The sequence below is a fragment of the Bombus bifarius genome, unplaced genomic scaffold (genome assembly GCF_011952205.1).
Source record: "Bombus bifarius isolate JDL3187 unplaced genomic scaffold, Bbif_JDL3187 scf7180000007979, whole genome shotgun sequence".
Taxonomy (NCBI): domain Eukaryota; kingdom Metazoa; phylum Arthropoda; class Insecta; order Hymenoptera; family Apidae; genus Bombus; species Bombus bifarius.
Window position 1 is genome coordinate 346,683 of NW_022884364.1, and position 231,639 is coordinate 578,321.

The following is a 231,639-nucleotide window of genomic DNA, read 5'->3' on the forward strand; positions in this document are numbered from 1 at the left end:
TGCATATATTCAGATAAATATCCTCGCGCGTTTGCCTTTGGCGTTCCGTGTAGTCCAGATATCGAGTTCTGGAACAGATCTATACGAAGTCCTCCTAAGTTCTGGTCAAAGGACGCAGACTGAAGGGAAGATTGATAGGTTAGTCAATAAATTCGTTCGGCTTTTGCAAAATAAATGTATAAACTTCAACTTTCTTCACAATTACTCGACGGTTTCAGCGATTAATAATTTTTCAATTGGGATTTTTGTTGTGGCATTTTATCGGATGGTGATATTCTACCGTCGACGTAAAATAATATATTTTAATATCGAAGAGGAAAATAAATATTATTTAAATAGAAATTGATATGTAACAAGCAGTTTTAATTAGATTTAAATTCGAAATAGAAATCGCAGGAAATTATGGAACAATCCTACAAAAATGTATAGTATTCAAAGAAGATAAAAGGTACAGCTAGTTATAGTATAAAATATAGCGAAATGTCGGCAAATCGTAGCCGTGATAAATAAATTGTAAACATGGAAATCGAAATATTTTTTATATATTTGCCCAGTGTGATTCAGAGAATGGGATTTCCAACTTGAATCTAATTAGAAGTCCCCTCACGAGATTCTGGAATTTCTAACTAGTGGTTCAAGGTGTATGATCGGAACAATGTTTGTAGCGAACTGTTTATTAAATCACGCTGCTTCCGGTACGTGTCCGTCTCGAGTCGTCATTACCATGACGTAGGTGGAAACCTCGGAATATTCAATGAAAAATCATACGGCTGTATTAGAATCCGTGAAAATATTTCGAGAAATCTATTTGTCATCATATATTTTCGTAAGCAATGTAACTTACTAATCGCGATTTTTCTTATTATAGTTGTTACAGTTGTGTCGTAAATGCGCAATATAAACGCAAGGCTATTGGCTTATCATTCCGCTTAATTTTTAATTCCGCATGAACGTTAAATAACAGGATCGCTTTCTTCATGTACAGATAGATAAAGATCTCATTGCGGACAAGTCGTTGAATTTATAATGAAAGATTCTCCAGCAACCAAACTAAAGGCACGATTGTTCTTTCAGAGAAATAAATCACTGGAAAAAGTATTTCGTATCTCTATATTTTCTCGTTAGACGTCGATAGATTTAACTGCAGATAATAATACGATAGGCGTTGATGTTCATTGTTAAAAAAGAATAATTTATCGCTCAAAGATAATCTACCTTTTGTTTTTTTCAAACTCCAGCATGAAAATTATTGTTTTCACAGTTCCTTTAACAAAAGGAATCTGGCTGTGACCTTTCTCCTGAAAATCGAGCTACACACAGAAATAGTGTATATCAACGATGTATCTTCGAGGGACATCTTGTGCAGTTTAAATTATAGAACGGACGGGTTATCCCGAAGGTTTATCTTGCGCCCTTCATTTATAGTATCAACCGGTTTTTATTCCTAATTTACATAATCGCAGAGACACGTTTGTGTCTTCTTACTCCTTTTACAATCGCTATTTCTGTTCCTTCCAAGTATCGAGACGATTTCAAAGATTTAAAATGATCATCTGTTAGCTTTAAAATTCTCTATACCTATGCTTGGAATCCAAAGCAAACGACGACATTGATATTTTATTTTTTTCTTTTTTTTTTTTTGAAGACGAATTGGTCGTTAAGTGGACACGATCAATGTTTTTTTTTGTATTCTCCATAAATATTCGCATAATATACCCAATGGGTTAGCAGTCGTTGAACCTGACCTTGGAGATACCAGTTTCTAAGAGTCTCAAATAGAAATTGTAAAACTACTCGGATACCTACAATCGAGCACAATATATAAAACGATCATAAATGTGTCGATCTACCGATGATTAAATCGAAAAATTATGTATTAGAGGCTCGCATAAGATGATGATAAATTCTTGTTCGGACGAGAACAAAAACCTTTGCGAAAGAGTTCGAATGTCGCAAGCGTAACTTTAACTTTCTTTCGCAAAAGGATCTCTACGTAGGATAGCTGTAGTCGACATGTATCCTTGTCTTTAAAACAAGTGCTTACGTCAATGGCATTTCGGGTTTGAGAATGAAAAAGAGGGACAAAAACTAGTTGCCAGAAAAAAAGAAAAAACGACCAACAACACAGGAGATACCGGACACTGAACATTTTCAATTCATTTCAGAGAAATACGTATCAATAATTTTTTCTTTGGTAACTCCACGCGACATATCCCTTGACCTAATATCAGAATTCATTGGGTCAAGAGATTACTGTCGCGTCCGACAAACAGCAGAGAGTGGAGATATTACTAATCGATGGGAATTCGTTTGTATCACTGGATTTCCCCTTGTGATTTTATGGCGTTCTTTATTTTAACATCGACTTTATCCATATTTTAACATCGACCGTATCTATATTTTAAGATCGATCGTCATAAATCTTTTTATCTGATATTTGCATAAGGGAATATTTACACATGATGAGAAGAAGATTTCATATATACATATATTATTTTCAAATATTTTCTCAGCGCTTCTCACGAAGAGATACCGCTATCAGAATTTTCCTGTATGCTAATGTCATTACGTCAACCATCATTTACGCGCGCGTCGTTTACCGATCATAAAATTCCAATTATCTAATACCGATAAATACAAAGAGAAATAAATAAGTGCCGCGCGGCATCCAACAACATTCCACTGATATTTCCAACTAACTTTCCAGGTTTTCAGGTTCCATTCTCAGAAACACCAATCCATTTCTTGATGATAATTCTGAAAATCTGACTTCTACGGTAGCTCGTGTCAGATAAATGTTGCTAATGAGATTTCTTTATAAAACGCCTTCGATGCCGGATCTTTATAAGATCGCGTATCCTTCTTTCTCCGATTCTTCCACGATTTTACTATCTTCTCCTACGCACTGTGCCTTACTCATAGTTATTAATTGCTTCGTTAATACATCGATGGAATTGTCATGGTTCTCTTAACTGCAGATTATTAAGTAATGTTTTTCCATCGGTGTCCATCATTTTTTTGTCATATCTGTCACCCGTTATATAACAATATTATAATGTCAGACAATCTCCAAGTTTGTGCCCATCGTCCACAGATAAACAGTACAAATACTCGTAGTACATTGAAATGTGATTCCCTGCTGTATATCGGCTTGGAATACCATGACATTTATTATCAACTTTGGAAACGATCAATTTAACGACTAATTTATTTTTCGAGAAATGTTTCCTTGCAAGGTTTATTTTTAATTATAACTAGCCACGCAATATTTTACGGAATACAAAACTTATTCGCATATATTTATTTACATATTCGCTGTCTGAAATTATTATCCAAGGTATCGTGCTAAAATTTCCAACAATATTTTCAATATGTATGAATTAATTTCTAATATCTGTCTCAGAAATAACGCTTCGTCCTTTTACCTATTGACCCCGACCTCTCCTCTATCGAAATATCCTCTTTTTCAAATAATTTTGTGATCAATGCTGATACGTTTCTGTATCTTTGAAATCACCAGGATTTCCCTTTGTGCTGTCTTTGATTCAGATAATACCAGGTAACTCGACAAATTTCCAACTTTCGTTCATTTGGAAAACCGAATTGTGATTTGTAAAGTAAACAGAAAAAATACCCGAGCATGGAAAAACGAGAAACAGTTCGACGAAGCGGTTTAACCTTGACAGTGTTAGCCACTGCTAACCAGTGAAAGTTTCGTCGTTTGACTATAAAATTATTATCGGTCGGTGCTTCCCTGCTATCGATTCCTAGAAGATCAGGATCGTTTTCGGAATGTCTATGAACATTATCGAAGAAGTTTCCAGTTGAAAGTATCAGTCCGTATGGGGGAAAGGAATAGAATACAGGAGACCAATGAGCAACAGTGACCGACGGTCAATTATTGACCAACGTAAAATCCACCGATGCTTCGTATATAAGTTGTTGTCTCGTTCAACAGCTTCAGTCGTTCTTGACTCTTCGACCACGGCGATTATCGATTCGAAGCGGTGGGCAAGATTAAGTTGGTGGATTCGTGTATCTTCTTCACAGAGTGCGAGAAACATGCGATCTCTTAAGTGTTTTGTGCCGGTGCTGGTACTCTTATACCTAGGCAGCTCGTCCGCGAGACCTGGTGAGTTTTTGTCTTATTTAGAACTCGAGTATTTCCGGATAAGTGTCGAGGGTGGTGAAGAGGCGATGCAAAAATTAACTGTGTTACGATACGAAAGAGTATTTTAGGAAACGAATAGAAGGACACTAATTATTTTCGATGCAATTATTTTTGCCCTTTGAGTCTTCTGATTTTATTTGCAGTTTCTTTTTTCTCGGAATTTCGAAAAAAAACATTTGTTAATATCTAATTTAATTACTATGTCTAATTATTAAGATATCTTCCATAGATCATTTGTTTAAAACACAAATACCAATCTTGCTTTATAGGTGTGCTCCTGGATGCGCTAAAGAACCACAAAGGCACGCTGTTAGATCCACTGGGTCTGTTTCACAAGGAACCTAAATCTTCGAGCCATTCGTTCGGCAGCAATCACCACTTGGATTTAGGACCACTTTCAATTTCGCGCACTGTAGCCATCTCTTCGGCAACGGCTCAAGGCAATGGTGTTGCGAACTCCGCTGCCAACGCGAATTCTCAGGCCCTTGGGGGAGCCTCTGCGAAGGCCGACGCCAGTGCAACTGCTAACGCTCAAGGTATTTAATACAAGAGAATATTCAAACGGAATACCTGACTGATCGAGAATGTTCAATATGAAAATAATCTGCGAAAGTGTGCAAATAGATCTAAATACGAAACACGTTCTTCAACGTGATTATCGAACATCTTCTCGTGAACGTTTCGTAATCGGAGGATTTTCTTATGTCAGAGTAAACAAGAAGCAAATCGCTGTTTCCTGTTACGTCGCGCCAAGCAATTTCTTCGATCGCGTAAAAAGCGTTGAATTTTCTTTGAACATAGGTTACATCGGTTCTCCAGATTATAATTCTAACGCCGCTGGCAACGACTACGTTCCAACAGAATATCAAGAATACGGTAGTTCCGGTTTTCAACCGATTACGAACGCGAATCACGGCAGTAATTCTGGCGCGAACGCCGTTGCGAGCGCCGGTGCAAATGCTAATGCGAACTTTAATACAAACGGAGGTGTAAACTCGAACGCGAACGCCAACGCGAATTCGAATGCCAATGCCGTCTCTAATAGCGATGCATCAGCGACCAGCTATTATTCCCCTCAATACGCTCCAATCGATACGGCTGCCAACACGAATGCGAATGCTAAAAGTACTTGGAATAACGGCCGGGGAGCACTCAGTGGATATTACACCCCTGGAACTTTTCAAACTAATGCAGACGCGATTGCGAGTGCAGATGCAAAGGCAAATTCTATTAGCGGAACAAGACCTCCTGGCGGTTACTATTCTCCTGGAGGTCTTCAGAGTAACGCTGGTGCAATTGCAGATGCAAATGCGAAATCAAATTATATCGGCGGTACAGGATCATCGAGGGGTTACTATTCTCCAGAAACCACCCAGAACAATGCAGGTGTAAATGCCAATTCGAAATCGAACCGAGGCAGAGAATCACCGGTTGGTTACTATTCTCCAGGAAATGTTCAAAGCAACGCGGCCTCTGCCAGTGAAGCTCTCGTCATTCCTCAAAGACGACCTCCTGAAACATTAATCGGTTCTCCATACCGTTTCGAGGGATACAATCGAGGGATTCACGCACTTCCTCCAGTCTATGCACCTCCTGCATATCCTCCTCCGATGTATCATCATCATCATCATCATCATCATCATGGGCGTCCACAAGTGATCGTACATCCGATGTCTCCAGCTCGACAGCCTCCACAGATTCCTCATCCTCCTCCCAACAATGGGGACACACTGATTCCAGTGGTAGTGATGAAGGAACCGGTATACGGTAGACCGATGTATCCCCGACCTGATCTCGAACCTGGTCCAGAACCCGAAACCGTCGTGATCGTACTCGAGGAGTCGCCGCAGCATGGCCAAGGTGAGCTCGTTCGGACGGAAATTGGACGGTGTACAGTTGATTTACAGCTGATGTGGCATGCATGCGGTTAAAGAACACACAGTTTCGCGTTGAAGAGGAGTGTCGATTGTAATCACTTTGTGTCGCACTGTTGATTTAACTGACTGTACTTCCGCTGAGAGTGATCGATGAGCGGTGTGTAAATTGACACGATAATGCACTGCACTGATGCACTGCACTGACGCACCTGTACTTTATTCTGGAGTTCAAGAGAATTTCTTCTTTGCACATACTTCAGATCGATAAGTACTAACGTAAAGTTTGTGTGAATTGTTATTAATCAACAGGAAGCTGATGTTTCGTTTCTTTTGTGTCTTACTATGATTAACATTTAACACGAGGATTTGTTGCAGCCTGGGATGACTGTGAATTTAAAATTTGTATTAATTTCATTACTTCTCAATGTTTCCTGTTTTATACTGATCTACAACTGATATCTTGTAAAGATATAAAAACGCGATTGTAATATACATCTATGTATCACTTCTATTATGTAGCACGTACTGTAAATTGTTGATGAAAGATCAACTAATTTTTTCTTCCTTTTTACTTATTGTTACCTTTTTCCAGCAGGCGGATTTGGAAAGAGTAACTACAACCAACCAACCGGCTTCCAACCTGACTATCCGACCGGCTATGGAGGATCCAACGCCAACGCAAACGCTAATGCCGTTGCAAACGCTAATGCCGTTGCAAACGCAAATGCTAATGGTTTTGCAAACGCAAACGCTAATGCAAAAGCGATCGCCAGTGCTGGTACTGGCCTCAACGGTGGTTACCCTGGATCATCAGGCCCTGTTCAAGGATCGGGATACTATCCAGGAAGTGCTCCAACCACTTCCATCGGGGCGAACAATCCTTTCTTAAGTGGACCTTCTCAAGGAAACGCCAACGCAGCGGCTAATGCTAATGCAGGCGCCGTCGCCAATGGAAACGCATATCCAGTAGCATCAGCGCCAGCTCAGGGTGGAAACTATTATCCAAACAATGCACAAAAACCCATTGGAGCGTACAATCCATTCCTGAGTGGTCAAGGTCAAGGACTTGCAAATGCAGGCGCCAATGCTAACGCAAACGCCGGTGCAAACGCTGCAGCAAATGCTGGCGCAGTTGGAGGGTCTCAAGGACAATTCGGTGCACAAAATCCCTTCCTTAACTCTGGAGCTAAGGAAGCTGGAGGCCCACATGAACTTGGACATTACGTATCTGATAATAGTGGAGCAACAACTGGAAATACACAGGGAATTAAAGCACCATATCCCAGTCAGGGCAGTGCACCAGGAGGCTACGGACCGACTACAGGATCAGGAGCGAATGCCGGGGCCCTTGCTAATGCCAATGCTGGCGCAAACGCAGCTGGAATTGGTGGAGCATACGGTCAACCGATTAAAGAGGCTCCTATAGTCATACCTGCCAGTCCACAAATAAATTACGAAACTGTACCAAGTGGATCGGGCAGTTCATTTGGAAATTCTGGACCAGGCAATGGTAACTACGGTATTCCTACGAAGGATGCTCCTATCTATGGACCCTCTGCACCAACTTACGGTCCTGGATCCAGTGGAGTAAGCAAAGCTGACGCTGGAGCTAATGCTGGTACTGGTGCTGGTGCATCAGGCAGTGGAAATGGTGGTTATGGTGGTACTCCAAACCAAGGTGCCCCTATTTATGGAGCACCTGGATCCGCTTTTGGTAATGGCGCTGCTGGAACTGCCGGTGCAAATGCTGGAGCAAATGCAGGAGCACCTGGATCTGGAAGTGGAATCGGTGGATATGGTGCTCCAACCAAAGGTGGCCCTATTTATGGAACGCCTGGATCTGCCTTTGGTAATGGCGCTGCTGGAAACGCCGGTGCAAATGCTGGAGCAAACGCAGGAGCACTTGGATCTGGAAGTGGAATCGGTGGATATGGTGCTCCAACCAAAGGTGCCCCTATTTATGGAACGCCTGGATCTGCCTTTGGTAATGGCGCTGCTGGAAACGCCGGTGCAAATGCTGGAGCAAACGCAGGAGCACTTGGATCTGGAAGTGGAATCGGTGGTTATGGTGCTCCAAGCAAAGGTGCCCCTATTTATGGAACGCCTGGATCTGCCTTTGGTAATGGCGCTGCTGGAAACGCCGGTGCAAATGCTGGAGCAAACGCAGGAGCACTTGGATCTGGAAGTGGAATCGGTGGTTATGGTGCTCCAAGCAAAAGTGCTCCTATTTATGAAACGCCTGGATCTGCCTTTGGTAATGGCGCTGCTGGAAACGCTGGTGCAAATGCTGGAGCAAATGCAGGAGCACTTGGATCTGGAAGTGGAATCGGTGGTTCTGGTGCTCCAAGCAAAGGTGCTCCTATCTATGGAACGCCTGGATCTGCCTTTGGTAATGGCGCTGCTGGAAACGCTGGTGCAAACGCTGGTGCAAATGCTGGAGCAAGTGCTAAAGCTGACGCTACAGCAAATGCTGGAAGTACTGGATCAAGTGGAGTCGGTGGCTTTGGAAGCCCAATCAAAGGCGCTGGAAGTGGATTCGGTGGATCTGGAGCCGGTGGATTTGGAGGAGCTTCCGCTAGTGCCAGTGCAAAGGCTGAGGCTTCCGCCACTGCTGGAGGTGCTGCTGGTGGTTATGGCGATTCAGGGGCTCACGGGGGTATGTACATTTAGTGAAATTTGTCTCATTGTCTTTCCTGCTTCATAAAATTTGAACTGCAATCGATATTTATCTTAACATTTATCCTTATTTTTTTATTTAATTGAAGAACATTTCAATTATAACGTTGACAAGAAATCAATTGCAATTCACGCCTAAAAAACATGCTTACCTTTATTTTCCAAGGAACAAGAAATTTACACAACTCCTTCCTCTCACTTTCTCTGCTTACATGCTTCTTAATTCATTCGTCATTTACTGTTGCTTTCATAGGCATGTCCGCCAGTGCCGAAGCGACCGCATCATCTATGGTCAAGGCAATCGAATCAGGTTTGGTCCTAATTAAATGATTACATCTCCCTTCTTCAGGCTCAAACGCAGTTTCCAGTGCAAACTCGAACTCGTTCGCCAATGGAGGTTCCGCCAACAGCAGTTCGTCCGCCAAGTCGACCGCTTTTGGAAGTGGAAATGGAGGAGCCAGCGCAAATGCACAGGCGTCGAGCAAAGCTTCGTCGGGATCCGGCGGCAGTTCCGCCTCTAGCTCCGCTTCCGCCAACGTAGACACACACAGCATGCTCATCTTCAGCAACTAATCGTCCAAACGTTCGAATCAAATCGTTAATCGTTAATTACTGCTTGCTCAAGCTATTTAGCCATGGAGAAATTGGATGCCATAACCCGTGTCATCACTCTGAAGGTTTTAGGATACTCTTCTGATTCGTGAACATGCGATTAATAATAGCGTGTAGGACCTGAAACACGCCAATAAGTCGAGAGTTAAAGATACAACGATCAACGTCGATATTCGATGCGTCGAACGTTGATACACCGCGATTAAAATCGCAAGATCGTACTATTGTAAGCGAGATTGAACAGAAATTGTAATTGTTTTGCATTTTGTTCGTGGTGTGTTATGCAACGAGTTTTATTGCGCTTCGATCTTACCGGTGAATCGGGATGAATAGAGTTCCATCGGTGTTCGTCGAGTTGAACGTTTAAAACCAAATTTATTGTCATTTGTGATACCGTTCTTGCCAATGCACGAAGCATAGAGAGCGTACTCTGTTTCATCGAACTCTCGATATCCTTTCCGTTAACGTTAATATCGGATATTACGCTTGTGTTCATTGATTTGATCATCCTATCGAACTGTAATAACAGCTGGTTTAGAAACTTTTCAGAGTGTCTTCCTCCTATCCTTTTTTAATCTTCTCGTATATGTGGATAATACTCTAATTGTACTCTATTTATCAGTATAAGATTAGCTCCCTTTTAACGTTATAATAGGTATCTAAAACAGATAGAACGTTATCTCTGCGAAAATATATGTCATTAAATATACTATACGTTGGTGTTACTTGTGTATCGTGAGAAACTATTTTCATTGTAAGTCGTGGTTGCCTGTAAGCACAGATAGCGTTTTGTCTGTCTGTATTTGTACGTATGCGATATTGTCACGAATATCAAATTTACGTTGTAGCGTTCTAAACATGACTATCGATAATAAAAAGAAATTTTTATATTAATTTATATGCAAGACGAATGGCAGTATGATTTCCTACGAATTCTAGCGAACAAAAGCATTTATCGAATATTCAAATATATAACATGAAATATGAAATACATTGAATATTCGATAAAATACACATAGGTCGTGAGCATCGATTAATATCTTTTGTTTGTTTCTTCATCCTATGATCGATGAGTTTCTAGACAACTACAAATTTGTTCAATTTTCAAATCTGCATGCCATAGAATGACAAAGAATAAACAGAATTTTCTGTACATTTCTAAAAATGCGTTTCTGTAACTCGGATTCGAATTCGAATTCCTTAACTCGTATTCCAACTTTTTACCTTCAATTCGAATTTGGTATTTTACATTTAAATTTGTATTCGAATGCCTTAACACGAATCTTTTACTTTAAATTTAAATTTTATTCAATGTTTCTTGATGCCATATTATTTATATTTAAATGTATATTTTATACTGCATAAGAGATTTAGAGGAAGCGGACGAATGGAACTGTATAAAAACGTCGAAACGACAAAATAAGGAATATAATGATACATCGGAATATACACTTGTCTCTTCTTGTTGGTATCCGTACATGCAAATCTTGTAATTTATACGTAATTACTGACAATCGCTTTTGTATCGGGTATCATTTATTTTTGCGTCTCCGCAAAATTCCCATTTATTATCATGTGTTATCACACAGTTGCAAACGTCAATTCTACGTCTTTGCTTTATTCTGTTATGCAATATGTTATTGTTTTATAAGTTATGAGAATTTAATAAATAATACGACTCTTTTTTTTTATCAATCGACATCTTTCCGATAAACTTAATTCATTACGAAGCTACTAATGCATAAACATTTTAGCAACAATGGAATTACGAATTCTACCGTTATATTAATTTCTTTTTAATTATACGCCTTCGACAGTCAAATTTGTTGAATACTTTTACATAGAACGAGCCTCATTAAATACAATCTTATTTACGTACACTTCTCAACGCGAGAATTGATTGTAATTTTAATAAATAAATAAAAAAAAAAAATTTACGTACACGATAATTTTACTGAACGCACAAAGGACGAGGAAATTTCTCTTTTAAAAAGAAATGTCGATGGCCCTGTAAATAGGATTATTTGTTCGGGCGTGTAAATACGATTATTTGTACGGTCAGTTCGAAACAGACAGTGACATTGAACGGTATTTGTAAAGGACTATTATTAGAGGCTCAGTCATTTTTTTATTTTCTATAATATTGCCACATGTCCATCGTGTCGCTTAGCCATAATTTGTGTGCCTCGTAATCTCTACATGAAATCTACAACCGCGACAATGGCACAAACCAAGCGATCTTCAAGATTAAAAACCACTTTAGTTCGATTATAAAATACTGGGAATTTCATTGTCCATGTCATCTTTACTTTTACTTTTAACATTTTTTTAATTCCAGGAAGGCAAGAATGAATTATCGCCGATATGCGCGATTTTCTCTTTCGATTCTGCGTTAAAAATTTTGTAAGAATATTAAAAGCCTTGTTCTTATCTGAAAGGAAAATGGGACTGAGAGGGTCACAATGGAGTTTTCAAACCTGACAATGATTTATGACAATTCCTTTGAAATTTTAGTAAGCAAGAATTTCCTATGGGACCGCTCCTATTGTTCTATTATTGCTAATACCTCTGTTATCTCTCTTCTATTACTTGTAACCATTTTCCTAAAATTTTAGGATAGGTACGGGGGTTGTGATGAAGTCAAGGATTCCCGTTAGGCGGCCGACAACTACAGCCCTTAAAAGAGGAGCCCCGAAATGTCGATGCTCTCAGTTTGACGACAGATTTTCAAGAATGAAGTTCTTCGGTTCGCTACTAATTTTAATCTTTGTCGCGACGATAAGTATCTTTCGCCCACCAAAGAAACCACCTTCGACGGAAAACGAACGTCCTAAATTTGTGCACAGTTCTGAGGAGGTGCGGTACTATCGTTCCATGGTGAACATGTTTCTTGAAATTAATATATATGTGTACATATACCTTTTAAAGAAACGAATAAATAATTGGAATAATAGACTGAATCTACTAAAATAATCTAAAATGAAGAGGAAGCACACCATTTGTTAGAATATCAAGAAAAAGATTAACAAGTAAGTTTTGCTCTTTTCTATTTACTCGTATCTCTTTCTCAACGATATTTTATCGACATTATCGATGTCCCAATCGCTCACTGTAAACTTCTTCCAGCTTAAACATGAAAACACTATCCGATCAAAGTCGAGAGCATTTTCGGCTATCTACCTATATCCATCATCTACATTGGCATAGATCCGCAGAATCGAACATAGACTCTAATATATTATAGATCGCCTAGACCTTTAATTTAAGTAATATCTTTTGCATGTAACAATTTGTTACATTTTCCTGATAAATTAATTGTAATCAGATTGGGAAAATGAAACGATTACGTAGAATAAGGACTGAGCAGCTCTCTGAAGAAGTTGTTAGTAAATCCTATACAAAGGTTATTCAGAGACTGCCATAATATGGAGAGATAGAAGACTGATACTACTACTCTTAATTGTTTTTCGATGTAAATTAATTAGGATATATACTTAGAATATTTTATAATTAATATGGTTATATAATTTCTAATATAGTATTATTAATTATATTTTTAATTAATTGCATTTCTGATATAGTATTATTATATAATTTCATTATATTATTAATTATATTTTTAATTAATTGCATTTCTAATATAGTATTATTATATAATTTAATCATATTATTAATATCTTTAATTACATTTCTAATATAGTATTATTATATAATTTAATCATATTATTAATAATATCTTTAATTAATTGCATTTTTAATTAATCCTATTAATAATGGAATACTTATATTTTATAATTAAACAATAAATTATATATTTACTAACATCTGAAGTTCTCGCTCTCTCCTCAATTCTCCCCACCTTTAAGTTGATTCCTTACATTATCTCTTCCTACACTTTCAAGTTATTGCAAATATATAAAATCTATCTCAAATAAAACTCCTTCACCGAATTTTGGCCTCGGATTTTGTATCTGACGCAATTATCTAAACACGGTTAATAAATATCCATGGAAACAATCATTAATATTAATTATTATCAATAAAAGAACATAATTATGTAAACGCTTGAGTTAAGTATCCAGATAGTTATGAACGACAATGTATATCCACACGGAACAAAATTATCGCAGCAAAAATAATTTCCGTTTTCTGAGTAAAACGTCTAAAGCTGAAACCTTGAAAGTGACGAACGATTAATTATCTAAGCGACAGATTTAACATCGAAAGTTCCCAAACGGCACTGAATAAAAAATGATCTTGTGAAAGCATTGACTTATGTCGTCTACTCTTTCAATATTATCTACCACAATTGCAAATTCCTTTCTCTCTCTATCTATCTATCTATCTATCTATCTACCTATCTCGTTTATTTCTTTCTCTCGCATTTCGTGCCACGTAATGCCCCGAAGCTGCCGACTTAGGCTGCTGATTAGCGTCCTTAGTCGTGGCTGGCACTTTCTTATAGTTCACTTTGGCTGTCCTTGTACCATAAGGCCGTCCACTCATTAGGAGCCAATGACAAATGCGCCGCGCCGTCGGTAATCTCCGGAAATTACGGAACTGTGGATATCTTCCTTGAATTTCGGCAGTGAAGGGTCTCACGTATAAAAGCGCCGTGCACCAACAACTTCCTATGATTATCATTCGGTTCTTTCCACGTCAAACGTCTGAACGGTTGAACCTCATCGAAATGACCACACGCATCGTCTCGCTGTTCGTGCTGTGCGCGGTAATGTGCCAGACGTGTCTCGCAAAACCAGCAAAAGTGCTCCAGAATCCAGAATCTTTGAGCCCTGTGCAACAGGAAGAGGCGATATCCACGGTTTCTGGTCAGTTACTTACCTTCGAAAGAAGAAACTTGTTTTCTTAGGTGCGCTTTGGCACAGTTTTGGTGTTTTATTTAAATTATATGGGTTTACTTTATCGCAGATAACAAGAGGGAACAACGATCGCCGCAGTTTGGATTTTTGAACGGAGATTACTCAGACTCTGACTTGGATTTCGAAGAAGGAGAACGTAGCTTTAAACATCACTACAAGCATCATCGCAAACCAGCAGGCTGTAGAGATTATCCTTGTGGACAATATCCAGGGTACGCTTTATGTCAACGATTATTCGTTTCTTTTTATGTCTTAGATATACTTAGATCATATATGAAATATTAATTTCTTCGTTATTCTAGATACATGCCACCTGTTTATCCATCATATCCAACACAGGGTGGTGCATCAGGGTCTTTCGCCACAGCTTCCGCAGGATCCATCAACGCAAATGGACCCACCGGGGGACAAAGTCACTCGAACGCACAAAGCGCCAGCTTCAACTTCGGACCGTATTCCGCATCTTTCAGCGTCGCTGAATCTTCTTCTGGCCAAAAGTTTTAAAAGACGTCCAAGGTAATTGTTTGTCTTCGGCATGGAGCTTCGCTTAACACTTACAACAGTCAACAATTCACACGTTGTCGCAGAATTTTTTAAAATTTTACTCTCTATCGTTCTCGCCTTCTCCGTGTGCAACTCGTACAAGAAATTTAAAACACCCAAAATTCTAATCGGCCAATCGTTCATCGCGTTCTACGAACGAGAGTTTACCTTCTCCTATTCCACTTCCATAGTGACATTTCTTTAAAAACCGTTCAACTCTTATTTTAGTCGAGTACATATAAGACGCAACAAGTGCGTCATCAATGTTGAACGCATCGACGCTACTTTCTTTAAAACGCTGTACATCGGATCCCGTACACGGAGAAAATCTTTTTCCGAGTTCCTCCTACACATAACACGTGTAACAACCACGCCAGTCGACACGCTTCGTCCCGTGTCCCATAACCGAGAATATTAATTGACTTCGCGCGCGCGCGCGTGCAACCGCAGCACGCGCGACGCAACTCAACGAGCATCATCATCGCCAACCGGCACACCAGTCGAGACGAATCAGTTTGACGTGAATCGGTTCTTCCTGTAATTCCTTCAGGCGCAGATGCCTGAGCGTACGCTTCTGTTTACGAGCGTGGAATCCTCGCCGTCGACTAATCGCCAGTCCTGTCTTCTCCTTCGATCGCGTGCTAAATACACCTAATCACGAGCCAAAGCCTATTGTATGGATCCTGAGGAACGTGATTTCGCGGGAACGTGAGTTAATTGGTAGCTCCAGAGAGATAAATCGCGATACCATTTACGTTATGCGAGAGAAATTGCATCGACGTTGTGAATATTGAGCGTGGTTAGCGAGAAATGGGTGCTGTGTGTAACGGTGGGGAGTTCTTAGATGATTGTCAGTGAATGTCTTGAATAATAGATTTGAAACATACAGTATGTAAAAGAAGTCTGAGATTTGTATTGGACAAATGGATCAAATGGTAACTTTTATCAATGTTATTTTGCAAATTGATAGCTAGTTTTGTGAGATTCAACGGTGTAACGGTGGTCTGTTTTGGTAAAATAATCCAAAGTCAGCGTCAGTTTCTCTCAAGTCGTCGTTGCTTTCGAAATCGATTGTTATTTCTGGGAAAATTATTTCTCCGTTATAAGAAGCGTAACAGGATATTTTCGTGGTCTGTATTGGGAAAATGATTAAAAATGTGGAATTTTCAGTTCGACGTCGCGTTCGAGATTAGCGGTTAACGTTGTGAATGATTTATCGTGAACCGGCGTAACGCCTTAAATTGCAAGGGACATAGACAAACAAAATAGTACAATAATAAATCAAGAATGTCCCGTTGCGAGTGAATTCCCAGGTTCACGGTTATGAGCTACGTGCAACGATAGGAAGTCGTAAAACGTCTAAATACGTGCGACATGCGTTTCGTTCGTCAGAAGGATCTCAAGGCACTTTTGTTCCCTCTAGAACCGGCCATAAATTCACGCGTGTCAGGTTAACGAACTTCGTCCATTAGATTTACATGGTTTTACGAGACACTTCCCTCCGTCTACGTAAACGCATGAACATCTGCGGCGAGGAACATCGATTCCCTCTCTCAAGTTACTCTTTCTGGTATTCTGTTGAAGGCTTCGCGGGAAGGATCACACAGGATCCTGGTAATATTTGTCCGAGCATTTCGTCGAGTCTGCTCAAAAGAAACAAAAGTGAAAGAAACGATTCTTTATACGATGTAAAAGAGTTGCTTTCTTTCGAAGAACGTTCACCCTTGGCAAAAAACCAAGGGCCAGGTTCGCGATGCAACGTTTGAAAGGGACGTACGGGCAAAGAGAAGGCCACGAAGATTCCCTCGAGAAGCGGCTAAGAGGAAGAGTTCACGAGTCGAAGGTTAACGAACTCGCGCGAATTAAAAGGAGGAAAGGAAGTCTGACGTAATCGCGACGCGTAGTCTTTTCACCTCTGGCTCTAGTAGCGCGACAGAACAAATGATCTCGAGACGAACTAAACGAGAACGCAAGGGAAACATCTGTCCGTGTTTCGGGGTCCAGTTCGAGAATATGCAACACAATCATTTCGTATCGTGCGTGTCACTTTTGTCGTGACTGCCTTCGAGACGTTTCTCTTTCCTCTCCTTGATTCTCTCTCTCTCTTTCCCTTTCGAGTTCCCGGTTCGACAAAAGCGGTCTTGTGCCTACGCGTTGATTATTCAAATGTGTGTGGGACCTGTGCGAAAAGGAACGTCGTAAAACGCGCGGCGCTGGCTGCATTGTCCCATTGAGCTGCAGCTCCTTTTGGTACGTGTGAAAAAGAATGGACAAAGGGAAAATGAATCTTCTTGGTTCTCAGGCGATCGGCAGACGGCCAGGCAGACGGATTAACTCGTTTTAAAGGGATCCAAGGGACGCCATGCTGGCCGGTCGCTTGGTCCACAAGCTGGAGTTGCGCCTCTCTCTGCCCTGGCGAACCGGTCTGTTTTCGTTCCGAAACGCGCCTACACTCGCGAACTTCGTTTTAAATCCGCTCTCCTGAACGCTCCGTGCGTCCAAGCAGATGCAAAAGGAGAGGGAAGTGGTTTGCGAGTTGCCCCGATGTGTGCATAGATCGTGGCACGATGGTTCTTCTTCGACCTGAGATCCACCGATCTTTTGAAACCACCTGTAGCGAACCGCGCTTCGTAGCTGCGCTTTTTCCTTTCATAGATAGGAGAATTCTCTCTTGCAAGTTGTTTCTCTTCGTCTCGTAAGGATCCATCCTACGTTATGTTACAAAACGGAGAAAGCTGGTACAACGCTGAGGTTCGGTAAATTCGAACGGATCACCTACGAGATGCGAATAAACGATCGTCAAACGAAACGAATCGTGGTAACGAGGATTGATTACACGGCCGACAACTGCGTCATGAATTGTTAAAATCGTATCAATCACGCGAACACGTACTTACTTACATTATCATCGGCGCTCCGACGTAGCCAATAAATCCTGGTATGCAAATCGTCTCGAGTCTCCCTTTCAAGGGTCATTCTGCAAGGGTTAAAGGTCACAAGTGGCTCGGCACTGTACGCGCACGCCTATAGTACATTACCTTAAGAGTGGAGAATGCAGATCCTAGATTGCCCATCGTGAAAGTCCTGTTATTCCGCATAGCAAACGTTAAGCCTGCAAGCCGATTCTCCAAGAATCTCTCTATCTTTCCGCCGCGTCGTTAACATTCCACCACCTATAAACGTTTTCTTTTAACAAACGTAATTCAGAGTAATACGATTTCAATGAATTTTATTCTTAACCTTTCACCAGAAACGTCGCACGATGATTCAAAAACGTCTTCGTATTTTCCCCAGAAACGTATCGAGTCGACCATTGGACGCTCCAGATATCCACCCTCAATGGACAGGATGAGCAGCCTAATCCACGATGGCGTCGATCGGCGATCCACGGCTGCATCCAAGCCATTGTTTACAAACATTCTACGTCACTAGGTATAAGTAAATAGAGCCGACCAGGCTAACGAAAACGGACGAACCACCCTCCGTTCCTGAAGATTTCCTGAGGGCCAGTTCCCTTTGTCCGAGCGCCAGATGTTCCCGCGAATAAAACCAATAAAATATCGCGATGCAGTTTCGTCGGCGGCGAAGCGGCGGAGGGACGAGGACAGCCGGTGCAAGGAAGCGAAGGAGCAGCGGGACGGGGGGCTGAGGATTAAACAGCACAAAGGGAGACGAAAAGAAGAGGAAGAGGGCCTCCGTAAAAAAAAAAGGACGAAAACCGAAAAATCGGGATCCGTAGGGAGGCGTGCAATGACCGGGACTGAATCGTGCACACGCGCGCGCGCGTGATGTTCGACGGACACGCTATCTATCCGCCTCGAACTTTCTCCATCGAAAGCCTGTTTCGTTGAAAATAAAAAGCCCTGGAAAAGAAACGAACGTGACTTTTCGTTTTCCCTTTATCCTTCTTTATCTTTCTTGTTTCTTCGATGTTTCTGATTTTATTCGTTCACAGATGGTTCGAGCGGAAAAAGTTATTGGAACCTTGCGAAATATTATTTCTTGTGTCTCTTTAGTTTTTGGTTTTTGGGTATGATTTGGATACTCTATCTTCGAGTTACTGTTAGGGTCGCATCACGATGTAGATTTGTTTTATTGTTTGTCTCTATAGATAGAGATAACCAACGTAGAGAAATTCGAAGAGAGGGAATTATATATTCCGGTCGGTCTGCTCTATAAAAAGCCACAGGTAATAAAACATTGGTACTCGTTCATTTGGAATTCGCGTAGCAAATCTCGCTGCTTTTATTCTCGGAACCCGTAACCGCTTGCGATTGGCTCGTAATACTCGGTGCAATGCAGCAACCTCCTTTGCTTTGTGATTCCTCGATCTTTCTCTCGAACCTTCCTTCGATCCTTTCATCGAAATACGCGACTTCTTCGAGATATATTTTAAGCTCATAATCACTACAATAAAACTAGTCTATTATTTTTCGACGAAGCAAGAGACCCTGAAACTCTTCAAACACTCTTGTCTAATAATCCCAAGAAATCCCATTTACTTTTATCCAAGAAATACCTCGATACCATTTTTTCTACCAATAGTATACGGTATTACGATCGGTATCACAATAAACACATAAATATTCCTTTACTATCGTTTTTCACAGGGCAAAGAATTCTAAAATGAAATAGCCTTGTAAAGCAAACTCACTGTTTTGTAAAAGGAACGCGATAATGCGAAGAAAGCCAAACGACCGTCGTTCCAAAAATACGATATTTCAACCTGATCCGTTCTAAGGAAACGCACGCGATATCCAAGGTTTCTCAAAAATTCCTAATTTACATCGTCCAGGAAAGGAAAATCGCTGCAAATTATCCCGATTCGGAGGCAAGCGGGCCGAACGACCCGAGAGATTAGAAGCGCGTTTGTTTGCACGGTAGCCGAAAGCAGCGAGGTTCGTGACACCCTGGGCGCATTAAAGGGGCTCGTTAAAGGTCCGTCTCTCTGGTCGTTAAGCATTGTTTAGCCCGCTGCTGGACACGCAGGGGCCCGTTCCCGAGACCAGTCCACCCGGTCGATCGGGTAAGAAGGCCGGATCCTTAGGAGAGCGAGACGAACGCATGAAAAAGGGGGGAAAAAATGAAATAGAAAGTGGTCTGTCCGGTGCATACGATGTACAGTGTGCGAACGATCCGCGAGGCGCCTCCTTCTGGACCCTTACCCCCGGTCTGTTCCTATTCACCACGCACTATAGCAAATTCGCGATGCTCTCTTCAAGCCTTCCGCGGCATTGTGCTCGCATTTCTCGTGCGGTTGTCGGCTCGGAAAGTATCTTCTGGCTTGAGCTGTCGGTAAGTCGACTGAGAAGTTCGCGTGCAATATTTCTGTTCCTTTCCTCGCTGATTCACGTTGCCTCGAACTGAGAAATAGTAGTGGCATAATACACGCAAGTTTCTTCCGTGCGGTTGTTTCATTCTTGGCTGTTTTTTTTTTTTTTTTTGGGTCGGTTTTTTATAGGTTTGATGCTTGGTTGATGTATCGTTGGTGAGATCTGTGATTTTGATTAGTTACGTAGGAGTTTGGTCTGTTGCGAAAGAGAATGTGTGTCGATCGCAGAGAGAATGCCAGGTGACGTTGCCTACGTCACCAGTGACGCGCGATAGATACCTGTAGTTTGTAATTTGACAGACATCGAACAATTTTGTTCTCCGGAAGATTCTCGCGATCGTTGTTTCATAGAGATTTTTCCTTCTGTGATCGAGTGAGGATTTGTAAGCATTGCGAAATATATTGACAAATTAGGGTAGAACTGGCGAAAGATTGATCTTCGATTAGATGCTCCTTTCGATTGAAACTTTTCTGATAACTATTGGTAACATCTTCTCTTTTATTTTTCTAGCGTTAGACAAGATTTCGGACCTTCCAAAAAATTGAAGCAAAACATCCATCTCGGCAAAATGATAAATTTTCTGTCCCTTCTGGTGCTTACTCTGACTTGCGTAATTGTCCACGCCCAACAAACATCTGATCAAAAACGTAAGTAAACCTTTCAATGAAAACGTTTCCAAGAAACGGATAACTAATCGTTAATGTATTTGTACACCGGGATTGCATCGTGTAACCTTAACTGTTTGTCATCGACGATTAAGTTTCTACTCGTTTTCAAGAACGTAAATCGATACTGTGCACTGTCATAGCGTCACGTGCAGTTACTTGATTCGATTCGCGATATTTTATTGCTCAATCGGTTTTATTTTTCTTTCATTTTTCTTATTTTCATTTTTCATTTCATTTTTCTCATTTTTTTTATTTTACTTTTATTTTTCTTTCAACTAATTCCAATTTTTTCTTTTTTTTTTCTTGTACATTTAGCTGTTTTTGGGCAGACGTTTGACGAAATCGTGGTCTCGTCGGATCTGAATGTCAGAAGAAAATCCAAAGAAAGCCGTCAAGGTAAAAGGTTGACCAATATACCTTCAGGAACCACGGGTCCACCAGAAAAATCCACCGTGCTCGCGTCCAGGTTCATTTCGAATGACGGCAGTCAAATTACTTGGGAAAAAACCCAAACGAAACGTGAAATTTCAAATTTGCAGAAGAGGTGAGGAGTTCGCAGCACCGTGATCTTTCTTTCCTCTTTAATAACTGCAGGATAAATTAATTGTTGAAATAAAAAAAACGTGTCTATTTTAGGTATCTGGACATGGGCATCACAGGATTCTTGCTGAACTCTCGGAAACGATGAAATTTCTATTCCGAGGACAACCGCACGATCCTCACATACCCATTCCGACCATACTTTTCGGACAACTTTCGGACCATGGCTCATGTAACAAAAAGAATAATAAAAATTTTCTGTGTCACAGCAATACCTGCGACTCTCGATATTCTTACGTCCCACCTATTCCAGTCGATCTCATTTCTAATTAATCGTTACATTCGCAAAGCGTGTTATTTTAATATCGAGATCAACTTCTCGATTTAAAACGAGATCAAACGTAGCACATAGTCGAAGGAATTTTCTGTGTCACGATTTTTGCCAAGCGTAAATCTAGTACGGAAAGTTTCAAGATCGGTGAATGCGATCAATTACGAGCGCCCTCGATTGGAAAGATCGAGGTGCAAAGCGAAAGTCGCACGGACAGAGCGGTTTCCTTGACGTGCGAGCTGAAAGGTGGCGGTGCGGTGTCGTTTAAACTTTCGAATCGTTGGACGCGTCGCGTCGTTTCGAATGCACCCTACCGCGCGATGCCACGTTCGCAATACGTCCGCTGATACGTTGCGGCGAATTGTCAAGCATTCTGTGTACGTCCCGCGAGCTGGAAAAATCGGCTGGGACTGAAATATGGCAGGCCGTGCTCAAAAGGCAGCCGCCATCGCGATCTTCATGCAATGATGCACCGCGCGGATCTACCGCGCCGCGAGTCACGTGACGCGGCCCGTGGCACGTGACACGCACGTCCAAAATCTTAAGCGACTCTCCGTCGGATATCTTCTTTATTCTTCTTTCTTCCTCTTTTCTCTTTTTTTTTTTTTTGTCTTTCCCCTTACTTTTTCGCGTGAAATCATGGAATATTCGAGCCGATGTTCGCTTTCACGATTCTTTCTTCTAACCCTTAACCCTTTTATCGTGTCGTTGAATTCGCCATGGAGATACTCGATTTTTCTGTTGCGAAAGATACGAGGCAGGCGCCATTTGCTATTGAATTTCTAGGGAAACAAGAAAGAGAATCTACCATTATTCGTATGCTTTGAGCTTCTTTAAACAATGTAGAGAGGATTAAAGTTTCTTACGATGAAGAAAGAAGATTGTCTTTTCGCGTTAGTATCGAAATAATAAAAAGTCTCTGAAATCTTGACCGATGCCAAAAATCAACGGAGGTCCGCTTGGTAATTCGCGAAGAACAACGAGACCGACGGCGTCGTCGAATAAGAAATTTTACTCATGCAAGGGAAGAATCTCGTATTCCACGCGTTATGCACGCCTAGCACTATATATCTTATGGCGAATCCGTGGCTGGACTTGTAGCTACGCTGACGTAACTAAGTGTTCGTCATACTTTTGATTTGACATCGCTGCTGTTATCAATGTCCCAGTGGACATTGATTTAATACCTCATATTCAAATGATCGCCTGGCTGGCGCCTCCAGGAAGCTCGTAAACAAGCACCTCGTCCTAGAAACTGAATACATAACATTATTAACCACGTTGGCATCGTAGATATCGTAAAATCGCTGTACATTCGATCTTTAAGTAGATCATTCTCAGCGTCAAAAAGCGTGCAATTGTAACATGAAGATCGACTTTAACGCTGAAACTACAGATTACTAAAGTACGCGTAGAACCTGCGTCAAAGAAACTAATATGAAAAGGTACAAGCGGAAAATATATCATTCAAATTCCAAAAAATGCGCTATTCTAAGTGAAATAAAATAAAATAAAAATTACAAATGCTAGTTCCGATACCAAACCAGCTCCTAATCTCCAAAATACAGATAATATTACATTCTCCTAGCAAAAGATTTTCAACCAAACTCGATAGTATCGAACCATCGGACGTAAATTTCATCTATCGATTATTGTAGATATTATAGTATATATTTTATAGAAAATGTAGTATCGTATTTTTGATTAGCTTCGTACTGTTGCGTTTGATCGAAAACTTATCGTCAAGAGTGATAGTTTCACAAGCAATTTTAACGTTTCGCGTGCTATCAGAGCACGGAAGTATCGTTTGCGTCCCATGAACCGATTCCCCTGATCGATCCGCGTTGAACAATATCAACGTGTGACGGAGAACGAACAGGTGCAACCGGGACAGATCTCGTTTCGCATCGGGATGCAGAATCCGTAGTCGTCGTTGCGAATACTCGTGGGCGTTTATGTCGGCTGACTATACACCTGCGACTATTTTATGTCTTCCCTGGAAAGACTGGACGGTAAATTCCAACCGGCCTACCCGGCCCGTCGATCCTCTGACTGCTGATCAGAAAGATCAGTGGCGTACAAAGGGAGGGGTAATGTGGGGGAAGTTTGATTATTCATCTTTTCATACCAGCTTGTACGAAAAGTTGCGAAATACGATCATATCGTAAAGTTTCTTCTTGAAACGAACGTTCTTGATTCTCTCAATAGATCGCGATAAGAAAGCTTTGCGGTAAATATTTGTTGATAATGTTATATGTCGTTAACAAGCCTGTCTATTTATTCGAACTCGCCGAAAGACAAACCGTTCGTATAACTTCGCGTGATAGTCGATGAAACAAATTTGGTTTTTGAAAAATAAAACTGGATAGCAAGTTTGCAAATCGATGCTGGTATTTCGTGTATTGATTTATCGTCGATATATTAAAAAATTTCTCACGAGATGCACAATTTCATGATCCAATTAGATGTACTTTTCCTACGACATCTTTATGTGAAATTGATAAAATTGACAAATCGTGAGAAAAGGCAGTTAATCGACTTCACTGTTAAGAGGCACGATTCTTCCTGCTGTTTATCATTCTTCGTTAGCATTCGTTTAAATAAGTGGAATCAGCAGCAGATCGGTTAAACAGGTGGTAACATTTCAAGAGGCGTAGTTCTACTATAATTAGAAGCGAAGATGGGGAATGGACAACCACAAATAGCTCGTCCCTTACGAGAATTAGAACTCGAAGACGATCGTCCTTTGGATGGAAGAGCCAAGCAAGCCTGTTGGCTTACTCGCTCTTCGCTCACCGCTCGTTGTTCATTCAGCGGAGGATCGCATCCGCGCCAGCGAACAGGATCCGCGTCTAGTTCACGATACGCATTGCGCTAGTGATACGATAGCAAAACACCTGTCGCGGCTGTTTTATTCTGGAAATTTGTAAAATGAACGCAATCCACTTGGCGAGATGTAACACGGTCCTTCAACCCGTCGTTCTGAGCTTACCTGTTCGCTCTTCGTGATTCGTGTTCAAATAGGAATTGCTACACGCGCACGCGGATCTATCGAGAGTCATCGTCCTTTCGTGTAAACGGTTCGACAAAGGGAAAACAGGAACACGCGTGGAAAAGTGTAAAGGGGACGGGGTTGAAAAGGAAAAAGGCTCGCAGCGGAAGTTGCGAGCGCGAAGTGTACATGTCAAATCGACGTACAACGAGCAACCGACTGGCAAAATATTTCCGTCGCGTTGCGTTTTTTGCGCGAGTTGGCCATTTTTATGGCAATAGCTGCATCCGTCGAGCGCAGCCGTGAGGTGTAAAATTATTTGCGCGACCGGAATCATTCCGAGAAACGATCTTGAATTAAACATTGCTATCCACGTGCCTCACTGTCTCGTTCGGGGGGATTTCTATTGAATCGTAGATCATCCACCGGATCCAGGCGTGAATTAGAAAATCAAAAAAAGAGCTAGGACGCTTGTACGTGCCTCCCGTGGCAAGCGACCCTCTAATTTCTTCCCGGAAACTGATCGCGCGCTCGAGGCGTGCCGTTTCTGCGAACAGAAATCGGATTTGTCGATGATTCGATACTTTTCTTCTTTTCTTCCCTTTCCTATCCTTGGAACTCGGATCTTTTGGATCACTTCGAGCTTAGGAACTTGTCTCCACCTTTGTCTCGAGTTTCGATATTTGAAAAGAATCATGAAAAATGTTAAAACGTTAGATACTGCTTCTATTCTATTCTCTTTATTTTCTATTCTATTCCTTGCTTTATACATCTTACATTTTTTTTTATACTCTTTATATTTGTTTTTATTCTCGTGCACGAGATAAATAAATAAATAAACGATAAATAAGAATAATAAATTTCCAAAGTAATGGATGTTCGCCGACTGAAACGAGAACAAATTCTAGCATCCTACCTCACTCGTCTCTGTCTCTGGTCTTCGTCTCATGAACGATACCAAACTTGGAACCTTCCGTCGGCTCCTTTTTCCACGCCGCTGTCCATTCCATGCGATCGGTTTGCAGGTTTCGATCGCGTGTTCATCGCGTCGTATGCAACGAGAACAACGATTCACAATTTTTACTGCCGCCGTACGTCTTTGCGCGTCGTTCTTCACCGCGATAATCGAACGGAGCGAAGCGAACCCACCGCAGAAACGATACGATTGTCTCACGTTTCGACAGTTGTCGCACGTGAGCAGACAGACGTGTTCGATTCAGTATGCCACTGCGCAGCACGTGTAACGTCTGTACGTCGGTTCATCTTGATTCCGTGCGTGCTGGCTGTTCACGAAAACAGGAGCCACAAACAGGCTGCGCGTCCTGAGAACCGAGAGAGCCATCGTCTGGCTCGATCATTTTGCGACAAATAAGTGAACGACGGTTGGCATACTCGATTAAGAATCGTTGTTCAGTCGCGAAGCGATTGACGAATTGGATAAATTGGAGAGATACCGACGTCGATGCATACGTTTCTTTCCGTTCTCCTTTCCCCCTTTTTTTCCCTTCTGTTTCCATCTTTTCTTTCTCCTTTCTTTTCTCCGTTTGACGCAGGGTGGAAGTTTTATATTCAGTTTTCATCATCTTCTTGAGAGCTTCATACGAATGCCGTCTGGGTTCCCTTTATGCATTATTCGTCTCCGAGGACGAGTTAGCATGATATTTTGTGAAAAAGGATTAGGTATGTTGGAAGAGTTTCGGGTGGAGATAGGATTCATGGGGTTAGGACATGACGTGTTTTAATGTTCTATTCGTCATCTTCGTTTTAAGACGGACGATTTGTCATAAAATTCTCCGTTGAAATATTACTGAGGATGAACGAATAAATATGGTACAATGGATGGAAGATTCACAGGTAACTTTTCCCTCGCTAAAATAAATTTTAGGATTATAGCCTTTATAGAATTAGAACATGATGTATTTAACTGTACATTTTCAAATAAAAGGTATGTCATGAAACTTTCAAGGGGAGTAACAAATAGATAGGTTCGGGAAACTACGTACGGCGGAGATTACAGGGAAACTCTTCGGATAACCTTGTTAAAATGGTAACCATCGTATATATATCATTTATTAGACAAACGGCGATTCATCAAATATGAATATTTATCTGTTCGCTTACTTTTATGGCGTAAATTGAAACAAAATATTAATTCAGAGAATAAGAAATAGTATTCCTTTTTTTTTTCTTTTGTACGTATATATATATATATATATATATATATATATATATTTAAAAGAAAGAAAAGGAATATACTTAGTATACAAAAAGGGCAAACGACAGAAAGATAAAGAATAAGATATAATACTACCACAAGAGATGCGCAAGAGAATGTCTTAAGAATACTATACATTGACCGAAGACATCGATGGATGGCAAGAGTTTGCGTGATTGACCATTCGATTTATGCAACTATAGTATCCATACAATGTTCTAATAATAAGTCGTCCTTCCTATCGATTTTAATGCCTGCAAACTTCCTGCCATTGCCAATTTTTCTGCTTAGTCATCTTTGATACCAATAACCGAATATTCATATTGCGGGCTTACGTCGGAACCTTCCGCCACGCTCATTACCATTCTGACCCAAATCGAGGCCAATTGTTAATTAGCCGAACGCAAAACGGTATCGTCCGGTTCCGCTCGAGAATCATTCGGAATTATTATAAGATCACTATCGCAAATGACTTTTAAACAGTACCGTACTACATCGTTATCATGAAAATGGAAATGAATCTATTTACATTATAATTATCCGTTAGCATTGAAATTTAGGTTTAATTTATGGCACTCGCATGTTTTTCCCCAAGAGCAATCGTTCTTCGATAAGAGAAACGGACATACGTTCGTGACCCTAGACTCGGTCATCGGCGAGATACGGCGCAGTTAAACAGTTAGCCGTTGCGACCTCTTTAAAAAGTGTGTAGCTAAAATGTGTCGAAAAAGTAAGCGATGACGAGTATACTCGTCAAACACAGAGCACGTGTGGCTGCTATAATAGAGAATGAAGTTGTAACGAAATGACTGTTTTATTTTTTTATTTTATTACCGGCAGAGCTTGTCGTAACACGAGATATTGCCACTTCTTCGCGACGAGTATACTCGTCAAACACAGAGTACGTGTGGCTGCTATAATATAGAATGAAGTTGTAACGAAATGACTGTTTTATTTTTTTATTTTATTACCGACAGAGCTTGTCGTAACACGAGATATTGCCACTTCCTCGCGACGAGTATACTCGTCAAAAACAGCTAACTGGTTAAGGTACACGCGGAAAACGATGGAAAACAATGGGAAACAGCGAAACAAAGAGATTCCTGAAGACGAATGGCTCTAAAGACTGACGCAGTAAACGGACGGATGGACGGACGGACGTTGAATTTCATTATTATGGGACTTGCATCATCGGTTTACATGCGATTTACTCGCGAGCAGGTCCTCGCAACCGGATGACGTACTACGATTCGACGATTGTTTACAAGTTCTGCTCGATACTCTCGCCGATAGGAATCCTCGTTGATACGACGAACATCGATAGTCCTATTTGCCGATTTAAAAGACCAACCTTGAAACGCCAGCCATACTTTACTATGTTGTCCGACTGTCTCATAAAATTGTGGTCGTAAGCGAACTCCCAGAGTTGATCGAATGTTTCTTATTTAACTGGAAGGAAGATCGATAAAATGTTCATACCTTTTGAACGATTTTTCCATGAGAAGGTACAGTTTCGATTTTATAATCGCGTAACTAAAATGGCAAACGGTGTAAATGTCACGCGTGAATATCTTCTGCTTGTTAGATTTAGAGAGAAACTAAATGATAAATAAAGTAACGGATTTAATTTAATCCTGCATTGAAATTTCGATGTGCAATTTCAACCTCGTTTCGACACGACAGATTACCGAAGCTCGATAATTAGTTGGCAGATTACAGGAAAAGATTTTATTGTTGCTAGCCAGAAATGGATCGACAGACACACGTGACCATTCTGCTCAATCACGTTTGTATCTAGGTAACAATAGGTCTGGCGAATGAACGTGCGCCGTGAATTTTAACGCGGAACAGTGTTCTGATTTCTGCGACCAAGTCGAGGAAGACGATTCGTGAAATAGGATCGTTTTACGAGGTCAACGAACTAAGATCCTTATCCTCGAAATAGTCGAACAAGACCATGAGATGACTATGAGAGCTGTCCAACGTGGCCGCTTACCATAGCGAATGTTATTAAACGTTCACTTGGTCCATGATAACTCGACGTTATACCTTTCCATCGAAGGAAAAACCATCGAAGAGTTTATGGATCACAAAACCATCCGAAGCAAGCGAAAAGAAAAAGATTCGTTTCCCTCGAGGAAGAAACTCATGTTGATGCGAGTCCGTGAGAAACGGCCAGGCTCGGCCAACAAAAAAGGGCAAGAAAAAAAAAAAAGAAAAAGAAAGAAAGAAAAAAATGGCGAGTTTAAGAGCAACCGACGAAATGTAAATTTTTGTCAAGCATCGCGAATCCAGCTGCATCCGTGCGGAACGGTCGTTCTTTCTATCAGAAGTGGACGTGCCGCTTTGCGTCGCCTGGTCACGCTCGAAAATACGATATGCGTGACTTGGAAAACGGTGCGTTTGGAGGTTGATTCATGAAATGGTAAAACACGGTGAAGTATCGACCGCCTAATAGCGGTACACCGACGGGACGATCGATCGATCGACCAATTCGCTGCCAAAACGGAAATTAGCCTCGTTGACGGTGCTCTGCTACGACGATTCATAGGCGCGTCGATCGTTCAGGCTGCGTAGAATCCAACGGAAAGATCATCCAGTAAAGAAACAATAGCTTGGACCGGCAAACCGGGGCGAGTATCGTGTCTCGCAGGAGAGGAAAAACAGGAACGAAGAGGCGCGGGATGAATAATGTACCCCGAACGGAGGAGAAATACTGTTAAAAGGGGTCTCGAACGAGGCTGGAGGGCTTCTGCAGAAGACTAGCGGAGTCGATCGTAATTCCGTTGCTCTTCGCGGCGGTTCGATGCCGAACGGAGAACGGCTAAAAAGAGAAAGAGAGAAGGGAGCCACGGTGGAGGAAGGGACAGTGACACGTGAAGGCGGATCTGTCTGAATTCGCTTGAAATTCAGAGCACGAGCGTCGCGGCCACCGCCATTGGACTCTTACGGACTTTTGATCATCCCCGAGAATTATCGTCGCCTCTGACCAAGTCATACCCCTACCCGCCACTATTCCACCGAGTATGACTGACATAATATTAATATTAAAAGGTTACGTCAAAACAGACGTCATTAACCGTACCGGGTGACGCCGGATCCGTTGCAATCAGCTTCCGTAACCTTCGATCGACCAAAATAGCCGGACGATCGCTCGAAAATAATCTGTCCTCGTGCGTGGTTAACGCGTGACTGAGATGTATCCGAGATACGACGTATATTAATTTGATGCACGAAAAAGTAATGGGTGAACGTGGTCTGCTCGTTTATCTTCTCTGCTACAGGCGCGGCGCAATAATATCGATCTCGAATCTTCGTCGAACGTCCGAAAGGATTAACGAGTCCAGGATGAAATGTCTCGAGGGCGTCGTTCGTGGAAGAAGGGGGTCGCGGAATAAAAAAAAAAGAAAAAAAACGGCGAAGACGATCGAGGGAAGGGAATGGAAATTCTGGAAACGCGAATTCCCGTGAAGGTACGGCCACGGCTAAAGAATCAGCGGAAAGCATCGCCCTGGCTCGTTCCTTGGATCGCGCGTATTTATAGAACGATTGAAAATGTATGAACCTCGCGTTATTCCGTCGTTAGATCCTTTTATCGGGTTCTGATCTGCTTGAGTCACGAGAACCGAGTCCTGGAAAAAGTAGTCATCGTGAAAGAAACACCGCCAAGTCTCTTATATCGTCCATCGATCAGTGATCTCATTGATAATCTCATGCTACTTTCTTCAAAGAGGGATCTTCGTAAATTTACGTCCTATCTTTCAACCTTTGCATTCAAATTCAAAATCATATCGCATCCTTTCGGAGTTCCGTGCTCCTTCTATCGATATTTCCATCGATCGTGAGAGATGCATCCTCTGTCGTTTCACTTTGCAGCCAAAGAGTCGCAAAGCTTACCAACGTATCTCTTATCGACAGCAGTAACAGTTGTGTAACTTGATCAGACGAATTCAAGCAGAGATCTGCAGAGATCACAATTAATGCGTTCGATTCAAGTTCGAAACCGATCTCGGATGACGATCACGTATCGTTGAACGATGCGCACGTTTGCGTTACGACGATCCTGTTGGGTACGAGGCAACCACCTGACGATCGATGGTGGGGGCTGCAGAGGGTCCCGTATCCCCGTTCTCGTGCATGGATCCGACCGATCCATCCCATGGCCCGCGTCGTCGTTTGCCCATCCCATCCCCCGCGTGATCATAGCTCTTGGTATAAAAGCAATTGCGGATTCGAGAATAGCCAGCATCGTGCAAAAAGTTCGCGAACCAGCTAGACCCCCGTCCACCAGACAGGTGCACAGTGCTTGCCAGCTTGTGGTGTTCCAACGAAATCCTGATCATCGTTGCTGGAGATCTCGCGTCTGTTCTAAGTTCGTGCCGATACGATTTGGTTCCCGAGGATGGCGCAGTGGATCAGCTTCGTCCTCCTCGTCGTGGCGACGACGATCGCGGTAACGGAGTCCAGGGCTATTCCTGCTGAACCTGGTAAGTAAACCGACCATAGTCTTTTCTTCAAGAGCTACATTGGTCTTTCATCGTGTCACAAACCATCTTCTGCAAAAGTTCTCCGAACGATACTTTGAGACTGTGAATTGAAACAGTCCTCCTATATTTCCTACCAGAAGGATACGCGTCGTCCATCAATTACGAAATACAGAATTCGCTGTTTAATTACAGTAGCAAAAAGTTTCCTCCGTTTCTTTTTCCAAAGCTAAATCTCCCCATTCTCACTATCTGATTTCGAACGTCCTCTACAGTGCTTCTGGGACTCACGATGACTATGAATCTTCGGACGAAACATTAAATTCGCCCTTTCGTTACGATAGGAAGAAGCTTCTTCCACTGCGTTCCTCAAAGCAAAATTCTCTCCATTTCCACCGCCCAAGCTTCATCCGTTCTTTTCCTAAAGTTTCAGTGATGTTAGATCCTTACGGGAACCCCATAGTTTTCCTGCGAGAGAAGAGGACAGCCGCGCATCCATATCCCCATAGAGCGATGATGTTCACCGGATACTACAGACCCGTGCGACGTTCGAGTCACGGTGGCCAGGCGACTGGTGTGTTCGCCCAAGGAAACGCTGTGAGCGGCGAGGCATTTTTCACTGGCATGCAGCCGCCGCATTTGAAGAACGGCCCGGAACCGATCGAGGAATCGGAAGTGTCGAGCGCTGAGGCTCAAGCAGCGCCTGAGGCTGCTGATTCTTATAGCGACGACGAACAAACTCAAGTACAACAGGAAGAAGTGTATCAGCCTGAGGAGCATCGTCCACAGGAAGGAAATGTTCCGCAGGATGAGGTAAATCATCCTCAAGGGGACCAGCACCAGCAGGAGGACGAACAGCAACATCATAAACAGCATGCTGTTCTGCCTGCCCAGGTACTATGATTGTTTCATAGATTCGGAATTTGCTATAATTGGAACAATTAAATCAACTTCGCACGGATATCGCGATACTCGTTTCGTGTATCCTGGCAAGGATATTTTTCTTACGTAGGAAGACGACAGACGAAACATTAATACAAATGGCGACATTCGCATGGTACGCAGCTGGCAATACACGTATCGCGATACGTGTATGTATTACGATACGCGTATCTCTGTGTGAAACCGGCCTTAAAGTTAATATGCGGATGGTGAGAAGTTAGGGTATTTCACTTCAGTAACTACTTGCGTTAAATATTAAACATGGAATCGTTAAATATACACGGATAGTAAATTCTTAATAAAATCGTTTTTTTCTCTCTTGATAAGTTCGCCATCTTATTAAATTCTTTTAAACAAGATATCCTGTTTCGATAAAACAAAATCTTTCGTTTAATCGCGGAAATACTCCCGTCAACGAATGCGTTTCCGTGTGGTTCTATTTTCTACGCGTAGAAAAAGAAGGGATAAACCGATTTCCACTGTTATATACTTATTAATTATCAGAAAAATCATCAAATTATTCAGAAAAATATCTTCGATGATCTGAAAGTAACAGTACCCCCTGATAAAAGAATGAAAAAGAATTTTTATATTTCTTGACAGAGAGGATATCGAACAGAGCTGTCTAAGGAAGAGTAAGAAATGAGAAAATTCTGAATTTCCATAAATATTACTTGCTGCAGGAGCAACCGGAATCGATTCCCGCGTTCACCACCGAGGCGGCCCCGGTAACTCCAGCCGCAGAGCCGGTCTACAAGAGCACAGAAGTGGTCCCGAACCGTCCGAAGGCTCAGCATGGAAAAAAGAACAAGAAGACCCCTGTCGTCGTTGTGGACGATGACGAGGAAGAAGACGAGGATGACGACGATGAACTGTCCGTTCCTTTCGTTCCCTTCAAGGGCAATCGTCGCCGACAAAACTACCCGAACCTGAACAACTTCTTCCCCATGGTGTTCAGCTTCCCTGGTGGGTCTTCTCGAGCTGGATCCTCCGAAGGATCTCCCCCTGGCGCCGTGACCGCCATTGCTAACAGTTACTCTACTGGAAAAGGTGGTGTCGCGAGTTCGGTAGCAACTGCTTACGGTGGATCCCCTAATGGGTAAGCTTTTTAATGATATTTTATTAATAAAAAAAACGTAAGACGTCAATAATTTAAAAAATTTAATATTTCTAAGACAAAAAGGATAATCCCAATTATCGTTTCATAATTGCTTGATCTTATTAATTGTGCATTGTGTAAAATGTTATTATTCGTTATTGTTCAAATATTATTACATCCGATATCGTGATATATCGGGTTTCACTTCACGATGCGTTTCACCGAACCGATTTCTGCAGGAAAAAGCGGCGTCCTCCGCCATCCGAGGAGTAAATCCCCGACTAATCGATCGGGAGCTATAGATCGATGATCGAGCCGTTCGCTTCTCGATACCGTTAAGATCAATATTCCATTGGACATTAATATGCAGACAGGACAGAGTTTCGACTGTGCTCCACTTTTCTATTCTCCAGCATGGCCCTGAAGAAGCGATCGAGGATCGTGTTTCTTCGAGTGGGCACTCTCTTCAGATTTAACCGCCGAACGAATCGAATTATTCCTGCCAATGTCACTGTTACTCCTAATGCGAGAATTTCATCGAATGGTAGCTCGACGAACAAGCTATGCCAGCCCTTCACCGATAATCTACAAAATTATATCTTTTCCTTCTAAAATTAGTATCGTACTTTAGATTGTATCTTTAAATTAGAAACGAATAGTATGTAAGAAAATAACGTAGAACGTAGCGTCGATCTCGTAGTGATCGAACGGACTAGTGCAATATTACGTCGTATCATTCGGAGAGACAAGGGTTTGCATGATCGTTCGACTACCTTGAAGCCGTAATCGAAGAGAACATCGATTGAAGGTAATCACACTTGTAGTATAGTTCGTAAAGTGTATAAGAAATTATTAGTTAACGATAGCTTGCGAATTTAGAGTGAAGAAATTCATTATTCCAGTACCATACATTGTTACTCATTGAACTGCTTCGACCTGAGAAAATTGTCTTTCGTAAACGATGCATGAGATGCCATCGAAATAAAGCTATTTTCAAAACGAACACGAGTCTGGAATTTTCAATAAAACCACAAGTCGTTCCCAACTTTCGGAAAGGGGGTGATTCTGCGCGAAAAAAGAAGTCGAAAATATAGAATAAAAATTTTTTTTTAATTTTTCCATCGAGACAACGATCCGTTATAACGAGACGCGATAAAGTGCACGCGTACCGAGCGAAGATTCAAAGTCGATTTTCTCGAAAACAAAGCCTCAAACGAAAAATTTTTATTCTATATTTTCGACTTCTTTTTTCGCGTAGAATCACCCCCTTTTCGCTTGTACCACCAGTTACCAACCACTCTGTATATTTCATACGATCGAATAATAGTCGCGGCAAGCTCATTAAACATTGACCTGTCCATCGATAGAAACACGATGACAACCATTACGTGTACGTGAATCACGAATACACCCTTTAATCGCTTCTAGGAACTTACTTTAATGACTCTCTAGCTCGTCGTTATATAGATTTACTTTTCCCAGCAGACATTAATCCGTATCTGTATTGCAAGTTTACGAGCAATTTTCAATTTTCAAGCATGCAATTAACGACTTGCGCAAGTCGCTTTCAAGAAATCATTGAATATCGAAGAAGTTCCGTATCGTAATGCAAACTTGAACCAAATGGAATATAACTCGATCCATTTACAATCTTTCTACGAACTCAACGAGCTAAGAGCATTAGAGAGCGGAGCGAGCTAAGCCAAATAGACTTTGGAAGCAAAACACTCAAATATTTAAATAATGGGCGAACTATTCGGTTTTACTATTGGCGTAATTCCGTTAGATCTTACGTGGCTGAAAAAGGAAAGGCAGGAATGACGATACAGCAATACAAAAGCGAGGAAACACGACACGATGATCGCGGTCGAATTGGTTCGCTAAATAGACGAGTTAGATGGTCACACGGAAATCGTCATGCTCTGCTCGAAACCTTGAGATTATACACGTGTACTATGTGTGTATACGTGTAATAGGCAATTAGTCACTACACAAAAACATTCGTCTGATTCATCGAACGGTGGAGCTGGTCCTGATCGTGAAACCTTTTAGCCTCGCGATTTCAAAATTCCCTGTCGTTCTTCGTTAAAACGTGAACGACGTGAGAAACCATTCTGCCGCCTACATCGATGAATAAACTTGAAATTTAAGGTTTGTCCGTGACTGTCCATATATAATTGCGAAGAAATCCTTCCGCGTTACGATGATTCTGTTCGATTCCTCGGTTGTATATGTAAAATAATGTCGTTATATTCTTCTTCAATTGCTTTTTTCTAAACATTCCAGACGAACGAACCGAAAACTGGGAATATAAAAATCACCGATTAAACGATTGTTTAAATTAAAAAGTTCCATTTGCTCTTTGTGGTTGACATTTAAGCATGCTACGAATACTATGATGTACATGTTTTCTAAGAAGATGAGTAACTGAACGTAAACAACGGTGAATACTAATAGCCCTTTTTCATCACAATATCGTGCAACAAAAAATTATACGATGAAACTTTGTCGATTCATTCTCATTGCAAGCATGTTCCAAATTTCTTGCAAATTGAAGAGCAACGAGCATCACAAGTGCCGACCTTCCAAAGCAATTTAGCGTATGAAGGTCCACTGACCAAACGGATTTGTGTAATTTCCACGAATATTCACATTGTAATTGACATGTGATTGTCATCTTGTATTTCATCTTTCATCTATCTTTTATTTTTCGTCTGGCGTTTCAATCGCACTCATAGGTCAATGTTCTGTAAAATTTATATCGCGCGTATGTTGAATCTTTGAATATTCTTTCGATATAATGGTTTTAGGAAAACTTGAACGAGTCGATGGTCATTTTTAGGGGCAATGGAAAATTATTTTGTTCGATAAGATAGAAGAACGACAACGGCGACGAATGTCCCTCACGGGGAATCCCAGGTAGTTGCAGGCCTTAATTAACACACAACCCGCGTGAAATTTTTCTACGCGTAATGAAATTACGATCATTAAGATAATTTCCAAAGGAAATTTTCCAACACGTACGAAAAATATTATTAAACTCGAAGTTTCGAACGACGTGGCATCTAAAGCGAAAAGAAGATTCCATCCAGAAAATTATGCATAATACACGCGTTGACGTTTCAAATCAAGAATTCGATCGCAAATAAAATGTCGACTTGTACGTTTAACATAACAGGCTGCGGATAACGAATTGAACACAGTAAATTTAAATAAAACAGGATACGAACGATATTCCACGTTCTCTCCGACACATATCGAAAATGAAAGTATTAGGTTGTCCGAAAAGTGTCTTTCTTTCGCAAACCTGTTTTTTACAACAGCGCATACAAACGTGAAACCAAGTCTGTGAAATGTCGCGGTGCTTATCTCAACAGAACAAAATGGATCGAACGTAATTCGACAAAATAATATAAAAACATTGTACGTCTATTATTTCCTCATAAGACGAAAAAAACTTTTCGGACAACCTAATAGATAGCGAGAATACAGCGAAACAAGCCGTTTAAATAAAGATCGTTTAAATATTAAACAATCTTTAATATTTAATATACTTAATATATATTTATATTATAATAAATATATATATTATATATAATATAAATATATATTAATATTTAATATATATCTATATTTAATATAAACAAGATTCGTTTAAATAAAGATCCAGTCCAAATCTATTATTTTTTCTCTGCTACGAATGAACATAGGAAATGGAAAACGAACGATACATATTGGATTTGGCCAACCAGAATCGAGCCGAAATCCTCTATTTTCTTCTCGATACGGATAGAGAAATAACATTCTCCTGAAATTGAGTCTAAATCCTTCGCTTCCTTTTAGACACGGAACAAGAAACACCAAATGACAGCAAGGACCACGCGCGTGTCCTAGCGGAAACGATCGAAGGATCGGACAAGCGTCGAAAGAGGAGCAAACAAAAACAGAAGAAAAAGCATCTGACCGTAAAAAACGATTCCGCTATGTCTACTATATAGTAGAGTTCGAATTGCTAGCAAAAAGTAGGGATGCAAATATCGTCTGATCAGCGTTTGTGGTCGTTTGTCTGGTTAAGTTCCGATAGTCATCTTCTTGGTAACGAGTTATATCGTGCCCAAAGCGTTCACACAATGGAGGCCTGTCCGTGCTAATGAGATTCGCTCGTTCCTCGCGAAGAGTACCTGTTTGGTACCTCTACGTAAACTCGGGACATCCCAAGACGTTCAGAACGCTCGCGGTTACTATATAAAGACCGCCCTGTGGATTTTCTCATCGTCACTTCGCTCTCGAATCTCGAAGAAGCTGCTAGACGAGTATCAAGTCGTTAATTCGTGCTGAACAAATCCGGAAACATGAAGACTACACTGATCGTTTTGGTCGTCGTGTTGGCTACCACTTTCGCTTATCCTGCATACCCTGGCTACTCTGACTATCCTGGCTACCCTGACGTTGGAGAGCAAGGTGTAGTACTTGAGAATCTACGTTAACTTAACAGAGAAGCTCAGTTCGTAATTCGTTCGAAATCTCACAGTTTGTTCAAAATTGTAAAGTTAATGATTGGAAAGTTTGCGATTAGAGGAGTAGCGTTTACGGGAGCTAAAATTGGGATCAAAGTCAAAGCAGATCGATCGTTAGGAATGTCCGAATGAGAAATCAAAGCTGAAGATGAAACGAGATCGAAGAATACTTTCGATAGTTTCAGATCTCTCTTATAAGGGACACGTTGTCCGAGTCAAGCTGCACAATGATTACATTTTCTTCGCGGTTGTTTAATAGTCGTACGATAGCTTCTGTTTTGCATCTCGTCAGACGTTTAGTCTTGAACGTAAAATGATTAACATGCTTCGCGTCACATCGGCGGGATTGAAATATACTTGCCGCTGTGACTCATCGTTTAGTGAATGCCTAACAGATCTTCGAACGGAAAAAATTATTACTTTTCGATCTTAGTTCTTTCGAAGGTTGCCGCGATCTCCAGCTTCCTGAAAGTTTCACCAATTTATCGCCTGTCGATCTCTTCTCTTCTCTTCTGTTTCTTTTTTTTTTTTTATTATTATTATTATTTTCTGATACGATCCTCCGATTTAACAATCCTTGAACAACAAGCTATACACTGTCGAAACTTAAGCTACATTTCTTTATTCTTGTGAAATTTCTAGTTCCAGATGTTCCAAACGTCCCATTATCGAGGAATGTTAGAGAGGCAAATCCAGATCCCAGCCACTTCGGTTACGGTGGACTCGGTGGATTCGGTGGACTCGGTGGATTCGGTGGATTCGGTGGGCACGGTAGATTCGGTGGATACGGTGGATATGGTGGATACGGTGGACACGGTGGATACGGTGGATACGGAGGCTATCCCTATGGAGGCGGTAGTTCTTCGTCTGCTCACGCCGGTTCCATCAGCTCCCCATTCGGAAGCGCATCTTTCGCGAGCGCGAAGGCCGGGTAAATATTCATTATTCGTCAATTACTGATTTCCAATAAAAATTCATTTATTCGAGATTAGATCGAATTATTTTTCAAACATTAAATTTATATGAGAATTTTATACATTGTCTTTTCTCATTGCAGAGGCTACGGATATGGGCGATAAGGAATTCGTTCGCTCAAAAATAAATACTGGATAACGACCTAGCCTATGATGCTCAATTTTGTACGATATCTGAACGTTTGACTTAGTATTTTGTAAAATAAACTTTTGTACATTAGACTGGATTAGGTTGTTCTTTTTTTTTTTAAGATATAAACCCATATTCAATTTACACCTACTTTATGTGTACTACTTATGTCACCTACTTATGTCAGAGATTTTTCTGACGTGTTTCAAAATAATATCATCTTTCATCGTCGAAGCTGGTGGATATAAAGTGTCTCGTAAAGATTGTAAAATGGCGATACAATCAGACGAGAAAGAGTAAGGAGAAAATGTAGAATAAAATATTTTCCTGTGACGCTTCGTTTCCGAGAAAATCGAGTTTGCAAATTTGACAAATATATTTAAACTCGGATGATTCCAGGCTGAGCAAGAGTAAATAAACAAGCTGAACTACGTGTGAAAATAAGTCAAAAGCGTAGAATAACATTTTTTCCACAGGATGCTTTGTTTTCTAGGAAAACGTCGTATTGAAACCAGTTTTTAATCAAACATATTCAAACTTTACTTGCTTAAGAACGAGACCTCAAATTTCATTTTCCACTTTTTACTTATCTCCGCAGGTATAATAGCCTTTTGTCGATTGTTTACTTACCAATCTAGTGGCTACTTAATCAAGTTTAAATATACTTGATAAATCTTTAAACTCGATTTTCTCAGAAACGAAGAGTCATATGAAGATATTTTTTTCCATATTTTCGACTTGTTCTTCCACGTTGAATCATCCTGTGTCCGATCATACCATCGCTTAAGGACCAGCCTGTAAAATAAAATTATCTAAATTTATCTAAGGGATATCCTTTTGGAAAGATGATATCAGAGTTAAGATTATTTTACTATATCTGAATTGAAACTGACTGAACGTCAGAGAATGTTCTAACGGTGCGAACATTTAACATTCGTAACAACTCAGAATGATTCGTCGTGAAATAGCTGCGTCTGATTTTATCGCGATGTTAGGAAGGGATGTTTGGAAAACATGGCATAGCAGAGTGCGTTTAGCCACGCATTTCGCCACTATAAAATCGATCGCTCAACCGGCCAGCAGCAATCATCGACGTAGCTCGATTGATGATCGACTTTTCTCCAAGGATCCGAATAGAAAGTTACAAAAAGAATGAAGCTCCTAACAGTTTTGTTAGTGTTATTCTTCTTGAAAGTGAGTAGAAGTCGTATCTTTCTCGTTAGTATCGATTCAACGTTGATAAATCTGTTTCTAGGTACAGTACGGATCCTTCGCTAAATTAGGATCGACAGGTAAGAGAAAATTATCTTCATGACAAAACGAAGATTAAAGTTGTCATTTATCCACGTCTTCGAGAATCTGTAGGTGCTAATATCGTTCGTTTTTCTCCCCATTTTTTTCTTTTCTTGTTTCATTGCAAAGAAAATCAAACGCAAGAAGGTGAACAGCGAAGCGTCCGAGTTCAGCGGGTCTCTGACCGCGAGTTCCCCGGAAATGACTTGCGTCGGACAGAAAGCTCGATAGAAGAAATCGTGAATCTACGTGCGGCTCTATTAGGAAGCGGCGATTATTTCGAGAAACTTCGCAGAGACTTTCCTAATTTAGACAATCTAATACAACAGGAAGCGAGTATCAGTCATAAACCACACAATCGTATTTTAACGTACAAAGTGCTTCTAATTTTTTCCGAAGAAATTACAGGGGCACGATCTGCCAGTGAAGATAAGAAAAAGATGTATTAATAATAATGATACATTGATAATAATGCAGCGATTAATTTAATATTTCAGGCTCGATTAATGGAGGAATTCATAATGGTCGTGAGAGACTTGGTCGAGGAGGGCATCATCACATTGAAAAATCTTGACCTGGCGATCAACGAAATGATGAATACCAGCGCGATACCAACGTCCATAAAACCGATGTCGAAGACCGATAATGGTTTGGCGAATATTCTAAATTCGCTGGAACAGCTAGACTTTTACCAGCGTGACGGTCAGGGAAACGAGAATCGGGAGAACTCGAGTAATTTTTAGAAAGAAAGTCTACGATAGTCGTAAGAAATAATCCTACGTTACAATTTCCTAATTTCTATACTTTTCTTCGAGGAATTCCAAACCGCATCGAATCGGTGAACAAGTTGGAATTAAAAAAGGCGAAGACCGCCGGACAATTGGACAACGTAATGGTGAAATTGCATAAACACTTGGCTTTCGTTCAAAGTGTGTTTGACAGAATTTGCAGGTAAAGAAAGAAGAATCTAGTGGTAACTTTTTCAAACTGGTATTTCACAGCACATCAAAAATTATTAGCGACGTTATAGGAGAACGATTTGCGAATGATTGTATTAGACTAATTTATCGAGTAATTCGGTGTTTTTGATAAATGATATTGCGTATCTTGCCTTTGAAATTATCTTTCAAGTGACATTTTAATTTGTATTTTCCGCCAAGTGTATTGTATTTCGGACAATTTAAAATCAAAAAACTTATTGTTACTGGTAATTGTTCGTGGAATTTTAAACATAAAACGGTTTTTCAGGAAACATCACTCTACGCTGTTGACTCAGTCGAGCTCGAGCGATCCTGAAAAGTTCGCGTCGATGAATCAGCCCAAGAAAGTGTCGATACTTTAGAGTTTAGGCGATTACAAAGCAAAGTTTATGAAACTAGTACGAGTGGCGAATTAATATCTTCCTTTGTACAATTTCTTCTCGATAAATAATTGTACATTTTCTGAATAAAAATTTTTTCCATAAAAATATCATGAAGTATTCAGCTTCTTATCGACAAACGTGTTTTAATATCGTTGACGAATGACTGAAACGTTACGTGAGACCGCTTTCGTCCAGAAAGTTTGATCGATTTCTGTAACTGGTAGCAACAAGAAAGAAACCATCGCGAGCCGAACATTTTCTTCTCATCGTAGGGTAAGTTTATTGCTATTGCAATTGTTACAAAGTTGCAAAAACGATGCTGCCTGAATGAAATTACACACGAGAGAACGCTTAGCTTTATCTTCAATCCTGAATCCTGAAAGCTTCGAGCGAAAGATGTAGCGCAAATAAATATGTCGCGACTACGTTTCAAACGCAAAGTAAGTCCTTGAGTCGTATTGATGCTTTTCAGTAAAAGAACAAGTAATTGCATTGTACTGATACATTGTTATTTCAAAGCGAAAGGAGATTTTGAAGATATCTAGGAAGGATGAGCAGCTTAAAACAATATTTAAAGAGTTACAAGTTATTCCTTTCATATTTCTTCCTTCTTCTTTCTGTTTTACCAATGCAATGGCTGAAACTACTTGCATGACTCATGAATCGCGTGTATGCAAACTTGCAGAAGCTAAACCGAGAATTGGAAGTCGATGGTGTTTCTAGCCGTGACGCGATTTAATCTGCTGTGAAATTGCACCACTGGTATCTGAATTCAAATTAGTTAATTCGATTCATTCCGATGTAACCATTGAATTACACTGCTAGCTAGATAAACCGCGAACAATGAGCTTTCCTTAAGTGATAAATCGTTGGAAACTAAAGCAACGAATTCACCAACACCTACAGCAGCGAAACTATAGTTGTACAATAGAGAGAAAGAGAGAGAAAGAGAGAGAGAGAGAGAGTTGCATTCGTTCAGGCGCAGAGTATCGATATTTAAAACGATGTAAATTTCAAGTTTAGATCTAATTTCAGTTAGCTAGCGAAAGTTAATTGCAGCAATATCCGGAATGTTATTACGTATTCTTTGTGAAATTGGTTCTCGCTTGTAGTGCCAGGCACGACATAACAAAGCACGCTAGAAATACCTCGGAATAGAAATCATATTTTTATTTGCCCAACGATCTCGTAAGTGCTACGATACCTTCATATTTTTTAACGAGGTTTTGATACGAGCCAATCTGATCTTGCACGAAATACTTGAAAAGTACTTTGATTATGCAAATTAATGTATACGTCTATAATACATACGTGTATAACTTGGTTTCTACTTCTGGAAAGTCTTTTACTTTCCGTAAAGCGAAACGTTATCAAATCATTTTTGCAAATTTTCATGCAAATGGAATCACGAATACGTGTCAAATCATGAAAACGACAAGAGAATCGCAAAGGAAATATCAATTTTCCAAATTGTTCGACATACACGTTTGACGAGCAGATTTTGTCCTTAAACTCGTTCAATTCCAAAGACGTGTGTCACAATCGAATTGCGTGAAGACACGACAACTACGTTTTATCGAAGGACTCGAAGGAAGAAACAGGGGGAAGATTCGGTTTCTAATGGAAAACGATGAATCATTGCGTGTTATTGATCAATCGATCCGTAACCATAGCTTCAATTGTCTTGGCGCGATCAATTTGCATTCGAGTTATATCTGCTATAATTAGAACCAAGGAAATACGTTTCCTAACGACGTTTCCTAAACGATTAATTAATCAACTATCAAGTTTATCGAAATTCAGACGCTGAAATGTGAAACTACCTCGGAACCTAATCCGAAGGAACAAGATTTTCTCTACTGGAAAATCCGATCGGTGGATTGAAACAAGGCAAAGTCACCAGCAAAAATTTCACATTTCAACTCGTAAACGCTACTGAACGATATTAATTCGATTGATAAATGACTTACCAGTGGAAATCTTCTGAAAAAGTTCCACCAAGGATGAATCTCTCGATGATATCCGACAAAATTCTAAAACTTCATTAAAAATGACCGAAACACTGACCAATCGATGTACTGGCTGTTGCTCGCGGGTTTCAGACGGATGTCCAGGGAACGCAGCCTCACGTCGAGCGCGAAAGCTCGAATGGATCACGGGAGCGGCGTCGGCGTCGGCGTCGGCGTCAACGTCAGCGTCGGCGCCGATAATCGAGGCGCCGTCAACCTTTGTGCAGGCGCAACGTTGATGAAAAGTGTCTCGATCTTCTTGATGAGCGGCCGTAAAGCCTCCGTCAACAGCAACAGGCAGACTTCCGGCAGCCCGAAGCACGAGCCTCGAAGAAAACATCGCAGAAGGATGCCAATCGCGGGAATTACGAGAAGCTCGGCGTACACGGCCAAATTGATCGAATCGCTAAAAAGGAAAAGCAGGTTCTGCTGGCAAGTAAAAATACGCCTAACCGTCGATTGTTTTATCGTTAACACCGGAAAGAGCAATTTAAAAAAGAAACGGAAACTCCGGTGCATTTAGCGTTGAGAAGGTCATTTTCGAAAGGTATCGAGATCTAATCGACGAATTTGCAATAAATTATTCTACGATTTTTCTTGTAAATCTCGAGCAAGTTATCACGAGTGGAAATGTAATAAAAAATAAAAAAATAAAAAAAATGAAAAGATTATAGGTTCTAAAAGTTGTTTAGGTATGACAGGTACATTAATTTTATAATAACTACCTATTTGTAATAACGTAATTCCTATTGCAGGTCGGAATTGGATAATTTGTGCAAGCTGTACAAAAAATTGACTACTTCTGGACAGCAACAGGTTGGACAATCTGTTATTATCGGGAGGAGGACTCAGTCAAATCAAACTATAGAGGTAGTGACACTCGTAGTGTTTTAAATTATAGGAATTTTAACTCGCGTGCATGAATAGTGGCACGAATGAACATGCGATGGCCACGGCGCGCATTGTGTGATATTTCGATCCCCAAATTGTTGAGAAACATTCGAATATAAGTAACGAGTTCTAATTTAAGAAAAGATATTAAACAAATTTTTCTGCATCGCTTACTTTGCTCCTTCCGTTTATCGTGAAGAGACACGGGAATATTTTTCAGGGTATCGACAGGGTGATTTTCCGCGAGTTGCTGCACAACACGTTCAAGGTAATCACCGAAGACGTGCTGGTGGAACGTATGTTCTGTTGCTGGGATCGAGAAAACGAAGGAATCATCAGGCTAGAACCATGGATCATGGGACTGGATCTGTATCTTCGTGGTAGTCTACGGGAGAAAATCGAATTTTGTTTCAAAGTCTATGATTTGAACAACGATGGCTTCATTACGAAAGATGAGATATTCCAATTATTCAAGTATCGATCTTTTTTGTGTAACACACAGTCGTACTCACTCACGTATTAACCATAAACGTTTATCCAATGCTCTAGGAATTGTTTAATCAAGCAGCCAGGAGAAGAGGATCCGGATGAGGCGGTGAAAGATCTGTCTGAACTGGCGTTAAAGAAGCTGGACGTGGATCGAGACGGGAAAATCTCTTTTCAGGATTACAAGGTTGCTGTGACGGAGGAACCTTTGCTGTTGGAAGCTTTTGGGCAATGTCTGCCCACGGATGAGAACTGTGCTGCTATTCTAGCTTCGTTACGATCATAAGATAATGCGTTGATCAGGAAGAACGTTTTGGCTTTGGATACGCGTTACTCGTAGCTTTACTGAAAAAATAATAGAACCACGTTAATTATAGCGTAGAGTAAAATACACCGAAAGAATTCGTAATCATGGCACCTGCCGTTTATTAAAAACAAATTCGATAGTAATCGTAATTATAAACAATAATAATATTAATAATATAATATAATAATATAATATAATAATATAATATAATAATATAATATAATATAATAATAATAGCATAATTACAAAATACGCTCGATCTGGTTTTCTTATAGCGTGTTTGCTGAATCAGTCTTAACCCTCGGATTACCAAGCATCGAAATCACTCTTCGATTTTTTCCCACTTTTACATATCTTGATTTTCTTTTCTTTTTTTTTCTCTCTCTCTTTTGCGATTCTTACCGATCTCACCGTTTGGAAAATATCGACTGAACGTGCTCGATCATCGATCGATAACCCGAAGGCTAATTTAAACTATGAAACGTTCTAGAGGTATGTTACAGTGATGTAAGGGGTTTCTTCTTTATTTTGTAATCGAAAAAATTGACTTCTCTGCACGCGCAACAAAATATCGGCTCTCGTCGTCGCGGTACTTCCGGTTTCAGGGACCCGTGCCGCGACCTCAAGGTTCCATCTTTCTTTATTCTCACGGATATACTCGTGTATCTTTGTGTATATATACTTTTTTCTTCATTTATTTTATATATATACTCTGTTATATATATATTCTGTAATAATTAATATACACGCACGCGCTCGCGCGTTCACAGGTTGCATCGTGAATCGATTGCGGCTTCTTTGTACGATATAATCACTGGAACAGGGGTTGAACGATTCAATTGTACCGAAGGCAATCGGATTTTTAACGAATAATTATATAATTATACTTTACACAGAGAGAGAGGGAGAGAGAGAGAGAGAAAGAGAGAGAAGGATAAGGGAGGGTAATTTTTATTCGCAAGCTCGAAAACAGAAAGCAGAGAAATTCCTTGAATTTAGCTTTACAGGCATTTGTACATTGATCCTTTGTGCTCTAGAGTTTGTATATTTCCATCATAGAATTTCTATTCCACGAGGGAATGGAGAGTTTATATAAATTTATTCGAAAAATCCGATTTCTGCCTAAAATGTAATATATTTTGAACATATGAATCTTACGTATTATAGTCGTGAATCCCGATTTCCGATGTACCCTGTGAACACCGGTGTTCATAAACGCGCTCCACGGAAACGAGCGGGACTTTTATGCGCGAATAAAAAATAAACGATCCACGTTCGTTTCGTTAGAGTGCTGAGATCTGCTGAGGGTGAGTCGAACGACATTCGTCCACTGTGACGTGAAACTAGCAGTCAGATAAAATACTATTTCGTCTTTTACGTACATATATATATAACATATATATTCATATATATATATATATGAATATGTATATATATATATATATATAGTCAATATATTTATATATTATACGTATATTAATTCATCAAAGTGGGAATGACGATTATTTTTCTACTTGTTCTTTCTTCATCGTCACTATGGTTCTGCATTATAATCCTTGTTTAAACGTTTCCTATTGTGTAACTCTTTTTTTTTTTTTCAACACTGATGTTTCGCAAATATGCTCATTTTTATACGTTTTTTCCCATTTTTTTTTCCTTTTTATTTTGCCTGTTTCCCTACATTATTCTTCACTACTGGTAGCGTTTACTATTATTTATTAAAGCGTTTAAAAACTCCGAGATTCTACGACGAAGAGAAAGTGTATGTATGTGTGTGTGTGTGTGTATGTGTGTGTGTATGTGTTGCAGCACTCTTGAAACGGTATGTATGTTAGCCCTTTGAAAGTTATATGTCTCGTGGTGGCATCCAGCCGTCAAAATAGTATCTTACCCACTTCTAGAAACTAGACAACGAAGGTTCGAGGAGGATAGACGCGTTTTATTCCGGTTTCTTTCTTTCCTTTCCATTTTTTTTTCTTTCTTTTTAGGCACTTAAACGTCGGGAGTAGTGTGGGAACCTTAAGGTGGAGGTCCATCGAACGCCTGCTATTTGCTATTTACAGTCTTGATTGAGACGCGTGTTACATCTTCCAGGAGGAATTGTGTTGCCGACGAACGGCACGTCGCGTATCGTACGTATGAGAAATTTTGCCATTCATTGAAAATCGACTGAAGAAAAACTTGGAAATTTTGACAGTGAAATAGTACGTATTCGTGTCAATCGTTATAATTTGTAAATATCAAAAATTATGCAATGAGGAATTTTCTAAAATCTGTCATAGTTAGGTTCGGGGTTCAATGGTACAATACAATTAAATTTCTATTCGTATGCTTCCGTGACATATTGTTAGCGAATTGTTTCGCGGACGATACCAGGAGTGCCATTCGTCTCGATGGAAAAGTAACTGCCTGTACGATATCTAGCTAAAAAAATAAGCACGGAAAAAAACAAAAAAATAAAACAGACGTACCGATAACTCAACGACATTTACAAATAATGTAAAATTTGTTCTGCGTATGCCCGACGATTGAGGCCGGACACATGTAGAATTATTCGTGTCACATTTGCACGCAGACACATCACATTTACACAGACACACACGTACGCACGCACGCACCTACGCATACGATATCGTGCACTATATCAAAATACACTTACGTCACCTACAGAGTAATCGATTCTTTATATATATATATATTATATACATATAATAATATATGATATATATATATATTATATATATATTATGTATAAAAATCAAAGCGCATATTACAACGGTGATCCGCGACCGCGCGATAATTATCAATTAATAGTAATTATTTTATAAACAAGAATCAGTATCCGACGATAATAAACCATAGTAATAGTAAGAATAATATTAATAAAACAAAAAATTTATAGTAATCATTAGTACAATATATGTATACATAAAAATGGCATTATATTTTTTTTTTATTCTTCTTCTTCTTCTTCTTCGTTTATCATATTCCCTGCTCTTCGTTATCTTTATTCATCGATTTAGTCGATCCTTACGCTTGATACACACGCATATATGTTAGGTAAATAGTTAGATCGTTGGATGCAACTTTAGCATTTTGCAACGTGCCTATCTTTCTCTCGCTCTTAATTGCTCGTAAAAGATTAGTAAAACGCGTAAGAAGAATACGTTCGTCATAAACGACCGAGGAGATCTCAATTTCCCTCTTCGTCTGTTCTCAAATTTTGCTAAAAGTATAGAGATCAGCCTTCATAGTGAGATTCGAAAATTCGTCACAAGGACAATACTTTGGAAAAGTAATTTAAAACGATTGAATCACGATTTTCATTGAGAGCGTGTAATTTTAAAATTTCAAAATGATTCAAATCACGACAGATATTTTATTTATACATATAAAATTGAAGTATTTTAGATAAAATAAAAGGAAGTTTCCTTGCAGACTGATAAAGTTGCTCCAACCGAAGGATTCATTAAACATCCAGTATATATTCCGTCGAGACGTGCGAGTACACGCGAGCACGTCGCAAATTAAAGACTAGCAATTATGGTTCTCTTACAGAACTACGCCGTAATTAGATAAAATCGTGATGTCCGCTTACGCAGCTGATTATCCTACAAGTATATTAATGATAAATTCTTTTTTTTACTAAAATATAATTATTATAGTATTCTGTGTTCCGCCAGTGATCGTTCCTTTTTTCCTGTCTATTTTTTTAAATAATATCTAATCGACGAAACTGTGGGAATTCACACGACGATGACGCTACATCAAAAGACGTGGCTAGTGAATATTAAATGCTGACAGAATGTAAGTGATTGATATATATAAAAAAAAAACGAACCTTATCATTTAGATTGTCGATACTGTAGACAGTTGAGAATATGCATAAAAAAAGTACTCCTTCGAATTACGCGAAAGCTACGTATCAAATGCAAAGACAAAATTGTTGTTCTTTTCCTTAGAGGAACAAAATGTAGACCCTGGACTGTTTCCATGGGCCGAAATATTTCGTGCGTGAGTTTCGTAAATGGGACAGTTCGTCGTATGGTAAAAAATAATGCTAGTATGTCGTCTGGCAGTAAAATCTGGCAGTAATTTAATTGGCTGATGAGCTTTCGCGCGAAACAAGTCTTTTTCATTGACTGGCAGTATCAGTAAGAGGGCAGTGTATCGAAGTTAACGCGTCGTCATTGCATTGATTCTCACAGTGACGTAACTAGCAACGTATTATAACGATGGACAAGTGATTCGAAACACGGGGCATGCGACTAAATTAAATCTTACTACGTTTAAAATCTTCGTCGAAGTTAAAGATTTTCGGATAAAATTTACATTCGCACGAATCCAATATCCAAGTACTCGCTTCGTGGGTAAAATTCATAATGGATTGGTAAAGAATCGTTTGCCCATCTTGCAGATGTACCGACTGGCGCAACACACGGAATAAAGACTGAGACTCTGTCGCTCCACGCCATGATTATTTTGGCAATTATTGTACTTTCCTATATGTACAGCTCTATCGTACATGTAATATACAGTGATGTATATCGAGCACTGAAAGGCAAACGCACAAGTACACACCATTCATCGAGTTCTACCTCTTCATCTTATTTTGCCCTTCGAGAAGGAAATTAAACTAAAATAACTAAATAACGCTTCACCCTAATCTGTTCGTGGTCAAAAAATTTCGTTCATTCCTACTATTTTGTTATCGAGCCGAAGAACGCGTATTAAAACAGAATGCAAGAACCTAGAGAGCGTCTCGTCGAGATAGAGCTCTGGTTCGCGACTTTCTTGGAAAATAGAGACATGTGTCGTCGTTATGTTTTCCTTTCCAAATTCATCCGCAAGAAAAATATCTCTGTGACGGACACATGGGACGACGGACTGTCTCTTGGAAACCTCTAACCGTTCCGCCGATGGAAAAAGGATTGTAAAAGCGGTTAAAAATAAGTCGAACCGTAGAGAAGAGCGCGTAGAATTTGTACACACGGCTTCGAATCGTTCAAAATAGTTCTGTTCGTCGTTCTTCGATAACGGAGTCCGTGTTGCACCGTTTAAAATCTTGTTCGATTAATACACCATCCGACAATGAGTCGACTCTGCATCGATAGAGGAAAAGCTTATAGAAATTTGTTTGATAGTCGCGACGATGGAGCTGTCGGTTTTAACTCCTTGCTTGGCAATGTTGCTCCAGGCAACGTGCATGAATTTTGCGCATAAAACTGCATGCAAACACTCTAACATCTACTTAACGTCTACGTGTAATCGTGTTTCGTGGGATAAATCTTGGAACTCCTAAAATGCTTTCGTAATTCTAAGAGAATCGAAAATTCTTCTGCCAATACAAGGGTTAAAACGCGTTCTTCATACCCCGGACTAACTCCAAAGTGAAACGATTATTTTGTGATTAGCGTTTTGCTTTTGTCTTGTTTTTCCCTTAAAATTATTAACTCTTTCTTGACGTTATCGTTCACGCGATGAACTTTGCACCACAGTAAACATTAGCATTCCTAACTTTCGCTGGCGAAAATATTGTCATCTCTATCCTTGCATTTGGTTATATCCGACGTTAGTGTTTCGATTAGCCTTAGAACCAAACGATCAATCAGTACATACCATAGATCATTGTGTTACCGATCTTGAATAGGATTGCATCAACGCGATACATGGTAATCAATTCATCACATGACGCACTTAACGTCAAGAAAGAAGAGAGCAAAGTAACACCTTCGAACCGTTTTCCTCTTTCTCTTCGTTCCTCCACTTGAGTGAACGAACGTAAAATAGAGAGGATGTTGCGGTGAATAGAACCGAATGGTAATATTCGAAACCCGAGAAATGAATCGCTTCAAAGGTTGGAATTGGCTCTAAGTTATTACGTGCTGTTCTATATACGATTCGTGATCGATTAAAATATAGATTATGTGTCGCTTCGAATACAAAAATACAATTCTCGATGGAGATCAACGGGCGCACGGAAGGCCGTATCCGCCCCTGTGCAATCCTTTCTCAATTGCATCGTCAACGATTTACTGATACAACTGTACACGCACGCACATGCACACACGATACGTACAATGCATAGGTATATGTAACACGTTCAACCCTCCCGGTGAGTGGGTGGTTTGTTCTATGCAGAATACGACCAATTATTTTCAACACCGAAAGGGTTAAGGCATACGTTCTGCTGTAGTCCAGAAGAAATCCCAGGATGCTTCTGTTTCCAGGAAAAAATCAAGTTAATTTTACAGTACACTCTTTCTATGTAACTGTTGTCTTTTTTTATAAGAGGTACGATAATACAAAAAAAAAAATTTGTTCAATAGTCGTCCTCTCTCCATCTTAAAATATTTCTTCTGGACTGAAAGCAGATCGTTTGCTACTCTGAAGATTTGTTCAGAGTTGTTGTAACGTTATATGTGTATATAGATATATATATATAATATACCTATATCTTTTTTATTTGGAGTTTCGAAGAAACAATTGGCTGTCGTTGCCATAATTCGCCTACAATTAGTGTTTTTGCAAAGAAATGTTCTACTCAAGTATGAAAAATAGTACTTGATACATAGAGGATATAGATGTTCCAAACATAGAGTACAAAATCCAAGGAAAAACCAGAAATAGATTTAATTGGATTGGATTAATTCTCCGATTCCGTAGGTCAACGAAACAACATAGAACAATCCAAAATTAAAATTCTTCAAAAATATAATTCCTCGCTCTCGTCATCTTTAACGAGATTAGTCGAAATTATCTGACTTTTCCTTTAAATAATGGAACTAGTTCTTTTTCTCTTTCGTATCATCCAACTCTGACGGATTTTAGCTGTCAGCCAAACGTTCCTTGAAGCAAACGTAAAATGATGTAATATATTAGCAATGCCCCTGAATCGAATAATTCGCAAACTTCATAGCGGTTAATGCGTACCTTAAACGCGCGTTTTTAATTTTACCCTTTCTTGCTTTTACCCTCCGAAACAATCCTTGTTTTTCTTCCTTGTTTCGCTGCCTTATACGGCAGCTATCTAATAGACTGATCGTCCATCTAACCCTTTGATTATGAAATCCCACCAGCAATTACTCCAATAATAATTTACCAATTTAAGAAATATGTTTTAGTTGGATTCGATTAGAAATTAATTCGAATTTATTGTTGGAACATTGGAACCGAGATATCATGGTCGATCTTTCGAAGTTTACAGAGAGACTACTAGGGGAAATATTACACATACAAAAGGTTGATATACGATCAGGTTGACCATTCAAAAGGACTCAGAAACAATGAACGCTCAAAGCACTAGAAGCACAGGCGGCAGATGCGCATACATTGACGAGTGTCTCACGAGTGTGTAAAATGTATCATATTAAAATACAGCTCTCGATTATCCGCCTTTTTCCCCTCTTAACTTCATTTTTCTTCCGTATTTCTTTTCTCTTGCATTCTATTTTATTTTTGTTTTCTCTTTTTTTTTTTCTTTTGTTTGTGTCGTCGCTCTTCTCCCTGTGTGTCGTATCTGCTAATGCTTTAATATTAATAATTAACGTTACTTTTTGTTCTCTTTATCGCCCAGATTTTCATCGTCAAATCATCTAAAAAATATGTCCTATGTATTCTTCTTATTTTCCCCATTCGCTCCCAGATTCTCTCCCCTTTTTCCATTCTTAATGTATCCTTATGATCTTTCAAAAACAACGAGATATACCGCGTATTTCGTTCCAGACAAATATTACCGACACACATACACACATCGTAAATCGCTTGTACGTACAGTTTGCCTACGCCTAGTTGTATCTGCAGAGTGAAACACGGACGGTAGTGCCTAAGAGAAGCTCGCCCAAGATCCGAGAACCTCGCGTGCCGTATTGATTCCGTTATCCGTATTGGTCATCGTTTCGCGTTTTCCTTCATCCCACTTTTCCTTCTTCAAACACGAAAATTCTCGTATACTACCAGACGTTTCTACTCCATATCTCCCTTCCTCTCTCACTCCTCCGGATGTATCTCGTACCGCTTTATCTCTAATTCAAATCGTTGCTCTTTGATATCAACCAGGAAGATCTTTTCTTCATGGCGCGTCTTCGCGTCTCCAAGAACCACATTCTCAAGAAAAATCAAGTCGTTGATCATCGATCCCCATTTTCTTGTCCCCTTTTCTTCTTACACGTTTCTTTCTTCGTCCCTCGATGCACTTGTTCGAAACCTCGGCACAGCCTCTTCGGAAACTACGGGCATTTCCGTGGCCGAGCACCGCCTCCTTCAACAGTTCATTCGTCGTCCTATCCCATCTTGATTCTGGACTCCCTTCGAGCTTCGAAAGGCGATCGACGCGAACACCACTGTCATCGTTCCCTCTTGAATCCTTGCTCCTTCACGTCGTTAAAGAGGCAACCGGGTTCTAGCCGTAGGTTTCCAAAAACGAAACCCATCGAAAAAAAAAAAAAAAAAAAAGAAAACGGCCGGCGAATGTGACACACGAAGATCGATAAAGATCGCCCCGGTCTTAAACCTCCGGCGTGCTACTGGCACCGAGTTCTCGTCAGTTAGGAACGGCTCGTCACGCTTTGTCCCGGTTTACGACGCTAGATTCAGGCCTGTGCTTGATGAGATACCATCGAAGTCGGCCGGGACTCTTTCACAAATAGTCGTTGTCCACCGCTTGCGCGTCCTGCGACTTCAGGGTGGCCATTTCTTCAACAGTGCCCTCCTCCACGTCCTGCTCCTCCACGAAGCTAATGCTCCCTGCCTTGTACCACACCACTATGTCCACCACGAACGCAAGAATCAGGATTCCGCCTGTGGTACCTGGGAAGGATTCACGCAGAGATTTATTAATTAAAGAATAGATCGCCTATTATGAAACGTATCGCGAAGAGGTTAAATTTCTAAGTTCAGAGACGGTTCAATTCTTTGGGTTAAGTGAAGTTAAGAGAAATTTAACCTCGATATATAATAGCAACAGCGAGCAGTAGCCAGGAAGGTCGAGGTGAAGATATTTCCGACTCCTCCTCGCCGCAGATTTCTGCCTAACCGCGTACGTACCATGATAGAACATTCTAAAGACATTCGAGTCGTAAAGCCAGCAGGCACCTCGCTCGCCGCAAGCGTATTCCCATACGAGACAAGCAGAGTCCACCACAGCACCATAAACGATTGGACACGGGACGTTACCTGGAACCAACCGACCAACGGATCATACGTTTGATAAATTCATTTCTGAGATCATCCAAACTCGAGACTTCCTTTGGATTTCCAAATCGATCCAAGGAAATAATAATTAAGATCAAGATCTCGTTTAATTCATCGTTGAGAAAAACAAGCGTTGGAATTGAAGGTTTATAATTACCAAAGAGGCCGATGGCGAATTGTATAAGCCCCAAAGCCATCGCCTTGTCCCGTGGATCCACGCACCGTAAGATCAACAGCATGGAGCCCACCTCGCTGGTCGAGTGGATGAAAACGAACACCGAGAACAGGATCATATAAACCCAAAAGTTACTGCACTCGAGCTCGCAGTAACCGATCGTCGCGGTGTTGGTCGTTTCCGGTGCCGTTAGATTCGTCCCGATGCACTGGCAGTTGTAAAACTGAAAAGCCAAGGAACCGGCCTCGTTAAGATATGCCGAGTACGCTGATGCAGATGTTTTCATACCGGTTGCAACTTTGTTCCGTTTTCTATATGTTCAAAGTCAATGTATGCTAATGCCAATAAACTAGTTCGATCAACTTTTACTTGACAGTTAACTAGTTCTACTACTGAACTATGTTCTATATCGTGCTATTCCAAAACTTCTACTTCGAACTGACGAATAATTTTTTATGAAACAAAAGGGAAACGATAAAACGGTGATTTCGACGACCATTTTTATATTTGATTTTTACGGTCTCTCGTGTTTTTCCCTCCTACAATGTCGCGATAATTATCACATTCGATACTTTAAATGCAACTCCATCCGATTGCAACCTCAAGATTATCTTACATTTCTCTGCGACAATTAATTAGAGAAACGATCTCAGACTTTTTAATTTTGCGTCAAATCGCGTGAAATCCAAATAACTGGAAATGAAATGCTCGCGACTAGGCAATTGCGAAAGTAATGACTTGCGCAGTTGCGCAATCAATGAAGCATTGTTTCGTCCGGGCGAATAACGCGATTTCGTCCGTAAACGGTAGAACAACGAAACGTTTCTAGCCTAGTTGCATGCTACTGTCACCGATAATTACGGCCGCGCGGCTGTTTCCCGATGCAACGAGCTATATATCAATATTCTGCCGCGATGACGTCACTGACTCTATACAATCAGGAGAATGCAATGAAATTGCGGAATAGCGAAGGTGTTATTCGATTCGAATCGCGAGGACGTATCGGCGTAATGAGACGACGAGGTCTGCTTTGCATCGTGTTTTACGTATTGCCCGATTAATTGGCATCAATCGTATAATCGTACGTGTCAGAGACTTTCTACTTAACTACCTATTCGATATAATTATTTAACGCTATCCGCATGACGCGTGGATGATTTTTCTCGTAATTCCTTCGTAATGAATCTTTATCGTGACGTAAATTGTCGTGATACTCACCGAAGCTACCTTGCCATCGACGACCGTGTAATTGGAACAACCCGCGTGACACGCGGAAAAATAAGTTTTCCCATCAGCGCTGCAAATCGGACTGAATTTGTTCCGAACGCAGTCGCAGGTAGCCTCGCAGACCGGCTCGAAGCTGGACAATCTAAAAGGATTTTGTCGCTTGCTTAATGTCAATTCCTTTTTCAATAAAACCTACGTAAACGGCCATCATCAACATATGTAAAATCATCTGCACCAGAGCTTATCTCTTTATTTCACTTTAAACTTCCCGCGGTCGGAACTATAAACATTTCATACAGTGTAATTTATGCAAACGACCGAATGAGAAGTAAGTGCAATTAGCCTAAGTGCAAGATGAAAACGTTGAAATGGAGCGGACGGTTAGTTGAGTGCAGAGAGGAAAACCAAATCTTACCCGTTGGAATGCGAGACGAGACCAGCGAAATCGTCCATCGGGCAACCGATGAACATCAGCACGCCCATGCCGATCGCGTAAACTATCGCTGTGAAGGCGATCCAGGCTGCGACGAACCTGGCGTTAGGCTTTGCCCTCAGGATAAACACTCCGCTAATTATAATACCCAGACCCATTACTAAAATACCACCGACACCTGCGAAAAAATAAGACAGCTTAGGATCAAGACCAGGCCTCTGTTACGATGAGTAAACGATTTTCGTTTACTCCAGTCGACTGTTTCATTCGATTCGAATAAAACGTTCCGTTTGTTTTGTTTTATTCCTCTTTTCGATCGAATCCCCTTTGAAAAAGGAGAAACAACTTTGTCCGTGTTCGTTGGAGAATGAAAGCGTAGCTTCGAAGGAGTTCAACAAAAGTACTTCCATGGAAAAAAGTTAACGAGAACAACAAGATTCGGGGCCAGAAACTCCCCTCGCGTGTCTATTCGCGAAAATTACCTGAGATCATGTTCGCATGATGAGCTGGCAAGCGAAATTGGCTCTCGAGGTACTTTGGCAGGAAGGTGTAGAGGCCGGCGATCGGTAGGATGTGCAGCACGCTGCTGGCCGTCCGGAACATAAGAATGTCGTTCTTCAACAGCCTCTTCACCGCTTTAGGGAAGTCTGCAACAGGTAGAGAGAAAAGGCGAGGTGTAGCGAGTCTACCGAGTCGTGCAGGCGACGCGAGCCGAGCACCGCGACCTGCAGCCAAACCATTTACATGAAATTTGTTCATCGTCTTTCTCGCTTCTCGGCTCTTTGTCCCAAGCCTTGCATTCGCGACTCTTCGTGTTTCTTAACAAATTACGAAAATAAATCTTACGACGACATGCAAGAAAAATGCATTCTTCGTACAGTTAACGAAGGAGAAAAGCAACTTTAAGTGAATTTACTATTTTTTTCTTTTTTTTTTCTAGACAGTTTTCGATCTGCCTCCTTTCCGTGCTCGACCGAAGCACGAGAGAATCGAACACGGCCACCGATATTTTCCGATATTTATAAACTCAATTACGAACCACCAGCTAATTAGACGTCGATCGAGTTTTCCTTCGTTCTATTTTCGAGGGAACCCGACGAAGCAACACGAGCGCAAGTGGGAGCACGCACGGAGGGGAAGAGAGCGACCTGCAACCGCCCGAAGCTCGAAAAACGAGAAACAGATGAGAAAAAGAAAGCGCAACGCCGATGCTTTCATCGACACGGGAAAAACGAGAAACGATCTGCAGCTACAGGCAGCGATAAAGGTTTCGCGAGACACGTAGAATCTTTTGAAAGATTCCGATAAGAACGGCGGGCTATTTTATTCCTATCTTTTTTCCTCCACACGCTCGTCGTCCCTTGACGTATCAGTCTTAAACAGACGAGTTTCTTATTTTGTAACTGATAATCGGACATATACCGTCGATCGAACAAGACCAGTCTTCGCAAACGAGCTTGCACCTTCGTTAGAATAGCTCGCATTATCAGGTTTAACCTCGTGCATCTCGTAAATGTTATCGATGCAAATGTTACGAAGTAAACGAGAACTCGCACGGGGACCTAAAACCTTCGAATTAAAGTTCTTTCGACGGTTTCAACGACTGCTTTTTTTTTTTTAGTCGTCGATCTGAAACATCGATGGAAGAAGGACACAATCAACGATTGACGCAATTACGAGAAGTAAAAATTGGATGAAAAAAGGTCCGAAGGAGAACGCTAAACAAGAAGCGACGTGGCACGATCGGATGAAACATCGATTTTCGAGCAATCGTAAAAAACGCGAATTCCTGCATGGAACGGATGGGGGAAAGGATGGGAGTGGAAAAAGAAGCGGAGAGAACGATGCACGATGAGGCGTCCGCCTTCGTGCGAGGTTTCCGTTCGAGAAACCCTAGGTGGAAACTGACATTAAGGATGCCTAGGACTGCTCTAGGCTTCCAGGAAGGCCAGGCTAGAGTCGTGGCAACCCCGCATAGAGAAGTCCTGCAGACCATGAGTAGACAAACGTGACTAACATTGCGCTCCGTGTATTATCGCGACAACCCTGCAACGGGCACATACAGGGTGGCCTATCGCAAAGAGTCACTGAAACGGCTGTACGGCTCCTCGAACACAGGAGACAAAAAGGCGAAAAGACTGATAACTTGGAAACAAAGGGATCTCTATCGCTTATGATAACGATACGTAACTAGGAATCGACCAAGAAAATCTTTAAAGACGTCGGTTAATCATCGTTTCGAGCAAAGTTCGGAGAGATGGTATTCCCGAGGAAAATTTCGAATGAAGTCTTCAAACGGACGCCAGCGAATCGAGTAATACGCGAATCGCGTGCATGTTGTTGATTCAACGGCGACCTGTCCTCCGAGGCATCTTCTGGCATTGCACGATCTACTTCACGACAGTGCCACGTACGGAAGTTCCTGCTGGAACCGTAGCTCGTCATCGTAACTCCACGACATTCCAGCTTTTTTCCAACCAGCTTCTTGTATACTCCGTTTGCAACTTCCTCTTGGAAACTTTCCTCCTCGCATCGAACCACCGAAAATCGCTTTAGAATTCAAAGTAGCCAGTTCTATGTACGGTATCGGTGTAACCTGTTCGAAATCAAAGTTACGCATACAGTTCGGATAAAAAGCATTCGATGGGAGGTCGGTCGATACGCAAGCAGATCGTTTCTGGAAATTCCCGACAAAAAGGAGTCGAAAGGCCCGAAACGTCTTCGGATTTCTCGTCTCTCCGGTGTGCCATGTGTACGTAGGAGTAAAGGATCGGCGGTCGTGCGTGTGTGTGAACGCGGCGGACCCGTGTGTGCGTTAATAATGATGACTGACCGACTGGTGCACTAGGTGGGGCAAGTTCACGGTCATGCGTCGTGCATAGCGCTCGGTAGGCACGCGCGCGCGTGCATTTCTGCGTGCATATACGGCCCTGTTCTCCTCAGGCCGCGTGGATCCGTTCCTCGCCGGGAAGAGAACTTATCTCAGCTGTCTCGTGCACCTTGGCCGACATAACACGCGCGACGTAACGCACCAGAAATGCGCCAAGCGACACACACACCAAGTCTTTTCACTCTCCTCTTCTCTTTTAAATCTCTGCATCTCGCGTGAACCACGACCCCGCAAGGAAATTATTCTCCTGCTAGCCGGATGCGCGCCTCAGTTTTTCGTCGAACATCGAAAACACGAGCAATTTGCTTCGCTACCGCCGTCCAAGCGGCCGAACCAACTGGTCTCCGATTCTTTCGGAACTGAGTTTTCATCGAGATAACGTTTCGCCGCTGCGTTTCTCTTCGTGATTAATCGTTGTACGTACGTATGTAATATGGTAAGATCGAAGCGTCGAGTTTGAATATTTCTGGTTGATCGAACGAGTCGACTTGCAACGTCCGATATGCTAACGATGAAATTAAGCGCAAATAGGCTCAAAGTCGGTGGTCAGAGTTATTTTTAAATAACGTGTACGATGAAATGCAGCAGAGAAATGCACGTGCTGCACTGGAACGTACATGTCTCATTATCGATGCGATTCGTGCTGCATTTTGAGCAGCTGCCTCTTTCAGGAACAACATTCCGAAACACTGTCGGTCAAGGATAAAAAAAAGGTACGGAGAAGTTGATGGTCGCGTTGCTGGAATTTATAATTCTCCTCTGCGTTTAAACATATTATTCATTAAAGAAATTAAACTCTTTCATTCGGCGTGATCGAACGCCTTTCTATCATTCTCGTGCCTTTCGTCGAACAGATGTTACGCGGCCTTCGATCGAAAGTTCCAACGAAGCGGACCAAGAATAAACGCACGAAGGGTCGGCCCCGCTCTGTCCCAGCGCAAAGGGTTCCTAGAAAAGGGCTCGCCCGTGTTTCAGAAAGCGTTAGCCTGCGTGCTCACGATCGAACGAGCAGACACGCCGGCTCTGAACCTAAATTCGCCACTGACCTTGACTGCCAGGTTCACGCTTCAAAGATCATCTTATTGGCCCGTCCTTTCGTTCCGATAAACGTTCACCGAATACATAATGCCCCCATTGTTTCGTCGTCTTGCCAAAACATCCGCACGTAGAAATGTTCGTATTGGACCAATGATGATCGCTTATTAACGCGTTTCGTGATTCGTGTGTCACGTGTTGGTAACATAACAATCGGCTATTTGTTTCCCGAGTACGAACCTAAATACACAATTCGAAAACGTAAACAAACAATTCACGAAACCTAAATAAACAAATCAACATAGTAAACAATAACGAAATGAACGCGTATGTAAAATAGGTCTACGTGACATTTGATTATTTCAATGGGAAATTTTCTGTTGGTTCGTAGATAACCTCGTCGAACCATAAATGTCTTATTTTGTAATTTCTTATCGCTGCTCGCCAGTGAACGCATATTATGGCAGTAAAGTATTGAGTAATTTAAAATTATAGCGACAGCCATGTCTGCGCGACACAAGGGGGCCATTCGTTGCATAGTCGCGAACGGAATCAACCCAGCACGACCGGATATACACATACGCGGCTGGACTACGATTAATACGAGGTTTCGGGACGATCGACGATACTTTTATCTTTCTCGTCGAATCTTCCCCATTTCGTGGGGCGGCTACCAAACACGGGGAGAGAACGGTCGCGGAATGGCTTACGGGAAGTCATAAAATCAAATTAAACCGTTCTGATCCGATGGTCGCAGCTTAAACATCGGCCTCTCGCTGACGAACAGTTCGCATCGCCACGATAAATCAGGGCTTACCTCGGAGACTAGGCTTTTTCGCATCCGCCCGTTTCGGCGGTGTTCTGCTCGCGGGCAGCCGCGTCGGGAATGCGAACATTCCTATACTGACCAGCATCAGCATGGCGGATATTAGCACCAAACCTGAAACACACAATTGCACGTGTTTTCTTCAATTTTCTTTTTCTTATGACGTTTCGTAAATTCTGCAAAACTTAGGCAACGATACGGGGATGGAGGAGAAGGATTCGACGATATGAAAATCAAAGGAAACGATTAATCATAAAAGAAAAGCTTGGAAGATTGGTGTTTCCGAGAAGACGAGATTGTAAGGAAGTACGTAAGAAATTTCAATTTACCAAGCCACCATGCTCCCACCCATCTTGGATCCGTCGGCGTGATTTGCGGATTCGCCGACAAATCCGCGTAAATCATCGTGCACAATGAGCCTAGAATGAAGCCTAGGGCTGGTCCGAGGATCCTCACTCCGATCGTAATCGCTGTAACAAAATGCATCGACGCCGCGTTCCATGAGTATGCAAATTCTCGACAACGTTGAAACTCCGATGATAACACGACAATGGACCGAGATGATCAAAATCAAAGTTGTACGTATTCGATGATTCTGGAGGCTCGCCAAGACGAAGCTTCGTAACGAGAACAGTTTGCTTTCCGACACAACTCGAAGCACGTACTGTTTCCACTCTTTTCTTCGAAATATAATAGGATCGCGATACGACTGTATTCTTACGCGATTGTATTCTTACCGAAATAGAGTGGGCTTTCTCTGCTGGCCACATTGTCGTCGATATAAGGAATACCAAGGGTGTAGACTGCCGTCTGACCCATTCCAACGCCCAACAAGGAGACAAAAAATATAGCCAGGACCACGGTAGTTATTTTACTTTGTATCCTCTGCTCCGTCAACGAGTCACCCTTGCAGTAATTCATCGTATTCATTTGAGCCGGCGTCGTGGACGAGATCCAACTATGAGAGAGAAAAAAAACAAGAAAAAAAAGAATTGTCAATAATACCGTACGGTTTGCAGAGCATCTAATCTATTCGATTGTTCGAACATTTACGGCGTGGTAACGTGGCCTGTTGATTCTTCCTTTTATTTATAAACGCGAAGAGCAAGGGGATAGACACGGGACCTAACCCATTTAAAAAAAGGTACGATCGATCACGGTTGGAATGAAGGCAGGTAAGGAGAAATGGGTCGGACAGAAATTGCATAATTTCAAGAACGCGCTTGTCGTTCCAATAATATCGACGGTTTTAAAAATATGTACTAAACATGTAAAAAAAATATGTAAAAAAAGAACGTAGTAAACGAATAAATTTGAATCTCTTTGAGCGAATAAAATCTAGAGCAACTATTTATTAAGCGTCAAGAAATAAAGTACTAAGAAACGCGACAACAGCCGTGTAAGAGATTAAAGAGAAGGGATTCTATTCACCTATCCAGCGTAGCGTTCTCTGATCGTTCTTGCAGTTTGCAAAGATTCGCGGGAATAGGATGGGTGTTGTTTGGGTCGCCACCCTCGAAACCGCTGAAAAACATCTCGTTCTGATGGATCAGCTGTTCACCGAAGATGAAATGGGGCATCGAGCAGGTGAACGAGCTCACTGCGAACAGGATCATGCCCCAAGCGATCCACTTAGGCCGGTGACCTTGGCCCCCGTAGTACGTAAGCAGGAGAGAGGAACCGATCTGGCCGATCTCCGTCGCTGACATTATAATACCGGTGGTCTTTGACTGAATCTGGAACAGCTTCTCGATCGTCGTGATCACCGAGACGAAGTACGTGTAGTACATTCCCTGGAGGACCTGCAAATCCACGCGCAATTTCACTTTAAAGCGATAAGAATCTTTAACTCTGCCGCGGTCTTCGAATTTTTATATTGCTCAATTTTGCTCTCGTTTCGACGAACAAAAATATCTTTAACGATTTGACAAAGGCTAGCGTGAAAGTAAAACGAAGGATCGTGTATCTTGTCGAAGATCGTTTTCTGTATTCGCCCAAGCTAGAAAAATAAAAAGAAAATTGATCGACGGAAAACTATGATTAAAGTCGAAAACGATCCGAAGAACGCAGCAGGCTCGAAATGTCGCTAATCGTTTAATTCGCAAAATTTAATCTTCGCAATTTTAAAGGAAAATACAAATTAGAAAAAACAATTTAGAACGAAGGAGTGAAAAAAATCATCGAGAATACTTGAATTCCATTGAATCGAAAATCCAACCCAGAAGCTAACCCAAACCTAACCCAAACCAACCCAGGTGATGCAGAAGGTGACCAGGAAGGCCTGCTTCGTGGCGAAATACTGAAGCCAGTGTGGCCTGCACGGGCCCCAGCCGCAAGACACGTCCGCGTCGTCGAACTCCGTGTGAAGACTGCTCGATTTCTCGTCAGACATTATCAGCTTTCCGTTTTCAGCTGCACCGATTTCGTGTAACTTCCCGTTTGGTATCGAGCCGTTGTTGTTGTGCTGCTTCCCGCAAATCAGTCCATTCCCATTCGCCATTTTCGGTGGAATTATCGTCAGCGCTTCGACGTTTCCGTTCGCCAGGATCTGAGTATCCTCGCCTGCCATTATATCATACGGCGATCAATCGACGCTTCGTTCCTGTCCCCTTCTCTTCCGTCTTCCTGTCCCTGTCCTAGCACCGGTTCGCACCCTCTAGCCGGGATTCTTCCTCGTGGGAGGACTCTCACGACCGTTCAAACGACTTTCATTCGAACGGTCAACCTGCAATCACAGAAAAGCATTTTTCATCAGCTTAGATCCGAATATTTGAGCGTTTTCGACGATGACGACGAATAGACCGACAACGATAGAATATCATAACGATGTGATAACGATAGAATGAAATAACTAAATAAATAAAGTTTAGTATAAGCTGACGACACGATCGTTCAGCACTGGCGGAATAAAACTTTCATTTGTAGAGTGTCACGGTGACTGTGTCTATGCTGGTAGTTTTTAAATGTCCAGTTACGCGGTTGCATAAACGTCATCGATATTTGTTCGCGATACTCGGTGCGCTAGCACGACGATTTCTACCGATGATCGTCGCCCAGGGAAAAACATCAGCTGAGAGGTGTCCAGGAATAAATCGTCAAACTCACGGTTGTGATTTATCATTCGTTCGAAACGCTTTCAAGATACACTTCGTATTTTTGTATGTCTAACTTATGTGCGTCATGACATTATTTATAACGGCGGTCTCTCCAGTTATCCACCGCGTTTCTGCGAAATCGCGATTGGCTTTGTTCCACGGTGAATGAGATTTCGTGCCATCTCCGGCGCGGACTTTTGCTCCTCTTAAAGGTCTTAAAGGGTCTATGAAGAAAATTATCCCAAATGAAAAAAGGAGCTGATAATTCTCAGGAAAATTCTCCCGTAGACTTTCTACGAAACAGTGCAACAGTTCTATGGCGATTGTTTAGAAAGTAATCGTCAGACACGCGATCCCGTATGCATAGGATTTGGTTGCAAATAAAAGGGACAAGAGTACGCGATAGAAATCCTTTCTCCGTGTGACTGACGGATAGGAAACAGGCTAACTGGAACAGCCTGTAGCCGGTATCCTCTCACTTTCATCGGTGCCCGACTTTTCTCATTTCCCTCGCGTTCCATTGCACCGACTATCCCACCGATGCGGTTTTCGCTGACAGCGAGTAGGAGTCTGCGGGCTATAACAGACATCCACCTACACAACGGGTGGTCAAAAACCACTGTTCCCCAATTTGTCCACCCTGCTCTCTTTTGATTTACGCAATTTCCTAAAGCTATCAACGACGTCGCTAAATACGAAACGATATAAAGGTAACAAAACGAAAGAGATTCGAGTAAAATATTCCTTGAAAAACTAACATTACGAAACATGGCGAACTACGCACCGTAAAATTCTTTCATCGTTTCTAAGAATTTCTTTTTCACCTATCGTCCACTAACTCGTTAAGAATTAAACAGTGGTTTGCCACGATATTGCAAATACTTCAATTTCTTCTCATAAATCTCACGAAACTGTAGAAAACTAACCGAGAAAAATAGCGGCGAAATATCGCCGCGGTGTTAAGAACAGAGTGTAATAATTATAAATTAATTAAAAACAAGTAGCCAGTGGAATGTTACTTTCACGCAACGTTTGCCTCTAATTGGTTAAGCTTGCGTTACTTTTGCGCCTCTTTGTGCCAGAATAACGTTTGTACCGAGAACGCGTAGCAATATACGTGGACGAAGAAAGGAAGAAGATTTCACCAGGGGATCGGGGAACGATTTCGTTAGCGGGCGAAATGATTCAAGAGCCGTCCGGCCAAGAAACTTCCTGTCGAATGGGCTCGCGCATGATAATAAAACGCGAGGAATGGCGCACGAGCGGATTTTATTTCAACGTTAATTGGCCGCGCACGGTAACCGACCTCCGAAACACTGTCCAAGAATACGAATGTGTTTACGGCACAACGTCGTTTCGCCGCGCCATTGACCCGTTAATGTTCAAACGTCGCACGCTGCCAATGTAGCCCCCTGTGTATTCTACACGTGTCGAGGGTACAACCTTCGGCAAATCTATCTATTCGATCAACGCTCCATTCGAAAGGAATTTCAACATTTCCGCCAACAGGAGAGCAATTTCTATAGCACGCGTGACTTTGATTGAATTCAACGCTTGTCTTTAACACGTGGTTCTTCTGTTGCCGAAGAGTAACCTTGACGTCTAATCTCATCCAGGAAGTTGTCCAACGATAAATCACGTTTCTTTTGCGAGCCAAGCGTGTTCCAAAGGAATAAAAAAAAGTTTAATTATTGTCGTTAACGTTTGTTTTCAGATGGATTTGTTTCTGGTCACGTTAGCGTGTTCCGGGAACCGAGGCCTTCGTACAGCTCCTTGCTAGTATTGGACAGGCTATCTAATCTCCTTCTAAAATCCTCCGTCGTTAATTCTCCCGTCTTAAACTTTGAACTGTGTTATACGTTATACGAACGAAATAAAAGAAACCTAGACATTCAAAAGATATTACTTCGTTATTCCTCGTTCTCGTTCCAACTTTCAATCCTACCTTCTCTCGAACGGAACAAAATCTCGATCGAGAAACAGCGTTTTTAACGTCATTATTATTCGATCGGCCGGAATAACCGATTTATAAGCGCTAATCACGCCTGGCAGCGTCGAGTTGGTCAACCGAAATTCCGCGCGAGCAGCGCGATCCGAACACGACGGTAGACGAGGAGCGGGAACCGGTCGAAGATTAAGAAGTTCAATTAGCCGGTGGAACTTTCGCCGGTTAAGGAGGGCAATGTCGACACACATCCTCGGCTGCAATCGGAACGAAATCGAAAGGGCCCCGGGAGAAGAGTGTCTCGACTCTCTCGTGCCGCGTTCTCGATGGCGAAACTGCCGCGGCAGTTGCCTTTTTGCCGATCGTAAATCCTTTTCGGACAACACTGGCTACCCAAGTGAAAATCTTCGCGGCAATGGCCGATTGTATCCTCCCGGTGCGCGCAACGTCGATGAATCACCTACCTCGAAATCTATCGTTTTAATCATTTTCCGAACGACGCTGTTTCCCGATGGATCGACTTATGAATATTTATCACGTGCTCTGCCAGTTTTCTCATAGCCTCTGGCTGATTCTACATCTCGCGTAGAACGGTTAGAAGTTTGCTCGTCTGCACGGGAACCTTCCTTTCGCGACGTTATTTCGAACGAAACGGTTCGTTTATCGACGATAAAACGAGGATAATTTTTTAACACGGCTACTCGGCCGCTTGTTTTGACTTTACCCGCGGGAGATTTATCACGAGGTAGGTATAACTTGTTGCCACTGGCACACAGAGAAGACACTTGAAATTTATAACCGTTGTTTGTACGATCCGTGGCTAATTGGTTTTCGATGGTTCGTGAAAAGTTGATCGTTTGGGAAAAGTAAGCGGATCAGAACGAGTTCCGGGGTTCGTTACAAAATTCCAGAGGATCTGAATTCGAGAAAATTCGGTACGGTTTCTCGCGCGGTCAATTAGAAATTCCACTTGTATTGTGATTTCATTGGGGGTTTCATAGGTTCGCTAGGTGGTACCGAGCATGATGCAACGAGAAAAGAAATTTCCGCTAATAAATTGCTGTGGTATGCTGCCGTAGGCTTGCACAGGCACTCAAATATCTCGTAAAAGGTAAGAGCCCACGTGCGTGCTTCACCGAGATAAAACCTGACAGCTGCTATTCTTATTATCGGATTATCGATCTATCGGTACCGATCGGTATACAAGTATTTTCCCGTTTTAATTAATCACGAATAACGAATTAAACGTGACGATACTTTACTCGTTCGTGAAAATTATTCCCCATATTTAATCATTCTCGAAAGATTAATATTTTCCATAAGACATTAAATCTTGATTATTCGATACGTTCTCGGATGTATCCTCGATCGAGAAAATGTTTAATCCGCGAGACCACTTTATGTTCCACGGAAGATTACGGAGAATCCTACTTATAGGGCTGGCGATAGTCGCGACTTATTTCGATTTCGTCGGTTGAAAAGATTAGCTCGTCTGTGAAGATGCAATACGCGAACACCTGGACACCGTGGCGGTACGTACGTGTACGAAAACAGCGGCGTTCCTCGTCAAGTTCCAGCAGCGTTGCGCCGGAGAGACTTGGTCTAGGTCGCCTTTCACTGTCCTACTGACGTCTCGTGGTTAGTTGGTTAGTTGCTCTATTCTACTACGACTACAACTCAATGCCAGCGTGCACGTTGTCGTACAGAGCGACCCAAAAGAAACTGCCGACTCGGAAGGCCAAGCACGTGATTGGATGAGAGAAAAAAAAAGAAGAAAAAGAAAAAAAAAAAGAAACGGAATCTGCCATTCGAGCGTCCAGACATCAGAGAGCCAATGTTTCACGGTTGTCGAAAATATCGTCTCTTCCTGTTCCACGTGTTTCTCGTATAATTCTTTGTATCTACAACCTTTCGCCCGTGGAAGGAAATTAATAATAAGAATATCGAACGACTCGTTCGTCTTTGTATCGTGCGCGCGAAACGAAGAAAGCAATTTCTCTCGGGTGGCCCTCGAACGTCCATCAAAGCGCTTTACAGTGTGCAAAACAGTCTTCGTCGTAACGCGTTTGCGCATCGTAGTCAGAAGCGATCGACTTGCGGCGTAAAACAGCTTGCGAAGAACCATACGAAGGCCTGACAGGACGAAATCGAAGGAAGGAACGTCGATCGTGTAAAGGATCCTTCCGCGTCGAATCGTCGAGTCGGCCTTTGTCCGGACAACGCGTGTCCTGTATCCATGGCACGCTTTTTACCAACATTTCACGGTCAATTGCCCGTCAATTTTCGAAACAGCTTTTTACCATGCTCGACGCGTGTGTACAAAGCTATCCTAATCGATCGTAGGTTCTTAATCGTTTCGAGAATGTCTAGAAACGTTTCGTCATAGAAAAATGCTTAATCGCCTGGTTTTTGTGTGGAAATACTTTCGAGGCAATACCGATAGCGATCCGCGTTGACGCAATAACATTTCTAATTCCCGGGTAGAATCGGGTCGTTATATGGAGCAGAAGTTTGCAATTGGAGAAACTACTTTTTAATTATGCCGTTTAACCCACCGCGAGCAAAGAGAATTATACGAAAAACGTCGACGAAGCCATCGAATAGATTCCGATTTCTCACGCGATTCACTTTCGATCGACAGCTCGATCGCGGTGAACGCATGTCGCAAATCTTTGCAAATGCCCCCAAGAAAGTAAGTGGAAAGCAGCGAGATTTATATTCTACTTTGATGTTCCCAGCAAACTTGCTGAACCTGATCTTGAATCTGGTTTACGGTGATACGTTCACATGCACGTGGAGCGGCGTGCTAGAACGCTCAAGAATAATTCCAGCCACTTCTGCGGAACAATAAATAATAAACGCCGCTAAAAACTGGACAGGACGAGTGAGAGACGATTTTCATGTTTTGCCAGTTTCGTATACTCGCCATCGATCCCTAATTCGCACATCGATATTCTTGTCTTTCCTTCTGCTATCTGGACTATGTACACATTTCCATTAGCAGATAATTAAATACGTCCAAGAATAATTTCATTTCGCCTTCCAAGCTATCCATCGTCTTTTACCATTCCTATAACCGTAACTTTCTTAATTTATTTCTTTTTTTCTTCTTTTTTTTTAAGATACAACCGTCGGTTTTCCACGTCTCTTTATCTTTACTAAAAAAAAAAAAAAAAAAAAAAAAAACGACGTAAAACGAGGGAGAAGCCCGATGCGAAAGCTAATTGCACATGCAAGAAACGAGTGAGAACAATTAAATCAGCGGACTCACAAGCGAAAGGTAGAATTACACGGACGTCGATTCCCCTTTCTCAAACAATCATCCAGGATGGCTATAATTCTAATTGAAGTTGAAATAATCGTGCAACGCGCGTGGAAGACGGGACCGTAATCAAGCGAGGATGAAAGTCGTGTTCTGGTGAAGTTGTCTCCGTTAAATCACAGCCGTCGTCGTGAAAATCGAAAGCAGCGAAAGTAATTTCCATGGCTGGGAACAATAGGGGGGAATGCCGATCTCGACCCCGTTCTGGAAAGCAATAAACGCCACGGCAAAAATAGAGATCGGGCGTGTGTATTTATCGAGCGACGAACCAGAGCCAATTTTCCAAGTGAAAATCTCCTATTCTCCGATGTTTTTTCCCCCCTGTGGAATTATAAGTCGTAAATCAACGGCAAAACATAATATCGTGAGCGAATCGAGGACGATCATTCGCGGTGTATACGACACGAGTCGCGAAATTGAATCTGTATTGAATTCTTGTATTGAATTATTCGAGGCGATTATAGAATCATAATCGAATGGTCGCCACGAGAACAGAGGAGAACAGCTAACCCCTGTCATTAATTAAAATTGAAACGGAACCGGGAACAGGTAGGTACGCGAGGGGAAAAACGAAGCTTAAGCCGAAAGTTCAATTTCCACCGTTTGCCACAGGGCAGCACGGACAACAAAAATTTAATGAAAGAAGCGGCAGGCCAGTAGAGTGAATCGAACGAAAATAAAAGTGAAAGATGAGCTCGTTCGATATCTCGACCGCGACGCGACGTCCCAAAAGAAAGCAAGAGTTTAATGGAAACTAGAACATGAAAATCATGTCATTAGAGCACCGAACGAGACTCGGTGCACGGCCAACGAAAGTCAAACTCGTCCTTGCCTTCTCTTTCTCTATCTTACCGATTTCTTTTTTCCCCGCTGCCGCTCGTTCCCGTAATTCGACGCATGATAAATGCCGCTTCCGAGCTGTAGCAGCCTGTATTTTTTCCTTCGAACCATCGATCAACGGTGGTGCGCACACCTCGAGAAATCGTCCGACACCGGTTGCAACACACGGAGTGTATTTCGATCGTCGATTCTCGAAAATTTATACTATCTCTCGCGGCCATTAATAGTCCAGTCCGATACGGCTCGTAATGATAGATAAACGTCGCTGTATTAATAACAGTCGGTATTCGGACCGGCAATAAACTTCCACGGAAATTACGGGTAATAAAGGCTCAAAAGGTTCGCTTTTTACGCGGTCTTTTACATTAGCTACTCTCTGGGATCTCGTTAACATTGTAGCGGCGATGCTCGTGAGACTAGCCGCAGGATACGCGAGTCGTGTATAGAAACGGGAAAGTCCATCGAAATTGCGAGAAACCTACGAGAACGACTACGTTCGATTCGATATCGCGACGATCGAGGAAGTCCTCCATGACTCGTATTCCATCTTGGTATTTTTTTTTCTACTCTCGTTCTATAGTCGATCGTGTTGTTTCTTTTTGTTTCTTGCGAAACGAGTTCAGCCAAACGATCGTGGATGAAAGGTATCGAACCGGGATCTGTCCTGTTGATTGTCGAGGAATCGTATACGCGTTGGGTAATTTCCGCGGAGAGGTACAACGTGCGAACTAAGATACGTTGGCTACAAGAGACGGTTAAGTAATTTACACCACGTATATAGGTTTCTGGAACGATTTTGCGCCAAGTGTACGGAACCGTTCTCGTGTATGCGAGAAGGATTTACGAACTCTTGCAATTTCAAATGCGTATAAACAGGCATTATTCGAAGATATTGTAAAACTTTATTACGCGAAATTACTCGAACCAAGTTGTATTTAATTATCTAACAAAAATCCAGCCCACTGAAATCAACCCCAATTACGAACCACAATAAACATCGTTCGTGAAATGACATCAGACTCGATTAACCACTTAATCGCTGCAACGAGACGTAATCCAATCTTTACGAACTACCTCCATAAAACCACGCCTACCGTAACACTCGGCCCAAAAGGACCTGAACGACGATTCGATCGTGTAGTAAAATGCAGAATTCCCTTCTACAAAATAACAGGATAAAACGCGTAAGGACGAGCTCTACCTGTTTCCAATCCGTTCGAACGTTATTCCAAGTGAAAAACGTGCAGGAACTTTTACGATCGCGAAGGCCACGTAGATATACCTGTCGAGTACTACATCCACGCAAAGTGCACGTAGGATCAAGTTCGAACTAGGTCTGGGCTACCGTGTATCGATCACGTTTAATTTAAGTTCAAGCCGGATTAGACCTAGTTAGATCAAAGTTACCGCTAGCTTAAGTCTTAAATAGATTCGACTTGTCTAGGTTATACCTAAATCCAATGTCCCGTTATATTTCACGTTCGTAGAAACTCCAAGTAACTCGAGAGTTCTCCAAGGCCGACGGATTGAAAATTCCTAATGAAGGAAACCGAGCGATCGGTGGTAGAAGAGGTAGAAGAGCTTGGTATCCGGTACAAATGACATACTAGCATGACCAAAGTGCAGCGTATTATAGCGGACATACATAGACAGTAACACGGAGCTGCAGCGCATTATGGTGGACACAGCGCGATGTAATAATAGACGTGTATTCACGACCGCGGTGGCCCTTCGCCGCAAATTACCGACAATCATACCCAACGCTATCGGTAGCATCTTTTTTGGCAAATAACACGCTAACTCGTGCTTGTATCCTGACTACGTCAAGGCCGAATGACCGGCGCGCGTATCCACTACACCTCTACACCGACGAATGAAAAATTAACGAAGGAAAGAATTTTAATGAGAAAAGTCTTCTATCTTCTTGCGTACGATATAAATTGAAAATTAAATTATCGAGATACCACACGTAGCTGGTTATTATTCGGAAATTCCCGTTTCCCACTGGAAACCATTGCGATCTAAGAGATCAAAATTCCCTCGCGTACAGGTACAACCACTTACAGCTTGACCACACGCGATCCACCCTCGGTGGGGCAATTGATCGCCAAGCGGTGGCGAGCTTACGTGCATCCTGCCGAATAGAATTATGGCAGGCCGACTCGAAACCGCCTAACCTGCCATCCGCGATACGACTTGTTCAACGTGATTTCCACGAATAAGCGATAGATGGAAACTAACGCAGATCGCATGGACTGCAAGTGGAACGAAAGGTCTCGGGAATTCAACAATTCCAAAAATACTCGACCGCGTGTTTCTACTCGTACGTATCAGGGGTATCGATATTAACTACATCGATCAATCTCGAGGATTACGACACACGAATTGCTATTCCATTAGACGGTAGACAGCGTACGCGGTCAACGAGAGAAGCGAAAAGATCAGCAGACGATCGGTACCCGATTCCCACTTCTGGTGTCCGCGTTTCCCGAGTGTCTGCAACTCGCGTGGCAAGCCACGTGTGTCCGACTTCGCGGTTCTCCAACGTCGAACGACACGACAAACGCAAGCGGGATTGGATATTGCACGTGGGGTACCGGTGCCAGGCGATACGAATCGATTCGAAGCTTTCACGCTTTGGCTATAGGCTAAATACGATACGCGATCTCATCACGAGGATATACGATTTATAATTAGTTGGCGTTCGACTTCGTACGTTTCTATAGTTGTCCGTCCAGGCGTTAGAAACTCTCTTAAGATCATTTTCTACGTTTCAAGCATGTCGAAGGAATTTCAAGCTTTGCTCGGTATAAAGCTACACGCTTAAAGGCCACGTCCGTACGAGATAAAAGACTATCTTCCATAATACGCGCGTACGTACTTCTTCCATAATTAATTTTGCCCGTATCCCGATGCGTAATCGAGTTACGGCGAGTAGCTGATAACGCGCCAAGGTACCGAGAATTTTTTCAACGTGGACGGAAAGTCTTCGATCTCTCGATGCAGCGTGCGAGTGGAGTTGTGCCGTTTCGTTATTCTGCCCTTCATACCCTTCCCACGATTAGTCGGACACACTGAGCCGCTTGCTAGATGCGAACACGTTCTAGCCGGCGGATTATGCGAGTCAAGCGAACACGGTGCACAGGTGTGCCGACGCTAGAGATGGGATCAAGCGAGTGAACAATGCACAGCCGATAACGTTTCATCGCGGTGTAGCGTGATAACGAATTATTCGACAGGCGACGACACGATTTCTCAGGTATTTGGATAGCCTAATCGTCACCAGAAACGAAATAACAAAGGAGCTATCGATATAGATAAACAGCGATAGCGATTTTATCAGAGACGCTTGTGTAAGGTCAATTCGCTTAAACATTATTCAATATACATAACGAATATTAAATTCTTATCGACAAAAGTAACACGGTCGTAGCTAATTCACTGTAGTCTAATATCGATCTGGCAAACGAATCTTGAAAACTAATCCAGCTACCTTCCAGGGGAATACGACATTAACTCTTTGCCGAAGAAACTTTACTTTTATTAAAAATACTGCTATGAACGAAGTATGTACGAACGCGTGTACTATTAGGACAATTTCCAAGTGCGTATTATAGAGATCAGGATTATAGTGATCTCAATTTATTATATAAATTTATTTCGAGTGATTTAAACAGACAACTATACCTATCTATTATTAGAACTTACAATTAACTCAGTCGTAAATCCAACTACAACTATTGACTACTGACCACTCTCTCCACCAAGACCTCCTTCTTATACCACAGGTTTCGGTACTCTTACAACGTACAAGTGTTTTACAGCTGTTGACCCAAAATACCCAATGTCCCAAAGAGCTACAGGCATATAGTTCATCGGCATTTGCCATCCTTGCAGTCTGTCAGCGCTTCTATTGTTTTCTACCCGTATTTCATTCAGATTTCTCTAACAATTTTTCCTCGATATTACGGTATTTTAAGCTCGAAGAATAAAAACCACACGATGCAAAGATATCGTATATCGAAGAGTAAAAAATGACATAAAAATCAGCCACGAGTGGCACAATTCAGAACGTAAAGGATTAGAGATGGGAATATCAGGCGAACTTATCCGGACGAGATTAGACGCGACTGAACGTGAGCGCGGTTTGATCCCATCTCTAGTCGACCCACAACACACCGATGCACGCGCGCAGCTGTTTGCCTGCTTGCAAAGTTTTATGCACGCATTTATTTCAAGCGTTCAGCATCTATGTAACCAGCCAGTGCGAGGCCTACCGGCGGTACGTACCCTTAATGAATTCGCGGAAATCTCATTCCCCGCGAATTCTTCGCTACACGCATAAGGCTGTACGCGAAATGAATCGTTCGCTGGTTCGTTACTACCGTCCGGAAATATTCTCGGAATCCGTGGAAAATGGATGTCTTAGAGGTAAGCGATTTCAACCCTTTCGAGGGATTTGTCGAGAATTCGCTTCTTTTCGCCGGCGATCCAGCAACGATCTATGGGCGATCCGAGTGCGCGATCAGCGCGAGTCGAACGCTATGAAGAACGTTTCTCGATCCCAATGGACTTCATTGATCGCGTTCACGCTAGATCAGAGGCCTTGAATCTCGATAGAACGGTCGATCGACGCTTCGGAAGCGATCATGCGAGGCGGCGATCGATCGATTTCTGAATAATACACTCTGTGTTTCCGTTATTTAATGTTGGATTACGAGCTTGAAAATTTGTATTTTCCACGTACTCCGAGATATGGCGCGATACGCTGCGTTGATTTTATAAAGATTTAAAAATACCGAATTTAGATCTCTTCCCACGGAAGATTTCTGTGAAAAACAACGTTGAGTGCGTCGAGTAGAACTGTCGCTAATAAATCAGCCGTCGATCGGCTTGTCGCGGAGAGAAGAGCTGAAACTCGACTTCGTCGACGAACCTGCCAACGAAACTTCCTTATCTTGTTCTTCGCTGGAACTTCGTGACGTCGAATCACAGAAAATAGAAGTTTTATAAATAATTTCAAATCTGTCTGCTCCGATATAACCGTAGAATTGAACGGTATCTTTTTCTACCTCCAAGACTCGATTTGTCTATTTGGATAATAGTAATAAAAATACGCAGCCGTGTCGCTCGATTAACACGTGCAACGACAGTGCGTGAAATTCCGAATCGTGGTGGCGATGGTGCGGCCGTAACAACGGCGGCGAGAGTGAAAGAAAGTGAAAAAACCGGGACAGGAGCTATGCACCGGAGAGAAAGAGAAAAAGAGAGGCGAAACTGGCCGGATGACCTCGGTCGTGGAGTTGCAGTTGCAGTGCGACAGGTTCGCAGCTGCGGCTTGTCTCAGATGTCGAGGCTGACGTTGGCGTAGGTGTGAGAGATCTGTGTACACGCGGCGTTTCGTTCGAACGGGCCGGTCGATCTGTGTCATGGCGCCTTTCAGCCGGTTTAAAAGTAAAAGTAATTGATAGATCGCGTCTCAGGCCAGCAAGGATCGTCCTTTGTCGCATCCTGCCGCGTCTCTTCCAGAATCCCAGAGTTTTAACACGACTCAAGGATTAAATATCTCGCGAACCGTGTGATCTGTCATGATCAATTAATCTTACCGTCTTGGCTCTTTATGCTGGCGTTAACCGAGTGCCAATTATAATTTATGGATCTTATCGATTCGATCGGAGTGGTTACTCGTGCGTACGACGAGTGCAAGTGAGAAGATCCGTTCGAGTAGCCGAACTTGGTGATCGGATACGAAGTGCCAGCGCGAGGTATCATCGTTACACGTGTTGTTTACAACGATCGAGATGGAAATTAGAGCCCAGATGCGACCAACTTTTAGATCCAGCAGGTGCGCATCTGTGACCTACTCTCTAAATCGATGGTAAGCACCGGTGACGTAGGCGTAAAACTGCATCGGATCGTTAACACGTGGTGCAACTGTGATGCATAGAACGCGACGTTTTCGATCCGACTATTTTCGAATATGATTCGATCCCCTCGAATGAGACAGACACGGGAGAACGAGAGATGCGAACTTCGATTCGGTTGGAACTTTGAGAAATCCTTTCGAAATGAAAGGAGACGATAAAACGCTTGGTATGGTCGTAATTATAATAGCACGTACTTCTATTCGATGATCAGATGGTTAAGTTTATTAGCGTGGAAAGATTATGAAGATTGGCACGACCGGATTTGAAACTCGAAGCGCTCAATTGAGCGTCACGTGAGCGACGTCTTCCACTCCTAATTTTAGTATCGAAACGACTGTCACCTAGATTATTAATTGGAAAATAGCTTCAAGTGTCCTTCTACGAGCTATTCGGCCAATTTCGTCGGTCCCTCAATGTAGTTTGCAAGCTCAAAGCGAGCTACGGCAATGGAACACTGTGTATTGAAACTTCACAAGGCGACGTTACTTCGCGTTTCAAAGCTCCGCTCAACTAGCACGCCGAAAGCTCGAGCAGCCGAGTACCACGCGAGAATAAAAACAACCAATAGGAAACCGCTGGAGACTTGGTGGGTGGGCAAAATTCGAGCCGAACCTCGTGCGAATACCGTAGCTTTCGATCTTCTTCCTTCGGCGATCTATCTCCGACCAGACGATTATTTCCACGGCAATTTATGTCGGAGCTCGATAACGGTGACACGTATAAATAAACGCGAGGGATAGAAATAATTAAGAGAAAAAAGAGAGGTCGCCAACGAGGTGTCGGAAGGAAGAGATGGGGCAGAGGGGAGAGAAAAAGAGGGAAGAGGAGGTGAACGAGAGACGCAGAATCTCTCCCGGATGACCTGAGAGCCTCGAAGCTAGAGAGCGCAGCAGGTACGCAGCTGCGGAATGTCCCATATTCCCATGGTGAACTCGGACGCTCGATAATCGAGATATCGAGCACGTAGGTGCAAACCTGAAGCGCGAACAACACGGTCCCGGCCGGCTTCCACGCGCTTGCATCATACGCATTACACACACTTTGCTTGATGAAACAAATTGGTATGACCTGGTCTAGCCGCTGCTGCTTCTCATCGACACCCTCCGGCTAGCGTTTCTCCCATCCTCCCGATCCCTACCCGTGGCCCCTTCTTTCTTCTTCGTTTCATTGAAGGAAGTCGTTTAAAAGAGAGTCGAGCGATTCTTCGGCTAGAGGCCAATTTCCGTGTAGCAACCGTCAGGCCAGTTTCCTCTATGCTTCTTCTATTTTGCTTCTCTCGGCCAATTTCAATTGATTCCGATTACCATGTGACGCGTCATAGAACGTCGTACAACGTTTCGTCGGCACTTGGATCGCGATTCGAATCTAGCACCAGCTCAACTCTCGCTTCTGAGGCTGGCGAAGTTTACCGATCGCTCGTACTTCTACAAGCATCGTGCCTACCTGTTTCCTTCTTCGAAATTCTTCTACCGAGAGCTCTACTCACGGATTGCCTACTGTCGGGCTGATCCTCGTCCCGCCCATCCCTTCCGTGCCAGAAAACACATTCAAATATCCCGTGACCTGGTCGAGCTAGCTAAAAAGAAGAAACTGGAGCAAGCATCTCCGGAAACGTTCGTTTTCGTAGGGAGGTAGGAGGCTCTGGATTCGTCCAGCAGCGATCGGATGAAAATCACCGAAAGTAGGGAGAAGGAGGAGGAGGAGGAAGAGTAGGAGGAGGAGGTCGGGCCTGGTCCGGAAAAGGGAAGGAAGAACGAACGTCAGAGCTCGACTGTAGCGGTAGAGAAGAGGGTGGAGGAAGTGGTGGAAGAAGCGAAGCGCGGCGGAGCAGGAAAAAGGGTTCGGCGCGCATAGTTCAAAGATAGAAGAGCGCAGCAGCACGTTGCACCGACGGGCTGCATGTGCATTGGCTGATAGTGTGCGCATGCACGTAGACACAGGCCGCTCTGCGGCACCGCCATTGAGACCTGACCTACTTTGGGACACACGGTTCGCCGACATCGCGCTTCGCCCGAGTAAAAGCACCGAGCAAAGCACACTCCTTGCTCTCTATGCTCGAGCGTGGGCGGCCAATCTTCCCTTCTCGCTCCCGTTCGCTCTTTTTTCCACTCCCTTGTCCCATCTGTCTCGTTTTTTGCTCCACTCGCATTTTTTTTGTCGACCGCCGTTCTATCTTCTCTTTCTCTCTTTCTCTTATTCCTTCCTCCCTCCTCTCCTCTTTCTTTTTTTCCCATTCTCCCCTTTTTGTCTCCGTGTCTGTATCTTCTTTGTCCCCGTATCCACTTCTTCGCTCGTCTATCTATTCGTCACTCCCCCGAAGCTCGTTTTCTCTTCGTTCTGCCCTCTTCCGCTGTCTCTCCGAATCCCTTTTTGCTCCACTCTCTTTCCGACCGTGTCTCCTTTTTCCCTTCCCATGCTATTCCACCCTCTCGCCCCTTGTTCCCGCGAACCTCGCCGACGATCCCTCCTCGTTTCTCCCTTGATCTCTACGTCTCATTTTTGCTCTATTCACGACCCTCTATTCGCTCGTTCGCCTCTTTTTTGTCGTCTCTCTTTCGCACCCTCGTCCCGTTGCCTTTTTATCTTCGTTTCACACTCTCTCTCTATCGCCTTTTCCACCCTCTCCTCCGCTGCCCGGGTCCTCTGTTCCCGCTCAGCAGGTATAATACAGCCGTTTTCGGTGCAGCCTGGCCGCATGTATCGAGAGATTTCGAGTGCATTGGCCTAGATACTCCGCAACTGGGCGCACCGTTTCGTACGAATTTTCTGCTAAACGCAGATTTTTCCCTCGGGTATATACCCGCACGATGAGACTAGAAATTCTTCGCGGAGAAACAGACATAGAGTCTCCTCGTGAATCGAGTCGAACAATTTTGTATCTGGATCGAATCTGCTTCTCGCCTTCTCGCCGAGGCGAAAGATTTCACCCGCGGGAAGCTCGCGAATGAAACGCTTCCTCTACGATCAGAGAAAATCGTTGGAAATGGAGAAAACACGAACCACGAGAATTCGCGTGCGAATCGCAGAGACTCTCGGTGCCCGCGTTTGCAATCTCCAAGATTCGTTATCGAAACTTCTCGATCTTTCCATTTTACCTGTAGATCCGCGACTACATAAGTATTCGCAATTTGGAAGCAAGAAGACGAACCACGGCGACGACACCGGCAATTGCAGAGAGGAAAACGAAAGTTGGACGACGCAAAGAAAAGTCTGTGACTGGTTCAAGGTAACCACTCGTTAGCTCAAGATGAACGATTCAATTAACACGTTTAGGCAGCGAAAGACAGAGACACGGGGCGAGAGAAGGTACGAACGGCTCGTAATTGCTGAATTATCGACGATCATTAAAGCGCGCGACTGCGTTTACGATCGTGTGCCTTTAGCTTTATGATCGCACGAACAGATCCCATAAAGATTTTCAACGCATAAACTCTTATCAGTGCGCGTGCAGACTGCCGCTGCACGCGAAACAGCCAGGCAGGCAGAGCATAAGAACGAGACGAGACGTTTCGTTCGGACCGATCGATTCGATTCCTTCCAGAGACGAGAGTCAGATTCGAGTTTTCTGCTGGAATTACGTCGCGACGTATACAGAAACGTCAAGTTTACGCTCTTGGCTTTCGGCTATACGAGCGCGAAAATATATTTCGACGAGCGTAATCGAGCTCGTCCCACGAGCATCGTTGCGCAAATCGTGAACGAAAGAGAGGATGGTATGGTCGGTGCGAAACGGAAACGAGAAGAACCGAACGAACGACCTCGGGGCAGAAGGCTGATTATCTTAACGACACGGGATACCTATGTGGATCCTTTCACCAATAACGTATTTAAACATTGTCGCTTTATGGTTTAAAAGTAAAAAGAGAAATCGAGAGGGAAAGCAGCCGCGTTTGAACGCGAGCAATCAATTTGCATGTACGAAAAATTTGTCTCCTGAAATTCGGCGCTGTCCACTTTCTCGTTGTTCCGGGTCTTCGTTCTCCGTCTCTTTAACGTGCAACAACACGCTTTATGATTCTTGTCGCGTCATCCTAAACGCGGCTTTGAAACCTGTTTAGAGTCGGTTCTATGTTTAGTTTACTAAAATACACTCGGCTCCGCGATACGGGTGTTCCTCATCTTCGAATCTAGTTCAAACCCTACAAGATTTGCGCGCCGACGCGTTGACAAAGAGACAATGAGCATGATGGCGTGAAACATCGGTTCGGGGCTTTTGCTTGTCAACCTAAACAAACTCGCGGATGCCTCGCGCGTTCCTCCAGAAACGGATCCACAAATAATCCGGCCAGTCTTCTGTAAATTCACCTTGAAACGGTTATCCACCCGTTCTCTCGCGAATCGGATGCACGCGCGCCATGCATCGCGCGTAATAATAAAATCATTACAGTGATTTATACTTAGCTTTGTAATTAAATCGTAATAAAATTGGACGATTATCCGGATAAATTTGAACAAACGGTGTATACATAGATGTGTAGATAACGTACAGATAGACCACGTCTAGACGCCGATCGTGAGATTACAGCTTTCGCCATGAATCCATCAATCGAGAATCAGTTTTCTGGATTAAAAGATTCTTGTACGGTCGCCTATCTTACAGCGAAATTTTCTGGACGACACGACGTTCCATTCATCCAACGTTTCTTTTCATCCGTGTTTCTACGCTGTCAGAATCGCTACCATCTATCCAATCTCGAATTATCCCAGCCACGTAGCTGACGATTTTCTCCTGCATCTCGTTGAATTCGTTTCGAACGATTAAACGAGGAATAGCAGCACGGTGGTTGAAAGACGAGCGTATTGGCGAATTGACAGGTCTACGGGCAAATACACGTGCCATCGATTCTCGCAAGTTGAGAAATCGCTGCACGGGAGAGGCAGGGGAGCTTGCAGCCCCCGTCAACTGGGTCAACGTGACATCGCGACGCTCTCGACGCACGTGCAAACATCTCGAAACGACGCACGCATGTGCAGCGAGCAGTTCGCCTGGATTTCGCCGTCGTCGATCAATGACGTCTGGAAAATGTTTCGTTGCCACTTTCCTACGGTCTTCGTGGAACTTTTGCGCGTGGGACGTAAAACGATCTGGTTCGAGCTCCATCTTCGCGAGATGCTACACGTTTAAATCACGCTTTCCATGGATTTCGTAACGGATCGTTAACTTTGCCGATACTTGGGCGAGACTCGATTTCAACTAATAATCGAATTCATGTTTTCTTTGATACAGAAAGAATCGATAGAAGAGAAGCTGCGTATCGCGATTACTCTCGAGAGAAAATGAAACGCGTCCCGAAATAGAATGCGTTGTTACCTCTTCCGAAAATCCGTTCGTGTAACAGCAACACGTCCAAGTCCAAGTATCCCACAGACTGACTGTACGCCGTAAAGCACCAGAAGCACTCGATATTCCGCGTCGCGCTCGCGCATTCCCAAATCGAACGTGTGTCGTCGAGCCGCGCGCGTGGTCCTCGAAACAAAAAAAGAGGAACGACGAACAAAAGAGGCAAAAACGAGGAACGAACCGAGTGAAAGTGCGAGCCGTCTCGAATTCGCGATTAGAGGGGCCGTGGAGGAGCGGCCGAGGGCCAGGAGACACGACGCGCGCGCCACGCCAGGCCCCGAAAAAGGCGAATCACCTCTCGTCGAAAGTTGCTCTTCTGAACCGAGAGTGTTGCGACTTGACGGGAGAGTCGAGGGTGGAGGAGGATCGCGTACGAAATAACAGGCGGTCCGAACTGCGCAAATGTTTGCGAAATGACGTCAAAAAACTCGCCAGGTTCGCCGATTACTCGCACGCGGTCGCTGAACGCACGCGGAATCCACGAGGGGGCCTGGGCAGCGATCGTCCTCAACGAAAAGAGGTTCCTAGAATTCTCGTATGCCTGATAGAAGCTACGAAAAATGTTTCGACGAATTATACCAATGGTAAAAGTAAAAATGGAATCGGCCAGATCCGCCGATGGAATAGACGATATTCCAAGTTAATTTACGGCGATTACGAGCGTTCGTGAGACGTAAACGACGGCTTCCAAGAAAAATTTCTCCGCAATTATTCTTAAATGCTGGCAGATTCAACCGGGAGTGGCTACTCAGTGGTCACCGCTAATTACTCTTCGGTGATGAAAGAAAGATATCCGAGCAACCGTGCGCCGCCAGTAAGGGTAACCACACGAACGAAGAATTCTGAGATTTCAGCAACGATTCGCACGGCTCTTCCGTGAACTTGTTCCAGCTTAAAAGGCTTCCACGTCCAATATTGAAAAAAGGTGACCAACTGACCGGAATTTCAATTGCTTCGAGCATCGATTTGGACCAATACCAAAGGATTTTGTAAAAAAAAAAACAAGCAAGAAAAAACTGTTAGACAGAAACGATTCAGCGAGAAAAAAGATCTGGCCAGCATCCACGCCCAAACGCCAAATTTCCGATAGAAATCAACCTGTCGAAAGAAAAGGTCGAAAGACGACTGCGTAAAAAATGCTGGCTGGGAAAGCTGGTGTTCGAAAACGCTTGGAAAAAAATAGGGAAGCTGTTGGTGGAAAACTGAGCAAGGAAACGTCGTTGAACACGCTGAAAGATAATACACGGCCAAGGAGCAAGAGAGAGGAAATACTCGGCAAGATATGCTCGTTTTACCTGGCTGCGATGCACACGAATGCATTTCCACCCCCTATTCATACGCGCGACGGTGGTAGCTGCTGTGACCCACTTCCATCTCCGGGAATAAACGGCACACCACCCACGCACACGGGATTCTCTTCGAGTTTCATTCGAACACGGAGACCATTGACTTGCCGCATCGTTGTTTCAACGAGGATACCGCTGAGAATGTTTTCCGTGGTCCTCTACAAGGTAAAGCTGGGGAATATGATTGCAGATATGGTACAGTATGTAACATTTTGAGCGGCGATATCGCGCGCTGGATCTCATAAATACGGATGGTCATACAAAAGGAAGAACAGAAACAATTTAAATTAAAAATCCAAGAGCGAAGATATCACGTGTGGAATGGGGATCGAATAGCTACGGCCGATTCCGAAAGTACTATCGATGACATTCCAAGGAGCTTAAAGCAAATATCGTGGATGCCAGGCATCGGCCGAGTACGAGAAGAAAGCAAGCGTCGAAAAGCATGGCAAAAGCAGAAAGTGGAACAGCGGTCGAATTGAAAGCCTCGTTCGGAAACTAACAGACGTTTATGAGACACTGGAATCCGAAGAACGGCCGGTATCTCGTCGTGGAGGCTCGGTATCGAGCAACCGTGAACCGCCTACACGGTCACGATGCAATCGCAGGCAAATTGGAGAAACTGATAGGGCAAAACTGTTGCGATCGCGCTCCTTCCGTCATCAGAAATAAATTAGAAAAGAAACGGCCAATTTTTCGTTCCAACCGTCTCCGCTCGCCTTTTAGTCGTTCCGCTACTTCTAGTTCTGGAATTATCGATCTATCGTTCGAATCACCAATGCTATTCTTAATTGTTATCCTTCGATCGAACTCTAGATAGTTATCCTTAAATTCCGATATCGAACATCAAAAAAATAACATCGGTTACCTTCGTTTGGTATCGAGTTCCATCGCAAGGATTAAAAATCATTTTGAGGGAAGAATTTAGATTATACGGCGGCGGCGTCAACGACAAAGTGGTACCAACGCTCTCCAAGCGAGTCTGGAACGTCGATTCGCGACCGAATCGACTGAGTTTGCCGGATGCCCGAACCTGTCTCCTCAACCGGCACGCACGGCGCTTCATCGAGACTCCGTCACGCGTGGAAGTCGTTTACCCCTCGGAGTTATTTGGCCCCTTCGTAGCGAGCAACGCTCCGACCAACGCGCTCCAACCGGACGACGAAGAGTGACACAACACGGGGACCGGGGACGGGAAGCCGGCAGCATCGGAGCGAAAGAGAAATCGACTGTTTATTGCCAGGCAGACGAGCCGTCCGGGAGAGGAAGTCGCGAGGGGAGGATAGAAATTCGTCGGTAAACGATAAGAATATCGTTCCCTTCGTCAGGGTGTACGATACTGCGTTCTAGTCTGCTATTCGAGTTTTACTATGATTAAGTCGTTAGGAGAAAATATATAATAAGAAATGTCCAGATATCGTTGATGTATTTCTAATTTTTTAAACGTTCGCTTTGTCCCCAGCCAAACATCTGGCATGTTCTGTCCGAGAAGAAAAAAATAATCTGAAATAGGGAAGAACTACGTTCCGGGGATACAGGCTCAGCTGATATCAAACGCATGCGTATCCACGACGTAGCAGTGGGACGGAGGAGGAAAGGGGGATGCGAGGTGGATAAATCGGTCGAAGGAAGGAAACAGCAGCGGGAAGAAGGAAGAAAAGAGAGGATGAAAGAGAAACGAGGCGAAGGAACAGCCACAAAAAACCGGGCGACAGGGGAACGGAGACGGAGGATCGGGGGAACGACGTGGAGATGCGACACACGTGCCAGGGACACGCGTGCGTGTGTAGAAAGAAACAGAGAAAACGAGGCGCGAAGAGCGAGACAGAAACAGGAACAAGTAGAGGGGAAACGAACGTCGAGCAGGGCTCGTGGAAGAGGAACGGAGAAACAGAGTCGGAGATAAGGAAAAAAAAGCGGAGGTAAAGAAGAGAAACATGTGGATGACCGAGAGAAAAAGTAGATGGAAGAAGAGGCGAAGCAGAGAGAGAGAGGGGGGAGGGAGAAAGAGAGAGAGAAAATAAATAGAAGAACACTGTACTCGAAGAAAAAGCAACGAGAAACCGAGGTAGAAAAAATGTAGCAAAAAAGAGGAAGGTTGGCAAATGTACAAGGTGGAAAATGAAATCGAGGAAGAAAGATAGAAGAGAGTAAAGGAGGAGAGGGAAAAGAGATAACCAGTTTCTCTTTCTTCGACGCACAGCGTAGCGCGAGCACATTGTATAAGAGCACACAACCACGCGATTTTAGACGTTCTACTCTCCCTCCTACGGCCGCTTCATGAGGGTCCCCCTTTCGGCTGCCGAAAACGACATCGAGGAGACCTTCGTATGGCAACTCGCCCGCCGACGGCGACGCCGAGACGTATTCCGCATACGTAAAGCCATGTCTCTACTCTCGGAGAACGACGAATCCGCTGGCGTCTCACGAAATTTCGAAGAATCCTCGATCCTTAGCCGAAACGAACGACCGAGAGGTGTGTTCAAGTTCGACACACGCCTCTTGAAAGTAATTTGCGATTCGATGGCCGTACGTACGTTTTTCAAATTATCCGGCGCTAGTTTCCACGAGTCGAGAGGGAAATGTATTATCTGGGAAACGTTTTATCAAAGCGAAAACGGGAAACGGGATCGTGTATTTCGAGCACGAAAGTTGCGGTGAAACGACAACTTGAAGCGGCGATTTTCTTGCAGGGAAAAGCAATGGAATAGCGGAGCGGTTTCCATCCTAAAGGGTGGACGGTGTATTTTCAGCACGAAGGTTCTGTTAGAGAACGACAACTTTGTTCGTTGAACTTTTGCGCGGCACTCCGCTTCTCGATGGAACTTTTTTTAACTGCGTGGGATGGAATCACGTGGGAACTCTTTCACGACGTGCGTGTTTGCACGGGTGAAATTTGTGTGGGCTTTTTTTGTGGTAGCCGCATCGGAGAATTCCCGACGCTCTGTTGCGCTCTTTTTCCATTTTACTTTCCTCGCGATCTTTAAACGGGCAACTTTCTATCGAAGTAACAGCCGAAATTGCGGCGTCGACGCTTCTTTTGTAGCTGCAAAAGTAGGCCAATTTTCTCGTCGCCGTTTATTTTCGTTTCTTATTGTACGCCCGATTCTTCCAGACGCTTTTGATGGACATGACGAATGTGCAACGTTGTACGTAAATAAATGACCTACCGGTTCGAAGGAGAAAAACTTTCGGCTCGTAAAAATATCACGGAAACGCGGGCGTTAAATCGCTTTTCCCAGAAAAGTCCGCGGCGAAACCTTGTCGACAGAATTTTCCGCCGACCTTTCATAAACGCTTGAAATAGCTACGATATCGAGGAGAGAAACATTAAAAATGCCAAAAACATCGAGTCAAACGTATTCCTCGATCCTTCGCGGTTTCGCTAACAGTAAAAAATAGATAATAAATAACTTGGATCGTCACGTCTACGAAATACCAATAGTATTTCTCGACTCTATTTTAAAATCGTTACGTTTTCTCCGACGCTTCTTTCAAGCAGGTCTTTTCAATTTTACAAACATTCACCATTTACTACCACATCGACGAATGGAACTCGGCTATTGCTTAATTGCTCTCCTTCGAGAATGGTCGAAGGGTTTTCCACGTCACTTCGATAAGTGGCTAGATGAAAAGTATTTAACTCGTCCGCGTTTACGAGCGCGTTGTCAGACTGTTTCGACCGTGGCCTTAATCGCAATGTGTACCGATATGCACACACCATACATCACCTTTTTCTGTCTGCATTACGAGTACCGTGAACCGACCGCCTTATCGTTCGCCACGACGCACATTTTCTTTAACAAACCGTCTCTCTGGTTAACAATAAAAATATATTTCCCTCGGGAATGGTAAACCAACAAGTGTTTAAATCTCCATATATTGTTTCGGCAACGCAACCATAAATTTCTCTTATCGTTTCTTATCACTTGTGTCACGGTTCTCGTGTTAGCCTCGACGCTTTTTTCACCAGTTCCGTGAGATCGCTACGGTCGCAAATTAGGCCACGTTTAACTAGTAATCGACGACGACGGCGAAGAAGCGAGCAAGCGATTTGCCCTAGTCCTAGCAGCCGTTTAATAGCCGGGAGTTAAAGGTCTGTGCATAAGGAAAATCGCGAGCAGAAAATACGCGCTTGACCTTAGCCAGTCATCGGTTCGCGAGGTCGCCGGATCAATCGGCGAAGAGGAAAACAAGAATCGGCGGCCAACTCCTCCATTTTGCATCACCGACAACAGCCTTATCATCGAGCGAAGAAGTAAGAAAGTTTCCATTCGGGTTCATATTCCACGGAAGATTACGCGTCCAATGCCAGCCGAAATATGTTGACATTTATTTTTAGTCGAAAATAACGGCACTTCCAAATATTCGAATCGCAACAACGCCACAATGAAATAACTTGGCTAGACCGATCAATCCTATTTCCTAGGTACGATTATCGTTTCTATGGGTTTCGCTGATCCCGCGTGACCTAAAATTAGCGAAATCAAAACGGATTAGCCCGCTATTACGACAACACGAACGTCTAAATATTTGTCGATCGACGACGACATCGGCGCAATAAAAATAACCGCGGATTCGATAAAAGTGTCCAAGTTTAGTCCAGGTCGGTAGTCGGGTCAACAAGTTTTCAAAGAAGATCGACACGGATATCGTGCAAACGAATATCCATATTTCCATTAATCTGGAATCGTTCGAACACGAAATTGACATTGACTATTTACTTGTCGTCTAATTTTATAACGCGACTGATGAAAATCGAACGCGTTCGATCGAACGGATTCAGGCTCTCTCGCGCACGCTTCGTGGCGAGCAACGGCGAACGAGTAATAACGATGTCAAAGCGAAGGCAATTGAACGATGTGCTAAAAAATATTGACCTAAATCGCGCGAGCATCGATTCGCGAGACACTGCCCTATCGTACAATGCACTTCCATCGCGTCGCGTCGTCGTTCCCGGGGTCGAAATAATCATCGAGATAACGAGTATTTCAAACACGTACCATTTTTACGCCTCCGAGCCTGATTGCTCCGATAAGATAAAACGATTCTGCAACATCGATCGCATCGATGGAACGGTGTCGCGACACTGCGCTCGGACGTCGTTAGTCATGAAACCTTCAGGTTTTCCCTTTTCCATTCGCTATCTTCTATTTAGTCGGCATACCAGGCTCGTTAACTTCGTGGAGGAAACAAAAGGTTTCACGAATCGTTTCGAAATCAGATTCTACGAAATAATTGCCGTATCCGAGCACGGAGGGTAGACTCGTGGCGAAGATGCTACGGGAAATCGTATACTTTTATTATTATCGCTGTTAATTTCGATCGATTAAGATTTCGACGATCGAATCCCGTGGGAATTAAACGCAAGAGACATCGCGATGTACATGTCCTCGATCGCTATATCGACTTGGACGAGGACGAGAAGGATGCGCGCCCTCTCAAGCCGCAGAACAACTTGACCGCAAAAAAGCACTGGGAAAACGCGAAAGTGAAACCGATACTATTCTCCGTTGCTTCTGAAGAAATTCTCCGACTCTTAGCTATCGAAAAATTAGAACGATTGGAACGATTCGGTCGAGCGAATCGATCGAAAAACGTGGAAGGAACGCCGAGGAAGCCGAGGATCGGTGCTCCATGGGACTCGGTATCCAGAGCACCATGCAGCATCCACGCGTTATGCGGTCGTTTAAATAGGAGCACGCTAAGATTGCGAGCGAGCATGCTGGCAGCTAGAACGACGACTATCAAGGTAGTTAGCGTGGACAGAGACGTGACGTTGCCCGTTGCCTGTCGGAGTACTTTCATTGCTGTTATACAACCGCGGATCGAGCGACCGACCGCTGAAAGGAGAAATGGGAACACGCAGTGGTTCTCATGCAAGCCACTGCGGAACGCGATCGATCGCCTCACCACGCGGAGAATAGTTCCCGATTCATCCCTCTGGACCATCGAATTTTAAACTACGTTTTAATCGACCGGCCCTGGAATCAGTTTGCGAACCGTGGCGTCCAGAATCCCGTGGCACGTTCCACGATGGAAAACGTTGACCCGATTCTCCGTGGAAAATTATGTAGATTGAAACGCGCAAGTTTTCAAGGTAAAGTGAAATTAAGCGCGAGAAGCAAGTTTGCGGATTCTTGGCTAGCCTCGTAATAGCGGGAAAGTTTGTTGAAAATTGCAATGAAAGCTATACCACGCGAGTGGTAGTTAGCAACGAAGCTTTGAAAACCTGGCTTCCTTCTAAGAAACTAGTTCAATTTTTGTACGGGGGAAAGAACTGGAGATACCAGGTCAATAGCGAAACCGATGGGTCTTTCGCGAGTTTCTTATCGCGAAATTAAATCTCGACAAACAGATAAGGCAACATGGTAGAAGTTCGTACGACACAATGTTGCATTACGAAAGAACGAATCGGTAGTTAATGCGGTCGAGGCGGCCCGTCGAGTATGACGAGTTTCGTGCAAACGTTTCACACGTGGAGCCGTCAGGTCGACGACTTTATTCCGCTCTGGTACGAACACGTGTATCTACGTGCCACCACGTGGATCGATCGTTGATAATTCAACTAAGAGAACCGTGTCGTGGTTTGCCATTTCGCAACATTTTCATCCTTCGAGCGTGCTCTTCTACATGATAAAACATTGAACAAACGATCGAGAAGGAAGAACGAATATCGACAAATAAATTGATTCGTTGACAAGTAGAAAGCCTCTGACGATTGAGTACCATGCACAAGAGCAGAACGAAGGTGAGTTTTATCTCGCGGTGTTCTACCCAAGGCTTCGTGTAATCTCGGTCGCGGAGAAAGTGGAAAAGTGTATCACTGACTTCATTCCCTATATACACGGTGTCTCGACGCGTTCGCAGCCTCGACATTTCCAACGATCGATTCTAATTTTTCACTCTGAGAAATCTTCGACTCGTCCATCCGCGCGTTCGATTCGAACACCACCTGTCTTCTATCCTCTACGACGATAAGACGTGGCTCCTCTTACATCTCCTCTAACATCCGCACGATCGTTCCTAACCGTGCGTTTATGTTTAAACGAAACGAAACGAAAGAGCAGCTTTTCTCGCCAGAGAAACCGGTATTTTTTAAAGACAGATTCAGACGAGTTCCGCTCTCGTCGACAACGAATGCAGCAACGGTATTGCAGTATGCTCGTTCACCTATTTCCAGAACGCGGTCTAATATTAATCTCGGCGATACCGGCCACTAAAATCGATATCTCAACTGGGTCAAACAGTTGCGCGTATTCTGTCGTTATTTTTAATATCGCAAAATCCACCCCCTGCGTCGTGGATCGTTCGTTTTCAAGGCGACTCGAGAAACCAGATTCCACGCAGCATATTGCTGGTACTCGTGTTGCTTCGTTCCGCGCGATCATCCAACAGACATTTATAGATATCGATACAGCGTATACCGCGTGGCCCATCTTCCGTTTGTTACCGATTTCGCTAGAAAACCGGCGATTCGTGCGTCGATTCTACAATTTCTGTCGACCGTTTCCCATTCCGATCAACTTTCTTACGTATTATCGCTGGTTGCAGCATTTGTCAGGATATACATTGATAACGTGCAGCCTTAATTACCGTGTCTGAGAGAAATTAACGCACCAACACAGATCAGAGCGCGGTTTTGTAGTAACATGGTTGCAGAGAGGAGAAAACGGTGGGGGCAAAAAGCAACGGTGCATCGTTAAAATGAAGAAGAGCTCTCGTTGGTTCGTTTACGAGCGACGCGGAGAAACAAGAGGTAAGAACCGAGCTGCGTTCGTGGCTAGTATTTGTTATTCCCGATGCACCGTCTTTCGCAGCGTGAGGCCTTTAATTCTCATTCATAAGCACGGGCAAAGTTACACCGTGGGCCGGTGATCTGTCACGGGACGCAGCCACCGGCTGATTTATGTTCCCTTCGTCGCGATCATGATCCCCGTATCCATCGAGGATTTTCCGTTCTCCAAACGGCTCGAGGAATTTAGAGAAAGTGGGACGGTCGTGGGGACCACCACGCGAGATTGATTTCAACGGAACCGAATGATTCCAACTTGTACTTAAACTCTTCTATAGACTTCGCTTCAAACACAAATATGTATATTGTGTTACGTCGTACGAAGCAAGTTTCTACCAGTGTAATTGTTGGTGTCGACATAACGCATCAGCTCCGTGGGCTCCCTTTAATGTTAGCAGCATACTTTATGAAGAAGAGTCCACCGTAACTCTGTTCTATAACGCTGCGCACCATGCAATGCCATTTGAATCAATTGCACCGTACCAATTGCCGTTCAAGAGCATATGGGGAGTGAACTGTAACACTTTCTGCATTTCGACGTGCAGCAGACTATAGCTAGTCTATTTCCAACGTTTTATTCTGTCTTTCGTTTTTAAAACTTCTACAAAGTTTCTAACATTGACGAGCCCCTACCGTGCTCTACACGATTTTATTACAAATAGTTTTCTCTCAGCGTTGTCGTCTCACTTGTGTTTTTCCGTTCGCCAATCTCTTTCAATCCCAGGCAATATTGCGAGAGAAAAGACGGATTTTCCTACGTCGCTCAAACCTATTTATACCACAATGTTATATTGTATTCTATTCAAACGTTAAAGTTGTTTCCACGATGGAACAGCGCGAAACGAGATTTTATTAAACGCCTGTCCGAGCCATATTAAATTCGGTAAACGCTTAAGCTACCGTGATCCTCTTATTACTGGAGCTAGCGTGATTTTAATTTATGCTGCGATATCGACTTTTCCTTAAGAACTATGCCGATTCTATTCAAACGAAACAAGCCATTCGCGAAGAAATGACGATTCTACGTCGATATAGTACGTCATACAATTACACGCTGTTAACGATAGAACCAACAGCAACGAAAAGTTTGTAGCTGGTCCTAGCGGAAATACTTTTAGCCGCTTTTCAGCATCGCGACTATCTACTGGCTTTATCCTCGATCATCTAATTCCCCAAAAAAGTCTCACATGCTATCGAGTAATTTGCTGAAAGTTAGAAAAAGCTAATATAGTTTCCACGAAGAAATAATTGGAAAACAGTCCTTAACGTTTCAGATATTAATTTATTGTCGCTAATGGATCGTTGTCGAAGGTGATTCGTTTAAAACTGTCAAGTTACTTCTCTGTGAGCAGGACGCACAGTTGGGAGGGGAGCAAAATATATCGAGCAAGGAGCTGGGAAGCGCGTCGACGCATATCCTGCAGCTTCATCCTCGCGAACCGTCGGTTACATATCTTTTTTTTTTCTTTTTTTTTTCGAAAGCCGAGGCAAGCGAACGCATCGCGTTCCCGAGGCCACGGGTCGAGTCAGATAAGATATAATTATTCGTGTCGCAAAAATGGCTGAATCCAGTCCGCCCCCCTCTCGCCTCCACACTTTCTTTTTTGCACATTTTCTTCCCTCCCGACGATTCTATTCCGCTGCTTCTCCTCGAACCACCGTTTCTTCCTTACATTATTGCGTTCACTGGACCCACCACGTCTATTCCGAGTTTTAATTACGAGTTACTATGTTAACTCGGGAGGAATCTTCTCATTAGGGCGAGAATTCTTCTAGAATCGGAAATTTGTATAAACTTGACGAAGTTTTGGCGAAGAAAATGGCCAACTTCGAGGGCGAGCTAAATTCTCGCGAGATAAGCTTTCCCGACTACAATTATTTAGCGATAATTAAACGATAAAAGAAAGCGGCACGGTAAAGAATCCACGAGCAACGTTTTCCAACGGCTTCGACTGCCGCCGGCAAAGTTTGCCTCGGCAACCCGACTTATCGCACCGCAAATAAAAAACCTGATATCGCGATATCGTTTTGCGACAAGATTAAAAGCGGAAGATCCGGCAAACGGTACCCCTACCAGGACACGAAACACGCAAATAATATAGGGACACGGACAAAGCGTTCAAAGATCTGGCAAGGATGTTTAAACAACGAAAGTTCGCATGACTCACGCTGGGCCAAAAGATGTTCAGCTTGTCCGAGAATACGCAAAGATAATTTCACTTTAACCCTTAGAATTGTGTTAACGTTTTCACGAACGACATTTTGTCAAAGCAAAGAAATAAAGCGATACGTAGAAAAACGATCGATCATCGACTAAAGAAATTACTCTAGCGTCTAAGGGATCGACAGCTCGAACGACGAGTTAATTCGTCTTTCCCTAATTAAGAGGCGAAGCGTTAATATTGCAAAACGTTCGAGATACGCTTGGTCCCTGTGCTGCTCGCTCTCCTGTCTACTGACAGAGAAAAGCTAGGCACAATGATTTCGTGGAAATTCGTGTAATAATAGATGATGCGTCAACAGTGGCCATCGAAAGTGGTACTGGTTGACTATTTATTCATTACAGAGCTAGGGTTGCCGCTCTACCGACACTATTGCCGCGTGCTCGGCCACGTTCCGTCTCAAAGGCGTTATAAATAACCACTCAGCCCTGCGTGCATCCGTGATTACGATCACGGAAGATAGCAGAATGTATGGCAGTCACGTTGCCTTTGGTCCACGCACGCACCGCGAGATTTTTCCAACACTGGCACACCCGATCGTGCCGGTTTTCTTCTTTTTCACTGTTGTTGCGCATCTCTGTAAGTCATTGCCTCTAACACGCCACAAACACGGGGCAATTCGGGACAATGAACGGTGTTGATTGACTCTTAACTACTGTTTTAAATTCCCAAAGTAATCTAGACATTATAAACGTTGTCATAATTTCCATCTCGAGTAACGCACGCTGATAAATAGCACGGTAATTGGTACGTAAGATAGCGATAAGTAAATATGCTGTAAGCCGGACGGCATGGTTTACAACGAATAAATGAAACTAAATAATAAATAACTCGGCAATCAAAACACGCGCATAAACGTGTTAGGTTGTTAGGAAAAAATCAGTGCACGAGATAGGTGTCCGTCGGAATCATCAGCTGATCGAGAGCGATCGCGAATTCGAAAAGTCGTCGCCGCGGTTTCTTGTCCATTCGCTGATAGAGGGGACCGGTTTCGAAAACGACCTTCCCAGAGAGCAAACATAAAGCACGAAGGTTCGCCCTTTCCACCGAGAGAAAAACAATGTATAATTTCGAGATTTTGCCAACGAAGATGCTTGACGGACACGAGTAAGGCGAAAGAGAAGAGAGAAGAACCCATGGCAACGGTGAGTAAATCCTTTGCAATTTATAATCCGAACATTACGGCTGATTACATCGAACCCCGTAGCGATTGAATCTTAATAATTACATTCCGAACTTACCATGGCCGCCTGCAACAATACGCACCAACGCATAAAAACCTGTCGGCCTCCTTCCTGGGAGGAAGCACTAATTTTCTCGCGATCTTTTTTTCCCTCCTCTTCCTATCTTTCCTCCCCTTCTCTTCTCTTCCTTTCCTTTTTTTCTACTGCCAACCCAACCCCTGCTACGAATCTGTCTCCTTTCCACTGCTTATTTCACTCTCTCTCTCTCTCTCTCTCTCTCTCTCTCTCTCTTCTCCTCTCTTCTTCTTCTTCTCTACCAGTGTTTCCCTGGCGAGTCACAGGTTACGCCGCGATTTCACACCGCATACAGATCCACCGGGGGAGTAATAATAAAAGCAAACGCATGCAAGCCGACGTAGTTATTTAGCTAATGACGTCGAGAGCAGACCAGGGACCGGGCAACGACTCTTAAGAATCTGCCACAACGTGGCGGTCGAAAATTTCGTTGATCTGCGACCACCGGCGCGCGAATTCCCGAGGACAGGAAGCGGGTTTTGCACGCAAAGCCTCGGTTTATTGTCGATTTCCGAACGAATCCCAGTTCCGAGCACGTCGTTTTTAAGCCAGCCACCCGATAATCGCTTCTCAGAGCCGTTCTGTTGTTGTCGCCGATGTTTCGCGCCTATGTTCCGATCAAATTAACTCCTGCCTTTTAGCGGGCCTTATTTCTGACTCGATTGTTTGCCTTGCTTCTGTCCAGCTCTTTCAGACCACAGTATTCTGTATATCCGTTCGTAGAGCGCGTAGGTAGATGGTCAGCGTCCATTCGAGGGTAAAACTATCGCGAGATATGAATTACTTTGATGTTTATATTTCGTAATTTCCGTTACCTTTTTTCCTTTTCTTTCGTTTAATCAAGATCATGATACGAAATTAGAGAAAAACATCGAGTTCGATCATCAACCTGTTCTTGCTTGCTCACAGTCTAACATACGAAATCGTGGCACGACCGTGCAGGTGTATAATTTCGTTGTCATTAAGAGATGCGATGAACAACGGGCATCGTGTGAAAGCCGCTTAATGGAGAAACAGGAAGGGGTACCGCGAAAAGAAGCGGGTCGATTTTATAGGGGCTCATTATCAGCTTTACTCGTTCCCCACCTCAATTTCGTCTTATTGTTGACCGTTGAAAACGGAGTCGGGCTTTCGTCGGCATTTCTCCCAACGATAAATTCGTCGTTCAGATCAACGCGATCGTCTCACTCCGTAATATTCACGAATTCCCTATCTCATCAAAGTTCCGCCCGCGAACGGAAAGTCGGGATCTCTTTGCATTTTAGATATTTAAATCGACTGGTTACCTTGGCGAGTAGCGAAGATAATAAAAGTAGAAAGCGAGGACGAGGATAGGTAAAGGACGAGGCAAATTACTTTCGAAAACCGGCAGAATTTAATGAAATGTATCGAAAAGAAACGATCGTCTAATTGGCGCATACGATATGCGTTGTTCGCGGATTAGCCACGTGTTACTTAAAAGTCTCTAATTAACAGGCAGTTGTTTGGATCGGAAAGAGAGGACGAGTCGGCTGGATTGCGTGGAAAACGGAAAAGTTCTAGCCAGCGGAGAAGAAAAGCAGAAGCACGCACGATGACGCTGGTAGTGAAGAGGTCACGAATGGCACGCACGTTTCTCCATAATCATTGCTGACATATACCGCTGACATATCTCGTAATTATTTTTATTTCGATTTCGAAAAAGGAGAAAACGAAACTTTTCATTTCATTTTTTCTTCTTTATTCAACGTATCTTTAAACATATTTCATTAGACATATCTTACTACCGATTGCTAACTTTTCTAAAACTTGCGCAAGACGCTTGGAAACGTACGTGCACTCGTTACAGCAGTGTGAAAAATCTATAATCAAGGATCGATTTACTGCGAGTAAAAGTTAAAAGCGATCGAATTCACGGAGTTCGATAATCGAAATTCCCAGTGTTCCAGAGTTCGCGTGACTATGCAAATCATTCGCAAGCGACCAACAGTGACAGTGTGATAATGATTGTTACCAGTTGCTACACGATGCTGTTTACGCGGCATGCTCGTGATCATCGATCACACGCGGTCTTGAAATTGAATAAAACACCTCTATGTCCATTGCCGACCGGATTGATGATTCGTCGCGGGGAGAAAGAAAAAGTCGGCAGAGTCTATGACGATCTACGATTACCTGTACCGCGTGATTAATGCGGTATTTTGCGTTTATTATTACATATGCCACTTTTCCCATATCGCGGTTCGTGTACAAGTCCGTTCAAAACAGCTGTACTAATGTTAAACATATCTTATGTATTTTTCTGCTACTTACAGGATTCTTTTCTATTTTCTACTGATACACTGAAAGACGCACAGAACAGGAGACAAGATCGTGTGTAGAAGATAAAAGTTCAAAAGGTATAAAAGTAAAGGAAAATGCGGTACATTCCATCTACTCAAAAGTTATATTCTGTAAGCTGTTACGAAATTGTGACCAAATATTTTTAATTGATTGAAAAAAAGAGAAGAAAAAACAAGACAAAAACGATACATAGGACATTTCGTCTAAATAGAGTGACATTTGTCTTACACGTTGAAGCGTAGCTTTTTGTACTTGCTCGATTAACCTATATACGAGGATGGGGAAACAGATTTGTTCTACAGGTCTTTGCAAAGGCAACGAGGAACTGGCAAGCGCGATGATGCCCTTGCGTTCAAGGTAAGGCAATACAAATACGTAACGTTGCGATATGACGGTGAAGCGACGAAAACACACGGTTGCAACTGCAACTTCGACACGCATTGCTTCGAACGGAAAGTAGAGGAATTTGTAAATAAAAAAGAGAGAGAGAGAGAGAAAGAGAAACAAGGAAAAAGATAGAGATACACGGAAGGTTGCAGAGACGCTGAAGTGGGACAGGGAGGATCGGTTTTTCAAGTTTTTTTGCGGTCGAAAGTGAACGCGCGCGAGGCAAATCCGCCGCGCAGTTTTTGCACGGTTTATTGCGATTTAAAGTCGATTTACGTGCGGCCACCGCGTCGTTCAGCTTTGATCATCGACAGCCAAAAAAAGTTAACGATCAATGATCGCGTGGAATCGGCCAGACTCATCTCCGGTTTCCCAGCTGCGAAACTTATGAAACACACTCTGCGCAACCGCTTTTGGATTTTTGTAACTTCGTAATCGCTTTTTCTATGGTACGCGCCTCCGACAAAACGAGCCGCCCAGGTCAACCAGCAAAAAAGCAAAGAAAAAAAGGACACGTTTCTACTTACAACGAGAACGGTTGACACATTGAGTGGACCTCTCGGTCTACCAAGAAAAAATGCTATCCGATCCTTTTAGTTCTTCCAAAGGTTTTCAGGGAAAAAAGGAAGCACAATCCCGAGAAAAAAAGGGACGGGTACGGTCGTAGAACCGTCCAACGAGACAGTGACGAGGGAAACTTGATTGAAGAAACAATAACACCCCGATGGCAGAAGAAAAATAAAATACCAGAAGGTTAAATTTCCCTTTCTTCCGTTATACCTGCAGGCAAAGTTAGTCCCATCCTTTTTAAACGCACGTGTACGCGCATACGAATAAGCTTGCAAAGAGAAGAGAAGAAAAGTCAAAGGAGCGTATTTTCTTCGACTGTTGATCGATGATCGATAAACGTACAATAATGGTCGAACGAAGCGAAATAAACGAATATTCAGCGATCCATTTCGGAATTAAGGTTCACGCCACGGATATATAGACAGGTAACGGTACCCTATCTTCCGCTGGCTGATAGCAAACGTAGTGGCAAGAAACCACGAAGCTCGTCGATGCTGCAACTTATGTAGCACGAACGTGATTCAGATACGCTAGTGCGCGAAAGTGGAAAGATTGGCGATAGATTGTGACAAATTTCACACGTGCACTTTCTCACCTGTTGCACGAGATGCATCATTGATAGGGAGGGTGATGTGTTTCAGACGACATTGATACAAGGAACGCGGATAGGACATACTTTCTTGCAAGTACTCTTTCCTTAACGCCTTGTCTCAAACGATGTTTCTATTGGATTAGCAACCAAGTGATCGCGGATTTTGTCATTAGGTGATATTGACAAAATCCGCGATCACTTGCCAACCCAATAGCACTAGCTACCTAACGTTTAAACGAATGGTTTTTCTTAAATAGAATGAAACTTTTTGAAGTTGCTAATTTCTATACCGTAGAAAAATAATTTCAAAATCCAACAACTAATGACAAATATCGAAACATTATATATAATTTCTATTAAAAAATTGTTCGTCTAAAAAGACTAAAAAGCCAAAGTTAGAGTTGAAACTGCGCTTTCTCGTAGACTTACATCTAACGGAGGATTTAATTTCCATCGAGAATAGAACTCTGAAACCTTATTTCGGATAGACTATTCTTATCGTTCTTAATTAATCGTGATTTACTTGTAATTTGAAGTTACTCGCTTGTTGGCAATCCACGTTAGAAACAATACATACACGTTATCTAGACAATGACAACGGTACGAAACTTTGCTTTGTATCTTATCTTTGACAAGCGCGCAAACAGTGTATTCATTTGCATGTCGCATATTACATAAATATCCCTGCCGCATATTATGACGAGCTCGACCTACGAGTGGAGAAATAAACTAATCTCCGCCACTATCGCGACGAGCGAGTCCAGCTTTTTTCTTCGTAAAGAACGTCATTTTTGCGCTCAGTTCCCTCTCGACCATTTGGCCACGTTCTCAAAGCTTTTTACCTCGTGTAATCTCGCGTTTCATCCCCCTCTTGCCTTCCCGGCACGATGTTTGCGAACTTCTTTATAACGTTTTATCGAAAAAGCGGGAAGAGGAGCGGCGGGGACAGACAAATCGAGGGAAATGACTCGATCGACGAATTAACGAGTTCGATGAATTCGGAGTGTTCGTATCGCGTGCACTTTCCACGCGAATTATTCCAGCTGAACGCTGTCGTTCCAGATCAGATCGTAGCTCATACTCATGTACAAACATCCAGGAAAGTTGCGAGCGAACGAAAATTTCGCTCAAATGTCGCATCGATCGCTACGTCGTAACGTCGATGAAACGTCGATGACCGAGTTGCAAAACAAACTTCGACCGCGTTTCTCATCGGTGAAAATCATTGTGTCAAGGATTCTCGCCAAACGTTATAATCACATCGCACCGAAAGAAATCGGTCGTGTCATCTTTGATATAATATTTGATATAACAGAGTCATCTTTGATATAATACACGTAGAATGGAGGGGTGTCGTAACGTAATTTCCCTCGAATGGAACGAGAAAAGATACGAAGAAATGTTCGTGTTTTCCTACGTCGAGCATAACGAAACAAGAAGGACGAATGTCGTATCGTATTAAGCGAATAACACGGAGGAACCGAGTGCGAAATACAGCGATGTTTATTAGAGAACGAGAGCGTAGTACACGTGTTTTGGAAACAACACGGACGCTGTGCAAACTATCCACAGACGCTAATAATATTCGTCTCTAAGTCTGGCGTGCATACGCGGTATTTCGACTTTTAAATTTCGGTGATTCGTGTCCCCCCTTTGAACATTCCTATTGAAACGAAAAAAGGAAAACGAGAAACGCTTGATTAAACGTCGGTGCTCTAACAAACACGGATCAATTGTAAATAGACATAATTGTTGCGAGTAGATGCGAGTCTGCTACTAACTTTCAAGTCTCTTTGATACGACGATTATCCGTACAGCTGACGAATCGTCTTCTTCCTTAAAACCAGCCATCCCTAATGGCAGAACCAGTCGAACCAAGGCGCATTATCGCCAAGAGATGATCGAGACATGTCGGTGGAAAGGCGTAAATGTCCACGTAAAGATGTGTCAACGCTCACGGTCACGGCACAGATACGTCGTAGGTCAAGAGATCGCGGCGCGCTTTTGCAAAAAGGCAAAAAGTCGAAACGTACCTGTCATACACGCCGTTCTCTCGCTCCTTCTCCCGCTCTGCGTGTGGCTTCTCTTTCACGCTCTTTCCCTCTCTTTCTCTCTTTCTGTCCCCCTGTTTGGTCAGGGCCATGCGTCATCGGCGCAGAATCGCTGCGCTTTGGAGGAACGTGGACGGGGCCGAAGAAAGAGCGTAGCAGGGCCAGCGCAGACAGCACCGAGCAGCACCGTGCGTCGAGATATTTGGCGGGCTCGAAAATAGCAACAGCGTTGTCCTCTATGGTGTGTGCACCTCTCCCACCCTTCCTCTTCCTCTTCCTCTCCGTCTTCCTCTGTTTCAACCTCTTCTTCTTCTTCTTCTTCTTCCTCTTCTTCTTCTTGGTCCGCGGGCCACTGGCAGCCTCGAACCGCCCGGTAACTCGCTCGGTCGCGCTCGCGCGCGCGCTCCACCAGTTCGCACTTTTATATACCACGCGCTCGCTGCCGCTTGTCACTTTGTGCGACCGCTTTCCGCTCTTCTCTTCTCTCACTCGATCACCAGCTGCCTGTATCTCCGGATGCAGCGAGCACCACTCGCGGCGAGATTACCACGTCGATACCGCGACAATCCCACCATGAGATAACCCCGAAAACCAAGTCGTTCCTTCTCCTCGACGGCAGACTCCCCCGGGATCCAGTCCCTGTCCAGACAGTCTTTATCCGTCCCTTTTCACCCTCGCCACAAGCTTCTTCGATTCGATGTAGCACCGATCTTCCCTCGAGAATCTCGCGCAAGTCAGTCAATGTCCTACGTGGCTGAACATCCGCAAACGGACCGTTCCATCTTCCTTCCCTTCGAGTGTATCGTCTGCCCTTGTTATCGTTTTAATTACCTTCTAGCTGCGATTCCCCGTAAGCACCGACATGTCTCTCTGAACGACGTACAATCGTGCGAAACGTGCGGACAATGCTGGTCGGGCCTCCCAGATTTTCGTTCACCTGTCGCTCTTTAGATCAGGAATCCGCGAGCAGCGTGGTTCGTTCGAGCGGTGACCGGACTCGAGTAAGCCCCCTGTGTACACGTTCGACTCGATCCCTCGCTCCGTTATGCTCTCGCGTCCCCCGGGTTCGCACGTGCACGCGGCTCGAAACGTAGGTATCCTGCCGAGAGCAGAGCGAGAGAGAAACGGAGAGATGCTCGCGGCTCCGCGGTTCGCGCGCGACTGACCGAGGGCGAGAGTCGTTATTGGGAGCAGAGCGCCGGCGAAGTCTGTTCGCCTCGACTGCCGCCTCACTCTCTCTCTCTCTCTCTCTCTCCAACCCCTGGCTGCCGCGTTCTGTCTTTCACTCACGCGTTGCACTCGTCCTCTCTTCGCCCTCCTGCCGCCTCCACCGCCACCAATCGCTCTTCCTTCTCTCTTCTTCCTATCCCATTTTCCTATCTCTCCGATTCTCTCCTTCTGCCAGCTTGCTGCGTCTCGTTCGCTCCGACGACGCCTCTCTCTCGCTCTCTCTGTTACTCCGATGGTGCAGCTCTTCTCGCTCTCTCGTACGCCGGTTCTCTCTCTCCGCCGCGCTCACTCTCGGCTCCCGTTCGACGCGGAGCAGGCGCGAAACGAACGAAACCGAAACTTAAGCTCGGCTGTCGCCTCCTCCTTCTCTTCTTGCGCTGCTGGCTGCTCGCTGCCGCTGCTGCCGCTGCTGCTGCTGCTGCTGCTCTCCCTGCTTCTCTCACTCTCCTTCGCTCTGAGTCTCCTCTTCGTCCACGTTTTCTTTCCTTCTTCCTTTCTTACCTTTTCCCCCTCGTTTCTATCGGTCTTCGTCCGACGAGCAGCGGCCAAAGAAGCCTGGCGTCTCTCCACCAAACTACACAGGCCTCGTTCGACCCGAAGACACTGTCCGAAACTGGTTGGAGAGATGGCCCGCCACTCGTTTCGGCATCGTAATCAACTGGCCAGACTGCTGTTCCACACGGCCACCCATCCCCTCTGCGATCATCGTTCTCACCCTACTTACCCACCCCTCTTTCTGCGTTCCAGACGAATCTCGGACGAGGGAATGAGTCCCTGATGCGCGTTTACGCGGCCCTTCGGAGGATCGGGATCCGAATCCTGGCAGCTGCTCGATCGCTCCGCTCGATCCTGCCCCCTTTTTCAATGGCTGCCAACGCTGCTGCGTTTTTGCGCGGCCTCCTTTAACTGTTTTGCCCACGGAAATCTATCGTGCCGAGTGTTTTAACGGAACGATACACTAGTCTCTCTCTCTCTGTCTCTATCCTGTTTCGTATACAGAAACCCGGCGCGAAAAAAACCCGAGAATTCGAGTGAAAGTACTGTGTAGTCGTAATGGTGATCATAGCATCGCGTTGAAGCTGACCGAGGCTCGCACAACTTCCATGTTTATGCTCATCGCCGTGGACACCGTAGCTTTTCAGAATTTACCCGCGAATTCTGACTATGAAACCATGGCCACGACCGTCTAAGGGATAGAAAATTCCCTGATTTGGTCGTAGAATGGAATTCCCTTTGATCGTGGCTTTGCATTCGTCTTTTCTTTCTGAAATCGAAGGAACAGCAAAGTATTACATTGTTGCAGAGGCACAAAGGTAATGGCAGGATGAAAGTTCTCGTAGAAAGTGGAAAGGAAAAGGCAAGGCGACTTCCTAGATACGATCAAATTACTTCCGATAGTACGGTAATGGAATTCAATTTCGATTTGTGTGCCCAATCGGCCTCCCGTTCCACTCGTAATCGCCGATATTGTCCTTTGCGGTATTTTTCAAACCGCAAGAACCGCGTTGGCTGCCTCCGTTGCCCGGGACTTTCCGTGTAAATTCGAGTTTGGATTCCACTGCCTTACGTAACATCTGCCGTAACGAGACTCTGCCCCGCCTCGGTGAAATAAGTTGAAATTAATTAAGGTTGTACTCGAGCCGTCGAGCGTATCAATAAACGCTGGGAAATGCCGAAAAGGACTTGCTCGTTTTCCTGAGCAACTGGATCTCCTCGAGTTACGTGTAATCGAAAATTTTCATTTTCGTATTTGTCACATCAATACTAGAGCTGCCAATCTACAATATGTACTTGAATATATCATAACTAAACGATCGTAATTACATAAAACGTGCATCTCTGCAGAAGACAACATTAATTTTATCAAAAACTGTATAATTTTAGCAATTACAGATATGAAAATCCGAAATCTGTCGTTTTCACAGATTTGATAATTCCAATGTCACGAACATTCGACGACTGGAACAGTTAACAGCGTCGTTGAACGACGTCACGCTTCCAACGTTTCCAAAGTAAAACACCTAAATGCCAAAGCGTTGGCCGTTTCACGGATCTTTGATCGATCGTACGCCACGATTATACGATTTTAATCGTCGTACAATTAAGAGCAGCGACTTTTTTCGATCGCTATCTAAACGGATATTGTACCGGTACTTGTATCGTGCTCGAATGAAACTGCAACTTCCACCGTACACACCCTCGATGAATAGAAACGTTCGACGCCTTACGGCCGACGTGTACCAGCCAGCGTGATTTTAATCGTGGCGAATACGATCTCAGCTTTAAATGTATTATCTTTCCGATACTTGTACTACACGCTGTTCGATCAAGACGCTCGATCGTCGTTCGCACCTGCGAATTGTTTCAATCGGCTGGCGGATAACACGCGAACAAAGTATAGCCCGGCGTTCCAACGGTTTGAAATTGCCTTTGATTTTTCTCTTCCGCGAGAAACTGGAAAATCAAGCTGCAAAAAGCGCTCCGAACCGAGCATGTTCTCTCGGCCGAGAAACTTTTGCTCCTTTCTACACCGTGACGCCATCAATGGTCCATTGCTATAGCATCCGCGACGAGTTCCTCTTGCAAACGAATATCGTGCGCACCCGAGACACGAATTCGACTCGTTATAAACTATACGAATCGTAGTTTTCGGTGCACGGAGAATTCGTTCAGCGTGCGCGCCGATTAAACCACGGGACCACGTGTTAACGATCACGAAGAAGCGAGAGTTGCGCGACCGATACGAACAACACGGAAATTACTTTGGACCTTACTGATAACGCGACCGATCCTATTCGATCGTTTCACTCGACATTTTACTCCCCATATAGATAATGAAACGACGAATTTACCATTAAAAAAATTTATGGGGGAAAAATTGTTCCTTCTAACGTACTCATCGATGAAGACGACAACAGCAACAAATGATAACACATGCCCGAGCCGTGGTCCCCGAGCGAGTCAAAATATTCGTAATAAAACGAACAAGTTTACGAGCCTCTTTTTATCTCTCTTCCTCTGCTGCTTTCTCTCTGTTCCTCTCTTTCGTTCTTTCGCGCATCGAGCACGATGGTTCGCGTGCCGATTGGCATTCAGCTCGTCTCGCCGCGGCAAAATGCGTTCGTACATGTATACGTGCATCCCGGCGCACGTAACGCTAGCAACATGCGTCGACGTAACACACAACACGTACATGCATATATACATAGGTCTCTGTTCGATACAGCCGAGGCCTCGGCTCGATTCAACGGCGGCGGCAGGTATGCGTCGCGACGCGACGCGACACGACGTGCGAGAACCCGACGGTACCGTTATACGAATACCGTCGACAGAATCTTCTATAGACCGAGGAACGGAACACGGTGGATCCTAGTGGAACGACTGGACGGCCGAATATCGAGTTGCACGAGTCAACTTTCGCTCCTACGGGAACCAGTCTTCTTCTTCCAACCTTTCCCCGATTTTTATCGTGGAATCCGTGTAATTAGTATGTACGCCGCCGGCCATACGTATTAAAATACCTATTGATATTTGGGTACAAGTTGATGGTAACTTGCGTAAACGTTATAAACACGATCGTCACAATTTTTCTTTCGAGTAACATTTTATGTCAATCAACGACTTGATAATATAATGAAATTCCAATTTTTCTTTATTAGAATAACTCAGAACATCGCTGGAGAACAGATAATGCGCGCTACCAATCCTAAGAACTTTCCCACTGTTACTGTTCAATGATCTCGTTGTTCGTGTATCGACGCGTGTTCTCCAATGGTTTCGCGTATCACGTGCAAGCGTCATTGGTTATAATGCACTGTTAAAAAAAAAAATTCCAAATATCTAGGTCTCGGAGGAAGGCGGACCACGTTTTTAACGATAGCTTGCACGTGAATCCTATTAACATAAATGAAAGGGCTACGCTCTGCGTTCCGTAGCGAATGGAGATTGACCTTCGTCAGGATAACGCGACCTTGATACCTTCTATAAGAATCGATGTATGTACGTATATCTGTAGTAAGGGTAGCCACGTTCTCCGACAAGTGAAAGGGCTGCGAGACTGTCTACACCGCAATCCTTACAGCCGTTTCGAGAGTTCGATCGATCGACATTGAGAGAATCGGATTAACTGGATCGACCCGAGTTCGTTCGGGGAAAAGCACGGCGAATGAGGGGAATTTTTGTAAATGAAAATTTATGCAACAGACAGATAGACCGAGAGGAACGTCTGCTAAAGATAGTAAGCAGCAACAGCGGGAGAATTAATGGCGGCTCCTCTGTATCAATTACACGCAGTATAATATACCAGGAAACGTCGAACAATTATTGTTGTCTGGCCCACATATTGTACCGAGCGGCCTGCAACATCGTCTCGTCGTCCACTTGTCTTCATTGCACTCGTCGAAGGTTCGTAATTTTTCTCGCTCGTCGTTGTACAGGAAGATATCTCTCTTTTTGCTTCTTTTATTTCTTTCTTTTTTCTTTTTTTTTTTTGTTTTCGCTATCGCGAGTATTTCTGCACTTTTTCATATTTGAAGAACAACGTAATGTCGGATACTTGAAGAATGGCAAAGTGCAACGACGTACGGTCTCGACGAGTAGATAGATAGTAAGTGTTGTACATACATCGAATGCAATGACGAACAAGTATTCTTTCTAATGTAAGATGCATTAGTCGGAGCTTATCTGACGACGATGTAGGTACTACCACGACGAAACTGAACGATGCAAGGGCGAAAATGTGCTACTGTCTTCTATTTAGATTAGTTGAGTACACGTCTCGTACAATTAATTTGTTTATCGATAGGAACGATATCGTAGACCTAGACGAACGTTCATTGGGCCAGCATGAAAACGATTAAGCACACGCGACACAGGCAATTATGTCTGCCGATCGAACGACCCGTCATGCCGGCCATCAACGCATGCACACCAACTATTTTTACGCTGGCGAAAATACTTTGGACTCGATAATGTTTACGTATCATCGCGCACGCTATCTCTCCTACACCGTAGCGACTGTCTCCTTCTCCTCGTATTTTGCAACACGTCGCGCTGTGTTTCACAAGCGTAACACGCTTATCGCCGTTGCAATACTCCAATTTAAACGATTGCCGATAATTTAGTCGGTCATCGAAGATCCGTACGCCTCTTCACCCTCTGCTTCCTTACGTCGTTGCTAAAAAAAGAATACGATAGCGCATAGCTGCTTGATTTTTCGCGATTCTACGTGTATTTGACCTTCGCTGCGAAAAATTCCTCCGATAAAAAACGATAATCGTCTGTCAGACTTGATTCTACGAAACGTTAGCTTCTCCGCAAAAAACTTTCTCCGTCTGCTACTTTTCTCCTTAATTCTGTATCTATCTATAGATAAACACCGATGAACTGTACTCGCATTCAGTTGCGCAAATAACAATTATCTGTGTTTAATTTTTTTAATTTGAAAAAAAAATCGAATATTTCAAAATCTCGTTTTTTTTAACAGGAAAAATATACCGACGAAACGAAGGAACAAAAGATAAACAGCGATTATAGGTAGCGGGAAGGTATCGTGGTCAAAGGTAAATATTCCGGACGTGCATGTGGTATTTTTGTATCGAACTGCAGCTCGAAATATGTGTGCATAAGTAGCGATAAGAGAGCTCAGATTCTTATCTGCGATAGTCACAGCAGCAGCAGCGCGTCGTTTGCCATACTTGCGTCACCTTATCAACAATTCAAACGAATTCATTTGCCGTTTCGCTGCGCATAATTCACATTGCGGTCAGCCAAATGATTTTCAAATGAACACGGGTAAGATGCTCTGCGAGATATTTACAAAAGCCCTGTGTGTCGAAATCGCTCGTGAATTCGTGAACTTGTTTGCCTGTTATCTTCATTGCCTGATTACGAAAGCAAGCCGAAACTGTGAGCCGAACGTAAAACTTTCTGACCCGCTAATACCGTGACGCAACAAAACCGATGTTAATTACCGTACAGCATGCTGAATCATTTTCCATTCGGCATATTTCCGCCGATAATTTCCTTGCGTAACCGGAGGCGACGATTTTCAACGCGCCGTTTGCCCGAAATTTAACGCGTCACGAGGTGTTTATCCGCGTTAATAAGATACCAGTCTCTATCCGCCGTGTCGATTGCTCCCGCTCGCGTTATTTGTCCGCCAAGTGCGTTGAACCAACGAGCGATCACGATGAATCGTCATCAGCCAGATCGGTCGGACCCAACGACTTCATTGGGAAACGAGACATTGTGGCCCAGATATCGATGCGAGTGCGTTTCACGCCTCTAACTCTGTCTCGTCCCATCGATATTCTCCGTCCTTACATCGCACAGCGATACGTTATCGTTGCCAGCTCGAACCGAAGGGTCCGTGCAGCATTCTGAGCCTATCGCTGCTAATCGTCCAGAATTTAACGACGCCGTAACCACGATCGATCGATTCAGAGAATACCGTAACGTGTCACGGGACACACTCGATTCTCCAGGTGTACGACGTATAGCGCCGTCTGGAAACACGGCCAGCCGCAAGAGCGATCTGTGGGTTTGCTTAGGCTTTAAGCGCAAGAAGGTTAATCAAACGTGGACATTAGCGGACGTAAATCAACAAGCCACCGATAGAATCTGTCGAGAGAGTCAGCTGAACGTGAATTCCGTGCATGCGACGGACCCGGGCCTGACACGGTTCGTAATATCAACGCTTACGACGCTGCTTACGGTCTATTGGAAAATTAGATCCAATCTAACGCGGCTAGTCTCACGCTCGCGCGCAGACAGAAATTACGAAACATATTCCATCTGTGTAATCTGTAAACGGCACAATAGCGTTAGCCCGTGGAACGCTAGCCGGGGAACGAGGAAGATCAGTGACCCCACTACGCGGAAGTGATTAAGCGTCCGTAACGTTTAATGGCACATATGGATTAACCCGATTAACTTATTCATCAGAGTGCAAACGAAGCTGATCAGAGGAGCAGAGCCGCCTGAGCTGAGATCGTGATCCGATCGTTTACTCGAAGGCTATCGCACGCGAATCGACTCTCCCGACACTCTTTGATCAACTTCCATTCCCGTTGCCTCTTCCAATAAATTCCCCCGTTTAAAGCGTGCCCCGACTAATCGACAAACAGACGAAAAGATTGGATTGCTGTTAGGCGAGTTTCAATGGCAACGCGTATGATTCAAAGTCGTGTCGTAAATTCGTGCAAACAACCGTACGAAATGATCCATGAATTACCAGTCCCCTTGAACGATGCTGGGCGCAAGATTTGCATCGCAGACATTGCAGAATCGCCCTTAATTACCGCGACCTTTACGTACAACGCAGGGTGTACCACTGACCCTGGCTCGATGTATACGTTCCTCCCTTCCGAGAAGGCAATTATGCCTGAATTAGTAAATTAGCCGTCGCTTGCCATTCTGCATCGTTGAAACTGGATTGGAATCTCTACCTTCCACTCGCTCCGTTCTCCAACGTCAGTGTCGTGCCATCCGATTAACAGTAAACGCACGCAAACGACACATTTATGATTTTATCGTGTTTAAATTTTCCATTTAGGAAATTGTTACGGTAAGCGTTAGGATCCATCGGTGAAATTGCGTCGTTCTCTCCGTGAATGTATCCTCTGTCCAGGAACTCCTCCCGCGCCGTTCCTCCACGCTGCTTACAATTAGAATTTAACCTTAATTCGACATTGAAATGTGCATCCTGTCGGCTACATTTAAATGTATGAAAGTTTGCCGTTGTACGTATCGGACGTCGCTGGACGTTTCGTCGCAGACACCGAAACAGATTGAATAGACAAAATTCGATCGACCCCGTTTCGAAAGGCAGCCCCGCTGTTTTTACCGTGTGCCGCGCTATAATATCCGTTGTTGAAATCATTGTTGTCGATCGAGCGAGAAAAATCGAAATTCAATCGTATGCCGATAGGCTGCGGTTAGGTAACGCGTCTGGTGTGATTTGTAAAGGCACGACGAGACCCAGATAGCTCTCCTCGCCTATAGGCTGCGCCAAGAATCGGCCGGATACCGGTAAGAAGCGAGAAAACCTTGTCGACGTCTCGACGACAAAGTGTCGTACCTCTATCGATAAAGTTGTTCAACTAAAACTTCATAGACGCGAATTAAAGGAGACGCTTGGCAAACTGAATTTCGCATTCTAACGAGTATTCCGATGGCGGAGAGCCGACTTTCGAGAGATTCGAGTACCCTCGGCCAAGAGGCAGCCGGAAAGAACAAACAACTGGACGAAAGAGCGAAAGAGCGAAAGAGGCCGAGGAATCGTGCAAGGATTAAAGCTGTTTTACGCGGTTGTCGACAAATCGTTAGGTAGCGAACTTGTGACAGAGCCTGTAGCGTGACGCGGTTGGCCGGCTGTTTTCGCCTTGTTTTCGAATTTCTCGGTCGGTCGAACTCGCTGAATTATTGATGAGGCCGATTGGCTATGCCTCGACGTAAGGAATTCAGATATTATTCGGTCGGAGCCGTGGCCGCAGAGAGAGAAAGAGTGAGAAGGAGAGAGGGGGCAGGGGATAGAGGGAGAGAGAAAGAGAGAGCCACGAGATCTTAACGTCAATGTCGTCCATCTTGACCAAAGTCCAAACCAGGGCTACTGATTTCCGGACGAGATAGAGCGGCCTTGGCTGGTGACAGAAAACGCGGGAAACGAATGCGTCTCAGGGGAATTTCGGATGGAATCTTAATCGGCGCAGGGTATTTTAAGCTGAATTCCAGCGAATACGCTATAAAGCTCCGAGAATACTGTTTAACCTCCGACACGACACGAAAAGGGCGGTCGGAGATTTCACAACGGTTGATAACGTCACGAAGAAACTTACGATACACATACTCGGACGATTAAAATCCGACGACGAAATAAAAGTGCAACGATTTGAAATATTATTTCTATAATCGCTGGCTCTATCTCTATACAAAAGCGTGCTTTTAGACGAAGAACGTTCTCTAAGACGGAATAAAAGCTCTCGTAGACGGGGAACATCCCCAGCGAGGCACATCGATCACAAGATCAGACCGATTCCTAGTCCGACTGGTCCTCCAGCTAGCGTTCAGTGGAAAGATGTAAAAGGCTGCTACGCCACCCTTCTGGCAGGAAGAGCAAGGGAGAAACAAGACGAAAAGGAAGAACGAAAAGAACTGGCTAGGGGGCGAGGGAGACCGGGACAGCGAAACGCGAAGAGGAGGAAGGATATAGGCGTGTATATAGAAAAGCGGTGCTGCGCCGTGGATAGAGCGACAGTCGACCTTGTCTCATGACGTCACCGACCGTCTAGACGAGATCCACCGCTTTCAATGTCCCCCATTCTCCCCCATTCTTGGATTAAATTCGAGAACTAAAAAACTCAAAACGAGCCACGATGGGCAACCCGATCCACCCGTTCACCGGATTCCCCGCATTAATTTCGACGACCTCGCCGCTGCTGCTGTGTTGCTCTCGCTCTCGCTCTCGCCTTCACCCTCGCCCTCGCCCTAGACCCTCTCGCCCCTCTGTGTCGTGCGTGTGCACGCTTTGCGTACACCTCCTTCGACCTTATCCTACTACGTCGTAGCGTCACGTTGTTCCACTGCCACGCTGAACGCTACTACGCCCTTGTCCTACCGGCTTCTGCGGACGCAGACAGATTCTGCGTCTCTCGCTTAGCCGCTCGACCCTTTTCAGCCTCGCCCTTTGCACCCGTGCCAAGTCTACTCTCCAGTTCTTGTTCGTTCGTTTCCACCGTTTTACGTTCGACGATATCGACGAACACGAATCGTTGCCTTTCCCTTTTCATTCCCAGTGCTTCTTATTTATACGTTTCATTTAACGATAAGAATGACAGATTACCGGACACGCCGTACAAACTTCTTCGATTTGTATGGAGACACGGATAGAGCACAGAGAAAAGGGGAACGCGATTCGAAGCGTATGAACGACGATGCGCGTAATGAGAGCAGGTGTGTGTCGCGTGGTAAGAGAAGAGTAGTAGTCGAAGAGCCTCGTGAGAGAGGGAAGAGCTTTGAAGATGCTGTTGCCAACGGTTGTAGAAGGACAAGCGAATCCCTCCTTCGCCTCGTAGGAACGTGTGCTTTCGTGGAGGTTAAAGTGGCGATCGATGTACGCACTCCTCGACCACACCCGTCGATGTTCCTCTCCTTTGGCTGGCTTGCCGAACTTGGAGGAATCGATACTTGTATCGCGTCATTGAATATCGAATAGGCGCGCGGATATGCTCGGGTAATATCACGGCAGACTTCGGACGAAACTTATCTAAACGCGATTAACGATCGATTTGCACTTACCTTCGACTGTATCTTTCGGATTATTTTATTTCCTATTGGATCTCGTAGCGAGAAGATAATAAATTAGGACTTTTATCGGCAACGATAATTTCATGATAAATTGTTTTTAAATGAGGTTGAATTGTAAATGCGACGATTGTCACGTCGTTGGACGTCAGAACAATGATTGCCTAGTAACTCGACTTTCTCGTTAATAAATTAGCGTGAATTTAAACGAGCATCGTATTACAGACGCGTGGCCGATAGGCGTGGTACATACTTGTTCTGAATACAACATTTTTCGATATTAATACTCACTTTCCTTCGACCGATCAATGGCTTATGCAACACCCGATACGATTGCGGGACTGATTATTAACATAAAAGTGCATTGAACTGGGAAACAGTAAGAAAAACGACGTTCTCGTTCGTATCTTAATCAAGCATCTACGCACAACCGCTAGCAAAGAAAGAATTTACCACGATGTTAAATCGAACGGTCCCGTTTAGAGGGAGACAGAACCTAAAACTGTATATATCACGTACGAAATAGCTGTTTGCACGACTGATGCGTCTCGTCAATTGGTTTTAAATCTCACGACGAGGTTTGCCCTTCGGGCTCCTCCAGCAGAGGTCACGGTTAAGGTCTGGCCTGCAGTGTCATATCATTTCGGACGGCCGTGTAGGTCACTACTTTTTAAACGAGACGATCACGTGCTTCAACGCTTTCAATTTTATGCACCGAAGCATCGTCGAGGTGACATCCTTGAAGCGTTGTTAATCTTTGCTCGCCCAAAGATATTCCATTTCGATTCCTCTAGGAACATCAACTTTCAATTAGTTCGCCTGTACCAAGCCGATACTCTTCGTTTAGCTAAAACGTTCCGCAGGAAATTAGAAAATTTCAAATTCTCGTTACGTACAAATTCTCGAAACGTTACGTACGATAGAATTGCTAGCACTGTTCGCTGGTAACGTCGTTTGTTCAGCCCTGCGTGTCAAACTTCCGAAACGTGCCGACGTACCCGATACACGATCGGTGCATCAGTACCGGTTCTTTCGAGTAGATAGTTGGTGAAAAAGTACGGTCGACTGAAAGCCTTGATTTTAACAGGAGGCCAGACGGAAAGAGGCTCGTCCGCGCAATTGCAGCCGCATCGGGCTCCACACACAAGGTTTATTCTTCGATCTGCTCCAGTAGGGGTCGCGGTTAAGGTCTTGCCGGCAGTGTCAGATTATTTTGGACGGGCATGTAGGTCAGCGCGAGCAGCCAGAGCGAACTATACGCTGGCGAGAGCACGTCTGGCCCGGACTCTCGCATATTAGCGGACCAGATTGAAACACAATCAATTTAATGAAGCGAATCATCCCGCCACGACGAGGGCCAAGGGCGAATCTCTTTAAAAGTCTGATTCACCTGTTTGCTCTGACCTCTCTTACTCTCGACTGTGACGTCCAACACCGAGAGAGGAGTCCTGACCCGGGAATGGGAAAGAAAGTTGCGAGACGAAAGAAAGCCAATCATCGATCGATTGATATCAACTGATTTAATGGTTTGTCCCTGCTAGGGACGGGACGCGGTGCAGCTTGCAGCCTGCCACTGGCTACGTTCCGCCACCGAATTCTCCGTTTCGACGAGAGTACGAAAAACGGAGCAACGATAAATAGAAAAATATTGGAGAAAATATTCCACGGATGCGGCGGACAATCGTCGACTAAATTGATGTCAATGTATCGGCCATGATAAATGCGATAGCGTCGATATTTTCCATCCTTCCAATTGACACTGTTTCACGCGTTTAAAAGAAAGGGTGAGCGCCCACGCGTACGACCCAAAATTGGTTACCGGTATCGGGAACATTATTTGCATTCCAACGCGACTACTTCGCTGCGACACCCGGCTTGCCTCGTATCATCAATTGCGATCATGAGGCAACAAAAACCGAATGTATCATATAAAATGCCTTGTTTAAATGCGGCGCGTCCCGATTCCATTCCCCACAGCGATCTCGGCATTACGAAATCGTCTGGGACAGGAGCTGTCGAGTCTTTGTTGATAATTCACGAATCGATGAAACATCGGGCGTCGTCGTTTCGAAGAACGTGATCGTGGTCGATATTTGAAAAAGTTCGACCTCTGATCGTGCCACGATAAAGAATAAGTTCTGCTAAATCGTAAAAGAGAATAATGGGAACGTAGCGATTTACGTCGAAGTTGCTGAATAACTATGCGTCCTAACCTAACTTCGGATCGTCCAACTATCAAAATCCCTCGATTCATTGCAAACAAGCGATCGTCGTAAAGTTGTCTCAACGCGGGACGACTCCGGCTTAACCGATACATCCCATGGACAGCGCGCGGCGAAATTGACAAATACTACAATGAACATTGATTTAATAATACCAGCGAACGATTCCCCACTGGCAATTTCTAAATACGTTCTCCACGAGTTTCTCAAAAATAGCCGTCCCTCTCTGGAACTGCAAAAATACGCGAGCTACCACGGCACACGTGCATATTATCGCCGCTGCTACGTTGTTATGCTAAACGATTTATACGCCGATGATTTATGCGCTGCGATATATAACGTACTGATGCGCCATTACTTGTCAGATTAACGGGATACTTCGCACGGATTTACTCGTAACCCGCGCGTTACTTTTTGCAGAGCACGACGGATAGAAACACGCTGCTAACTATGTAGTAAAATAGCCGGGGACGCGCGAAGTACGAATCGTACACGGTCGCCACCCAGAACGGCTCACAATGGTGACAGTCCATAAAAGTCGAGTTTCGAGAAACGCACAGAGAGAAGATTTTAACCGTCGTTTTGCATCGGGATCGGCGCAGTGAGAAATCAAATTTTCGGCCGAATTTATCGCTGGTCGCTCGACGAAAAGGTATGACGTCAACGTGCGATCGACAGATACGAATTAAAGAAAAACAAGAAACAGCATTTAATCGTCGAGTTTCACGAGTAATCGACGTAACACCTGATCTTTCGTCGTAATTTATAGAAAATGTCAAACAGAAATTGATTCCTCGATCTGTGGATTGTCAAAGTGCACGACGAGTATACCGAAAACTAACTCGACCAGTTAATTCTTGACCCAGTCCCAGACCCGTTTGCATATTTCATTCCCAGAAGCGAGTCGCAAATCAACAGCCGCAGGAAAAGAGAAGATCACGAGGCGAGACAGCGACGATCCCCTTTTCGTTCGTGGTAACGCGGACAAATGGCGCCGATACAAAGTCACCCGGCACACAAATACGATCCCAAGAAGCTCCACCTCGCGAGAAGCTATGAGGCTGGAATACGCGAAGTAACCAACTATTAGTAACCCAGACTTTAGTATTCCCGCGGTGTCGTCTCGTACGAGACTTCCTCATTCCAGAGTTGAGCTATTGCGAAGCTATCCTCCGCCCCCGCTACGCATCGCTTCTCTCTTCATTTTCTTCCTTCTTTCTCTTCTGCTTCGTTTCTTCCATCTTATTCTTATCCTTCGCCTTCTTCTTCTACTTTTTCTTCTTCCACTTCTGATGTTGTTGTCACTTCATCCACAGTCCAATCGCGTTACTCTAGCGATTACGTACACTCATCTCGAACGTTCTTCGCCATATTCGCAGACTCGCTTTCCTCTTCGTAATTTTTCCATCTTTCGTCTCTGCCCACTTCTCCCCCGTTTCGGCCATCTCGTTCGTACTCCCGTGACTTCCCTCCAACCCTGTTACACATCCTACGATCAATTCGACACGGAGAATACGCAATTTTGTTGTCGGCAAGCCTGTTCCCAGCAAAGCAAAGCTCGTGTAGGAGTCGGAAACACGTGTTACAGCATACAGGATACGTCGAGGAGTCACGATCCCGTAAATATCCAGCTGACAAAGTTCTTTCGAACGGAACAATTTCGCCAATCCACGGTTGATAGATGATATCGTAATCGAACGAATGTCCACCGTGCCTATGGTCCCTGTGATTCTTCTTACGACGACGAAACGATTTTTCATCTTTCCTGTTGACGAACAGCGTTCTCTCTAACGTCTTAGCTAAGCAAATACCGGTTAACGAGATTGTCTTACCGAGGAACGGTCCCGTTAATCTTAAAAACACAATTCATTTCTCGCTAAAACGCCAAGAGAGAAGAGACCGCGCGCAAGAAGTTCCAGGAAAATGAATCTAGGAACCGAAACCGATTCACAACCGGTCTTTTCGTCTTTCCTAGACGAAACTGCCAACGACAGTGGGGAAAACCTGTCGCGTTCGCGGCAACGTAAAACGACACGTGCGATCGAAAAATGGAAGGCCGATGCGCGTATCTATTATGCCCGATCGGTCGTGCCTTTTTTTTTCTTTTATAAACCTGATCACGCCAGATCATGGTCGAGTAAAAGTTGGAATTTTTCAACGAAAGCAGGATACAACTGTTCCTTTTCACCTTAACGTTTAATTAGCTAATCCCCGCAACAAAAATGATCAACGAAATGCTACAAGTTGCTAAGAGAAACGACTTTCTCTTATTTTTAATATATTCTAAAAGCTTGATTGCGTAATGTTCATGGAAATTAAACGAGAGGACGCGTCAGAGAACGAAAATAGTTGACGCGTGTAGCGTGCACGAGCGTGCTAAAGGAAAGGGTTGTCTCCCTCGTTTACGATTCACGTTATGCAACTGCATTAAGAAAATTGACGAGCCACGAATTAAACACGCAGTACGACATTTTAAAATCTCGTTACATCGTCCAGATGATTTATAACGTTTGCCTCCTTTTTTTTTTTTTTTTTTTGAAATTTAAATCTCGAATTTCGACGACGAAGAAACGAAATTTGTCAGTGATTTTGCCACGTTTTTGCCCACCCCCCACCCGACTCTTTTTATCGTCGATGACGAAAGTCGACCCACTTAACTAAGTGAAAAAAGTCGACAGGACACGCTCGCAGTGCGTGCAACGAAGTCACCAGCCGAAGGAAAAGTCAGAACCTTTCATTGTGATAATGATTCCCGATCGACGCGATACGATCTCGGAATCGAACGTTATTACGATGCTAATTTTATAGCAAATAAACGGTAGCCTTAACGTGGGATATTGAAATCAGTTGCAATGTAAAAAATTATTTAATCGTACCGAGCGGAAAATGGAAAGTAATACTCGTTAAACCTTACTAAGGTAAAACTGGCGTGGTGATCGAGAAAACAAATACGATTCTTTTTGCACGATAGAATCGGAGCAACTTTGTTCGGCTTTTTACTTGCTTCTCGAGAAGATCTCATCCCGATGAACAGAATATTCTTGCAATTTAACGATCGATATTACCAGCGAGGTTCGCTTTATCGCGGTGTGACGTGACGGGAGAAAGGAAGCGTGATCGGAGTAGAAATTACTTTAGATGGAAAGCAGCGGCCGAGGAGAGTGCTTTGAAAAGTTTTGCGAGGAACACCGACAGGGAAAGTGGATGAAAGTATTACGTGTTCGAAACCCCCCGTCCTGGGAAATAAATGGCCAGAGATTTACGGTTTCGCGCGTTCCTACCAGTTCCAACCGCGTCATAAACAACGCCCACTCTACGAATTTCATTTCCCCTGTAGACATTCCGCGAATCACATTGTAGCTCAACGTTAGAAATTTCCTACACCAAACCTTTTCCCGAGTCGCCTGATATTTTCAGCATAAGGAGCAGATGCATCGTCGCAATGTATTTTTTTATATCGCAATTGTGCGATGTACAATAAAAATCGTGTGTACAATGGTTATCGTTGGTAAAAACGTAAATAGATCGGGAATACAAAAAGCGACTAAGAAAGCACAATTTGTAATATGCATAGTACCCATACGTCTTTCATTAGGAATGATAAATAACCTAGGGAGAGTTGATAAACCACCCCTATCGAACCAAACCTCTTCGTCACCAAGCATCAGAAAATATAAATCAATCGATGGTTCTCGTTGTTAGCCATTCGAGTACCCTCAGCCATCGAAAGAGGATCTTTTCAAATCGCGAATAAATCATTCTCAGCAACGAGCACCGAGTAGCGTCCGACATTTACGAGTGCCACTGTAAATGCCATCGGCAAGAAGGAAAAGGGAATCGGTGCCACGAAATCCCGCACGATCTGTCCCGTGGCGCGCGTGTGACCGTGAATTCGCGAACCGAACCAGGTTATCGACAGCACCGAGCGAGTTTTTCCTCGTGCAAACGGACAGATCATAGCAGGAAAGACTCTCCTCCTCCTCCTCCTCTTCCTCCTCCGCCGCCGCTGCCGCCGCCACCGCCGCCGCCGCCGCAGCTCGTATCTCTCTTGTACTTCTCGATGTGCATCGCGTGTGGGAAGATGACAATGCACCGGTGGCCTCGCGCCCGATACGCCTTACGTGGTTACGCTCTCGCAGCCCCGGGGAATTCTCTCTGCACGAGCGTGTAACTCGCGCACGATCGTCTCTTTTCCTCTCCACCTCGCATCCTCGTTATTTTTCTCTCCTCTCTCTCTCTCTCTCTCTCTCTCTCTCTCTCTCTCTCTCTCGTCTAACGATTCGCTAGCCGCGCATTGATATTCTAGCGCGGCCATCGCGTACGCCCCTGGCAAATGCCCAGTTATGCTCCTCTTTCTTCCTTTTCCTTTGCCCACGATCGCGAAGGACGAGATGATAGATCGATCAGTGTCTATTTCCACGCAGCCATCGACGCATCGATATCCGTGGAAAATCGGCTTCCATAGAAACGGGGTGGTGCACCCCGGCCGTTTCTCTACCTGCCACTTGACCACCGCTGACCGTAGGTGGAAAAGTTAATGATATCGTGGGCGGACGGTGTTCGTTGTGCTGGTCAAGACACCAGGCTCGTCCGCAAGGTCCGTTCATTGATCTTACTTTTAGCAATTTCGTCCGGAGTGCGAGCTGTTACGGAGGGGATATACGAGACTCTTTAACGGTGGTGCTTTTAGCACTTCTCTCAACTTCTTGCTCGGTTACTGCAAAAAGAATGCGACCGGTCGTGTGGAACGTAGAGCCTAGGAAGAAACAATTTGCCAAGGGTTACGGATTGCTCAATTGGTTAGACAGTCTGAACCGGTTAATGAAAGGCCAATGTTTGAGTTCTGGCCCATCTGATATTCGCTAATCGATAATTTCATTTATCCTTCGGTGCCAGTTCGGTTCCTTAAAATTTTTAACCTAACCGAAAATCTATCTTTGAGGAGCACAAATTTCTTCAACGTGTGTCGTTCTAGAGGTTATCGATTAAAGAGAAGTAAAGAACGAACAAACAGGCACACGCCTATCGTTCGACATGCCGCGCGTACACGTTCGTCGTATTGTTATTCGCGTGACGACCGCTACGGCCCTGGCAGATGCTCAGTTTTTCTATTAGACTCAACGTCAAACCTTAGGAATGTCTTCTGGCAGCAGATAGGCCTGCAAGCCACATTTCCATTCGCACATCTCGTAATATTCCAACGAGCCATTGTGGCGCAAACGCGTACCACTAAAAATCTGTCTCTTCTCGTAGAGAAATCACTGGCACGTGAACGTTAACCCGCGGTGCCGTTACCACGGGTCCAAAATACGACTGAGAAACGCGAAGGAGTTCGTTAGCGCCTCGGTATTTCGCAAAAAGATACACGCGAATCACACTGGTAATTAGACGAGCGCTGAGAACAATTTCGAGCAGTTTCTTTCACAGTTAGTGTGTCTAGTTTGCCAACAGCAGTTTGGAAACAACTTTAACCAAGAGTATGGAAGAATGTATTGCACGGGAACGGTTTAATTTCCGGTTGAAAGAGAAGAATAGGAAAAAGAGGCGAAGCCTTTGTTTAAGGGAAGATATCGTCACGCCAATGGCCGCTATCTGGAACACGAAAATCGTGGGATATAACTGGGTCACACCACGTTTCATTCTCGTTTCGATGACGACGGCGACACAAGACGTTCTAAGTGGAAAATGAGCGAGTGCTCGCTACCGTTCATAAGGTTAAACGAGTGTGCTGCAAACAGTTCGCCGTGTGTAACATTGTTAACTATCCCGAGTAGGGAAGAATATAACCGTCGTCGAGTGAAAACGCGTTCATCATCCAGCGAACGGTGACTATCGTACGATAATTGCAGGTAATTGGATAATTTGTCGGAAATACAGCCGCGTGCATCGCACGATTGACGGGAACATCGTTCAACTAGGAAAAGTGAACGCGTAATTACGACAAAGAAGCATTATAGGGAAGAAGAATATCCACGAGACTCTATGAATACCTATTACTCGATCCTATGCTCCGTGCACTTGCGTGTTAACGCGTTTCATGCCATGTGCGTCCATGTTTTTGGCGCGCGATAAATTTTCCATTCAACCCACTGACGTTTCGAGTGTATGCAAAAGCAGGAGATGACGTACACGTGACTGGAAGGGAAAATCGCGCGCGAAGACCGCGTTCACGGAACGTTTTAACGAATTTCATCGTTCGAGATCGGACGATCGTTCATTTCTGCTTCTGCTATTTCGCGTCTTCTGAAACGGCACTAACCACGATGCTTTTGAACCGCTGCCGCGAGAATTTCGCTATTAACGTTACGTAAAGCGATTCGTTTGGCGGCAGATATTCGCGAATGAATATTTATCATCCGGGTATCCATGTTACTATCTAAGGAGCGATTCATTCCCTTCGACAACTCTATAATTCATAAACGACACGACAATAAACCACGATGTTTGTTGCAATACGCGGTGTATCTCGTGGCAAAGAATGAGACGCTCGTTAAAGAGTCACACTCGACTCATTCATTAATCGCAGCTTATTTATCCTGCCTACTGATCGCCGCCAATCCACTTGCCATAATTTACCTATAACAATTACCTACATAATAATACGGATAAGGAAAAAGGAGGATAGGGTTGTCGTATAGTCTACTGGAAAGACTGAAAACACGACTTCTTGGAAATGCTAATTATCTAATTTATAGACTTTGTACGCTCGCAGCACGTTCCAAGGATGACGGACCGAGGAAAACGTGGTCGTCGTGAAAGTCGACGAACGCCTACGAGATGCTGATTTAAATCGCGCCATCATTGCGCCTCTGCCAATCGTACACTGCGCGATAAACGTCTCGGGCAAGGTGTGTTTCGTTAATCGTGATAAGCGAAGATGCGGGTAGATCACGATGCCTTTTACAGGTGGATGTGACAACAGGTGAACCTTGTATTGCAATAATTTATTCGAAAGAAATGAACCGTCGGTAGAGACTATGGTTCGGTAGCGCTTTCCTAACTGACCGTACATCTCACGCGTAATATCAAAAGCTCATTTCACGAACACGGGTTCCAAGAACTGATAGAAATGATCAATTAACGAAATAATATTCTGGCCAGCTAACGCGATACTGCAGTACATGCGATTCGTTAACGCAACCGTATACGCGTGTACTGTACGCAATTGCGGAACAAACGAAAGTAAAATCGGGTTTGGGATGAAAATTTCACTCCCTATTCGATCTTGGCTAATTTCATATTCATTGGATCGTAAACTTCGTATCTTATGCATCTTATATATCTCTCTGTAGTTTCTTACCTCGATATTCGAAAAAAAAGCATCGAACACTGAAACTTCTCGAGCACGTTGTATCGATTTTCGACGCTGTTCGCTAACACAACGCAAAGGATGGATATTGAAAGATTTAGGTACAGTAGTTCGGCCCTGACCGTCCGATCGCCGATAGAAATGTCTCCGGTGGCCGACAATGACCTTTCCTTCGTTTCTGCCGTTCTTTCTAACCGCCACTCTAATTGGTCCACTGGATCGACGAGAGAAGCTACGAGGAAAAGAAAAAGAGACAAAGCAGACGACGAACCGATAACCGAAAATTCTCTTTCCTTCATCCAATTTTAAAGTGGGCTTTACACGAACGAAACAGGCTCGACAGAGGAAATGTCTGGAGTTAGAAAAACGTCGAATGTAGGTTAATCGATTGCCAGGTGAAATTTGGCAATTCGCCTGATTAAAATTTGTTTCCGCCTCGAGATTTCTCCGCGTTCTTTAAATATTTCTTGATATTCAAACGAAACCAACTTTCTCGATCTTATGGTAATCCAGCTCCTTAAAATTCTAACGGGTCCACAGGAAATATTTACGGGAGACTCTTTCGAAGCGTTTACGATTTTCGTACTAAATTACACCGCAACAAGCACAAAGCAACCTCGTGGCTCGGTCCAGTTACTCGTCGTTCACAGTTCGTTAAAAAAACAACGATCGATCGTGCGCCGAGATTGTTCAGCAGAATTCACCGTCATCGACCTGGTATTAAACGATCGCGATGACACAAAACGAGCGATGAACTTAATTAGAATGGAGTAACATCTAGCTGACGGAGTATCGAATCTCGCAGCGGAACTGGAGCGTGTTTTCGCCAATTAACGATATTAATGAAGGCATATTTGCCGTTTGCCGCGAAGCGCGAGTTCGCGCACCGACGCGAGATACAAGACTGATCGATAGGCGACATTCGTGCTACGCGATTTGCATACGTGTATATGCAAATTCCTAGGTAATACAGTCAATAGCACGTAATGTACGCGTTTCTGGCGTGGCGCGTTATAAATCTCGTCGCTGGCCGATATTCTTGAATGGCATGATCCGGATAAATGCACACGGATATTCGTCGATGCGATATTAGTTTCGGTTCCCGCGGCAAATAGCGAGCTACGAAACTCTGCGACGATATGTATAACCGCACCTGACAGAGATTAACTTTGTTCTTCCTTTTTTGGGCCATTCTTAGTCCGCTCGATTTTTCCCGTCTTTTCTCTTTTTTTTTTTTTTTTTACTGTAATATAAGACAGTGGTGAAAATCAATACTTGTCGGCTTTTTATACAAATAATAAACTTGAATTATTCGCTTAAAAATTAAACGACAGTCTCATTTGGCTAAATCGATACTGGGAAACGTAAAAAAAAAAGCGTCGATCCTTCGAACGAACTTATCGAGATACGAACGATTGAACCACAATTGCTACTTCCTTCCATAAACGTAGCTGGTGGAAGTTCATCCCTGGTCAATCTCGAGCGATTATCTCATTTTCCAAGACACGGTCGTCAGGGTAACCGGCACCGTTGTCACAATCGACGAAGATGGAGTGGCGCCAAATGTCGTGGATGCAATTCTCAGAGAGTACCGGGTGAATGACAAGTAAATCAAGCGTATAATTGGAATTCAATTCGCACAGTGGCACAGATACACGGCATTAGAATTCCGCTTGCGGGCCTCGCCGTTGTACGCTAGCTGCTTGAGGCGAACACGCACGCGCGTGCACGCGCACAAACGCGTCGACTGCAAAGGCAAGGTGTAAACCGGCGATCCGTCTTGCAAGGTATCGCGAGGACGGTGATACGATACGCGAATCGCCGCCCCATTTCGAGAAGGAAAGTGCAGGAATGCGCTAATGAACAAGCAGAATCGGTCTGCGAGTAGGCGTAAGAATGCGATTCTACGATCGTAAATTACAGCTAGGGTACACGCGTTACTTGGCTACGGGATAGCGAGAATGAAACCAAGTACCAGTGTTCTCTTGTTCCGATCGGACTCGATTCTACGAAGATTATTATCCTATTACGTTGTGATTAATCGATAAAACCCTTCGTCGTGCAAGAATTATTCTCAAGACGAAGAAATAAAACGGTCTGGTGTGACTGAAACGAGCTGTATGGTTCTTGCTAGAGTGAATCTGATACCAAACCTCTCGTAGGGAAAACCCGCACGCGACAAAATATTCGAACGCGAGACGAGCACAGTTTCTCGATTCAATTCTATCGCGAAACCTTCCGCGACGGCATTTTACATTTACGTGACTCGTATTGTTTCGCCTCCAAACACCCAGTAGACTCTCGATTGCACTCGACACTGAAACTCGCCGGGACAGAGGGCATAAATAGATAACTGCATCGGCCGCTCGAGAGGCTATCGCAATCCGAACGCAACGTGCCCTCGCTTTGTACGAGAATATCAAGCGTGAGCATGCTCCAATATCGCCTTCTTGCGCGTATTTCACCCACGTACCTAGCGCAAGAGCTTCCAAAAAAATAGAAATACGCGAAACCAGACCTCGCAATGTCGAATATTTCTTCGGCATTAAGGTACACGTTAGAAATATTCGCTCCCTTGAGACGTCATGTAAAACGCCAGTTAGAAAATGGAAAAGGGAACGAGCTGCTGGAACGCAGAGGGCAAAATACAAACGACAAAAGGTAGAACAGCGTGATGGCAAGATATCATTGGTAGGAAGGGTGCCGGTGGCGACAGTAGGGGGTGCACGGGACTAGAACCTAGAAGGTTAACAAAATCAATACCGGTGGGTGGTAGAGCTGGTGGTCGGCTTGCTGGGGGGCTAGGTCGGCCACTGACCTTTATCCAGGCCAACTGCATCATCCCCATTTCTACGCGCGCACGCACACAGCAGAGGTCGTCTATTTTCACGGTGAACCATTTTCGTCGGATGAAAACAATCCGACCATACATACGATCTCGTACAGTCGCCTACTTATTACTCTGAATGTCTGAGTAGAAAGAGAGAAGGAGGAAGCCGGGTCTCGACCTTTCACGCTTGATGGAATCGCGACCATCGATCCTGCCAATAAACGCTTCCTCGACCGTGCTCTCATCCGAGTAACCCCTCTCTGGAACTCGCACCCTGGCAAACGACTGGTTTACCAACTGTCTTACGAAGAATTAAAAGCGACCAAGATGGTAATTCGTTTCGAACGAACAGAATATAAAGGGTGGACGGTGCGACTCGAGAAGCAATCGAGGGAAGGATATCGAAGAAAAAAGAGTACAAGTATAGAAGGCAGAAACGTTGTTTCAGTGAAATTCATTGCGCCTTCTCACGACGCGCACGAATGAAATGCTGCTCTTTAACACGAATCAGTGACACCGATAAGCGGTGCATTTAATCAGAGTTTTAGTCGCCGACCTTAAAATGCCAGAGAAATATTCGTTTTATCGGATTTATCGCTTTCGTCCGTGTCTCCCTTCGGCGAAACAGCCCAGCAACTGGCTCGATCTAACGTTCTTTTAACACCTAAATCGCATCGAATAGCTGATGCACGTTTCTCTGCGTTATCGAACGACCAGATCGCTCGCTTACAAATTCCAGCGATTAGCCTAGTTAGGCGGGAGGAAAATAGCAAGTGGAATAACGCGTATCTGCGTCGTCAATCTGAAAATAACGAGAGCACGAAGGGCTGTTTTAGATCTTACGAGTTGCTCTGAAACGGCCCAATGGGATATCTTTCGTCACGCGAAGTGCCACGAAAATACACGATTCTGCATGTTCCACGTTTAAAATTCGATCCGTCCACTTTCATTACCAAGTGAATACGTTCGCTCCGAGCAGTTAAAAGTTTGCGATAAAACAAGATTCACGATGGAACATAGATCTCGAGAATCGTATGCTTTAGCGTCTGAGATATTCTACGTAACACGCGCAGAAACGTTTTCAGAAAATGTTAAAGGACGTCCACGATGCGTGCAGCTGCCGCGTATATATTCACGTTTAAGACGAATCATTAGACCACGTCGTTCCATGGAACAAAGTTGGCGCGTATCTTGTACGAGTTCCGCTAAACATCGCCTTTAACTATCAGCAAATGCTAGACGGAACTGAACTTCTATGAACCGAATTGGAGCGCCGAAGTAAAAGTTCATCTCGCCTATATATAGATTATTTAAAATTTCTAATCCTAACCGAGAAACTTGATAATCGAGATTATTATTAATTCTATCACAATGCCATCTTCTCGACCCGCGATGTATGCAATACGGAATACAATACGTAAGAAATTCGATCGATTATCCGAGTCGATAATCGGTCAAATTGTTCGCGTACTATCGTATCACGCGATCTTGTAACTTCGAGGACTCGACTTTATAAATCTCGTATATAAAATCGTTGCAAGAAGATAGAAACTATCATTACACATCATTAGACCGATCGAGTAATGCCGAGTCATAAAACATCAGTGTTCGTATCAGCGTTTCGATAAACGATCCAATGCTTTACAGACAAAACGAAACTAACAAGATTTTATGTGCGAGAGGGACTATAAAATATAAAAGTCGGCTACCTGAACGCGACTTAATCGGACAAAGAGAGACAAAAAGAGAGAGAGAGAGAGAGAGAAACGGCCGGTTGAAACAAGAGACGACGCATTAGCATTTTTACTAGCGAGAATTAGCATGCTACACGTTAGTGACTAGCGATGCCGCGATTTAGGCCAATGAACGTCGACGCCGGCGTCGATGATGGCGGTCGTCCTTGCCAAGCAATGTTATCCTGTCGGCAACTGAACCATCCGTCCACATGACCCGCTTTTTTCTAGGATGTGGGACGAACTACTAACGCACGCTCTCCTCTCCGCTGCTCTCTCTTTCATTTAGAAATCCACGCATGCAAGAACGCCGCTTCATTGACAGATTTCACGGCAAGCCGATCGCGATGCTTCATCGTTGCCCGATCCGCTGCGTAGATCATGGGGTTTGGCGCAAACTATGCGCGATGTATGAATGCTAGTAATGATGTAATCGAATACGATTCGCGCATACGAAATTACCTCGCAACCGACCGATGCGGTAATATGAATTTAGAAGAGAAGATACGAGGCGAGGCAGGGAATTTGTAACTTTCCATTTGCTCGATAATTTTGCTACTGTTAACGTAACAGATAACGCAAAGGGGAATGTAAAATAAGCGATGGACGATAATGATAGAGAAACGATACCCAGTTGATGGCGATTCGCAACTATCTAAATTCAATAATTCGATACGTTGAACTGCGGATGGATCGTGTAGTATTATATTGTCCAAAGTCCAAACAAAGTCTGAAAAAGAATGGAAACTATAGAATCTGTATTTTAAAATGCAGTATCATCTAAAGCCAATGACTAATTACGACGAACAAATTTACAGAATCGAACGAAGAACGTCTGGGCTTAAGCAGTTTTAATTTGCCTCGCAACCGAAGATTACAGTGTCATTCAATGTCTGTGACGAAGCATTTTTCACGGTCTAACAACGTCTGATCGGGTACTCTCCATTGCTAGACCTGACCTCGAACGAAACGATACGCAGAATCGAGAGAATCGAACGATACATGATTAAACTACGCGGCCAGATCTACGCTACGTATAAGCAGAAAGGTTCAGTGAACGGGACATCGTTCTACAATAACGATAAGGGCTTTGCATATGCAGTACCATCGCGTGGCTGTTAATAGAATAGGGTGACGGAGGGTCTTGTTCTACGTCGATGGAACAAATGAAAAGAAATGACGGCCAAGATGAAGATAAATGGTTCGCGGTACTAGACTCGATCTCCTAAAAGTAACAGAGGCAAATCAGCAGAACGAATCAAACGTCTCGACGCGTCACTTCACAACATGTAAAGTTCATAACGCACGAGCGACGACCTCGTTCTGCTTCGCGTAGCGTGTTTCGTTCGTAATTTCACTCGTTCCTTTCCCTATCGCGCCAATGATTGCTCGATAATTAATATTAATTCCAAACTTCGTCGTGTCGACTATCATTTGCTTGACAAACATCGACTCTGCAATTCTCTTTTAAGCGAGGTCGTTGATGTTAAACAATGTTAGAGTAATTTAAGCGTGCATGTGTGTTTGTGAGACTCGTCTGGAATTTTGATACATATAATTAATTGATTGGAAGATTAGAAAATGGAGGTTCGTCGTGATAGGAAAGCGTGGTCGTGTTCACACGGAAGATCGACTGGCATTCCCGACGGCCGTTTGGTTAACCTACGCGGAATTGCCGATTAGCCAATTCCCGCCGATGCAAATGACGCGGGATCGTACGACCGCCACTTCCGACGTATTATGTAGATATTCACGAGGCGAACGGAAATTTTGGTGTAGAAAGCTTCGCGTCCGTTCCAACCCGTCTCGCCTTCAAATATTTTGCGTTTCAAATCGCAACCGTGATTCATTCTACGCGAGTAGAACGCCCCTCTAAGCCTCTACCAGAAACTTCGTGGAATTCTTGAATTTTTATAACGCGCGCCGGCCAATGCGGACTTCCGTGAACCGATAGATCGGAACGTGAACAGCATTCTACACGAGCTAATCGGACATCGAGCAATGCATTGGCACTGTTCTCTGCTTTAGCGTAGTTTTCTAGAAATTACACAAATAATGTACAACTCGCGATGTATACAAAGAGAAACGTACGACAAGAGGTCGTCTTTTCCTCCGCCTTCCACGAAGTTAGCCATATTTTCATCTTCAAAGTGGATTCTCTCGTGAAACTAACAGTACGTCGACGATAGACACGGATTCATCTCGAGTCCTGCACGCGTTATAAGGATAAGTGATACGCCGGCTGTTGAACGTGTATGTGTAAATACATGAGTCTCCACACGCATACTGCAATGAGATCGCATTGATTCCGCCGAGATAGGACACACGGTGGTAAATGAAACCGCGAGTCCAGGACTGGACGGGTTCAACTGGCAATTAGATCGGACAATAACCTTCTATCAACGAAGCTAAGGGTTTCAACTAAATTGCAACACGTTTACGCTCGACGCGGTGGACGGAGTAATCGTCTAACGGCGATCGATGGAATAATTTCGAATTTCGTGTTCCAGAAACAATGTACATCGATAGTAGGACAGATTGAAACGGTGTTGAAAGAGAAACGCGACGACGCGTTTAACACGCGTTCATCAGTTAATTACGCGAAAAAATAGTTAAGTTACTTTCCGCATGCAACCGACCAAGCCACTAATTAGGCATAACAGCATGCAATGGAAACACGACACGTGACTTGTGTGTGCGTGTACCGGCACATTTGTTTTCTACGTACCGTTCTTTTACTCACGATTTCGGAGCAAAAGGTTAAGGCTATTCGTAAGCCTCCGAGAATTGTTAACAAAATAACAGTGATAAAGAAACATAAAGCGAATAATACAAGTTTAAAATACAATAAAACGTAAAACATTATTATTTAGAATATATAATAGATAACGTGAGAAATTGAAATTTAAAAAGAAAAAGTTGTGTTTTAAATTCTAAGTACGTTTTATATATTTATCATAAGGTACGAGCATCCAAATGCTAATGAACGGTAGTACATATCTCTGTTTTGCTGCTCTGAATTTCAATTTATGAGATATTCTCACTCTCATATTGCTCGTTTGCTTTCCGATGTTGCCAGATTCTTACAGAATTCTAGATACATAGGCCGAATTTTTCTCTAATATATATTGCTATTTCATATTTAAGCAATATAACCTCGTGCATTTCGAACATTGTCTATACGAGGTACAACATTTTTAATTTACTGTCTAACAACCTGTTGAACAACCTGTTTAAGAAAGATTAGGAGTCAGTACATTTGAATTAATTTTTGCCATTGATGGCACAATTATATGATGAATGATTAGTTTTCTTGAATCTTTAAAAATATCGTCGGCGTTTTACTAGCGTTTGCTTCACGACCTATCCTATAGAATTACGGTTTAACCCGACATCACTTCGCATATTAAGGTATAACCTACGTTCGAAACGTATAACACAAGGCCATAGTATAACCCTAACGAATAATCTAAAGTTACAAAGTAGTATGGAGGGAAAGTCGAGACTCACCACATTGCTTTTCTCCAACGACGGACGGATGCTCCGGCTGCAATTAAAAAAAGAAATGTTTTTGTTAAAGTACGATGCAATACGAGTAACACCGCAAGTAATATTTTTAAATTGCAATACGATGCAATACGAGTAACTACATATACGATACATATGCGATACAATACGAGTAACTACAAATAATATTTTCAAATTACCGCCATCTATCTATTGACGCCATCTACAGTACTATTTTTCAAGAGAACGTTATTCTTCAAATAAAGTAATATGATTCTATACGATTCTTAGATATACATACAGAATTCTTAGATATCTACCATTCTTGTCGTATAAAACAAGTCATAAACAAGTTATTCAGTTAGATTGTTAGATCACAATTCCCTACCTGAGAAACTCTCATATATTTTGTTACTACGTACAAAATTAATATTCAATTAGAATTACAAAACAATGCATAGTCTTTTTAATTCAAAAACTTGCATCTTAATCTTAATCGTAAATCCTTTGATCAAAGGTATATACCTATAATTCAAGTATGTTTCTCACTACCTTTTAACGTCATGCAATAAAATGCGTTACAACCTTGTGCTGTTGTATAGATTATACATTGTCGATGAAAAATCGCTTTCACGTATTTCAAAGCATGTAACAAATTGTATTGTTACGAACACTCATGTACAAAACACTCCGATTGATTATATTTAACAATCTGCAAAAGCTCAACAATTTCGCCTTCCACTTTTCAATTTAACCACGGATATATTACAGACATTAAAAATTTCTAATGTATAGTTAAGGTTGCACAACCCACTTCTAGGATTTACGCAAGACGCGACATCTATGATCTACAGGATTGCATACAAAGCTTAAACCTCTTAAGGCACCATTTTTTTGATCATCTTGCTTTAAACAGTTTAATGCTTGACGGTTTCAAAAAGTGATGGCCAATGAAACGCGATTTGAATAAATAACGAAATTTTGAAAAATCGATCAAGGTTTAATTTACTTGTGCCGTTGCAAGATCTTCAAATTTCTTCTAAAACCGAGTGCATGAAAGAGACTTGCCCCATTATTTCGAGAACAAAGTTCCTCGGCATTAACGTGAAGAAGAGCAACTCAAAAGCCGGTAGCACGACGACGTATTTATCCAGACAGCAGACAAACATACTCACTCGAGTACCTGGCACCTGCTCACTTTCGTATACTTCTAAAGGACTACAAGGGAATCGTCACCAAATGAAACTGCATATAAAGCCAGACGAATGGTAAGTTTTTAATACAATTGTAACCTTTCTTTTTACGTGATATTTTTTACAATTTCCTACAAATATATAAACATGCATAATTTAATTATGAGTTTTACCAAAAGATAGGGTAGAAAGTAATTTGTTACCTTCAAAACAGTCACTATCATAAAACTCGAGAATATTACTAAGCGACATATCGAACAAAGAGTTGTATCGATATATAACCAGGTAATGGTCCACCATTCGAAACGTCAATCATACGAGCTTGTCATCGCTTCAATTTGATAATTAGAATTCCATTGTCGCAATGATGCATTACGATATTTGAGAGCAAGCTAACACTGATAGAGGCTCACGTGAGTAGAACGAATTACGTTCATACGAATTGCGTGAACGCGACTACGCATAAATAACATCGCTGTGTGTACGCAAAGTGTACGGCGACTGTGACGACAGTGGACACAGTTGATCGCGTGAATAAACACACATGACACATACATATAGACAAGTATACTTATATGCATGTATACACGTACTCTCACCTCGATACAAATCGGCAAGCAGGCAGCAGGCCGTCACAACACGACGGTCGTCGCATCCCCTCCCGCCACACCTCGATCGTCCTCTTCACGTTCATTCATTCCTCCCCCACGCGACGCCGTTGTTTCTCTCGAGCGACGTTCGTGTCAGCAACATTAGCAGACGACACACCATAGTCACACACTGTTCGGCACTACACACTCACGTACAATATTAACCAAGTAAAGTACGATGTTGGAAGAATCGAGCGCGACAAACCGAATCGCATCAACCACATACGATAATACTCAGAGGGACCGTGACACGAGAAATCCATCAGAACGACGCCATTCCTCCTTCCATACTGTTTACATCGTGTCGAGGATTGAGATACAGCGAAAGGAAATCGCAGGAATGTACCCCGCACTCACGAGTCACGGTGTTATATTCGATCTGGCTGAAACCGTATTTATGTATTTACACCGGTGATTAAACAACAAAACAAAAATAGTCTCTTGCGTGCTCCGTAAGATCGCGCTACTCTTCAAGTCTGACGTCTCTAGGCGGCGTGACGTGAACACGGCCTAACATACGTAAGGCCATTAATAGAGGAACAGCAACGACGAGGAACAACCAACAGTACCCATACGTGAAATGGCCAATATCGTGAAGGAAACTATCGTAGATTGCTCGTGGAATACGTGACACATTCTCAAGGCCATTCGCGAACGTCTTGCCGGCGGCTTCGCCGTTACCACAGCAGTCGAACGACATTTGAGCAAGTCTCGTAGTATCTCGAACACTCTGACTAGCCGAAGTATGACGAGCCGAAGTCAACGAATAAATGGGGAACACCCATAAGAATGCCGCACTATAAAACGGTACGCCGCGACAACACGACTAAACGGGCTAAGCGGGTTTTCGCTTTCGACTGAAATCGAATGTCCTACCGGCTAGCCGGTGACGAGAACCGTATATGAGTTGCGTACGTGTGCGCACGCGTGCATCGTTGTGTATGTGTTGTGATACACCGTACCCCGCGTTTCTACCAGCATCCAGTATCCAGTATCCTGACAAGTAAACGTAGCCCTGTCGAGCTCATATTACAAAACGCTAATGTCGACAAGATGAGTCGACCGATTAAATTACATGTGACACGCGCGTACTGCACTCGATAATGACAGGTGCATCTTTTTACTTTACCTTGATGGAGGTCACACCTCCGCGTCGTCATAAATGTTTCGGTTGTAGCGTCTGATTCCTTCTGACCTCCCCAATGAAAATTCATAATTTCGTTTTAAAATATCCTTAGGATTACAGGAATACTAGAATTCTATATTTTTAGATTTTATATTCGATTATTTTTACGCATATCTAGAAAAATCGAAATGTTTCAATCATTATCATAAATCTCGACTTAACATAAATCACTTAACTTCAATATATTCCAGTGAAGAGTTTTAATTAAGGCTATAGCTATCATCTGCGAGGTATATGGAAATAGAGGAATGCTACTCTACCACTGACTGTGAAAGTTGTATTAATTACAGCCTTTTAATGCGTCGACATTTTTTCGCCCCGGTTTTTATATCTTCTCGGGAGGGGAGCGAGAAATGATTGCGTTCCACACGAAAATACTTGCTCGTTACTTACTGTGGGCCATTGAACTTCTACAACTGTACTAAATGAAGCATAAAATCAAAATGAATATGGTAGATAAAATCGTTTATTGAATTGTCATATATATATTTAAAACAATATTTATTTTACAATGATAATATACAAAGAAAAGTTTCTGCAAATTAAATAGTCTGTATCACAAAATGGATTATTTCCATATTTCGCTCTATTTACAAGAGTTGCGTTATTTTTTTTCCTCGTTCAAATTATATTTTGTTTTCAACTTATCTATTTCTTCCATCTTCTTGTCCACATCAACCCGTTTAAATGCTTTATTACTTTGATAATATAAAACTACCAGATATCTATTACAAACATTAAATCCACTTAAATGATCACAAGCATTCTTTGCATCAAATATATCCTCGTAAACAACAAAAGCTGTTCCTCTAGTTTCGGCAGTATTACCCCTATAGCAAAGAAATTCATTAATCTTAGAGACTTTTTTACAGTGTTAAAAAAAATACATAAAAGTATAAAATGCGATTAATATAAACACATACACTCTGATTTGTCTGATAGCTCCATATTTGCCAAAAATATCGTACATTTCTTCAGCGGTAATTTTATATGGCAGATTCCTTATATATAACACCCTGTTCACTTCTGGAGGCAGCCTTACCTAAGAAATAAGAATATGTTTTTGTACAATAACAAACAAAATATAGGTTAGGTCAACGACACTTATGTAGTAGAAATGTATGTAGTAGAAATTTTATATAATCGTATATGTATTTACATTAGCTCTTCGTTGAAGCATTGCCATAGTCATCTTGAAAATACAATTACTTCTTTATTCACGACGAGAAATAAAAGCACAGAACTCACAAACTGCTTTTTTAACGTCAAACAGTTTCAAGTTGTTAGGATTGATTTATGTGTAATATATGCTACTAGAGAGCAGCACTGTATCTTCCCATTCTATAAACGAAAGGAAAGGATTTAAAGGGTACGTTAAAATAAGAAATTAAGTTGACAATTTTTATTTATAGTAACAATACTCCAAAACAAGCAATTAAAAATGGTACTAGTACTTGGTATTACATATATACCTACAATATCGTTAATGATCGGTATCATTGATCGCAAATGAAGTGTTCCTACTTGATATTACAATTTTATATATCGAATTATATTTAAAACATTTAATGTTTATATTTTTCTTTATAAAGAATATATTGATCATACAACCACAGTTTAAAAATTTACCCGAGTATTTTTAGAAACGATTTGATAAATTGACACATCGAATATTAAAGTTGGAGTACAATAACTAGGTTCTTCATTTTTGGACAGTCGCGTTTAATATAGAACACGTATGTAATGTATTTACCAGAGTAGATATTGCTAGTGGAATGAAAAGATGGCACAACAGACCAATGCCTGATTGCAATTAGAACCGTCAGATATTTTTCTACGAAGGAAACTTCGTTAATATTTTATACTTTATTAAAAGCTGCAATATCTACGCTTTGTACATAATCTTCGATTTCCTGAATCTTTTCTGTTAGCCAATCTACAGAAACTTTGTCATCTTCTACAACACACGAAATCTGAAGTTTGTGAATTCCAAAGGCAAGCGGAACAAGTTTTGCTATAAAAGAATAAATATTTTTAGTTTTGACTCAAATTAAAGAGTCAAATTCATTATTTTATATACGCTTAATAACTTACATGCTCCCCACAAAAGACCATCGGTTTCGATCTTTCGAACTTCCTCTTCCATTGCTTTCATATCTGTTTCATCATCCCACGGTTTTACGTCTAATATGATATTTGACTTTGCAATCAGGACTGGCTCTGTAAATTGTTACATGACATTGTTACATAACATGATGTAATTAAATTTGAAGTACAAATTCAATCTGCGACTTACTCTTAGCTTTCTTTGCAGTATATGCAGCCAGTCTTTCTTCCCTAATTTTTGCAGCTTCTGCATCTTCTCCCTAGTAAGTCAAGTATTTAAACAATTTACAGTAAAGATCATAAATAGCAACATTTACATTTCAATACTTGTAGGATAGTGTTTGTATTGAATTTGTGTGATAAATAGAGAATTATAGCTGAATGTATTAGTATTCTGGGAATATCTGGTGTACTATATTTCGTAAATGTCGTATCATTTTATCACTTTTGCACCCTACTTGAAGACACGTGTAAAGTGTACTAATTGTATAAGTATCGTGCAGAAATGATTTTTAATATTTATGTAAATAGAAGGAGATTAACTTCTTAGTGTGTTCCACTATTTCTGCCCACTTGCCTCTGAATCTGAACCGAAAAGATCAACATCTTCGTCGTCATCAGCTTTTTCTTGTGCTGGTTTTGAAGCTGGTTGAGGTTTAGCAGGACAAACTGCTAATGTTGGAACAGCAGATACGAAAATCTTGTCCTCAAGAGCTTTTACACGTTCCTCCAATTTTTCAACAGCATTTTGTAGTTCTTGGAAGACTGTTGATAAAGATTTGAAATATGGTAATTCCTATACTACTGACAAAATAATTTAATGTAAATGGCGGAACACTCACCACTACATTCTAGAATATCCTTTTTATTATCATTTGGAGTAGTGAAACCAGCAACAGCTGCAATATCATCCATCTGTAAAATAAAATTGGATTACATTTAAAGTTAGAGTTATAAAAGGAAATACTCATTCTTATTGAATACTTAGATTTTATGCCCATAAATTTATATTAATATTGCATATTGTATTAGTAAGCAGGTTTGAAAATTCGTTATATAAGGGTGTGCAAAGAGTGCAGTACTCACACACTGTAAAGACTGTTTAATATGTTGACGAGCCTTGGCAACCTCATTGGCTAAACTTCCACCAGCAGATAGAATGGGACTAGCAGTTTGTTGATTCCCCTGTATCCAGCAATATTAAAGATCAACTCAGACTAAACTGACTGTTACAAAAAATTCTATATCACACCTCCACTAGGTTCTATAACTAATGTTATCCAAATGGAAATAAAGTAGAGGTTTATATTTAGATTTCTTCTTGTAAATAAATTTCAATATAATATTTGAAAAGCTTTATTTTATAAGTATACATCTTCAATAGAGTTAAGTGGAGATAGATATTTTAAATGTTTAAAAAGTGAATAAATAATAAGCATCACAAATAATTCTTTTCTACAAGATAAAAAGTTAAAATAAAAATATTTGTTATCACCATATAAACATATTGTTAATAAGCTTAAGATCATGACAAATGCAAACATTCCTAATCAGAAGCACAGACACATTGTATTCCCCACTTTTATGCACAAAAAAAAACAAGCAGAGTTCAATTAAAATAGGATTAAAGTAAGATAAATGTGTACAGTACTTTTTTGGTGTTCATACAAGAACTATTAAATCTAAGAATCAGACAACAATATATATAACATATAATATATATAACAAACAATATATATCTGAAATTTTCATAAAATAAATGTCATGAAATAAAGTAATGTTTGTATAAGAGAATAAAATGATGCTATCTTTAGTCTATTTTCTAAGTGTATTTTAATAAGCAGTATTTCTATGATGATTTAGGCAATGAAATACATTACAATGAACAAAATTAAATTCTATAAGTATTGCATTGATGCACACAAAACATTAAAGAACAGATGCATGACAGTATATACCTGAATAGGTAACTGCTGCTTATTCCTTATTAATGGAGTAACATTTTCTTTTACTTCCTTAGTATCATTTTTTTGTTTTCTATTTCTGTGTCTTGTATCTGCTTTATTCTTTTTCTCTTTTACTTCTTTCGTATTATACTTTTTAGATGCATCATTTGAAGAACTAGTCTCCTTCTCTTTCTCTTTTAAGTCATTTTTGATATTGTCAGACTTTTGCTTTTCTTCTATATTTTCTTTTTTTTGTATATTCAATTTTTCTTCATCTTTATTAATCTTTGATGCGTTTATTTGACACTTAGAATTCTTTATATCATTTGAAATATTCTCAGAAATCAATAACTTATTATCTTTAGATTTTTCAGACCTTGTTTTAGTCAAAGAGTTACTATTCAAAAAGGAATTATCTTGACAGTTATTAATTACAGAAACTTCAGATTTAAGCGAGCAGCTTTCCATAATTTTATGAGACACCACCTTGAAACATTAAGCTATGCAAGAAAGAACTCGTATTTTGTTATTAATGATGTAAAATACAAACTAATCAAAGCATGTCTTTTACATGCTTGATTTATGTTGTTACTACAGAACACAACTGCACAAAACTAAATACCTTGAGTAAAGAATCCATGCATTCAGAAATTCATTGAATGTATGAACATATAAAACAATACATCATATAATTATAGTTATAATTAAATAAATAGAAAATCACATTGCTTATCTTATTTTTTATTTTTAATATTATTAATTATACTTATCACAAGAGTTTTGTGTTAGAAATGAAATACAAGATTAGGTAATCCATTTGAACACACAACTAGAAATGGGAATTAAGTTCTCAAGAAAAAAATAAAATTCCCAACACCTCATAGAATTACAAGAAGATAGAATCTTCCCTATCACCAGATATTCCCTGAAGTGTGTGTTAAAAATGTTAGTTTTTTTGTTAGTACAAAGAAAAAGCACAAGGCATAACAAAAAAGCAAATATTAACTGTGGATGTTGGGGCTGACAATAACGGTGAAAATGAATGAAACTTAAGATTTATTCTGTTTAAGAGTTTGTATGTTTAAAACATTTACCCTACCCCTGTTGGCAATCAGTTTTATATCCAATAACATTAATTCAAGATTCACTGACGATGAGAAAGATACTCACCTTGGCCATTCTTTCAAAGTATAATCGTTCTGCCTTGTCATAGGATGGTTTGTCAAACCATACCTTCTCTCGTGCTAATGCTGCTTTCTCCATGGTTTAGATGATATATTCAATAATAAAGATGCAAATAAATTTCTGCAACATGAAATTTTATTCATTTCACAATGTTTTGAAATAATTTGACACTCCAATATGTTAGACAGTATGAATGTAGTTTTCAAGAACTTAAAAACATTTGAATACATATATGGAAAATAAAAGAGTACTAAAAAATTTTACTTGGTTATGTTTATTAAAAGTACAAGTTTTTTGTTATGTATATAGTATGTAATAAAAGGATATACAATATTGTACATAGTAATAAAAGCCATTGTGTAATAGTATATATGTATCAACAATTAACAACTTAATAGGTAACAATATAAATGAATATCATAAACTATCATCATCACTACTAAAATATTCAGATTTAAATTTAACTTTACTTAATATTTTACGACTAGGAAGCTCTAATTTATATTTTTGACTAATTATTGGTTTTTCATCTGATTTATTTTTTATAGTATCTAGTAAGCGAAAAATTTCCCTTTCTTCTTCTGTTTTAATCACACATGGGTATATCTCCGATGCTTCAAAATATTGAACAAATGCTCTAAGTTCAGTAAGAGAGGAATGAGTAGAATAACATACACTGAAAGTTCTTTCTTTATTTTTGTCCCATTCTCCTATTATGCTAGTATCTTTCTTTCTCCATTTCATTACAGACGGGATAACAGTTAAGATATTTGCATTGCTTACATCACTCCTACAACGCAAACCTGGCGAAGATATTTTTTTCTTGCAAGCATGAATTGAAGTACTATCTGGGTCATTTGTGACATAACAAGATAATTGTGCAATATGACAATAATTTTCAAACACATCATTTCTTACATGTATTTTCATATCTAACATTTTTGACAGTTCTACAAAAAGAAATTCAGAACCGTATGTAGCAGAACATTCCAGAATAACAACATTCCTTGGGTCTTTGCTTATCCAATCTTTAGTAACTTCATATATTCTACGCATACTTTCTTGTCTACTAGGGAAAACAGGAAAGTCAGTACTTAAAAACGTTGTATCTAAGTAAATTTTAGTAAATGTTCTAGGTATTGATTTAGAATCATTACAATAGTGCAGACCTTTTAATTTTGGAAAGTCTATTGGATTGATACGAAAATCACCAGTATATAATACCGATATATTATCTTTTTCAAAAAGAAACATCACAGAACCAGGACAATGTCCTGCTGGGATAGAAGTTACACAAATGAGGATCTTTTCCTCGTTCTCTGTTATATATTCTATAACACTAGGTATATTAATGCCTATTTCTTTCACACAAGAACTTTTAAATTTAAATCTACTTTCTAACAATGCTTTTGAAATAGGGCTACAATAGAAGCATTTTTTATATTCATCTATATACTCAAAAAATGTATCTGATAAACCATGCATATGATCAGAGTGACAATGACTAAGAAAAAATATGGAGGATGTTAAGTTTTCTCCATCAAAACGATCCACTGAGATGCCCGGTATCTCCTTAATAAGCCCAAGAAAAGTTGACATTCTGATAGGTATTTTGTTCCTGTAATTTATAAATTCAGCATCAATTATGTCAATATTTATTTTAGAGAATATTATATTTTAATAACAATGAGTGCAAGCATGTAAGTATGTAAGCATACAAATATAATAAAAAAAGAAAGATATAATAAAATAATGTTACACATATATCTTTAATTCACAAGATGTATGAAATTACAATTAGAGAAAGCGATACAATAAAATTATTACAATAAATAGTTATCACAAATACAAAACAGATGTTCGTAAAATGCAAGGGTGAAGATCTATATAATAGGTTATAGATATAAACTGAACATACATTCTATGAATGAATAAAACAAGCTAAAAGAGGTCGTTTACGAACCAATGGCCCAACAATCTGAACAACTATATATGAACAATTAGTTAATTTTTCACTGAAACATTATTAGCCCGAATCCGCCATGTGCCGTATTGATCGATTAATTCGATGATTATATAGCAAAGTACAATTAATTCGACCTCCGTTAATACTGCAAACCAGTTCGGTGTGCATGTGGATTATATACCGCTAAAATATTATTAAATATACCTTGACTCGTTACAGATTGTCAGATTGATGCAACAACTGTCTGCTCGCCAAAATTTCTGTACGCCGCATATAACGTGCCAATTGAAAAGAAATAGAAACAGCAATGTTCGATCAGTGAAAGAAGATGTCACTACAGTACCTTATTACTACACTGTTACTACCAACGAATTCAATACACGATTGCTTTTTTAAAGCATTTCAAAAATAATTCTTTAATTTTGTTAATAAATTGCTAAATAAAAATGACCTAATCATTTTATTTACAATATTTATTGTCAAAGAAAAATGAATAATATCACATGGAAAATTTAGATTGTATTAATTGTTTGGTATTATAATTATTTATATTCTTAAAATTTAATTAAATATAAAAAATTAAAAATAGGATTTAGTCAAATACAATATGTTCCCGAATTTCGTGTCAAATAGTTATATAAAATGCGAAATTTGAAAATTGGCGGCAATTGATTAACATACGTTACTGTCGTACTGTTAGTTTGCGTTCGGTTCTAGGAGAAATCGATTTTCTGCAAAAATGACTGCGCAAGGATCACATGCTAAAATGAAGGAATTACGTTTACCTATGTCAAGGGTAAAAACGATTATGAAAAGTTCTCCTTATGTTGATACAATCGGTCAAGATGGATTATATCTAGTCACAAAAGCTACGGTAAGATTAATGTTTAAATATTGAGGTTAAGTGACGCTTAAACGGGATTATTCTATACATTTGTATAGCTTCCATATTTGTTGTTTCGCGCGACAATTAAAAATTCTCACTTTCTGTGTGTTTTACATTTATAATATTTATTAGTTAATTGTTTAATATGTGTTACATTCAGACTATGTCACCTATATTTTAGTTTATACTATGCTTTACCTCTCATAATAAGTACGAACAAACAAAGATAAAAACAATTTTATAGGAACTATTTATACACTATCTAACGGAAGAAGCACATTTGCAAAACAACAAAGGAAATTCTTTAGACTACAAACATCTGGCAGAGGTGGTACAGACCAATGATACATTGGAATTTCTCAGGGAAATAATGCCAAGGAAGATCACAGTCAGGCAATTCAAAGAAATGATGGCTGCCAAAAATTCACATAGTAGTTCATCAGAGAGTAGCTCAGACTCAGATAGTGATAGTGAGTCAGATACAGATTCTTGTTCTGATAGTGATAGGAAAGCAGAAGATGACAACTCATCAAATAGTGAACAAGAGAGTGAGGCAAAAGAAAACGGTAAATGTGATTCTGCCAGTGACAAAAGTGAAGCCAGTGACAAAAGTGACAGTGAAGATGAAACCAAAAGATAGGACAGTTAATATCCACCTTTATCTATATTTTCATAAGACAGGCTCTCTGATTATTTAAGAAATACCTCAAATTTAGCTGAAAACAACATACCATTTTGAACTTTACAAACATTTGGTTTATACCAAATGTTTAGACCATTTGCTTATTTAATGTTTTAGATTAAATATAGATAATAATTTTAGATGTTTAACACTATTTTTATATGTATTCATTAAAGACAAATTGAACATTAAATAGGATCTCTTTATTAACAACAAAGTACATTTAGACTTCGTAGGTACATTATGAAAAGAATTTTAAGAATATACATGAAGTAAAGTATATATTTATACCTTGAAATGCATTAGTCCAAAAAGCATCATGCTGTCTTATTATATAATACAAAATAAATGCATTAATTTTTCTGTGCTGGGTTTCTAGCTGTATTACAATAGAATTTTATATGCCATTTTATATTTTGCACATAATTATAGTTTTCTTCTTTATTTTGTATTTATAGATATTGTAAAAAGACATTAATATTAAGAGAATTTGTCTTGATAACAATAATTTATGAAATTTTATTCTTGATGCAATTTTTTATGTGACGGAGCTGTTGAAGCAGCATCATATGCATCTTCATTTAATTTAATTGCTAAGAAATAAATTTCAGCCAAGGCAATAACTAATGCACAAATTATACCTAATAACAATCTAAATCCAAAGTCTAAAGTTCCTACTATTAATTCCAGACCTACAAATCCAAAGGCAAAACCTGCTAGTACAGAAAATATAAACTGTGCAACAGCTATGAGTTGTTTATTTATTTGTTTCACTGAAAAGATAAAGATAGATGTAACATATATAGGAAAGAATTTCTTTTTAAGTTAAGGATCTTACTTTGGTAGGAGATAGTATCCTCTGGTAAATTCTTTGTAGTAGTATCTACATTTTTGGTCATAGCTCTATATTTCATAGCATTTTGTTGTGCTTTCAGTTTCTGTGTTCTAGCTTCCAACTCAGGATTTCTTGGTGTAATTTTTGGAGTTGGTAATCTGATATCATCTTCCTCTAGCAACTCGTGTAAATAAATACTTTCCATGTGAATGGTTCTGTATTCTTCTAAGTATTTGTTCAACCATTTTAGATCATCCAATTTTAATAAGATATCTTTCTGCTTATCTTTAGTTGACTTTTTTAATGCAGTAATAGCAGCTGGAGTACTATTAGTCTTCTTTACATTTTTGCAGATGAATTCTATTAATTTCTTATTTGGTTTGATTTTAATGGAAGGATCTTCTATTGATTCAACTGGCATTCTTATATTTTTTAGATACAACTGTTCTATTATTAATGAAATATATTGTTGTCAGTGTTTATACATTAAATCCAAAATTGGTACTATTGTATGTTATATGTAATTACAAAGTACAAAATGTATTTGTAAAATATTGGTACGTAACAATGTTTATGGTGTAATGTGTAACTTTCTTTCTAAGTCAATATAAAATTCTTTTATTTCATTCTCTTTTTCTTGAAAAGTTTGATTTACTTTCTCACAATTTTCACTCATATCATTAACGAACTTCTCCCATTCTAATTTTCTTATTTCTCGATTTTCTAGCAATGCTATATCCTAAAAAAATTATTGAATGTTCACATTAATGACAAATATGAAAATATTTAAATTGGAAAAAATTCAGTTACTGAAAATGATCCATACACTGTCAAAATTTTGTTCTCTTTGAAGGACTCTTTCACACATACTCAGGGCAACATCAACATTTGCTTTTAAACTTGGTAAATGACAATCCCCGAGTTGTTCTGTTCGATCGAGTTGACTTTCTTTCAAATCCGTCGAATATTCAAGTATTTTGAAAAGTCGTTCTACTTCTCGATCATCTCTCTTTTCCTATAAATTTTAGGTTATGCACGATGACAAATTATTATCAAGACATATACGAAATGATTAATCGATCCTCTGAGAAAGATAATACTTTTGTATGGTCTTTTACATAATTACTATCTTTTTCTCACATGGAAATGCAGCTATCGATAATAAGAACACGGGAACTTTTTACCTGAAATTCGCGAAGAAAGAATGTGATTTCGCCCTGAATAAATGGTCGATGATCGAATAGTCGGCTCCAAATCTCACCCGTGTCTATGAAAACAAGGTATCATCAATTAGATTATGACAAATAGTTACAAGAATAAAGCGTATACTTAGAATTTACGTGTTTATAATTAATCAGAGGATGTCGCACCTCTAATAATGGACGCCATGTTCTTCTCGTGAGATCAGTACATTGTTTAACTGTCCTATAGATACAATTTTCATGCTTAACGCGCATAATATGAAATTTCTTTTCTTATTATTTCATATTGTATGATTTATTTACTGTTTCTTTCATCGTATGATTAGTCGTGTTATATTTTAATTACAAAAATATAATTTCCCCTTCCTTATCAATTGGATACATTCGAAAACTATTATTATCCAACGAATAAAAAAAAGGGGAATTATAACACTGCGAGGTACAAGATTAGAAAGGTTAAAAGTTTCTGAAACAATCTGGAACTGTTCTGGAGCAGGGATTAAATTATCAGACGACGAGCAGGTGGTGCATTACAATAAATTTCCAATGAAATATACAAGTGGAGTGAAATTACAGAAATTTATTAATAAGCACAAGGTTTCCCATCAGATATCTGGATTGCATTTCAATCAGTTGGGTGATCTTTCATTTTAAAATGTATTTTCAATCGCCATATCGCCCGAAGGACTTTCATTTTGTTTTCAGTTTTAAATTTAAGTACCTAACTCACATATTCCATTAGAATATACTTGCTGTTTATTAGTTATCAAGTACTGTAATATCATCTGCAACGATTTCATTAAGAATATTTCGTAGGCTATCTTTAAAAATTTCTTAATCAAAATTTTCTAATATTCTCTGAAATAAAAATGGCGAATTTTAGATTCTACGTTTATCGTACTTGAATACAATTTTGGAAATGTTGTAGCGTTTACAAGTGAATAATTATCACTTTTTGTATTCGAAAAGTTACTTCTTAATCGCGACGATTACTAAACTTTCCTTCAGTTTCTCTGTTAAGACAAATAACTCGCGCTACTGCAACTGTTGTAGGGATTCTTTCTTCCTTTCTTTTTCTCGCCATTTTCTCTTGATAAGTTCGAAGACCTTCCGTCTTAGTCGCGCGCAAGAGAAAGGAAAGTAATTACAGATAGGAAATTGCTCGAAGAAAATGAGCTTTCCATTGGATCCTGTGATGGATTGACGTTTAAATGAGAAATAATTATTTGTCGCTTAAATGATGAATAAATTTGCTCGATTTCGACTAAACTTACGAGATTGTTGTTATATTTAGAATGCTTAGACTTTTTTGACAATTAATTCAGAATTTTAACTTCGCTATGAAGCTTTTGATTCGTCAATTCAGACTTTTAATACTTTTAAAAGATTCTTTGCAGCAGTTTAGTAATCAATTAAGTTTATATTGCCTTTTAAGAATGTCTCGAACAACAGCTCATCCTAGTTTATTAATAATCATTATCGAGACAATAAAGTACGAATAAATGGCAGCACTTATAAAATAGTTGAAATTTGAAATATTTTCCAACGTCAAACCACATAGATTATTTGCGAACGTTGCAATAAATATTTGATCATAATGTGTTTGCTTGTGCTTAAAAGCTTAAAGCTTATCAGCCTGAAATTTTGAACGTATCCCATTGTTAGTATAGATTATGTTAAATGAAATATTTCAAAAATAAAATCGAATGTTGTTTTATACTCACCGAGAACGATGCATCAGTCGACGAAACGGGACGCGCATTCGATACCGTTTCCTTTTCTTTCTCGCGTTACAACGCGACGCATAACTCGTCGATGAAAAACTTGAGACATTCACAAGCTATCGCGAGCACGACAATTGTATCGTGTGACCAAACATGCATTGGATGCATCGATGGTAGGGATTTCTGTCCGGTATAAATGAAGTATTCCCATTCGATTGTTCGTCTGTTTCACACGACTCAACTAAGCTTGTATCGATTTCGGCCAACGAAACATCGTGGAACCGCAATGGATCGTTTCCTGCTCTTCGTCCTGTTATTCATCGTTTTACGGTTTACAATGTAACAATTCGTTTGTATAGTCCTTTGGTATTTCGTTCTGCTAAAGATAAACGTTAGGAAGAAAGTAGAGACGATGTACTGACAGATAATTAGTGTTATTTTAACGATAGTATTCGAACGTTTTGATTAATGTTAATTTTTTTTTTTAATGAACGGTGATACGATTAATAATGGTTCCTTAATTTCGAACTTTTACAGGCAAGAAGTCGTTGAAGAGGGAGGTTGCAAATGCGCCGTGTTTTCCAGGCAAATATCAAAACCAATCATTGAACGCGCTCTTCTGTATAACGTCACGTGCGATAGCGAAGGGCAGGAGAAGTGTCAACAGTTGTGCGTTGCTCTGGTCAGTAAATAATCATGTATGTTCGATAGCATGTCTGGCGAACGTCAAAAAGATATGTGTAATTCTGTGCAGGCCGAGAGCGCGAGAGACCAAGCGCCGCAAATGATTTGCGAAAAATTGAATACGCACGTGGAGAATCTGCACGTAAGTTTGTTTAAAAGATCAGGTTCAAAAAGAGTATTTCAAGTTGATATTTAACGATGCCAACGTAAATGTGAAATATATTTCAGGTGGCAGTATACGCGAAAGTGTGCGACGCGACCAGCTGGAAATTCACTGGTTTGAAAGCTGCGGATCCAATTTGTTGCCACGAGGGGAAAAGTACAGCTTGCGAAGAACCACTCCCGGTGATCGAAAGTTAAATGAATCCATTGGAGATTATTTCGTAATGCGTTGGTTAGTCCGTTGTGGAATTTTATTTAATCATTTGCGAAACATTTATTATTTTATCGCTAATTAATAAACCAGTTCGTTGTTGTAGGATCATACATAAATGTTTAATTGTTATTAATCGAATTATGGAAATAAATTCGAAAGCTAGATATAAATTAAATTGATTGGCTGTACGTAGAAATCAAATAGAAATTACATCGCGCCATGCTTGAAACCATTTTTCACACGTTTTAATCTACTATTTCATTTCTTTGAGATCTTTGATTTCAATGGACGTCAAATATCAAAGAGTCTTCTAAGAACAAAATCGTCTTAAAAGCATTAAACGCTTCCTCCAACCCACACCTTTCTCGCTTGAATCTTGAAGATCTTTGGAACGATTATACTCGTACGCAAACCGTCTTTCGAGGTAGTGCCAGAATACAAAGTACGTCTCGCCGATTCTAGATATCTTCTATTTCGTCAATGGTGTTCCAGGATCTTCGTCCCAGGCCATTGAATAGATGGTTTGTTATCGCTCCCTTGACTTCCTGCCGATGAATCCTTCGTCGTGACTCTCTATATCGACCTTGCCATCCCAGAAAGCCATTGTGTACCCGTGGTTTTGTCGTCCTTTCTTCTCCCGATTTAATGACTCCACCATTTTCACACAGTCTCTTCTGTTTGTCGTTTGCGAATTCACTCAATTTCACAATCGTTTAACTCAATTTTTCCAAATCTTTCTCACGAACACGTTCGTCTCGTTGTTTTACGCCATGTTTATTAATCGTCAAGTCCAAACTCTAGCTATTTATTGTTAACCAATTCTAGCTTACTTTGTTTGAGGTTGCTTGGTTTACACGGAGCCTGAGACGCAATGGGAACTGTTCCGGGTGTTATATGTTTTGTGTCCCATCACACACTGATTTGGACTACTCCCTGAGTCCTAAGGGAGAGAGGATATGTCGAGAACGAGAACAGACTACTTTGTGTTGCTAGTTTGCATGGTATCAACATTGTAGAACATAACACACGCGCTTTGACTATTTGCATTGAGAGAGAAAGAGAGAGAGAGAGCGAGAGCAATTTACCAAAAGTTGTTCAACGTAATGACATGTTGTGTATTGAACTACTGGCGCTTAGACACGTACATTATAATACAGGCAATTAATATTAGCAGCAACTTGCAGTAATTCCGTATTTTATTTGGAAAGGGAAAAACTTATAATTCCCGATGAAGTTTGATTAATATTGTGTACACTTGGTGAATTGTAAAGCGGTTGCCATTCCCTCTATTACACGTTGGTCATTCTCGAAATGCTGCTCGATATTCTATTAATCAGTTGTCAGGTAATTTCCACTCATCAAACATCCTTAATCAGACGATTGGGAATGGTACACACCGGTAAATCTATTCGCGATAATTTGCGTTTCATATCGTGTATATTCCTTCGCATGAGTACTACCGATCGCGCAGCGCGCGTCATTCTACCACAATTAAACAAAACGGAAATTGAGGTAACTAACTGTGAATTTCCGCTCCTATCTTCTCCACGAGCCTTCCTGAATATGCGCGTGTGTGTACATTATGTGCTCTTTCCATCCTTATCAGATTCGAAATCATTTCCTTTCCGTACTAACATTATTTTTTCACGGCTAACACTTTTTTCTCTGTTTCTTTTCTTTTTTTTTTTTTTTTTGAATTAACAACACTTAAAGTTTCTAGCGTAACTTTCGCAAAATTAAACGCATCCAAATTCGTAGCTTTCAAAGTCAAACTCAAATTCGACGTTTTCGATAATCTAAACTTTCGCACGATATGCTTTACGTAATCAGACTGCGACGAGTAATTAAGGTTGCATCTGAAATTGAACTATCGTGTTTTACGAGCGTGTTACACATCATCAAGGTACACGCCCGCTGAATCGCTGGATTTCCTTCATAATTTCAAAAGAACAAATAAAGACGCGTCTATGTAAGCTATTAGAAAGAAGACAAACTTGGCTTTTCCATAAGATAAATATCAATCAAACGTGAAATTCACGGCGGCTTATCCAATAAAGTGTGACGTAATCGAATGGTCGGAGTAACACCGACACGCTCCCGATGGGTGAGCTACATTTGCGTAAATAATTCTGCAGCGATAGGATAATCAATGCAAGAGGATTACGATCTACATACATCGTTAGTTTGTTACCGGGGATATTAGTTTCCAGGTGTTGCCGCGCGTGCGAATGAACACAAAGGCCATGAAACGATAGAAAGACAACGACTTGCGAGAATACGTGCCGCGCGATGCAACTATCTCAATTTATCAACGAAACGAGACTCGTGTATTGGAACTTCACTTTGTTTCAGCCAGCACCTGATTTTGATATAGATGCAAGTTCGATTCAGAATTACATTGTCCAATTTCTCTAATCGAATGGAAGTGAAATTTCAACCATTTTTAAACGTCTTCGTTACTCAATTAACAGCGAACTTATCGCGTATCGGATGAATTTCACGAATGTAGCTTCGATCCAGCGCTCGTTTACCTCGCCGCAAATCGTATTGTCATTCCCATTAGTTGAACAAGTAATTTATCTCTATTAGCGGCGTGTCAGCCTGTGTTTAAGATATCGACGATCTTACACACCGTATTAAACCGATTCCTAGGCTTTTGCCCTAAATATCAGCGCTAATGTGCGTAATATAAATATAAGCGAAATATAAATAAAAATAAAAGGCGATACAAAGGACTTTTTTACATTTATTATTTGGAAACGTAAGAACATTTTTGTCACATTCTCGTCTATGCGAGTAATTTTATGACTTATTCTACGTAAACTTCACTGTTCCTGTTTGATAGTAATTTATACAATCCAACTATCGATTTATTCTTCCATCAGTGAATCGAACTTAATATTGGGCAACGATTCCCGTTCTCTATTCCTGATTGCACACTGTTTCTATCTTCCTTGCATTTCCCATAGTTTTCTCGATGTATTTCGATCCCTTTTTCCGCTCGAAGGCATTCATTATGTCTGGCTCTGCTGGTGACTCCGAATTAATGGACCGACGCTACGTGTTTCAAACGATGACGTCGGACGCTGTTTTAGATACTGGACAAATTGCCTTTTAGCGCAACTTTTTGATGCTTTCACAGATTCGTGAATACGCGAAAAATAGGTCGACGGATCTTTTTTTTTTATAAATATTATCGGGTGTACCGCTATTCGCTCATTAACAAATTACTCATATGTCGTTAAGTAATTCCTAATCGCGATACCGCTAATGCACGTGCTTCACCTTCCTGTTACAGACCACCAACTACACGACACGATGTGCAAACACCATCTTAGAGCCCTTAAACCGGCTTAATCCACTGCATGCCTTTCACGCCTCCTTAATGTCGCTTCAGTTCGTACGCTACGGTTGTTGGCCTATATGCGGACCTCTCCACGCTTTCGATGCTCAATTATGCCGCGTTACTGGTAATCACTGCGGTATTTGACGAGCAAACATCTTCTTAGGAATATTTTTGACAAGATCTTCGGTGGCCAGAACTTCGACGAAGGTAAACGATGAATAAGTAGAGCAGCCAAGCGGAAGTAAAGTCATTGCTAAGTTCCTAAGTTCTTCCTCTTGGTTAATATAACCAAAACTGATATTATGCTTGTGCAACGTGGAAGCTCTTAAAGCGATCGTTCCGTAAAAGAGAGTACAACCGCGTGCTGAATATTACGCGTTCATCTCGACAAAATTTCCTACGTAATCGAAGTAGCGGAAAAGAAAAATATTTCTATGTTGGAATACGATAGCGGACGGTTGTCGTTTAAAGTAGACACGAACGTTGCGGTAAATGTGCGATTGCGTTAATAGCGCAGGAATAATTTACGCGAGCACGACGAACTTTTGTTCGCGAGACTTCTAATACGATGGTAAGACGTCGATGCTGTGAAAACTTTTTAAACAAGTAGACTAGTATCGCGTCAACGGCTTCCAAATTGCACCCTAATGATCCTTAGGAATCGTTAAAACGATCGCGTTATTAGTCGAATCGCGTGAAAATTGTCGCGATACTTTTCTCGTCGGTGGTTGTGAGACTGCGAGAAGATGTCGCGTCAGGTGTATTCGGTCGTAATTATCCTTGCTTAAACCAGCCCTCGATCGTTAAGCCACACGCTCGCTGTCGCGTCACGATACGTAACATTCGTGTAACGTGACGTGCAAACACTAGGTTAGCCGCCTTAAGCTTGCACCAGACTGTACAAGCTTTCCATGTCTCCTCGATGCCACTACAGATCATACGTTACATGTTACTTGGGGCGAAAACCAGGCGATGCAACTATATCTACGACCTCTGGAGCCCTCTCGTATCTGACAATCACGAGCAAAGGTGTATTTATGCACGTATGTTTACCTATTAGCGACGTGTCGGCGTAACCGCTTTGCCAGTCGAGATTACGATTATTAGCTGCTCTCGGTGATTGCTGGTTGCCGCGTCGTTTGACTTATCGATGTGAAATCCCACGTCGAATGGCGGCGTATACTTTGTTTCGCGATGGCAAAAGTTGGTCGAAGGAAAAGCGAAAGAGAGGAAACGAGAAATGGGAAAGGATAGAGAATGGAAAGTAAGGGAAGAAACAGAAATTATCGCGATTTCCAGTTACAAGATATTATTTCACGACGTAATGATCGTTTGATGAAACGAGCGAATAATTTCCTAGAAACGAAGAGGAACGCTGCTCGGTGAATCGCGTATCGCGATAATAATTGGTTAAAGAGGTCGGTGGATCGGACCGCAGGAACCGGAAGACCGTGGTTTAGCACGCGAAACTTGGTGGCTCTGCTTATTAACTTATTGCGTCTTCTAAGTTCTCGCTAAACTGATATTAATTACTGTACTCTCCGGAGCTCTAACTTCGCCTGGCTTGTTGTCGCGTTAGTCCCCTTTTCCTCGACCTACTTTCAAATTTCTCTCCCTTTTATCCCTCGCTTTCAACTTCTTGCACCCTTCTTAAACGACCCTTTCACGCTTTCGAGGGTCATTCGAGATACTCTGCAACAATCGGAGCAACGTTGCAGAAGAAATTTGCAACGGAACGACGGTGAATGCGTCGTCGATCGAAGACACGGAAAATAAGGATGAAAACAGGAAACGACATCGATATTAATTCCAGCTTTTATCGATAAATTGCATCGTAGTAAAGTGGAAGCGTTGACTTTGCTTTTCGAAGTAGCAGGTATCTGGGTCGAATTACACGTATAAACGAGTCGCGTGGAGGGATAAAGAAAGGCAGAAGGGCGCTACGAAACCGCAAAACCAATAGTGGCGTGCAAGCATCTTTCACCGAGAAAATATTTCCCACTAGACGCTTCTCCGAGAGTCTTATATACGATCGGAGACCCAACACGAGTAAACGTGATTCTTGTTCTCCGGCCAACACGTCCCTCGAGATGAACGAAAATACGCTGGATATTTAATACGGCAGACAAGCTGTAGACGACTGATTTGTGTCACGGACACCATCATCAATTCGGGAATTATAGATGTGCACCGAGTATTTGATCGCTTTCAAGTAAAACATAGAGTAGAGAGTTAACAGATTGTGTCAATTTCTCTGAATTAGGTCAACTGCAGAGACTGGAAGCTTTTTAGCGAACTGTATCTTGTTAATCTATTTGAGAAGATCTCAGTTGGGAAAGCAACAACGTTACGTAAAAGAAGCGAGACAGGAGTTTGAAAAAAGTTACTGAACTCGTACGCTTTGATACCGTTTCTATCTCGGAGATGTTCGTTCCGTTGTGTACGAACATACGAATCAGTTGACGCGCACAGTGACAAATGTTCCGGCGAATTTCAATCAGAAAGAAGATTTCGACATTAATTCCAGTGCGTCGGTCATGTCGAGGTGTGTAATAAATTCGTTTTCCGGGTCCGGTATCGATGCAATTTTCATCCTTCGTCTGAAATGCACAGCCCGTGTCGGTGAACGCATGGCAAAATAAACGTTCCGTGCGATTTTCACTGCACGATTGATCCGCGATTCCATTGATTCGACTGAATGCGGCACATTGAAATAACATCCACTACCATCGTCAATTCAGCTGGACACAGGGAACGGTATTATAAACCTTCCGTCTGACGGTCGTTAACTATTTCTTGTTGGACAAAGGATTAAAAGGAAATAGCAAAAAAAAATAAAAAATAGAGAAATCAGAGGGCAAACGGTGAATATTTGGAAATCTTTAGAGCGTGAGAGAGTGAAAAAGCGAAAAAACGGGGAAAAACGTGCTTCAAAGGATTGACATTTCGAACAGTCGTCACGTTATAACTTATTAATAGAATTTCACGTTATCGGATTTATCTTTTGCAGGTGTGTTTAAAGCGAGAGAAAAGAAAAAATAAATATCATTTTACCATCGATTCGTAAAAGCGATCACGGTTAATTGTTAACCAACGTATAGATACTTTTATCAAGCGTTTTCACAGATTATTTCATGGCTATTCATTCAGAATAAGTAAACAGTTTAAATCATCGTCGAGCGTGAACCCGTTACCTCTGAATTTTACATCGCGTCGAGAGCGTTTTATTGCACGCCTGTGTAAATTCGTCGTTTCGCTCGGTTTTAATGGTCCTTTAGAAAATATAAATTACGCCCCTCGGTCGTAGCATAAATTCCAGCCTCTCTCTCTCTCTCTCTCTATCTATCTATCTATCTATCTCTATCTCTAACACGGATCATTTGTTACGCTCTACCATGATAATACGTCGATATTATTAAATTCTATTAATTGAATAATTAATTTGCTAATTACTTGATGTTAGACATTAACGCACAGTAATTTAGAACGCGCAATTCGGTTTCTGTTAATGACGTGCAACGAAACCTATTGCTCCAGGGGAATATCGTGTATAAATTCGTCGATATGCTTGCCGGGGAATAAATCTGGTTAAATTACGGATTCGCGTTCTAGGACACTTTAGAGTAGGAAATTTAATAAAAGTTGGGCACAAAATGCGAAGGATGTTTAGGAAGATTGATACGCGGCGTGATATTTTGCTGCTTGAATTTAATTTAAACGGACGAACTGTCCGATTCTTGGTCTTTTTCCGAATTCTGCAAAGACGGTTGACTAGTTACTGACTTGTACCACTCGCCAGTGTAGAGACGCTCCACGTCCTTGCAACTACCTACGGATGTTCTCTTGCTCTGTATTTCCAAGGAGAATAATTGTTATTCTGCCGCATGTACTACTCCCTCCATCGAATATTCTTTAACGAAATTCATGCCAAAACGTCCAGAAAGTCGGTCTAATAACGACCTTTTTTTCCGCCAGCTGCACTGCTATTTCGCTAATTACGGGAAAATTGTTTTCCTCTTTCGAATTTGCAATTTGAGGTCCGCGAGCATCAGGGACACTGTGAAACCTGTAGTTTTCTATACAAAGAACGAACTATGTCGATGTGCGTCGTGTTCACAGGCAGAAAATGTAAATATGCAAGTTGTGTAAACGCGATCGAAACAGAGTTCAACGTGAAAGGAACACTTTATCACAAAGCGACGTTAACGAAAGTAGGATTAAATAATTGCTGGGAAAATGTTATGCTTACAAAGCAAAATTATACATTGGTTTCTTTGTAAGGGAACTCGCCTTATACCGTTTTCGGTAATACATTTTAATTGAAGCGCAGATTATACATTTTAATTTTCACAATACAGAAACTTTCCGAAGTTTCGTCTTGACAGAGGGGCAACGCAATTATTAAATTGTTAAATTCGTAGGGTAGGTGCCCGGAGCAAACGAAATATCGTTTAGTTTCTACCCAAATCTAACCCCGTTAAAACGTTTCGATCTCGTTTTCCTTTTTGTTTTCTCGCATATTGAATATTCATTGTACGCTGTTTCCTCAAGATCTCGCCTCTCTACCACCGTTCCTTTTTATTTCTATTATTTAGATTAGGCTCCGTACCTTAGATACTCTGTACTTAAACGTTGCTGTGTCGCGCTAGTTGCACTCTGTGCACAATGTGTACACAGCATCGAATAAAGATGTCTACAAAATCGTGGTTATAACATTTTGTTAGACAAAGGCGAAGGTGCATAGATATGAAACAAAAAAAAAAAAAAGGAAAAAGAAGAAAAAAAAGAAGAAGAAGATAAAGTGGAAGAAGTTGAAGTTGGCAAGGAAAAAGACGGTGGTCCCGCGGTGTAACAGCTATCGTTATGCAAATTCATGTTATCGTTCCAAATAGGCAAGATTAAGATGGCCATTCGTTATGAGAATCGCAGCAGCGGGTCGCAGCTTTGCTTATCGAATAATTTTTTACGTTCCCAGGCTTGATAAACGGGATGTAGAGTATTCGAAGCATGTACACGGCAACGAATACAGGGAGAAGTAAGAAGATAAAGTCTGGATGTTACAAGTGGTGCATCAAGTGGAAATGAAACGAGATAAGATCGCGCGGAGAGCAAAGGAGAATATTAGAAATATCGCGAACGATGTACAGCGGTAGTAACAAAATCGCGGTGAATTTTGATAAGAATCGAGAGTTTTTTAACGTCGCAGCGAGCAGTGTCTCTTTTTCGCTGTATCCGACGTATAGTAACGATTGACGTGTCGAAACGTCACGGAAACGCGTCGTCTGTTAGAGGAAAAGGCATATTTCCGGCGCGTTGTAACGATTCGTCCAGCAGCCAGACAGAATTAATCAGTTTTCCCTAGCACGATTGCTAGTCACGTTTTATGAAATTCCAGTGAATCGAGTGTAACGGGCCTCGTTAATAAATAACCATCAAACTGTTCGTAATAAATTAAGGGAAATAAATTCATAGCAGGGAAGCAACGTTTTCGTCGCTAAATAATCCAGATCGTAATCGGTTGAGTCGCGGCCATGCATTTAAATTCTCAATTAGAATGTCGCGATCGATCCACCTTTGGGATACGTTCAGATATTTTTCAACATGGATCGGCTTTGAGAGCGGAATCGCAGCGGTCTTACCGTCATGTAAATCTTTTAAAAACGCTCTTCACGTTGGCTACGCTTTTTCCCCTCTAGTTTTGCCGCACTCTTTTTTCTCGTTCTCTGTCTCTCCTGCTCTCTTTTCTTCCTTTTTACTTTTTTTTTTCTTTTCTTTTTTGGCTTTAAACTGCCACGTAATGGCGCTCAGTACAGTTGGTTATATCGTCGTCGCGTCGTAATTAATCCCCTCGCTAGAAGCGTGCGGAAGCGGAAATCTCGAACGGCTAAAATGTTGCGAATCGTCCCCGATCCTTTTCCTGCCTCGTATGGCTGTTTATTCTTTTTTCGTCGTTTGCTGCGATCGCTGCTGACTTTTACGGAGTACATTGGTACTCATTTTGAATTACATCCACGCCATATACTAATTTCTTTAGAATTCATTTTCGAGAAGCTTGAAATCGTGTTTTAGAGGAGATTTTATAACGACAGGATGACAGTTAACTGTAAGTTAATCCTCGGGTTTAAACGTTGTAATTTTAGTAGCATTGTTTTTCCGCGATGTTATTCTCGGAGTCTAATAATTTCTCGGAATCGAGTCGATAGAGAAAGTTCACCGTTATTGCGATACACTCGGACAACCGTGTCGCTTCTTTGGCTCGGTTCGATAACGCGCAAGAAACTTGGAAACACCGGCTGTGTACACTCTACAATTTGTGGCTGCACAAATTCCACCAAATTTATCGAATTTCGCTGCACCACGATAATCATGCGGCTTTGTTCGTTTTAAGGGGAAAAAGTGCGCCCGCTGGAGAAATTAAATTTCAGCCTATCCATCGATTTCAAACACCGCCGCAAACAAACTATTCGCAAGTTTTCGCTGATTCCCGCTTATTCGTTTTAGAAGAGTTGTCGCTCTACTCACCGTTATCCCGCCGTAATTTGATTTATACCTAAGGCTTATTTAATTTGCAACGGTAAATTAATTAGAGCGGACGCGAGAATTGCGCGCATAAAGCGATAATCCAGACACAGAGCGTTTTTCTTATTAGAGTACTGGTTTTGTGATACAGATTTCACAGAAAGAGGTATTATACCCGCGACAGTTCTATGACTAAAATGTGACACAACTAAATACACATTTACTTTATCCTTTAAACATTAGTACTGTATTTTCGACGAATCGCGAGGAAACACGTCAACGGGAGTCGTAAATTCCCGTTACGATTGTAATAATCGACACCACGAGTTGATCGATCACCTGATTTCCGTTAAGATAATAGGGGCGGTTAAGATAGTATAACGCTGCGATTAACAGGGTTATAAGGTTTTTATTTCCAACACTTATGAGGTACACTGTTGAGTATGTATACGTTAAGTAAATGACTGATTTAAGGAGAGTAACCCGTCAATGACTTGTTGACTATTCTAACGTTGTAGAATAAGTAAAGTACAGTGACGACGCTGTGTCGGAGGAAAGCTAGCGATGGGTGTGTCTAGCGCACGGGACCATCGGATTTGTTCATGACATTTTGGTCAGGGAAGTGAGGGCAGTATACATTGCTTCTAATTGGATAAACGAAGGTTGGTGGACTAGCAAGGGTCTTAGCCGCCCTCGATAGAAAGTTGCTAGTGGGAAGCATCGTACGTGAGAAAAACTAATTTTCCAGTGTCAAGCCTTAGTAGACAATAATCTACAGAAAATGATTTAGAAGTAAAGATATTTGTTCGGTCTGAAGGACCTTAGCTAGCAAGTTATTGGGATTAATGATGGGTCCTTAAGACTATTGAGAGTACGCAGTAAGGATGAGCGGACATCTAGTTCCCGTCTGGCCCGCCGTGTTTGGCCTTGTCTAGGCCAACTAGTACAATTACTTTGTATCATCGTTGCGCGTTTAAGTTTCCGTAGATAAATGCACGAACGTTCGCAGTCTATTTACAACTGTTAAGTCACGTGGTATAAGTTAAGAATCGATCGGACGCGGTTGTCACGAGGGAAAAGGTGCAAGCAATTTTCCAAAGTTCGGTAGAAGAGTTTTCTCCGAATTCTATCCAAAGTCGATTAATCATCTTGTCAACGCCTTTATCCCATCTGGATGTATCTGGCCGCGTGATTCGTTCCGCCGATAAAATGTCTGTGAAGTGCGTCAGCCGAGGTTTATCAGCCCGCAGGCCGAATCATCAGGCAGATTGAACGAACGAATTAACTTTTCATTGAGCGATGCGTTACACGAGATACGTTTTCTTTGTCTCCGTCTTTACTCAACTTGCCGAGTTTCTGTCTCTCCTTCTCCATCGTCTCCTTCGCTTCTGCATTCCTCCAAGTCTCAATTATCTTCCACCCACGATTCAACGATGACACGAAGCTTTCACGCGGATGATTCATAAAAATGTTGACGACCAATTTTAAGCCATCGTTAGATTCAAAGGTTTCGGAATAGTTTAATCGGCGTTACGAGATTACGCAGTTCTGAAAAGTTTCAAGTTATCTTAATCGCGATAGGACTCGGTCGATTAAGACCGATCGAAGAAGAATTAAAGGAAAATTGAAACACGAACGAGCCGAACGATTTTATGTGATTATATGTATATCGATCGAATTGGAAAAATTATACGAGCTGCGTTTATGAGTTTCTAATGGAACATTAATTTGCGGCTTCGATAGGGCGTTGAATCGATGGGGCAGTAAAATTAGCGTTCGTTTAACGATTATCGAGGTACTCGTCGACCACCACTATCATTTAGTTCTGCCAATTCGGTGTACGTTGCTGGACCTACATATATCCAACGAAATTGAAAACCGATTCGACGCGACGATCATTCGCCCATATTCCTTTCGTCGATGTCTTTCTCGTAATCCTCGATTCCGTGGCGGAATCACTACCAGTTTTGTTTCTTCTTCATCTTCTTCCTCCTTCGCGAAAGCCTATGTTCCACGTCAGAGGAGACGATCCAACGAGGGCAATTTAAAACGTCTTTCGCCAAAAAATCGGACAGCAAGCGTTTGTCACGTTAAGGGACAACTGTAACTTTTATATTTTTCCGCATAGTAACTCGTGTCGTCTCATCTTGAAAAATACGCGATATACCAAGTCTGGCGGACGTTCTACTTGTCTACACGCAAAGCACATCGTTTCAAGTAACCTTGGAGAAAATCGAAAACTTGCGGATCGGGAAAGTACCGCTTTTATCGTAGCCGTACCATGCTTCTGTCACGTAATCTTGAGGGTTAGTTGATAAAGACAAGAAGGTAACCAGGTTTATTTATTAGCACAGCACAAGTTTACAATAATTGAGACTGATCGGAGAGATATTCACTATTCGTAGGTTTTGTCTATTTCTCCCTAGGTGTTCTCGTCTCATTACGAAGGAAAGCTCGGTGTGGCTGTGCCCTTTTTAATTAACAACGCGGATTCGCTGTTCGCATCTTCCGTTAGGAAAAGTGAGGGTAACGATCCACAATGCCAATTGGTTATAGGCCATGTTAATAAATGAAGATAGGAGGAGAAAGCCTCCTACCAACGTGGCTAGTAGGTAATATTGTTTATGGGAAAAACCAGCTTTTTCGTTAGTCGAGTATTGGCTTTTTCCCATTAGGTAACTACCTGCTTTCCCCGTAATTAGTAAGGACTGTTTCAAGGACCATCCATAAACGGATAACACTTACAAAAATAATAAACTTGAAAAGTTTAAGTTTATGGTGGATCCCTGAGGTAATTGAGGGTACGCGGTGAAACCTGCACACATCCGGCCCCTGTATGAATTGACGCTACACTTCCCTTGACTCTTACATAAAACAGGCTTAACGATCGATTCCATATTCTGGGATACGACGAGAATTGAAACGGATCCACGCTTCTCGCGCATCCTTCGCCGAAAATTGATTCGCAGCTGAAAAGAAGACTGCCTTCTTCGTCCCCTCGATCCCGCCAATAATCCACGATTCCCATCGCGCGCGTACGGTCCATTCTTATTTCCCCGCTCCCCTCCCAGCTCTGGTGGAGGCGTCGCGACGATCGGACGGACGGACGTAGCGAGGACCAGCAAGCAGACTGGGAACGTCAGAGTGCCCTACGACTGCGCCGCGTGCACATCCCTGCCTGCTCGATCGTCATTCACGCGACCGTAGATCATCGTTTACGCTCTGCGAGTGCATCGATCGCGTGATCCATCACGATTCTTATTAATTCGTGAAGAGGACGGTTTGCCAGTGATTCAAGTGTTCTCGTGCGTCACCATTGCTGTCCGTCTTCGTGGATCTCCGCATTTTTCGATTTACGCTTGTTCGGGTCTAGAAGCAGAGAATTCAAGGTTACAATTTCTCGAGTTTCGTCGTCTGTGTGTCATCGTTTCGTCCGACAGTTGCCTACTTCGACTATTGCACGAAAAATTCGCAAGTAGCCGCGTAAAATGCGCGCGCCCTGACGAGCCACGATAAGCGACGTCGTTCATCGAGACACCGTATCGATTGTTCTCCTTCATCGAGCACCGTTTACGATGCTCCCGCGGCGAAAGGCTTGAAAGAGCCTGGCGAAAAAAGCGGATCGTCCAAGTACACGTAGCCTTTCGCAAACGCGATCCAGCGAGAGCTAGAAAACACCGGACGATCGAGAGCGATGCGTTGAACCATCGATCACGACGAGCGGCGCGGGGATGAGCGAGGCGTTCAATTAAAGCGTTCCAGAAGTGAGCGACAGAGAGCGAAGGAACAGGGGGAGTCGCGTGACTCGCTTGGAAAATATTAGTCGCAGAGACGGGGTTTATGATGTCGTCTCTCGTTCTCGTCGTTATACCGACCGAATATCGGTCGCGTTGAAGTTTGGAAAAAAAAATTCCTCCTACCAACCGCACCAGTGATTACGTACACAGCGTTCGATCGGCCGAACGTTTTTTTGTCTCGAAAGATCGCATCTCATAGCGTGAGCGAGCAACGTGAAATATATTTTCGTTGAACGGCTGACGATCGCGATCGACAACGTCCATGCTAGCGAGCATTTCGACCGGTTGATCTGGCGCGCGCGTGACACGAAAGAGGAACATCGGACTTTGGAAGTATTCCAGCTGCAGATCCAGCGTGGACAATGAAGTGGTGCTTAGTGGTGCTGATTCTGGTCGGTGTCACACGGGCCGACAATTCCCTCGAGACGGGCTATTCGATCTTCACGTGTCCGGACCTGAATTCTCAAGAGGAGATCGATTTGAACGCGGTAAGTCTTCTCTATTGTCCTTTCCTCCGCCTCCTTTTTTCTTTCTTTTTTCGTCGTTCTCCGCGATCATCCGCCGATTACGTAACCGTGGATTTCTGCGGTTTGCCTGTTGGATTGACACGTCCAATCGTGAAAATAATTGGCTACCATCCTCAGCCTTGACATCAGATTTTCACTGTAGACTAAAGCCAAGGATTTCCGCGTTCCAACGTGGCGAATTTTTCTTCCTTTTACTTCCTTCGCTAGGATGTTAGAGTGTTACCGAATGACGTTCTGTTATTGAAAAAGCGATGAAAAATTTACCAGTCGGACGATCTCGCCTTTCTTTTATTTCCTTCCAGCGAGCAAGAACCGTTCTTCCGAGGATGTTTTAATCGCGTCATTAAATTCGTGCCACGTAAACTGGAACGAGCAGGATTTTTCCGTGATTGCTTTAAAACAATTACCCATGCGATGATTCTACGTAACGGCCGTTTCTTTTACGAAGAGGCGAAAAAACCATGTTTGCCGCATCGTCTTAAGCATTCCAGGGCACACTCGACCGACGCGACGCGATGGTGCGAATCGCACGTAGAAATTCTATACAGGCAAGAATTCGCATACTCGTAAAATAATGCGCGAGCTGCTCGTACCGGAGATTCTCGGGAACGTTTAATCGAAGCGCCATTAAAAGCTCGGAATGAAATATCGACGCACGATGGTGTCTTTCATTCGTCTTTTCCTGGCAAACCTCAACGCGTATCGAATGATTTTTATCGTTACGTACGTGGAAAGGAAAAAAGAAAGAGACGCGGACATCGATCTGTCCCAATGAAAATTCAGAGATCCACGGATGATTTGTATCGCTCTTTTTTTTTCTGCCAACAGTAGAATATATCGTGGAAAGATACGGATCTCGGTCGGACCTCGCCTCTTTCAGATTAATGCGATTCCAATAACTGCGCTGGTTTGTTGCCGAGTTTGAGAGCCGTGACAACCTACCGTTACATCGCGTGTCTCCCCCGCCGCTTTTATTTTCCATTAAAAAAAGAAAAATATCGTAGCAGGGAAAATGCGAGTCCAGCGGACGCGCATTAAAAAAAAAAAAATACGAGGAAGAAGAGGAAAAAGGTAGAAAGGCAGGCGGCATTCGATGCGACCTCGCTGATAAATGTAATATCGATAACACCGTGGACGTGTCGCGGCGTTTTCGAAAGCGCGTCGGTTGTTTTCTCCCGGTTTCCGCCATCCTCCATTTACCTTTTTATTTTATTCTCCGTTCCGTTCGTCGGAATTAATAAAAAAATCATTTCACGCCAGACGAGATATAGTTTTTTTCCCCTCCCCGCCAACGCTGTAGATACTTTTTCCTTCCTCTTTTTCTGCCTTTTGGCCAATCGCACCAGCCACCCTGTTTAACTTCGATAGATAAAAATTCGTTACGTTGTATCGTGAGTTCATCAGAGGGTAAACTGTTTTCGATAGAGATGCACGGGGCCGGCGCTTTAGAGAATCGGGTCAGATTTGAGCTTTTTTAATGGACGTCCGGCGTCGGTCCGCGCGCATACGCTCGCCTGCCACAATTCTAGCATCTTGCGTGGGATAATCGATACTCTAGTTTGATGTTTGTGCTTGGTTTTCTCTTCCTTTTTTTTTTTTTTAACATGCTTACTCGTCGTAGCGTGCCTGTATTTTCGTTCCATTCGCGCGTATTTTTTCTACCGATGCTGCGGCAAATGGCACGGCGGGTACCTGAATTAAGAAACGTTAAAATCGAATGTTTGTAAATCGCTACGGAAGAGGCGTACGGAGAGCGAGTAAGCGCGCAGAGACGAGTCGCGTCCGTAGTGGCACGGAGTTGAGCCGTAGCTTAAAGTATCGTTAATTCAAAACAATTACGAGTTCCTGGCACGCGGCCTCTACGAAGTTGTCGAGTCGTTCGGGGCTTCTGGTTATGTAGCGAGCGCATTAAGTGACGGCTATAATTTAAATGGCCACGTCCAAGAGCTCGTAATTCGTATCTGGCTGCGTTATCGACGCGATTTGCGCTCTCTCTTTTTGTCTCGTCAAGCATCCTCCTTTTTCCGCCAAGTCGATGAATAAGCGGCGAGGATAGAACGCAGCGGAAACGCGGCAGATTGCGCGGAAAAATATTTATCGAAAACCTTCCCCTTTTCTGCTGTTCGTATATATTGGAATATCTCGGATTCGCAGACGATCGAAGACACCGCACGAGATTATTGGGTTCGAAGATTCGTATGGAATTCTTGGAAAATGCAAATTGATGGCTTGAAAATGTAGCTGACTCGCTAGTTGTGGTATTAGACGGGCGCGAACGGATCACGAGGTTAGAATTTTTTCCTCGGCTCTGCGATTGTTCGCGTTTTTGCATCGGCGTTGTATCGATCCCTCGAAAAATTTATGCATTGAATATAAAATGACGAATTACGAGCGATCGGACGTCCCGAAATATAGAACGCGACAACGCCACAGCGATATATCGCGACAATACCGCGTTTGCTTCACGACATCACCGCGACGCGACGTTTCCGCACGATTCATCTTCCTGAACGATTTTGAACCACGCGTTGTCTAACCTCGTCGAGAAATTGAAAGAAGAATTTGAGAAAAAAATCTGCCGTCTAAAGTGGATAATCTGACACCCTAAGGAAAGAGCAGAGATCGTCTTTGCAACAGTCGTCGTGAAGCGCCAGGTAACGAACCATTCGACTTAGCAAGAGTAGCAGCGAGATACATCAACGATTAGCAAAGTCTCGCCCAAAGAGCTTGTCTTTTTCTCAAAGAAATCCACGTAGCCGGGCATAAAGAAACGAAATAGGACAGTTACTTAAATCGTAGACGAGCCATCGTGATGCGAGATTGGCTGGGACCCTCCGGTGATACAGTGACGCGCTTGCGAATGCAGTGGATCCAGCGCATTTACAGTTCCAAGTAGGTTAGCGCTCGAGCGTGTACTTCTTTCCTCTTTTTCCGCTTTTCCCTCGTCGTTTCTCTTCTCTTCCTGACAGGATAAGCTAACGATAGCCCCCCCCCCCGAAAGAAGCGTAGATGCTGTGATTTCTGAGGGAAAGCTCGGTCGTCTCCGACCGCGAATTTGCTTTTAAAAATTGACGAGAACGTGCGAGCCTACGATCCGACTATAGTGTTGCGTCAAGACGATTAACGATTTATCAGGCCAAGTCCAAATAAATTCCTGCCGCTGAATGGAAATGCATCGGCCCGATTCAAGTTGAGGTTGCAAAATTGCTTCGAAGTAAGTCCTGTTGAATCTTTGTTGCGCGAAACTTCAATCGGAAGCGTACGCATGGAAGATGGTTTGCATTTCTTATCGTTACCGCGAGAGAAAGCGAAGAAGAGGAAGTTTATCGCGAATTGACACAGCTGCGCAATTTGGCACGCTGTCTTAGGGATTATTGCGAAACAAATTCACACAGAACCGTGGAAACTATTGTTCGGACGCGTGACATTAATCCGCTGCGATCCGATACTTTTTCCTCTGCGCCGTTTGCTTGTTTTATCAATGCGCTTGGTGTCGGATCGGCAAAGTTTACAAAAGGTTGGCAAACATATTTTTACGTTAGCATCGTAAATCTGGCAGCCGAATTGAGATTTGCGTCGGATGGAATTGTAAAACCGTAGCGATTGTTCATAGCCACGAATACATATTACGCGTCACGAGTTCAATATAGAATTTACTAGTTTGGAACTTCCGTAAATGTTGGCAATTTCGCGTTGGCATTGTCAGACACGGTAAACTTTCCAATCCGCTGGCCTTATACCAACATCGATCACACAGTACCGCAATTGGGGTCCATATTGTGCATGTAAAGCGTCCAGCCGTCACTTAACCAATGTTATGTGTACGTTGCGTGTGTTATATTGGCTTCAATCATAACGATGAACTTGGGAGCGTAATAGAAGTATATCACTGAGAACCTGCCGGCCCTCACGAAACAACAGTTTGGACAATCTCCTCTCAGGTTCGAGGTTTCCGTGTCCTCTGTCCCGTGATTCACGACTGTACGATCACGTTACGAATCGTTGCGTTTGCAATCCCTATAAAACGTCTGTATGTAAATGTTAATATCTGTAAGCGTACAGCAGAGGGAAATTTCAAACGGATAATTCGCCAATGCGTTGATTAATTTTAACACGAGCGCGTCACGTTTCCGTAGAATTTCCGGGGTGAGAGCGAAGCGTTTACCCTTCGAGGAAGACATTTGTTTCACCGAGTTACATAATCAGGGGAAATAATATTTCGCCAAGGAGCCTGCTTCGTTACCAAATCGCTAATGAGCCAGAGGTAGTAGGGTGATTAAATTACTCGCTGAACCTTTTACAGGCTGCGATTGTTCTCCGACCGATAAACTTTCTTCTTTTGGCCGGTGGAAATCGCGAACGGACCACACTAAACGACGAACCGAATCGGTCGTTTCGAGAGCTCGAATCACGCGGCCAATGCCTCGTTAAAGTACCACCGCACGCGTCAAAGCTTTTTCCTCGACGATTCGCCGGTTTGACGTTCTCTTTTGTTTAGAGTTTTGCGAGCTACAGCGCGTCGATTAGCATAAATTCCATTTAAGGCTCATGTACTGAATATATTGCGCGAGAAGCCACCGCGAACCGAGTTATGGGCAAGCTGTTGCGGAATTGGTTTCAAAGCTGGCTGCGTTCTGACGCGCACATCTAGAAAGCAATCAGCTTGTCGTGGCAGATTCACCGACAGCTTTTCTTAATCGTCCTCTCTTTCCTTTTTGCATTTTTATGTTTCGTTGCTAGAAAATTGTTAACACGCTATTTCGTTACACCGTTAACGTTATTCGCGTAAAATAGCTTTTGATTAACGAAACTTGACAGATTTTAGCGTTGAATAAAACTTGTCGTATTTTTTGTCGAAAAAGTATGAACATTAAGTGGGTTTTGTAGAAAAATGGGGTAAAGAGTGGCGTAAAAAGTTCCGTAGAAAATACATGTATAAAATACATGAAATGCAAATTACAACGTGCAAACTTACGATATTTAGCAATTCTAGTAAGCAAATTTTATTTTACCGCCGTATAGAACACACGATTAAATAGGTTGTAGTAAAAGCACGAAGAAAAGCGTAGGAATATAATAGGCGTCTGTAGATGTTGTTGCACACAACGTTGTTCAAATATCACAAAAGTTTCGTCCGTTTTATTGCAAGAAAATGGATCATACGTAATTCGATAGAATAATATAAAATAAAAAGTGTTGTGCGTCTATTATCTCGTTATAAAACGAAAGAAACTTTTGGGGCAACCTAATAGTTAACTTGCAACTACATCGTCGGCTCATGTCGAAGTAGTTAAGTTTTGGATCAGAAATATCTGGTACAAGGTGCTCTAAATATCGGACGTAGATATCGCGGTTAGCATGTTCGCTTTCATCCTGATGGATCGTGTTCGAAACTAGGGTATCAGGAGAATATTTTTTCATGGAGTTTTCTTCGGTTATTCCCGAAATTCGTTCAAGATTTTCGAAATATCGTCGTCCGGATATTCGATGTAATTAATTATCGTATAATTAAATAAAATTAATGCTACTCAGTTTCATCCAATACTTTAAACTTTGTATCAACCAAGACCATCTAACAACTTTAGAATTTTCTTTCGTCACTTGTATATAAATTAATCGAAGCTAATTCGTATCAGAGAGAGAGAGAGAGAGGGGGGGGGGAGAAAGAGCAGTCCTCCAGAAACAAAAAGTTGTAAAAGTCCTCTATAAAGCAGTAAGTCGATTTTGCAATAAAGTTCCATCAAAGGAACGTGGAATCTCTGGCGAGAGAAAAAAAAATAGGTTGGGTGTAAAAGAGAAAATAGTTTAAAAATAAGAAAAAAGTACATCCTCTTTTCTTTTTTTTTTTTTTTTTTAAGTATGTGAACGTTACAACCGCAAACAAGGTCATCTAAGGGAATTAATTAAATGTGACTAAGAACCACGAAAATGATGTAAATCTTACGTGAAAATGCCATTTGGATAACGTAGGTGTAACTGCATCGGGAAAGCTACCTAAAAGATGACTTTACGTGCGACTAAAAAATTGTGCGCGGACGGAGAATGAAAAAAGAAAAAGCGCAAGACCTATAGCGCACTTGGACAAAGATTACAGAGTGTACAAGCGCCTGGCGGAAGTGTGTGTAAAAGTTGCAAATTGACGCGCGTAGAATTGATTGCGAAAGTTCTTGCAAGAGCCCGCTGGTAAAAGCCCTTTGGCGGAACAGAAATTTCAGCGGGAAATTCTTCGGCCATGTAAAGCCTGGAGGAAAGTCCGCGTAGCCCCCGTATTATGGGCAAGCTGTTGCAGTCTGCCTGTAACGTCACGGTGTGCTTCCTCCCTTGCACATGCGAACGTGTCGTCGTCACTGTGGCCGCTTTTCACTGACGGGGAAAGAGTACAATGTTTCCGCGCCACTGCATGAAAACGCGAGCTTTCTTTGCGAGCACGATCGATCGGGATTACTGGGAGATTTATCGGAGTCTCTGGACGACATTGGTCGTCTTTCGATGTGTGTTCGAGGCAGTTGAATAAAAAGTCTTATCTCGATGAATTTTCCATTGTAAAAAGGAAAGAGAAGAGTAAGAGGAAAAAGGATGGTAAGAGCGGTATCACGCGCCAGAAGTATCTTTTTCAATCAAACGTTTTAAACCCGACAAGAAACTCCTTCGATCGATACCACCGACCCAAGAGGAAAGAACTTTGTCGCGTTTTTACTATCAGGCTTCTTACGCGGTTTATTCGAAGGAAGAACGTACAGAGGCTTTTTTCCTTGAACTTACACTTCACGGTTCAACGTAGTAAGTATATGTCTCTTTTACGCGCTCGGATTCTACAGTTTTGGCGCATCAAATTTTAAGAACGGTTGTATCCATCTCTCGTCAACTAACTTTTATTTGGGTAGGTTTTTTATCGCCACTAATGGCTGCTACCAACGCGAAGCAAGGCAAAATATCTGACAATTACTACGGATCTATTTTATATTCCATTTTGAAGCACGAGAAATCCAGGATGGTGCTTTTCCTCGAGGTATATGGTTGCCAGAGATTGTGCGAGATTTACGGTGTTAGAAGCAGCCTCATCGACGAGAGGCTTTCGTTTTAAAGGGTTTCTATTATTCCGTACACGAACGGGTGGTCGAACTCGAAAGACGCACACTTCGCTGCTTAGCCAGCTATATAAATTACATAAATGTATACCAGCATTGTTTCGTTTTATTTTATTCCGTCGTCGTATATTTATACCCGTCTCGAATAGGTTTCTCGTTAAACACGGCAATTGTACGTAGATGCACATGGAAACGTTGCTGTTCGGTAATTGACATCGATTCATCGCATCGCTCACTATTCATAGAAATTCCGGGTGTGTTCAAGTCATTGATCTCTACACGAGTATTTATGTAACGCGTGTGGAACGAACCGAGCGCGACTCGATTCAATTTTCAAAGAATTCGACCGTGCGAGAAGATCTTTCGCCACGCGGCACAGTTTCGAAAGTTTTCAAGGGGAATTCTACTATCACCTTAAAGTTTATAGTAGAAAGATCGGAACGTGAAGCGACAGCCCGACAGGATGACTCCGAGATCGATGCAATGCACTGGGATATCCCTTTTCGATAGCCGAATTTCACGCGGAAAAATTTCATCTCTGTGTGTTTTCCACACCGTTAGAGTCGACGAGACGAGTTCTATTCAGCCGCGAGGAAAACGAAGTCAAGTCGGTGGCGGGGTTTCGCGTCAGCTCGAAGCCCCGGATGGACCGTGGTAGAACTTTTCTCGTATTTCACAGATAGCTGCTAACTTACTACGCTGCAGTACAGCAAGAAACGTTAATTTTTTCTCTCGTGCTCAAGCTGTCTTTCTCGCGGCACCAAGGCGAGGCTCGTTTTTCTTCCAATCGATCACCATCGTATCTGCACGTTACCGCTTTGCTCGATCATCTTGAAGGAAGCTAATTATCGAGAAACCGACTTTAGAAGAATTAGAGGACTCTCCCCTTTTTTCCTCTCCTCTGTTCTCGTAAGTAAGTGGTGATTTTAATCAAAATGTAGGATATTCGCAAGAGCGGCCGGCTGAATCGTAAAAACGCGGCTGAAGGAGGAAATTTAAATATGGAAATTTTATATTGTCCCACGGTTATGGCTCGCCTCCTTTCATTTCTTTCCATTTTCACGCAATAAGTTCCTCGAGGCGGATAGACCTCGACGGACTATAAGTTTAAATACAAACGTTACGTAGCACGTACGAGATAAGGGTTCAGCTTTATTTCTTCCTTCTCCATGCGAATTTCACTCTAACTCAATAATAAATGCAAACGCTCGGAAATTTTAAAAGCCATCTCCCGAGTGCTTTTCGCTTCAGGTCTGCGTAGATGTAATAAACTGATAACAGAGAGTAAATTAGAGAATTAACGAAATGTATTTCCTGCATTTCTCTACGTTTCAGTTTATACTCGTATTTCTCTTAGTGTGTCTCGAAGAGGATGTATAATTGCAGCGATGGTTCGGCGAATCGCAGTACTTTTACAAACATATTTTTCTTTCTCTTTTTTGTTCTTTTTTTTTGTTTGTTTGCTTGTTTCTCTTTATATAAAGCACGTGTGCGTTACAAGAGTCGTAAACGAACGACTCTCTTATCAGATCGAATACCTTTTTTTCATCGGTTTTACGGGACGGGCGAATTGCGAAACAGCGGAACAGAGTGACAGACAGTGAACGAATACGAAGCAGTGGAAATAAAATTCCGAAGTTTCGTAGAGAACTTTTGGATCTCTTTCTTCGCCGAGCGTGAAACGGAGGCGTTTATTTCGAAATCTCATTTCCCGAAAAGTTCGTTCGCGTGATGGTCCGCATGGCGTTTCGTTTAAAAAAAAAATCCCCGGGATAACTTGGAAACTTGTTAAATCGAAAGAGGATTCACGGTTAATCTGTTCTACTGTCCGTTTTATTCGGCCAACAATTTTTCGACAAATGGAGTTCCATCAGGAGAATATACTTTGAATCATGACCGAGTGAAAGAAGAAGAAGGAAGTTTAGGCGATAAGATCCGCGTTCCAGGGTGCACGGAAACCAGAAACGAGTACGAACAAAACGAGATCGGATATCTTCAACTTCCCTGACGAATAACTTTCCGATTGGATTCTTCGAATAATTCCCCCACCGACTTATCTACCGTACGATTTTCGCGCCTGGAAAATGTGGCTCGAACAAATAGCCACGAATCCGCCAACGACACGTTGTTTGCAGTTTGCTTAACCCTGTGAGCCGAGCGAAACGAGTAAACTTTTATCTTGTTGTTGATACTTGGTGAAGGGAAGTTTACGCTTCTGTTACAACAATATTTCGTTCTAACTCGTTCATCGTCAACCTTTCGAACGTGGCTAGTATAAAACGTTCGTCGTCGATGAAGTCAGCCGAAGGCCAAGAAACTTTTCCGTAATAATCTCGGTTGTTTGGTCGGACAGAAACACGGAAGAATCACCGAATGGGACGTACAAGGGAAAGAAGGCGGCACGTAATGCCTGGTAATTCGAAACTTGCAAGCTACTTTGCTTGGGACAGAAATGCATGCAAATTCTTGGCCTGAAAAACTTTGTGCAGGCAAAGTGCCGTTGTAGAAGTTCGCGCTGCACTTCCATTTACCGCGAAACCAACGTTCCGTGGATTCTATCGCGCAACCAACGAAGATTTCGGCTGGGGAGGACAAAGCCGTAAAGCAGCACGGTACGCTTCTGTTTCGAAGGTTTCGCGATACTGTCGGGTTATAATCGTGAATACGCGCGTCAATGAACGCGGAAGTTGGCGTGACTCGTCCGCGTTTCGGTGTCATGTGCCGGAGAAAAGGCAAAGAAGAAAAAAGACCAAAATGGAAGCAAAAGCGATAAAAGCCGCGGTTTTCGTTTCACCAAGCTGTTTCGCAGAATCGAGATTAAAAGGCGGACATACGTGACGAAGATTCAAAGCGTTTGCATGGGATTATTATTTAGAGATATTTTGGTAAAATGCCGCTATTGTAAATATCTCCTTGTCACACAACCATCGAGAACTTATCAGAATTTGCGTACCATTGTCGGAACTTAAACGTTAACCCTTTTCCTAATTTATACCGAATAAGTTACATTCAAAGGCTGTTTATAACCGTTGAACTTATACAGTGGACAATGTACTCGTCGAGATACTAAAAGAGCACACGTCTAGTGGAAAAGAATACAAATGCCGTGCTAAACGCAACGATAAACACCGCGAGCTCTGTAATTGAAAAATATAAAATCTCCGGAAGCGGTTTTTTTTTTACCATCCTATTTTCCCTTTGAGTCCATCGAAGTTGAATTTAATCTTTTTCCTTTTTATTTGTATCGCATGAACACAATCGACCCTTGCAAACGTGCAGATTGTACGAAATGGAGGAACACGGAGGAGGGAAAAGATTTTCCTGACGCGAGTAACTCTATAGGAGTAGAAAGTTACCGTTGAAAGCCTCTCGTTGAGCTATGAAACATTTTCCAGACGAGCCAGGGAAACAGCGAGCTTTTAGCTTCGGGTTTCCCGTGGTTTCGAAGCTCAACTTTTCACCGGAGAGTGTCGGCCGCGTGCAAACGCTGGCCATGGTTTTTCAGTCTAGCTATTGCCCGCTGATACCTAAATATTGTTCTATATGCGGATGCGTTATCCCACAGGGGAAAGTTTGTTTGTCGGTGACCCAGACGCGTCAACTGGAAGTCCTATGATCGTTACGTTTCATTTACCCCTTGTTCGAATTACTCGAAACTTTGACTGCATGTGCTTTCGCCTATTGTTGCACATCGCAATTGAATATTAACTTAGCGTTCTTATATATTAGTTAGCGTTCTTCTCGGTCAATTCTGCTGAAGTGATTACTTCAAGAAAAACTCTATACCTTTTCTGGAAAAGAGAATTTAGTGAAACAGAAACATTCGAAATAAGGAGAGGTCCATATTATTGTGCCTTTGAATATAATTTTTGTTTCGGATTACAAGGTCTAGAAATAAAAGTGCTATAAGTAGATTTCTATTGTTGTTTCTTGTAGCCTTCAGCTAAGGCTACAAGGTTAACTTTTTGGTGATGTCCTTTGCTATAAATATATGCACATTCTCCCCATCATAGCTTCGTCTATTGTATTGTAACAATGCAAAAGTGAGGATACGGATCGGTATACACTAATACTTATATTAGGTTGTCGGAAAAGTGTCTTTCTCTTACACGCGCGTCTTTTACAACAACGCATCTTTATACAAACATTAAATCTAATTTGTCGAACGTTGTAATCTTTATCTTGATAGAACAAAATGGATCATACGTAATTCGACAAAATAATGTAAAACGAAAAATGTGCATCCATTATTTTCTTATAAAACGAAAGAAACTTTTCCGACGATCTAATACTTATACCTATATTTATTTCAATATATTTTTCTATTACAAATTCATCCACTCGTTCCTCTATCAGTCAACCTCAACAAATCCGATCAGTATTATTTTCATGTTAAAAATTTACGATTATTTATTTACTACGATCGAAGGATATTAGCTATCGTCATTTTCTTACGTGTATTATGTATTGTTTATTAATTCGCATGTTATACCTTTACAATATAGAACATGATCACACCATTCGTGTATTTCGACTCGACGGAATACGCTCGTCTCCGAGTTGGGTATTCGTCAACTCGATCGAGTTTCCTTATTTTGTAACGAAACGAACCTATCGCGAAGCAACAAGGTATATTTGCAAAATCCTTCTACGTTATCGTCGACTGTTGGTCTTCTGATGTTATTACAGCGTACGATGGTCTGACAATATTGTACGCCCTGGTAACGTCAAACGAAAAATACGCAATCGCTGCTGTCACGGCAGTTTCCTCGATTCGATGAAACGTTACATATGGAAATGGATTTTTCTCCCGGTGAATATGTATAAGTGGATAGGTTTGTTGTAACGCGAGATTTTCACGGAGGATTACGTATGCAAACGAGCCACATTTCCTGGTGGCGTTGCCTCGCCAGTGATAATCGAGCGCAATTAAAACGCAATGTTATGAAAGATCCATCGCATAATGCTGGGAAGTTTAAAACAAAAACCACACACATATTTTTGCTCAACTTTGATTCAAGAGCGATGGTTCTCTGCTTGGTTTTGCATCGAAAAATAATTTTCCCTACTCGTCACGATTATATCAAATATTTGCGCAGCTTTCAGTCTCCACGAGATTCGTGGCAAATGATAATTCATTTATATTCTGACTTCCGACGTTGTAGTCGTGACGTGAATGTTAATATTGTACTACGCGAAAGCCTTAGACTATGCCATTGGTCGATAGTTAGACAGATTTTTGTAGCAAACGTTCATACACATACGAAAACTACAGGCAAAGAAGGCGATAATTTACGTTTTCTATTTTTTAATTGACAAAGAAATTTTAACTTCCGTTAACTTCGTCGATTATCGATCCTATGTTAGAAAAATTGTCCTCTTTGTTTTGCAGTTAAACAAATATCTTTTAGTATCTTTCCTCTTCGTAATCCAACAAATATTGCTTGCTTTGATATTAAAAAAAGTTTCCGCGTGTTTCGTTCGAGCCGCCTCGTCCTGGCGAACTTTCTCTTTATCAATAACCGTTTCGCGATCAATCAGCGTTCGCCCTTGCTCGAGAGTCGTCGTGTTTCTGTAAGCAGCTAAAGGTAATTGAACGTTGGTGCAAAAGTAGCAAGTAAATTTCATACCTTAATAGGAGTTTCCTAATGCATAGGACACGATGCGTGGATTTCAAATCGACGTCAGTCAAATCGATATGGTCGTGAGAAATGCATAAACCAGAGACAAGACTGTATTCTCCGATGTATATCCTATGGGATCGGCTTTGACTTGCAATAAGCTTTGAGTCATCCTCTTGGCACCCCAGGACGCGAAACAGATTTCGACTTGGTAGAATTCGCCTAATTGATGGTGATTGCTTTCCCCAATAGAGATGGGCGAATCTCGTCGAACCATAACTCCGCGCGCTCCTTCCCTGGCGAACATATCCGGGCTTTTGAGCTTCGAATTCGCAAAATATCATACGATCTCTCCAAAGAACTGTAATAAACTTCGTCAGGCAAAAACCAGGGTGGGAGAAAGATAGAAACGGGAAACAGAATAATAATGGTCGGAGAATAATGGTTCGGGAGAAATTAAAAAGCTGACTTAAAAGGTCTGGTGGCTGGAAGCGAACGATGGAGAATGCGAGGAACGTATCGAACGCGGGTAATGCGAACATATTGTGGGAGCGGAAAACGGGAAAAGTGGGTCAGTGTGCACGACAGATGGAAATGCATTTTCAGTCTGATGTCACTTTTTCCAGACCTTCTCGTCGTTGTCGTGATTCGACGTTTAACGATCGCGAGACGGAAACCGGCGTGGTCTTATAGAACGCCGTCTCGCTGGTTTACTTCCTGGACGATTTAACGCGAGGCATGTAATATCTTTCACAGCCGGTTGTTCCTTTAATTAACAGAGAACGGTACGCCGTTCTTTCCAGCAGAACAAAGTATAAGCAGAGAGATTGAAATAATTAAATCGCGAAGAAAAAGTGTCTTTGATTGTCTTTTAATCGGAACGTTCGATTAATTGGGAGAAGAGAGGCTCGTATAAGAATCGAGGAATCCGTAGAATCCAACGGGAAATTATAATTAAGAAAAAAGGCAGTTAAGTAGAAAAGATAACGTGCTATTAATTGCAGCCTGCCAGGAAGGGAAGAAGGGGCCGAGGGTGGCTGGTTTCTTTTTATGAAACGTGGTCCGAATGCATAATTACAGAACGATTAATCAGTTTGAATAATTAACCCTGCGGAGCAGAGACTCCTGCGAGGCTTGTTCTGGCGCGCACGTGAAATTAATTGTTAGATATTCCGATTTTGCGGGGAGTAATTGGATAATAAGTAAGAGATGCTTACGTAACCATTTGAACTATCTTGAAGCGCAGCTTCGCTTTCATAAAGAGATTTTTCGAGCGGATACTTCCAATTCAACAGTTTTATCTTAGATCCGTCACAATCGTTCTATTCGTATTTTATTAAATTTAACCAAGGAGAAAATCCTCTTTTTACAATCCTTTCCCACCGTGTCTTCTTCCTTCTTCTCCTTTTCTTTCCTTTTCTTCGTTTCAAATATATAAATTCTAGATATAACTTTCACGTATTTTCTTATTAACATAAGACCGCATTATTAACACAGGATTCTTATTTTCCCTTTAGTAAGACGAACCATCGATATTCATTACAGGATAATTGAATCCTTGTCGACGATTAGAATTACGAATATTCCTTCCACTGACTTACCACACGGTTACATTTCCGGTAATATACGTAATTCTACAAGTACTCTCGCCTGCGTTGAACAGTTTTCATAACAACGGCAACTAGTTCGATTTCCCCTATTCACAAAGGAAATTTGTTCCAAGGTATCACGCACAAGCATTTTCGTCGCTTCGAGTCTACGAATTATCGTTATCGAGGGAGGAATGGTGTATTAAGAGAAATTCGATAATTAACCATGCACAAGTTATTTAAATTATTCGGTCATAGTTATGGCGATTGCGAAACTATTTGCACAACGATACGGTTGTTTGTATTCGTCGGGCCGAGAAGTCGAAGCCGAGATTCGTATTAAGAGATTAAGAGTGAGCTCAAGACGATCAAAAGATCCGCGGTTCGACCGTCACGGCGATCCAATTTAATTATCTAATTAGACACCGGCCTGAATTACGAATTAAGTGGTTTAAGAGGCTGGAAGCAGGGGGAGCGTTAATCCACGGTTAATCCTAGACGATTACATCGGACGTTGTGAAGCGTATCCGTTCACCTTCATGGTAAAGAAAGAATACGTTTAATCTCTTGCAGGGTATTATTTATTCAAAGACCGGATTAAGAAGTTTCTTTCGGCTAGCTTTATCCCGTCGAGTCGAAATACGAATACAATAAATTATGGCACTGCTCTTGTAGAGTATGTATATTAAGCAAGTAATGGTATAGAGGCAAGCCGTACAGGGTAATTTTATTAAAGCGCTCAAAGGCCCGATTTTGCGATAAACTACGTCGGTATAGTGTTTACCCGACCAATATTTGGCAGCGGCACCGTATTAGAAAGATATATGGGTCCCGCAGGACGTTAAAACTGAAAGTAGGTATATGCCGGTTATTACGTAACACCATAAACATAGTTGCCTCGTAAAGTAATGCATAAGCAATCTCTCAACCACCGTGAAGTACTCGAACGTAGAATACTCTCATACACTGTCTGGTTGTTTCTCAGGGACTAGATTGCTGGGACAGGGAATTCGTTCATCCCGGAAGGGAACATTTTTCAGTCTGCCAATTAAGTTTCCTCGCGGAAATCGAGCGAGCTACGGATAACTCATTAAACATCGGTTGATGTCAAACGAGACACGTTCATCGTCAAGTGACTTCGATAATTATAATCGCTACACGAACAATCGCGCGCGTGGGGGTTATCGCGCGTTTTTAGTCCAGTCTCGGAATGAAACGAAGAAAATTTCTACGGTCATATCTTGCACTAGCTACGAGCACGTGCAACTGGTTGCCCGCAAGGCATATCTAGCTGCGAGTAATTCCGGACACGTCGATATCGCGCCATTCGTGTTCCCATCGGTAGGTCCATCTCGTATTTACCTTGACCTCGAATTTTAACCAAATCTGAATGTTAAAGAAATAATTGAAACGCTGATATTCGACGATAAATCTATAAATGAATGTTCAGCGCATTGTACTGAAGTATTCTTATTCGTTCTTCGGTATTGTACATTGGAGTTCATAGAAAAAAGGAAACGAGACAAACGATAGCTACGTAACTCTATGAAAAAGATATGTACCATTATTTCTATGCACGCAACGAAAACACGCAGATAACGATGGAAGATAAAAACGACACAGCAGCCGGCTGAAAATGCGTTTCCAATAGAATGCCTACAATAAATCGTCATAACGCCGGCTTTAATAATCGGAAGCTACTTAATTCGCAGAATCAGGTCATGGGTGTCGAGGCAACTACATCGACGCATGTTAGTCTGTGACCTTATTAATGTATTACGAGCGTGTACCGTTGCAAGGGGCTGGACGAAGCTTATCGAGTCGCTGTGTCACAGGAATTTTTGCTAATGGCCTTCCTGTTTTATTTCTCTGCTTAATAAGCGAGCAATATTTCACGTTGGAACTGCTTGTTAAATATTTTTTAACGACCCGTTCCATATTGAATTTCGAGTTTTAATCTATCGAGCTACACGTAGAACGGTGAATAGCAGTCCAAATGAAATTTCACGCGCGAAGAAATATCCGTATAAATCGGCGCAACTCGTTGACGTTTTATCGATTCTACGATCGTTTGAAAATAAGAGGCAAAAGAGAAATAAAATTTCAAGGACATCCAGTCACGTTGTTCTTCGTTATTTTCGATATTTAAAGGGACGAATGAAAATTGTTCGTCGCTGTATCGTCGAGAAACGGAGTCGTGACTCGTCGTATCGTAGACACGACGGGATAAATCTGTAGGGCGTCGTCTTGCTAGCAGGCAAATCTGGAATTCCGTCGTCGACGCGAGGCTGACGTTTAATGGCGCGAGTCGACGGAAGTTGAGCCGTAAATTCGACCGGAAGGGATGCGTGGAAAAGCGAGCATCCATGGCGATGCGGTGGAAGGTGAACTTGGGCCACCCTAATGTAGGTCTAGCGCGCATGCTGCTCGACAGACACAAGGACCCGCGTCCCATGGCCTACATACGACCCGTTTCCCTCCGCAAATGCAATCGGCCGCATTCGCAGCAACGGGCATAGTTATCGTATTGTGCGTGTCAGCTGGATCGTAGGCTGCTAGCGATCGAAACGCGAGCTCACGCTTTAGAACGCCGCCGATCGAGCAGTTCTGTCTTTCAGAAGTTTGTCTCACGACGGGACCAAGGAGACGTAGGAATTCTTGGAAAGTGTCGAGTTTCCGAGACGAGAGAACATTTTTATGTCAATATTTTGAACGATTAATTGACTCGATTTTGTGATGTTTGAAAGATAAAGAAATCACGTTAATCTTCTCGCGAGTGAAATTTTATTCCGGTGCGATTTTTTCTCTTTTTTTTTTTTGTAATCTAAAAAGCTCGATAAAATCGAACAAATGCGATTAAACGTTTTCCGAATAAATATCGAAAAAGTCAAAAGGCACCGGTAGCTACGCTTTTTAATAACACGGGAAGCAAATTCTCGCGAATAGTCTTTGTGAGTTGAATTTCTCACGAAAGGAAGAGGAACGTTTGATTCGATAATATCGAGAGTTCGTTGGCGAATATGTGGTTAACGCGTATCTAATATTCTTGCGAGGTTGCGAAACGATAGGAGGATCCTTGACAGAAAATGTTTCACACGACGCTGAAGATTAAAAGCACGTCCCCAAGGGAGGTTTTGCCGGAGCTTACAAATTTTCATTTAACTTCCCGACGGCCATTGGGAACTTTAAGTACGATGCTTTAATAAGATCGTACGACGGATTTCATGCGAAGGCGGCGCGGTTTCCCGAAGTTTTTAAAGCTGAACATACTGCGATCGCGAAACTTCTGAAAGGATCCTCGCTTTACGACCTGGCCGCGTTCGCCACTGCGTTTTTTCGGCGGTCACTATGTTCCAACAACTTTTACCCCCTTTTTCCAGTCTTCAATTTTCACACAGGAACCAGCAAAACTGTCATAGAATATTATGAAAATATCTTATTGAAAATTCCAACAGCTTCTAGCGCTACAACTGACCACGACTAAGGTAGGAAACTCGTACCAACGAAATAAACGCAGCAGGTGTGTGAAAAGATATAGGACGAAAGAAGAGGAACACGCATTATATTCAACAAAGTTTTAACGTTTCTATAAAAACTTACTAATCGGCTGCTTTGAAAATCTCGGTAGTCGTAACGTTAAAAAGAAGGACCACGTTTAAGCGATACAACGCGCGATACTTACCGTGAAAATTATCCCCTGAAACGTTTGTATCATCCTAAACGCGCATAATATACCTCGATTAGAACATTGTTCGCCATTACAGAAATCCGATATTTCCATTTGTATTCACGTTTATACTCGATAAAACGGAAAAGTGTATTCAGCGAACGTCGATGACGTTGTTCTTAGCGAGATACCGCGAACACAGGATGCTGTATGAATGATTTAACAGTGGTGGACAGTGAAAGAGCGAAACGTTTACGTGCTTCTCAAGAGCGAAGAATTAACGCGTTTTCCAGGCTTACCAGCTAGAAAAGTCGACGCTGACGTGCGTTAATTTATAATCTTAATAAGCACGTCGCCGAGAGACGGTGTTGTTCCTAGCGTGGCAAGCCCGCTTCAGCATCAAAAACTATCCCCTCGACCGTGTTTCCATTCTTTCCTTTTTCCTCCGTGTCAACCCGACACCTTTGTTCGCGCGGCACCAACCAAAGGTGGAGAAGTTTCGAATAATTTTTAGCCAGCTTTACAAAGGTGTGCCGTAACGAAACGCGAAACGGGGAAACCGAGGGGAAAAGTATGGGAGGTTTTCTCCATTTTCACGGAAAATAGCCTCTGATTCGATCGCGTGGTAAAATTGGACCGGCGAACCTCGCTGGGCATTGTTTTGCCTGCGCTTCGTTCTTCGTGAACTTCTATCTCTTCGCGGTTGGCAAAATTGAATAGATCGATTCGATATTGCGGCATCGCGAGAGGAGGATGCGAGGAAGTTTGAATGCTTACTTTAAAGGCTAAAGGGGGATCGTTTTACGCGAGCTCGTTGATTCGGTTCGTTGTGGAAACGGAGATGGATAAGAAAAGCCTTCCCTTCTTCCGCTTGAAACTTCTTCCGGGATCGTTATGGTAACTCGAGCAGAGCAGCAACTATCGAAGTTTACTTAAATACAAAATATAATAATGGCCGGGCTCAGAGTAATGGGATCGTGTAGCGTGTTGCCGCCACCTCAACCTGCGGAAAAGTTACTTCTTTCCCCTCCACGCAGCCTTGAGTTTCAATGCAAATCTCGTTTCGACCCGGGGGCTGCCTGAATTACCTTCGAACCCTTCCTTCCACCGCGTTATCTCTTCGTCGCTTCTTTTCCTCTCGTGGCTGCCACTACCAGCACCGGTAACTTGAAAATTTGTTAAATATCAAGACAGAAGGGTTGTTAATTGTCGAATATCGTTCGAGAATTCCATCAACGTACACGCACGAAGGACACTCGGACGTTTCTTTTTTCTTTTCTCTTTTTCCACCGGCCGCGCCGAGGGAAATTTTGTTATTGCTCGCGTGTAGTACGTACGTGACTCTAAATAAATTGCAGACCCGTTCCCAAGATGTCTGTAACGTTGTTTCTCGTTCACGAACCGCGTCAAACATTCATTTTTCTCCGGTACTCGCGACCGGTCTGTTTGCGTCGGTCTCGACGCTGACTTTTTTGCTTCGGAATAAAAGGGTTGGCGCGCGCGTGTGTCGCACACGGGAACGAAATGTCGCCGCGTTTACGTGGGAGGCGATGCAACGGAGCAACGTTTGTTGTCAAAGCGCCCGGTGTAACGCAATTGTCCTCGATCCGAGCGTATGCTGAAAAGTTTTTCGAGCGAGTGTGTTCATCGTCGGGCACACGTTCGCCGCGGAAATTACTACCGCGTAATTGCTCCCTGAGAGACCAATAAGCGACTTGCTTCGCGTTGCTGATGAGCACACGGAAAATGGTTAGGATTCGTCGTTGGTACCACATCGTCAGTTTCCACCATGTAAAACATTAAAAGGCAGCTGGATTTTTTTCCAACTCGACCCGAGAGTTTTTTTTACCTATGAAATTGAAGTTTCAAAGAGATTACGAGGGGAAATTGCTGGAAAAGGAGCAAATTGCCGAACTAATTTCAGATCCACATATATACCGTTCAACCGACGGAATTTCCGACTACGAGAGAAATTACCAAAATTCAATAACTTTCTTCCAGGATATCGTACGAGTTTCCGACGATGAATTTTTTGTCTAAACTATAAGGATGGAAATGCGTTTGCCTGGCATTACCTATTTCGCGAGGAACCTGTTATTTTGATTGCCACGATATAGATTGGTACACTCGAATCGCGTCGATGGTTTCACCGTTAAACGAACGAACCCGAGGATTTCGATAACCAACCGCGAGTAAAGAAACGGCATGGATCGTCGACGAGATGCCATCCATTGTCGATTTTCCTGATGCTGGATTTTAGAATCCAATCTAAACGTGACTGACAGCCACCGACCTATCTTCTTTCGAATTTTTTCGTCGAGAGGATACGCACCGAATCAGAATCAGACAAAAAGAATAGAAATCGGAAGGAAGCAAATAAACAACAAAGGAAGCACCCACATGCATGCTGTGCTCTCTCTCTCTCTCTCTTTCTCCTTCTATCTATCTATTTATCTGTCTATCTATCTATCTATCCACCTATCTTTCCGTGTCTGTCTCTTATTTTCGGGAGATTTCACGGTATCGATGTAGCAAAGCTGGATTTCCAGATTAACGAAATATGCTTGTGCTGATAATTCGATAGTCAAAGCGACTGATATACATACATCTATATATATATATATATATATGTATATGTATCACATCATACATATGAGACCCAAATCCATGAAACGATTCTCTGTATATACGTATATATGTCTCTTCCGCTTTGCCGTTTAGGATCTCTGATCAACGAATAGCAAAGCAAAGGGACGATAGCAGAGATAATTAAGAACTTGAAATTCAATACGACAGTGGTAAGTGGGTATAGTTGAAAATAATAAGAAGATATTGTCTTTCCTTCTGCCTTCTTCATTGTGTATCGGCGGGATATTTAATTGCGAGATAAATTTCACGCGGATACCTGCAGTATATGTTCGCTGTCGAACAACGTGTCAAAGGTAGCGGTGGATTAAATCTCTTTGGTGATTCAATAACGAACGGGACAAAAGGATTCGGATATTACCAGCCGTATTGTTTCATTAAAACCTGTTCGCTTTGGAAATGATCGGGAACGCTGGCCAGCTAATATGAATCACTGGCGAAGGTTTTTCACGGTTTTAAGTAGAAAATCCGCATATATGGTCAGACGCGACAAATAATGTCATTCAACAAATCTCTTTGAACAGGATGTATTCCCCTTTTGATATTTGGTTCCATGGTTGCAAATATTATTTGCGAAAGAAACGATATCAATATTTGACCGGATCGTTATTAACGTTAATCAGATGAACGGAAAAAAATCTGCGATAATGTTTTGCCAGAGAATTTGGAATATTGACGATTAATTTTATCGATAAATTATAAACCTGCCTTCCCTCTCCCTTTTGTATAGGAGACAGATAACCGACAGCAATTTAATCGAGAATCAATATCTCGCTCGGGCGTATTCAGAAAGTTCCATTTTATTTTGCCATCTTCGAAAAGCTTCCCTTTAGAGAATATAAACTTCAGTTCTATTCAGTTACAGCTGGAAGCTGCTTCATCGGGTAAAAGCGGGAAACGTCTACTTCAACTTGCCACTCTACGAAACGTCTGACCGTAAAGCTGGAAATTTTTATTTTACCGTTCGGACCAGCTACATCGGGTGTATCAAACTTTACGTCGCGTCTTGGCCACGATCGTCGTTTGTCTTGGATGTGCCGTTCCCGTATTTCTGTTCCATTAATCGTGACTTAGCTTCCTACCGGCAATTCAATCAACCAGGCTTCCCGGTCAGGACCTTCGCCGTTTTCGTCTTTCTTTTAGCACTTTTCTCACGACAGCGCGCGGTTAACGTTGCCAGGCGAAATGCCAGAAATACGAGCGTGCCAGGCTCTAGAATTCCCTGGAATCGGTCAAGTGCCGTTCTAACTTCGTTTCATTTCGCCAACGATCGACCACAAAAGCGTGTAACAGGTCTTCCTTTTCTTCCGTTCTAACTCTGACGAACGCAGACAACGGCGATCCAAGTGAATTTCTATTCGCCGAATGATTTCATTCTATTTTGGTTTAATTCGATGCATTTTTGTCTAAGATTCGCTGCCAATTTTCACTTTTTACACCAAAGTTACTCTGCATGTGCACAGGGTATGCATCGTAGCATGTCCATTCTGTACTGAAACTTCGTATCTTTTTTGTATACAGGGTGGTCGGTAACTGGTGGTACAAGCGGATAGGGGGTGATTCTACGCGAAAAAGAAGTCGAAAATATAGACTAAAAATTGTTCGATGGAATGGAAAATTTTTCGTTGTCTCGATGGAAAAATTAAAAAAAAAAAATGTTTATTCTATATTTTCGACTTCTTTTTTCACATAGAATCACCCCCTTTCCGCTTGTACCGCCAGTTACCAACCACCCTGTATAAGCGCATGGATCAGTTCCTTTGAAGATTTGTTATAACGACGTAGCAGAGAGGACAGAAACACTTAAAGAATCAATTTGTATCGAGATATTTCAAATCTTTTATAAATCAAAAATATCCTTCCATCTTTACAGTTGAATCTTCGTGTAGCGTTCCTTTATATTTTTCTTTCGATCATTGTAGTCGCTGTTTACGTTTATAAAATACGATCTAAACGTGTGTACATTTTGTCGTCGAAGCAGTTCCAATAACACAAGTCCAGAGGGACAAAATTCGGATATCGTGGCGACAGTGGTCTTGCACTGTACATACGAAGTTTGTTGTCCGCTGGACTTTTTCGTTATTATTACAGACATATACGTAGGAGAGATACCGAAATTGAAAAGGTTCCGTTATCGGACAAACTGGATGATTTAAATGATGGAATTTCGATACTCCAAGCGTAATAGGTTCGAGAAACGCGTCACTAATTGCGTAAGTTGCCGCGATGCCTGAAAGTACTTAGTCCCATCGGTTCCCTGCTCGAGTTCTCTTTCATCTAGCAACATTTCGGAACGCCATCACGGAAGTTTCGCAATATCTGGTGTCGCTTAATTCTAGCCGTCGATTCAACGAGTATCTTGCTCTCGGTTCCCGTCCCTGAACTAAGAAGATTAGGCGTTTCCGGCTGGGCTCTCTTTCCCTTTTGCCTGAGAAAACAATCGAAGGAACGCGTCCCATCAAATGGAAATTCCCCTATCCCGATAGATACCTATCTCTCCTAACAAGATTCATTTGCGAAAGCTTAAACATCGGATAACCTTTCCATAGAAATTTTATGAAACAATTTCGACGCCAAACAACGCCCTGTATGATTAAACACGTCGAAACGATATAAAGGCACGATACGCCGCAACACAGCTCAACTACCGTCACTCAAAAACTAACAGAGACGCGTGTCTTCCACTTTCACGCAACGTATCCTAACATCCGCTCATTTTCCTCTCCTTTCGAATTTTTCGTACAAGTTGTACGAACCAATTTCGACGACATCGACGCGTGTATCGATATTACTATTATTATCATTGCTCAGTATTTTTCAATACTCCTACCTGTTCTAGATATTTCTTGACGAAAAACCAAGCAAAAAACGTTGTTTTCAATCTTTTCCAATACGGAATGTAGGAATCGTAGAAATTCTCCCTCGTTGAACGCGTTAAAACGATTGCAAAGCGCGACAGTGCAACACGATACAGAGTACGGCAACTCGGCGACTACCATTCGAGAAGTAGCAAGTATCTTCCATGCAATTGATACGAAGCTCGAATATATCGAGAAAAGAGCAACTAAAAATACCCTGGATTTTCGATTCGATCGCCAGTGAAAGGTAAATCGATACAGGCGAACAAAGAAAGCTGCATCCACGAAGGAAGGGTAAGCGCTTCTACAAAGAGTTCGTTTGTTCAGAGACGTAGAGACGTCGAAGTTTGACGTATTTATGGCTTCGATGTTCGGAGCATGGAGTTCGAACAGCTCGGACAGACGACCATGGTAGACACCAGGTTTTCCCATGTTCGTGTTCAGCTATAAGATTTCGCGAAGTTGTACGATCGCAATCCGTAGGCCGTGCTTCTTCCGCCACTTCAGACGAGAACTCTGTGCACTAGGCTAGGCACGCTGATTGGATCGTCCGATTAAGCCGACCGTCCCTCCAGTTCTCTGCGAAAAGATCGACGATACAGCTCTTCTAGATGCGATCGGCAACTTCCAGCCGGAAATGAGGTGGATAGGGATTAACCAGCAATTGAAACGATACTCCTATTGTTCGACGATAAGTGCTATTAAACTGTTGGTTAAAAATAGAGGTCAATTCCGATGTTTGATCTCTTCGTGGGTATAATTTCATTTCTTGCGAAAGAGCGAGAATCTCGATACGGTGCATGTGAAGAAGGAAAGATCGTGGCAACCATTTTTCACTCTTCGTAGGAAGTAGCTTAAAAATTCAATGCATTACAGTTAATAACATATTATTACAATTCAATACAGTTAATAACATATTACTGAAATTGCGTGTAAATAATTGCGAAAGGAAAGGACCACCGATCACGCAACTATGCGATATTTTATCTTCTTGAACGTTTCAAGGATATAAATCGATTGTCGTAACATTAGCTACACTATTCGACGTTTGAGAAATACGTAGTTAGGAAATACGGTAGTCGCCAAGTGGCATAAAGGCAGGAAGATCAACGAAAGTAGACTTATCCTGGCTTCGTTCTTTGTATCAAATAAAAGTCAGTTTATCTTGCGTCTGTATCCATCCGTTACGAGTGGTAGATATATATAATATGCTGCCCACCGTGCATATTAATCAAATATGTTTCGATGAAATAATATTTAACAAAATTTTAATCTTCTATTTGCTGGTGTTATTTGTGCAGTACGCTTCAGAAACGAAGATATACATATTTTCACGTTAGCCGGACGCGTGATTTTAATTGAATAACGATTCCAGTCGCGTGCAAAGGGATTAAAAGGATTAAAAAGCGGATGCTCGAAAGTTTGGGGGGATAAACTCGATTTATCAATCTGCCGGGTTCTCGTGCTTTTTTAAAGAGCCTGATTGATTCCCTGAACAGAGGCAAAGAGACCAGCGGCAAAATTATACGAAAGTTTACGAGCACCAGCTACGAAAACACCTTTAAGTAGGCTAGATGTAAAGTATGAAGAAGCAGCGTCAGAGGAGATCTTAATAACCTCTTAACGAAGAACTTCGGACACTCCGCGTGCCAGTGTTGTGAAAGACGAAAGAAAAGTTGAGTCTCGCTAAACAATCAAGATTTCATCCCGCTTATCTAATATTCTCGAGTAATAGCGTATGTTTAATACTCTTAAGTGGTGCAGCTAACGAAGCCACCAGGTCAAAGGTCGGCCGTAGCTCGGACAATCGTCGGATTGCCTGATAATAATTCCATAGAGAAAATTCAATTAGAAGGGGAGAAAATATAAAAGTTCCAGCGGCTGTAGCAAATCCTTGAATTTTACGTAGGGCGCCATTCAATTACAGACGAGCGAAACGAAACTTTCGGAAAAGTTCCACTGTTTTCTAGCTATGGTCGGCTGAACTTTCAATATTACAGCGTTTCGCAATCAGGATTCTTTAATATTAACGACGCTATTTTATTTCGAGAGCATCGGTCCGAACACGGCGACGTTTCGTAGTCGCTGGCAGAACAGGACCAGCATTGCCTGATAATACTGGCGAGTAAAGCGAGCTAACGTCTTCTGCTCACGTCGTGTGAAATTCCACCGATATTGCCTCAATATGTTGCTGGCGGAGTGCATTTTATGAACGTGTGGGGTCAGCACTTAAAAACAGCTAGCAGCGAAGAGGCCGCTCGTTTTAACACCCGTTGATTCCTTTTCGAACCTGTTCTTCGCTCTTTCACAGCCTCTGCCCTTTTCCGAAAACCTGCACGAACACGGAATAAGGAAAGCAACGACGACGCTAAACGCAACAACGTTATCGTGGATTATTCGAGACGTGGCTGGGCGATTTTTATTTTTTTTTTTTTTTTTTTTTGGAAACGACCGAATGAAAATTTCTGCGATGTTACGAGGAGCTTGTAGAGGATTCTTGAGTGCGAAAAGGAGAATAAAGGAAGATGCTTTCTACGCTTTGTGCCGCTCTCAGAGTAAATATTAACACGCTGTCGACCGATTGCAGAAATCTTTCCGTTTCGCTTAGCGACACACACTTCCAGCATAATATATATGTATGAGTTTATGTACATACATTTTTATTATTTATAGCAAGAATACGTAACTCAGTCGTTATTTTCTGAACATTCGGAAAGAAACGTATATGCATCTTCGCGTGAGATACATCCTGTGTGATTTGTCTTTTGTCACATATTCATCTCATGGCGTATGAAAGAGCAGGTGTATAAAGAAGGCGTTGACAGTATCATGCGATCGAAATAATAATTTTTACAAAAATTGTAGAGACTAAAGAACGAAGTTAGTATCCGTTGATTGTCAAATAATTAGAATTATAAATGTGACAATGAGAACGATAGCTTTAACGTCTAGTTGTAATACAGCAAAACGTTAAAAAAATGCAACGCAAGTGAAAAGCAAAAACCTGTTCTGTTGTTCGAACTGTCGGTGTTTGCAGAAACTCTAGCTCGGACAGAAACGAATATTAACGGAATGACGTATGAAAAAAAAAAATTGTCGTGTCGTCTCTTTTTACTTATTTTTCACGTAAAATTGTCTATCGCCTCTGTTTCGCTTATATTTCCAAGCGTCAAAAAACCATCGAGCGGCGTAAGTATAATACGTCGACTTTGTAAACAGAATGCTTGCCGCTTCTCGGTTTAAAAACCGAACTTAGGAACGAACGTGTTAAGAGAATGCAAAGATCTTCGTACGTGTAAGATCGTTTCTACCTCTCTGTCTTCGCTTCGTTCGTCCGATCAATATGCCAGAAAAGATACACTCGAGCACACGCACACGTGTTCTTCTCTCTTCCGCGTCTCTGTTCCCGGAATTTTTGAACGAGCGTATACCGAAGGGAGCAGCAAATAAGAATTGAACGCCGCGAGCATCGAATGCTGGTCTTCTAATAGTCAGGGAGGAAATAACGCGGTTAGATCCTGGGATTTCAAGTTGCCGCGGGTTGGGTTGTCTCCTTTTCATTCGAGATTTTCCATCGAGCTACCGTGCAAATATAATTTATTCGCAGCCTACATTAACAACAACGAAACAACGCGAAGCTCCACCTCGCTGGCGATGCGTATCACGCTCGGTAGAGATTGTAATATCAGATCCCGGAGGCAAGGCGGGAATTTGAGGCGTTTCCACTTTCCTTTCTCCCTTTTTCTCTCTTTCTCTCTCTCTCTCTCTCTATTTCCCTGCTATATCTCGATCGCTGGGAAACCGTACGAGAGAGCCTCCGCGTATGCAAATCGCTTGGCATTAGTTAGCATAAATAAAGGGCGGTTCTTGTGCACGCGGATCCAACCAGACAACCGATCTCTAGCACTGAATAGCTGGAGCGAACTTTCTAGTCCGGCAGCTGAACAGATATCAGACAAGAATTCTCGCCAGTCAAGTCGTGATCGCGTTGCATTAAAACGACCATCATCTCGGTTTCCAAGCAGTTTCCAAATAATTAGACAGTTATGAGCGTCGCGAAACGCGAATCGCAGCTTTTGAAGGCGCGCCAACGGATGCTGCGTTTGATCGTTTCGTGATTTTCCTTCGGAAGTACACGCGAAACGTTTCCCTCGAGTCGAGCATAAAACGGGAGTATAAAACTCGAAAGACTCTCAAACGATTTTATTTATTTCTTTATCTGTTCCATACGACTTGGAAAAGTGAGTATCAAGTATCGATGATGTGTCATTAGTTTTTCCAAGCACGTAATATATATATACAGGGTGTTGGTAACTGGTGGTACAAGCGGTGATTGTACGCGAAAAAAGAAGTCGAAAATATAGAATACAAATTTTTCGTTTGAGGCTTTATTTTCGAGAAAATCGACTTTGAATTTTCGCTCGGTACGCGTGCACTTTATCGCGTCTCGTTATAACGGATCTCACTGTAGATCGTTATTTTTTTAATTTTTAAAATTTTAAAATTTTTATTCTATATTTTCGACATTTGTACCACCAGTTACCAACCACCAGTGTATATTAAGTAACGTTAGACAAGTACTAAAAAAGATTTATTTATTCTGCTTCAAGCTTTTTATTTCAAAACGATCTTTTTTCCGGAGGGGATGGCGGATTTTAATTAGAGTGAAAATTTTGTGCAATTTATTTTTATCGCGTTAATTTTTCGTACGAAGAAATCTATTACGACTCTATATTGGTTTGCAGCGCGAACAATATTTTTCAATTTACGTGCAATAAATCTGTGTAACTTGCAAAAAGTAACCGAGGAATCAAAATTTTCGTTTACATTCAAATCCTGAACAAACAGCGACCGCTACGACCACAGGAAAAATAAAGGATTTTTACTAGAAATGCACTCGCTGGGGAAAAGCGAAAACCCAGTAAAACTCTTTTTTTGTTTCGTTTCGATATCTCAATTCGTTTGCAAAATACGGGATTTGAAGGCAGAGCATTCGAACACACGCGAGTCTCGTGAATGGATTCTAAGAATCGGCATGACCCACATTTTTTCCTCCGATTGCATACTAGCGTCTAGTACAAAAAAAAAAACGCTGATTCGTCGTCTGGCATTGACCACTGCACAGGTGTCGCGCTTTCAGGTAGGTCAGTGACGAGAGCGAGCGAGAGGCGCCGGCAAACTACTTCTCTTCAAACGACGATATATCCCAAACGAAAATTCGTATCAGGATGAAACAAACGACATTTTGAAGCTAACGTTTTCTCACGCTGTATTTTCGACCAATCGCGGGGAGACGCAATCGCGAGGAAACACGTCAACGGGAGTCGTAAATTCCCGTTACGATTATAATAATCGACACCACGAGTTGATCGATCCCCTGATTTCCGTTAAGATAATAGGGGCGGTTAAGATAGTATAACGCTGCGATTAACAGGGTTATAAGGTTTTCATTTCCAACACTTATGAGGTACACTGTTGAGTATGTATACGTTAAGTAAATGACTGATTTAAGGAGAGTAACCCGTCAATGACTTGTTGACTATTCTAACGTTGTAGAATAAGTAAAGTACAGTGACGACGCTGTGTCAGAGGAAAGCTAGCGATGGGTGTGTCTAGCGCACGGGACCATCGGATTTGTTCATGACATTTTGGTCAGGGAAGTGAGGGCAGTATACATTGCTTCTGATTGGATAAACGAAGGTTGGTGGACTAGCAAGGGTCTTAGCCGCCCTCGATAGAAAGTTGCTAGTGGAAAGCATCGTACGTGAGAAAAACTAACTTTCCCGTGTCAAGCCGTAGTAGACAATAATCTACAGAAAATGATTTAGAAGTAAAGATATTTGTTCGGTCTGAAGGACCTTAGTTAGCAAGTTATTGGGATTTATGATGGGTCCTTAAGACTATTGAGGGTACGCAGTAAGGATGAACGGACATCTAGTTTCCATCTGGCCCGCGGTGTAGGGTCTTGTCTAGGTAGAGTGTCGCCCGACGTAACACACGCTGTTGTTCATAATTTTCAGTCGCAAACAAAAAATAAAGTGATCGTTTCTCAAGAAATGCAGACGGAGAAAATCTCTTCGCTTCGTTGTAGTCGCCGGTATAATTTTCGCCAATTTTCCACGTCTAATTGTAAGTAGCTACAGCAGCCCGGAAGCTTACGGAGTCGCGTAATCGAATGACGGACAACTTTGTTAAGCGATAGATTTGGTTTCGCAGAAACAGTGTCTAACAACGAATGAAGTTAACCGAGATAATTGGCTCGAGGAAATAGCATATTATTTAAACGAATAGAAACTTGTTTCGCCGATATGTTTGCTCTTTCCGCTCTTCAAACTGTCGCTTCGTCAAAACAGTGAAAATTTGGTTTTGGCATAACGCGTAATTAGGCTATGGTCGTCAAGAGCACAAGGAATGGTATCTATTGCCGGTTGTCAGTCATCGAAATCAGCGATGAATCGGGAAATTCGCGAACAATTAAAATTACCGGAGGCACGTAACGCGGGAGAAAGAGCCAATTGATACCGTCTAATCGGTTGGAAAATATTGAAACGTGGCTGCGGGGCCGATTTGATTAATCCGCCGCACCGGTTCAAACGCATCGTTTCAACCGGCACGTGCAATTACACGTGTCCCGTGAACGATGCCGGTGGTCAGACCAAACAAAACGATCCGCGTTCCCGCTGTTCTGCCAGGATCATATTAAATTGATACGAAGTCGAATTAGCCTGATTAATTTTCACGTCAGGTGCTTTCGAGCGAACCGTGGCCGCGTGCATTGGCATTCGAACAAATTAAATCGCGCATCAATTGCCAATAAAATCTACAAACGTTTCTATTTCCTTCTATTCTTCCTTGTCTTTGTCTCTCTTATTTTCCAACTATCCTTGGCATCTTTTTAATTAATTAAACTTGAAATACACGTTCAGAGAGCGAGGTCACTGGAAAAAGAAAACACGCGCTGCCGAACGCGTTACCGCAGTACGTGTCAACTTGGAAAGATTTATGCGGTGTGAATTTATCGCGACGAACTTCAAGCCGACCCTGGAGAAACGTACGTAATCTTGATTAAACGCGTAGCCTACTCGCAAGTCGGCCAGGTTTCCCCGCCGGAAACACGGTCTAGTTTCGTGACGTTAGCGAGGAAAACTTGCAACGCTGGCAAATGGGCTTTGGAGCGAGCGCACCCGCCTGTTTTGGACACGGTGCTTTCGTGCGAGGGTCCGTAATTTCGTTGTCAGGGTCTCTCTGGGCGAAGAAAAATTCGGAGTTACAGCGACAGAGTACGACACTAAAGTTTCATGCAGTTTCTCGTTCGATACGAGACACGACACGACGAGTTAATTCGTCGCCGTGGTGAGAACTAAAAAAGTCCAGCCTTCCGGCTTCTTTTGTACGTTCTCATAAAAAATGCATGAGATTGACGCGAGATCCCAGCCGGCAGGTTAATGCGATTCTTTCGTTGGTTCGGGGACACGTAATTTCGCAAAACTTTCGAGACTTTTAACACATCTTTCCGTCGTTCGCGAGATCTTCGGAACTCGGGGAAATCCGGCAGAGATTCCCCATATCTGGAATGCGGGATCGGACAATGTTTGAAGTCGGTTCAAAGTTTTAATGATTAGTTTCACGGAGATCCCGTTCGTCGGACCTAAAACTACTTGCGCTACTTAAACCTGGATCCTCGTCTCGGCTTGCTCGCATCATCAACGATCTGGCAAATAATTTTCTTCAATCCCTCTGCATCTAAAGGACGAAGATTAACCTTTCGATTCTCATAGATCGCAGATCCTCACGCGATATCGCAAACTTTCTTCCTTTCTATCTTTATTGCTGCAATATAGATTTCGCAAGTTTATTTTCAAATACCTGCACAGTTGGACCGTTGGAAACATCGAAAGACGTTCGAAAAGGAAATACGCGGCAAAGAACCACGTTAACCGAATATCCTTCGAAGACTGAAAATCACATTTGCATGTAATCGTGCAGCTACGTTCAGCTTGCCGCCTCTATCTATCGTTGACAATAGAGGGATGATAATTGATTTAAAAGCGCGTACGTACAGGCTACACAATATATCGGATCGGGCGAATCAACGGTATCGATATCGAGCTGCATTACCTACGGGTAAATATAATTTCAAAGTTACTCGAGCGTTTAATGTAAGGTGCAACGGAGGTTGCACGCAGCAAGGGTGAAATTTACAGCGTATCGTACACATAGATCCTGCGGCAAGAGGAACATGCAATTTTCTGAAGCGTGTCGAAACGATATTCAGGCCGAGCGCGGGCGCGCGTTTACGGCTCGTATTAAATTAATCACATCGATTAGGGGAACGCATATTTTCGAGCGCCTTTTACTCGACCGTAGCTTGGATCGCGCCTTCGCCCCTAGAAAATTTATGAAACGTTATTAATCGGTCGGTCGGAGTGTTAATAAACGCGTCCTGTCTCGCGTGTGAAGACCCTTCTGTAAAAACGTAATTTATTCAAAGCTGCGCGGCTCAAAAATAGACGCTTAAAATAGAACGTTCTTTTTTCTACCTCTCTCTCTTTTTTTTTTTTATGCCAGATCTTTTTATCCGTAAATTCCTTGCGATTCAATAATTCACGATAACTCTGAAAATTAATTTCTCGCCGGGCGCGCAATTTTTTAACGAATCCGAATATAAATCGCGAAACCGTGTAGTGATTTATCGCGGACCGAAAAGAAAGTTCCAGCCGATGAACATTTTTTTCCTTTTTTTTTTTGCTTTTTTCTTTTAATGTAACGAACGAAGTTTCGCCGTGTTCGTTTTACAGATGAGGTTGCGCCAACTTTGCCTATGGGAGTAGGAAAATTGGTACAGAATTTTCTTCATCACTCGTTTATTTATTAATTAAAGTCGAACGCCATCCGAACCGTATCGGCCACACGTCGAAATTACAATCGGTCAGCGCGTCCTACCGAAATATTATATGGACAGGGTCGTTTCTTGTTCGATTATGTCACGGCCGCCGACAGCGGTTAAGTGACGCCGGTTTGCACAACGTGTAATTAGGTGGCTCGTAAAACAATGGGTTTCAGTTTGACCGTAGAACGCGACCGAACAAATATAACCGGTGGCCATGGCTCACGCCATTTGTCTTGGTTGCTAACGTGCCGCATTTACGCCCCGCGAAATTGTACATCAAATCACGAGGTTATCGTATCCGCATTAACCAACTAGTCGACCAGTATCGAGAACAATCGCTTTTATTTCCATTCTCCCTTACAATTTTCCTCTATTTTTCTTCCTTGTTATTCAATTGTTTGCAAAGCTCTGTCGTTTTTCTTCTTCCCAAGAGAAGAAACGAATCGTTTTAATCGAAATTTCTATTAATTAGTTCCCCATATAATAGTCATCATTGGCTATGATTGTCTTTCACTTCGCTAACAATTCACTTATTCCGCTGTTGAATATTTCATTTGTTAGAATTTAATCTCGGAATTAAGATTAATAATCTGTGGAAGACACAATGTTTGTGTTGAAATAATACTATGTGATATTTATTAAACAATTATTACAGGAAGTATAGGTGAGTATTGTGGAATGTAGACAGTTGGTTAGTTATTCTCAGACTGACTGGCTTAGTGACCCATGGCCCTTGAAAAGGTTTTGAACCCCACTCTCTATGCAGTAAAGAGTGTGACCTGTGTAGATGCTGTGTGGCGTCACATGTGCCACGGAACCTCCTAGTAGCTTCTCGACGTGCCAAATCCATATCCTTACGCTTCATCTCACGAACGCACGCTAATGGGGATATCGCTGGGCAACGAAGGCAAGAATCCGTTCGATCAGTCGCATCATCTGTATTCCAACATAATTTTTGTTGCCATAGTATCCTTCCGGCGCCTCTACAGTCTGGGAATTTTTCATGCTGAAAATTTGTATAACAATCTAAACAAACCATCGATCTACTAAAAAAAAAAAAAAAGAAAGAAACTCGTGGGACCTTTAGCAAATGTTTTATACGATACACGTCGGAACAATCTTTTTTATCAAATTTTCAACATCGATTAATTTCTCCGCTAACATTATTTGCAAGCACGTGTTTGCGTGCTTTGTATCTTGACGGTTAAAGTATCATAAAATGGTTGAATTAACTTCGACCAAACTACTTCACTGTCATCTCGGCTCGAAGCTTTAAAGCGGAGAAGATGTCACGCGGAAAATAGTTTTAAGAGATGATAAAACCGTTTTTCTAACAAATAAACATATCGAGTATACTCTACCGAGCTGTTCCTATTCGATTCCAACACCGTAGACCGTCGGAAATCTACGAAATTCAAGATATGGATTTGGGAAATGGAATACGTCAACGGGCAGAAGCACGGGAGTGAGAAAGTGACTGGAAGCTATTGCGATTCGGATTCGCAGAGAATGGAAGTATGACAAGACTGAATCGTCCGTGTTGAAATTCGTTCGCCATCGAATCTACCGATTCAAGCGGAAAATTACGAAGGTAATTTATACGAAGACCAAAAATTCCATGATAATTCGATCGCGAAAATATCCTTCTCGATCCTTGCGACTTCGTACCGGCTAGTCGGTCGCATTAAAACAAGAATGAATTTTATGAAAATTCGTTATCCAATTTCATGGAAATTCGATAGTTACGGATGCAGCAGAATCAAAAGCTATAGCAGCGGAGGATATCTTATTCCGGAAGAAAACAGACTTGATTGTACGAGCGTAGGCCATCGGTAACCCTCAGGGATTTTCCTCTTCATCCAGCGAACTGCAAATGAAACCGATTTCCCTGAAACCGTAATTGGTACTGACCACGGGCGCCGCTGCTATCCTCCTATGATCCTCCGACGAACACTAATTCCCGTGGTCTTGGAAAATCCACGGTTCGACCGTCGACCAGCATACGAACCATCAAGAATTTTAATCCAATGTAAATTCTAAAGAGTATACATGCATATTGGCGGATCTTACCTCAGGTACAATATTAGCTTGATAGGAAATATTTTTTCAAATGAAATCTTTATCGCGCTTATCTTTTCAACGTATTATACGTTTAAAGAAATATCCACGCGATTCGATACATATACTTTTCGAATTTTTAAAAGATATCGTAGTCGCGATAAGCATATCTCGCTATAGCGTCGATGAAATTTCAGAAATTTTCGTATAAGAAACGCTAATTAATATATTCATAAAAGTTTTTTACAACGATATTTCTACTAGTCGAAGATTCCTTCTTCTTTAACGCTATCGATAAGAGTTATAAACAAAAGAGGAAAATTGGTCAATTTTTTAACTTGGGGAAAACGTTTTATATACGCGAGCTTAAGCACGAGACACGTTGAAGATCGACGTTAGTTTTTATCCGTTTTCAATTGGGTTTTCTATTTATTCGGGATTCTAGGTCCTTGTTTACCCACACATACCCGTTCTTCGACATTTCTACGTTCCACCTTTTTATCGTACGTCTTAACAAAGAATCCGATAGAGTTTCGCCGGATTCGAAGCACTCCGTCGCTACCGCTGTTTATAAACAGCCTTAAACCCAGGGCCCGTCTTCTGTCGAAGATTCGCCCTGGCAATCGGCATTTCCCGCGAAGTGTTTACCTTGGCGCGCTGTCCGTAAAATGGAGGGACGGGATTCGAGTTCGCAGCCATTTTCCCGGAGATCTCGAGGCTTGTCGATAAGTTCGTAAAAAGAGAGGAGTGTAAGAACCGTAAATTTTCTTCCTACCCGTAGGTAAAGGGCGATGTCACCTCTCCAAGTATCGATTTGAACATAAAGAAGGAAACACTGACAAAAAGGCAGGTCCAAAGACTCGAATCGGCGACTTTCCCTCAGCTGTCGTGATCGTTGTGACGGCGCTTGTCTTTGACGAGCAAATAAATATAGAAATTATAGGAAAGCGAAATGTTTTCGTTCGTTTCCGTGCTTTTGTCGCGTACGAAAAAGGAAGGAAATTGTAATTGGTTATAGTTTGTTTAACATTGTAAAATTTGTTCGCGAAATCCGAAACCTAACAATTGCTGCACGGAGCAATGTTTTTTAATCACTTTCGAACGATCTCCTTTTACAACAACGAAATAACTTGGTATCATCTTTCCATGGTAAAAGAACATTTTTACTGAAATATGATTATTTATTTTTATTTCGATATTTTTCTACAAACGTGCATATTTTTTCTAACTTTCGAGTTTCAAGCAATTACAGAGAATTAAATGACTGTATTCGATACTTGGAATGAATTTTCCGCTTTTATCGTGCAACGTGTTTTCGTACGACAAACGGCAGAAAGTTAAAAAGTCGGGAGAGCGGAACGCGAAAAAGAGAAATCATACGAAGGAATCAATTTCCCCGTGGAAAGACCAGGACCGTCTCTGCGACGTGGAAGAATAAGCGATCTGTTGCTTTGGTGACTGGTTTTAACGCACCCGATCGATTTCCGTTCTAATGGAAAGCGTCGTGGCGGACACAGAGTCGAGAGGGGAAATAAACTCGAATGATTTGCGATAAGTGTACAGGCAACGAGTGTCGTTCCACCGTTCTCCGGATCGGAGATGTTTCCACAGAAAAAGGAGAGAGAGAGAGAGAGAGAGAGAGAGAGAGAGAGAGAGAGAGAGAGAGAGAGAGTGAATATCTGTAAATCGTCTATTTATTCGAACGTCGGGCACGACGCGAGATTCAATTTTCCTGGAGGAAATCCAACCGTCGAAGGAGGAATTCGAAGAGTTTCAGCCGGCAGTTTGCCGTTTTAATCGAGGCGGATGCCGCTTTAATGAAACGATCGAATCGCGTTTTCGGCTGAAAAATGGGCCACTCGAGATGAAAAGCTCGCTCGAGTAGATTCGCCTTCTCCGATGCCACGTCGTAACTCGATGGATCGTCTTTTACCACGAGTTATGTACGCCGGAGGCTCGTTGTCTCGAGGATCGGCAATTCCATCGATTATGCTCGTTTCTTTAATCTCTTTCGTCCCTTTACAACGTCACGATTCCACTTATTTTCTCGTTCTTCCGTGTAACTCTATCGCATTTCGATTCCTCCCTTTTTTTCGGAATACCTCTTTGTTACCCTTGCAGTCTTGAATCGTCTGTATAGGCCAACCAGGTGAACAACGAATCGCATAATCGATCGGGCCGCGTTACCTCTGTAGCGGCACCCGAGCAGGACAAATTCAAATCCTATTATTGTTTTGTTTCGGAGTATCATGACCGTTAGGTCACAGATATCGCAAGGAGTAATGAACTCCGAGCAAAACAATGTCGCCGCTACTTTCAACCGTCAAACGCAGTCGAGTTCAAACTTTCCGACTGTCCCCCGATCAGTATAAATAAACAAACGAAGTGACGAGCCACAGAGTTCAGCGATCGCAGCATAAGCATACAGACGCATCAGACGTGTATACGGAGTTTCTGGACACGCGCGTATTTATTTTGCAAAACTTATTATACCTGGACTTGTGCTTTGTGTCGAATTAATATCTGTAATAAATTGCTCACAAACATATAGACTGTTATTCGTGATATTCGGTAAGATCAATCCTCTACACCTTTATCGGTACAGCGGGCAAAAGACAGCACAGTACAGGAATCAATCGACACCCTGGCAGGGCTGAATGAAAAATGAGTGGAGCGAGTGGTTTTGAAAATAAATCGTCGGCCAAAGGAATTTAATTAAATTTTGCAGAGAGACGAAGAGATTCTCTTCTTCCTTGGTAGGTGTCGATCCGATGACTCGTCAGGGATCCCCTTCCGGGTATTGTCTCTTTCTTCGGCTTTTCGCGTGTCCACGCGCACACCTTAGTTTGCATTTGTCAACGTGTCGCGTTCAAGCAAGCACGTTGGAAGCTTGCAACAAAGCGTTCCATGCATGCCGATAATCCGCATAAAGAATGTATCGCACATTTTTCAGCCACTGCCAATAACTATTTTCCTTTGAGGATTATCGTATAAGATGTACACGAATATTCCCTAGAGAGAAATTAATCCTTTGTGACGTCGCAAACGCGAAAAGTTACATATATATACACAGTGGCAAGCATTTAAATAAAAATGTCTTGTTGAAACTTCCGTAAAATATGTATCGTTTATCTGCAAATAAATATTGTTACCTTGTGAAACGAGATATTTGCAAAATTATAATGAATATACGAAGAGTAGATTGGGTTTTAGATAGAAATATTTGTTAGCAATTATTAAATTTTTTTCCGATTAAAGGAAAATATTCTAACGAATTACGGTCTTCGCCACTCGGAAGCAAATAAAATTTTAGTTATGAAAGGTTAATAATAGCATGGAAAACATCCAGGGCATTTTGCCGGCTTTTTTTATTCCCGATTTAATGACCGTCACCATCAGGTTTCGGAAATGGGAACACGATAAAGTCAGCCTCCATAGGGATAATATACGGCCGCATATCATCCCTCCCAGTGGCCGTGCCATCGAACAAGAACAGGAAAGCTCAGCATACGCCGAGATTCATCGACTTGGAGCCGTTTCGGGGCTGACAGCCGGCAATTTTTCCGACGAGACCTGCATTTGCATCTTTACGACTTTTGACGTGTCCCACTCCGCTCGTTTTTGCCTCCTCTCGTCATTCGATTCGTATCATGAATCCGATGACAAATCACCCACTAACCGCTCTGCTCGTTGCTCTATCATATTCCGTGGCACAGCCACCGATACTTGCAAGTGTTTTTCGCAAAGTTCCTGCGAAGAAGGTCAAGGTGAAAAAATTACAATTTTTATAGCCTAAAATCTTCGAAACTTCGACTTGAATAAGCAATACAGGAGGATATAAAAGAAAGCTCTACTTTCGAAAGTCTAGAAGATCGATACCAAGAGCATCGACCTCGAAGGCCCAAGATCGACGAGCTTCTGACCTTAAAACATCTCGAGGTGAAACAAGTTGGAAAACTCTAAATTAACATCCTATAGAATGCCGTAAGAAAATCTTCCCTCAGGCCACTCGTTCTACTTCATCTTCAATTGCGCGTAAACTATATCGGCCCCAACATCGTCGAGATACATAGCGACGTTTCCACCGAGTCCTACGATATTATCCTCGCGAAAAATGACGCTCCTGCCGCGTGAACAGCAGTATAAATTATTAACAAACGGCACAGGGAAAGATACAGAGAGGGAGAGAGAGAGAGAGAGAGAGAGAGAGCGTGGACAATAAACGGAAATTTATCTGCGAATAGGCACACCCGCGTTCGGTGCCGTTTATTCTCCGAAACTTGGACAAAAGGAATATTTATCGCTTCCTCTTATAACAGTCATTACGTGGCTTTGTTCCAACCTCTGTCCGACCATGTTCGAACCGACGTTGCAACGTCGAAAAAGAAACGAAGGGGGAAAAAAGAGGGGGATTTTTTAGTTTCGATTCCGAACGCATTCGAATCTGTCGCGTTGTCACGACATTCCCAATCGTATTTGCATTTTCACAACGTTTAACGACCTTAAGCTGGTTGTGTTTCAGCCTGCGCGAAATTGGCGACGCGATCGCCGTTCGATGCCACGATTTTTTGTACAAAGAGTCAGGAGAAAGGGTATTTCACGAAAGGATGAAAGGATCGCGTAGCGTTCTGTTGTTGCTTGTTTCGAGCCGGTTTGTTCCTTCTATTAACTCACATTCATCCACCGTGACTGTTCCGACAATGCTGAAAAGAAAATCAACGCGATCGAAATTCCACGCGTTTTCGAATAATTGGCTTTCGAATTCCTTTTTTTTTTTGCCTGACAACCTTTGTGCATTCGTTGGTTGGTATTCAGATATTTTAGCGAATTTTCGTAAACCATGCGAGAAATTTTGTAGACAAAGCTACGCGGGTGAAAATTTTATGCGATTGTACGTTGCGAGTGACCGAGTTTCGAATACTAATGTGAACGGAATACGATTTCTTTATCTTCCTCTTGATTACTCGATTCATTAATCCTTTAAAATAGATTTTGCATATTCCTTATAAATTTCGTAAGAACGTTTATGACGTCGAATGGGACAAGACGTAAGCTACGTGGCGAGCTACCAGACGTGCGCCGTTAGACTCGAGGATCGCTATGAAACCCTTCCCTGAAGCATTATATTCTACATTTGTCCGCGTGAGAAGGATTTCCCAGATCTTGGTGATGCTCGAGTTGATTTTCAACCTTTTTCGTATTTCTGTTGCAAGCCACCAAAGCAATTTTACCGTTTCGATCGTGTGTCTACCCTTAGCTACTAAAGCAAAGAATTATTTTGCGAATAAATATGCTTCGGAGATACGTAGAATTCTTAATAAAATTTGCCAAGTCAGCGTAGTAATTAGATGTTTTCGCTTTAAAAAATATTTCATAATAGATACCGTGAAATGGCAAAAAGGGACTTAACGAAAGACGTACAGTGCTGTGAATAATTATAAACTGAATTATTATTTTCATTATTAATTTATTTTATATATATATTATATTATTTTATATTTATTATTAGTATTCTGTATTATTTCCTCGATATTTCTAATAGATAGTGTAACTATTCATAGAATTGATCAAAACTGAAAGAAAATATCGAATGAAAAAGTAATAAAATTAACACTGACTTTATATTTTTTAACGCTCAAGAACAGGATATCAAAATTTAATTTCTTCCAGACTTTGAAAGAAAAAATTTTGTATTCCCTGCATCTTCTTTTCCGTTTCGTATTAAAATATGGAATTATATAAACGAGTTTGTCAATCTTTCTTTTAATATTATGAAAACTCAAAAAGTGGGCTTGAGTGAAATTGAAAGTAGTGACGACTCTTAGAACGTTTCCTTTGATTATACTATTAATTAGTTATATCGTTAATTCGTTCAGTGAAAATTGATACTGCCAGTACCTACATCCGTATCTCATCCGAATGTCGTTTCGACTATTTGACAGCCACATTTGTGAAGTGTCAAAGTCAATGTATGTATCATAGCAGAAAATTAAGTAGACGATCGATAATTAGCTGTATCTGGGATATTGGTTACATATAGGAAGCTGTCAGCCGTTTTCGAAACGTTATATTGTACAGGTGTATTCCAAAGCGAATATCTCATTGTGTATATTATAATAGAAAATCGAACGGAATATCGTACAGGATTTCATGCCGCACGATGATCGCTAAATCTTGGTTCCTTCAAGCGTTTTTCTAATCATAGTATTCGCGTTCGTGATTCGCCTCGTCTCTCGCGTTGTTCTGTCTAAGGAAATTGAACGTCGCGTGGAAAATCAGGGAACCTCGAGAAGCTCGAATTAGATTTCCTTGGAAATCGTGACAAATCTACTACCACTCTATCGTTTGCAAGACGATCAAGTTACTCGCAGAGCTGTCTAATTAAAGCCCATTTTCTTCGTTCTTTCTTCGTTCCTTGATATTCAGGATCAACTTGCACGAGAAAAAACAGCCGGTTCGTTTACGGATAATCAATTAGTAACAGTCACTTCCACGGTGGTTTCTCATCCGGTTCTCACAGAGTTCATGCAGCGCAGATGGCAAGCTGGAACTTTCTAATTGCTTTCGTTCGAATCGTTCGATTCGATATCATTTTATTTAATCTTTCCACGTTTAACCCTTCCACGGTGTTCGAGTCTCCTCCATCCACCATTTCAGAATCGAAGAAACTTGGAGCTGGATCATTTTCTTACTACCGTTCTTATTTGTCTTCATTCGCTTCATTCACTAATTGGTATTTCGTGATAATCTGTATAATATAACTTCACTCGAAAGGCAAATATCCAGATATATCCCGAAAGGTAAATTCCATTAGGGAGAACAGGATAGCTGATGAAGCTTTTCCTGTATAAAAATTACCAAAAGGAATACGATATTAGTTTCTCAGATCTGTCTCTTCGCAGATTGCACGCGTAATAACAGATTTCTTGTGTAATAATGCTTGTACATTAATGAAACTTTACGCCGTTCGTTAAATAAATAAATAAATGACGATAATGAAAATATCGATCGATTAGGTAAATTCGATAAACGAAAGAATTGTAACGATTCGCAGTATATAATAAGAAAACAGCGGACGTTCGCACGTGCATCCAGCACGGGTGACATTATTAAATTTCTCCGGTGCTTTCCGCAATGTGCAACGCAACGCAACGTGTCGAAATGCTGCGGCACCGCGTGCTCACACGTGCCGTCGTCGCGGAAGTAAAAGTCAAAAGTTACTAAATCAACATTCGCGATACGATGGCTTTGCACTTTGCTGCAATATTCTCGTATCGAACTCCGGGCGCGACGCTTAGACGCTGTTTATCAATCGAGTGATTTATCAAGCGGATTAATCTCGCGAGATCGAAGCGCGATTTCGCTTCAATGAGACAAATTGTCGTAACGATGATTTACTTGGCGTCCTTCAACGAAAAAAAAAAAAAAAAATAGAAAGCGCGAAAGAGCAAGAGAGCCTGGCTTAATATCATTTTCATGCTTATTACCGAGGATGTAGCTTCAAAAAGTTGAACGATACACGGATCTTCTGGAAAATAATTATTCCACGAGCAGAAATTAAAGTTGGCTCGCCTGGCGCGTCTCTCCTTTTGCCAAGTGCCGAGAAAGATAAAGAGGGGAGGGGAAACCGCCGGAAACAGGCAAAATATTATTGCCAGCACGCTGCTCCATGAACTATAAATTTCCACTTGCGCTGAATTCTGTTGCGTCGCAAGAAGTTACATATCCTCCGGCGGTGCCACTGCACGGTCTCTGTTTTTTCCGTCGAGTATTCAAGAAGGAAAGACGCAGAGGAAAAACAGCAGGAAAACTATGAAATAGATATAATTCTCCCTAATGTATGTACGAGATAAAAAGGAAAGCGTAGTGTTCGTTATTTACGTTAGAATATTCCAATTACTGGCAGTCTCGTAAAAAGTCAAACGTGTCTCATATATTCGCTATACTTTAAAAGTAATACCCCGAGATTAAAACAATTTACAATAACGCCAGGTGCTCGTTGATGTCGTAATTCTGGTATTTCCAGATTTATTTCTTATACACGATCGAATCTCGTTCGAGTTTCGTCTCGTTGGCTGGTAATCGTCGTCTCATTTATCAACGATATTGCTTCATTTACCGCTTAGTCGCTCGGCTCGAACGACGTTCTTTTACGAGCTAGACTCGCGAAAACGCTTGCAAAATTCAGCATGGATGTCAAGGGTCGCGCTGGGTTGCCTTTATTGCGCGGTGGAAAATTAGCGTAAATCAACGTCAGCCGAGTGGACGGTGGATAGTCGGGAGTATACCATTAAACGGGGATTAACGAAATAATAGATACGACGTTTATGGCGCAGAAGGACAGAGATATAGAAAAACCTAAGTCGCGAAATGTTTGCTACAATTCACTAGCCGATATCCGATAATATTGACATAAATTCGCGCGCCAATCGATATACCGTTATGGCAACCGCTATATGGTATAGCTGGATGGCTATGTATCGAGTACAATGTAAAGTCGATAAGAAATACACTGCTATATTTCCTGATATGCTCAATTAAGCAATACTAGAACCGGGTGCGAAGCCAGAACACTCGCTATCAACCACGTGCCATGTTGTACGCGTCATTCGTGGGCGTTTGCGGAAAATTGAATGACCACGAACGTTTTATGGATGGCTCGAATCCGATGCCTGAGTCCTCGAATTTTTAATCGATGGTCTTTGTGACTTTTTCCAAAATTCTTTCTCACGACTACGGAATATTTTTTACGATTTTCTGCGGGGTTATCTCGCGGTTTCAACTACGCTGCTATGGACAGTTTCCAACAGGGATCGCTGATTAGAAAGATAATTTATTGCGTGTTCTCTTCAGCAGTGCCTTTCTGGAGTACTTTTCGCTGTAATGAAAGTGGCAACAATGAAAACTTTGTACATTCGGAGGTGTGATTCCGCTACTGGAAGAATTCTACGAGGAATTCCAAGGGCACTCAAGAACGACAGTACCACGACATGAAGGAGAGACTTGAGTAGTAAAAGAAGTCGTACGAGAGTGCTGAGCATGAACCTCGTCGATGCGAGCGGAGCAAAGGGAAAATTCCCGCGTTGAAAAAAGGCGACTTGATGGCTCGGTAGTTCTGTTAAAGCGAACGAAATTAAATAACTTGGACAATTATAAAAGGAATTCGGAAAATGAATTTTAATATTAGAAAAAGACTTCGACACACGCTGTACCAGGAAAGAATTCCAATAATAAAAATCCAGTCGAAGAGTATTAAATTAAGAACTTTTGAACGATAAAAATGTAATACAATTGCAAGTACATTAAACAGAAGGAACTCCAGTAATAAAGGAAGAACGCAATAGCGTTGACAAAGTTTGTAATGAAAGACAAGTGCAAGACAAGACAAAAGTGCGGGAGTAACACCTGTAAAGAAACAAGACATTTCAACAAAAGCAGAACAGGATTTTCAACAATTAAAAAGGCAATTTATCCGATAACGAACGTAACGAAAAGATCCAATGGAATCTCTGTCGAAAAAGAACCGAAGAAAGGATATTAAGTGATATAACACCGCCAATAATCAGACATCAGGCAATCACCGATCGTATTCAGCGTTATTTATACGAACATTTAGCAAACTATCCATTTATCCTTTTATAATTCTTAGACATTCTCCCAAATAAATGTAACGATGCATGCACAACGAGTCAATTACTAGTCATTTCGTGTACATCGAAGGCAATGTTTAATCAGGTCGCGCGTACACCGCACGACAATCGCTCTCGCGTATATTAGAGGCTGCGTAATTTCAGAGTGGACCGTGAACCAATTAAAGTAATGAACAGGCGAATTTGCCCACGGGTATGTGGAAATATTTCGCCGTTGCTTCGACGTTGCATTCTACTCCCTCCCTACCATCGTCGTTCCATTATCAACACGCGTCGTAGCAATTGCAACGAACCTTTCGACGCTGCTATCCAATTTCCCAACAGGAACAAACAAAAGGAACGCACAAAGGTACGCGTTTCCCGATTAAAAACGATCCCCGTGATTGTTAAAATTATCAAGTTGCGTAAAATATAGACAAATACGAACACATGGTGTTACGTTCGAATTAGCCCGCAGCCTAAAGGGGCGCATATCTGGCGATAAATCTTTTTCCAATTTCTAGGGGTTTCGGATAATTGGTACATCTGCAAATTACCTTACAATTCCTCGACCAACAAGAACGACTTTTCGATCGTGTCGTCGACAATGGGAAAGCGCGCGCGCGCCTATGCCTGGCAATTATATTCTAATATCCCGTGATAAACGAGCGAGAGAAGTAGCGGAGCGTGTAATTACCCTTGAAAAATGAATCCGCCGTTGGCCATCTCTGGCGTGGCTTGTTGCGAAATATCCGCGGGAGAAACGAAGGGCCCGTGGTGGAAAGTGCGCGTCTGCCCCCTTTCATAAAAGCCGGGCGTCGCAATTACGCGCCACTATGAAGTCCAGTTTAAAGTCCGTTTTCCGTAGCAATACCGCGTGCGGGCCGGAACGAATGGCCGGTCGGTGTATCAGGCCGCGGCGTAACTTTAATAAATCGCCCCTATGCGTCTCTGGTTCCGCCGTGTATTCCGTGTTCGCCGATGAGCATTTTCACGCTCGGCTCGTCCAGTACCAGGCATTTGTTATTTTAATTATTTTGCGTACAGATCGCGGCCCCGTTATTGTCAACGTTTTTAGCGCAATAGCAACGAGTATGTCCGCGAGTATGTTCCAGGCTGGTAAGTTGGTGAACAACAGCCACGGCGAATGAAATTACGTTACTTTTCGGGCGAAATTGCGTTTGCCGAGAGAAACGAGGCAAATCGAGCGCACGCTATTCGAGAGTATTGGTCAAAGAGAAGTTTTCGACAACGATGCGGTTGTTTGCAGCGAGCACGGTTAACTGTCGATTAATTAGCACTGGGAATCTTATTACTTCCGTGGCTTCGTTGATCGCCACGATTTCAATACTCGAGAATAGCGAAATATTTCTTGCGAATGGATTAAATCCTGGATTACAGCAACATAACGTTAACTGGATTCGAGCTGGCTTCGTTAATTGGCCATCGTTATACCCGTTGTTTTCGAATATAGATATCACGATTAATTCGACGTAAAATTCATTTAGAAATCACGCGATCCGATGGAAATGCTCGCGGCTTCATCTCGTAATCACGATGGGTATTCGCGATTACGGTATTAATTATTAATCGAAGTGGCACGCGTTTACTTTCAATTATCCGCACATCAAATCAACGGCAAGATTTCAGATGATTGCTTTATCGACGGATCGACTTCCTCGTTGCAAAACGCAGTTAATATCGAAATCAGATCTTTTCTTCTTCGTTCGTGCTAAATATACGAAATGTTGTTTCCAGCAACGAGATCTCCAGCCGATTCCAGCTGATCGATATTATTTCTCTTCGTTTATTCATGGCCGATTGCACGGCCAATAAATCGTCGCCAATTTAGTTTAAGCACGAGCTTGAATTATCCGTTCCTCGGCTAAAGTCAGCGGATTATCTCGTCGAGCGAACGATTTCCTGCGGCACGAACGACAACCCGTTCCCTGTTGGCCCGTGAATTATCATTTATTTTAACATTTAATCGCGTCATTCGATCTTCCTTCCTACTTAAAGATTCAGTCGTCAAAATGACGACGGGTATCGCTACTCTTGTCTCTCCTCCAACTTTACAATCTAGCTGCGAGAAGTTAGAGGTAAGTTAAAGTGGATTAAGCCCGTGTCAAGTTGCTTTTAAATTTTTAAAGTTTCTCGTGACTGATTTGTACGTTTATTGGAACGGAACCGAAGAGCGATGGTTTATTAAACGACGAGAATTTTTCACGATCGCGAAAATCTATCGCGGTAAATGGATCGCGACACTTTCATAAACTTTTACTTTTCGTACTTAAGAGGTTACACCGCATCGAACCATGAACAGTAGCCGAAGTTTGCACATTTTCTCTCGCCGGTAATTACAAAACGATGCTTTAAGAAGCATAAAAAATCGATAAATTCGATTCTACGAAACTCTGTATTCCCTCGATGCGTTTTTAAATCGGCTAAGATGCATCCCATTGTTTCACAGCGAAAATACACGATAAGCCAACCGTTCTAATTTCAATCGATGGCAGCCGTTGCTTTACGTCGTTGCGTCCTCCGCGCGTTTCATAGAATTATCTTTTATTATCCTGCCGTTATACGTATAAACGGACAAATCATTTCGATACACGAATTACCGTAGACGAAAACGTGCTACTAATTCGAAAAATTGGATCGTTTGGGACGGTGCTCGGTCGTAATTATGCAGATAACTTTTACAAAACCGGGATTTAAATTGACATTCGATTTAAAAACTCGTTGAATTTCCCTCGTTCCAGATTTTCTCGTCAGAAACTGCCAACTATGCAGTCGATATTCAGCATCGAATCGGCGAAAGATCATGATAACGAAGTATAGAGCGAAAATTCAATGTTTGATTAAAAATCACATCGACATTTTCGACAAAAATATTCCCTCGCATTTTTCCACGTATATGTTCTATCATTTTACTCGGAAAGAATCCATCCGCACTCTCAAAAATTACTAGAATGTTCGAAAAATATACGGTTTGCTTCTTCGACATCTCGAAAGAAACATATTTATTTCTTATTTATTTATTTAAACGAGTTGGCCCTTTCTTGATACGTAGGTGAAATACCATAATACATAATTGATACCTATAAGAGTTGCCTAATTGTCTAATCCACATCGGAGAGCCTTCTGTACATAATTGGATTCAAAAGATGACGGAGAACCACCAAAGTAATCTAAGCTAGTAAATTTGTTTGCAAAATTTGATAGTCCGGTAATGACATTCGAATGCTCGAATCGAGAGGCAGATTGTGAAGATGAGAACGTAAGAGGATGCCTGATCGTTCTCATAGGTGCATCGATAATCGATATTGATTCTTTCGAGGATCTTTGAACACCGTACGTGTCTGTTCTGTATTTCATATTCGTACAATAAAATAAATAATTCCTATTATCGATTATACAGGGTGGTTGGTAACTGATGCTACAAGCGGAAAAGGGGTGATTCTACGCGAAAAAAGAAGTCGAAAATATAGAATAAACATTTTTTTTTTTTTTTAATTTTTCCATCGAGACAACGAAAAATTTTCCATTCCATCGAACAATTTTTATTCTATATTTTCGACTTCTTTTTTCGCGTTATTTACCGCCAGTTACCAACCACCCTGTATAAAGTAAGTAAATATATTTCACGTTAAAAAAACGAGAAAATTTTCTACACTCGGCAAATCTATATTATTGACGATAGCTTCGATGAAATAAAATTGCAACGCTTTTACGTAACTCTACTCGTTTAATGTTACCAAAAAGATAAGGAACTACGATGGTTCATTGTCAACGAGTAACGAACAATTCGTAAACAAATTGAAACAATTGTAATCTTGGAAAATCGCATCGATCGAAACTGTGGGTAGCACCAACAGGCAACATTCCAAGCCCCCGTTCGCGTTTCCTAAATCTGCCGGATTTACAGCAGAGTCCGGCTTTGCAGCAGTCCGGCTTTGCCGATCGGAACGCGTCAGAGCGCGTTTGCGTTAGCACGCGAACGTAATAAATCCATTTGTGCCGGTATTGATTTCAGATAATGGGCAAGTGGTACGTGGTGGAGGTGCTGGAGCACAAAGTCGACTCGTCGAAACCTGCCGTTGGATCGTACGTGGTCGATTCTTGTCCGATCGTGAACCTGATGGAGGCCGAGAAATCGGCCAAGTTCTTGTCCTCGTTGAAGCTATTGTGGGTGGAGGAAGCCGGCACTGTGGAATACACCTTCCGGATACCGGACATCAGCAGGAAGCCGGGCTTCTGGATCTCCTCCAGTTTTCAAAATGGTAACTCATTCCAAACCAGATTGCAATTTCGGAACACGAAGAGGGCATTTTAGCTGCTGTGAAATTCGCAAAGGAAGATAGTCAGAAAAGGATATCAAATTTCTACTTCAGGCACCTAAGATTCTGATACGACACGCCATCAACGTACATGGCACACTTCGTCGTCGACGATGATTTTATTGAGAAATTACAATCCTAAGATGAGAAAAATGAAATATAGCGATAATTCTTCGTATTCGATGCGTTCCAACTTGTTTTAGAAGCAGGTTATAGTTTAATAACAAACATATTTCGCAGAATATTTGCATATTTAACGTAATACTTTACTTATTTCTTTTGTCGACTTTTATCGTTATTAATTAACAATTTCCTTTGCAAAGTAGCTGTTGAATCTTCTCTTTTCGTGCATTCGTTTCGAAGTTACGATCGTTTGAGGTGGACAAACTTACAATTCGTTTCTCGGGTTATCTTATGTTTTTTTTTTTTTTTACAACTGTCCTATCGCGTTTGCCATAAATGATTGTGGTTTCACGAGGCTTTAGGACTCATAGAACGACGCTTTATCAGAATTTTAGGTGCGGTACTTTGATCATACTTCTTTTGCGAACCGATGAAAATTTTCACGAGCTTTTCCCAAGCGGAAAAAATTAATTCGAATAATCTTTTGACTTTTTCGTCTACTTTGTTCCCTTTTCTTTTCTGTTTTTGAGCGTTCTTGACAAAAAACTGTGGAGATTTAATATTTTTTTCTGTTAAATCTGTGAAAAAGAGTGAAAATCGAGTAGATAAGCGTAATTCCCGACAATGATTCTGCCGTCCACGATTTTGCTGAACGGTTTTTCTCGGTCCGCGAGGATAGTCACCGTGCCATTCGTGGCGCATAAAACGGAAGAATAATTCCCCCGTGAAACGTCGCAGTTGGTGGCGCCAGGGGGAGAAAAATAAAAAATAAAAAAGCTACCCAGTTAGTTCCTGCTCCAATGAAGTTTCCTCACCGATAGATAATAACGAACAGCTCGATAACTTGCAGCTACTCGGTTCGAACTTCTTTCAAAGACGATTATCGTAAGCTGACGAGATAACCGATTTCCCAGAAATATACTTTCCTCGATAACTGACCAGATTAAACGCGACCAAATTGGCTAGTCGCTAATGTGAATGCTCGTGCGTCGTGTTTCTCAGTTTAACGATATTATGTTATTCGCTTTGATTCATGGATGTCAAAGTAAGAAACGATGACGCATACGAAATGTAAGCGAGATAACTTGAATCTTTGTTACCAGTGTATTTCTAACGTGAAATGGAGAATTATTTATAGCTTGAGAAATAAGCCTTGGACGATATTTTTATGCACTTTTTCTTTCTTCGTTTCAATGTCTAGAAACGACTTTACAAATATCCTGCGTGTATCTCGTGACATACGTACTGTGTACTATGTATATACGTGACTGTATGTGTACAATATACTGGCAAATACAGGGTGGTTGGTAACTGGTGGTACAAGCGGAAAGGGGATGATTCTACGCGAAAAAAGAAGTGGAAAATATAGAATAAAGATTTTTCGTTTGAGGCTTTGTTTTCGAGAAAATCGACTTTGAATTTTCGCTCGGTACGCCTGCACTTTATTACGTCTCGTTAAAACGGATCTCACTGTAGATCGTTGTGTCGATGGAAAAATTAAAAAAAAAAATTTTTTTATTCTATTATATATTTTCGACTTCTTTTTTCGCGTAGAATCACCCCCTTTCCCCTTGCACCATCAGTTACAAACCACCCTGTATAATTTGTTTTTAGCGAAAGATCGAGCCGATACTCTGATCAGTAATAGTCCTGTATCGAACTATAGTCGTGCCCAATACAAACGAACGCATTCTTTTAGTCACTGGTTTTCTTTTTTAACGAAATAATTCTCGTGACAAATTCCTGTTGCCGATGTAGAACTGTTGAGAATTGTGGATCTTTGGAGCCGAAATAATGTTATAGGAACATTAAATTTATATTTACAGTTATTACTAAAATAATGATATATTTATTACATGGACGATTCTTTACATATTTATCGATACACACTTGCACGCGTCTCAGCACCTTCTACTATACCCGACTGTAAACCGACTCTTCGACGACCCTTAACCGACTGATTGTTTACATTCCTTTGTTTCGAGACGCTGCGCACACACACATACTTCCACACACTGATATATACATATAAGTATTTCTACTACGCACTTAACTCAGTCCAGCACAGAAAATTACACATATCTCAACAAGAACTGTTCTGTTCTCCTGCGTGATAAGACCAGAATTTTGTTAGGATATACAGGAAGGAGATTGGCGCTTAGATAGATTCCTCTATCGAGGGAATTAAGATCCATCATCTGGTTGGAAATCGCGTCTCGGTATGGTCCGATGGATTCTAAACAGAACTGTTCCTACAAGAGTAGTGGCTTACCAGTTGTCAGCTCCTAACTTCAAAGCAGTTTCAATTCATTGACCCGATGCAGCCTTCGTAGTTGGTGATCAATGAGCCGTATAAACGCGATAGAACAAAGGGGGCGGAACGAAATAGCCAATCGAACTGGTTGACTCCTAAGAACGAGATCGACAAACAGATAAACGGTCACTTCCATGGTAAAAGCGTCTTTTATCATAGTTTTCGATCGAAGCTAGCCTCGCAAGAACTCGCAACCTTTGTTGACTTTCGACCAACGATATCTGTGATATCTTCCTGTTGGAAATCCTTCAGTCCAATAGTCTGAGATACAACGACGGTGTGAATTCGTGTCGACTACGAGTAATGGAAATCCGAATGAACGTTTTTCGTCGATTATTGGTAGCGATCGGATTGGGACGAACGACAGAATGTAGAACGACTGAGAAACGCTGAGAACGATAGAGGAAGGAATGGTTTGAGGCGTGAAATATGTGGAGTAGTCGGTCAAAAGGCGATCACAGGGGAGGACAATTTCCGCCGAACGATCGCCCTCTAAGCGGCTAATTATCGAGCTCTAGAGACTTAGGAACAAAGTAGGAAACCAGTGGCGGCAATTAAAGTCGTAAGGTGCATCCGATAACGATCTTAATGAATTCCCAGGTAGTCGGCGTGATTATCGGTTAACTGTCAGCGAGAATAGAGCCGAACGTGGTCTCGTCGGTCATGCCGGAGAGGAGTCAGCCCATCCAATTATGGGCTGGCTCGGGATAGAGAAACGAAGCCGCGGACAAGCGAGGGAAATCCGCGAGAAACCGTCGACGCGGAAAATAATTTTTCAAAAGCCCCTTGCCGGGCTCCCTTTTTTCATCTCGCGGCTCCATTCTTCTGTCTCGTATCCACGGACAGCTGAGAGTTGGCGAAAGCGAGCACAATACGTTCGCGGATCGAGATTTCTCGAAGCCTCCTCTACCTCTTCTCCTTCGCCAGAAACTTATCCCTTGGACTTGGTCGCGAGACGACGTTTAACTCGAATCTCGTCTTTTCAAATTTTCGTTTAGTTTCAAACTCTTCCTCCGTTCCTTTGTTTTTTTCTTTTTTTTTTTTATCAGAGTAGCACCGCGTTATTAAATGGTTGGATTTTGCTTCATTGACAAATTGGCTACCAGGCGAACCTTGTGTCTTGTCCACAGTGGCGCGCAAAAGTTTGTTTTCCTGATAGATTATTCGCTGTATGTTATAAAAGCGATATTTCTCTAGAATTTCAACTGATGTTATATTACAGCGTAAAATATTAGCACTTTGCAATGTTATCGCGATATCGAAGCGCTACAAATTTTGCGATATTATGGTTCGTTCAATTTACGGTGTTTCCCAAAAGTATTCAGGCTTGCGGCAATTTTATACCATTGCGTGCTACGAAATATACAGGGTGGTTGGTAACTGATGGTACAAGCGAAAAGGGGGTGATTCTACGCGAAAAAAGAAATCGAAAATATAGAATAAAAATTTAAAAATTTTAAAAATTAAAAAAACAACGATCTACAGTGAGATCCGTTATAACGAGACGTGATAAAGTGCACGCGCACCGAGCGAAAATTCAAAGTCGATTTTCTCGAAAACAAAGCCTCAAACGAAAACTTTTTATTCTTGGTAACTACCAACCACCCTGTATATACAAAAATCCGTATCGTACATATTGTGACAGATTCCTTACGTGATCAATCGCCGATATAATCGACTCAGCGTCGTGTCTGAATTCTTTGGACGAACGAGCATGAGATGAAGGCGAATCGATCAAACAAGATCGCGATCTGGCGGGTTAGCGAAAAATTCAGTTTCGAAACAGCGGAACAAAGCATACGCTGATTTTCAACGGAAAATATCTCTATGACGTTTCTGTTGACACGCTACTAAAAATTCCACGAATTCAACAGACTTTATCGAGACAACGAGACCGTGTCACTTTTTAAACAGAGTTCTCGCGTCTCTCTGTTTGTCGCGTGCTTGCCTCCTGTTTTCAGTGCCAATTCCCCGACCCTCCTGTTTCTACCGTAAAACGGATACAGTCCGGATAAAAGCACTCGACTTGGAAAATGAAAAATAAATCAAAGGCGCGTGTTGCGCGCGAGAACGACAAGATCTCTCCGTAGCAGTCTTGAATTCATTCCCGGAGCGTTTCAGCTGTTCCCTGTAAGCTGCTGCTATTGCGAATCATCGTCGAAACGTGCATGTCCCGTGGATCGACGCGGAAATAAACAAGGCAACGCGGCAAAATAATTGATGAAATGATTCGTTCGATGAAAACGTGAAGTAAAAATTTCAGGCGACCGAACGGCCGCTCCAATTAGTTTCATACGATTAAACGTCAATATCCCGAAGGCTAGTAACCGTTTACATGATGAAACAGCTTAATGGACGACGCAATAATAATACGATAGTACTGGCTGTTGACGTTATTGCGATTGGCACGTAACAGACGCGTGACAATCATTTCCCCAAGTAATAATACCCGGCGTTTTATCGGCCAAACATTCAACAGGAACGTAACGTTCGTTTAACGATTTAAAAAAAAAACGCCAAATTTAACGATCCTCCGTATTGTACAGGGGTGTTGATCAGAACGATCGCCACGATTCTTCAAGTCGCTCTGCCCATATTACGAAACGATGTTTCGAACAAAAATTCTCAGCAACGATCATCCCGTATATTCGATTATCTGGCAGTTCTTCGAACACGCAAACCGACGTTCGTCGTTGGAAAGGCAAATAACAATGGTGAGATCGTTGGGAAAAGTAGAACGCATGCATTGAAGGTAAGAAAAATGAATGGCGATACGTAGATGTGGCGATATGTGGAATGGCATACGTAAACTGAGCGCGACATCCGATAATCCTATCTGCGCGTATTCCTAATCAGTGGCGTAAGTACACCATCAACGACATAATGGCGCGTAATGTGACAGATTTCCAGCGGGAGCACACCGGCATTCCCAGTCGTCGTAGACAATAATCAGACCGATTCACTGATTTCCGCTGCTGATTCCCCTTGAATCGCGGCTGCGTATTCCCCGATTTCAAATCATTTCGATGCTTCAGTTCCATTCGTTTGGAACGAAGCAACGTCACGTCTATGGAACGCATAGAATACACGAGAGAAATATTGCTGCGAACAGAGACCAAGTTGCTCCTATAGTTTCAGATGCATTATCGATGGATTTCCGTGAAATGAAAATCAACAAGGGAAAATGGTGATCCGAGAAGATTTTCGAAGAAAATTCGGGATCAGATTCAGGACTTTTTCTCCGTAGCGTCAGATCTCGTTCTCTTTGGCACAGTTTTATTTCAATGTTTCCTTCCTCGGTTTTCTAGCTGCGTTTAAAGCTTGTCATTAAATGAAGTTTCATCGTTTAGTAGCATTTAATTCGGTGTTATAGTTAGACGGATTTAGACAGTATGGATTTTTACCCTTTCTCTGTGTGAATAGCGAACATCGTAGTTTCCAAGGTCGTACTACGAGATACAATCGCCTGGCAATTCCTGCGGTTAACCGACACAGAGTTAATCAAACTGCCGTTCATCCCCCGTCGTGCAACATTCAAAATCCACCAACGATTCGAACAATTTGTTCTTCTTTCGTTCTGGTACGCACGAATGATGCACCGCGTTATGATGTCGCTGTGATGGGCACATATAAAAAAACAAACTTCGACAGTTTTATATTTTCAATATCAGAATGTCAAGCTGCATGTATATTGCAGCATTGACCCCGCTACGTTCTCCCGGCCATTTTCGATACAGCTATATTTTTTCAATTTTTCGATCGAAAAATATCTCCATAAATAGTATCCTATCTCTATGCATGATTCCCGGTTTCGATTTTACGTTAAACATCCTGTTAAAACGTTGCGAGCTCTTTTTGCTTGCTAAAATGAGAGCAAGATTGAAATATAAAAGGATTTAAGAATATTATACAAACCTGTGGAATCACATGGTGTCACCGGTTCAAAATTCCAATGACATAGCATCACTCGTCTTTCTATATCGGGAGTATTATTTTACTATTTGTTTAATTATCTTCGAACTCGTGAGCCTAGAAAATAGATCGCTGCCTTACTATCGCTCCTTAATTAACTGGTCGCTTATTTACTCGATCTGTTCTACTTTCATTTCACTTTATTACTACCTAACCCTATCTTTGATCTCGCTTGTCTTTCTTTTTCTTTTCTAAATCCCTCGGCCAATTTACTTCGCAATATCTTCCGCCCCCACTTTCTCCAGGCTACCCCTCGCTCTATCTACTTCCTTACATTCTATACAGTATAGTAATGTATCGCAGTTCTCTCACCCTCTACGCACATTCTACACTTCTTCTCGTCTTCCTCTGAATTCCAGAATCTGTTCGCTTCTTCTACATTAGGTGTTCCTTCTCCTTCCTTGCTTCCTCGTTACCACTTACAATCGTGTTGCAAGCATAGATCTCTAATCGATCGCGACGATTTCGACAGGTACGCTGACAGTGTCGGAGAGACCGTACCATCAGTTCACGGGGAACGTGCACGTAATGAAAGCCGTGGCCTCAGACATGGTGTTGACTTTCTGCTCCCGGAGCCCGGACAATCAACTGTATTCCTTGCTGCTCTCGCGAGAGCACATCTTACAGAAGAGCGATAAACGAGGCGTTCACAATCTGCTGAGCCGTCGGGGCCTCAAGAACATCAGCATCCGGGAGACCTGCATGAACAACGCTGTCTACAGAAGAGGATCCTTCAATCTGGTTGGCTGGTTGACTTTAATAGGAATACTATCAACCTTCTTCTTCGGCTCTTGGTAGTGGTAATCATCGAAAGGAAGAAACGATCAAATTTTCGGGGTAAATCGTTAGTTGCTTGGCGAGTCGATTAACGATGATCTTTAACAATCTTTCTATCCGAGTTCTCGCGATCTCTACTGTATACTGCGAGTCCTCCGAATCGACAACTCCGACCGTCCCGAGAGAGACCGCCTGTGAAACGAAATAAATAAAGCTCGTTGCTCACCCTCGAGAAGAGGAACGGGATGACAATTTCCGCAGGTATCGAGAAAAGGACGATCGATTTTAACGACATCAGCCGATAACAGAAGACTCCTCTTTTGATCGCGAAAGAAAAGCTCCCCTTAATTGCCAACGCAGCTAACGATCACGCGACTTGTGTCTGTTGCACGAAACCTCGACTGCGGCGTAATCGTAACGAGAATCTGGTCGTCTCGCGTCTGTCCGACGATGGACGAACGAGAAACGCGAATCTATCGTTGGCCTCGTGATTCAGCCATGTGAATCCTGTACGAGAAAGGATGCACAGTCGTCAGGGCGGGTCGACCGGCTGTTGTCCTTTTCGGCACGATGCCAACGGCACCGAGGGAACGATTCCGCTGGATAGCGTGTTGTGCTGCGTTTTCTTGTCCAGGTTCTTCCTGTGCTTATTACCGCGGGACCTCTGTTCCTCGAAGGAGCTGCCGATCCCTCGAGTCCTCTCGACTGAAACAACACGGACTCGAAATTTGTGCAACCGCGCGTTTACGATAAGTGTGAGACGATCGCGTAAATCGAGGAGGAACCGGAATGTTCAAATTCTCCATGCTATTGACTCTCTCAGTCCTCGACAACAGCGGCATTGGCAAGAAATTGGAGAAAGCAAAGTTCTGTTCCTTTTACGCAACATATCCGATTTTCCTGTGTCGCTGTGTATGCTACGAAATATGGTACGCCTTTGCGGTTTTATTTTTCATCATAGGTTTGCTTGTAAAATGTTCTCAGGTTTATCGTTCTTCGACAAACATATCAAAATACGTTACTTACGGAGGGTTGTCCAAGAGGGAAATAAAATGTTTGACACGCGAGGATGAAATTTGCCGGCGTTAACGCTGGCCAGGGCTGAAAGAGTTAAACGTTCGGAGAACTCGTTGTTCCAGCTAAGATAATGCTCGTTCGAGAAAGCGAAACGAGCGTTCCCGTGAACATTAGTCACGTTAGATAGAAATGCATGTTGTATGTATCTCGGTTCGTGGATTTAAGAAGACAATAGTAATATATCGTGGGCGATCGCGTCGCTTCGACGAAGATCGATCGAGTAGCCGATTATAAGATTCGTCTATTCGCTCGTTGAATGAGTGAGAAGGGAAAGCGAACGGTGCACAGAGAAAGAAACGGATAGCCTCGGATGACTCGGGTGCGTCGTTCCTTTCATTCCGTAATGTGGAAGTTTAACGAAATTGCAGGTTTCGTTGTGACACGATCGGTACGATTCTTTGCTCGCCGAAAGTGATCTAATCGAGAGGAAAATTCAAGTGAACCGTGAAATTGAAATTGGAAAATCATCAGCTGAGACAAACACGAAATTCGACGATCGTGTCGCGATTTTTCCCTGCGCATCTCTCTCCTATTTTCAGCTCCGTTTTAGGATAAAGAAATTTCCATTCTAAATAAATCGCAATTAACGAATGGATTCGATTATCGAGGACGATTTTATTCGACGACGAAAAAGCAGCAGCAAGAGCAGTGTACGTTGCACGATTGTATAAATAGTTGAACCCTATCGTTAGAGATATTACTCGTGTCATGAAAGGTCAAAGGTTGTTCGAAGGTTGGGCCAATGGTTCGGCCGAATCGAGTAGCCGCGTCCTTTTTGCCTCGATCACATTCGCTTTTCATTCGATATTCGTACGCTAAACACACACGTGCATACACACAAATACACGCAGACCGTTATCACTGGCGCATAGAAACACGCGACATATCGTTTTATACTTAGCCGAGATTCGTTCGAGACGACCTTTTTTATAAAGACCTTTGAATTCTGCCAGTCTTGCGTCTTCGTATGCCTTTTTATACGAACATCCGAGCATGCAAAATCTTATACTTGACTTTTACTCTTTTCTATGCGCCACCGTTTCAATGCCAACATATCACACGCTCTATCCGTGGACAATATCGTCTGCGACTCGCGTCTTCTCTGTCGATGCGAATTTCAAATGTTTCATACAAGCTATAACGATGGCTAACGATTTTCGAACAGACCAGGAACACAGCAAGACTATCGATTCACACATTTACATAGACAGCGTGACAATGTTTTTCGTACGTCGCATGTTTTCTCTGAATATATTCGTGAAAGTGTAAACGAACGCGTTCGGGCGAGTTGTTCAATGCGTTGAAGAAGAGCAAGTATTATCAGAGCTTCCCGCGAGAACGTGATCTCATCGACCGTGTCGAACGGGGAGGGGAATTGTTACGATTTGTTTGAGAAGTTCAAAGTAAAACCCTGTGCGGTGTATATACATCCTCGGATCGAATAAAGCTAGGCGTCGCGTCGTCGTCGTGGCGCCTCTGACGAACGGTGTCTGAAAGGACGATACAATATACGCATGGGGAAACTCGTTAAATTATTGTACACTTTTCGATGGCAATCGCAAGGGAGTACACCGTGTTATGTTTTAAATGCTCTAGAGTCTTTATTTATTGTACAGAATGCTCGATATATAAATAAATGAATGAATATATATACAATACGATCTAGTACCTAATACGATATTATCGTATTCGCTTATTATGTGTATAAATATGGAACAATAAATCACTTCGACGGTTTCCAACGATTTTTCTTTTCCCGCAATCTCCTGCGTTCCGACCGAAATAATAAATACGTAACGCTGGGAAGTCAGAAGTTGCTGCCAACGTCGCAAGATCTCGCAAAGTTTTACGTAAGAACGTTATCGTACGTTGCGACTCGAGTTAACGATGAGATAGGTAACGACATTCGCTTGTGTATCGCGAGTCTTTGAACAAAGTTATACTGAAAATGAAGCAGGTATCGAAGAGGCGTATCGGGTATAGAAATGAATTTCTTGATAAAGCCTTTACGAATATTTAAAATTATCACTGCGAAATCTGATACTATTTTTAGAGATCGCGATAGTAATTTGATTCTGTATGAATAATTTTGAACGTATGATCAATGTTGGAATCGAATTCTCGCTAAATATATCGAGAAACGTATTGACTTTAGTTAAGGTTGATGAAGCTGCAGGAAGAGAAGAGACAAGCAAACGTATAAGATCGTGCGTGCGTGTATGTGAGAAATCAAGCTGGAGGATCGAAGGAAGCTTTTTAACGTTACGTAACAGCGTCTCTAGCAAAAAAGATAAAATCTTTCGGCGAACAGGCACCGGTAACTAACTTGCAACATTACTGTCGTCTAGAACTAAGCGGGAGTAGAATGGAAATGTCCAGGGGGGCCAATAATTAAGGTTAATTTTGCAATTAACCCCAGGCCGTTGCGCGAGCTTGTACGGTCATCAAAACCTCTATTCCTCCCCTTCTCGCATCCAGCCCATTTCCATACATTTTCTTGTTTTAATTTTCTTCCCCATCCTCTGTCTTCTGCCTGTCTTCTTTTCTACTCGCACCCCTTGCCCTAGTCCTGACTGCTTAACAAACTTCCACAACCTCGAGGAAGAACTTCTAACGCCGTTCAACGAGCTACAATTACTTCGCCCTGATTCTTGCCAACTTCTAATATCGAGACTAATTTTCCGCCTTGAGGGAAATTAATGTTCCACCGTTGCTCTCTCGCGAGATTCTAAAACGGAGCTAATTCGGCCGAGCCATGAATCTTAGAAACCTTTAGCAAAGCTGGCGCGATAAGATTCGTCGGTATCGTTCTCTCAAAGCAGCAGATAAATTAGAAAATGCATCACCAGGATAGGTCGCCTTCGCCGACAGAAAAATCGGAAAAGATCCCAACCGATGGCGATGCGGCGGAACTGGTTTCACTCGCGTTCCTTCTTCCGCCTCTCTGATCATCCCTTTTCGTTTCCATCTCGGTTCTATCTACCCTTTTCCTTCCGTCTTATCCACGAAACGTCGTCTTCGAGCGTTTTTCCGATGGCCGACGACTCGACCTGCCGTTACGATCGTACCGAGGATGCTCCCATCCGGCAGATATGAGACTAGGGTCAAAGGAATCCCCGACACAAAGGCCCACATTGCGGAAGTGCAGAAGCTTTCAGCGAATTCGAACGTAGACGGCAAACACGTCGACGTGCAATGGTATAATCTGTTGAACAAGAAGCTGGCGAAGTTGCTCCAACGTTCGCCTGTGTGTGCAACCCGACCCACTTGTTGTCTCGTCATGGAAAACACGTTTAATGGACCGCTAATACACGTGGTGCGTTCTACCGCATCGGTTCACGGTCCTGTTCGACGACGATGACAGCGACCCGTGGAGCTTCTGAAGGTTGTAGATCGTGAAAGTACGAGATACTTGATAATGTTACAAAAGCCAAAACGTCTAGCCGAAATTAATTTCTCATTGTAGGCAAACTAAAATATATAGAAATTTGTTGAAAATCAACAAACATCATGAGGAATCCTACCTTCTCGTATTTATCTCCTAATTTATCAGATCATTTTAATTCTTTCCGTGTTAATATCTCGCTCCATACGAAATCTCGATTGTACACAATTCAACGAGCAAACACTGAATTGTATTACACCTCGTTCGTATAAAGTAATACACGCGAGACTCGTAAAACAAGCATTGCGGAGAAATATCGCCGCGTCGAGGATGGTGTTACCAGAAGGGCGCGCGATTCCCTGGAATGGGGAACGGTCAAACACGAACTCCATCGTGGAACGTCACATGACAATGATGAACGATCCCGGACGAACGCGCCCGGAACAATCGCCTTTCCGAAACAACACGCCGATTAACCTATCAATGAGAATTAGCATTTTAATTGCCCACGTGGGTGTCCTGCAGCTCTTTCGTTGTAACTTAGCAAGCGCAGGGATCGCGACCTCACTACCGGCCGGAACAAAGAAACGGATTAATAAATTGGGTAATGGCCGTGCCCTGATGAATCGGTCGATTTCAAACAGGCAGTGGGACGACGACGTTGGTGAAGAAAATTTTAGACGCGAATGCGTGGGATAGAATGGGGCTGTTCTAATCAAGTAGCGGATAATAGAATTGCCAATGAATTCATAGCGGCCCTAAATTTGTGCCACGTCAACCGTATATTCAAGACAATTTCTCTTCTTACAGAAGGAAAACAATGCCAATTAATTTCTGCCATAAACCTGTGTTCTGGAAGTTTCAGTAAGCTGCTAACGATCTGGCTATCATTTCACCTAACGCATTTACGGATACGAGCACAAAGGTGCGGAGAAAGTAAAGGGAGGAGGGAGAGAAGCACGAGCTGAGAAAAGTACGTGGGAAGACAAACGTAACGAGGGATAAGAAAGCAACAGGAACAGGCTAATGGAGGCAAGGAATAAAGGGTGGGAAGTAGGAGTAGGTGTACTCGAGTTTAAACTTGTACGAGGGCCACGGCTTTACGGAACACGTTCGAGGAATAAGAATTAGATTCAATTACCGGTGGGATTCAGCACGCGTCCAGTTGCATAAAGTTTGCCACCTAAATTGCTGTTCCGTGCACGCCGTTGCGTTATTTTCCTACCAATTTGATGGCCTTCGAGCGACTCCAGACGCGTCAGTAGTATAACTCGTGCTTTCGTCAGACCGCTCGCACGGCCACTACTACTTACGGTTTACTGCATCGTCGAGTCTTTAAAGTGGTCGGATAATTTATGCGCATTTTCGAATTTCCAAATGGAAATCTCTCGATACCACCGTACGCTATTTCGAGGTAATATTACGCGAAACGACGTAACAAGGAGAGCACTGGAAGATTCTTAACGAGAAAGTTAAAGTTACCGATCAAATTTAAACTTGTCTACTCTCGGAAGTCAAGTCCTTACGCGCACAAGTCTGCATACATCGTTTCTCATTTCACTTTACGCGTATGCCACGATATTACGAATTTTGTAGACAAATTGTATTCTTTGCACGTTGCCGTAACCTCCGGGTGTTTCTCTACCATTGCACGACATCCGAGCTTCGATCGTGGAAAAAGTTTCCACTCACCTGTAAAGTATTGAAAATACAAAACACTGTATAGGAATTTTATGGAGAAATCAAAGGTGCAAAAATGCACAGAATATTCAAAGTATCGGATATTCAAGGAAGGCTATCATACTCGTTACAATATTTAATGAGTGAAAGCTCCTTAAATCCCGTCTTCTTAGTTCTCTTCGTAGATATATAAATTTACACAAACAATTCGCATTCCGATAATAATTACCGCTTTTAGCCATCATTTTCTTATTTACTCTTCGCTAACAGCGAAACTACTATAGCGTCCGCTTATGAACCGTAATGTGCATAAATTTTAAACATTCTTGAAGCTTCACAAGCGTTTACCCCTTCCCGTATGCCAACAAAGATCAAGTATCACCGTTGACGTTGAATCCCCTTTAATTAGGGTCCAAGCTGGTTTTCTTCGAGGAACGAGACCGTTTACCGAGAGATTAGGTTTCGTCGTTAGAACAGAGACAATTAGCGCGAGGCCAGGCACGTTTCAAAGAAATTTAACGCGAGTCGGCAACCCTGTGACATGTAGGTACTTACGCGTGCGGGAAACGCGCTCGTTACAGGCAACACGGCGTGTGCCACGAAAAGCTGCAAGTTGACACGAGTATCGCAACACGAGTGTACGTGGCATCGTTTGTAGGGAACGAGCGTTCGTGCACACCTTGATAAAGCCGGTAGAAAACCTTGGTCGACGTTGCAAATGGATTTCCAGAGGTATCGTATCCGCTGGCCCTCGAATTCTAGCTGGAAAGCGATGAATAACATCAGGTAGAATATCATGGATATGTTTTCTCGATATACCTGTATGTAACGTAAGTCATTGAACCCTGCACATCGAACGACTACGTTGATCGTGAGTCTTGCGACATCGTTGAATATTTGCGAGAGTTTTCAAGCTTTCCGCTTTCGTTACACAACGTGTCCGGGTCACACGAGGCAAATTTTACACACGTAACGTCGTTATCCGAATTATTGAGTTCCCTGCAGCAATTTTGAGCTTTAGAACCTTGTTACAAACTGTTTCATAATGGTCCAGAACATATTCCAACGGTATAAGCTCCGTAACAATATTACCAGCGTTGAAACTAAACATTGCCATTTTTAGTCTTCGAACGTTGTTGGAACGCTGAACTTTGTAACAACGTCGAAAGTCCGGTTATAAAAGATAGGCTAGTAATACGGAATATCTATTTTATTTTCTTACTTGAAGAGAGTTTCAGGGTATACCAAGAAAAGACAAAGAGCGAACGACTTTAGGAGAATTTCCTAAATTTTATACAAGTTGCCTTTTTCTTTTATTCCTCCTATGGAAAATCTACAGGTTGAACAATAACGTATAATATCGGCCAGTGTTATTTTAAAGCAAAACGAGTTACGAAACTTGCTACTAGACTAGTTGGTTGCGCTACTTTTGCGTATATAACTTAACGTTGTAACATTAGACCGGATTACAGCCAGTTTTTCTAGCTCGGAAGATTTTGCAGCAACGTTTTGTCGACGTAAAAGCGACTAGCAGAATTAAACACCTGCGTCCGATAATTTCGTATCTTGCAACATTTCCGAGTATCTTGCATCAAGCACGAGCATCGCAACGAGGTTTGCTTTTCATCAGTTCCGTGGCATTGATCCGCATCGTGAATGGAGGGCGTTAGATATCGGTTATTGCCGTTGCGTTTGGGCCTCTGTCGACCATGATCGATCGACAGGGTAGCAGAGCGTAAAGATAAACGTCTACAGGGGTCTATGAAGTGGTTGAAAAACCGGCTAAGAGCTACCCGCCGTCCATCACCGTCCGCCGTTCCACCGAATTTTCCAAATACATATTTTCGCTGTGTATAAAATACAAAGCGATACTAATTAAAAAAGACAAGCGATTGGAAAAGAAATAGAAGTGGAGCTGGCACAATGCTGTCGCGGCATTGGCTAGACGGGATTCAACGTAGCGTACAATAAGCTTTATCGCGAAATACAACCACGGCGGTACGAAAGAGGGTGGAAGAGGATCACGGCGAACAGTCTGTTATTATTTACAATTCATATGCGCGCATAATGCAACGCGAACAAAGGGTGAGATTCAGAGCAGCGCGGCGTATGTCACATTTATCGCCAACGAAGAGCCCATGCATGTATCGTCGTTGGAAGCGAGCTACGTATTTAAATATTAAAGTAATTCACCCTGTATATCTTCGTACATAACGAAGCAAAATAGGGAAGGTGCACAAGGAATGAGTTTCTGTAAGCCGTGTGCGCGCGATTATCGAAAAGGATCGGTGGCGTAATGATTTGATGTTTGTCTCGGATAGATACACGGCTAACCGACTAATGTTTCTGTACGGTAAAGTGGATGGAATTACTCGTAATTTGGTAATGAGCGCTGCGAAACGGCAGTAAGAATCAGCATAACCCACATCACGTAGCCGCGGTCATATGCGTAATGCAATGCGCGTAATGCACGCATTATAACAATAGAATCTACCGATGCTTAGCTTGTTTGCCGATGAGCGTATACGTGGCGTCGGCGCGTGTAATACGGATATATTAGCCGGTACCTTGGTAAGCTAAATCCTTGTAACAACGACTTCCATCTTGCAACAAAAATAATATACGTTACAGTATTTGCATAATGGAAATGATCGAATTTACGTAGAGCGAATTGCAAGTGTATGAAATAAAGTGTTGAAAGATGAAAATACAAGGTCTTTCGAGTAACTGGGCCGAGCTACTAGCCGAGCTAGTATATCTGGAAAACGGTTACAGGTGACAAGAAGAAAAAATATCACGGGACGAAATTAAATAGCGGGGCTAGTTAAGAGTTGCAGTTGAATTAAGAGAATTAAAATCCAGAGTCCAGATTAAATGTCCGTGCGACTCAGAGTGAAAGAGTAAACGTATCAACGAAATGTTTTATTTTACGAAACGAGCGTAACGCGTTACGTGTCAAATCCTTACACGTCGTAATTTTGCAATTTTATGGATGATTAGACCAGTCGCATGATACGTCGAACGAAGACATCAGAAAATCGCTGAATTACTATACCGAGTGAGGTGCAAGAACACAGTGCAAAATATAAATATCGAATCGATCAGCATATTAATAAAACGGCAATTGACTGATACACACCCATTAACAAAAGACCTTCGTTATATATATTTATATTGTTCTAATTATATATACATATGTCATATATTCTATAAGTATACTGTACCATACATCGCGTTATGAAATGACACGATATGAAAGGATGAGTACGAATGAGCAAAAATATGTAAAACGCATAAGTAGTTTGTAACGTCAAAGGAACAAAGTGTAACTATGAATGGAGTTAATAAAAGAAAAAATGATAATTTTGCTATCTTTGTACGGTGTACGTTCGCAATAAATGTCGTACAATTACCCTGCATAGATTCTAATCTAGAAGATTCTAGAAGATCTAATCAGAATAGTTATTCTATCCATAAATAAGTAAACGACGTTTTTTCTGGTTCAAATCGACCTTGGAAAATCTCGGCTCGCCATTTACAGCGACTAATGGTAAACGGTAACCCAGTGGACAACGAAACGAGCTTGCAAGCCGGTAGTATCAGCGATCCTGATGAAACCGCGGAGTCGAAATCGGTCCGACGTCCATTATGCCTGGCCAACGGGCTAAAAGAGCCGCGGGTGGACATCATTTTCGGCTAAGTACACACCCGATAAGGTTGAACGATCTGCTCATTGCCATTGTCGTTGTCACGTGGAATCGCGCCGCTGTAAACTGTTTACGATCCTGCTGTTCTGTGGCACGAGCGCGCGCTCACACACGCAGCTCGCACGTGCACGAGGCTTACGACCGATCGACGAACACGTTCACCTGACAGGGACATGGGTCCATCCATCCGGCCATCCGTAGAAAATTTGCGGAGGCGTGATACTCGCTTGATCGTGAGCAATTCCCTTACACGTGGATGGCTCGCGACTCATCTTCGATCAGTCTCGTCGATTCTAACTAAATAGACAAATAACCAATCTACTTTGCTTCTCTTCTCTTTTCCTTCGATACGGTTGCTCGCTTTCTACCTAACCGCCGTTGTTATCGTCGCTGCGGATGTAATTAACTGCCTCAACGTGGACGAGTAATAGACGCAGAGAATCGAAGGCTAATGGCGAGACTGGCGTAATTTAGAGCGCGATTACCCTGTACGAGGCATCGAGGAAGAAGTTTAAAGGATTACGATACTCCGTTTATTTCGTAGCCGTATTACCCAGCCGAGACATTTCACACTGAATTTTAATATACTTATTTAGTTGCTGTCGATAACCCTGTGAAGGATATATAGGATTATCTAGTCGATGCTTGGCCCGAGGAAAACTTTCAAAGAAGGGACGAGTCGAGACTGTTTATAGAAAATTCGAGTCTGGTCAATGTTCGAACTTATTTCCGATGTACTGTCAATGTATCATCAACCACTCTGAATCGAAATCTGTTGAAAAGGTCGTTTTGAGCATTTATCAAGCAGGTATCGGTTTCATATACGTTTGAAATAAAAACTGTTATTAAAAACTGTTCAGTTTCGACGCAGATACCATTTTTTTATTTAACGTACATGCTATTTGTTGAAGTGGTTACCACTTCTAAGAAAACTCTACGTCTGGTCTTTTTAGTTTTCTCAAGCACCGAAGCCATCGACAGCGCGTAGACAAAAGACTGCGACGAAGACAGACCATAAACAGTAGACAGGCGACGTTGGCTTCGGGGTTTTCAGTTATTGGGTAACACAGCTAGCGTGCGGATCTGGACCAGCTCAAATTGTATTCTTACTTATAATTACACTTCTATTTAAATATATATTCTGCCTTACAATCTATCCACGAGTTTTCTCTGTTTACACATCGAATAACCTCAACGCTATTACGATAAACTATTTTTCAGATACGTCCTCTTCGCTCGATGTTACTGGCAACGTTACTGGCAATATGCGCACGTAATTTCCATACGTGGCTCTAATTCGATGCCCGCCAATCGTCCGACGTATAATCGCGATCTTCTTACAATAACGCGTCAAATAGATTGAATCGCTTGGAGTAAGAGGTCCGTTCTCTCGAGACACCCTGTATGTCGGTCGTGGGATTCAAATCTGACCTGTCAGTATGCGAATCGCATAGCCGAGTGACGCGCATGAACGAAACGACGCGGGTGTATATTGACGTTACCACGCGGCTCTCTACGAAGGAAAAAGAGGCAAAAAGAGAAGAGAAGCGCTTCTGTACCGTGTAACCCGGTGGAACGTGGAATCGGTAGGGCATCGTCGAGGGTTTTGATTTTATTTGCGTGCACGTCGCCACCCAGACTCTTGTTCCCGTGCATCGCACGGACGAAATTCCGTGCCGCTGGCGAAAACCGCCTCTACCCAATGCTTCTCCTTTCTCGTCATTTCTGTCGTTTTATTTAGTTCTCTCGTCCTGTCCCGTTTGCCCGTCGCTTTTTCCGTTGCCCACGTCTCTGATTTTGGCCTCGTTAACCACCGCAGGTTGGCTACCGTACGTGGTGGATAATGAATTCCGGTCCGCGGTGATTTGGCTTAGAATTTCGCCTGGAATTCTTTCCATAGAACTTCGCTTCACCGGTTATATGAAAAATGCTTTGAAAACTTTATGGATGATTTTTTAATCATCCGTGGTGTGAATACATCATGATATCGGTGAATAGGGTAGAACACATAGATCGTTTTTATTATTAAAGTGAAAGGCCAGAAGTTTTCAGATATTCCACGATAAATGTACAATTCTAGCGAAACTTATTTTACGTTTCCTCAATGTGGATCGCAGAACGCGTTAAGTAGATTTCACGAGGAAAGAATCACTCGCTGAAAGAACGTAAACAGAAGCTGACCTGGAAATTCATATAATTTACGTTACGAATGAATTATTGCCAGACAGCACAACAGTCGAGAATCACGCGTGATCGTCGTACTTTTGTGACAAATCGCACGAGAAACGGCGACGAGCTCGCAACGAGCACGTCTCTATCTCAGTTCAAAAACTCAACGCTACCGACTAACTGATCTTCTGGGGAATTAACAGCGGCCTTGACGAGGAAGGAAGAACATGGCTGTGCGAAAAGAACAGCTCGATGCTGACATAATCGTCTGAATCACCGATTAAGACCAATTAGACCGCTGGCTGTCGGTTGGCTCGTACGTGTTCCTCTCGACTATGCTTCGTTTCACCAACTTAGGCTGCTCGTCATTACGTTTATGTCACGTCGTCGCGTTATTTTGTCGCGTGTCTCCGCTTTCCTTCCTTTTTCTTGGCAGCAGGAAAAAGTTGAACGTATATGACTTGCCAGGCAGAAACAGGGGATCATTTATCACGGAGACACCTGGCAAGAAAAAGCTCCGATGTATTTAAATTACAAATATCGAACACTTGTAGGACAACGCGCGTCAAGAATACCGCTATTGATTTCTTTGTGAAACAGAGGAAAACTCGTATCGATTGCTATAGAAATTCTTCAGGAAATAATGCTTTACCGTTTCATAAAGCGTTTAATTAGATCGTCGGGAACAGGTATCAAACTCACCGATGTCGTCTTGAATTTTCCTCGTAGAAATAAATTGGACGAGACGAGGCAATTCCTCTGGTGAGAAGGGGAGGTGAAAAGGAAAGAAGCAACGTTGAGAAACGAACAACAGCAATTCTATCAAAAGATATTTACAATTATTAATCGAACATACGCGCTCAATTTCGATCGAGAGTCTTCGTCGAATCGAGGGCGAGCAATTCGATAACCAATAACCGATTCTAACCGATTCTGAAAGAAGAGGAAACGAAAGAGAAGCACTCGTAGGGCGCAAGAAAAATTGTTTATCTGGTCGCGGTTACGCGGTGGACATTGATAAAAATGTTAGCTGCGCCAAACAGTACGGGGATACGCTGGAAAGAGGAAGAACGACGAAACTGGATCCATGAAACAAGGAAAAAAATTGTTGTTCTCAACAATACCGGAGGAAAGATAAAGCCTCTCCGTACTGGACCATATCTGCCGGCTTTTTCTCCATTTTCAAGAGAAAATGAAAATGGTCGACTACCACGGCGTTGATCCGGAGCATGCATTCCCGTTTCTTCGAGAATTCATTGTTACCCAACGTCTATTATAATTAATCGGAAATTAGCCAGCCGGTTCCGAATATTCGGATCATTTTCAAAAGATTTTCGGCAGTCCGTAGCTCGTTGATCCGAGCGTAACGGCCTTCTCGGTATTCGTAGAATGTGCACAACCCACCCCTTAATCCGGTTAGATGTAATTAACCGATGCAAGTTGCGCAACGAGCACTCGGATGCGGCCGCGAGTTGGTCACCCCGCATAATCTTGCGAGAACGTAGAAACAAATTTAATTAATATCCCTGCATGCTCGTGCACACGGCTGCCGCCAATTACTTACGCCGTTTAATAAGACGAGATTAATCGTGTTAGCACGGTCGATGTACATCGCGAAATAAATTTCGAACACGCGCGACAAAATTGTAACGAATCGTGCGACTGTGCATCTGCGCGTTAAGTTGAGTGACCAACGCGACAGGATTGTGTTTCGTGGCGAAATCTCGAAGAGAACTCGTACGTTCTACGTTTCTTCGTCGCGTTTCACTGATTCGATGCAGCCGTGTGACTTTTAACGTTAATGAAGAAGAAAAATCGTCGGAGAACTGAGCGCGGTAGATTTCAAAAGTGCATTTTCGCTGATTCATCTTCATCGATGGTGGTTGTATACTATACAGGGTGGTTGGTAACTGGTGGTGCAAGCGGAAAGGGGGTGATTCTACGCGAAAGAAGAAGTCGAAAATATAGAATAAAAATTTTTTTTCAATTTTTTCATCGAGACAACGATCTACAGTGAAATCAGTTATAACGCAGCGTACGCGTACCGAGCGAAAATTCAAAGTCGATTTTCTCGAAAACAAAGCGTCAAACGACAAATTTTTATTCTATATTTTCGACTTCTTTTTTCGCGTAGAATCACCCCCTTTCCGCTTGTACCACCAGTTACCAACTGGTATATTGGGTTGGCAACTAAATGATCGCGGATTTTGTCATTAAGTGGTACTGACAAAACCCGCAATCGCTTAGTCGCCAACCCAATAGATAGTGAAATTTGCGTTGTGCGACGCGTGGACGTTTCTAGGATCTGCACATTGCTGTGACAAGATCCACGTAACGATACGACGAATTACGAGAATGATCCTCGAAATGTACAGAGAGCGATGATAACGAATGACGGAATTAAGATACTCGGCACTGCACGCGCGATTAACAGACCGCGAATTTTTATTCACATTTATATTCTTACGAAGACAATTACTCGAGGCTGGTGGTTGAGACATAAAAAATTCTCGAGCACCGCGGCGCAGTCGAACGTGTTCCGTTTATTCGAATCGTACAAGATCGGCGAAATGACCTGTTCTCTGCGAATTCTCAAGCTTCTTCTATAGAAATATAAGCAGAAAAGATCGGGTTGACCGCGGGGAAACGCGGTTAGCAACAGAAGAGAGATTTCTGGGGTGAAAATGCAGCGCGTTCTCGAGCAAGCGATATTTGCTCGAGGGTTGAAACGGAGGCACAGCGCGCAGAAAAACATCGGCAGAAGTGGCATCAACAGGTTCCAATGGGAGGGGAAGTTTCCAGAAGCGCACGGCAATTGTGGTGGAGGTTCGCGTGAAATGTTCTGCAACTCTCTGGAGGCGTTTGCATTGGTTGTTTCTCGCGTTGATGCCAGGTCCAAGCCTTAGACTGCTTTTAATTAATCCACCGATGACATTTCACTGGGGAAAATCGCAATTACCAAGAACCAACTCGGAGAACCGTGTCTCCGCAAACTCCTAACCGAACGATTTATCATTTGTAACGACGAATATCGTTCTACTGCGTATCTCGCCGTTTTAATTTTACCTATGTTCTTTAACAAAATAATTTATACGTATGTTGCACGCGAATTAAACAAGGAATTTCGGAAATTCCAATTGTAGAATCGTGTGACACCGTCCGTATATGAAAACGAATAACAACAAAATGAAATTATCACAGGAATGTGATATTGTTGAGAACAGTGATAGAGAAACGTCGCGATATCGAAACCGATTTCGATCTCCATTTGCCATTGATGGAGAGAGAAACGATCGTTTTAATACAGCGAATACATGTAATTTCAATCAAAGGAAATTTGAAAGCTCGATCGATAGAGAAAGTAACTATTAAGTGGAATTATCACTGGCGAAAAAGGCTCGTTAGAAAGCGGTTACTACGGAGACGATGATCGTAAAATCGATGATACAAATTCGCAACAATGAGAATCTTGGCCGTGGCGAACGATAAAACGTGGCGTTTATTATTCATTACGCTTTTATTGTTCGATCATCGCCGATGATTCCGCAGACGGGGAATTAAAACTTCGCCCACTGCCAGGAATAGGTAATTCCGGTCGTTTTAACGACACCGTTAATCCTGGCGACACGAGAGGTGGAGCGCAGATGTAAAGAAAACCAAGGCGAAGCGTAAATCTTCGCGAAGATGGAACCGCAATAAACTACTCCGTTCAAGGGAACATTAAGGGTGAACTTTGGTCGTGCATAAACCTTCATATTTCCTCTTTTATTTGGCGCACGTTTCGCAAATATGCATACCGTTTACGGAAACGAAGAGAAGATCGATTATAGAATTAAAAATATCGTTCTTCCTATGGAAATACGCTCGGATGGAATTAAATAATATCGTTAAATAGTAATGTGAAATAATACCACGATGGAGAAATGATCTGCGACGTGGCATTGCAAAATATCGAATGGATGCGAAACGGTGTGTCTGATT

General features: G+C 42.3%; 14 protein-coding genes and 1 long non-coding RNA gene across 28 annotated transcripts; 10 read left to right on the plus strand and 5 right to left on the minus strand.

Annotated features, from left to right (window-relative positions):
* The first annotated feature begins 3,852 nt into the window (after positions 1-3,852).
* On the plus strand, positions 3,853-10,785 carry LOC117204625 (fibroin heavy chain-like). 4 transcript variants are annotated; one of them, XM_033442170.1, is made up of 6 exons: positions 3,858-4,132; positions 4,441-4,707; positions 4,973-6,031; positions 6,644-7,806; positions 8,323-8,704; positions 9,074-10,785. In XM_033442170.1, exons 1-6 carry the CDS (start codon positions 3,874-3,876, stop codon positions 9,295-9,297), a joined length of 3,354 nt encoding a protein of 1,117 aa, XP_033298061.1. In that variant the 5' UTR covers positions 3,858-3,873; the 3' UTR covers positions 9,298-10,785. The 4 variants fall into 4 exon arrangements, with proteins under 4 accessions (XP_033298059.1, XP_033298061.1, XP_033298060.1 ...); XM_033442169.1 differs by having other exon boundaries at positions 3,953-4,132; positions 6,644-8,191; positions 8,474-8,704; XM_033442168.1 differs by having other exon boundaries at positions 3,853-4,132; positions 6,644-8,704; positions 8,978-9,119.
* A 3,184-nt stretch (positions 10,786-13,969) lies between these two features.
* On the plus strand, positions 13,970-15,035 carry LOC117204696. Its single transcript, XM_033442332.1, has 3 exons — positions 13,970-14,165; positions 14,266-14,428; positions 14,519-15,035. The coding sequence occupies exons 1-3, from the start codon at positions 13,970-13,972 to the stop codon at positions 14,718-14,720; spliced, it is 561 nt and encodes a 186-aa protein (XP_033298223.1). The 3' UTR covers positions 14,721-15,035.
* Positions 15,036-16,153: 1,118 nt separating this feature from the next.
* LOC117204697 lies at positions 16,154-43,650 on the minus strand. The gene is made up of 6 exons (XR_004487118.1): positions 43,611-43,650; positions 22,819-22,886; positions 18,007-18,622; positions 17,798-17,932; positions 17,661-17,736; positions 16,154-17,534 (listed from the first exon to the last, which is right to left on the minus strand). It is a non-coding gene; the product is annotated as an uncharacterized LOC117204697 (long non-coding RNA).
* Positions 19,861-21,574, plus strand: LOC117204690. Its single transcript, XM_033442326.1, has 4 exons — positions 19,861-20,054; positions 20,603-20,739; positions 21,076-21,304; positions 21,397-21,574. Exons 1-4 carry the CDS (start codon positions 19,876-19,878, stop codon positions 21,446-21,448), a joined length of 597 nt encoding a protein of 198 aa, XP_033298217.1. The 5' UTR covers positions 19,861-19,875; the 3' UTR covers positions 21,449-21,574.
* LOC117204686 (RNA polymerase II degradation factor 1) lies at positions 30,902-34,366 on the plus strand. Its single transcript, XM_033442320.1, has 4 exons — positions 30,902-31,325; positions 31,750-32,216; positions 32,948-33,363; positions 33,603-34,366. The coding sequence occupies exons 1-4, from the start codon at positions 31,241-31,243 to the stop codon at positions 33,634-33,636; spliced, it is 1,002 nt and encodes a 333-aa protein (XP_033298211.1). The 5' UTR covers positions 30,902-31,240; the 3' UTR covers positions 33,637-34,366.
* Positions 37,620-39,081, plus strand: LOC117204694 (keratin-associated protein 19-2-like). The gene is made up of 3 exons (XM_033442330.1): positions 37,620-37,824; positions 38,523-38,811; positions 38,938-39,081. Exons 1-3 carry the CDS (start codon positions 37,716-37,718, stop codon positions 38,957-38,959), a joined length of 420 nt encoding a protein of 139 aa, XP_033298221.1. The 5' UTR covers positions 37,620-37,715; the 3' UTR covers positions 38,960-39,081.
* Positions 40,052-41,694, plus strand: LOC117204688. Its single transcript, XM_033442323.1, has 6 exons — positions 40,052-40,178; positions 40,240-40,276; positions 40,407-40,609; positions 40,775-41,009; positions 41,093-41,228; positions 41,526-41,694. Exons 1-6 carry the CDS (start codon positions 40,137-40,139, stop codon positions 41,617-41,619), a joined length of 747 nt encoding a protein of 248 aa, XP_033298214.1. The 5' UTR covers positions 40,052-40,136; the 3' UTR covers positions 41,620-41,694.
* A 32-nt stretch (positions 43,651-43,682) lies between the features above and the next one.
* On the plus strand, positions 43,683-45,570 carry LOC117204687 (EF-hand calcium-binding domain-containing protein 1-like). The gene is made up of 4 exons (XM_033442322.1): positions 43,683-44,081; positions 44,405-44,519; positions 44,761-45,014; positions 45,090-45,570. The coding sequence occupies exons 1-4, from the start codon at positions 43,714-43,716 to the stop codon at positions 45,310-45,312; spliced, it is 960 nt and encodes a 319-aa protein (XP_033298213.1). The 5' UTR covers positions 43,683-43,713; the 3' UTR covers positions 45,313-45,570.
* A 127-nt stretch (positions 45,571-45,697) lies between these two features.
* LOC117204684 (solute carrier organic anion transporter family member 74D) lies at positions 45,698-131,932 on the minus strand. 4 transcript variants are annotated; one of them, XM_033442310.1, is made up of 13 exons: positions 131,051-131,932; positions 129,262-129,298; positions 63,363-63,836; positions 62,543-62,913; positions 61,849-62,069; positions 61,441-61,581; positions 61,103-61,225; positions 56,843-57,007; positions 56,343-56,538; positions 55,919-56,069; positions 54,683-54,923; positions 54,379-54,507; positions 45,698-54,141 (listed from the first exon to the last, which is right to left on the minus strand). In XM_033442310.1, exons 3-13 carry the CDS (start codon positions 63,678-63,680, stop codon positions 53,972-53,974), a joined length of 2,226 nt encoding a protein of 741 aa, XP_033298201.1. In that variant the 5' UTR covers positions 63,681-63,836; positions 129,262-129,298; positions 131,051-131,932; the 3' UTR covers positions 45,698-53,971. The 4 variants fall into 4 exon arrangements, with proteins under 4 accessions (XP_033298201.1, XP_033298200.1, XP_033298204.1 ...); XM_033442309.1 differs by lacking the exons at positions 129,262-129,298; positions 131,051-131,932 and adding an exon at positions 100,108-102,570; XM_033442313.1 differs by lacking the exons at positions 129,262-129,298; positions 131,051-131,932 and adding an exon at positions 81,552-81,661.
* Positions 130,173-147,191, plus strand: LOC117204691. Of its 2 annotated transcripts, none has more exons than XM_033442327.1 (4): positions 130,173-130,526; positions 145,357-145,501; positions 145,574-145,645; positions 145,732-147,191. In XM_033442327.1, the coding sequence occupies exons 1-4, from the start codon at positions 130,312-130,314 to the stop codon at positions 145,861-145,863; spliced, it is 564 nt and encodes a 187-aa protein (XP_033298218.1). In that variant the 5' UTR covers positions 130,173-130,311; the 3' UTR covers positions 145,864-147,191. The 2 variants fall into 2 exon arrangements, with proteins under 2 accessions (XP_033298218.1, XP_033298219.1); XM_033442328.1 differs by lacking the exon at positions 130,173-130,526 and adding an exon at positions 144,836-145,158.
* Positions 132,762-133,599, minus strand: LOC117204695 (splicing factor 3B subunit 6). The gene is made up of 3 exons (XM_033442331.1): positions 133,447-133,599; positions 133,211-133,329; positions 132,762-133,117 (listed from the first exon to the last, which is right to left on the minus strand). The coding sequence occupies exons 1-3, from the start codon at positions 133,477-133,479 to the stop codon at positions 132,892-132,894; spliced, it is 378 nt and encodes a 125-aa protein (XP_033298222.1). The 5' UTR covers positions 133,480-133,599; the 3' UTR covers positions 132,762-132,891.
* LOC117204685 (probable elongation factor 1-delta) lies at positions 133,675-139,882 on the minus strand. Of its 6 annotated transcripts, none has more exons than XM_033442314.1 (9): positions 139,695-139,852; positions 137,510-137,644; positions 136,352-136,825; positions 135,480-135,578; positions 135,236-135,308; positions 134,971-135,158; positions 134,584-134,653; positions 134,382-134,507; positions 133,675-134,301 (listed from the first exon to the last, which is right to left on the minus strand). In XM_033442314.1, exons 2-9 carry the CDS (start codon positions 137,600-137,602, stop codon positions 134,147-134,149), a joined length of 1,278 nt encoding a protein of 425 aa, XP_033298205.1. In that variant the 5' UTR covers positions 137,603-137,644; positions 139,695-139,852; the 3' UTR covers positions 133,675-134,146. The 6 variants fall into 6 exon arrangements, with proteins under 6 accessions (XP_033298205.1, XP_033298206.1, XP_033298209.1 ...); XM_033442315.1 differs by having other exon boundaries at positions 139,488-139,834; XM_033442318.1 differs by lacking the exon at positions 136,352-136,825.
* Positions 140,155-141,251, plus strand: LOC117204692 (chromatin accessibility complex 16kD protein). The gene is made up of 2 exons (XM_033442329.1): positions 140,155-140,364; positions 140,621-141,251. The coding sequence occupies exons 1-2, from the start codon at positions 140,230-140,232 to the stop codon at positions 141,014-141,016; spliced, it is 531 nt and encodes a 176-aa protein (XP_033298220.1). The 5' UTR covers positions 140,155-140,229; the 3' UTR covers positions 141,017-141,251.
* On the minus strand, positions 141,326-143,346 carry LOC117204689 (biogenesis of lysosome-related organelles complex 1 subunit 5-like). 2 transcript variants are annotated; one of them, XM_033442324.1, is made up of 5 exons: positions 143,234-143,290; positions 143,078-143,160; positions 142,720-142,908; positions 141,897-142,632; positions 141,326-141,831 (listed from the first exon to the last, which is right to left on the minus strand). In XM_033442324.1, the coding sequence occupies exons 4-5, from the start codon at positions 142,312-142,314 to the stop codon at positions 141,578-141,580; spliced, it is 672 nt and encodes a 223-aa protein (XP_033298215.1). In that variant the 5' UTR covers positions 142,315-142,632; positions 142,720-142,908; positions 143,078-143,160; positions 143,234-143,290; the 3' UTR covers positions 141,326-141,577. The 2 variants fall into 2 exon arrangements, with proteins under 2 accessions (XP_033298215.1, XP_033298216.1); XM_033442325.1 differs by lacking the exon at positions 141,326-141,831 and having other exon boundaries at positions 142,203-142,632; positions 143,264-143,346.
* Positions 147,192-159,158: 11,967 nt separating the features above from the next.
* Positions 159,159-218,454, plus strand: LOC117204611. Its single transcript, XM_033442147.1, has 3 exons — positions 159,159-160,029; positions 208,151-208,397; positions 215,336-218,454. Exons 1-3 carry the CDS (start codon positions 159,904-159,906, stop codon positions 215,659-215,661), a joined length of 699 nt encoding a protein of 232 aa, XP_033298038.1. The 5' UTR covers positions 159,159-159,903; the 3' UTR covers positions 215,662-218,454.
* The last annotated feature ends 13,185 nt before the right edge of the window (positions 218,455-231,639 follow it).

What these genes read in the sequence shown, in the direction of transcription:
- LOC117204625 (XM_033442168.1), top strand. Translation starts at nt 3,874, where the DNA reads ATGAGCAACAGTGACCGACGGTCAATTATTGACCAACGTAAAATCCAC. An exon ending in CAGCTCGTCCGCGAGACCTG is followed by an intron (nt 4,133 to 4,440) that starts GTGAGTTTTTGT and finishes CTTGCTTTATAG; the next exon opens with GTGTGCTCCTGGATGCGCTA. An exon ending in GTCGCCGCAGCATGGCCAAG is followed by an intron (nt 6,032 to 6,643) that starts GTGAGCTCGTTC and finishes TTTTTCCAGCAG; the next exon opens with GCGGATTTGGAAAGAGTAAC.
- LOC117204696 (XM_033442332.1), top strand. Translation starts at nt 13,970, where the DNA reads ATGATTATCATTCGGTTCTTTCCACGTCAAACGTCTGAACGGTTGAAC. An exon ending in GGCGATATCCACGGTTTCTG is followed by an intron (nt 14,166 to 14,265) that starts GTCAGTTACTTA and finishes ACTTTATCGCAG; the next exon opens with ATAACAAGAGGGAACAACGA. An exon ending in CCTTGTGGACAATATCCAGG is followed by an intron (nt 14,429 to 14,518) that starts GTACGCTTTATG and finishes TCGTTATTCTAG; the next exon opens with ATACATGCCACCTGTTTATC.
- LOC117204690 (XM_033442326.1), top strand. Translation starts at nt 19,876, where the DNA reads ATGTACAGTGTGCGAACGATCCGCGAGGCGCCTCCTTCTGGACCCTTA. An exon ending in ACAAACATCTGATCAAAAAC is followed by an intron (nt 20,740 to 21,075) that starts GTAAGTAAACCT and finishes TTGTACATTTAG; the next exon opens with CTGTTTTTGGGCAGACGTTT. An exon ending in ATTTCAAATTTGCAGAAGAG is followed by an intron (nt 21,305 to 21,396) that starts GTGAGGAGTTCG and finishes TGTCTATTTTAG; the next exon opens with GTATCTGGACATGGGCATCA.
- LOC117204686 (XM_033442320.1), top strand. Translation starts at nt 31,241, where the DNA reads ATGGCGCAGTGGATCAGCTTCGTCCTCCTCGTCGTGGCGACGACGATC. An exon ending in ATGCTGTTCTGCCTGCCCAG is followed by an intron (nt 32,217 to 32,947) that starts GTACTATGATTG and finishes TACTTGCTGCAG; the next exon opens with GAGCAACCGGAATCGATTCC. An exon ending in TACGGTGGATCCCCTAATGG is followed by an intron (nt 33,364 to 33,602) that starts GTAAGCTTTTTA and finishes CGATTTCTGCAG; the next exon opens with GAAAAAGCGGCGTCCTCCGC.
- LOC117204694 (XM_033442330.1), top strand. Translation starts at nt 37,716, where the DNA reads ATGAAGACTACACTGATCGTTTTGGTCGTCGTGTTGGCTACCACTTTC. An exon ending in CCCTGACGTTGGAGAGCAAG is followed by an intron (nt 37,825 to 38,522) that starts GTGTAGTACTTG and finishes TGAAATTTCTAG; the next exon opens with TTCCAGATGTTCCAAACGTC. An exon ending in TTCGCGAGCGCGAAGGCCGG is followed by an intron (nt 38,812 to 38,937) that starts GTAAATATTCAT and finishes TTCTCATTGCAG; the next exon opens with AGGCTACGGATATGGGCGAT.
- LOC117204688 (XM_033442323.1), top strand. Translation starts at nt 40,137, where the DNA reads ATGAAGCTCCTAACAGTTTTGTTAGTGTTATTCTTCTTGAAA. An exon ending in TAGTGTTATTCTTCTTGAAA is followed by an intron (nt 40,179 to 40,239) that starts GTGAGTAGAAGT and finishes ATCTGTTTCTAG; the next exon opens with GTACAGTACGGATCCTTCGC. An exon ending in ACAATCTAATACAACAGGAA is followed by an intron (nt 40,610 to 40,774) that starts GCGAGTATCAGT and finishes TTAATATTTCAG; the next exon opens with GCTCGATTAATGGAGGAATT.
- LOC117204687 (XM_033442322.1), top strand. Translation starts at nt 43,714, where the DNA reads ATGTACTGGCTGTTGCTCGCGGGTTTCAGACGGATGTCCAGGGAACGC. An exon ending in AGGAAAAGCAGGTTCTGCTG is followed by an intron (nt 44,082 to 44,404) that starts GCAAGTAAAAAT and finishes TTCCTATTGCAG; the next exon opens with GTCGGAATTGGATAATTTGT. An exon ending in AGTCAAATCAAACTATAGAG is followed by an intron (nt 44,520 to 44,760) that starts GTAGTGACACTC and finishes AATATTTTTCAG; the next exon opens with GGTATCGACAGGGTGATTTT.
- LOC117204684 (XM_033442310.1), bottom strand. Translation starts at nt 63,680, where the DNA reads ATGGCAGGCGAGGATACTCAGATCCTGGCGAACGGAAACGTCGAAGCG. An exon ending in GAAAAAGCCTAGTCTCCGAG is followed by an intron (nt 57,008 to 61,102) that starts GTAAGCCCTGAT and finishes TACCTGTTGCAG; the next exon opens with ACTTCCCTAAAGCGGTGAAG. An exon ending in CTCGTCTCGCATTCCAACGG is followed by an intron (nt 56,070 to 56,342) that starts GTAAGATTTGGT and finishes AAATCCTTTTAG; the next exon opens with ATTGTCCAGCTTCGAGCCGG.
- LOC117204691 (XM_033442327.1), top strand. Translation starts at nt 130,312, where the DNA reads ATGAAAGAGACTTGCCCCATTATTTCGAGAACAAAGTTCCTCGGCATT. An exon ending in CATATAAAGCCAGACGAATG is followed by an intron (nt 130,527 to 145,356) that starts GTAAGTTTTTAA and finishes GAACTTTTACAG; the next exon opens with GCAAGAAGTCGTTGAAGAGG. An exon ending in AACAGTTGTGCGTTGCTCTG is followed by an intron (nt 145,502 to 145,573) that starts GTCAGTAAATAA and finishes AATTCTGTGCAG; the next exon opens with GCCGAGAGCGCGAGAGACCA.
- LOC117204695 (XM_033442331.1), bottom strand. Translation starts at nt 133,479, where the DNA reads ATGACTATGGCAATGCTTCAACGAAGAGCTAAT. An exon ending in TGCTTCAACGAAGAGCTAAT is followed by an intron (nt 133,330 to 133,446) that starts GTAAATACATAT and finishes CTTATTTCTTAG; the next exon opens with GTAAGGCTGCCTCCAGAAGT. An exon ending in GCTATCAGACAAATCAGAGT is followed by an intron (nt 133,118 to 133,210) that starts GTATGTGTTTAT and finishes TCTTTGCTATAG; the next exon opens with GGGTAATACTGCCGAAACTA.
- LOC117204685 (XM_033442314.1), bottom strand. Translation starts at nt 137,602, where the DNA reads ATGGAGAAAGCAGCATTAGCACGAGAGAAGGTATGGTTTGACAAACCA. An exon ending in TTAAACAGTCTTTACAGTGT is followed by an intron (nt 135,309 to 135,479) that starts GTGAGTACTGCA and finishes TTTATTTTACAG; the next exon opens with ATGGATGATATTGCAGCTGT. An exon ending in TTTTCGGTTCAGATTCAGAG is followed by an intron (nt 134,654 to 134,970) that starts GCAAGTGGGCAG and finishes TTGACTTACTAG; the next exon opens with GGAGAAGATGCAGAAGCTGC.
- LOC117204692 (XM_033442329.1), top strand. Translation starts at nt 140,230, where the DNA reads ATGACTGCGCAAGGATCACATGCTAAAATGAAGGAATTACGTTTACCT. An exon ending in ATCTAGTCACAAAAGCTACG is followed by an intron (nt 140,365 to 140,620) that starts GTAAGATTAATG and finishes ACAATTTTATAG; the next exon opens with GAACTATTTATACACTATCT.
- LOC117204689 (XM_033442324.1), bottom strand. Translation starts at nt 142,314, where the DNA reads ATGCCAGTTGAATCAATAGAAGATCCTTCCATTAAAATCAAACCAAAT. An exon ending in GGATACTATCTCCTACCAAA is followed by an intron (nt 141,832 to 141,896) that starts GTAAGATCCTTA and finishes TTATCTTTTCAG; the next exon opens with TGAAACAAATAAATAAACAA.
- LOC117204611 (XM_033442147.1), top strand. Translation starts at nt 159,904, where the DNA reads ATGAAGTGGTGCTTAGTGGTGCTGATTCTGGTCGGTGTCACACGGGCC. An exon ending in AGGAGATCGATTTGAACGCG is followed by an intron (nt 160,030 to 208,150) that starts GTAAGTCTTCTC and finishes TATTGATTTCAG; the next exon opens with ATAATGGGCAAGTGGTACGT. An exon ending in CTCCTCCAGTTTTCAAAATG is followed by an intron (nt 208,398 to 215,335) that starts GTAACTCATTCC and finishes CGATTTCGACAG; the next exon opens with GTACGCTGACAGTGTCGGAG.